The sequence below is a fragment of the Podarcis pityusensis genome, assembly GCF_964106645.2.
Source record: "Podarcis pityusensis genome assembly, chromosome: Z".
In the NCBI taxonomy this organism is placed as follows: domain Eukaryota; kingdom Metazoa; phylum Chordata; class Lepidosauria; order Squamata; family Lacertidae; genus Podarcis; species Podarcis pityusensis.
The window spans coordinates 27,983,100-28,271,457 of NC_138044.1; the positions used below are offsets into that span (position 1 = coordinate 27,983,100).

Sequence of the window (288,358 nt, forward strand, 5' to 3'; positions counted from 1 at the left end):
TGGCAGACCCGGGTCATCCAGCCTGAGCTTCCATCATGAACCACTGGCAGCAAGACGGGCAGCAACAGCAGCTGATCTGTTCTATGCTTATGATAATATTTTATCCCCTTGCTAATTATGTTGTTTTAAATGTGCATTTTACATCTGACTTCCTTTAGTACTACCTTCTTTCAAATTGTCTGTATTAGTTTCCTGTTAATTACGTTGCTTTGAATGTATACTTGTCAAAGCTGAGTTCAGATGCAGGTCAGCGCACAAGATGCAGAGTCTGTCATTGTAGTTAATTCTTTATTCAAGAAAATGGCATACAATTGGCAGGTCTTGCCCCGTAGAGCAGTTGCCAGGACTGACGGTCCCCTTCTTCTACCTCCACTACAGCTTCTTCCCTGCCAGATGTATCCCAAGATTGCAGTAGGAGAGGCAAACTCCTGGCATTCTTCTGCAGCTCTTGCCGACCCCTCCCCCCCCCCTTCAGCCTCAGAGTCTGAACTGCTCCCGGTCATCGGCTCTTCCTGCTCGCTCAACTCTGTTGCCCCTTCAGCATTCAACCCTTCCTCCCAGGCCTCTCGCTCTGACCTCCCCTAGGTATCCCTCCACCAGTCCCCTGGATCTGAGCCTTCCTTCTCTGGGGGTTCCCCAGAGAGCCTTCCTTCTTTGGGGGTTCCCCAGCCTCCCACCACTCCTCTTCATCCAGCCAGTCAATACTTGACATTTTTTATTAAAAGACTTTCCATAAGTAACAAAAGTACATTCAGGGTCTCTGTTTCCAAATCGTAAAATCCTTCATACAGGTCAATTACAGCCAGTTGAGACTTTTTTTTGTTATAGGTGGGGGGGGGGGGGAGGAAACAGAAAGAGAAAAATCGGAGGGGTGGTGGAAGGGGGGTAAGTGAGGAAGACATGAAACTTTCGTTCTTTACTTGACACTATATGAGAGAAGCTTTTATTTGTCAGCATGAATCTGGCTTGTTTTATTTGATGTTTTGATGCAGGTTGTAAATCGCCTTGAGATTTTCTTTCTAGCAAACATAAATTGGTATAGAATTGAAATGATGATAATAAAAAAAATTAAAAAAACAACAACACGCGACGGAAGAGAACCTCAGCGCTATGTTTATAATCCTTCCCCCCACGCAAATAACTGTGGAAGTCCTGTTTTTTTCATTCATATATATATATATATATATATAATTAAATTTTCTGTTTTACAATTTAATTTTAATTTTACTCATTTAAACATCCTTAAAATATCAGTGACTTCTCCCCTTCTCTTTCCACGGTTCATTTTAAATATCATAAATCCCTGCATATTTTACAAAAACTAAACCATTCCGTATCCCATGGAGAGGCAAAGAAGTCCTGATTCTTTCTACCCTTTTCCTATCTCTGTGGTTAGCGCCGCGCCGTCGGCCTCTTAAACCCCGCCCTCCCGTGATGTCACACCCGATGATCTCACGACGCCACCCTCGGTCTCTTCCAGACGGCCTGCATCTCTTCTTTCCCCCCTCCTCCCCCTCCCTGCAGCTCAGGATGAGCTCATCCCTCTCTCGTCCCTCGGAGGGGGGGGGCGGGCGGCCGCGGAGCGGAAGTGACGCCATCAGGTGTCGCTCCGCTGTTGCCGTGTCTTCTTTCTGGTCGGCGCAGCCCGGTTCTTCCCCTGCCCTTACCTCGCTCCTTCTCCCTGGCACCTGGCTCCTGTCCCGGCCTTCCATCCTTTCACCCATCCCTCCCGCTCTTCTTCCTCCTTCTCCCCCAGTCCCAGCCCTGCTCCGCTTGCCATGACGGCGCCCGGAGGAGCCGGCGGCGAGTTCGGCAACCCGCTGCGCAAGTTCAAGTTGGTTTTCCTGGGCGAGCAGAGCGGTGAGCGCGGGGCCCCGGGGGTTTAGGGCGGGCAGGTGGTGAGGAGAGTATCTCTGAGGGATGACCCTATGGCGATGACCCTCGGGCAGAATTTCCCTCCCCTCCTCGACATGCCGAACCCTCAAGTGCGGAGCAACATGCAGGTGCCGCCGCCGCTGTTTTGCTGTCCATGGTGCTTCGCGGAGTTACATAAGCAAAAACATATGAGGTCCCACTCAGCATTTTAGATAAGAAGATCTCATGCCCACAAACGGGCTTTGGGTGGGCAGTAGTTGGTGAGGCTATTTGTATGTGCCTAATGTGGTTTGTCAGAAACCCTGTCAGGAAGCCATAAGCAATCCCCACCCGCCGTCTTTCTGCTGTCCCCACTCCCCATATACTGCTTTGACATTCCAGAGTTTGGGTAAGAGGAGGAAACAAAAGTTTGTGACTGTATGATTCTGATACATCCTGATATTTTATATGGTGCCTTGTCGAATTGTAGGAGTAAAAGCTGCCAGGATCCCTCCTCAAGTAAATAGCTACGTAAGATGACAAATGCATGCATGCTCCTTAAAATGCAGAACCTTTGGGTGGGAGAAATGAAGATGGCTAAGGCATCATTAGTGTAATTGAACAACTACATCTCCATCAGTGTACATAGTGTCTCTAGAGTTGCATAAACAGATGGGGGCAAGTGATACTTTGTTATTATAAATGCCCCTTGCTGTGATTCCTTCATTCATCCAAGACTTTGGAGAGGTATTGGAAGAATGAGAGAAGTGTGGCACCACAAACCTGAAATGATACCTACCATCACCACCCAGGTTGCCCAGATGAAAGTATTATAAGATGCTCTGTGTGTGTGTGTGAGAGAGAGAGAGAGAGAGAGAGGGGGGGAGAGGGAGAGAAAGAGATTGTACTCAAGCTCCCACTGCTCATTTCCATGGGATCCTAGGAATTTTGATTGGGAAGCTTTAAAATGTGTTGATCATATGGAATAGGAGTAAGTCTCATTGAGCATGATGCTACTGAATTAATGTGCATAGAAAAAGCAAAAGAAACTCAAAATGAGGTAGTTTCTAGGACTTGCCAATACTCCTCCACACCTTATATCTTTTTACCATATATTTTTGAAGCTAAGATTGCTACCAATATTTTAGTCTGCTTGGTAGAAGACTTTATAATTCCCAATCCTTTTTAATGTTAAGAGCATCATTCTTGAGGATAATCTTTTTAAAATTATTATCATTGAAGTGACATATCACAGCTGAATTTGTCAGCATATCTATGGTAACATTTATTGTGTGAAATGGCTTTTGCCGTTCAGTTGTACAGTGTCTTGTTGGCACTTGGACATACTAATGGCTGATGGAGTTGAGCTTACCAAATGGTGAACTCATCACTTTCTACCTTCTCAACTGATCCAGTGAATTGATCCATTCTGTCCCAGAGGACAGCTTCTAGGACACTTACGTGTGAATAATAAAGTCAAGTTCAAAGCACTTTTTCTAAGAGCATGGCTGGAAGTGTTTCACATAAATTTCTCTCCAGTGCTCTGAATTACAATGTTGGCTAATGCCCAACATCCTATGTATTGAAGCGTGATATGGAAGTTAACAAAGCCATCAATGGTGAAATAAATATAGAACCTCCTAGAAACCCCCCATCTTAATGGTTTGTCTTGATGTGCCAAAATTATTTATGTCTGTGCCAGTTCTGTCCACTGATGGAATTTGTAATTATTCTGAAACACTGAATATATAGTCAGCGACATTTGTGGCTGTAATCATGTATATGTTGTAGTAAGGTGAAGAAAAATGAAAATTATAGGAATATGTTGCTTTTATCACAACAAGCATAGTTGTGTTGGCATTAGTTAAAATTGGTTCAGCTATTTTAAAGTCTTTATAAGGTTTGTTGGAAGAAATGGCGTTTAAGCCCTACTATGTAGATTTGAGGTTGGTTTGCAGATCTCGTAATATGTGCTTGTGTGTGTATGTCACCAGCCTTCTGTTCCATGCTAAGACTTGGAAATATGGACCCACACCTTTGCAGTATCACAGAATAATCTCGGTTTTCAATGGTTTAGGATTGGGGTTGACATTAATGTTCTAGAACTCTTATTTATTTATTTGCAAAATTTCTATCCCATCAAAAGGGCTCTCAAAACTTATTTTTATAAGCTGCTGGAATATGACCTCTGTACTCAGCCTCACAGTCTTTTAAAAAATGACATACAAGGAATAAGATATTGGAGAGAGGAAGGAAAAACAAGACCAAGCATAGTTCTTAGTTACAAGCTATGACAGTGACAGTTTGGACTGTTTTGCCCTTGACGAAGATCACCATATCGGGAGGCACTCTTCTCATTCTCATCCATTCTCGAGCAGATCCAGAAGGAGAGCAGGTGACATCCAGCCCAGGAGGACAAGGCCACACATTTCATCCCTCAGACAGATCATACTTATTTGATTCACATTGTGACGGATCACTATGCTTATTGTTTGCTTTCTGTATATATGTCCCATAGCGCCCAGTACACAAAGGGGCTGCTTGTGTAAATAAAATAATATGTCTGCACAACAACTTCTAAAAGCAGCAGACCCAAAAATTTCATGCTACTTTATGTAGGTTAGCTGGATTTCTAAAAGGAAGGAATAGTATAATGTGCCATGATATTCTGGAGATCTTGTCTCTGTGTGTGGGCAGGTGTTTTGAGTGCCGCTCCTACACTTCATATGTAAAGAGCCATTTCTCTTCTCCCCTCTCCTATAGTTGGAAAAACATCCCTGATCACCAGATTTATGTATGACAGTTTTGACAACACGTACCAGGTAAGTGGGAGTATAGTCAAGCTTCCTGCATAAGAACATTTAAAATGCACTGTTTTCATGGAGAGGTTTAGAAACTAGTGAAATTCTAGAGGTCTGGAATCTGGATATTGGTTGGACACATCTATATGCTGCCAGTAGATAAAAGAAATTGTTATTGAATAGGCTGAAGGAACATTTACAGTTTTAAAAATGAAAACAACATAAGGCAACCAAATATTATAAATATTATATACACCTAAAAGCAGATTTAAGCCAAATAAAAACATATTGAACAGCCTAGGACCATTGTAAATAACTTTCTCTTGCTGCCAGAAGTGCAGTCTTGCAACAGCTATTACTGATGTATGTCTACACACCTTGTAAAAAGAAGCTTACCATTAAGTTTTATCCAGAGACAAAGTTGAACTTGCTGAAAAAAGTTTTCTTCAGAAATTCATATAATTTACAAAATGAGCATATAACAACACTAGTCCTGTGTCAGTTGCATTGGTTGCTTCTCTTTCTTTCCAGGCTCAGTTTAAAGTGATGGTTTTGGCTTTTGGAACCTTAAAAGGTCTAAGACCAGGTTATTTGAATGTCTGCCTGCACCCTCACGAGCCTGCATTGCCCTGAGATTGGCCTTGGAGACCCTGCTCTCAAACCCAACACTATTAACATCAGATTGTTACCAGCCATAGGTCTTTTTAGTACTGGCCCAACATCTTTGGAACTCCCTGGAACAATGTAATGCTCTATCATTTCAGGTTTCCGATATGCATCTCGTTGGCCATCTAGTATGCTGTGCCAGATGGGCTACTGGCACAATCCAGCAGGCTATTATGTTATTATGACTTTAAAGCAGATTTGTTCCACTCAGCTTTTTATTGATGGTTTTATGCTGCCTTTGACTTTAATGAGTTGCTGCTATAGTTAACGGTTGAAACCTAATTGTGTCCATCCAGAAGCTGAATGGACTTCAGCATGCGAAAGTCCTTTCTGTCTTCCCCCTGTAGCCCCTCTGGCTGGCATCCAGATTTAGAGGGATTCAAGGAGCTACTGGGTGGTGGAGAAGAAGGGTAAATCAGCTTGTGCAATATTGGATATCGCCACATAGATCTTGCGCCTCAGCCGAATTGAAGCATACAGATGCAATCCCAAAGCAAGTCTTAATTCATTTTCCATAAGGCACCATGATGTTCAGAGACTACTATCTCAGCGAGATAAATGTATTTCATAACCTGTAATCAGGGTGATATATTAAATAATTGGGCCTCTCAACCCACTTAAAAAGCTTTGTGCACTATGGAAATTATTCTCTACAGCAATAACCCCCTTGTGCTTCAACCTCCAAAATTATTTAATTTATCTGAGTTTCCCCCTCCCAGATGAACAGGATCACAAGAGAAGAGTCCAAGAGGACCAAAACTTGTTAGATTACCTTTTCTTTTATTAAGCAACTCCAGAATTCATTTTGCACAGGAATCATTCATCCAATGTGTTCAGTATTGAGGTTACCACAGATCTGTCTTTGTATATGATTCAAGAACTTGATTTTTTGTGGACTTCCAGCAACTCTTAACTAGATGTCTGTTGTAGTTCAAAGTTACTGAGAGTTTTCTTATTTTTCCAGGCAACTATTGGAATTGATTTCCTCTCAAAGACTATGTATTTAGAAGATCGCACGGTGAGTGGGGTCGTCTGTGTGCATAACCTGGAAAAAGTATGTGATCTCTGTCCTGGCTTGTGTTGTATTTGACAGCTTTCACCTTCTAAGAGTGGCCCTAAATCCCCTGGCAGCCCCTTCCAATCATGGTCTCTGGCAAAAGAGGGTAAGCCAGCTGTGGCTCTTTATTTGTGACAAACTGTACCATGCAGGAGGAAAAGCGATTTCCCCAGAGTCACGACTTTTTGTGTCTTATTGAATATGGGAGTCTTTAGTAGGCTCAGCTTGCATTCCTCCATAACCTGCAAGCATTTCTCTCCCTGAATCACAAGGTTAGAATTGTGATTTTTTAAAAAGGGGGGAATGAAAGAGGAGGCCCTTTGAAATCCACATCACTGGGTAGATTGTGTACAAAATTGCAAAGGCGGATTAGTTTTGACGGAGAAAATGTGGTGCTTTTGCCTTTCAGTCCCATGGAACCAACTTTTATTGTGGCTATGGAATTTTAATCATTGGCTGCAACATCCTTGGTTCTGATACAGGAGGGAGGCCAGTCTGGCAGCTAGGGGCTCTTTTGGCAAAATTATTTCTCCCACAATTTAAAAATGTGCAAAATGCCTTATAGTCATTATCTTATACTTGCAACAGTCCTGTAGGGGAAATTTAGGCTTTGAGAGAGTAGCAGCCTAATGGGTACAAAACCCAGATGAGGATTTGAACCTGAATTTCTTACGGCCTAACTGAAATAAGGGTAGCATGTTGGCTCTACTTTATGACAGCAAACTGTTGAATTATCTGGCATGTCAGCCTGAACTGGCTATGCCTCTAGTGCTACCTTGCTTCTGTCTCCTGGAGTTAAAGTAAGAATTTTCTTAGGTCATTTTCAGAGTGATAGTGTTTATATGTTGGTGCAGGGGTTTCCAAACTGGTCTGTGGACTGCTAGTGGTCTACAAGCTTCATTCGAGTGGTCTGTGGCAAGTCTCTGGATTTGTGGTTGGAGATGCAAGTCAGCACATCCATCATATTAAATATTCATAATTTTTCTAAAATTCTATTGCTTCTTTTATATTTCATATTGTATTTTATTGTATTGCAATTTGGATAAGAAAAAAAGAATAAATAACAATACAGTTAGAAATTATACGGCATCTTGCTCAGCAATTGCTACAACAGGCAGAATAACAATTCAGTGGTCTGCCAAGACCCATGACAATTTCAAATGGTGAGAAAATAAAGTTTGGGAACCATTGTGTTAGGGTATGGCTGTAAGCAGAAACTTAACCTTTGGTTCAAGATAATTCTTTGTCTCAGACAATCCTGTCCAGCCAAACTGTGCTGTTGCTGACAATTCCTTTAACGTTTATTACTACGCTACTTAGAAATGATGGGCAGCATTGACTCCACCCTCTGGTTCCTGTGACAGCACATTTGGGTAAAATACCCTTTAACCTCTTTCTTCCCAGTGTGGACAGCAACTGTGGTTTTGGCATGACTCCTCCCTGTTATTATTTAACTCACTTGATGCACAGACAAAGTACACCTATGGAGTAGTTGAAGAGCACACTGAAAACTCTGTTGAAGCCTCTTCCATGCTCTGTGTGTGTCTGTTAATGAGCCCTTGACCTGTATCTTTGTTGTGGGGCTTCATAAGGGGGTACACAATTAGGCTGAGTGTCAGAAGAAATCCCATTGGGGCAGCTTGGGCCTTTACTTCTTGTACCTGCTGTATTCTTTTGCTTCCACTGTGGGTAAAAGCTGGCTGTTTTAACACATTTAAAGGGATCTATTCAGAAGCTACAATCACAAGGTACCCTTGGGCAAGCCCTTCTTTTTATTTTGCACTGAATTTTTTTTCATTTTACCATTTCCCCGCCCCTTTTGTTGCTTGCATTTTTCCTCAAAGAGTTTGTATTCTTTTTTTAAAATTTCACATAATTTTTTTGTTTTTATTTTGTGTTCCACATTTCTGCTCTTTCTTCCCTCCCCCCCCTTCCCCCACATTTTCTGTTTTCCCAGATCAGGCTGCAGCTGTGGGACACAGCCGGTCAGGAAAGATTCCGCAGCCTCATTCCCAGCTACATCCGGGACTCTGCTGCGGCTGTCATTGTCTTTGATCTGACAAGTAGGTATTGTGGCTTAGGCTCTGCAAAGGCACTGTACACAGTGGAGAAGAGAGCTCTGGTTCTGTCCTTCTCAGTAAGGTAGCAGACAGGACTAAAACCACCCCAAAGCCTGCAAAGGATCATCTGATAGAATCCATTGTTACTAGCAAAGGCCCACCACTTTTTTTGTTTAACTGTTTCTGGAAGGATTTTTTTATGTTTCTTAGTATGTAAATTATAATTGGGCAAATATTTATATTCAGCTGATATAGCTTTTGTAGCCCTGCAAAATATAATACCGAAAATGAAAATTCCTGTTACAAATAACAATAAAGCTATACCGGTTTTAATAAAACAGATTAAGTGCCTATCCCCTTAGAAAGGCAATAAATAAATAAATTTTAAAATCCCAAAATTAGCACCTGGCAATTTATTATGTTTCCACTATCTAGCAATTATTATTGTTTTTATTATTTACCCACCCTTCACCAACAACTTTCAGGACAGGTTACTACAGTCAGCATTAAAAACAGCTACCAGAAATCACAGCCACAGGGAAATGGTGTGTCCCAAAAATACCTATCTCATGTGTCAGAGGCCAGGGCAAGGAGGTGCGTCGTTAGTGGATGATGAAAGTTGTATATTGAAGGTGCCAGATGCACTTCTGAGGGGAGGGAATTCCACGTCCTAGGACCTGCCACAGAGAATGCCCTCTCCCACACCACCACCACCACCACCTCAGACTTCTGAGGTCAATGGAACTGATCTTAACACCTTAGAGGGCCTATAGGGAAGGAGACAGTCTGTTAGATATTTGGGGTCTTAAGTTTTTTAGGGTTTTAAACGCTAATGTGGACACCTTGCACTCAGAAATGAATGGGTGACCAATGCATCTGTTTTTAAAATTGATTATGTGAGTTCTAAAGGCAACCCCAGCCTGTAATCTAGCTTCTACATTTTGGACCAGCTGAAGTTTCTGAGGCATCTTTAAGGGCTGCCCTATGTAGAGTGCATTGCAATAACCCAGCCTGGAAGCTGTTGGAGCATGGAGTACTGTAGCTGTCATCTCTATCTATAGTTTACTTGAGCCTCTTAAGGGGCAATGTTAGGCCCAGTTTTGCTATATACTATAGCCCAGTCTTCCCTAACCCGATGTCCTTCTGGTGATTTTGGTTTCATTTCCCATCAGCCCAAGCCAGCATGGAATTGACACGGGATGTTGGGAATTCTAGTTCAGCAACATCTGGAGGGCCAGAGGTTCCCCATACATGTTCTGTGCCCTTGGCCAGCAGTGTATTCCATCAAGTCATGTGTTGCATAAAGGAGTATGTACTTCTGTTTGCCACAGTTTGTATGAAAGCAACTAATCCATACCTTTTGATGGCCCAGCTTAGGAAGTTTATTAATCAATTATTTATTTCATAAAATTTATACACTGCTTAATTATTTGTTTGATTCAAAGCATTTTACAAAAAGACTTGGAGAATTGTTTGTGGTCCTTTAATCCTCTGCCACTGACAATTCCCTCCTGGAGTTTTTGAGCCATTTTCCTGCATTTTCTTATAGGTTTTTTATTTTATTTTAGCATCTGTGTGCTCCATTCATCAGAAAACAATTGTATTCAGACAGTACAGTTAAAACTACAACCATGATAAAGCAATAAGACACAGAAATGTAAGATGGCTGGTAAAAGCTTTACATTAGAAACGATGGCTTCACCTTAAATAGCCACAGAACTAGTGCATATGCGGTGAGCATGTGTACTAAAGAGGACCTGAGTTTGAAGAGAGTCAATATCAGTGAAAATCATTTGGAAAAAAGCCTTGAGATTTAGGAGGCCAAGTGTAGAAGCAGGAATACCTTCTTAGCCCCTACCCCCAAAGGGGTAGTGGAAAGGATTTTGCAATGCAGTACATTTCAACACTCTTCCATGACCAACTGCACATGTGCATGGAGATGATTGTGCCCAGCCAGTTTCCCAGTGGGCCTGGAAACCTGTCACTGAAGGGGAAGTTGACTCCACATCAGCACTCCGTGTGCAGTCTGTCAAAATGGGTGTGGGGCAGGAGAGAATACATAACATTTCTGCACTTTCAGCTCAACCACAGCTCTGTGACAGCATACAGAGCTGCAGTTTCTGTGTGTTCCAGGTTCCCTGTGGTGTCTTGTTTGCTTTGCATTGATGTGGACAGTGACGGAAAAGGCAAAAAGATGGCTATCCTTGGGAATAACTGCTAATGGGCTGAGTTGGTTGGGAAAACGAACTTTCACTTTATGAAAGCTTTTTCTTTAAAAAAAAAAGGGGGGGGGGACAATATTCGTATAGACCTCCAAAAGGAAGATTTTGAAGGTATCTCCATTGGAAGAGAATGCAATAATAAAAGGTGTCTCCCTATTTTCTTTCACCTGAAATCATGTTCACTTAAAGACATGTTGGCTTCCTTGAAAATGCCACACCTTTTCACCAAGTGCTCCTTGGGACTGTTAGGGTGGGAGGCCAACAGTAGATGGGAGACGGGTGAGGATTGACTTGAGACCACACTGAGACTAGTGGGACAGTGCCCCATTCACCACAGCAGACCAAACTCTATTTCACACCTGTAGGGAGATTCTTGGTTTGCGCCCATGTTCTCTGCGTTGTGTGAGGGCTCACTAAACATCTTCCTGTGCAGTGGGTTAGCAGCAGCTGTGACCATATGTGTCAGGGGCACATAGTGGCTTCCTGACTCAGTGGCCCTGCTGATTGCTGACACTTTCCCTCTCTTCAATACAACTGCATTGAGATATATGTGAAGGAAGGAGGAGAGCTATGGGTGGAGACTCCCTGTGCCACAGACTTTGTCCCTCAGCCTAGGGCAGTGGGCAAAGGAGCCCCCCGTCAGTAGTTCATCTGCACCCTTTCTCTCCCGCTCCTCCTTGCTCTTGCTTTGTCTGTCCTTGTATTGCTACGACCACCTTAGTCTGGTGTAAACATTGCAATGATTTGCTTCATGGAGTTAGTGTACATGTTTAGGAACTTGCTTTGTTTGATGCTTGTATATTTATTCAGTAAAATGCTTCAGTTAGTATGGGGAAAGTGGGATTATTTAAATAAATATATAAAATCAAGTGGCTCCTCTTGTCTCTGGTACAGTGACAACCTATCCTTGAATCAGTTCCATGCAATCCATCAGAACTGTCAATGTGGGTACAGTACCATAAACTCCATTTGTAGACTCACGTGGGTGCTTTTTTCATTCCTTGGTCTTCATTGTAGACACAGTTACATCTCTAACCAGTCACGAACAATGTTGAGGATGGTGGTGGAAGGGGTAATCTTAGTCATGATATCTCTTTGGATGCAATCCAAAGCTGAAATTTATTCTCTTTGCCCCAATAGCTAGTTCCAGTTTCTGCTTTACATAGCTCCCAAGAGGAAGGGCTGGTATGTTATGTGTTGTTGTTATTGTTTTAAATAATGATTTTGTTAATTAAATGTGTATCCTGACTTTCCTCCATGAACCTTTAAAACACGCTGCCTGTCCTGAAGGCATCTCCCATCTCCATTGGGCTCCTCGGGGAATTGTGCTATGCTGATAGTTGTGAGATTCTTGGTATGACTGGCAATGCTTCCATTTAATTTAGCTCTGTTGCTATTTGCCTCCCTTAGGAAGTGTCTTCCTTTCCTTGCTGGTGTTGTAAGGAACCAGATGACTGCACTGTGCAGTTTGCACCTTACCCCATGCACACGCTGAAAATAAGGGTTTTGGCTTCACACTTAATGGAAAGCTGAACCCAGAAGTGAGAATGTCAGTTTCTCCAAATGTAGCTATGCTATAGTTCTCAGCAGAACTACAGATCTTGCAGAACTTGCCCAGATGTGTTGGGTTTCATAGAGCAAGATATATAGGAAGTCTCACTCGCATACCCTGTTCACTAGTATTTAGAGGTTATAAGAGTCTACTGAACTGGAAGAAATGAGTCCACTTTGTGCCTCTGGTATTGCTGGCTGTCTTGGTTGTTAGAATCATTTGATGAGTATTTGTCCTATTTGCAGAAGCAGGAGTTAGGTTTTGGGTAGTCTGCTGTGTTTTTCTTCCATCTTAAGCACTGCATTTTCTACTGGGTTGTCTGTGCATTTGGAGATCTATTGCAATTCTATAAAATTCATTTTCTAACTGCCTTTTCTCTAAAGGACAATTTCTTCCTCTTCTGTCTTTTGTCCCTCTGTCCCCTCCCTGGGCTGGTACCAGCAGGTCCGACTTCAGCTTTGGGACACAGCAGGCCAGGAGCGGTTCCGTAGCCTCATTCCCAGCTACATCCGTGACTCAACTATTGCAGTGGTAGTCTATGACATTACAAGTGAGTGAGAGATTGGTTTCACAGTGTATGGAAGCAGTCCTCTCAGAGAGGGGTCAGAGCACAGAACCCCCGAGTCATGGCTGCCCAAAGATAAAGCAACTGGGCTCGTTGTATGTCATGCTGGTCCATGGGGTATGCAAGTACCTTACTTTTGCAGAAGAGCCTTTAAAGCTTTTGTGCTTTTTAAAGTTTTTAATTAAGCCTTCCCCCCACACCCACAGATCTGAATTCCTTCCAGCAAACCTCCAAATGGATTGATGATGTGCGAACAGAAAGAGGAAGTGATGTCATCATTATGCTGGTGGGGAATAAAACTGACCTTGCAGACAAGAGGTAATTTGGGGAGTTGGGAGTCAGGTTTTTGTATATGCTTGAAAGCTTCCTAGCTGGCTTTTGAGAGGAACAAGCAAAGGAAAATCTCTCCTTTTTTTGGTGAAGAAACGGGATTAAATGCATCCAAAAAAAGCATGTAAGGCTGGTAGAATTGTGGCTTTAATTGAGATGGCACCAACATCTTGCTTCTTTAGATATTTTAAATTGTAACCATTCTCTGGAAGCAACACATCTTCCTTGAGAGAGATTTGTTTTGAGGCTTCTTATCATTGACTAATAAATACAGTGGCATTCTGCTAGGCCTTTAGAAGCTGCTTTGCCAACCCCACGCCTCTGTGACTTCTTTATGAAAAATTTGGGTGCCGCCTTGACCAGCTAGGGACCTAGTACACATAGGACAAAAAAACTTGTAACTTCCTCTGGAGCAAAAATCTGAATGGCTTTAGCACAACCTGGAAATAAGGCAGCAGGTAAAATTACAGTTCTACCTTTGATCATTGATCTAAGTGGGGGTAGTTCTTGAAAACAAAGGCACAGTTACATGGCAGAAATAATTTGTAACATACCACTAAATACAGTGCAACTCATAATTCAATCAGTTAACTGGGGGCTCCTTTTTGCGGGGAAGGTGTGGGATATAGATTTAATAACTGAGATAACATAGGACATCTTTCCTGCCGGTACTTCCCGTACGGTGCCTAATCAGATGTATAAATTTGAGTTTTCCAAACTCATCATTCGCAGCTTTTCAGTTGCAGATCTTGACTAGCATCAGCTGAGTTCCCAGCTATGGACAGCTAGCAAATACAGGTAACTCACAACTTACGCGCATTTAACTTGTGCACATTCAGCTTTATGTGCTTGGCAAATATATATCCATATTTATACACATATATAAAAGGGGGTGGGCAGCAGGGAGGAAAAGCTTTGGCAATCCCACCTGCCATTGCACTCACCTTGAGAGAGATTTCAGAGGTGCAGGGAGAGAGTGTTCTGACTGTACAGTACTCGATTTTGGCTTTATGTGCTGTCTCTGGAATGTAACCCCATAAGTTGAGAGTCGCCTGTATTGCAACACCTATTAGGATAGACAAAATGGTCAGGGAGCTTTTACACCTCCACCATTTCCCTAGGAATGTCTCCAGTCTAGTTTAATTTCCGCTGCTATCATCTCTGCACATTCATGCAGTATATGTTGAGCTCCATAGATTTAGGAAAGCAGTTTTTAAAGTACTGTCCATGTCCCCTTGAATTAACCATTTATAGGATCGGTGCTGCTTAGTTGCAAGCAATCATAATTCATTTGACAATTACACTTGTTCAAACAGATGTTACTACAGCCATTTTAGCATGCAAAATGCTCTATTAACACAAAGGGAAAGCAACTTATTCCTACAATAATGTGAATTATAAATAAATTATTGGGGGGGGACATTCACATCTGCGGTTTCTTTGTTCAGCTTTTTCCTACATTTGTAAGTATTTTCTGTATTAAAGGTAAAGGATAAATTGGGCAGATAAAAAGCAAGCTGCAGCCTTGTTTGCTCCCTCCTCCCACTTAGCATTCAACTTTGTTTTTAATTTCCCCATTAATGAAACACAAATGTTTTTTCCAGTGTCTAAACCACCAAGCAATGGTTAGTCCTTCCTTTCCAAACCAGAATTTGAAACCCACTTTAAACCATGATTTTCTATTTGGAAGGGAAATACAAACAATAGTTCCCCCATTTAGACATCCTTACAAATCATGGTTTATGTTACACAAGACATTGAAATTGTAGCTTTAAAGGGAGAGAAGTATAAGGCTAGTTTTGGATCCCCCACGGGCATCAAAACACCAATTCCGCTCTGTTTTGGATTGTGTGAAATGAGCCTAAGAGACTATAAAGAGACTATAATAATCAAAGAAAGTCTTAGGTGAAAATGAAGACCTCTCCATGCAACCTATGCAGACATGCAACCTGTCCTTATTGTTTTATTTTGTGGGGGCTGTGTGCTTCTTCCTTGCTGGCTTTTCTGTTGCTGGCCAATCTTTTGAAGCTTCATTTGTTTTTGTTTGTTTGTTTATTGCTACCAATTCCCTTTTTAGTTTTTGCTTCCTTTTGGATTTTTCTCCCCCTTTCCTGTGACATTTTTTTCATTTCTGTAGAAGAGGGCGTGCAAGAGGCCTAAGAACTGAGTAGGATGTATATTGAAACCAGGGATAAAGCAGGATTTTATATAAAACCAGGTATGTACAGGGTGTTAGAGATTATTAATTCCCACGCAGCAGTGGCATAGCTTTCTATGTGACATGTGACCCACCTAACCAAACTAAGCCAACTAACCATGTTTTGTGGCTTTCCTGTTTTGACTTACATTTTGTGTTTTGTAATCACATGCAGGTAGAGCAAAAATGGGTTTAGCCAGCCCACCATGCATAGCTATGGGGCTTTACTTGGTTTGGTGAGATGTAGAAATGCCTCCAAAAAGGTTTCTATTACTTTTTTCCTCTAAGGTTCTATAAATGCAACAGGCATTAAAGCTCTCTGATTCTAGCATTGCTTGTTTTCCTGCTTTTGCTTGTTGTGATTTGTGGGCACCCAGTTTCTAACTTTTCATGGTCACTCAGAAGCTTGAGTTGATGAAGGTGGCAGTTCAGAGATTCAGGAGTCCTCTTGTAGTGTTGATAAGCAGGGAGGGATCCTTGACAACTGAATCTCCCCTCAAATGCCTTACCTTTCTTTCTCTCTTGTCTGCATTATTATTTCCAGGCAAATTACTACAGAAGAAGGCGAACAGAGAGCCAAAGAACTGAGTGTGATGTTCATTGAGACCAGCGCAAAGACTGGCTATAATGTGAAACAGGTAACTTGGTGCTGTTCCCGGGAAGCAGTGCTGCCATTTTTAGCACCAAAATTCATATTGGGATTTTGGGATTTCTCTTGCTTGAGGGAATTTAGATCTCTCCCCACCAATTCTGAGTGCTTGGTGGTGATGTATTGGAATGGATTAACTTCTCCTTCCCTTTGATTCCATAGCTTCCATGATCAAAATATTTTTTAAAGGCCAGTGTGCTGCTTCCATTCTGACTTCACTGCTTTTCATACTAATTATTGCAGTAGTCACATTTCTCTATCCCTTAAGCTTGTCCCAGTGCTCCCTCTAATGCATTTTTTAGTTACCACATTTTCTTGCACCTTCTCTTTGTGTTGTCTTCCAGCTCTTCCGCCGTGTGGCTGCTGCCTTGCCTGGGATGGACAGCACTCCAGAGAAAAGCAAAGACGACAGTATCCTTGCTCAGCTTCTCAGTAGCTTCGTCCCATACTGCAGTCTTTCAGTACAAGCTTGGGGAAGCCTAAGACAGTTTCTTTTTAGGGCCGCTCTTTGCAAAGCATTGACAGGAGCTTATTTTATTGTGTGCCAGTGGTGCAGGAGTGGAGAACCTCAGCCCCAGGGGCCAAAAGTGGCTCTCTAGGGCCCCTCTCTGACCCCTAGACCACACCCATCATTGCTCCACTTTGCCCACCAAGTTTCTCCACCCCCAGCTTGAAATCTATTGCTGCCCTCTTGCTTGTCTTGCTAGAGAATGGAGGGAGGGGATGTGAGGATGTATGGAAACTAGTTACTGTACAAAGGTAAAGCAATGTTTGTTGGTCCACCCATTTTCCCCTCTGAATTGCCAGCCACTAGCATATGGCCCTCAGAAGGTGCCTGGAAGTGGTGGCAGAGGTGTGTGTGGCCCCAGGCACTTCTGGAATGTGTCCCCAACCCTTTTCCACTGAGGTGATGCAACCCTTGGTCAGAAACAAGTCCCCCTGTCCCTGCTTTATTGGCAGTGAGGAGAAGCGAATGCTTCTGGAATACAAGGGGTGGGAAGGAAAGGCAAGGGCAGATCCCCTTAACTTCCTGGATCTGCTTTGCTAGACTCAAGTGTCGCATTGTTGCGCTTTTCTCTGTGTTCTTTACCACACCTTGCTTTACATATTGGGTGTTCTTTTTTCCCCTTAACCTGCCACCTCCAGTGATTGACATCAAACTAGAGAAACCTCCTGAGCAGCCAGTAACAGAGAGCGGCTGCTCCTGCTAAAGGATCTGTTGCGTTGCAACCTCTTCCCAACTGCCCAGCCCCATCTCGCCGAAGAACATCACTTTTCATTGACTAGAGAAACTTCAACTTTTCGAGGGCTGAAACCTCAGTCTAATAAACTATCAAGCCCCCTGCCCTGTGGACGGCCCCGGCTGCTCCCTCCTACTGCATGGTGTGAACCCTCAAGTGTGTCCTGTCCCATGTTGGTTGTTGCACTTTGGGTGCCCTGGCACTCATTTTCTAGGTTTCCTGTCTCGGGCGTGTTCACCTTTCTGTGTCGTCCTATGAATGCAAAGGGGCAGAGCTTTTCTCAATTTAGGAAAGCATGGATAAATCTACAGCAAAGGACCTAGTGGGGCTGGGTCATCCCTTACTTACTTCCTGTTGCTTTTTATCCATCCCCTTTCCAGAGGTTGCTCCTTCAGTTTGCCTGCGTTGCAGCATATATATGAGGATGGGGGAAGCAACGGGTGTACTCCACTGCTGATTTCCTGTAGGTTAGCCATAGCTACCCACTTAATTCCCCATTTGATCTTTGTTCCTCCATTCCCTGAGAGGTAGTAAAGGGGAGGGGAGAAGGTAGCTCAGAATATGGCATTAGATATTTCTACTTCCAAGTTGTCATTTATCTTTACATAGTGGCTAGGTATTTTTAATTGCAGATTGGCTTACCCTTTTTTTTTCTCAGGCATGTGGTGCTCAGTTAAATATGGATAGGGAGGATTGGCAGAACCAGACTGAATATGCAGAGCCTTATGTGGGAAGTCTGGCTGCAGCAAGTGATGGACTGGGGATTTATTCTCAAGGACTAAACAAGATCTGTTTCTAGGTGAGCTGTAAACTCTGCAGTTGCTAGCTAGATTAAAACAGGGATTTGCAGACTAGGCTTGGTCCAATGCTGCTATTTCTGTAAATGTATGTGTCATTTTAAATATGCAAAGTACTTTACAGTTACCTTTTATGCTTCATGGCTCTATTGCCATTTTTTACAGATGACTATGGGCAGTACACTCTCCCATCAGGTGAGACAGTGCCTAGCTATGAGAAAGACCCTTATCTGAATTTATTTTATTTTATTTCACTGGGCCAGAGTAGCATTTAAAGCCTAAATGTAAGTGGCATAGCACTTCTCCTTGAATTGGTCCAATTTTGGTCTAATTCTGTCCCCCCCCCCACAAAAAAATCTTGCTATTGACCAGTTTTCAAACTCCACACATATTAGGGCTGTTCCATTTTTAGTTAATTCACAGTGCAATAGCCTTTAAAAAAAATTTATGCTTGGCTTGCTCTGCACAAGAGGCACCTGTGTATCATACTTTTTCAGGGGATAAAAACTTTTGAACTATAGACCTTTGAACTTATGATTTATCACAAATGCCACCCCCTTTGTTGGGTGCAAGCCACCCTAACATGCAGACCTGGGAGACTGGTCGCAGTAAATGACTTTAATTGGGTAATTGTTTCTGATGGTACTTTGGACCATTTTGTTTTGGTCTGAGGTTTTGTCCAAATAATAATCCCCAGATCATGGTACCCTCCAGATATGGGGATTGCAACGCCATTGTTCCTGGTCATTGGCTGGTGGGAGTTGAACAAAATCTGGAGGGTGCCATGCTCACTACCCTCACTACCCATGCTCGCCCTAGTCATATGCTTACTTCAATAGTTTTTCCTGCCAGGCTTGTGTACGCAAGTGATATGGGTCCTCTTTGCTGGAGTTGCTTCTGAACATAACCTGTGAACACTTCCATAAACCAAGTTTATATTCTTAGAAATGAGTGAGGGATGGTAAAGAGCAAGAGCAGCATATATTCCATCCCTATTTTGCTTTGCTCCCTCCCTCCACATTCCTAGCTTAATTGAGTTGCCAGCCCTGTTTTCAGCAGAGGCTCCTGTCCTTGTAAGCTGAGTGAAATTCAACCGGTACAGCATTATCCCTTCAGATAATGCTGCATAATGGAAAAGCTTTATCTGTTGAATTTTTAAGGTTTTTATTAAAGTGTTTTATTGCAACAGCAAAAGTACCTGTCAAGTTCTACATAAATTGCGCCCCACAAAAGGGAGAATACCATTAATTTCTACTATCACTAGGGTGGGGCAGGGGGTTGTATGTGTTTAATAATTTCTCCTAAACATGACTCCTTGGGCAGGGACACCCACATGCCCTTACGTAACAAAATAAAACCCAGGTTTTCCACAAGTATACACAAGTTTATCTCCTGTAGTTTATTTTCACTGTGCTGTGCTGCCATGATGATGGTAGTTACCTTTTCTGAGTATTCATAGTACTTAAGTCTGGTTCTCATGCTTGGCAGTCTGATGTACATGGTGGAATGCAAGTTCGCATGTGCAGCTTAACAGCCCAGGTTGCATTATACACCTAATAAAAAGTGCAGGTTCCCAGGCAGAAGATCCCAGCCACTAGGTTGCTCCTCTAGCCCTGCTGCCCACTGCACTGCTTTGAGCTAAGCCGTAATTTGGCTTAATGTTAACATCTGAAACTAGGCTTGTGGTTTATCTCTCACAGACGATCTACAGGTGGGTAAACCATTGTCTGGACAAAATAAACCAGTGGCCTGGGCTTGGATATAACACAAAGCCAAACCATGGCTTCATAGAATTGTAGGGGTGGAAGGGACCATGGGGGTCATCTAGCCTAACCTCCTGCAATACATGAATCTTTTGCCGAAAGTGGGGCTTGAACCCATGATCTTGAACCCTGAGATTAAGAGTCTCATGCTGTATTAACTGAGCTATCCCAGCAGCAAGATTAGAGAAGGAGCAAAGTGGCCATGAATCCACACATTTGCTCATTTGACTACAGCAGAGGTTGGCTTCCTGTTATATGCGAACTGGGTCACTGTCTGCATCAGTCAAATGTATATTGCCCAGTTTCTGCAATCTACCATCTCCTTTTCGACATAGAAGTATTGTGGGTATTGGGCCTCTGTATGCATCATAATGGACACATGGCTCCTTGCCCAATCTTGCATATGAAATTTAGAGCTTGATAAACATATGACATCGCCCTTTGGCCTTGAAGCTAAGGACTCAGCTTGCTAAAGTCTTGATTTATTCGTGGAAGAAAATCAGCACTTACTGCATCTTGAAAGCTTGGAATGGCTAAGTGCATTTCATTTATCTGTCAGGCTTTTTTGTGAAACTTAACAGTCCTCATCTCAATCTTATCTGTGACTGGCCACTGAAAGCAAACCTCAGAATCTGCTACTTCTATGATGCTTTGGGTTTCCCCATCATTCTCTTACACCCTTTTAGCTGAATGCAGGAACCTCTTGCACAGATTCCAACCCCCCTCCAGCAGAATAGATAAGCCCGCAACTTTGGCCCCATCAGTTCTGAAAGCAAATGGCACTGTAGAGGCCTCTACTCATCCTGTGTATATATATTCCCTGTTGCGTGGAAATTGCTGATGTCCTGTCAGTGTGATTTGTTTCTCTCTCTGCAGTTAAACTGGTGCCACTCTCCCTTTCTCACTGGCAGCCCAGTCCTGTCACTGCTGTTGTTGTGTTCTCTCAAGACACACTAGAAACCTGTGTATTTTCCAGAGAATGGGGATTTTAAAACAAAATACTTAAATGTTTTGTGGGGAGGGATGGGGTTGGTTGGGCAGGCGGGGGGGGGGACACACAAGGTGAACAGCATAGTTCATTTTCTGACTGCCTTCTCTGTGGATGTGTATAATATTTGAGTGTCTGTCTCTGGCTCTGCTGTCTTCTAGCTGTTAGCCAAGCAAGTGACTCTAAAAATATGAATACTGACTGTCAGACTACAGCTGTGTATCACACTAAATAAAGTTAATTTCACCACAGTCATGTCATTGTGATGTTGTTTAAGGAAAGACTGGGCAGCTGCTCTAACCTCTTTATCCACAAATCTTCTATATGTAGTTATGCATAGGGCTTAAGTACTCACTGGATGCTTTTATTTGGCTCTCCCCACCTCCCAAACTACTGAGGTTCACCAAAAACAACCCTTATACTTTGAAGGCTTGACATGCAGCTGTAAGGGCTAACAACCTAGCTGGTAAATTTTTGGTATGTGTGAACAACTGACTTTTATGGATCACGAAAATCTGTACCCATCACAAAATTCTTCTCTGGTACCATAAACCCACCCTTTGTCTGTTTTCCCACCTCCCCACCCAAAATATATTGGCTGTTTAAAAGGAAGTGCCTGCATTGGTGCCTTTTTATACTCAAAACTACTGTTTCATACTTCTGAAGAGTCTTGAGACCAGATTCCAGCTGCACACTAGCGCTGTCCCTCTAGTGTGCTGGGAAAGAGAAACTGGTGGGGCAGGACAGTTACAGATAACTGTTGCGAAGCCTTGGCGTTCCTGGTTCTCTATCCAGGCTTAACAGCATCCCACTAATTCAGGGATGGGCAGCTGTTTTCAATCAAAGGACCATGTTTGTTTATTGTTGTTGTTGTTGTTGTTATATTACCCCACTCATCTGGCTGTGTTTCCCTGGCCACTCTGAGCAGCTCCCAACAGAACACGATACAACATCAAGCATTAAAAACTTCCCTAAACAGTATGGCCTTCAGATGTCTTCTAAAAGTCAGGTGGTGGTTTATTTCCTTGACATCTGACGGTAGGGCATTCCACAGGGAGGGGGCCACTAACAAGAAGACCCTCTGCCTGGTTCCCTGTAACCTCGCTTCCTACAGTGAGGGAACCACCAGAAGGCCCTTGGCACTGGACCTCAGTGTCCAGGCTGAACGATGGGGTGGGGATGCTCCTTTTAGGTTTACAGGGCCGAGGCCGTTTAGGGCTTTAAAGGTCAGCACCAACACTTTGAATTGTGCTCAAAAACATACTGGGAACCAATTTTCTTTCAAGACCGGTGTTACATGGTCTCAGTGGTCACTCCCAGTCATCAGTCTAGCTGCTGCATTCTAGATTAGTTGTAGTTTCCGCGTCACCTTCAAAGGTAGCCCCACGGAGAGCGCATTGCAGCAGTCCAAGCGGGAGATAACTAAAACATGCACCACTGGCAAGACAGTCCATGGGCTGGTAGGGTCTCAGCCTGTGTACCAGATGGAGCTGGTAGACAGCCACCCTGGACACAGAATTAACCTGGACACTCTTCTGGGGAGCCACATTGCCGGTGATGGGCAAGGCAGGGGAAAAGTGGGCGGGGCAGCAAATGCAAGTTTTACCTGTGTACAGTGAGCTTTCTGCATACATTCACACACCTCTCAGTCCTCCATCCAGACAAGCAGAAGTTATTGGGAGTTCAAACCAGGACACATCCAACCCAGTAAGAACACTTGGAATGCCAAGCCAAGTCAGTGAGGGACATGCCCAGGTGAGAGTTATGAGGGCCACATAACAGCCCGCGTAACAGCTACATTTGACCCCTGGGCCTGAGGTTTCCCAACCCTTCACTGATCTATCATATTTCTGACACCTAGTCTGGACAGGGAGATTTAGATAGCAGATATTTCTCAAAACAGCCCAAAGGATCAGTGCTTGGAGGCACTTTTCAGAAACTAACACCTCTCTTTGTCCTTAATGCACAGATAGGTACTTCTTGGTCCTCCACCTAAGCAGAGTCTGTAACCTCATCTATTCCTAAAGATTACTTTGTGGGGGGTTTTATTTTTATTTTGACAACTGTTTAAAAAGGGCGGGGCTCTCTAAATAAACAGTTTGTGGGTTTGCACTTTCACAGGAGATAATTCATAGCTCTGCAAGAGTGACTGGTTTAACCTGACCCTCTTTTGCTGTTTTTTAATAGAGCTTTAAGCTAGGGAGATTGCGTGAGGATTGCAGAAAAAGTGGCATTCCCCTGTTTACATTCATTCCCCTTTAGTCTGGAAGGTTGCTTTGGGCAACTGGGGAAACCAACTTGTAGCTTTCCAATCATTCTTATCACCCAAGGCTTTGCCTTGGATGTTTTGTTTTCTTTTTCTGAAAGAGCCTGTTGGGTAAGTGCAATTAAAACATAAAAGTGGAGCTTTTTCTGTTGCACTGTCTTTTAGCTTCAAACTTAAAACATTTGTTTAAGTAGGCACTTATTTCCTGGTCACACCATTAGTTTGCCTGCACACAACTTTACCTGATAGGATTGTGTAACTGTTTTATGGCTTTACACACATTAGTTTTACACAGATTAGTTAATTTTCAAGTTTTATTCTATTTTTATTTTTAAATTTGTTTTGTTGAAAGTTTTCCATGAATACATATAACACCTCTGTTTTCAATTCATAGAGTCCTTTCCACAGGTCATTTACAATGTGAGACACTGCTGTCATAGGCATTATGAGGCAGCGTCACATGAATAGTTTATGTATGTATGCATGTATGTATGTATGTTGACAGTGCAATTGGCTGGAGGGCCCACAGCATGGTTGGTTGCATCCAGTTGATTGCAGTGAGTCTTGTTTGTGAGGGGGTGGGGATTATTGGGTCAAATTAGCCATATTTATTCGTATGCTGTCAGTAGGGTTAGGTCATTGTCTTGTTTGGGCTGTATACAGTATGTAATAAAGGGGAGCCACACCAGGGTGAAGGCATCCTCTTCTGTTTGTCCCCATGCTAATTTCAATTTGTTGGTTAGCTTTTCTAGTAGGGCTGTTTCCCATATGGTTTGGTACCAGTGGTCCATGTCGACTCCTGACAGGTGCTTCCAATATCTAGTTAAGACACTCCTAGCTGCTAAGAATAAGTGGCTTATGAGTTCTTTGTAATGTGAGTGTGCATTGTTGCCTTGGTAGATATTTACTGGGACTAGTTCTGGAGTTGATTCTGATACCTGTTTTGTTATTTTGCAGATTTCTTGTAGGACTGATGTCCAAAAGCTGTACAACATACAACATATCAGCTACACTATTTGTGAGACTCAAATCATTGTCCTGTGGTATTTCAGTGGTTATGCATACTGTCCCCTCACTGCATATATTCCATGAATGTTGCCATATGTTATAAAAATTGTGAGGATTGGTTCTCCTTTTGGTCAACTGAATTTGACATTTTCTGGGATAGGGCTATCAACCATATTTGTGAGAACCATCCCTCGGCTGTCAAACCTGAGGGAGTACACCATTCCATGGCTATGTCCATCTCTGCAAGAAAGAATATTGGAATCTCTTTATGGAAGATCTACAGAGATTATGTGTCCATTATTCCCAGGTTCTGCCAATAAAAAGAGTTCAGCTAGTTTATACATATACTGATATCTATATGTGAATCATTAGACACCACACCTACTATGTTGGTTCCCAATGGCCTGGTCCATGCAATATGGTAAAACAACAACAACAACAACAACAATTTATTATTTATACCCCGCCCATCTGGCTGAGTTTCCCCAGCCACTCTGGGTGGCTCCCAATCAAATGTTAAAAACAATACAGCATTAAGCATTAAAAACTTCCCTGAACAGGGCTGCCTTCAGATGTCTTTTAAAGATAGGATAGATGCTTATTTCCTTCACATCTAAAGGGAGGGTGTTCCACAGGGTGCGGGCCACTACCGAAAAGGCCCTCTGTCTGGTTCCCTGTAACCTCACTTCTCGCAATGAGGGAACTGCCAGAAGGCCCTCGGTGCTGGATCTCAGTGTCCGGGCTGAACGATGGGGGTGGAAACGCTCCTTCAGGTATACAGGACCGAGGCAGTTTAGGGCTTTAAAGGTCAGCACCAACACTTGGAATTGTGCTTGGAAACGTACTGGGAGCCAATGCAGATCTCTCAGGACTGGTGTTATGTGGTCCCGGCAACCACTCCCAGTCACCAGTCTAGCTGCCGCATTCTGGATTAATTGCAGTTTCCGGGTCACCTTCAAATGTAGCCCCATGTAGAGTGCATTGCAGTAGTCCAATTGGGAGAGAACCAGAGCATGCACCACTCTGGCGAGACAGTCTGCGGGCAGGTAGGGTCTTAGCCTGCGTACCAGGTGGAGCTGGTAGACAGCCGCCCTGGACACAGAATTAACCTGCACCTCCATGGACAGCTGTGAGTCCAAAATGACTTCCAGGCTGCGCACCTGGTCCTTCAGGGGCACAGTTACCCCATTCAGGACCAGGGAACCCCCCACACCCGCCCGCTCCCTTCTGTCTTGTCAGGATTCAACCTCAATCTGTTAGCCACCATCTATCCTCCAACCGCCTCCAGGCACTCACACAGGACCTTCACCCCCTTCACTGCTTCTGATTTAAAGAAGAGGTAGAGCTGGGTGTCATCTGCATACTGATGAACACCCAGCCCAAACCCCCTGATGATCTCTCCCAATGGCTTCATATAGATATTAAAAAGCATGGGGGAGAGGACGGAACCCTGAGGCACCCCACAAGTGAGAGCCCAGGGGTCTGAACACTCATCCCCCAACACCACTTTCTGGACATGGCCCAGGAGAAAGGAGCGGAACCACCGTATAACAGTGCCCCCAGCTCCCAGCCCCTCTAGATGGTCCAGAAGGATGTTATGGTCAATGGTGTCAAAGGCCGCTGAGAGATCCAGCAGAACTAGGAAACAGCCCTCACCTTTGTCCCTAGCCCGCCGGAGATCATCAACCAGCGCGACCAAGGCAGTTTCAGTCCCATGGTGAGGCCTGAATCCCAATTGGAAGGGACCCAAATGGTCCACATCCTCCAGGTGTGCTTGGAGTTGTTCAGCAACCACCCGCTCAATCACCTTGCCTAAGAATGGTAGATTTGAGACTGGGCGATAGTTGGCCATATTGGCCGGGTCTAAAGATGTTTTTTTTAAGAAGCGGTTTAATGACCGCCTCTTTCAGCGGGTCTGGGAAGGCTCCCTCACAGAGGCCACCAGGGAATCAGCTGAAAGGCCATCAACTTGGGATAAAACAACCCCTACCACTCTCTGGAAGACAATTAGATCCATTAAGTATCAATGGCTTACTAGGACCACATGTGTGGGGGCTCTGAAAGAAATTCACAGCCACTTTGTTCCTCACTTTTGGCTCCCATATTAAGCTCTGCCAAGGGGTCACTTTGTATGCCTTCTGAACCCTGGCTCATGGTTACGTTCCTTAGTAACCATGAGCTACTCTTTGGAGCTGAACACTTTGGAGATGGAAGTGAGAGCTGGACCATAAAGAAGGCTGATCGCTGAAGAATTGATGCTTTTGAATTATGGTGCTGGAGGAGACTCTTGAGAGTCCCATGGACTGCAAGAAGATCAAACCTGTCCATTCTTAAGGAAATCAGCCCTGAGTGCTCACTGGAAGGACAGATCCTGAAGCTGAGGCTCCAATACTTTGGCCACCTCATGAGAAGAGAAGGCTCCCTGGAAAAGCCCCTGATGTTGGGAAAGATGGAGGGCACAAGGAGAAGGGGATGACAGAGGACAAGATGGTTGGATAGTGTTCTCGAAGCTACCAGCATGAGTTTGACCAAACTGTGGGAGGCAGTGGAAGACAGGAGTGCCTGGCGTGCTCTGGTCCATGGGGTCACGAAGAGTCGGACACGACTAAACGACTAAACAACAACAACTCTTTGGAGCAGCTTCTGCCTTTTCTCTCTAGGCATTGCCATGGTGGGGATTGTGCTGAGGGAGCTCAGTCATCTCCACTGTGCTGCTTCTCAAAGAGAGCTTGTGAGGAAGTGAAGAGAGGCAGTGGCCGTTGCTGAAAGACACAGTTCCTTCCTTTCACACCCATTCACCTGCAGTCTCCCTCTGGGCAGCACTACCATGAGGATTGGGGATCCAACCTAGATGCTGCCATGCAAAGATTGAGAAAGGGCATGAGAGGAATCGGAGCCTTGTACTTCCTTTCTGCCACGCAGCCAGGCTCAACCGCTTTTGCTCCATGGTCACAAGCTGCTCTTACATCAAGGAAATACCCTTTCACTCACTTGTGTGTCCTCTGAGTGGCCTTGATGATCTAATTCTCTACACTGCTGATAGAGAGGATGAGCAAGTAGGCAGGGATAGCTCAGTCTTTTCTACTGCACCAGCCTCAGTCTTTTCTACTGCAATACCAAAGGTGAGAAAGAGCTCGTGCTCTTCTTCCTCTCCAGGTGATGCATCATAAACCCAGTGGAATGGATACCTGACATGGTCATTGTTTGGGAGACAAGGAACCAATGAACGATTTGAGAAATCGTGAACCAGGGGTCAAGTAAGGCTTACCTTAATGACAGATTAGCTACCACTCGACACACTTTGCTTACTGTGGAACAGAATTTAACGTACATTTGCAATTCAGCTGATCAGTTTATTTGGGCAGATCCACCAATTTTTTAAAAAAGCTTAACCAAGCATAGTTTAAACCTGTTGCAGAAAAGAAGCGAGAGTAGAGGCAAACCCCTCCCCTGCCATTTGTGTTCAATTGACTCTCATGTGACTGTGTATATGTGCGGTGCCAGGAAATAATTAAATAATAATAATAATAATAATTAATAATAATAGTTAAATAATACATATCCGGAAATGATGCATATATGTGTGCCAATACGATGCCACTGTTGCAGCGAGATCAAATGCAGGAGAAACTTCCTGCCGTCCTTGCATCGCAGCACAAAGGTGTGTGAATTTTTTCACCCTTCTCTCATTGCCCCTGCTTTGGATGCTTTGAGTACTTAGCTTGTGTAAAATGTAGAAAATTCTAATGTGGCTATTGTGGTTAACGGCTTTTAATTGTTTTGGGGGATGGAATGCCAATATAGCTCATTGCTAAGGGTGCAAGTGACCCTAGGTACGACTCTGTATACGATAGGAATGAATGAGAAGTAAAATTCAAATACAGTGGTATCTCTGGATACAAACGGGATCCGTTCCAGATCCCCATTCGCATCCTGAAGTGAACGTAACCCGCGCCTGCGCGTCTATGCGTGCGCAGGTCGCAATTTGCTGCTTCCGCGCATGCACATGACGTCATTTTGACTGTCTGCGTATGCACAAGCAGTGAAACCGGGAAGTAACACATTCCGTTACTTCTGGGTCGCCGCAGAGTGCAACCCGAAAGCACTCAACCTGAAGCATATTTAACCCGAGGTATGACTGTACATACAGTACATGCATACTGCAAATTAAAATGCAAACATCAAATAGCAACAGCCTGTTTAAATAAATGGTAAAATCAAACCTGCCAAATGCTTACCTTAGCAGTTCTTAAGGAGCTTGGGAAAACAGATATGTTTTTGCCTGTTGCCTTAATGATAGTAATAAGGTCTCCAGGTAAGCCTTTTTCAGAGTGACATTCCAAAGAAGAGTTTTATCACCTGTGACTGCCTGCTGTTGTTAAAGGTTGCTGTATGTATATATTCTAGCTCTCACTGAGTTGCCCCCACCTTCCCTTCTAAAGTTTCCTTTCCTTCTGCTTTCACAATCATGTGCAAGCAGGAATTACTCTTCAAGCATCTTAGGTCCAAGCTATCTGAAAGCCCATATTTCCTCACAAGAACCTGCTCGGGTTCTGAGATCTTTAGGAGAGGCCCTTCTCTCAGTCCCACCACTTTCACAGGCACACTTGGTAGGGACATGGGAGAGGGCCTTCTCAGTGGCTGCTCCCCAACTTTGGAACTCCCTCCCTAGAGAAGCTAGATTGGCTCCCTCCTTGCTGTCCTTCTGCTGGCAGGTGAAGACTTTTTTGTTCCAACAGAAACTTTAGTAATTGACTTCTTTTAATGAAAGGGCTGGCTATTTTTATACCATTGGTCAGCCCATACACTGAGGTCCAGCACCGAGGGCCTTCTGGTGGTTCCCCCACTGCAAGAAGTGAGGTTACAGGGAACTAGGCAGAGGGCCTTCCCAGTAGTGAAGGCCCTGAGGAACACCCTCCCATCAGATATCAAGGAAATACACAACTATCTGACTTTTAGAAGACATCTGAAGGCAGTCCTGTTTAGGGAAGTTTTTAATGATTGACGTTTTATCGTGTGTGTGTTTTTAATAATTTTTTAATTTGTTTCCAATTACAATCCAATAATAGCCTTATTACAGCAATACCAATTCATAGTAAAGGTAAAGGGACCCCTGACCGTTAGGTTCAGTCGTGACGCGGCACTCATCTCGCTTTATTGGCCGAGGGAGCTGCCATTTGTCCGCAGACAGCTTCCGGGTCATGTGGCCAGCATGACTAAGCCGCTTCTGGTGAACCAGAGCAGCGCACGGAAACACCGTTTACCTTCCCGCTGGAGCGGTACCTATTTATCTACTTGCACTTTGACGTGCTTTTGAACTGCTAGGTTGGCAGGAGCAGGGACCGAGCAACGGGAGCTCACCCCGTCGGGGGATTCGAACCGCCGACCTTCTGATCGGCAAGTCCTAGGCTCTGTGGTTTAACCCACAGCGCCACCCGCGTCCCTATAATAATAGCCTTATTACAACAATACCAATTCATAATGCAATTATTAATACCAATCATTCAAATACCGAATTATATAATTTAGATAAAGTGCCCCCTGCATGCTATATTTGATGATGTGATTAAATTCCTAGTCCTCTTAGTGTTATTCAGTTCACTTCATAAATAATAAAGGATGGGAAAGAGTCAGATCTTAGTTTCATCGTAAACCTTTTACAAAATAGAGCTTCCCTCTGATAACAATAATGTTGCATTTGACGGCCTCTTGTCCACTTAAAAAGTTATACAATAATGAAAGTTTGGTTGCAAGGGTGCCACAAGACTTTATTGCATGTTCTAGGGATAAATTTTCCTTGCATTCTCTCTTTTTTCTCTCACCTGCACCCCATTTTCATGGAACAAACAAGCATCTGTATTTTGTAGTTGGGTAATGGGGGCTTAGGGACGTGGGTGGCGCTGTGGGTTAAACCACAGAGCCTAAGACTTGCCGATCAGAAGGTCAGCGGTTCGAATCCCCGTGACAGGGAGAGCTCCCGTTGCTCGGTCCCTGCTCCTGCCAACCTAGCATTTCGAAAGCACATCAAAGTGCAAGTAGATAAATAGGTACCGCTCCAGCGGGAAGGTAAACGGCGTTTCGGTGCGCTGCTCTGGTTTGCCAGAAGCGAGTTAGTCATGCTGGCCACATGACCCGGAAGCCGTACGCCGGCTCCTTCGGCCAATAAAGCGAGATGAGCGCCGCAACCCCAGAGTCGGTCACGACTGGACCTAATGGTCAGTGGTCCCTTTACGTTTAAGAGGGGCTTAAAGAAGTAAAAGTAGCAGGATTAAGTCCCGCGAAACTGATAAATGCAAATGTTTACCGTATTTTTCGCCCTATAGGACGCACTTTTACCCTCCAAAAATGAAGGGGAAATGTGTGTGCGTCCTATGGGGTGAATGCAGGCTTTCGCTGAAGCTTGGAGAGCGAGAGGGGTCGGTGCGCACCGACCCCTCTCCCTCTCCGGGCTTCAGGAAGCTATCCACAAGCCTGGGGAGCCCGCGGGAGTTCCCGCCGGGCTCCCTAGGCTTGCAGATAGCAGCCTTCATCCTGAAACCCGGGGCGGAAAGTGGAGCATGCCCCGGGCTTCGTGCAGCTCTCCGCAAGCCGTGGGAGCCCGGCGCAAAGTTGCGCTGGGCTCCCACGGCTTGCGGAGAGATGCCTGTTCTGGGGGCTGAGTTCAGGGGAAGCTCGGGCTTCCCCTGCCCCAGCCGCGCGCCTGGGGGGGAAATAAAAAAATTTCCTTTATTCCCCCCCCCCAAAAAAACTAGGTGTGCCCTATGGGCCGGTGCGCCCTATGGGGCGAAAAATACAGTACTTTTGCTTAAATATGGGGCGAAAAATACACTACTTTTGCTTAAATTTCATGAAGAAAGGGGGGCTTTGGTGCCCCTCACCTCAACTCACTTTTTTTTTTTGAAAGGGCAGAAAAGCCTTTTATAGCAAGAACTCTTCAAGATAAGAATCTCAGTTGGAGATGTAAAGGATGGATTGATTTCCCATATAAGGACTCAACAGCAAATGTTTTTGTTAACAAATAATTATCAATGCCATTAAGAATCCAGCATGGCAGATGCCAAGGGTCCACATGATCTCTGCTTTGTTCTCAATTTTTTAGTCCCATTAGAACATTTGTTATGAACCAATGGAATTAACTTTGGCTTGCAAGAATTTAAAATTTCACTGTATGCAGACGATAATAGCATTACACTGGTACCTCGGGTTACATACGCTTCAGGTTACATACGCTTCAGGTTACAGACTCTGCTAACCCAGAAATAGTGCTTCAGGTTAAGAACTTTGCTTCAGGATAAGAACAGAAATCGTGCTCCGGCGGTGCGGCAGCAGCAGGAGGCCCCATTAGCTAAAGTGGTGCTTCAGGTTAAGAACAGTTTCAGGTTAAGAACGGACCTCCGGAACGAATTAAGTACTTAATCTGACGTACCACTGTATCTTTTACAAAACCAGAAACATCAATACAAAAAAACATGGCCTTTGGGAAAGCATCCGGTTACAAGATCCATACTACTAAATCAATTGGTTTCGGAATAAATATTGGCAACTCAATTGATAAATACCTTCTACAAAGATTTTGGGTTTCAATTTAAAAATAGCCCAACAGAGTACTTAGGACCCAGATTCACAAACAACTGTCAATCATAACTGCAGAAACATAAGCACACAAAAAGATGAAGATACTAAAAAGTGGCAGACCCTACAACTTTCTTGGGTAGGTTAAAATATAAGATATTTCTATGGTGTCTTTATTCAAAAATAGTATTTCCAGCATTTTCTCCAGGGACCTTGGAAATGGTTTTGCAGACAACCAATTTTGACAATGTATGGTTTTTAAAAAATTGAACAATTTGTTAAACTATAGCAGCTGATTTGTGCCAGCATGGGAAGAAATTTAAAGACTATTTACAGAAATACTGTAAAATTAATGAATGTTAGAAGGATGTTGGATAGAAACTAAGAGGTTTTTAGCTGTAATGCTTTAAGAGATATGAAAAAAGGTTTACAATTGGGTAAAAGCTTAATGGTAAGGATTTGCTGAACTAACAAACTGAACTGGAATACAAAAAAGGGAGGTACGAGGAGGTCCGGGGAAATAAGTGTAGGGAAGATAGGTTATGGAAAATTAATGTTTTTTTTAACTGTTTTATTTTGTATGTTTCTTTTTATTTTTTACTTTTTTGTTATATTTCAAAAACTTTATTCTTTTTTCTGTATTCTGTATTTCTTGTATTTTTTGAAACTTTAATAAATATCATTAAAAAAAAAAAGATTTGTGCCAGCATCAAATTATTTCATATGAACAGGCAGCAATAATAATCATGTATGCCCACTATAATTCTTTTCCAACTGAGACGTATAGGATAACAGTTCAAAGCTAAATAATCAGGTTACCACATTAAAGACTTTTGAGCAAAATTATAAAACTTAAGTAATAACAAATATCTATTTAATATTTTTGATAAATGCAAAATTATCTCCCTGTCTTTCATTTGAACAGGACTTAGCAAATATTGGGTCAACAATCTTTGAAACAGAATGGACACGGGCATTTAAAAAATACTGGAGAAAAATTTATTAGTGTGAGCCTGAAGGAGAATTATCTTAAGACAAATTTCCAATGGTACTTAGTTCTGCACAAAATTAGTGATATCTTTGGCTGAAACATGCATTGTTGGAGGTATAGCAGAATTAAGATAGATTAGTACATATCTGCTGGAGTTGTAAACACACACACACACACACCTTTCAGGACAGAAGTACTCATACAAACAGGTACAGGCTACAATCTTCCAAGAAATCCTAAAACGACTCTGTTTTTGATACAGCTGATTAGTACACTGCTAACAGTGGCAAAACAGTATATTGCACGAAAATGGAAAAATGAAGGACCCTCCCCCAGCATAACTGATTGGTTAAAGAGAACCTGGTGAGCTATCTTGATGATAAAATTTACATGGGAGAAACCCAATACACAATGATAAAATTTTACCTCTTCCCATGTGACCCAACCCAGACATGTGATCATCACCTCAGGCCGCTCTACTTGCAGAATACTCTCCCAAGGGAAACACTTCTGATGCCTTCCTTGCATATATTTAGGTCCCAGGCAAAAACTTTCCAATATAACCAGGTCTTTAGCCTTTAACTACCCGTTGCCTTTTAGACGTGTGTGCGTGTGCGTGTGCGTGTGCATGCACGCTTTTAATGTATTTCTCTTTCCTCTTGGTTTCAATGCATCTATCTAGGGGTTTATCGCCTGTTTGTTGAGTTGTAAATCACTTTGGATTGCCCAGAGCAAAGTAAAGCTACTGGCAAATTCAACAAATATTTATTTATTTATTATTAATTTCATTTCTATACCGCTTTATATTTTTAAGAAAAGTTTCAAAGCGGTATACAGCATATTAAAACATCAATAAAACAGTCCAGAATCAAACATTTCTGAAGAAAGTCAAATATAGAGTATACAGTCAAAGAAACGTAATTAATAGAAAACTAAAGTATTAGCTTAAAGATTTCAAAATAAAACGTTACAAAGAAGGTCAACTACAGAATACATATTTAACACAAAGTTAACAACAAAAATCTTAAACATTTCCAAAAAAACCCCCCAAAACTGCTAAGTGAAGTCAAATATAAAATACACATTTAAAACAGCGTAATTAACAAGAGAATAAAATATTATCCTAAGCATAGACTAATGATAACGAAGGAAACGAATTTATTGAGGGGTGGTGGGTGCTGGCATTTTTGTGTGTTTTTTTGAATAATGTAAACGATTATTCCCATCCCCCACCCCCATTTTAAAGCTCTTCACCGCACTTTTAAGAGTTTTGTGTTAGATTTCGCTGCGCTGCTGCCTTTTCCCCTTATTCATATTTTCTCTCCCCCCCCCCCTCTTCCTCTCTGGACAAGTCAGCTTGTTTGACGCTCCAAGGCCTCGGCTGCAAAAGTGCAATAAAACGGTGCCGATTAAAAGTTAAATAAATAAAACAAGTAGTCTAAACAAGCTGACCCAACTTCGCCAATCGCTAGCTGGACACGGAGCGCTCCGAGCAAGCCGGTCACCTTCGTCCAATAGCAGCGTTGGGAAAGGGGACCGGTTGCCGGCCCCGGCCAATCAGCGCCCGCGAAAAGCAATTTAGAGCCGCTCACATACCCGCGACTCCGAGGATTCTTCTCTTTCTTGCCGTGACTTTGCTCGCGACGACTTCTGGACGGGACGCACTTGCCGGAGGCGCAGTAGTAACGCTTGACCATTGTGAACGCAGGTGAGTGGAGGGGGAAAGGGGAGCGGGGAGCCGGGAGGGACCTTGGCTTAGCTGGGATGGGGGGACTCCTACCTGCCGCGCCACCGCCGCCACCTGTTCTTTTTTCCCGTTCTGTTTAGGCAGGATGGAGCCCGTGACCCTACCGGACGATGCAGCTTTTCGGGATTTCGTGGCGGAATGCGAGTCGCAAGACGGGTGGCTGAGCTGGTACGACCGCTCTGGGGTCTCCGTCTGGGAGCAGGTGGTTCCTCATGCGGACCTGGCGGTGTACCGCCTCAAGGTAGGGTGGACACGGAATTGGGTATGGAAGGAACGATTCGGGACAGGGAGCGGACGGAGGCTCCTGGTCCCGGGAGTGGAGTTCTTTTCTCTCTCTCCCCTGCCCCTCTTCTACCTCTCTGCGCCACATGTGAATGTTTAAAATACCTGACTGCGGACCGTCGGGAAAGAGGTGTGCAATGGCGGGCGGGTGCTGGCCCGGTGCAGAGAGAGAGAGAGAGAGAAGTTTTTTAGAGCGGGGTTCTTGCACCTTTTAAGAATTGGGAAGAAGGAGTTTCGGGGGTGCAATCTCTGCGCCGCATGTGAATGTTAAAATACGTGGCTGCGGACCGTCGGGAAAGAGGTGCGCATTGGCCGGCGGGTGCTGGCCCGGTGCAGAGAGAGTGAGAGAGAGAGAGAGAGAGAGAAGTTTTTTAGTGCGGGGTTCTTGCACCTTTTAAGAATTGGGAAGAAGGAGTTTCGGGGGTGCAATCTCTGCGCCGCATGTGAATGTTAAAATACGTGGCTGCGGACCGTCGGGAAAGAGGTGCGCATTGGCCGGCGGGTGCTGGCCCGGTGCAGAGAGAGTGAGAGAGAGAGAGAGAGAGAGAAGTTTTTTAGTGCGGGGTTCTTGCACCTTTTAAGAATTGGGAAGAAGGAGTTTCGGGGGTGCAATCTCTGCGCCGCATGTGAATGTTAAAATACGTGGCTGCGGACCGTCGGGAAAGAGGTGCGCATTGGCCGGCGGGTGCTGGCCCGGTGCAGAGAGAGAGAGAGAGAGAGAGAGAGAGAGAGAAGTTTTTTAGTGCGGGGTTCTTGCACCTTTTAAGAATTGGGAAGAAGGAGTTTCGGGGGTGCAATCTCTGCGCCGCATGTGAATGTTAAAATACGTGGCTGCGGACCGTCGGGAAAGAGGTGCGATTGGCCGGCGGGTGCTGGCCCGGTGCACAGAGAGAGAGAGAGAGAGAGAGAGAGAAGTTTTTTAGTGCGGGGTTCTTGCACCTTTTAAGAACTGAGAAGAAGGAGTTTCGGGGGTGCAATCTCTGCGCCACATGTGAATGTTAAAATACGTGGCTGCGGACCGTCGGGAAAGAGGTGCGCATTGGCCGGCGGGTGCTGGCCCGGTGCAGAGAGAGAGAGAGAGAAGTTTTTTAGTGCGGGGTTCTTGCACCTTTTAAGAATTGGGAAGAAGGAGTTTCGGGGGTGCAATCTCTGCGCCACATGTGAATGTTAAAATACGTGGCTGCTGACCGTCGGGAAAGAGGTGCGCATTGGCCGGCGGGTGCTGGCCCGGTCCAGAGAGAGAGAATGAGAGAGAGAGAGAGAGAGAGAGGGAGGGAGGTTTTTTAGTACGGGGTTCTTGCACCTTTTAAGAATTGGGAAGAAGGAGTTTCGGGGGTGCAATCTCTGCGCCACATGTGAATGTTAAAATACGTGGCTACGGACCGTCGGGAAAGAGGCGCGCATTGGCCGGCGGGTGCTGGCCCGGTGCAGAGAGGCAGAGAGAGAGAGAGAGAGAGAGAGAGAGAGAGAGAAGTTTTTAAATACGGGGTTCTTGCACTTTTTTAGAATTGGGAAGAAGGAGTTTCGGAGGTGCAATCTTGATTTATATATGAAATGTCCAAAGCCTTAGAAGTGTGATTGACCTGCAGCAGGGAGGAAATAGTTAAATTTCTCCCTACGGAGCTCCTCCGCACCACCACAAAAAAAAAAAAAAAAAAAAAAAGCAATTTGCGTGGTATCTAGTTGAGCCCTTTTGCACAAACTACTTCCCACAATTTATTTAAAGCACACTCCACCCGTCTCAAAACGAAAACTCTAGAATCCCAGGAATTGTAATTTACCCTTCACAAAGCCGCAGCTCCCAGCACCCTTAACAAACTACAGTTCCCGGAATTACTTTGAAGGTGGGGGAAGTGTGGTTTGAATGTATGGTGTTTACACAGCCTCACTTGAGGCTCCAGGTTCGTTGGTAAATATATTTTAATTCTGCTGTAAGTCTGTTATAATTTGGGTGTAGACCAGCAACCAAAATTCTAGTAGGGAAGAGCCACAGCTCAGTGGTAGAGAATTTGCTTTGCATGCAGAAGGTTTTAGGCAGTGCTTTTTTTCCCTAATAAAATGTTTAGGGGTACTCTTATTTTCCTTCTCGTATTGAAATAATGCCCCTCAATGAGGCCAAAGTTAGGTTCACAAAATGTTTAGGGGTATTCATGTCCCTGCGTACCCCCAGGAAAAAACCACTGGTTTTAGGTTCAATCCTCAGCATCTCTAGAAACTCTGGCAACTCGCTGCTCATCAGTGTGGACAACATTGAGTTAAGTGGACAAATTTTCTAGGTTTGGAGCAAGTAAAGCAGGTGGGGAAGGGCTTGATCCAGTCAAGATTAAGTACTCTTAGGTTTTTACTGGTTGCAACAAAAGAAACTTCGTTTCTTTGGCCTTTGGTGATTTCTCCCTGCAGAAGAAGGGACACATTTCCCTTGTGGACACATTTCACAGAATCACAGACTTACTGAGTTGGAAGGGACCATGAGGGTCATCTAGCCCAACCCCCAGATATTTATTAAGCTTTCTTTATTTTATTTTTTATTGGCAGTAGTTCTATATGTGTGCACTTTCCTTGTAGCTTTTTCTGCGTCGTCTTTTGTTTAAATGCATGCTGGGAGGGGGAAGGGGGAACAGGCTATAAATCATTACTTTAAAAAGTAATGAAAACATGTCCTTAATTCAGCAGGGCTGAAAAGTGACTGAGTCTTGATTAAAGTCATAGAATGCTTAAATGTACATAAGCTTTTGCAGCACTGTCTGTTGAATGCCACAGGCGTTTCCCAAAGTTCCTGGGAGTTATTTGGGTTTAGGAGTTGACTCTGAGGATGTGTCGCCATTTGAGAGCTGGTCAAGAGTGGGGAATCTTTTTCAACCCAGGAAACTTTTGAGGTCCACATGCCAGTTCCAGGTGGAGGCAGAGGCAAAAGTGGATAGAGCAATGGTACTGTAGAATAGTTTCTAGACACACGCTCACATTGCTTTCTCTGTTCTCCATTCACACAACCAAGAGGCACCATCATCTCAATTCCAAGGCACACCCCATTCATGCAGGAAACACCCAGGATGTGAAGTGTGGCCAGTGAGGGGGGCAGCCCTGGGAAGAAGAGTGTGCGGCCAGGGCCTGAGGTCACTTAGCTTGCAGTTTGCATACAGTGGTACCTCGGCTTACATATGCTTCAGGTTACATACCCTTCAGGTTACAGACTCCGCTAACCCAGAAATAGTGCTTCAGGTTAAGAACTTTGCTTCAGGATGAGAACAGAAATCGTGCTCCGGCAGCACAGCAGCAGCAGGAGGCCCCATTAGCTAAAGTGGTGCTTCAGGTTAAGAACAGTTTCAGGTTAAGAACAGACCTCCGGAACGAATTAAGTACTTAACCCGAGGTACCACTGTACATGGTAACAACAAGGATGGAAAACTTGTGACCTTCCAGATGTTCTGGACTCCATCATCCTGGATCATTGGTTAGCTGGGGTGATGAAAGCTGGAGCCCAGCGACATCTGGAAGGCCAGGGGTATGCGGTCTTGGGTTAGTGTTGGACTGGTTCAAGTCTCCACCTGGCTATGAAGCTCACCTGTTGCATCACAGGAATTTTGTTGTGTTAAAGTGGGGGCAGGGAAGAGAACCACATGCGTATTATTATTTTTAAAACTGGGTACTCTCTTGTTAAAGATTAAAAAAAGAAGACTCTGGGCAATGTACAACATATTTAAGAGCCCAGGTAACAAACCCCATAAAAATACACAAAGCAACATCCAACACCAGCAGGAAAGAACTTCAGCAGCACAGTTAGCAGCAGCCAACATCATTGACATCTGAAAAAGGCTCGACAAAACAATACCTTTTTGCAGGCATTCAGGAGGGACAAACAGGGAAACACAACTCCCTTGGTAAGAAATAAATCGTGTACCCTTCCTGTATGCAGCTTTGTTCACAGGCAGAGAGAGTGTATCCAAAAGGTGTTAATCAAAGAGTGAAATGAAGGCTGGTATCTGGGATTGATGGAGATGAGGGGTCTGGAATGCTGTTTAATATGGCAGAAAAGTTGGTAGGGGCTAAGCTTGATTGGAACTATTTTTCAGTTAGGATGTATAATCCAACTGCTGCCTGCGTAGCTAGCTGATAACTGAATTGCAGGATGCGATGAACTTTAGCATAGCTTGCGAAAGCTGCCTTCTCTTACATATGTAATAACGGGCAGAGACTAAACAATAATAATGCCAATGTTTCATGACGTCTTGCCCAAGTGTCAAAGATACATCAGCCCAGTAGCTGATGTGCTGATGCACTGATGCGCCACTGTTTGCTCTTCTAGGAGAATAGCAATTTTCACAAGTGCTGCTTAATTCAGCTTTTGCCTTCCATGTAGGGCTGTGCACTAAATTCAGTAGGAAACCAAACTGAATTGGGTCCACCTGGAGTGATCTGGGGTTGTCACAAGAGGTTTGGTGGCAGGGAGGAGGGGGAGAAGGACACACACAAGTAGCCTGCATCATAGCTGCCAACGTTTCTCTTTTTAAAAGGGAAATTCCCTTATTCCAAATAGGATTCCTCGCAAGAAAAGGGAAAAGTTGGCAGCTATGACCTGCATGCCTTGCCTTCCCTCCCTGGCCAGATGCTTACACATGGTTTAAAACCCTGACTAAGCATACAGTGTGTGTGTGGGGGGGGGTGGTGGTACTTCTTCCCCATCTCCACTTGACTTTGCATGGCCCCCAGATCAGTTCCAGGCTGGATTGGGCCCTTACTCAGATCCCAGAGAGGCCATGTACAACCCTAATCTCTTGGATCTGCAGTAATTCCATTGTAAACTTTGAAAGGTTCGTATGAAGGGCAAAACAAAGTGTGGCTTGGAGACCCAAGTCCATAGAAGAGAAAGTAAGACTTGGGTATGCTTAGCTTGGAGAAGTGATGTAATAGCATCAAATATTTGAAGGACTGTTATATAGAAGCTGGTTTGCTTTCTGCTGCCCTGGAGGGTAGGACCCAAGCCAGTGATTCATGCATGGCCTGCTTTTGTGCTTCCCAAAGGAATCCGTTGGGTCACTGTGAGAACAGGATGCTGGCCTATTGGCCTGATCCTGCAGGCTGTTTTCATGTTTTTTAGGGAGATTGTCCCAAGGGTGTGTACTGAAGATCACTTAATGTCTTGTATCTAGGACTTAATTTGCACTGGACTCATGAAGCAGCAGTAAAATGAGTTTAGCTGAGTGCAGAGGTGCCATCTTACGAGGGCGACTCTGCACTCAGAGGAGGAGGAGCCTTTGCTCTTTTTGGACAGTGGCCCTCACCAGCCCAACCCCCCAAAACATAGTGAGGCCCCCAAATGGCTTGCCCCCCTGGAGCTGGTGCCTCTGGCTGAGTGTGTGCTCCCTCGCAACATTCAGCCTGCTGGAATTGTGATATGGAACTTTTGGTTGTTGCATTTTAACCCTGCTGCCCTTTTAAAGCAGAGGTGGGGAGTCTGTAACCCTCCATGTTTGTTGGACTCCCATCCAGCATGACCTGGGTTGGTGGAAGTTCTGGTCCAACAATATCTGGAGGGCCACAGTTTCCCATCCCTGCTTTTTAAAGGATGGCTGCTCCCCCTTCTCCTTCCAGCCTCACAAACAGCCCTGTGAAGTAGTTAGGCTGAAAGGTGTAGACATCTGGCTCCTTTCACAGTTAGAGAACACTTTGGTAGAAGTCCTCCTCTTGATTTTTAGAAGACCAGAAGAGAGAGTGTATTATAGAATATCTGCTGAACTTCATCCCACTCACAGCAAATGCCCTGAGCTTTTTTGAGCACTAGTGTCAGATTCCAGTCCTATTGAGCTTGTGCATTTTTCAAATGTATTTGTTTATTTATTATGTTTATATGACACCTTTATCTTCTGAAGATCTCAAGGTGGTGTATATGGTTCTTCTGCTCCTCATTTCACCCTCACAACCCTGTGAGGTAGGTTAGGCTGAGAGACAATGGTTGGGCCATGATCACCCAGTGAGCGTCATGGATGAGTGAGGATTTGAACCCTGGTCTCTCATGTCCTAGTCTGACACTCTAACCACTACACCATACTGCCTCACAGTTGGAAGTGCATTCCTTCAGGGCCTGTTGTGTTCAGGCAGGCAGCTACAGTGATCATAGGACAATTTTCATGCCTGTGGTGAACATTGTGTGGTGTGCACTGGGGAAGGTAGGCCAAGTAGAATGAACAAGTGTAACTCAGAAAACAGGAAATGGCAGGATGACCATGGAGCCCAAAAGAAAAAAGATAAAAAAGGCTGCCCACTTCCATGATGTCATTGTTTGTCTCTTTCTCATTTTTAACTGGGTGACAACAACAGGAAACCTCCTTTACATGGGATGCCAGACCAAAGAGCTTTTCAAATAATTGGTGGAGAATGTAACAGTTACTCCCCACGTTCAGTTTGGTTGTTAATTTGCTAGCCAATGAAGAAGTTGGAGAATGACTCAGTGATTTACAAAGCACCCATGCCAGACTAGTGCTGGGCTCTGGTTTAATGCATTTGAAGGATGGGAAATAGGAAATAGTTGGCTTCTCACACTTTTCCCAAGAGCCAGCTAGAAGGGGACATGGTAGGGAAACGGGGTAAAATGTGGCCCTCAATACCTCTGTATATGGCCCCCAGACTTTTTCCAGGCCATACCCCCTACATCTGTCTTTTGTTTCCTGACTGGAACCTGTCATTGATCGGCAATAATGCCTCTTGCTTGCAATAATGCCTCTTGCATTTACATTAAATGGATGTAAAAACTTCTGACTTTCACTGTGCAAAGGAAAGCTGCCCCCTTTTGCTTCTGGCATGCAGCCCCCAGAAGGTTGCTGGAAATTAGTATGGACCATAGTGTATAAAAGATATCTGCTTCCCACTCTCTTGCCTGCCCAAGTTAAAATGTCAGATGAAGACCAGGCAGATCTGGTTAAAATCTCTCCACACACCCCTAAAACACCCATTTGGTGACCACAGGTTTGTTCTTCTCTCTCTGCTTGAGCTTGGTGGCTCTTTCAACAATTTGTGGAGCCTACCTCACAGGGTTGCTGTGTGGATTAACAAAAAAGTTAGTCATGTATACATGCACCCACTGGACCAGACGTGGCCAGAAGATAAATGGGTCCAGTGGGTGCATGTATACATGACTAACTTTTTTGTTAATCCACACAGCAACCCTGTGAGGTAGGCTCCACAAATTGCTTTTGGGCACCGCATTGAGGCATCTGGTTGGCCGTTGTGGGACCAAGATGGTGTGCTACATGTACCTTTGGCCTGATCCAGCGGGTTCTTCTTAATACATATACATGAACTTATGCAAATATTATGCAAATTGATGTCCACTTTAGCAAATGCACTTCCTCTTTGGAGGTGATGCCTGATTGGCCATTGACTTTTGACCTTCTAGTGGTGAGGGAAGAGCATCCAAAATAATCAACAGTTTGCTGCCTTTTCATGACAAAGCCAGATCAGTGGCCAGAAGCAACCACCTACTCTCCCTAGTGCAGTGGTGGTGAACCTATGGCACTTGTGCCAGAGTGGGCACTCGGAGCCCTCTCTGTTGGCACATGTGGCTTCGGCCCATCAGTGCTGTTGCTGTGTGTTGTCAAAGTGTGCAGCCGCTCCCCTCCCCCAGTGCTCGGTGACCACATCAGCATGGGGGGGAGTTGCGCAGGCGCCAACCTGCTGGTATGCAGCTGCGCAGCCCCACCCCCTATGCTGGGTTTGGTTTGATTGGTTGATGCCACAAGCAGTAGATAGTGGCAGAAGTGCCTTGTATTGGGTGGGCAGTCCAATACCGGAAAAATACGACATATTTATTTGTATGTGCGCATGCAGGCAATCATTATTATGATTGGCACTTTGCAATAAATAAGTAGGTTTTGGGTTACAGTTTGGGCACTTGGTCTCTAAAAGGTTCGCCACCACTGCCCTAGTGTCTAATGATAGAGCCAGTCTGGTAACAACTCTTCACCAAACTAGGCACTGATTTAATTTTAGCATGAAGAGTGACAAAACAACTTGACAGGCGGTGAGGGGTGTGGATGGCTAGGTGATTCCTGCCTTCTCCCCGTCCCCCATCTCTGGTAGTATTTGGTCACTGCATGATTATCTGATGTGTTAATGAGCATGTATTATCCTATTAGTGCAAAGGACCATAGCTCAGTTGTAAACAGTGTGCTTTACACGGAGAAAGTCCTTGGATCTTTTTGCAGTTAAAATAGTTGTCTATTTTAATATTTAGTATTTTTATTTTAAATAGTTGCCTACCTCATACATTTGTATAGTAGTGAGTTCATTCAGGTGCAGCAGAAGACAAAAGTGTTGTGTGTGTGTGTGCGTGTGCATCAGCATGTCTTACTGGGAGCCAGATGAGTAAAGCTTCTTACCAGCCACACTAGCTCTTGACAATTCATTCCAGTGGGATTGTGAATGTGCAACATCACATACACATGTCCTAGTTCTTTGAATGTGCAACATCACATACACATGTCCTAGTTCATACCAAATAATCTCTTGCACACTGTGAAATTTGTATTTGCTTGATTGCAATTTAGTGGCAGATCTGTAATTGTGATGATAGAGATCTACTGATTGACAAAGGTTTTTGCCACCTCCCTGGAACTAGATGCAGGAGGCCTGCTGAGCCTCTTTTGGCAGGCAAAAAAGACGTTCGATGAGTGCCCTGTCTAAACCTACTGTAGCTCTTGTGCCCCACCAAATGCACCTTGTGAAAGGCGGTGGAAGATGACGGAGGATAGGCTTCGGGTATTAAGCACTGGATCTGAGCTGCTTCATGTGGTTGAATGTTTGGAGGTTCTGATGTTGGCCTGCCTACTTAGATCAGGGGTGAAGGAACTATTTTCAGCCCAGCTTCCTCGAGTGAAAGGTGGGTGTGCTTCTGGTCCATCCCAGCCAGTTCAGACTACCTAGTTATGAGAACGACAGAGAAGCTGCTGTTCACATGCATCTGCTGTACTTCGCAGACATCCCAAAGAGTGTGGACCACCTGAGTGAAGCCTACAAACCACAATTTGGGTAACTGTGCTTTAGAACATTTTGCACCCAGGGTTCGCCAGCTTTCACAGCTTCCCTAAATTTCTGGACAAACTATTCAAGCAGTAGAGTGGACTTCATTGACTAGGTGAGGTTGAGAAGCTTCTACCTCCTGAAACCAAGGTTCGTTCCTTGGTCCAGTGGTCATGTAAACACTACAACAGGTTTTATTTATATAAGCATGATTTCCCTTCTTTCTTCCTTGACAGGATTCAAGGTGGTGTATGCAAAGTTCCCCAGTTGATATTCCATTCAAACACTGACCAAGTTGGTCTATCAAGCTCAGTATGGTCTACACTGAATGGCAGCATCTCTCCAGGGCTTCAGATGTGAGGCATTCCCAGCCTTACCTGGAGAGGCCAGGGATTGAACCTGTGACCTTTCGCACCCAAAGCAGACACTCGGCAAGATTGTTCCATTTTACACCATGGTCTGAGGTTGTTCACTACTCTGGTGTTTTGACAGTGTTCTTCCTTCCACCTGCAGGGCATGATTGACATGGCAGGGGTCTCTGCAGAGACAGCCTATGATGTCCTACATGACACCGAGTACCGCAGCCTGTGGGACATAAACCTTGTTGAGACGCATCAGATCGCTCGTGTCACAGACAATGCTGATATCAGCTACTATGAATGTAAGTAAGGATGGGCACCCCAATACCACCACCAAACCACACAAACTAGTGCAGGTGTGGCCCACATTGCCATCTGGGCAATCTTCCAGAGGTCATGTGCCCATGAGGGTCAAGGCCAGGGGCAAAATGGAGTGGAAGAGCAAATGTAAATTTCCCCTTTGCACAATAGGCTACTTCCTTCACATTTGCACTTCCCTCTTCTCCATCCAGCCAAGGAAGAGGCATTGCATTCCAGCCATGCAAACACACTCAAGGGGGTGTTGAAGGGACAAGGGTGAGGAGTGTGTCCCAGGGAGAATCATGGGGGCCTGTTAGAGGGGCCTAAAGGGCCACTGCTTGCATCTGGGCCTGATGTTTTCCACCACTGAGTTATGGGGACACCTGGCAAACACAATGAGATTTGGTACCAAAGTCAGGAAAAAATGCTGGTGGGTTCCTAAGCTTTAAAGTTCCTGGCTCCAAGGACCACAAACACCCACCCTCCTCCATCACTCACCATACTGTCTGAGGCTGGTGGGAGTTGGGAATCCCACAACTTCTGGGCAGGCACAAGTCCCCCATCCCTGTTCCTACCTCTTCAGCAGCCAAAGTCTTGTGGCACATTTCTGATGGCATGGACTTATGTGGATCAGGAATTGTGGAATGTCAGCCTGGGAAATGTTAGCAGAGGAGTTCAGAGGGAAATGGAAACAGGATGATAATGCTGATGCTTAGGTGTATGTAAAATAATGGAACTGACCGTTGCCAAAGTAGTGTTTATAAAAACATCCTGGCATCGAATCAACCCGACTTTGTGAATTATCCCTGTAATTAAGGTGCCACAAGCCTCTCTTTGTTGTTTCCGCTGCAACGGATTAACCCTCTAGTTATGAGGTTTGCAAAGGTAATCTTGCAGGTATGTAAGCAATGTGTGATGAAAATTCAAGACACTGGGAGGATTAGTAGTCTGGGGTGTGGGGTGCCTTCCTTCTCTGGGGCAGTACCTCATTCAGCCTCATGGACCAGCCTCTACTGCTTAAAGATCCACCTCAACTATGTTATGTGGTCATGATCCAGCTACCTTCCACCTGCTCTTGATTTGGTGTTGTTCTCTCTCAAAAAAACCCATCTATGGAACACTACACTACATGATCATAACCACATCCTGTGCGGTCCTTAGCCAGCAGCAAAACTATATCTGCTGAGCCGCTCTAGGTTGTTGTAATGAGAGTGTTATGGAGAGGACTATACAGCTTTGTCCAGGGCTGCGAAACCGTTTTCCACCCAAGGGACTCATTCCCCTCCTGGAGAGCCTGCCCAGGGCTGAATGCTAGTGGTGGCTGAGGCCAGAGGCAAAATAAATGCAAAGGCAAAATTCACAAGGTAAACTAGTTTCTTCGCACACACACTTCCCTTTCTATCCTCATCCCATCCAGGTAAGCAATAATCACTGTCTGGGTTCAGGGACAGAAAAGAAGCCAAAGAAGGATGCAAAGCCAGAGTGCTGAGTCAGAATGCGTGTGTGGCCTTTGGGGACTCCTGAGGTTCTCCATCCATGATTCAGTCTTTTAGCTCGTTAGTACTACCACCCTCATCATTGCCAGGCAGCCTAACTTGATAGGCTGATGAGACAACAATATCTGTGGACTCAAGGTGGTGGAAGAGAGCTGTGTTAGATGGATTGATCAGAAACATTCTGGCAGTGTTAAGGCAGGCCCCTGGCTTGAGAGTTGCTCAGCGTTTGAAACGGGTATTCTGTTTTGTGTAAGAGAGAGAATGCCTTCCCTCGACGGTGCCTGATTCTTAGCTACCTGGCTGCCTTCTTTCTGGAGGTTAAATAGCCTTGGGGAGTAGCAATGGACACTGCTAAAAAAACAACAACACAACTTGGTGGAAAGGAAGGTTCAGGCTCATAGAGCGGTATAGTCCACAACATATAGGGGTGTGTGAGATGCATTTGCCTTGCATCTCTCCCTGGGTCACCATTATACGCTGGACCTGTTAACACATAGTTGTAGCATAAAGAATTCCTGTTCAGTTTTCCAGCCAGCCATGTCTGATTTCAGGATACCCTGTTCCATTTCCCCTCTCCCTCCAACAGACTCTCAACAGTCAGTACAGTATGCTCAGTCCTCAAAAGGCATTTGGCTTGTTTGTCCTTCTCCTCTTCCCTCTTCCTCCTGCCCCCCACATTTCTATTTCTGCAAATGTTGCCTGCTTCTGATACCTTCCTTTCATGCATAGGTGGTGTAATTTTTCCTCCAGGGGGCTCTGTGCTTGGATGAGGGGAATAGGATCTGTGTGCAAGGCCTCTTTTACTTGAGACAGCCTGCTTGGACCTTTGACACATTCCCTGTGTTGCTTTGCCAAAGCAAGCTAAGCTCTCACTTTTGTTTATGCGACACGGCTGTTTTCCCCCTGCCATTCTAATTAAAAAGCTAAGGTGCCTGGGACTTGTAATTGCAATGGCAACAAATCACTCACCTTACTGCTATTCAAAGCTTAATAGAAATTTAAAATGGAAATCTTATGAAATAGATTTATGAATGATATACAATGAGTATGGAAAATGGAATATAAAGGAATGAGTACAAATTTGGATGAAATCATTAGCAACTGAATGTGATCAGCGTGTTGTAGATGCAATGTTGAGCTGCCTTTCTCTCCCTACTCCCTACCATCTCGCTTGGATTAGGGAAGTGCCCAAAGCCCTTGAGGAACAGAGATGTGGTGACTCTGAGATCATGGAAAATCCTGGATAAGGATTATATTATCATGAACTTCTCTGTTAAACATCCGGTAAGTGAGCAGGGGGGGAACTATGGGATTCGGGTGGGTAATGGATTGGGGGGTGGGTCTCCTCTCAGAGACCCACCATAGCATTTCATTAGGGAAATGGAGCTTCATCCACCTGCTTGATAAGTATGCCATGAGACCCACAACGGCTGAATATACTGTCATGTACTAAGGGCTTGTTCACACTTCCACACTTGTCCCTTGCCTAGAAAGTGATTTTTTATTCCACTTGTCCCATGCTTTTTAGGCACAGGTCTTGAGTGGTTTTCTGTTTGCTCTTCCGCGTTCCCCGGGAAAACCCACTCTTTTGCAGTGAATCGGAGCAGGCATCAATCTTGTGGAAAACCCAGTTGCCATTTGTTCTGATTCAGTGCTAAACCATGAGTTTTCCCCAGGGGAAAGCAGTGGGTTAAATGGAAGTGTGGCTGAGCCCTGAGTCAGACCATTAGCTCCATTTAGCTCAATGACTACTAGCAGCAGCTCTTTGGGGTTTCAGGCAGGGCTTTCTCCCAGGCTCACCCTGGTGAGATTGAACCTGTGGCCTTCTGCTTTATTACAACGCTTAGTTCTCTGGATGATGGAGCTGAGACCCTTCACACGACTGACCTGTTGGTGCTAAAGTTGGCAGCCTCTTGGGATTTAGGGTCCAGTCCTTTGAAGCCTACCTTCTGTTATTGATGTGTTGATGTATATTATTACTACTTCTGTATTTTGGTGTATTACAATGCAGTTTCCATGGGCTTTGGCTGGCACACTAAACTGATTGTTGACTACCCCTTAGTTACCTGAGGGGAACTCAGTCTCAGGGAGGAAGGGAAGGGGAGGCCTCTATACCAGGAATTGGTCCATCAGCTGATTGCCTGGCTTTTTACTGTGCAGAAATACCCTCCACGCAAGGACACGGTGCGGGCTGCCTCGCGTTTGGCTGGATACCTGGTGCAACCAACTGGACACGACAGTTGCAAGCTGACTTACCTGGCACTGCTTGACCCTAAAGGTGAGTCAGCATTCTATAGACTATTTAGACTATTTTAGAAGAGTCTAAAAAGCCTAGGACACAAATGTTTAAGGCCCTCTAGCAACTATGGTGGCTCCTTTGTCAGAAGTAATGTATTTCATATTGACTCTGGAAGGGAATACTCAATTCTGACCAAACTAAGCCGCCTAGTTCCGGACGCTTAGTTCCGGAAAGCTCAGGAACCAAGAAGACCAAAACTTCAATAAAGAATGGGAAAATTTTATAATCTATCTTGGAGACCACTGTAAGCAGATGGAAACATTAGCAGGAAAAGGTTTAATAAAAGGACCCATGGAGGGGAGGTGGGAAGTCTAGAGATTCAGAGGAATCTGTAAATGTGGATGTGAATGGTAGCATTGTTATAATATAACATACTTGTAAAATCAAATAAAAACTATTTCAAAAAATAAAATAAAAAATAGAGCAAAATATACATTTTGAATCTTCTAATACCTTTGTCATAGTAAGTTGTGCTGCAGTCATCAGGTGAGTAATAAGATCCTTGTGGGAAAGTTGTTGATTAATTTGAGTATTATTTTACCTTTTACCTTTACTATGATAGAAATGCTGTTTTAGGATCAAAGGAAGTACTGTCTCTTGCTTTGTGATCAAACCTGCTTCATGAAAAGCATGTATGCTTCACAAGGCATATAACTCTTTAAAGCTGAATTTGAATAAAAAAGAAGAAGAGAACGAATATTCTCTAGTCACAGTGAGCAACCTGATTTCTCAGTGGTGGCCAAAGTGTTAAGTGAGAAAAAACAAGTAGATTAAAAAAGAATAAAGGCTCTGTGTAGGAAATGCAGTTAACTCGCATCTTCCAGGTTTGTGATTCTATGGTTCTATCCTACACTTAGTTTACTTACATGAATTCAGTTTGTGTGGGTGTGCAAATAAATAAACAAATAGAGAGTGGAGGAAACCCACTCTCCATTTATTCCCCCCACAATGCAATGCTGTAATTGCAGGCTTACCCAGCTTTCAGAAGGTGGCGCAGGGGCTCTGGCAGCCCAGAGCCCTTGTGACGCCTTTCCAAAGCTGGGTAAGGGAGATGGCTAGATTTGGGAAGGAGGCGTGAGGGTCCTGGCATGGTCCTAAAGCCATCTTTCCTCCTTCCCAAAGCTCTGCAAGTGCTTACTAGGCTTTCAGAAGCAGAGGAAGGACTCTAGGACCCTGCCAGAGCCCTAGCTGCTGCTTCCCAGAGATAGGTAAACAGCCCTCCAAACTGGCGTTTTTTTGCATAGACACATGGACCCCCAGAACCGAACCCTCACATAAAATGTGAGTTACCTGTTAACCGTTTAAAAATGAATTGCAAACACTAGACAGGCTAGATGATTTTTCATCTACTGCAAATCAGCTTCCAACATCTGCATTATGGGAGATTTGTTTGCCGCAGTCCATTGTCAGTAGCAATCATGTACCCGCTCATCTATCAAATAATCCTGGGAATCATTGTTAAGGGAAATGTAACCTCTCTGAGGAGAAAACAACAGTTCCCATGATTCTTTTTTTTTTGTCGGGGGGCATGTGCTTTAAATGTATGCTCTGTATGTGACCAAGATTAATTCCCCCCCATCTTTCCTGCCTCTCCCCCCTTTCCAAACTAGGATTTCTGCCCAAGTGGATTGTGAACAAAGCTGTTCAATTCCTGGGACCACAGGTGAGTGAGGCAGATTCATAGCTGAAGAGTTGGAAGGGACCACAAGGGTCATCTAGTCCAACCCCTTGCAATGCAGGAATCTTTGGCCCAACCATGGGGCTCGAACCCACCACCCTGAAATTAAGAGTCTCATGCTCTCCCATCTGAGCTATCTTGGGCCTCTAGTGATCTGGTTCCTCTTGTGAGGAGCATCAGTCGAGCTAGTGTAATACTAAGTGAGATGGATTTGCAGAAAGCCCTTTTTCTCTGCCCAGAGAGGGGGGTTCCCCCTGCGTTGTTGGTTATGGAGCACAGTGGGCTAAGAGGCTGTGTAGTGGTTAAGAGCGATAGACTCGTAATCTGGGGAACCGGGTTCGCATCTCCGCTCCTCCACATGCAGCTGCTGGGTGACCTTGGGCTAGTCACACTTCTCTGAAGTCTCTCAGCCCCACTCACCTCACAGAGTGTTTGCTGTGGGGGAGGAAGGGAAAGGAGAATGTTAGCCGCTTTGAGACTCCTTAAAGGGGGTGAAAGGCGGGATATCAAATCCAAACTTTTCTTCTTCTTCTTCTTCTTCTTGAGCTGTGAATCAGAAAATCCTCAGTCTGAATGTTTCCTCTACCCTGATGAACCCACTAGGTGGTCTTAAGCAAGCCCCTGTTTTTCTGCCATAGCTCTTCAACTGCCATATAGGAATAGTGATTTGGACCCACTTTTGAAGTAGAAGTGGAGGACCTTTTTTCAGCCTGGGGACCAGGTGCCCATGGTGGGCAGGTTCAGAGGCCAAAGGGGGTGGAGCAGTGAATGCAGATTTTAGCTTTGTATAGCAGGCTAGTTTACATAAAATCCCACTGCATTCTCCATCCAGGCAAGCAAGAGGCGTTACCAAAGTTCAAAAACACAGGCAGAGGGCCTTCTCGGTAGTGGTGCCCACCCTGTGGAACGCCCTCCCATCAGATGTCAAGGAGATGAGCAAATAGACAACGTTTAGAAGACATCTGAAGGCAGCCCTGTATAGGGAAGCTTTTTAATGTGTAATGTTTTATGAAGTTCTATGTTGGAAGCCGCCTAGAGTGGCAACTCATTCAGATGGGTAGGGTACAGATAATAAATTAGTAGTAGTAGTAGTAGTAGCCACGCAAAAACATCCAAGGAGGGTACAGATCAGGGCTGGTGAAGGGTCTGAGCAGAGTCCCAAGGGCTTGGAGGGGAGGGACTGTGCCTGGCCCCCCAGGCCTGGGGTTTACCACCCCTGCTTTATAAGGTTATGTTAGGCAGGCTTAGCCAACATGGTGGCCTCCAGATGTTCTGGACTACAGCTCCCATTATCCCTGACCATTGGCCATGTTGGGTGGAGATGATAGGGCTTGGAGCCCAACAACTTCTGCAAGCCACTATGTTAGCTGCTCCTGTTGTAAGGATGCCAACCAGATAAGAGCTGTGTAGAACACTGCTGGAAAAACCCTCTTGCATTTGCTTCTGAGACATTTCCCATACCCTTCAAATTCTTGCTCTTGCAGACTCAAAAGGCTACAGTCTTCCTTTCTTTTCCTTTTTTGGCAGAAGGAGGGAGGATGGGAACAGATGGAAATTGAGTGTCTCAAGATACTAGATTTTTTATTTATTGCCCATCACCAGTTTACACACACCTTCGGGTATAGGGCAGCATAGAAATTAAATAAATAAATATTGTTTAGTTTTGTACTTTGTAGGTGACACAGTTTGGGTGCTGCCAAAGGTTGCTGTAAGAAGGGTGTAGCACACCTGGACAGCAGCTGGGCCCATTTCCCTGGCTATAGGGTAGCCTGCCTCTCCAGTGTTGCCCAGGTACCTGACTGGAGGCAAAACTACCCCAGAAGCCCAGGGGTTGCACACAGTGCAAACTGGAGTGGCATTCAGACCATCAATTTGTAGAAGAGCACATGATTTGCATGTCAAAGTTCAGAGGTTCAGTTCCAGGTGTCTCCAGGTAGAAAGATGCCTGCCCAAAGTGCTGGAGAGCCACTTCCAGTCATCGTCTACAATACTGAGCTTAGATGGACCAGCAATGTGATTATGTAGAAGATGGCTTTCTACATCCTTATTTAAATCTTCCATTAGTTCAGAACCAGGAAGGACTGGAACCTTGCTTTATTTTTAGGGGAAGGGTTTCCCACACTTGGGTCTCCAGCTGTTTTTGGACTACAGTTCCCATCATCCCTAGCTAGCATGACCAGTGGTCAGGGAGGATGGTAATTTTAGTCCCAACAGCAGCTAGAGACCCAGGTTTGGGGGAGCATTGCTCTAATTCCTGTGTTGTGTTGTGGATGGATGCCTCTTTAAGTCCTGAGTAGGGATTTGAGGCAGGTGATCTCACACGGTACCTTTTAGTTGTCCAACTTGGTTCATGAACCTTCCTGTCCAGAGCACTTTGAGTGGGTGGTACAGTTCCAGGTTCATGTGGGATTCTCTTGCCGTTGCTCTCATCACACAGAGAAGTCCAATGTGGGCGTGTTTTGACCTTCTCTCTTCTCTCCACCCCTGCCCCGGCTTGCGGGATCAGGTGATGAGGAAGCTTCATAAAGCTTGCATGGAATACCCCGCCTGGAAGCAGGAGCACAACATGGATGTGAAGCCTTGGCTGCACCCTGAGCAGAGCCAGCTCCCCACCATGTTGGTGTCTGAGTTGGCTATTCAGCATGCCGCCTCCCTGGAGCACTTCGATGAGAGCAGCATTAAAGAAGTCAAGGATCAGCAGGGAGAAGCCAGCGGGTCCGACTGACTACATCACTTTGTGCTTTTTCGCAGTTTGAGGACATTCTCTAGTCCGCCACTGTGCCTTTCTGAGAAATGTTAAATTATTCCAGTTTATTTCATGTAGTAGCCAGCTTTTGGGGGTTATTCTCTCTCAAGCACCTGTTGCAAACTTGTGGTCGGAGGGGCAACTCTCTGTCAAGACCACCTCCCCATGTTCTTAGCTGTTCTGCCCAAGGAGGGGAGAAGGCTTTTAGCAGTGGAGCTGCAGTATTTAATCAGTGGTTTGTTTTTAGAAGACCTTTCGAACCAGGGAAATGCTGCATATTGTGCTTATTTTAGATCAAGAGAATAATATAATAATGGGTGACTGGCTGTGCCAATTCTTGGATGAGCTTCAGGAAAATGATAGATAATTTTGAGATTCTATATTTAATGGTTTTATGGGGAGCTGTTGTTTTACTTCATCAGATTTATTTGTTGCCTATGAAACTTCTCTAGGTGACTTACATAAATTTGTCTTACTGTGTGAAATGCAATGATAAAACAACTTCTTCCCCCCTAATAAACAACTGCAAATAATAAAATGCAATTTGGTGGTACATGTGTATTATTTCAAAATGTGGGAAGCCAGCTGCAGTCTTTTGTGGGGTGTGTGTATGTGTGCCCTGGACACCTGTCCCAAAGTCCTGTCCTGATAGAACCGCTGGTGTTTCAGGGTAGGGGAGAGAACAGATTGAACTATGCCCCGACACGCAGATGCCTGCTTAACATTGTTTTTGCGCTCAGTGAGATGCACATTCAAAAGGGCAATTAGTCAATAATGCATGTGCCAACATACTTGCTTCCATGCACACTGATTTGAATATGTGCTTTTCAGAGGAAAGAGTGAGAAGCAACCTGATTGAGGGGTAATTTAGGAAAGCAAGGTTAGCCAAGCCACTTAACAGACTTTATTTAGCCAAAAGTGACTGAATTTGTTAAATGATTTTTTGTGTGTTTTACTTTACTAGACAGCCCAAGAGTCCTGGCTCCTGATTTAACACATAGTGTGTGTGCCCCCCCTCCCCCTTCAACACAGAGAGATTCATGGAGCAGCTTGCAAGGTTTACGAGATGGTAATCACAGGCCAAATTGCTATTTTTGTACACCGCCTAGCCATGATTTGGAGGCTAGGCAGCATACAAAAATAGAGTTCATATTTTAATAGTAAGAAAAACAAGATTTCAAAACAGTGTAATATTTTAAACAGCCAGATGAAATCACTGAAGGGAAGCACATTCAATAAAACACAATAGCACAGCCAGATGAAAAGCAGAGTTCCAGAAGAAGAAGAAGAAGAAGAAGAAGAAGAAGAAGAAGAAGAAGAAGAAGAAGAAGAAAGTAAATGGGGCCTGGCAAAAAGATGTGTTCTTCAGCGGCTTTGTAGAAAGTGGACCTGATTGGGGGGGCGATTGAGAGGCAGGGTGTCACCACAGAGAAGGCCGCCTCCTGAAACAAAATATACATCGGGAGGCTTAGTTTGGTTAGAATAGAACCCACACAAGCGACACTGACACAAAACAAGTATTGCCACCCGATCTGACCCCCACTCACCATGCCCCCTCCACCTCTTCACCCCTTTCTTCCTAATCTAACACTAATGTCTCAACAAGTGAAACTGATCTGTAGAAAATATAACTTGAAAAAAGAGACATTGCACATGCTTTTGTAAACCAAAAAATCTTTAATAAAAAATGTTTAAAAAAGAAAGAAAGAATTGGGTACAGTGGTACCTTGGTTCTCAAACTTAATCCGTTCCAGAAGTCCATTGCAAAACCAAAGCATTCCAAAATCAAGGTTCGCTTTCCCATAGAAAGTAATGCAAAATGGATTACCGTAATCTGTTCTAGACTTTTAAAAACAACCCCTAAAACAGCAATGTAATATGAATTTTACTATCTAACGAGACCATTGATCCATAAAATGAAAGCAATAAACAATGTACTGCAGTCACACAATCAATCAGTAGCTGAACTGGGCTCCATACAGTCACAAAAACAAAACAAAAAGAGCCCACAAAAATGTAAAATAAATAGCAAAAACAGACCTCAGCGTAACACTAAAAATGGAAATGTGGCCCTCAAAACGGAAGCAACACACTCAAAACAGAGGATGTTCAGCTTCCGAAAAACGTTTGCAAACCAGAACACTTACTTCCAGCTTTGCAGTGTTTGGGTTCCAAGTTGTTTGAGTACCAAGGCACTTGAGAAATAAGGTACCACTGTATACACTTCCTGAGTTATGAGCCACCATAGCCACTAGAGGGCTGTGAAAAATTCTGTCCTGGGGTTTTTAGACTTTTGTACTACAGTGGTACCTCGGGTTACAGACGCCTCAGGTTACAGACACTTCACGTTGTAGACTACGCTAACCCAGAAATAGTACTTCGGGTTAAGAACTTTGCTTCAGGATGAGAACAGAAATCGTGTGGTGGCGGCGCGGCGGCAGGGGGAGGCCCCGTAAGCTAAAGTGGTACCTCAGGTTAAGAACAGACCTCCGGAACAAATTAAGTTCTTAACTACAGTGAGGTACCACTGTATTTGAAACCAGAGGGGTGCATTGGTTGCCAGATGTGAAATATATTGGCATTATTTTCAGCCCTCCCACTCAACTAATGGGTTAGGTGGCGGAGGTGGATGCCACCTGTTTTGGAAAGAATTAATTCTTCTCACACACGACCTTTGTCTAGATGCCCACCTGCTCCCTCACGCTCAATATGTTTCCAAATTAACAAATTCCAAAAGATACCATAGGTCCCCAGTAGGCCCACCTCAAGAAAAACTAATCCTGCAGTAGCTACCCTGGAAACTTCCTACTGCTTAGGGAAGTGGGAACGACACAGTAGTACTGCATGCTCCTGAAGTTAATGTTATCTCCAGTTAGGACTAGGGCTAAGCTCCCAACGAACATCAGGCAGGTACCTACAAGTACTGACATACAGGAGCATGCTTAGAACTCATTGGTTCACTCAAGCTTTCCTTGGAGGGTAATCCAGCTAGATTCAGAAAAGGGCAACCAAAGCAATCAAGTGTGTGGAGTAATTCCTCAGTAAAGGTAAAGGTAAAGGGACCCCTGACCATTAGGTCCAGTCGTGACCGACTCTGGGGTTGCGGCGCTCATCTCGCTTTATTGGCCGAGGGAGCCGACGTACAGCTTCCGGGTCATGTGGCCAGCATGACTAAGCCGCTTCTGGCGAACCAGAGCAGCGCATGGAAACGCCATTTACCTTCCCGCTGGAGTGGTACCTATTTATCTACTTGCAGTTTGACGTGCTTTTGAACTGCTAGGTTGGCAGGAGCAGGGACCAAGCAACGGGAGCTCACCCCGTCACGGGGATTCGAACCACTGACCTTCTGATCGGCAAGTCCTAGGGTCTGTGGTTTAACCCACAGTGCCACCTGCGTCCCTAATTCCTCAGTAGAAAGGCTGAAATATTTGGGTCTTTTTCCTCCTATATGCAGTGCTTTTTTCTGGGGGGGACGCAGTGGTATGCATACCCCTAAACATTTTGTGAATCTAAGTTTGGCTTTATTGAGGGGCAGTTTCTCAATATGAGTAGGAAAATGAGGGGGGGAAAGCACTGCTTATATGCATTGAAAGGTAAGAAAGTTGTCATGCTGCAGTTCACTTGGTCACAGACAGGTGACGCAGGAAACATGATGATGTGGCATGATGAGAAGCTGGCGCAGATGCTGGCCATCTTCCTCCATCCCTGGGGAAAGGGGAAGGTCCAAATCTTTCTCTCCTTTATCTCCCCCCCCCCTTCCACTGCTACATAGCAGGTGAAGACAAAGAAAGAAAGAAAGTCTTCCCCCCCCATTGTCCCACTGTTGCTGCTTCTGCTACCCCCATTGCCAAAAGAGGATGAAGAAGATTAGGCTGTTGCTGCTGGTGGTGTAGAAAGGAGCAGAACAAAGGGGGCGGGAATCTCTCTCCTTTGTTCTTTCCCACTGCTGCTGCCACTTGCAAGAAAAAAATCATGCTTCGTTCTGGGGCTTCCCTCAAGGTCTAAGAGGGTCTTTGACAAGGTCTAAGAAGGGATTGTGAGGTCTAAAAGGAAGGGTTTTTTAGGTGAGCTGCAAGGTGAAGAGAGGGGTGGCCAAGCATAATTGGGGTGGGCAGTGGCAAGGAGCAAGGGGAGGGGGTAACTTTAGCAAGGGGGAAATGGTTTGAGGTGTGTAAGATTCTCCCTTGCTAAACTTACCCCCTCCCCTTGCTCCTTGCCTTTGTTCTTGGAGAAAGTTAGGGAGACAGTTTATCCTTATCTCATAATGCTGGACCTTGAAGCCATCCAGTGAAGTTCAGTGTAGGATGATTCAATACTGCTTCACACAGCACATCATTAAAACATGGGATTTGTTCCCATGAGATGTAGCAGTGGCCATTAACTTGGATGGCTTTAAAAGAGGACTGGAGAAATTCATAAAGGTTAAGGCTATCAATGACTACTTTGGATACCACTGCTGATCATCACAAGTGGGGAAACTGCTGTGGCACTTGGTTTCTGCTTGTGGACTTCCTGTAGGCATCTGGTTGGTGACTGTGACTCTCATTTGATCCAGCAGGACTCTTTAATGCATCAAAACAAGAAGAGTCTGGTCTGCAGATTTGTGGTGGATTTTGTACTTCTTTCATACATGTACAGTATTTGATTGTTGATTGTATTCTGTCCATCACCAATGTATTCCCCCCCTTAGTACTGGTGGTGTATAGACATACTTTTTTTGCAAATAAGTAAACAAACAAATCATAGACCATCCAGTTTCCTCGTGTCTTGCGGAACTTGGATGTTCTGCATGAAAGGTGAACCTTTAGGATGTGTGTGATGTCAAGCTGACCTTTCAGGTGTAGCAAATGAGGCTTTGCATAAAGAGTGGGTGTCCATTAAAGCTGTTTAGACAGGCTTGGTTAATGATCAAATAAATGAAAAGCTAAGTGAAAGAGGCCTCTTGACCAATGTATTAAAAGTGCACTTGGTCAAAATCTTTCCACACAGTGGCATCTGTTGCAAAGGATCCTCAGTCCATCAGGAAAGAAGAGCCTCTCTCGTAGTTTGCTGTCCTTGCTTGCTGAAGCCAAACCTGGAAAAAATAATTGATTGGGGCATTCTAATTGGATTTGCAGTATCAAACTGCTGTATGTCCCTTCCAGGTAATGGTGAATGTGTTCCACTTTAGATGATAGATTAAGGAGAAATGGAGAGGTAGGCCCAGCTGTTTAATGTTCCCTTGTTTAAATGGCAGAGGATGTTGATGGATGGCTTCAAAATGTTGCCTTGTTTGCCATGCTCCACAGGGGAAGGGCAGGTGGATGAAGGGTGGGAGAGGAAAGCACTCAAAAGATCAAACTTTCCCAACTGATTCCCGAGAGACGTAGCATTTAATCAGGGTTTTATGCATGGCTGCTGCCCCAACCAGGCAAAGGGATGTGGCCTTTGCTCCTTGCTGCTGGTGACTTTAAAAACAAACAAACAACTATTCCCAAGCTGCAGATAATGTAAATGTAGCAGAAGCTTTGGTGATGTGCGGTGGGGAAGCAAGAGCTGCAGACAATGAATTTATGAAAGAGCCTGGCAAACATTTTGCAGAAGGAGAAGGTATGTTTCTCAACTCTGCTGGCTTTGCTTGTCCATTCCAGCAGCAGTGCATGTTTGCCTTTCTAGTGATTTGTTCAAGCTGTGAATATGTTCTTAATAGTTTTGATGCTGTTTTTATTGTTGCTCCTTACATTTTAAAAACAATCCTGTTCCTTCCTCCAAGGAGCTCAGGAAAACAAACAGCAGGCATGGATAACCCGTGGTCCTTCAGAGGCTGTTGGAGTATGAACTCTTACCAGCTCTTACAATCAATCATTGGCCATGCTGGATACAACTAATGTGAGGTGAAGCCCAGGGAAATACAGGAGGCATTTTGCATGAAGGCATTCCAGGAAGCAGCTCCAGGTGTAAGAGGCAGCAAGAGAAAATGGGCAGAGTCATTTCAGAGAGCAGGAGGGGTGAATGAACTACAGAGGGCTTTGAAGGTGAGAAACAATATCTGGGAGCAGATGGGAAGCCAGTGAAGGGATATAAGGAAGAGTGTCACATGGTTAGAGAGACAAAAGAGGTAAATAATTTCGGCAGCAGAGTTCTGGACGGAGATGTATGCGCATGGTGGCCTCCATACAACTGACCTTCATGGGCTGTTTAATTCAACTACATCTCAACTGTATATGCTGAATTTCTTTTTCTTCTCTTGCTTCTGACAGATATCTCTTCTAAAATCCCAACACTATTTCTAGCTTCAGAGGCTGATTAACACTGGACACCTGCCTCTTCAAGTTCTGTAGGCTGTTGGTCTGTATAAGCAGCCCACAGTCCTGGACGGAAATGAGATTGAACTTGTTGATGGGGGAATTCTCAACACATTTGGAAACTTCACTTTGAAGCAAAGAGCACTGACGGAGGAGGGTGAGCAAGTCCCTAGGCAAGTAGGGATCAACATTAATCAGAAATGGATTTTTTTTCATTGAATGGTTCCATTGGAAATAATACAGAGTATTATGAAGACCCTTCTTCCTTGTTTGACATGCCTGTCTTAGTGCCAGTGACAGTTATTTGCATCCTCTTGTTCTTCTTGGGCATCACTGGGAACATGACCATTATATTAATTTTTAAGCGATACAAGGAAATGCAGACAACGGTTAATATGTATTTATCCAGCATGGCGTTGTCTGACAGTCTGATCTTCCTTGGCTTGCCTTCTGATTTGTATAGAATCTGGAAGTATAAGCCGTACATCTTTGGCAATTTCCTCTGCAAGTTTAATGTCTACCTCAACGAAACCTGCACCTACTGCACCATACTCCACATAACCACCTTGAGTGTCGAGAGATATTTTGCAATCTGCTTCCCTTTGAAAGCCAAAGCAACCATCACTAAAAGGCGGGTCAAAGGCATTATCCTCCTGATATGGGTTTGCTCTGCTGTGACTGCCATCCCAATCCTGTTTCTCTTCGGCGTAGAACACCGCAATGGAAGCCTCCCAGAGGAAACCAATGAATGCAAATACATCGAGCAAGCAGCCCGTTCGGGACTTCTAGAAACAATGGCATGGCTCTCCACCCTGTATTTTTTCCTACCTGTGGTTTGCTTAGTTCTCCTCTATGGGCTGATCTGTCGAAAGCTCTGGAGAACTGCACGGAACCTGGAGGGGCACCATGCTGCAACGAGGGAGAGGCACCACCAACAAACTGTCAAAATGCTAGGTAAGTAGCATTCTGCTGTGAAGAGCATGACTCAAATGCGTCAGAGTGGAAGGAGAGACATAGAAAGCAAAGTTAAAGAAAGACAGGAACAGCCTTAAGAGTAATGTGTTTATTCCATAATGTGATCAGACAAGACTGTTCTCAACATGTGGCTGCATCCACACCATACATTTAAAGCACATAGCTTCCACCGAAGAATTCTGGGAACAGTAGTTTGTTAATGGTGTTTGGAATTGTAGCTCTGTGAGGAGTAAACTACAGCTCCTAGGATTCTTTGGGAGAAGAATCACAATAAATGGATGTGACTTGTATTGGCACTTGTACTTGCCAGATACTGGGAATTTGGCTTGTTTGAGCAGGGTGGGGATGGTCCTTTTAGACCAGCGATGAGGAACCTGTGGCCCTCTAGATGTTGTAGGGTTACAGCTCCTATTAACCCCAGGTCAGCACAGCCAATGGTCAGGAATGATAGGCACTGTAGCTCAACAACATATGGAGGACCACAGGTTCTTCATCCCTGATCTAAAGAGGTTGAACCAGTACTAGATAACCTGTGGTCCTCCAAGTGTTGTTGATTGGAGCTGATGGAAGGTGGGGACCAACAATATCTGGAGCACTTCCTGGTTTCCAGGTAGGCAAGACTGCCTTTAATTTTTGTTGTTGCTAAGAAAACCGCATGCAGCTTGCAAATTTCAGCCTGACAAGAGCTGGCAGAAAATTATTGCATAGCCACTCTGAGGGTGGGCGTAGGGGTGTCCTGGTCAACTCTTCCAATTAACCTCCGTCTCCAAGGTCCATCCCATGACATCACCTGGTTTGGGCCATGAAATTTCAGGACCTGGGATGCTCTTGGCCTGGCAACCCTAGCTGAAGTACAAATTGTCAGGGGGAAAGAGCCTCCCTCATAAGTTTTGAACAGCTCCTAGATATGACATTTCAACGGTCTCCTACTTTCCCAATGTCTTCCATGGAGACCTGTCAGGGTTCATTCCTTCCAGCTAGCCTTTGCATACGCTTTAATTCTCCCACTGCTATGTTTTAGTTTGTTGCTCTGGACTGTTGGTTTTAGAATGGATTTTTTTAAAAAAACATTTGACCTCCATAGTTGAAAAGCAGTCTTTATGTACCACCAAGTACATTGATTAAAAGGCTCACTTGTTCAAAGATGGTAAAATCTACTTTGAAAGCAGGGGTGGAGAACATTGAGCCCAGGGCATCAAAGCATCTCTATCTGACTGTCTATCTCCTTAAGCAACTTCCCTAGTGTTTATCACTGGCTGGAATGCGCCCTTGGACACTGATAATTCCTTTTGCTTTGCTGGGTAGAGGATAAAGAGGGGAGTTGTGTATAGAAACTAGACTAGTAGTCAAAGGTGAAGTAAATTCTTTGCTGCACCCACTAATTCTGGCAACACTCACCACTAGCATGTGGCTCTTCAGGGAGGTCTGCCCAGAAAGCTTTGGGCTATTTTAAAGAGAGGGAAGGACTTAGTGCCTGGGATTGACCTGCGGAAATATATTCTCACCCTCATGTAGCAGTCGTGGTCGTGGCCTTTGTGCTCTGCTGGCTTCCCTTACACGTCGGCCGAATCCTCTTCGCCCAGGGAAGCACAGTCCTCTATGAGATAAGCCAGTACTTCAACCTCATCTCAATGCTGCTGTTTTACTTTGGAGCCTCTGTGAATCCAATCCTTTACAACGTCATGTCACAAAAGTACAGAAAAGCTGTGTGCAAGTTTTTGAACCATAACCAGGCTTGGCAGCAGAGGAACTTAAGCAGGAGTGGCAAGACTTCTGTTGAAGGTGTGGAAATCAGTTCTTTCCTGTAAAATAATTTTGAAATATGCTACTAGAAATGTAAGTGCTTTGCTTGCAAGATCTCCCCCAACCACCCACATCCCTTCTCTCCGCTCCCATATAGATAGATAGATAGATAGATAGATAGATAGATAGATGATAGATATAGATAGATAGATAGATAGATAGATAGATAGATGATAGATAGATATAGATAGATAGATAGATAGATGATAGATAGATAGATAGATGATAGATAGATAGATGATAGATAGATAGATAGATAGATAGATAGATAGATAGATAGATGATAGATAGATAGATGATAGATAGATGTTAGATACAGCAATTCAAGAGCTCAGCTTCATTTAGAGATGGATAAAGGTGTCTGTTTCAGTTTCTCTTGGTTTCATTTTTCCAATACAGTTCTCTGAATTTCTGCTGCAATTTTACTTTAGAAAGAGAATCTTTCTTAAAATTCATCAGATTTTTTTGTGCTAATCTTTCCTAATAAGCACATTTTTGTCTAATGTGCACATTTCAACAAGTTGCTTTCCCTGATATAATACATCTTTGTATGTTATTCTGCACTAACATATGCATTTTCCCCTAATATATGCATTTTAATGGTTAGAGAACTGCATGGCAAAATCTACTGCTTGCTCACATACCCTCCCCCCTGACCCTGCCACACCTTGTAAATGTGAAAAATATGCTACATATCCGTTCAATGTGAAAGCATTAAAAGCAAATGGGGGAGAAAATCATGACATTACAATTTCATTCTTTTAATTTCCGCATTCATCTTATTTATTTATTTTAAAGTAGATCTATGGGGTGCATTCATTTTGTCTTTTGTTTTCAAAATGAGTAGCCCCTCACTCCTAGTCTAATCTGTAGCATTGTTTTTAAATACCATGTCACAGACAGTTGAAGTAGATATTTCACACACAAACTAAGCTTTAAAAGGAATTGTTTGTTTGTTTGGTTTTAAAAATCAAACCATGCCACCAATAAACAAATGTAATAGAATATTTTGTATGCCTCAATTTCCCAGTGATGCAAGATTCCAGAGGTTGCAGACGCTCACCCAGGGTTCATGCTTCCTTTTGGAAATGAGGCACAGCAGAGACTGTGGTGTCTTTAGGAAATATATTTTGTTTACATGTATATTCAACCTGAGTTTACGATGGATGGCTTCACAGCATAACACCCCAATAAGGTCCTGCTTCTCCTGTAGCTGCAGCCTTGGATTCTGGAGATCCAGCATGGTGCTCTCTCTCCTTGCTGCTTTGCTTCTAGGTCACATCACTGCAATTCAACTTTAAACTCTGCATAGAGCCTGCTTCCCACAAAAACTCATATCTATCTATCATCTATCTATCATCTATCATCTATCTATCTATCTATCTATCTATCTATCTATCAATCATCTATCTATCTATCTATCTATCTATCTATCTATCATCTATAATCTATCTCTCATCTCTCATCTATTTATTTATCATCTATCTATCATCTATCTATCTATCTATCATCTATCATCTATCTATCTATCTATCTATCTATCTATCTATCTATCTATCTATCTATCTATCTATCTCTATCTATCATCCATCCATCCATCCATCCATCCATCCATCCATCCATCTATAAATCTATAATACAGGCAGCGACTATTTTGCGTGTGTATGATTTACACACGACCACCAACGTGCAGGTCTTTTTTTTGTTCCAGGTACACAGGTCTCTCTCCATTCCCATCTACTTAGGCTGGAAGGATGCACCTGTTGAACACTGTCACTGTGTAATCTAAATGAAAAAATGCTCCAGTGGGGAATATTCACATTCAGGCTATGTACAAATTAATGGCTTAAAACACAGCGAGGTCATTTCTCCCCCTACCGCATACCCAGTCATATTTGTATGCTGCTGTACCAGAGAACGGGTGGGAATGTCATCACCTTGCGTGAGTCAGGTCTTTGGTTTCCTTGCCCCTGCAGCCCCAACCATCCCAAACTCCTATTCATGAAGCAGAGATGCACACATGCTTGGTGGCTGTCTCAAATATACACACCTCATCTGAACTGCAAAGAGAATGTGGCTTAGGTTTTCCATTCAGATTGAAGCTCATTTGAGAGGAAAAGCATCAAACAGCAGTAATTCTCCAGAAACTAAAGGATAGCTCTTCATCGGGGGGGGGGGGGGCATTGTTTGCACACAGATTGAAAATTGGTGGTGAGAGTGCAGGTACAGCCATAAACAGGCAGGTAGTGCCTTTTATTTAGAGCCCCAAAGTCCTGCCCCCCCCCAAAAAAAACAAGCAAGCTTTTGAGTTTTGATAAAGTCTTCATTGGGCTGGATCATGATTGAATGTGTCGCTTACAGCCTTTGGTGCTAAAGGAAATCAGTTTGCACCAATCAAGCTAAGCTTGTTAGCACTGTCCCTATGACTATACCCCACAGAGCTGGCTTTGTCAAAACTGTTCTGTTTTACAAGTAGTGGGAAAGACAAAACGCTTACTGGCAGCCACACAAACTGCAGAGTGTGACAAAATTTTACATTCTTATGTGTATAGGAAACAAAATACGAAAGAGGTGGTAGGTGTGTACGCACACCAACCCACCCACCCACACCTCTTGGACCTAGTGAGGGAGATCTTATTGAAATGGCTTACTTTTCCATGGCTTCCCCATCCCTACCCTGTCAAATCATAGATAGCATCTGCTTCCATTGACTGAATCATTAAAAACTATTTTAAAAAACCCTGATCAGTACAATGCAATGCAAGAGACCACTTATCCCAGGCACAAATCCTTATGGAGTTCTCTTGCTTTTTACACGTGATCGCCTTGAAACCATCAGCAAACTGTAGATCACCCCTGAATCCACAGGTGTGTCCTGCGATTTATTGTTGACTTTGTCATCTACCCATGTGAAGATCCAAGAGGAACTGTGCTTTGGATCAGTGTTTTTGCGGTACTGGCAAGTATCAGATCAGCCTTAATTTCATAGAATCATAGAATCATAGAGCTGGAAGAGACCACAAGGGCCATCGAGTCCAACCCCCTGCCAAGCAGGAAACACCATCAGAGCACTCCTGACATATGGTTGTCAAGCCTCTGCTTAAAGACCTCCAAAGAAGGAGACTCCACCACACTCCTTGGCAGCAAATTCCACTGTCGAACAGCTCTTACTGTCAGGAAGTTCTTCCTAATGTTTAGGTGGAATCTTCTTTCTTGTAGTTTGGATCCATTGCTCCGTTGATGGGTTTTTCTTTTGGGTAGACCCCCAGGTAATATCATGTAAATTCAAGAAGATCTTTTTTAAATTTTACCCTAAAGAAAAGCAAGGAATCTGTGTGTGGACTTTTGTTGTGTGCACTGCACATGGATAAACCATGGATGACAAGTGACCAGAGGAGGTAGTGCCCACAGCATGCTCTCAAAACCCCAAATGCACACATGGGGCCTGATCTGCAGTGACTGGCAGTGGCTCAACAGGCATTGCCCCTACTTGGAGATTCCAAAAACTGAAAAACAGGCCTTCTGCATGCAAAGATCATATGCTTGATGTGGCTTAATTACGGAAAGTCTTGATTTCTAGGCTTTGTTTCCTCCTCACAGTGGTACCGCCACCAAGCTTGGGGAGGAGGATGAACTGGTGTTTGTCCTGAGCGATGGTGACAGTGGCAGTGCTTGTAAGGAAGCATCCTGTTGACTTTTCATGGCTGCTGCTGCCAACCTCCTCCCATAGGCAGCTTGTCCTGCAGCAGCTGCTGGAGAGCAGGAGGAGGAGAAGGGGAAGGAGATGCTCCTACTGTTGAGGCCTAGCCTTGTGTGGCATACCAGCTCTGAGGGGTAAGCAGAGGGCAGGGCCACCTTGGACAGGAAGAAAGTGGGAGAGGAGCAGAGAAGAGCAGCTGCACCTTGCCCCATTTGGGTTCAATGAGTCTTACTCCCAACTGTGTACAATCTTATAATCAACCCTGGGAAACTATTCAGAGATGATAAAGGCATTCTACCTTATCTTGAGCCTTGCGCTTTCTCATTTCCTTGCATCCCACTGTTTTATTTAGTTCAGTCCGCTTCCCCTCATTAATTTTCTTAGGTATTCTTTCATTTTCTGATCTCCTGCCTTGTATTTCATTTTCTTATGTCTTATCCCAAAAGATTTAAAATTGGGGAGGGAACGCTATGATAAAATAGCTTGGGGATAAGGATTGCTGGGGTGACGCCTTCAGAATCAAGCAGCACAGCTTAAACATAGGAGTGAATTAGACATAGAGATGTTTTGAATATTGTTAAAAGAAGAGCATTATTTGTTTATCTGATTGTTTGCCTGAATGGCAATTCAAATTTTGCTGTGCCAAATAACATTTTGATAAGCTTATGAAAACAGGAAAGTGCCAGAGAAAATGCTTCAGTCTAAAGTTAATTAAAGCTGTAATATCACTTGAGAATGTAGATCTGTTGACTGGTTTTTCTGGCCAGATTTCAATGAACTTCACACAAAATAATCACTTCCTGGGGTAGTACAGCATCTGCATTATCAGGAAGATTATGGATGACAGCTGGGCTGGTTGATGATAGCGGGGGAAAACAAGTTTTGCTAGCTGGAGAGATTATAACTATGCTTCCCAGTAGCATAGATGGTTAAAGTAATAATCACCACCATCAAATGTAGACTATATGTTTAGCAATCAGAGCTGAAATTCAGATGATCTGGAAATCTACATATGGAAAAATGCATATGGAACCCGATCATTTAATTTCATTAGTTCTTTCTTTCTAATTCTGAATGCTGATCCCAAAAGAATCTTTTTATGCATGAGGGGTTAATAATTGATGCAAATTTTGTGGGGGGGGTTTTTTATTTTGTGCCTCGCTGGAATAAAAGAAGAAGCTGTCAGTGACAATGGATGGAATGTTATGTACCATCTCATATGTGGATTTATTAGCGATGCTTAAAAAATTGCTAAGAGGCTGATGTTATGTACCCATTATATGTATTGTACACATCCATATGTATGTATTTTAGCTGCTGTGCTGCCGGCAGCAGTTTCTGGTGCAAAAACTGAAGAGGAACACATTGTACTCTGCCTAACTTGCATAATAATCGCTTGTAGCTGTGCTTCTTGGCTCCTAAACTCTAAAAAAAACCCCTACCTATAATATTTTTTTCTTTCTTCTCCCCCCTCCCTGCCCCCTGCCCCATGTGAGGTTAGCATAGCTTGAAGGGCAGCATCTAGCTTACATTCCTATTTGTTCACATTCTAACCATTAGGCCACATTGCCTCTCAATATATAGATAGTGCTTGTGGGATGCAAGTAGGCACTCAGGCAGATAGTGCTTGGTCCTGATGCATTTGTGTCGTACCTTGCTCAAATGCATCTCTGTTTCTTTGTTGTAGATTGCTTTGAGCATGATTTGTGTGTGTGTGTGTGTGTGTGTGGAAAAGCGGCATACAAATAAAATGAATGAATGAAGGTGGCATACAAGGTAAAGGTAAAGGGACCCCTGACCATTAGGTCCAGTCATGACTGACTCTGGGGTTGCGGCGCTCATCTCGCTTTACTGGCCGAGGGAGCTGGCGTACAGCTTCCAGGTCATGTGGCCAGCATGACTAAGCTGCTTCTGGTGAACCAGAGCAGTGCACGGAAACGCCGTTTACCTTCCCACTGGAGCGGTACCTATTTATTTACTTGCACTTTGACGTGCTTTCGAAATGCTAGGTTGGCAGGAGCAGGGACTGAGCAACGGGAGCTCACCCCGTCGCGGGGATTTGAACTGCCGACCTTCTGATCAGCAAGTCCTAGGCTCTGTGGTTTAACCCACAGCGCCACCCCTGTCCCAGGTATACATGGTACTCTCCTGCTATTGTACCCTCACAGAGGTAGATTAAACTGAGCTATAGTAACTGGTTCAAAGGCACCCAGGGATCTTCATGACAGTGGTGACTTGAACCTGGGTTTCCCAAGTCCTAACATACACCCTAAAAAGCATGCCACTCTGGCCCTTTGACTGCCCCACAGAACTAGAGCAGCAGGAACCAGAAAAGGACATGAAAACCCAGAGATCGAGCCTGAATGATCTCTACATCAAGGGTGGATCCAGGATAGAATCTGGTAGGAAGCCAATGTAAGCTGGCACATCAGGTATAAAGCCAAGTTAGAACCTAGTGAGTTATGAGAATAGCCTGCTAGAAGTTGGAAAGCAATGTATGGAACTCTGGTATAAGCAAGACATGGGTGCAACAGCACTCTCCTCTTGTGCAGTTTTTAGCACCTCGTATTCAGAAGCATGAAGGGACGCAGGTGGCATTGTGTGTTAAACCACAGAGCCTAAGACTTGCCGATCAGAAGGTCATGGTTCGAATCCCTGCCATGGGGTGAGCTCCCGTTGCTCAGTCCCTGCTCCTGCCAACCTAGCAGTTTGAAAGCACGTCAAAGTGCTAGTAGATAAATAGGTACCGCTCCAGCGGGAAGGTAAACGGTGTTTCCGTGCGCTGCTCTGGTTTGCCAGAAGCGGCTTAGTCATGCTGGCCTCATGACTTGGAAGCTGTACGCCGGCTCCCTCGGCCAGTAAAGCGAGATGAGCGCCGCAACCCCAGAGTCAGCCACGACTGGACCTAATGGTCAGGGGTCCCTTTACCTTTACCCTTATTCAGAAGCATGCTGCCTCCGACCGTAGAGAGAGAATATAGCTCTCAGGGTTAGTAGTCCTTGACAGCCTTATCTTCCATGTATCCGTCCAATCTTCTTTTAAAGCCACCACTCCTTCTTGTGCATGAAATTCCATAATTTAACTGTATACCATAACTAGGCTCTTGCAACCCTGAATCTTCCAACGTGCAGCTTTTTCTTGGGGGTGGGGATAATGTCCATGAGTTCTAGGGAGGAAAACTTTTCTCTGTCCACTTTCTCCACACCATGTATAATTGTATACACACCTCTGGGTGGTCAATGTATACACTTGGGATGGCCTCATGGATGCTTTAGTTGAGATTCCTGGATTGAAAGGAGATTGGGCTGGATGACTCTCAAGGTCCCTTCCAGTTCTACGGTTCCATGATTGTCTCCTCTTACTCTTTTCTCTAAACTAATACAGCCCAAATGCTGTAATCTTTTGACACTGCCTTTTCAGACCATAATAATTATAGCTTGATAGAACTATTTTTGCTGGGCAGACCATGAAAATATATTCAGAGGCAAGGGCTTCTTCCACCTGCCTTGCCCAACCAGTAGCACAGACGGCAGTCACTATGCCACCATTTTGCAGTAGGCTGCTAAACTGTTGCCCTTCCCACTTGCATTACCTTCAGCAATGCTGCCTGCATTATGGACACTTGCCATCCCTAAAACCACCACTTCGCAGTAGGCCGCCTACCTTTCAGCACTCTCCAGGCTTGTCCACAAGCTGTTGTGTTTGTGTGTGTGCTTGTTTTTTAAACTAATACCTGCTCTGAACTGATAATACCTGCTTTTCAGATGACTTAAAATTTTAAAAATAAAGTGTTTTTTAAAATAAATAAATCAATAGCACGTTGAAGCAACATAGCCCTCTAAAAGCAGGTTTAAGACCACAGATCTAGAAAGGCGCGAGAAAGAGTCATTTCATTTAAACTTAGGTGTCAGCTGGAAGAAACTCAAGCGGTTGCATGCCTAGCCAGACAATGCCTTCGTTGACAGCAATGGAGTTCTGAAGCACCTCTTAAGGTACAGGGAGGCACAAACGAAAGCAGTCATTCAGGTACTCAGTGCCATTAAATGATTTTAACAACGAAACCTTATGCATCAGAGTAAAGCCCGTTGAGTTCAATGGGGCTTATTCATTAGTGTGTTTAAAATTTCAGCATTAACAGGTCCCTCTGAACCATGGGTAGGCAAACTAAGGCCTGGGGACTGGATCCAGCCCAATCGCCTTCTAAATCCGGCCCGTGGACGGTCCAGGAATCTCTGTGTTTTTACATGAGTAGAATGTGTCCTTTTATTTAAAATGCATCTCTGGGTTATTTGTGGGGCCTGCCTGTTGTTTTTACATGAGTAGAATGTGTCCTTTTATTTAAAATGCATCTCTGGGTTATTTGTGGGGCCTGCCTGGTGTTTTTACATGAGTAGAATGTGTCCTTTTATTTAAAATGCATCTCTGGGTTATTTGCGGCACCTGCCTGGTGTTTTTACATGAGTAGAATGTGTCCTTTTATTTAAAATGCATCTTTGGGTGATTTGTGGGGCATAGGAATTCATTCATTTTTCTTTTCAAAATATAGTCTGGCTCCCCACAAGGTCTGAGGGACAGTGGACTGGACCCCTGCTGAAAAAGTTTGCTGACCCCTGCTGTGCCCAGAAACAGACTAAAAGGGTGTAAAACAGCTGCAACATGTTTGAGGTAGCAATCTAGCCATTGTATTTTTGAATAAGCTGCAGTTTCAGAACTGCTTTCAAGGCAGTCCCACACTTAAATTACAGTAATCCAGTTAGGATGGTTCTAGGGCAAGCCTTTGTCTGTGCAGAATGAGTTGCAGCTAGTGAAAAAGTGCTGTACATTTACAGAAGCTACCTAAGCCATCAAAGACAAAGCTGAATCTAACAGTACCCTCCTTGTTCTCCTAGTTGTTGGTTGTTTTTTTTGAGGGGTTGCAGGGTTGCACTCCACCTAAACAAGTTGAACTGTCACCCAGGAATTTGTATGGCTGCAGTGGCTGTCACAGGTGAGAAGCTGAAATAAATTGCCAGAAAATGCCCTGAGCATGAGGAATCTGGAAGAAATTCCAGAGCACGGCCCAAGAAGGGTACATGGCAAAAAGTGTAGAAGCTTGAGATTTCTACTTTTAAAATTGAGGTTTCTATTGCTTATAGGATACAAGCTTAGAAATTTATCCATGTCTTCTTGCTACTTTTTTCCATTTAAATTATTGGAATTAGGCAGAATTGGGGAAGGGCAGTAGCTCAGTGGTAGAGCATATCCTATCTTGCACGCAGAAGGTTCTACCAACTCCCAATAGGGCAAGGAAAGAACCTTCTGTCACACCATGGAGGACCCTCATCAATCAATGCGGACAGGTAAAATGGTAAAGGACTCCTGGATGGTTATGTGCAAAGGCGACTCTGGGGTTGCGGCGCTCAAATCACTTTCAGGCCGAGGGAACAGGCATTTGTCCACAGACAGCTTTCTGGGTCATATGGCCAGCATGACTAAACATCTCCTGGTGCAATGGAACACTGTGGCGGAAACCAGAGTGAGCGCACAGAAACCCCATTTACTTTCCCGCTGCAGTGGTACCTATTTATCATGTTGCACTAGTATGCTTTTGAACTGCTAGGTTGGCAGGAGCTAAGACAAAGCAATGGGAGCTCACCCCATCGCGAGGATTCGAACCACCGAATTTCTGATTGGCAAGCCCAAGAGGCTCAGTGGTTTAGACCACAGAACCACCCGCCAATGTGGACAATACAAAGCTAGATGGACCATTGGTGTAAGGAAGTTTGTATGTTCGAGAGAGATGCATTATACATGTTACATTTTCTGCCTTTTTCATTTTAAAAAACATGATACAAAACATCCCTTTGAAATTGGCCACAACATGAAAATAAAGTTAGAACCAAGAATGAGAAAGTCTGGCCAAAGTGTGACTGGTCATGGAATTTTACCTGTAGTGGTTAGTGCCTCAACAGTTCTTTTTATATGCCCCTTGAGGTCTGTCTCTTGCAACTATATATAAACAAGGGTCTGTGGCCCCTTCCTCCTTCATGCATCACCATACACAACACATAATAATTCCAGAAACCCAATGGGAAAAAAATTGTATCTTTATTGGCCATATTAAATATATTATCTATTTGATAGTTACAATTTAGTAATACGATGCCTGGCAGGTTTAACATAAGTATGAAATACAGCAAAAAAAATAAAAATACAAGAGAAAAGGGGATCTAATACATTAATGCCACTAGAGTACATCAGCCTGGAATGTATAGTCGTAAATATAAAATTCTACCATTATGTTCTCCAGTAAATCATCTGGACATATAAACATTTGGTGGCAAATACACATACAAATTAAACTTTTAACTTTCCAGGAAGTCATAATTTTGGTTAGTATTTATTCAAAAAAACCTATTTATTTTTTTAAAAAAATTGTATCTGACATACTATTGCCAATTAAATAAGACTCTGTATTCCCTCCCAATCATTTTTGTCAGAGAGTTCAGCAAAAACACACCCTTTGGCAACAGAAATCTGCTGACAATCTATTGTTTTATATAAAAAGTGAAGTATGAAAGAAAATCAGGTTGTAAACGTTCCTGTGAACTAAAAGACACTAACGTTTGTATAAAACTCTTTCGAACATTGAAGAGAGGCTTCCATTACAATATATGATAAACTTAAAAGTTCTTCTACAAGTAGAACAATACATTCAAACATAGTTTCCAGAATTTTTTTAAAAAATCAAAATAAATAGATCACAAAAAGGAGAGTACATTTTTTTTTTTGAAAAAGATTAATTTCAGATTGCACCATATATCTACTTTTAAGATAGTTAAGTGATATGTGTGTCTGTGTGTATGTGTCTGTGTGTGTGTGTTTCCACCCAGGTGTGAAATGCATACGCAATGCCACAAATCTTAATTTACCATTATGAACTAACAGCCAGTTGAGAAACACTTTTATGATGTTCTGTTGTCTGAAACAGAGGCATCTCAAGCTAAACTGACTTACACATTACATCCACTGTCCCACGTACAAGTGCAAATGCTCTGATGTTTCATAAAGTTTAACTGTTAGGTTTCTCTTTTTAGTTAAATGGAACAAACTTATTGGATTTATTTGTCCAAAATGAAATAGGTTGATTCCAGCTTTCGAAGGAGCGTGAACGTAAAGACAACATTTAATTACTTATACTTCACAGGTACCTGCTGCAGAGGCTTGACAAAGAACAGTCTTATGTAGTGCATGATATTCACCCCCCTGTCCCCCCAAAACAAAACAACAACAACAACACTATTCCACCCAAAGCCAGACCTGCCACTGAAGATTTCATCACATAACTGAAAAGACTTTGGAACCACAAAAACAATGGAATATGAAACTGCTACCAAGGAGACAGCAATTCCCTTTAAAAAATTTAAAACTTTTTTAAAAGCAAGGTTCATTTTCACATGTGACTTGATCTGTTGGATTACATTGGAGAGAATCTCAAGAACTTAAAAAAAGTGAAAAGAACCGACCACAGTTTGAATCTTTTTAAAAAAAATTTATGTTAAGAATAGTACAAAAAGCATTTGCTCAGTTTGAGCCAAATAGTGGAACATTTATCATAAATGCACTTTTTGTTCTCATTAAAGACAAAAAATTTCTGTGCTTTTCCTCTGAAAAAAAACACGCCGCAGTGGTGTTCAATCAGAAGCACAGGGCGTTACTGTTCTCTCAGAGAGTGAACTCTGGTTGGGCCTACAAGTTGCTTACCAACGAGAGAGAAAGCATTTCATTCAGAAATGTTACAGTATAGAAGGGGGAGTATTTTGCCACGTTACATACCAATGCAAATCCTTCTGTACTTAGGTGAATCTTGGTGCCTTGAGGTGCTTTTGATAAAAAAAACCTCCTAAGAATGCAGACACCTTCTATGATCCTTGGCTCTTGAAGTGATAAATCTAACTACTAGAATCCCAAAGATTAAAATGATCAGAAAAATAAAAGTATCACTAAAGTAGAAGTTGCTAAGATTTTGGTTTCGTTTCAGTCTACAGTATATATCTGTTGTGGTATGCTCTAGCAATGTTCTTTAATACAGTACTGTTCTAAGCCGAACCATCTTTGCTGCTATATATCTCCCATGTGCAGAGACTTGGGCTGAAGAGGCTGAGCTCCCCCCACCACACCAATCCTTTCTTGGCTTTGAATAAAAATCTTACTGTGAGAATCTTCCAGCTCTCTGAGAATCACAAGTGCATATTAAGGCAGCTTGCTTGCTTTATTTATTTATTTTGCTGTTTTCAACAGCTAACCCTGATTAGAAGATGCATAACTATGTGGTAATAGGGATTTTCTTCTGCTCATTTCTTCTTCCCCTGGGAAGGAAGAGTTTGTGGTGGAGGGGGTGGGAGGGGGAGAGGTTCTACCTACCCAGCCTCGCTGTTAAAAAAAGTCCAGCAGCAAAAATGGAAACGTGGGTCTTATACAATCATTCCCAGTTAGCATTTTAGTTGGAATTTACATAAATACCCAAGGCATAAAACTTCTGTATGAAAAATAACAAGCCGAGTATTGAAGTCGATCCGCAAGCTCACTCGCTTACGATCACAAAGTACTGAATGAGAACAGCAAATGAAATGGCAACTATTGCAAAGATGACGAGAAGCAGGAAGGCAAACTGTTCGTCGCTGAGCGCCTTCTTGCGTCTCGTGAGGTCGGGGCCGGCATCTGTGTTTGGTGCTGCTGACGCCTGTTTCTGAGATGAGAACACTGCGTAAGGACTATATGGCCCAAAGAGTTCCTGGGATCCAGTGCCGTCATTATGCTGGCGTCCAGCACACACCCTGAATCGGTATTCACAGTTATTCTGAATGTTGGTAACACGGAATGAAGTCTCTGGTCCCTTGTATACCTAAGGAAGGAACAAATACATACGTATCAAATTTAAAACACATTCAAGTACGTTCTAAGTGCTACTGAATAGGAACGTATGAGGCTGTCAAATATAGACTGTCAGATCACAAGCCCATCTAGGTCAGCAAGGATGGCCAGCAGCTCTCCAGTGTTTCAGACAGTAGTCTTTCTCAGTCCTACCTGGCGGTGCTGGAGATTAGCATGGGACAAAGAGAAGGTTGTAGATCACTTGGCACTTCAGCCTAGAATAGCTGGGCCTGCCTGCTCCAACCTATTGCTTTTTATATGTTTTGGACTACAACTCCCATAAAAACCATCTGGAAGGCAACAGGTTGGGGCAGGCTGGCCCAGTTCATTTCTCAACTGTACTCATCCACAAAGTACAATGTTTTGGAGTTTAAAATAATCACAACCAACGGGGCTTGTTTGATAGGAACATGATAAATGTAGAATTTACAGTCACATTACTAGAGACATAAGTCTTTAGAAACAAGGGTGTCAACCTGAATATAATACTGAGGGTGCAGGTAAGCCCCACCCCACAAAATTAATCGCAAGATGCAGCATACACACAAGGACATAATTTGAATGGCAATGTTCATCAATATTTTAGGGGGGGGGCGCAAAGGGACCTTGGCCCCTAGTAATTGGCTCATACATTTAGAAATGTCTTCTATATGGCAAAACGTTTCCAAAGTGCAAGGACTTCTACTCTTCTTTGCTAGTGAAAAAAGAAAAGGAGGTGGATGGTGGAGCAAGATGTGATTTTGCAGTTGCAAAGAAATGGGTATGGGGAGTTAGGGATAGACTGGTGCGGTTAGTAGCACTGATGCTACCATTTGGGACTGCAGCCCAGCCACAGATTATCACCTCAGTGAGAACTAGGCCAGTGAATTGAGTCCAATAACGGACCTGGGTTAGTCATGTCCATTCACTATGGTGGGTGTACGCTGAGTAGAATCGAGCACTGGCTACAACCTAGAGTCTTGAAGCAGTGGTATGGAACCTGTGGCCTTTCAAGTATTGTTGGGACTCCTATCAGGCCTTGCCAATGTGGTCATCAGGTGTGACAGAGTTGCAGTCCTCAATAACTAGAGGGTCATTGGTCCCCTCTCCCCTGCTTGGCAGTTTCATTAATTCTGCTACCACAAATAACCACAATAATGTTATTTTCTTCATGCGTTGGATTCCTGCTCAAGACAATTGAGGACCACCACCTTCCGTTCTGGAAAATTCTAATTCTTAAAATGAGACAACAAAGACAACAATATTTTTCAAAGGGCACATGCTTCTTCCCTGCTTCAGGAAATACCCTACACAACACCACTCTTCTGAACACACAGTATTTTGATCTTGCAGTTCAAAGAAATACATATAATAAAAATGACTTTTGCCACAAGTTAAAAAAATTACGTAAGAATCAAGACTTCTCAAACAGAAGAGAGATAACTGAGATTACCTGATCAACTTCCCTCCCACAGGCAAGTTGTAAAATGTAAACAATGGCATCACGTTTCATTGGCTGTAAAGTCTCCCATGTGACCTCACAGACGTTATCTCCCACTTGTTGCACTTTGGGTGCTGAAAAGAGGAAATTCATAACTCAGATCTTAGAAATCCATTTAAAATGTTGTGCATATTCTCAGCTTGCAATGTAAGACAGCATATGCATACCTGTGGTCCTTTCCATTTAATTAGAAGTTTGGCCCCAGGAAGGAGGAGGAGGAGGAGGAGGAGGAGGAGGAGGAGGAGGAGGAGGAGGAGAAGCAGCAGCAGCAGCTCAAGGGTGGCTTCTTGGTACTGAATTTTTAAACCCTTGCAAGACAGAACAAGTCCTCAACTGGTGGCAAAATGGGAGCCAGATAAGCCTTTATGGGAAGATTCAACCACTGGCGCACTACAACCAAAAAGGCCCTGTCTTTAGTAGCCACCTGTTGTCACACCTGCAACATACCTCATTTAGTGGGGGGTTTGTTTTAGTTTCTTGTTTTATATTTCTTGTCTGTGAGCCATGCTGGCAACCCAAACTAGAGCAAAACTGGTGTGTGAATAGAACTTGTCCACATTTCCAAAGTGTAAGCAAAACACAGTAAATATGACACTTTAAGGCAGCCTAAGCTAAAGTCCATCTCACCAAGATGTTTCTCCCACCAATAAGCAAGGTACACATAGAAGATTCTGGTTTCATCCCCAGTGACTACAAATCATAGGTACACTACCTTTCTACATGGAGGCTTATTACATTCTGTGCCAGCACTGTGTTACCACTCTTTGAATGGAGGTATTGCCCTGCATTGCCTCTAACATTGGAATCCCCACTTTCGAGTTTCCCTTGCTTAAATAACATATGATAAAACGTCCTCACCTTTCAGAGCAGGTGGTGTAGATTTGGTTGTGGTGAATGCGTAAACTTTAGAAAATTCTCCATTACCAGCATCGTTGCATGCTTGGATTCTAAAGTAATATTTAGTGGATTCGCTAAGCCGCTGCACTTTGTACGTGTGACAAGGTCCACTGTAGATAGTAACGAATCTGCAAGGTTGGGGAAAAGATATGTATGTTATAGACTCCAAAGCACAGCTAATCATGCCTGTTTGCTTCTTTTCAATATACACATTCTTCTTTTCAAGATGCACATTCTGATAAGCTGGTCTCTTCCGCTCTTTATTTCCTTGATTCCTGTAGCTATGTTAATCTCCAGAAGAGGAGAAATACTGTCAAGTGGCAACTACTGAGCAACATTTGAGGGCATTTTTTTTAAAAAGGCTTATCTATGCTTCTACATGATCCAAGTGGCATGATGTTTTGGAGTGCTCCATCTACCAACAACTACTGGTCCAATGAAATTAAAAGTCAGGAAGGAGGCTTCTTTTTCATTCAGATCAGTTCTCTTTATGTGGTAGACAGTGAGACTATGTCTTCCATCCTCATCCACTCAATACATATGCTCTTCTGCAGATGCCACTGGATAGCTATGTGCAACTGTAATGATCTATTACTGTTAATTTATATGCCAATATAGGCTTCGGGGCAGTTTACAAGTATAAAAAGCAATCTAAAAGCTGTACTGCCCAGCTTGTGAGATGGATTCTTAGGTTCTACCTAGAATAGTGTTGGCATGATGCGAGACCTACACACAAATGTTTCTGAATGTTAAGCCTATGAATAACCCCCCAGTGGCAGACGCCATCAAGAGGGGTGGGGAGATGATCTCTTGTTCTCCACTATGGGTAAGTAGGAGAGTGATCTGGGTATGCATGTCGTCCAATCTGGCATCTTCTGAAACCTTGAAGAGCTCCTGAATATTAAAAACAAAACAAAAACTCACTTGATCATGAGAACCAAGACACAGGCAGCTCTCACCTGCCAGCTTTAACTTCCATCTCGAGGTTGAAATGTGTTGTACTGGTGGCTACAGCTCTGCCAGGGCCGTCACCCCACTTTAGCTTAAGGCTCTGGTAACTAAAGACCGCGCATTCCATTTGTGGGGGTTGCGGAGGTAAAGGCTTTGTTTTTGCTTTAATGTGGGGGCTGAAGGGACCAGTTCCGAGACTGTTAAAGGCTTGGATTCGGATTCTAAGAGAGAATGAAGGGAAGAAAACTTGTCATTAAGATAAAATTATTGCTTAGTTGTTGTTGTTTTTTTAACCACAACTCAATGCAGAGGTGGGTTTTTAAAAACATTTTCCAAGCCAGAGGACTACAATGATAAACAGAAAATGGTTTCCTGCCAACATCCACTTTGTAGCATCCATCTACTAGGGATGCTAGAAAGACAGAAGGACTCATGTACCTTAAGAACAGAAAAAAGAGAGAAGTTTTAACAGGTACATTTACCCCAATCACAACTGTTCACTGTGGAGTCATCTCTTCTACACGTCACGCTCAGCGATGTGCTTCAGATGTCACATTAAATCATAGTTAAAAATAACTGGTTTAATGCATGGGTGGAAAACATCTACCCTCTGGAGCTAACTAGGCCCACCAGGCATCCCCATTTGGTTTGGGAGAAGCCAAGGTGGCTAAGCCAGGCTCTGCTGCCCTACACTGGACATCACACACAATGGGGGTAGGTAAAAATCTGGCTCAGCCCTATACAAAACTGTGCTTGCACAGGATTGTGCAAGGCAGTGTTTTGAAAAGGGCTTCTGAAGACCACTGTGGGCAAAAAGGGTTACCAGATGTCATTGTGACATCAGGTGACTGACCCACCTGTCAAATGCATCCCCATGAGGGATGGGGGAAGAAGATAATCTGGTTCACCACTCTTCTAGTGTCGGTCAATAAAGCAAAGTATATTATGCACAGCGTGATGTTATGCTTTGCATTTCGATTACTTCGTGTTACAAGGGAGGGGGCGCTCAAACATGGAGTTGCCCCTTTCAGCACCTGCCAGTCTTCTTGCTTAATTTCTGCCTGAAAGTGAAACTGAGGCAAGCGAAATAGCCACAGGGTGCCTCCTGTATTTCAGCCCCTGTAACTGCAACTGATAAATGCATATTAGATTTTCAACATTAAGGAAGCTTGAAACTTCCTTTTAAGGAGAAAGGTTAGGCCCAAGTGAAACAGGACATAGAAATGTGGATATCTGTGAGCAATGAAAAACTTGACAGGTAGCTATAGGGACTTCAAATATAATCTGAGCTGTGTCTAGATAAGGAAGCTCTTTTGTCCTCTTGGGTTGCTTTCCCAACCAAAATATTGCTCCCTTCTACCTCAGCAGCTTTCCCAGCCACAGGAGAGCAAGGAAGTGGACAGAAAAGCAACCAGGAATTTTTATTGGGAAGATGGGCTGTTGAAAAAGTATTAAGTGGCACCACTGCACTGTTTAAACCCACAGCCCCTGTGTCATAATGAGGCTGTTTGTGTGCCCCCTGAATCTAATTTAGCTTGACTGTTGCATTAAGTGTGCGCCTGATGAAGCTATGTTAATCTGAAACTGAACTGTCTAATCACCTGTATAAAGTGTCAGGTTGCAGGTTCTCCAGAACATGGCTTGTAACTTTGTTGACAGTTGAGACTTGTCTTTCCCCATACTCTATATTGTAGCCAAGGATCTCTGCCCCATGGCAATTGGGCTCCTCCCACTGAAGAGCAAGGCACTTTGAGAGAGGAAGGCGGGCTTCCATCTGGTCTTCTTTGAGCAAGTGCAATACTGTCACTGCAGCTGGCACGGAAGCCGAGGTTGTGACCATGCTAGTCTCCCCAAACAATCCAGCACCAGCTATATTCGCAGCCTGAAGGAAGATGAAGGAAAGGTGTTAAAATAAGAGCAATAGCTAATTCAACAATTCAATAGCTGACACAGAATTCTGCTCTGAAGTTGGAAATGTTGTTATACAAAATAAGAAGAAGAAATGACCACTTGTGTTGGAGAGAGCTTCCTTATTTGGAAGAACTCTAGATCTTGCAAATAAGGGCTTGGTTACAAAGGTTGAAGCTTTTTTTAGCTTGGGGAAAAAAGGTATGCGTTGGGAACATGGCAGAGACCAGGGAGGGGGGGATTGAATGGTGCAGACAAAGTGGACTATTTTACTTCACCTGTTACTGGGGCTGCCAACCTTTCTGAACCAGACGACACTTTTCGAATTTTGAGAGTGTGCTCTGGGTGCCAATCACAAAATAGCTGCTAGGGGAGGAGCAGGGGCATAAGAAAAATGGCTGCCATTGGGAGCATGGCCTAACACAAAATTAGAGAGGCAGTCGCTTCTGAAAACCTCATGCTTTATTGAAAGTTCAAAATGTACATAATCATATGTGAACTAAACATGATGTGACATAAATAAAAGAGAGAAAAAGAAAAAGAGAATCAGCACCCATGTAGAAGGGAAAATAAAGGGGGGGAGGGAAACCCCCCCAAAACTGTATACTTTACTAAGTTGCTATTGTACGTCACCAGATCTTAACGTATTACTATTGTGAGAATGGATTCCAAATATAATTGAATTTGTCCATGGCAAGTCTGTGTTTATATGCAAGTTGTTCATTTGTTGCGAGTTGGATTGAACTCACAGTTTATTTGTAAGTTTGATTTATACATCCTCTCATTCTGTAATTTTAGCTTCTTCTTCTTCTTCTTTTGTAAATACTCTCAACCATTTTTACCTGACTTTTATATTGTTTCCAATTTTCCAAATGCAGTTGCATTTTTGCTGCATTTTTTGCATCCAGACTAGTGGAATAATCGAATTGTGCCTCATGATGCAATATGACAGAATCACCTACTTCTAGCAGAGAGGGGTGGATAAAGTGAGAGCCATGGGCCATTGAGGATGCTCTGGGGTCAGAAGAGTCTTGAATAGTTTTTTTTTAAAAAAAATCTTTCATGTAACACAGCTCTGGAATTACTGAGCTAACTTCCTGTTCAAGATCTCATTAGAACAAATAGCTCTTGAGCAAAAAACGGTGGATGCATCCAGATTTACTTACCTGAACTCTGCAATAATATGTAGTTGCAGGTGAAAGCCCTCTCACTTCATAGGTCAGAAGAGGGCCACTGTATATTATGTGCATTAATCCTTCTGCTTGGCCCCATTCTAATTTGTATTCAGTAACATCTGCACCATTGCATGCTGGAATCTGAAGGAAATAAAAGCAAAAAGTGAAAAGTCAAAATTTCTCATCGTTTGCAGACATATTCCACATATATTCCTATAGCACAGGAGAAACTTACTGAAAGTCAGTGTGCCCTATTGGATTCATTGATTATGCACACAAAGGCTCTTTATTATTAACAATTGTAAATTGAGAGTTTTGCAATTCATGTTTATTTCAATGGGGCTTGAATAACAGCCATGGAGTAGATGAATTATATGTAAATAAACAACATACCTCCCAATTGGCTACTACAGAAGTAGCTGTCTTACAAGTTAGCACAGGGGCGCGACACGGTTCTGGGGGCCCTGGAGCTGTAGAAAGCTCTGCCTTTTCTGAGGAAGGACCAAGCTGTAGGGAAAGAGGACCCCAGGATTAGAAAAGAGCAAAGAGATAGACCAATTCAATATTCTTACAGACTGCCAATGGTGTACAACTGTCAAACTGGGAATGTTCTTTCTCTGGCTACTGAACTGTTGAGTCTATTTCAGTAGCATCCCTTACAAAACTGGTCTTCTGACTATTAGCCCTCCAAACTTTGGATCTGAAGCAGAACCCTTAGTAGTTTACTTTTGACATGCTGGCTTTTATGTGATTTTATTTATTCTAATTTAAGACATTTCTGAACGTTTTGGAAGTCGAACGGACTTCTGGAACGGATTCTGTTCGACTTCTGAGGTACCACTGTACATGGGAAGAAGCAGCCATTATAGAGCAGCGACACCTGAAAACCTACTGGTTTCTTTATGTTCTGCCCTTCAGGTTTACTCAAGGAAAGGGATTCAGGATTCCTGCAGTAGTTACTGCCAGAGAGACTATAGCTCCCCTTAGGCCAATTTGGCTCTTAGGAACCTCCAATCTGCTAGGGCAGGGGGGGAAAGCCTGCAAGTGATCAATTGGAAAGGCTGAGTGAAAGACTGGAGAGGCAAGCCTCTAGAATCTTCCCTTCTCACAAGCTACTTTCCATCTAGTTCTCCATTTATTTCTCCTTCACTTTAAAAGGGAAAACCAAGAAAGTTCTCAGGTGCATTCAAGAATGGGAAAAGAGGCTTTAATATATTCAGGCCGAAATTATTTTAAAATTAGAGAATAAATAAAAGTTTAGTAACTGACACAGAATGTCCTTCTAGATTGAAATAATTCTCTGCAGAAAACAAACAAACAAACTGAAAAAGGCACCAGTCCTTCAACCAGTGGCAATTGTTTCTGCTTTGAGATCAGAATGGTATATAGTCATTTGCCTGGATTAAAAATCACCACCAGAAGACCAGGCAGGTAAGAACATTTACAAACTCCATTCCCCAGGCATATTTTAGGCAGATGCAGATGTGTGGGGGCAACAAGACAAGCAATGCTTGCCAAGGCTGTTTGGGATCTCTCAGATTCCATTTCAAATTCAAAATGACCCAACTAGTGGCGGCAGCTGAAGTAAATTGGAAATGGAGGTCAGAACAAATAGAGGCATTGCCAGGGTGCATCAGATAAAAGGGCAAGCTAAGCGCTTTATTAAGCCTGAAATATGGTGTGGGAGGATGACAGTAACATGTGCTGCCTAAATAGTTGTGGCCAGGTCATCATGCTTGCATGGGGAAAATATTTAAACACTGGCCAAAATTCAACCTTTCCAGACAAGTTTTCAAAACTATATGAAATTCAGATTTAAAGGCATGCAAAAATGATAACAATGCATACCCTGATCTGGATTTCCTGCTTCTACAACCTACCCGACAGATAAATTCTATATTCTATGAAAAAAGAATTTTATGAGATACCCCAGCTTTGTTGGCTGCTTGTGTCCAGAAACAGTATGTCCTCCCAGGAATGAGACCATTCACTGTGCATTCTGGCATCTCGCCCCGGTATATTTGCCTCCGTTCATCTCTGTCACCTTCTGCTATTTCCAGAATGTACTCTGTTATCTCTGAACCCCCATCCATGGCAGGGGGATCTGTAAAATATGAATACAAGTCATGTTTCTGGAGAAAATGTAACCTCAACTATGAGTGGTTGTTAGTTACTTTTATTGCCTTATGATTGCCGCTGCCACCACCTTTAACAATGCTTGTCAGGGAAAGTTGGTGAGGCTGCTGGAAAGAAGTCTTTTCTTAGGGTAAAGGTCCAGAGACCCCAGCACCACCCAGGCTGAGCTCAGCCCAGCCCACTTTGTATGGTTTTGTGCACAAGATATTTATGGTGTGATACTGATTTTTTAAAAATAAAAATAGATATTTGATGTTTAGAATGCAACTTTTATTTTATTGGCTCCTTCCAGCCTTGTGAGCCCCTTGGGCAGGGCCGGTGCCAACTTCAGGGGGCCCTTGGCATGGTGCTGTTAACCCCTCCCAATCCAAATTATGGCTGTAAAATATACTTTTCCTCTGTTATGACTGTGACAGCAACACTGCTCACTGTCCTCTCTGCAGGACCCCGAGGCCGTATTTTAGTGATGAGCAGGCAATGGCAGTGCAACTTTTAAATGGGAGCCAAACTACCTGCAGAAGCTGTTCACCACCTTCATCTACCCAAAGGACAATGCCTTGACCTACGATTTTAAATCTATTGAGTTTGTAGAGCTATAGGCTGGGTTATTGGATTTGGGGGATCAGGCTGGTGATGGGCTTCTGGCCATGTTTGAGCTGGTTGGCCTCTGGCTCTGCATTCTAAACAATTAATATTTAGAAAAACTAGTATATGTCTCTCTGAGCCCCTGGGGTAGAGGAAGGTATCTAATAATAATAATAATAATAATAATAATAATAATAATAATATCATCTACGCCTTTTTTGCTGATCCAACTTGCAAGTGAATGCCCCCCCATTTCCTGCCAGATCTTACCCCAAATAAGACTGAGTTCCTTGGTCTTGGGTTTTGCAGCCAGATATGGAGAATTACATGGCCCAGGAGGAACAGCTGGTGTCTGAACAATGAGTATATCAGAGGCCTAGAAATGAAGACACATATTGGCTTACAGGTGTCGAAATACAAAGCATCCGTTTCACATGCACTTCCAACATGTTCTTTCAAGCAGTGCTCTGTGTGTGTGTGTGAACTCTGCCTTCAGAACATGACAAGTCTGCGCCAAGCTAAACCCAAGTTCTGCACCTTCATTAAACCTCCATTTTTGTTGTTATCGTGATGTATTCTGCATGTGGAAGGACAGTGAAATAGGGCTGGTCCTATATTCCAGTAGGTAGCAATCCTTCTTAACTGTGACGATTTCAACCATGGACCCAGGGGGCACAGTCTTGAAGGCAGATGATGCAACAAAGCTGCTGACACCCAGTAGGTCTGACCCACGTGAACGTCACCTTGAGTTCCTTTGTGTGCAATAAGTAAGATAAGACACTGCTCATCTACTTTTAAAGTCCATATTTTGCAGCCCTGCGAGGCCATAAACCTGCTTTTTTTATATTTAATTAAAATGACTAGATGAAAATGGATATTCTAAGGATATTGAATTCTATGGATAATAACAAATTTTGCAGCTTTCGGTGCACTTGCTGTGTATGGTGAAATACACACATCCCCCTCCCCCCATGTGTTTTTTAAAGGGACTTCCTTGCTCACCTGGCTTTGGCCACCTCTGCCAATGCAGAAGACCCTTAGTCTGTATGACGTACCAGGGCTGAGCTGAGTGCATACATGTTCTCTCATGGAACCACTACATGCTACTTCCCATTTACTCCCTAAGAGAAAAATGAAATATCAATCAACAGTCAGGGGGTGGGGCGAAAGAGGGAAATGGACTTTCGCAACATTACAAATAGCAGTGTGGCAACTGGAACACCAAGAGGACCAAGGAGAGGACATGGATAGGGCTGTCCTCAGTGAGTCCCTGGGAGCAGATTTTCATTCCAGGCAAAGGAAAGTCCTTCCACAGATGACAAATATTTGCTGCTTTCAGGCTTGTGCAGCACACAATGGTTATAAATGGTTAAGAAGTCACTCGAGGATCCAATCTTGGCTAAAAAGTGAGTGCAGATATATCAAAACAAAATTACTATCTCTTAAGTTTTAAGTTAGACAAATCCAGGAGTGATCCCTGTCACGTACAGAAGTGAAACACAGACATGATCATAACTAAGCAAATCATTTAACATGTTCGGTCACTTACCAACTGACGCTTCTGAAATTTCTAGAATATACACGGAGATGTCTGATCCTCCATTATCCTTTGGTGGATCTATAGAAAAGGCAGAATTTAGAAATGAAAAGAAACTCATGGTTTAAAATAAATACAACTAGTTCCATCACAAGTTATAACAGGTGGTGCACTGCTTGGTCCAAAATGGAATTTTGGTCAAAATAAAGACCTGTGCTCAGAAAAAGGAGTCAGAGCTGAAAAATGACCCACTGTTTGTTCGATCCCGAGCCCTCCACCAGGTAACTATAGAGCCTTTCCAAGTTAAAATATCTGTACTGTTTTGAAAGTTTGGCATTGAGTGACACATGGCCATGCACCAGATGAGGTGCAGTGTATGCAGGAGCTAGCCCCCCCCCCTTCTTTCCATGTGGGAAGCAAAGAAAAAAGGAATTATGAGCAATACTGCACATCTATACATGCATGCTAAACAGGCAGCGATCCAGGCAATCACAAAATGCATCAGCCCAGACTAATGAGCCTCTTGCTCATTACTTCTGTGCAGTTAATTACATGCTCATACAGAATCAGCAAAGGCAGAGAGCTGAAGTGTAGCCAGTGTCTTTTCTTTTTATGCAACGGTGCAGATGGAGTGGGTGGTAGGGGAAGAGAGAGACCTGACTGCATAAAGTTAAAGTTCACTTACCCCAGGTAACTTTCACATTATGTGAATGGATCCTTCCCTTTACAGCTGGTTTACTTGGAGGTCCAGGTTTGTCGGGGATTGTGCTGAATTCTACTACCTCACTGGGGCCACTTTTACCTTCACTGTTGTGAGCAAACACCTGTCACATCACAAACAGAACAAACATCAGCTTAAAAACAAACAAGCTTGCATTCAAATGCCTCTATAAAAAGATCACCGAGAGAGCCCTGTTGGAGCAGAGCAGATGATCCATCTTGTCTAGCATCCTGCTTCTCAGAATGGGCTGCCACATGCCTCTGGGAAGCCTGCAAGCAGAAAATCACGGCAAAGGCAGCTGCTCCCCAGCACTTGCAGTCACCTAGAAGCCTACTCTCTTTTTAAAAGGAAGACAATAACATTACTATTTGAGGAAAGGGATTTGTGAATGGTCCTGATAGTTACGTGGGTGGGCAGAAGGATGAGACACGAAGGATGACTTGGTAGGAAACTGAAGTGTTCAAAGGGAAGCCTTTCAAACAGGCCTGGGGGTTCTCACCATTTTCTGCCCCCACCCTCCCAAAAAAGCCAGGGGGTGTTATCCAGCGTAGCGCTGGGTTAAAATCACTTAGTGCTTTGCTTGTTGCGCTGTTGTTGCGCAAGGGAAAACACTAATACAGCACCAAATAATGTTGCACAACAAGTTTCTGCTGGCACTATGCTGTGTCGGGATTCCTTTGCTGCGCAACCTTTAAACTCTGCCATCTGCTAGTGCTCTTGTGGGGCTCTTGCGCTAGCAAACAGAAAACATTAGATAGCTGTTGGATCTCCTATGAAGTGAAGAATCTGCCAGCACAGAGGAAGGTATTTCAAGGTTTTAAGAGCATTTCAAGTTATCTTGGTATTTTTCCTTATAACTAAATGAAGTCAGTTATCTGGACTACACTGAAGGGTTCCTTACAAAAACCACAGGAGATGCTGCATTTTCTCATAGCGGATGTTTGGCTTTCCTGGTATCTGCATATAAATATGCATATAAATATAACAAATATGATTAAGTACTACTTAATAATGCTTGAATTTGGTACATACTCTGAATTTATAAGAAGTGCTCCTTGTAAGGTCTTCTAAAGTGCAAGAAAGTTCATCTCCGTTGTACCCTGCTTGGAAACCATAATTCTGGGGTGGGGAGAAGATGAAGAAAGGGGACATTTGTATGTGCACATGCAGTAACTACATTTTTCTTACACCAAGGAAGAGGATGTTAAACATTCCTTAAGGTAATAAAACTGTAACAGAGAATATCCACTGAATGAATTATATATGCATAAAGCCAACTGTGACAATTGTGGTTTTTAATGTTGGCACGTCCAATCCTTGTACCCAGGGTATATAGATGCATTAGCCCCACAGATAGAGTTATATGCTATCATAACAGGAACCCCCCCCCCCCACAAGGTAAGTGATATCTAAGGAATCATCTCAAATAAAGAAGCAGATCAGGGTAGCCCCAGTTCATGTCAGTCTATGTCCCACTCTGAGCCATTGGCTATGCTTGCTTGCTGGCACCAATAGGAGTTGTAGCTCAGCAACTACAACCCACATAGGCTGCACAAGATCACAGTAACTACAAAGTCTATGACAGCCTTTAGGTGTGCTTCAGTATTAGATGTTTACCTACTCACTGGACTTTGCCCCTACCTTCTATAGGTTGGACCCCTGAGCAACAACAACTCAGCATTAAATTAGTCCTGGAAGATTCAGGGATAGTCTACTACCAACTCCACTGGGATGTCTGAATGAGAGAGCATGTAATTATTTGCTAGGCAACATTCTAATCTGCACCAGAGGGAAGCTGCTCCTTTCTATTCTCCCTGCTTCCAAGCACCAGAAGCTTACCGAACCATCTTCTTCCATTTCTAAAACGTAGGTCAGAGAGTCATCTGTGGATACTCCAGCCGGAGGACTCCATTCAAGTGATAACCAAGTTACCCCTGCTTCTTTTAGCTTAGGAGGCAGAGGTGGTGGGGGGACAATTCCAAGTGTGTAACATACCAATGTTTCGCTGAACTCACTGCAGGGAGGAGTCAAAAGATTAGCAAGAACTTGCGTTGTTAAGAATGGAATGGAAACTCTGCAAAAAATTGCACAACCCGTTATTACCTTATCCCGATGTCATTTCTGGCTGCCAACCTGAATCTAAATTTTGTGGAGGGGGTCAGCTTGGTAATTTTGTGCTGCTTCAGATGACCGTAGTAGCATTCCTTGTATGCGTTGTTCTTCCCCTTTTCAGAGAAACAAAAATGAAGTCAGATAGCCCATTAAGGCAAGGGCTAACTAGCTCTGTGAGAACTCTTGGCTATACATGACACACAAAAAATTCTCCTTCATTTACAAAACAAAATCCTTTAACATAGAAAAGGTGCATCAAGGGAACAGATTGGCTAAAACTGCCCCAAGGGAATGGTTTGGAGCAAATGTGTTGTTGTTTTGTACAGGAACATTCCATCATGTTACATGAGTGCATACGGGCAGCCCTGCTAATGCCCCAGCGAATAAACGGTCCACCTGGTCCATTCTCCTGTTTCCTACAATAACTAGCCCAATGGTTATAGGATGCAAAAAGAAAAAAGAAAAAAAAGGCAGGGTATGGAGGCAATGGTTGGAATGGCTGCCTGTGACATACTGAAATTAATCCAATGATTCAGAAGCATTTGGATGATTTTTTTAAAACCTGTTGCTATTATAGTGTTCTATATCGATATGGTTTCAAATAATACAAGCCACTGTGGAAAGATGCTATGTTTAGAACAGCAGCTATTACATTTATTAAATGAATAAAAACAGATAGCTTCTCGTTTGCTGTTGTTTCTCTGTGACTAGTATGCAGTGGCATGGCTGATGCCTATAAACCAAAATTGTGGAAATTGTTTAAACACCTAATTGAGCTCTTTGCTCTTGGCCTCTGGGAAGAAAAATGTTGAGACTAAAGGAACCAAGGTTCTATGATCCTATAACAACTGCTAATGTTTATAATTTTGCTTTGTAGGCATACTTGAATTCTGATTCTAATTTTCAGGGTTGGTTGGTTTTTTTTGTGAAATTCAGAAAACCTGTTGCCTGGCCCACATTCACATGCACTTCAAAGTATCATGGGATTTAGTTCCCTGGGGCAGTAACCATATGACAACAGGTAGAACTGCATGAGTGGGGATCAAATAAATCTTTTCTATCTGACTAGGGTGCCTGCTAGCCTTTGCCAGATTTCTGCAGGTCTACAATGATTCTGAAGTGCTTAGTTATTCTATTAATTCTTTACGTGGCACTTTCCAAGGCACCAGGGGCAACACAATCCTTAATTTGTTCATAAAAAATCTGAAGCAGTTAATACATGGGTATTAACACTCAAAGGTGTTAACAAGTTTTTTTCTCCCTCCAGTAGCCCTGGTTCAACATTCCATAAAAATGGTTAAAACCACTTCCCTGACAAGATGGCAACCTTATAGGATTCTCATCCCAACTTGCAATATTTCCAATTATAGAGGATCTCTCAGTGCTATACTGAAGACTGTTATTAATCTTACACAAATACAGAGCAATCCATATTAGCCAGTGCAAAAAAGAGAGGACTTGAGCAACATACAATTTCAGTTTGACAAGATTAGGATGTTGATTCTGAAATAAGGAACTCACCTCATCCCACTCTAAAAGGTAGTTAGTTATTTTGGAGCCATTGTCATTGGAGGTCTAAAAAGGGGAAAAGGGAAAGCTTTACTATGCCTAGCTACTGAAAGAGGCAAATTTCTAGCTCTCTATCCTAATAAGTAATAGGTCTGCCAATCCTGAATCGATAACATAACATAAACCTATTGCATGCATGCATATGTACATTTATAACCAGTATATTGAAAACTAGTATTTTTTTCAAGCAGAAGAATGTATGCTCCCAGTTGCTATTGCACGCACTGCCCTACATCCCCAGTAACGTAGTTTATGTAGCTCAATATTCTATCCTATGTTCAGTTTGTGGCTTGTTCTGCAATGGAGTGTTGGCCTCTGTTAGAAGGTAGGTTTGCTGCCTACAGTTCTGTCTACTAGATTCACTAGTAATTAAGTGTGTCTTGACCTACAGAGGCACCCAGTTTCAGATTTCTGGATGTAACGGAACCATTTTGGGATACACTTTCATAGTCAACAGCAATGGTCTTAAGTGTTGTCTCGGAAAATGCACATTCAGAAACAAGCAGCAACTACTTATTCTGAAGAGGACTGTGTACTCTGAATGTGGCAAGCAAGAAACGTGAGTGATTTTCTTTAGCACACACACACACACACACACACACACACACACACATATACCCAGTGCTTTTTCTGGGAGGACGCAGGAGTATGCATACCCCTAAACATTTTGTGAATCTAAGTCTGGCCTCATTGAGGGGCAGTATTTCAATATGAGTAGGAAAATGAGAGTACCCCTAAACATTTCTTAAGAAAAAAAGGACTGTACACCCAATACATACATACATACATACACCTTACCCCCCCCCCAAAGGATTGCAAGATGATTCACAAGGAAACCTTTTTAGGTTATACTTTAAGCCCCGTGTTTTGAGTGAGAAGTCTACAGTAATGTTGAACATCTGATTTTTCTAGGAACTGTTATGTCCTGATCTACCTGTGTATCAAATTTCATTAGGATGTACTAAAATTTTTCCATACTGTCAGTTAATCCGTGAGGCCTATGCATGCTTGCATGTACTTACGCTTTGCTCAGAGGGGAGGGGAGGAGGGTTCCAGTCCTTCTTCACACACTCCTTGTCATTCATCATTGAGGTTAACGCCTCAGGTAGAACAACACCTTATCCTACTGAACTTAACATGCAGTATGTTTGTTTGTTTAAACGAGATTCAGTTTAAATAAGTAGGACATGCAATGTTGCTGCGCATCCTTATCCGCTAATGTGAGTGTTCCCGCACAGCGAGCCAGCTAGCCAGTCTCCTCCTGGATACTACAAAGCGAGGTGAGCAAACTCAAACTCAAACTCAGAAAGCTTCTTATCTGGCCCTCAGGACTCTTTTCAGGCCGTGCCTCTACTAGCCCTGCTCCAAGCCCTCCTCTAGTGACTTTGCCAGGACGCAATATGTCCTTGGACTAAGTTAATGCCTCTTACTTGCCTGGATGGAAGATAGAAGCGGGGCGGTGCATGTTTGCATGTAGAAGCTTTTGGCTTTTGCATGGCCGGAATGTAGCCTACAGTCCAAATGTAATAGTTGCAACTGCTGCTAAACCCACTTTTGCCTTTGGCTCACTTGCCCATCACTGAAATGTTGCTCTCAGGGTGAAAGCTGTCCCTCACCCAAGCTGCAAGTAAGGGATTTGAAGGAGGTCACTTTACTTCCCCAGTGTTTTCTTTTCCAATTGACACCCAGCATTATATGTTCCTGAGCATGCTCAATCCTCACTGCGCACACACAAACTCACTCCCTTTTTTGTACTTCTGCATACCACAGGGTTCTCCTAAGCATGGCAATACCTCCCTCTCATTTGCCTTGTTTCAGCTCCATTTCTGTCTGCACTATATCACAGAATTCACAATTAGAGGAACAATTGGATTTACTTAAGATACGCTATAAATCTTGCTATTAAAAAATACCCTGGTTTAAAATCCGTTTTGGCTTTTCAGTTACCTTCCACTGTAAATTCAGGCTGTTTTTGGTTCTGTTGATTACTTTCGGTGCAGCTGGAGGGTCTGGCTCACAACTATCTGTAGTAAAAGTCACCAGCTCTGAAACCGCTTCCTTTGTGGTACTACTTGAGGCTATAACTCTGTATGATTAAAAAAAAAAAGTTAAGGAAGTTTTCCTAATGGAACTGAGATCTGAAAGTTGAGACTGTGGTTGGTCATAATGATTTGAGTCACAGTCACTTGTAGGATTGCATTTGGCAAACATAACATTCCTACCATGTTACAGGTCTGACCCCTACCTAAGAACAGTTTCAAAGCACAACAGAACTCCCCCCCTGCACTTTTCCTTCAGGAACCCATTGCCTGTGTCTCACCAGGCTTGATATGTAGGAGAAGATAACAATCTTTTCCCTATTTCAATAAGGAATATGCCTTGGTTCTAGTCCTCTGCGTGTGCATAAAGAATAGCCACACTTGGATTAGAAGAAGGCATCTTCACGTCTTTAATGAATTTGGTTGGAACACTTAACACACTTGCCTTCATTTTGGCCTTCCCTATACTCAGAGCCTCACTACTATGTCATAGCTGGGAACAATCTAGCCACCAAGCAGCAATACTCTTCTGTGGTTACTCTAATATTGGGTAACTCTGCCCCCAAATGCAACTTTTGCAAGTACCCTAACACAACTTAGGGTGGTACTGAGGCTCAGCGGAAAATATTTTGCAGGGGGTAAGTAGTATTTGATATCTATTTATGTAAAACTTTCTAAACAACTCTTCACCCTGATGGATTCACAGGGAATGGTAGCTTTATGGGCATGTGCAATAACACATTACAATACAAATCAATATAGATCGATCAACAAAAATGAGAGGCACAAATTATAAAACAAAAAAGCGGTCAGAGGCTATAAAACCAGTTTAAAATGCCTGACCAAATAAAATCGCTTGCCCTGGTCTAGTATTTTGATGCAACTCCAGAAGCATTATTAAAAACAGTAAAGAAAAAGATCTATTGCACCATTTGTATGCCTACGCTTTTCAGTTTTATCACCTGCCTTCCCCCACCTTCTCCAAACCCTTATATCTTTAAGCAACTTCAAACAAGGGAGGTATATGCAGGGCAATTCAGCTACTTTTAACAACAACTACTGTGTTCTCAAGTCTTTTGTTCTTGGTGCCCACCTGACATGGTAATCAGTTGCCGGTCTGAGATCATTAAGAGTAAAAGTCATCACTTCTTCCCTGCAAAAGGAAGAACCCATTATGATAGTGAGAATTAGATAGTTTCCACAACAACAACACCCTATGCAAACAACAACGCCATTTTTCTTTCAAGCATATCCTACGTAGTTTCCCACAATGTCGTATTGGTATCTCAAAACTTATATCTCCCAGGACATCACAATTTAGCATTTGTCTGCATGCAATTCCTCATTGCCCAGGAATATCAGGAATTGTAGGAGCAGAATTCCATGAAGGTGAGTGAACTGGCTGGCAAAGGAGAGATTAGGTGCTCCATTCCTCATCTGCACCCTGCACAGAAATTATTTTTTAGTTGGGAGGGGGGCAGGCTAACTTATGTGGGCCTATTTACAAAGCTCCCTTAGATTCTGCCTCTAGGCTGTCCTTAGAAAAACAGCACTGGAAAAAATCCATCAACTCCGTCTAAAATATTTTCTATGGAAAGTGAGCAAGGTGTCAGCTGAGATAAGTTGTGTGGTAAAATAAAGAAACTGGACTTACACATAAAATGATTTAAATTTTCCATTTCTACCACCCTTTGTGATTGCCACTTCATATCTGAACTTTGTAGAGGTGAGATGTGTTTCGCCATTTTGCACCACAAAAGGAGGATCCCAAGCCACAACTGCTGACCTAGCTTGTATTTCAGAGACCTATAAAAAAAAAAGGGGGGGGGGGATAATGTGACTTTCTAGAATATTCAAGAAGCATTGGGGGGAAAATGCAGATGGGTGCATTCTTCCCCTACACAAGTTGAAATGCTGGGTCTGGTTGCATTTTTTGCCCCACTTTTTATAGTTCTTTAAGTCAATGCATGGTGGTGGTTTAACATACATTTGTGTCGAAGCACTCTGTCTAAAATACTTCCAAGTCTGGTTCATGCATTAACAGTTTCATTTCACAATAGCAGACAAGACCTAACTGTTCTATAATTGCGTAGCTAGAAAAAGTAAGCCAGCCAGCATGGTCAATGGTGAGGAACGATGGGAGATGCAGTCCAGCAACATCTGGAGGCCCACATGCCCCCTGACCTGCCTTAGACTATCTAAGATTCCTACAGCATTGTCATTATATACAAGAAAAAGTACATCCATTCTTTTCTTAATCAAATCAATGTAAAACATGGTTTATTTTACATCATGTCAACGACAACAATATTCAATAAAAGTCTTTAAAACAATACAATAGGTCGGCCATTATAAAATGAACAGGAAAGCAGAAATCCTATCTAAATAAAAGTTTTAAGCAGGTGGTGAATGACAGGAGGAATAAATGAGCCTTCCAAAGAACACTCCACAATTTAGGTAGGTGCAGTCATTGAAAATTCCAACCAGCCCACCCCCCCACCCCCAGCTACAGTCAGGATGTAGAGACCATCATCCATGTCAAATCTTACAGAACAGGCAGGACACTTCAGAAGGAAGTGGTTGTTTATGCAAATGAGTTCCAAGGTTTAAAGCTGATCACAACTATAGTGAACAATTTTTTTTAATGCAGCCCATTATTCTTGTATAGTCTATGTGTTGACAGTACTGATGATTCAGAGAAGAAAGCCCACCACAGATCAGGAGGGGGGAACCTGTGCCCCTCTAGATGTTGCTGAACTACAACTCCCATCATCCCTGGCTATTGCTCAAGTTTACTGGAGCTGATGGGAGATCAACAAAGTTTGGAGGTTGAAAGGTTTCCCATCCCTGCTGTATATACTCTTAGATGAATCCAAATTCAAAACTACTGAATCAGTTTAAATATCATGGATTGGAAAAAGGAACAAAAAGAAGAGAGAGAGAGAGAGAGAGAGAGAGAGAGAGAGAGAGGGAGATCCAGGCAGTCAAATAAAACATTTGGTCACCTATTTTGGTCTGGTGATTGTCCTAGTTATGTAACCTTTTTCATTCTCCTCTTTCCCCAGCTGTGAAGTTGGTTCAAAATTCACACACAAAAAAACCTAAGTTAAGCAGGCTTTGTGTCAAACCCCATAATTGTCATACCAAGGATTTCAAAATATTTTCAACTTGAATGTTGCCCAACTTCAAACCCCTTAAACTGGGTGTCTTATATACAGAGAACAGCTATGGCTGACTTTTCCCTAAATGCCCCACTGCAATATCAAAGATCAGAAAACACCCATTTGCTTCTTCCACCTATTCACTAGAGTTTGCATAGCAAAGTCATACAGAATGTCATCTTCCACAGTTACTTATCAACTATGAAAACTCCATTTCCTTCTGAGGATCCTGCCACATTCTCAAGTATTGTAAAAAACTCTTGTTTGAGCCAGGTTTTGTAAACAGGTATGTCTATTTGGAAAAGATATGCCACATGCTTATTATAACATCTAAAATATATCACTACTTACTGTAGGCTTATTGATGCTTAAGGGTTCTTGGGATTTTCTAGATTCTGTATCAGATTCTAAAGAAAACAAAACAATAAACATACACCACATTGTGAGATGGAGAGGAAATGAAAACCCCCATCAAAACATTTCTTATTTAACTGCAAACCAAATCGGGACACTTATTAGAACAACAGTAAATGCTGTGCAAAGTTCATTGCCCTTATTTGTTTTGACCACTGAATCAGCTACATATTCAAAGTGTGCAGAAGTAACAGAGCTGCACAGACTTCCTTTGAATTTGACTCACACCATCAAGAATCTGTGCATATCTTGCTTTTCCTTTGACTGATGGAATTTGAAAATTCTACTGTGCTAAAAGTCTTAACAGTAACCTTGTTCATCAGCTACGTTATTTTGGGAAGACAGTTTGAAGGAATGATACGATGAGATTTTATGCATTCAATAATTAAGACTAAAGTTTCAGCAAGGAACATTTAAACGATTGAAAGCAAAACCCATGCATATACATACTCATGTTTTCAGATAAATTTCATGTTAGTTTTTCTAGTTATCCTGCCAAGGCTCAAGGTTCAGGATACTAATTCATGCAGAGGACTGAGTAAGTCAACAGGAGCAGGGAAGCCTCATAAGTACTGAGGTTCAGGTCTGAATGTAGATGAAGTACCTTTTTCTTTCAGCTTGCCAATGAGGTCTATCTATTTTTATTGTAAATACAGCACAGTTTCCAAAGATTCCTCTTTGCGCTTCATTTCTTCCTTCCATGATAGGCCAAACTACAATTCTGGCAATGAGACTACACAGCAAGAATTACAGTGCATTTGCTCCTATGCTCTCAAGCAGCAGTAGTTTATTTTAATAGTAAGCCATTTCACCCTCTCAAATGCCCACATTGCCAATTCTGTGCAAAGTCAACCAAGCTGGCAGAGATGCACTGTACTGCTGAAAGAAAGTACTGCTGTTCAAGAGCGTAGGTGCAAATGTATGCTTCAGCTGGTCTGCAGCAACATCCAGAGAAGCACACATGCATTTATTACTCAGGTAACAGATTTACCGTATGCGCACATTCTGGCTTGGATCCAAATAACCCCTAATGCAAAGAGAATACAGTTTTTCTCACAGAAGGTGGACCCCACACCACACTGTGTTCTGTTAAAGGGTTTCCTGACCCCCAGGAGCAGCTTTTCAGCAGGCACAAACAGCTACAGTAGGAAGAGGATGTGGGAAACCCCACTGCATGGGGAACTTGGCTCATGGTACTTTGGATGCAAACCTTTGCTCTTCAACAGTACACAATACAGTATTGTTAAATAAGTCCCCTTTGTGAAGTCCACTGAAATCCAGAAGGTATAACTGAATTTTGTGATTGATTGTATGGGTAAATTCACCAAGAATGTAGGTCCAACTGGGCACACCTGTCATTGGCTGTGCATGAATGCACACAAACACCAGATTTCAGCCATAGCTAGTCCAGCTATGGTTTTCCCAGTAGTGATGTATGGAAGTGAAAGCTGGACCATAAAGAAGGCTGATCGCCGAAGAATTGATGCTTTTGAATTATGGTGCTGGAGGAGACTCTTGAGAGTCCCATGGACTGCAAGAAGATCAAACCTGTCCATTCTTAAGGAAATCAGCCCTGAGTGCTCACTGGAAGGACAGATCCTGAAGCTGAGGCTTCAATACTTTGGCCACCTCATGAGAAGAGAAGACTCCCTGGAAAAGACCCTGATGTTGGGAAAGATCGAGGGCACAAGGAGAAGGGGATGACAGAGGACGAGATGGTTGGATGGTGTTCTCGAAGCTACCAGCATGAGTTTGACCAAACTGCGGGAGGCAGTGGAAGACAGAAGTGCCTGGCGTTCTCTGGTCCATGGGGTCACGAAGAGTCGGACAGGACTAAACGACTAAACAACAACAACAAGTCCAGCAAATGCAGTTCTACTTCAAGCTTCTAAGTTCTAATAATTAACTTCCTCATACAAGAAACACCTCTTCACCTAGGCTTTCTCCACTGTCCCTCAAGGAAAAAAAATCACTTCTCACTGGCAAGAATCAAGGTAAATAGGAAGATTAGGAGGTGGGATTGGGAGGGTAGGACTAAGAATGGAAAGGTGGTCTAAGGAAACCTGAATCTTTTCCCAAACAGTGGCTTAATTATTTCATATTGCATATTGTACAGAATTTTGAAATGTGGTACTTTTATTTGCTTTTAGATTGCTATGTATACTTTATTTTTAGTATACGCATCCTGACTTCTTGTGCTCTCATGTTACACCAGGGATGGGGGAACCAGTGTCGTCCCCATCGTCCCTGTCTCCCCCAGGTCCTGTTGCCCTGAAACGCCCATCATCCCTGGCCATTTGCCACAGAAACAGAAGGATTTTTCCAAAGGAAGACTGCAAATAGGAAGATGCCAACAACAGTAGAAGAAAACATTTTCAGTGGCATGCTTTTCATTTCAGTGAAAACATTAGGATCCAGCTCCCCTCTCTTGCAAGTCAGTCACCTACGTTCATAATGAACACACTGCCACACACTGTACAGATGTGCTGCATCGTGTCTGACGTTCTCTACTGTTGACATTGCTGACATGTATATTTTTAAACCCTAAAGGAACACAGACAGGTAGTTCCTCCTTTGTTTCACAAGAATGCTTTGCCATTTGATTTTATTCGCACTGCAGAATACACATATTATACGAAACACACATTATGTTCCTAAAAAGTTCTAACTTACCTCCCTTTCCTGAATTGGCTGCTTGGCTTTCCCTGGCTTTCCCTGCTTGCCTCTGCTTGCCTTGCCCTCCTGACCCTTGCTGTCCCTTTCCATGTCCATTCTGAACGCCGGCGCTGGACGAACTGTTAACTTTCTGAGGTGAGGAAGGAGGGCTGTTCGGTTTATTATTTGTGTTTCCACTAGTCTGTCGGTCTCTTATCCGTTTCTTCAAATGCTCCTGCATTTTGAGAGTTCTTTCATCTCGCGGAGGAAAATTAGCTCTGCCATGGGAACGGGTCTCTATAGGGGCACCAGCAAAGAGAGCCCATTAGATGGGACACAGAAAGGGCAAGACTTTCATTTTCAATGATCCGGTTTCCCCCTCCCACCAAATGTAAAAGCCTTCAAGGCTTAGCCAGATTAGACAACCAATGTATATAAAAAGAAACAGATACAGTTATTGTAGCTACTAATTATTCTTGGAAGCTAATTTTATAACTGTAACATAGATAGCATATGTGCACATGTGTATAAGAGAAAGAATGGCTGCAGTTTTCTACCATAATACTGTGTACTGCACAGAGGCAAGTGCCATGATATCTTTTCTTCTTTTTTTTTGTAGGAAAGAAATACTGCAAGCTTCAACTTTCTAACTCTCACTAGTCCACTTGATTGTGATTTGCAAGGAACAACTCCACCTGCCAGGGGAATGGGGCAAGATAAGAGCCAGCTATGGCAATTAAGTCTGAAATCCTAAGCCCACTTATTCCATAGGATTTGCTCAATTCAACAAGCATGGTGGGATTGAGCAGTAAACCAAGTAAAAAGCTCCCACCAACAATTGGAGCTTTATGCCTAATTGTTATGGGGAGGTGGCAACTGTCCTTAGGATGGAAGTCCTTCCCACCCTGCATAATTAGGCTTAGGAAATGAAAGCTAAGTTTTGACACAACTAGGAGCACTTTTAAAAGCCTTATTTCCTGTGAACAGCTTGGAGGGAGCAAGGAAGACAGGCTGCAGGCTGGCTCCAAAAGCACAATAGGCCAGCAAACCCCTGCCCTACAAAAAATGAGATCAATAGTGATGGGGAAGCTGCTAAGAATGCGTCTCTGCATGTTCTTGCTGCTTGGCCTTTGTATATAGCAATGAAGGAAACACTTGTGATTCTTAAATGTTGTGAAGGAAGGTAAATTAGAAAGCCACATCTAGGCTATATAGGACCCAAACCATTTGGGAGTTTGTGCCTAAAAGTGAGTGGGAAGACACTGCACACAGAGCACTGTTTTTGTTGTGGATTTATCCCACTTGGAAACAGATTTGTTGCAATCTGCATCAGCTGCAAAGGCATATAAGCAACCCCAAAGAAAGCATCAGACCTTCTAAATACAGGCAAGCTAATAACGGCACTACTTCTTACCCTGTTCTTGATAAAGATGCTGCGGTGGTGTATGCTGATGAACAAACTGTGGTGGTATTTCCCCTGCCGGAACTGGAGGATACACTGCATGAGGTGGATGGGGTATCATAGCAGGATGAGGGTGCATATAATGCGTCACATGTGGGGGAGGAGGAGGAGGAGGGTGAATGGGAGGGTGGTATTCAGTAGAATGTGGCAGAACTACAACCTTCCGGACTCCATTTTCTTCCACCATCTGTAATGCAAAACCAGTATGTTGTATGTATGTGTGTGCTTTAAAATACAAATACATTGATTTTTAAAGAAATCTAACCAATTCAAAAAAATGGGCATAACTATCTTGAATCACATTGTTAGTCAACTTCTCAGACTGGCTTGCAGATCTAACAAACAAGATCCATACCACCACCACCACCCCACCACTAGCTCTACTACAGTGATGTTCAGTAAGATTTAAGGTAGTACCAGCTCTTCAGCCCAATTGCTGAATATCAGCAAAACCAGCCACAAGCTAAAATCCAGTAGCTAACATGCTGCACAGATACTAAATATATACACTTCCAGGCATGTAAGTCAAACAAAAGTGACTGTCTCTTTGGCCTCTTTCTCTAAACCAGGATAGTAATGTATTGATAGATTCTAATGCAGGCTTCCTCAAACTCGGCCCTCCAGATGTTTTTGGCCTACAACTCCCATGATCCCTAGCTAGCAGGACCAGTGGTCAGGGATGATGGGAATTGTAGTCTCAAAACATCTGGAGGGCCGAGTTTGAGGAAGCCTGTTCTAATGTGTATTGGTACTACAGTGAAGATCTTGAAATTCAAGGCCTTCTCAAAGATTCCCTTTCAGAGTCAAAAGGAAATGATAAGCATACTCCAGGAAGTACCTGACTCAGCTCCATGAATCAAGAGCGCTATAAGGGTTCTCTCCTAGGATGGGCTCAACACTCAGAGCAAAGTGCTCCTGAGTCATTTAAGCTAATGAGAATGGATGCCACAGTGTTAAGGAACCATATATATTCCCTGTACATATATACCCTCCAAGATAGAGTCTTAGGTTCTTAATGGAATCTGAGAGTTTGTAGTGATCCCAATCCCCAATTCCAGACAATGGTAAGCACCAACTCGTCCATGAAATTCTTTTAAGTTACAGCAACCCCCTCTCCACAAACTTTTGCTTCTAGGTCACCTTGTTCTCTTGGAGAAATAATGAAGGACCTGTTCTAGAGGAACTATTCCCTCACCTGAAGTGGGAAGGATCGTGCTGTGTTTAAAGATGTTAACACTGCTCACAGTGTTTTTAAAATAAGTAACTGAATGTTACTTTTAAGCAACCTTGCTAAGATTTATACCCTGATAGGCAGAATATAAATTAATAATAATGAGAATGCCGTCATCATTAAAGACTTGTAGAGGAGGAATAGCATGCTACTTGTGTTGCTATACTTTCAGTCTGGAACCATGGGTGAGATAAGGCTCAGTCAATCATTGTTCAATGTAGTTTCTTGCCTGTTTCATTTGACTGGCTGCCAAACAAAGTATGGAAACCATACACACTGAAACCTTGGCCTAAACCAAGACCATAGAAGCTGCAACTGTCTCAAACACATGCAAGATAAATACTGGCGTTCATTAACTGTGTCTCCTGGTTCAGGTCCTGACCAAGTTCATGGTTCAGGTCCTGACCAAGTCCATGAACCCAGCAGCACTCTTTCCACCCGCATTCTCAAGCAACTAGTATTCAGATATCAGAGTTAGTAACCATGGATAACGTTATTCCTCCATAAATATGCCTAATCCCCTTTTACAGTTGTTCAAGTTGGCAGTCACCCTTACATCTTGTACAGAATTCCATAGTTTAACTTCCTTCTGTCTTTCCTTATTTTCCCAAAATTCAGCTTCATTACACGGCGTAGGGGACGCGGGTGGTGCTGTGGGTTAAACCACAGAGCCTAGGACTTGCCGATCCAAAGGTTGGTGGTTCAAATCCCCACGACGGGGTGAGCTCCCATTGCTCGGTCCCTGCTCCTGCCAACCTAGCAGTTCGAAAGCACGTCAAAGTGCAAGTAGATAAATAGGTACTGCTCCAGTGGGAAGGTAAACGTGCACTGCTCTGGTTCGCCAGAAGCAGCTTAGTCATGCTGGCCACATGACCTGGAAGCTGTACGCCGGCTCCCTCGGCCACTAAAGCGAGATGAGCGCCACAACCCCAGAGTCAGTCACGACTGGACCTAATGGTCAGGGGTCCCTTTACCTTTACACGGCATAGGTTCAATTCAGACCCCATTAGAGTGTATGTAAAGCTAGGGTGTATTTTATACTTTCTTACATGACTCCCATTCACCATTTTAATGCCCATTCAACCCAGTCTGGAAAGATTATTTTGGAGTTCCCTGGAATCTCTTTGTGTTTTATCACTCAGAACAAGTGGGTGTCATCAGTTTCCTAATCTCAATTCATGGCTGTGACATGGACTCCAGCACCCTCCCCTTTTAGCATTAACTGAAGTAAAGTGTTTCACCTGCACTTAAATAAATGCACCAGTAGTTTCAAAACCTGATTTCAAATTATGCTAAAAGCAAACCACAGACAGCATTAAGCACAGTGCAGATAACAACACTTTTGTTTAAGAAAGAAGATAATTTACATGGTAAAGTAGGGAGGGTGAGAAAGAGCGCAGGTAGCTTGCAGGGTGCACCTGATTTCCTAACCATGGTAAAAAGACTAGGAAACGATGCACCAGGTCCATAGCAAGAGCAGCAGTCTTAATGTGGCAAGGAAGCGAGAGGAGAGATAAGATCTGCTTCCATCACACTTTCCATTTAACACCTTTTTAAAGCATTGTTAAGTGGGAAATCATCTTCTTTTTTCTTGGGAAATCTCTCTCTTTTGCAAAATCATCAAAAGACTCTTACTGTTTACCTGAGATACATAACCAGGAGGCACATAGATTGGAGGCACAGAACCATTTGTTGACATCATAGGAACATGTGCTGGACCTAAAAGGAAACCAAGCAACAGAGTGTTCACGTCTGCATACTGTACTGAAGTGTGTGCAGTCATGGTTCATTTGACAATCTGATAGCCTAAATGGTGATCATGCATATACATAGACATTTCATTCTTATGTAAAAGGTTTTCAAAGCAATTTTCAAGCCTCTTCAAAGCTTCAAAATGCTGCAGGGTTTTTGACCAAACCAGGTTGAGTAAGAAACCGTATAGCTAGAGTGGTTGATGGACATAAGAAGTGGAAACACAAAGGGATGTATCAGAGATGGCCTTCATGTCTCAGAAAATTAACACATTAAATTACTGATGAAAAGACCTGAAGCAGATTTTCAAGGACACTAATGATACATCAATGCTAGCAATGGATGATTGTATTACAACTTATGTAGATTTATATTGGTAGCATATTTTATTAATACTTTTAAGTGGCAGTAAACCCCACCCCCAATGTACACCAACTTAATGGCCATCCCAACACTGATTTTTTTTAAAAAAAACTTATATGTAAATATGTTTAAATCAATGTGCTTAACCTTGGCCTGCCACCCTGCATGGACTAACTGTAATAAAGAATGCCTCCCCAGCACCCTGCTCTGTGCACCAGCAGGCCATACTATGGCTTGTTGGGTCATTTGAATCCAAATAGTTGGAAGTAAATTGGCAAAGCCCATGCTTGGAGAAATTAGTTCAATGGCTACTGCTAAGCCTGCATGTTCTACAATATGTCAAACAAAAAAATACAGTGATGATGTGGGTGTGTGATAATATATATGGATGATCTAATGAATGGCCTGTTTTGCTTCCCACACGGTGAAGACTGTTCCAGAAACAAAATAATGCTTAATTAGTATTGCTTTCTACTACTGCAGGGAAATTAAACTAATGCAGTGAAAAGACAGCAAGTAGCTTTGTCAAATATTAAGTTCCTTTACGCACTTTCAGATCTTTGTCACATCCCACAGGAATTCAGGAACATTTCTCCCTCCACCCCCAAACTTCTACTTCCTCCAAAGCACCAGAAACTGACACAGAGACAGATTGCTGGGTGCACGGAAATATGCCCAGTGAAAATTCCCTTATGAAGTCAGACTGGATGAGTTCTGCTCACACCCAGGATCTGACTGTTTATTGTGTTTCGGCTGAGAAAGGTTTCCACCAGATCAAACTAGCAGCATGACCTTGGATTACACCCACCATGAGACACTTAGCACTTGGCTTCTCTGCATTAGCCACTTCAATTTATTTGCTCCATTAGGAACCTTGTGTGTTCTCTGCTTGTGGACTGGATGATTTAATTATGGACAGGGTGTGTGAGTGTGAGGAATGCATGCTGGTAGAAGAGTGACCCTGACTTGTAGCAGGTAATCAACCAAGATGAAAGTTTGGTCCCTCTGAATAAAAACTCTATATTGTCGCAAAATCAAAAACATTGGATAGTATGTCCCAATCACAAGTATTTAATGTACTGACACAAGAAGGCATGCAAAATCAAATAAAAGCAGTTTCAGGTGACAAATGATATAAATGCATATGAATTCATCACCTGGGATACATTGAATGTGTCCATCTTCAGTTCTAATTGTGAAAGTCTCTCCTGGATTTACCTGTACAAGAATAACCTAAGAACAAACAAAACAAACAATACTTTCAATCACATCTGGAAGCAACACCGTTTCCCAGAACACACAAACATGCGAAAATATTGGCAATACAATATTAGTTCTAAACTGTTTCTACACTTAACTATTCTGTAACCAGGGATGCAAATATTAGTTGTAGCAGCCTTGTAAATAATCCCACAATTATTTTGTAGTAGACTTTATCTACCTGCCTGCTCTGTACACCTATTAGTCATTTATTGTGCGGGGGGGGGGAGGTAAATGCCTTTGAACAGCTTTCCTGGCCACATTGAAGCAATTCTTTTGTACCATACACCAATTTTCTATTGCTTTGTGCCTAAGTGACTTAAGACCATTTACACAAAAAACAAACATTTCTATCCCAATTTTAGCTGCTTTCAAAAATTTAGGACTGGGATTATATTTTGGCTGCTCAACCTGTTGAAAGGCAAGAGTATGGCCACAGGCAACATATGAAATCTGCAATGGTCTGTCTGCAGTGGATGCCTGTTTGCTCCTGAGATAGTTCAAGGTGTACACTGTTATCTTCAAAGCCCTCAATGGCCCTGTGCTCAGAGTATCTGTGGGAGTATTTCCTCCAATATACTCAAGGAGATGTACCACATTTGCTTTAACTTTAAATCATTTATATCTGCAGACTTTTTCTGGTACACTGGACAATTTAATCACTTTGGGACAGCTGTCAATCACCTGAAGCTACAATGACATCAGGTGAGCTGTTTTCCTTTGCCCATACAAACCGCAAAGGCTTAGAAAGCATGGGGTTTTGTAGGCACCACCTATCAGCTGATCAGCAATGAGTCACATCTTATCTGTCATATATGATACCAGCTTGTGGGGCAGGTGGGTATGCCTTTGCTGAAACAGAGTTGCTGATCCAACAGAAATGTCTGGTGGTCCTAATTAGGTCCATGGGCTAGAAGTTAGGGAGTGAAGTGGAAGGTGATATGGATCAGGCAGCAGCTGAGGCCCAGAAGAGCTTCTGCCAGTCAGAATAGATAATGTTGCACTAAATGGGCAAATAGTCTCCCTCGGTATAAGGCAGCTTCCCATATAGGTTAAAATATTTTAGAGAAAGCAGCACCCTGAACTTAACAGTATCCATTCTGCAAAACTGTGTGGATCAATCATTTTTTAAAATCAATTGACAGTAAACTAACTAAGCCTTTCTTCTACACACACTTACATTGTGACCAGAGAAGTATAGTGGCAAATTGCATTGTTTCCCAAGAATGTTGCCTCAAGCCAGCTGAAAGTCTAGTACCCAAGAATGATGCCCTGTACTTGTTTGATGTGCCCAGAAAATGTGAAAACACATGCTGGAACTAGCCAAGGATAGAACTGTAGAAGGTGATTTATTGGAATATGCAGAAGTGGGAAGGGTTGTAAAGCATATTTTGCATCCGAAAGGTCCCAGGTTTAATCCTTGGCATCTTCCGTTAAGGCTGGGGAAAACTTCTGCATGAGAGTCTGGAGGGCTCTTAGTGTACTCAACTAGATGGATCAATGTTCTGATTTGACAATGCCCATTCCTATGTGCCTATGATTTTCAAAACATCAGCCACAGTTGTCTTCCTTTTCTACAAGCGTTTGTAGCCTGCAGCTTTCTGAATAGCTAATTAAATACTTTTCAAGCTCTGAATCAAGCATTTTGCCATTATTTTTGGAAAACAACATTCTTAAGGTTTGCTTCTCCCCACAGTGATTCTACAAAGTATGCTTTGTACCATGTTTATAGAACTAAAAGTAAAAATGAGCAGGTTCTCATAGAATTTAGAAATAGTTTTGCTAGCTTGTGCTTTGATTTTAAGCTTAATTTCTCTAAATATGGAAATGCTCTTTTTTCAGGGTGTTTTGTCTAGAAATGTTACAACCAAAGACAGAAAATGTACACTCAGAAAAGAGCCAAGTCCACACATATGTTGATCATATAATATGGACAGGAAAGGTCAACGATGACCTAACGCCACCAGAAAAATAATTACTGTCAAAATATGTTGTTCATACTGAACAAGCTTTTTTCCCACAAGAACTAAAAGACCAGAAGCCTTTGGATTATATCCAAATTAATAGTCACATTGAGAGCCTTTCTGATTACAGAGCAGGGTAAAAATATTTTAAAATATATAAACTTTCTCCTGCATGAACTTCATTAAAACAAACGCACAGACATTCCGAGGACACCAGGCTCTAAGACTACACAAAGGGTACAATAAATAAAACATTTAATTTATTAAAATGTTCGGCTTTGGAGTCTTTCCAGGGTTCCCAAAGCTACTTATAATGTATCATAGGTGGCTGCTTTGGAGAAACTTAAGTCCAACCCCCAATACTAGCTCTCCACCCTCTGTTGCATGGAACTGGCTGCACAGAGAGGAAAGGCATCTTCAAGGTAGTGAAGAGAACCATGGCAGAAAACAATGTTGATGGATTTCTGTTCCATGAACCCAAGAGCCAACATTCCATGACTGTGTGTCACCATCTTAAAGATTATCCCATATACAGATAGAGACAGATCCAGATTTTAAATCTGCACCTGCAGTTACATGTTCACACAAGCCCTGAAGAATAAACTTAGTTAAGGATAATTAACTTAAGACAGGCCATAATGTAATCCACTCACCTCTTGCAATACAGGCACAGAATTAAACTCTCAACACATAAGTAAAGCCAAGCTGAAGCCAAGCCAAGAGCATGCATTTTATGGCACGCTGAATTTACAAAACATATATGTATACATGTCAAATCCATTCTTGAAAATTAGCATGGACTTATTTTACTACATTGAAGATCCTTTTCCTCATTCAGTGTACCATTTTTTATTTTTTATTTATGGCAGTCCTATTATCTTTATTTTAATGTTGGGTAACTCTGCCATCCAGTGAAGTTTTCAAAGACAACCAGCCACACAAAAGAGAACTGGCACGATTAAGATAGCCATACAAACTGACATTGCTACAGGAGCTGTGTTATACTATTCCCTTGGTATATCTGTAATTACAGAGGGCATGCTCTGAAGACAATAAATCTAAGCGTTTACAGAGTAGAATGTCACCTCTACCAAACATTTTGGCCATTTTCATATCATGCTGGTCCACTTGCCTGTTGTGTGTTGTCCCCATTGACCATATGAGGTAGAAGTGGCACTTCATTCAAAGCGGGTGTGGCTTCTAATGGAGGAGGCTGCTCTGCCATTACAGCAAGAAATGATCATTCGTTGACAGTTCCTTTAAAAAAAACCACCTGGTGAAACAAAAAAACAAACAAAAAAAAAAAACAGTTCCAACATCAGCAAGATTTGATATTTTGGTTCTGAAACACAGTCCCCTGATCAAAAAAGCTCAAGCACAACAATTCAAAATGTCTGTGAAAGTGGAGATAAGGGGACACATCTTACCAAAAGTGCCCACCTTAGAACTATAATCAGCAGTTTTAAAAAGATGCATGCAAGTGCGACTCGGAGTAACGTAACTAATTTTAGTGTTTGGATTACATTATGTCTGCTTCTGTTCTCTATTAACACATCTCAACACAGAAAAACACTGCAAGAAAGGAAGAGCCCTCTGGGACAGAGTAGCATTACTCAACAAGTATTCAAATTATTAGTTTAAAAATATAACTGGTTGTGAAAAACATGCTTAAAACATATTTAGTTGCAGGTGGCAACTTGGGGGAGAACAGAACACATGGGTAGCATATTAGGCCTCTTTGCCCAATTCTGGTTTCTAGCACAATGTGAGATTAACATTGTATTCCAGTATTATGAATGACTTGTGAAATTCAGAAATAAATTTATTAGCCCATCCCAAAGGCTCTGTCTGGGCAAGTAAGAACCCACAAACAGCACATTCCCACTAAAACATTTTAAAATTCAATCAGATTAAAATACCGTTTAAAAAGTCGCCCACAGCCTGCCAATTTAACCTTCATCCCTGACAGATAGCCCAGTTGGATGCAGTCTTCCAAGCTTCTAAAAAACCATCACATTTGGGCCTTTGAGCATAAGTGGATGGCCTCCCATGGATGCTAACTTTCCGAGTGTAGGGAGTTTCTTTTACACAGGAGGCATGTAAATATATGATCCCCTACTTGCAATCTAAAGTGACACAGTCTTGGGAATGTATTGTGTGTTTTCCTGTCACATTTCAATCAACCTTCAAGTTGAAGCTGAAGAACTGCCTTCAAAAAGTGCCATTTAATAGCTAATGTCAAAAGTCTATTTGGATACAGTTAATATTGAGTAGGGCTGCAAGACTAACATTATAAGACACTGAGATACTGAGGTGTACAATTTAAATATTTGGAAAGATTATGACCTAGTGACTTCCAAACCTACAGGGCAAAATCTGCTCTGCAAAAGCATTCCACCCCTTCCCATCCCTGTCTGTACCCACTAAATCCTCTATGAAAGCTGGTGTAGCATAATGACTAACAGCTTCAAAAGAAAAACAGAAAAATAGGAACCTGATTTTATTCTGAGAGAAACCCTGCTCCATCTACTCCTACAGGATTTAAGAAAGATCTTTCTTTTTCATTTCTTCATATCATTTACATTTGTTTTTCTGCCTTTCCGCATTGCTGAACACAAGATGATTTAAAGCCGTAGAAATAACAAAATATACAACGAAGATTACACATCCTATGACAATCCAGAGCAAATGAAGTCATAATAAAAATATGACTTTAAAATAAATAACTTATACAAAATTTCATAATCAATTTAGAATATATTACACAATAAAATTTAAAAATAGCAGCACATGATAATTAAAGAGAAATTCACTCTCAACAATTACAATAAACCATTACTAGACTATAATCAATAAAAACTAACAGCAAAGTCACAATACATTAAAAGCCACATAAAAAGATTGAATTGAGCAACCAAGTCACATAACTTTTTATTTGGAGGTATCCAGGGTGAGATCGAACCTAGAACTTCTGCATGTAAAGAATGCATGCCAAGAGACCAGCGAGCAACAGTCTCTAGTGCAAATCTTACCCCAACCACAAATTTACTAGCTGGTTTTAGCCCCCAACACAGGGATAATAATACCATTACAGAATTGTTGCAAAGGCTATAATGATTACCTGTGTGAAGCACTTTGAACACTAGTAATGAGCTAAATCATGGTACAATGGTACCTCAGGTTAAGAACTTAATTCGTTCTGGAGGTCTGTTCTTAACTTGAAACTTTTCTTAACCTGAAGCACCACTTTAGCTAATGGGGCCTTCCGTGACTGCTGTGGCGCCACTACACGATTTCTGTTCTCATCCTGAAGCAAAGTTCTAAACCTGAGGTAATATTTCTGGGTTAGCGGAGTCTGTAACCTGAAGCATCTGTAACTCGAGGTACCACTGTATTGCCCTTTACACCCAGAACACAAACACTGGCCTGATTCAGGCAAAACAATCTCAGTCAACTGGTTTATTGGACTGGGAATAAATGTTCCTTCTCCCTCTTCTATCCTCCATCCTCCTGTGTACCATAATCCAAAATTTCCAGGGTTTGTTAAGTCACAGCTTCCTGCAATGCCCCAAACAGGAAACTGTAGCTTAATTACTGATTAGAAAGCATGATATGAAACCAGGAACACATCTAGGGAGAAAGAGAAAGCTAGAGGCAGCTGAAGTGGGTGGGGAGAAGGCCCAAAAGATTTGAGACCAGGTTCCTGTGCAGACATTCCCCTACTTGCTTCACACATGCTATAGCCAGGTCTGGGAAACTCCCAGGACCTAGAATGTGAGACAGCTAGGACAATAGCTGGCTTTTATTTCTTATATTAACTGAAGAAGCAGGTCCGCTTCTTCCTCCGTGTGATCTAATACCTTAGTATGTACATACTTCAAAGCTTAAATAGAGTATGGGTTGTATGTTATTATGCTATTTACTGGGGCTATTGTTTTCTTGTGTTTGCTATGTCTGTTGACAGCTCTTGATCTGACATGATTTAAAACATGTGATTTGCATTGAGAGATCGGGTTTTTTGAGTAAACATCAGAAATCCATTATTAAAAGGCTGAATTTTTAAGAGGCACATGTTACAATGTTAATATACAACACAGAGCTGTCCACAGCCTCATCAGCTGGTGTGACCACTACAGTTCACATAAAACCAAAGACCTGCCAGCTTTACTTAACAGAAAAGTCTCCAATAGCCACAATTGCAAAGCCTACTCAGAAGTACCAAACACCCTTAGTGCAGAGATTTCCAAACTGTGTATCGTGACACGTTTGTGTGTCGGCTGCAGTGTGAAGGTGTGTCATGTGAATGCTTCCTGCACTCCTCCTGTGGCTAGAAAGGGGTTAGTTTAACCTCCAGTTTGCTAGTAAAATTACTGTATCGCAAAATGATGTATGTCTAAAAATGTGTGTCACCAACATGAAAAGTTGGGAAAGCTCTGCTCTAGTGAGTAATATTTATAGATAATCTGGTCAATCACCATTCAGAGTAGCCCTGATGAGTTTTTAAGAAGTAGTCTTTTAAAAAGCCATAGTGTGTTTTCCAGGTTTTCGCATCACAAATGTAAAAGTATATACAGTGGTACGTTGCAAGACGAAAAACGCGCAAGACGAAAGAGTTTTTCGTTTTTTGAGTTGCTTCGCAAGACGAATTTCCCTATGGGCTTGCTTCGCAAGACGAAAAACGAAAACGTCTTGCAAGTTGTTTCCTTTTTCTTAAAACCGTTAATACCCTATGGGAAACCGTGCTTCGCAAGATGAAAAATTCACAAGACGAAAAAACTCGCAGAACGAATTAATTTCGTCTTGCGAGGCACCACTGTATTCTACTGTCAGAGGCAGAGCCCTTCTGCATACCAATTGCTGAGGCCGCTGTTACACTCAGGTCCTGTGGGCAGATTTCCCATGGGCAGAAAGTTGGCCCTTCTGAAAACTGGATAGGAACTGGATAGGAAGTAGGAAAATGGCATAGGGCATACTGCTCTCTCAATCGAATTTGGAGCCTTTGGTTTGATCCAGCAAGGCTCTTATGATCTAAACATTTTCCACACTGAAATCAAGGTTCTTAACTTTAACTGGATTGCTCCCCAAATGTTTCAAAAAAATAACGGGCACCAGAAGCTCATAATTCAGAACTACTGATTGTTCCTACAGGTGTTCTAATCTATAGATAGGCAGCACACATATAGGAAAGATCTCAATCACTGTGTCATGGAGGTGCTCAGACCACCTACCCACTCTTCTCTAAACAAGACCCTGCTTACTTCCCTCCAGCTCTAATATTGGAGCCAAGCACTGGGGTGACCAGGAATCACTGTTCTCCGTACATCTCAACTTTGACATGGGAAGAGGGGGAATGGGAAAGGGGGGCTGTGCTGAGACATGGGTCAAGTAGAAGGGGAGCAGCAGGACTCGGGTAAACTAAAGTTTTGGCATGGCTACCAGTGCTGGCCAAAATATGTGAATCCCAATGGAAGCTATTTGGTCTTTCCTGGAAAAGGGCATATAACTTAAGTATAATGGTCTTAATGCTTTCTTGTATCTTGTGGCTCACAGTTATCAAAGCTAATATCACGTTCAGATCTGGCTGTTCTGAGAACAAAGGAGGTTTACAAACAACATCATTAAATGAACTGTAGTCCAGTCTGGCAATCTCAGAGGAGGAACACTGCAGGGAACAGTAATGTCCTGTTCCTGTCCACCCCAACCCCCCTTCATGAAGCATGACTATGCCTTGAAATATGGATTTTTAAAATACCCCATACTTCTTTTAAGAACATATTTTCAGGTTGCTGAAAGATGCAGCTAGTACTGCATTTGAAGCTACAACCAAGTCCAGCATAATTTTTAATTAAAAAACACACTGTTAAAAAGGTACCAAACTTTAAGAAAGGTTTGCATGTGAAGTAAGATGCCTAGAGTTGGATCATTCCTGCAAGAACAAAACCTTAGTAGTTTATTTTGGGCTTCTGACTCATTAACCCCAATATTGAACTTTGGGAAACATACAATTCAGTTTAACTCATGTTTGTTTGGCCCTGCAAATGCAAAGACAAAAATCCCCATAGGCAGGTATTTTTGAATAATCTTTAATATGAAAGCAGTCATAGAAATAAGTCCCCATAACTGAAGACAAAGCCCTCTACAAACCTGAAATTTCTAGACCGCCTCTCCTTTGCTATTTTCCCCAGTTAAACACATCTGTAACACCTTGTTAGATTGCTTTTGAAAGGGCTTCTCTCCACTACAGCAGGACCACACACGAACATTTCAGGCAAATTGGTTTCCATATTGCAAAATTCAAGGGAGGTTGGAAAAAAAAAGACTTTTGACAGAAACCCCGTTATAACTTAATTTCGGGAAGGAGGGGGTGGCATGGACCATCACCTCTCCATAATACCAATCTGTTCATAAACTAAATATATGTTTTTATTAAATCTTTAGAAATAATGTTAAATATTTCCCAAGGGAGCTTATATGCACCCCTCTTTTGCGTATAATATTTGGCTTCCATCCAGAAAAGTACCACAGGTTATGTTGAGACACTGGACATGTTTCTTAGGTATTGCTCAACAAGTACACATAGTCAAACATTTTCTGTGTTCACAGATGGAAAATAGCCACATAATTAATATGTGAAACAGCTTTGGCTGTGGCAGGGATAAACCACTGCAGGGTTTTTTGAAGAAACAAAACAAAACATACAATTCCTGAAACACTCTGAAGTACAAGAGACTTCCTTGTAGATTTCCTCATGAACTATGCTATCACTCCCATATATATATATATATATATATATATATAATCATTTACAAAGATAGAAGTCTGCAGAAGTGTCTGAAGCAAAATTGTTAGCTCTGTATTAGCATTAGGGGATTCATTTACCACATTATTATGAAGATCTGTATAGGCTTAAACTTGCCGCAAGCAAACTTAACTTTCCAATGCAATCATCTAGGATGAGTCCACCTTGCAGTTGAGAATCCTGTACTTCATTTCCTCTATGCCCCATAAGCTAAGAGGAACGGAGTGTAATGGAGCCATGGGTGAATAAGACTGGCTGTCATTTATCCAGATCCCACCAAGAGTTCTCTTTCATATACACCATAATCACATTGAAGGGGGAGAGAAAAAGTTGACCATTTGCTTTGCGGGAAGCTCAATAGGTTTACTAGAATGGGAGATGCACCATGTCAGCCACACCCGGTGATATTGCTTGGCTACAGTTATAACTGCAAGTAGTAACAGTAAAACAAATAAACAGCTGGTTTCATTTGAAAGCAAAAAATCAAGAACCATTCAGGACAGGACTTCTACAATGGCTCTAGCATTGTGGGTATCATCTCATAGTACCATGACCCAATATTCCAGGTGTGGGGAACCTTCGGCTCTCCATATATTGCTAAACTACAAATCCCATCATCACTAGCCACTGACTATCTTTGCTGGGGCTGATGGGAGTTGTATTTCAGCAACACCTGGAGGGCCAAAAGTTCCCCACCCCTGAAATATTCTCTCAAATCATCGGGTAGGCTTTTAATAATGCAAGGAGGGGAGGGAAGAGAGCAAGCTACCTCAAGATCTTGAAGAGCTGCTGCCAGTCAATTGGCAATACTAGGGCAGGTACACTAATGATCTGACAGTGTAAGACATAGCACTGCATTCAATGATTTTTCTATTCAGAGCAGACCCACTGAAATTTTTGGACATGAGTAACTTGGATCCATTTATTTCAATATGTTGGGGGGTTATTGGGTTGTTTTTGTTTTTGTTTTGATTATGTATTTTGTGGTTTTATATTCTGATTTTATCCTGAGACCTGCGGTTATAGGGCGGTATACAAATTTAAATAATAATAATAATAATAATAATAGTTCTACTCTAAGTAGAAATGAGTTAACTACAACCAATAGCTCATTATTCCCTAGCAAAAATATTATTATTCAAAACAAAATACACACAGTCCAGCACTTTTTCGATGAATAATTTTGTCGTCCTGAAAAATGGTACTTCAATTTTACAAGGAATATACAAATCCCTTAGTTCAGGGAAGTGATGGTCAGGATGATAATCCAATATGGAAGATTTGTTCATCTCACTTTTCCCAAGAGTGAAAGAATATATGTACTCTGCCTCATTTTTTTAAATATCTGGATTCAATTTTAAAGGGCATTTTAATGCATCAATAAGTCTCATGCTTATCTTTCAAAAATTATCTGACTCAGCAGGAGATCTATACTTTAGCAGAACTGATTTAAGCTTAAGAGTATGGGACACTTCTTCACCCTATTTATATATAGCGTACTGTACTTATGGAGACCCTCACAGCAGCCACTTGTCTCTCTTTCTCTTCATTTTACAACTTCTGTGCCAGAACTGTTAGTGACTCATGGCCACATCCTGTAGTGCCTAGCAAATCCTCCCCCAGATAATCCTCTGTGAATTCTTCAGAGAGCAAGGGACCTGAGGCTTAGGGGAACCCTACATGCTGAACACAGACACTACCAAAGTTTAAAATAATAAGACCGGGTTATTAATTTTCCCAGCTTGTAATGTCCACATACAGTCCAAGGAAAACTCACTTGACTTTAAATACTTTTTCTGCTTATAATTGACACTGATGTTATGATTTTGGTCTAGCTGCTCAAATATAGCAGCAGCCACTGCTACATACTTAGATTATTATTCTCAGTAAAACTGTAGCTATAAAATGAAATTTTTAAAAAATGAAAATCTAGTTATAGGGCAATACCAACACTCCATCTCAATCAATTGGATTGGGAGTTTCCAAGCAGAAAGGCTCAAGAGCATGCAGCATCCAATATACAGCCAAACTCTGGTGAAATGTGGTTGGTTGGCTGCAAGGGACAGCCAACTGAATCCTGATCTAAATGAACAACAACCCAATATTGGGTCATACCATTTGAGGGGAGGGGAAAGAAGAAAGATGAACTCTCTAAGTCTTCTGTGGGAATGATTCCTGGGTGGTTGTTCCATGGCTGCTTACCTGCTCCCTTTGCCTGGGTGGAGTAGAACTTCACTGTTTGGTGCTTTGGTGCTGAATGATCCTTGCCTACAGTTGTGACATAAGAACAAAATAACATAAGAAAACGGCCCATCTTTTCCAGCAACCTGTTCTCACAGTGGCCAACCAGATGCCCCAGGACACCTCTATCTTCCTTTCCCCACAAAGTATCGTTTCCCCAAGGTACCAGGTAGAATGGATCAGAACTAGACAGGCAGGCATTCGTGCATCCAACTGCAAAAGCCAAAGATGTAGGAAGGGAAAGCAACCTATTTTCCCCACTCTCAAACTTTCTAGCTCAGAATATAAGGTGGGGAAGAAATGGAGGAAAGGGAAAGAGGAAAAATAATGGGTATTATGTTAAAAATATCGTTTTGTATATACGAAGCAATGTATTTAGGGGGGAAAGTGGGTACTTTTCTTAAATAGAAAACTGGAGAAAATCCTGAGCTATTAAAATGACTCTGGCATCCAGGACTTCTAAATACTCTCCCTTTTCCTTGCTTTATTTTGTCATCTGGGGCTGTGTGGGGAGTGCCAACCAACATTATCTCTGCGTATAACCAAGTGCCAAAGAGAAGTGTTGATAAAAACTCAAGTTATCAAATAAAACACTCTTCCTAAGCTGCAATTCTCATTACCAAAGCAAAGGCTCATTTACAAACACTGGCCTGCCAGCTGCAAGCTAGACTCCCCCATCCCAACTTCTAAGGCAAATGAACTTTGCTTATCGGAGAAAAAGTACATTAAAGCCAAATGCATGTTACATTTGAATGAGATCATTTATAAGAACAATACTTTTTCTACATCTAGCACACCCACATCCATGCAGTGTGTACTAAAGTAAAATAGTGTGCAAAATGGTTCGAAGACCCCACTTAGATAATATGTTTCTTAGGACATTTGCTAGTCTTTAGTCCTCTTTGTGCTTTATTGCAGTGAACTGCTGTATTTTTCGCTCTATAACACGCACCAGACCATAACATGCACGTAGTTTTTAGAGGAGGAAAACAAGAAAAAAAATATTCTAAACGAAACAGTGGATGTATGATTTTTGTGGTTCATGCTGTGGCCACAGACATGTGATCTGACAGTGAGTTTGGAGTAGCCCAATGCAAAAATCCTGAGGATCCATGTGGATCCATGCTTTGTAACCATGTTTTTGCACCACTGCGACCCCAGGCAACAGTGGGTGCGTGATTTTTTTGGTGCAAGATGTAGCCATGGACATGCTATGTGATCTGATGGTGAATTTGGGGTGACCCAGTGCAAAAATCCTGAGGATCCATGTGGATCCATGCTTTGTAACCACGTTTTAAGTGGGGAGGGAAGGAAAAGCACTCAAGGGACAAGGAGCACGCATGGGGTGTGTGGAGAAGGATGCTGCTAATAATGCTATTTAGCGAGCTGAGTGGGGAGGAAAGAGGGACAGAGAGCCTGCTTGCTTTAAAGGAGCCAACCGGACAGGAGCCGCTTACACTCATGTAAGCAGCTCCTATCCTCTCCCTCTTTGCTCCTTTAAAGCAAGCAGGCTCTCTGTCCCTCTCTCCTCCCCACTCAGCAGCTCTTCTCCCGCTTTGCTGTTTCAAAGCAAGCCACGGAGGAGGGAAGGAAGGGGATCCTCTGCTCACAACTGCAGCAGATCCCCGCCGCCACCCGTAGGCATTCGCTCCATAACACGCACAGACATTTCCCCTTACTTTCTAGGAGGAAAAAAGTGAGTGTTATGGTGCAAAAAATATGGTAAGACAGCTACCCTTCCAGAAATCAACATTTTAACAGCTGTAGCATCCATGGGAGTGTGATGAAACTGTGTTTAATTATAATTTCATTTTAAAATATAGTTCACATTATTTAGGCAAAAGAGAAATGGATTTTAATGGGGCTTTTATTTTTAATTTTTTTAAATCGATAGTAAATAAAAGCAAATTGACCTTCATTTCAAACTCAACAAAGCACCCAAAGTGAATTATAACATTATATTAAAGCAGTCATGCAAAATCTGTAATTGAAACAGAACACGCACTAAATGTGAAATGAGTCAACAAAGAACTGGCAAAAAAAGTCAACACAACCTAGCTAAATGCCAGCAAGTTCATTTTAAAACAAAACTAAATTTAAAAAATAAAGAAAATTAAGTTGTGGTAGCTGGTAGGCATTATATAGAGAAGGAGCCAATCAAATCTTCCACAGAAGCCATCCAACCAAGTAGGTGCTGAATCGAAGTAAGATGGTGAGTTCACCAATTCCATAGTTAAATTATGGAACAAATTAAAGCAGTAATTCCCAAAATGTGTGTCACAAAAAATGCTTAATTAAATATGCACTGAAAAATCAAAACCATAATTTGAGATACAACCAGTGTCTGTATCTTGAATGGGGAGGACTTATACAGCACTGGCACCACTTCTCTATTAATATAGTACTAACGCAATCCAGAGGACAGAAGGATTCAGCAGAAGATATACCAGCATCATATGACAAAGCCCACACTGTAGCTGATAGACACAGATTAATACCTCATACATCATTACTGGCAAACAGCAGGATCCTAAACCTGAAGCCAGCCCACCTATGGAAAGGGGGGTGATAGAAACTGGAAGGCAATATTAATGTGACTTTCCTTCAGTTGCAAGGTGGACACTTGACCACTGTTCTTGTAGTTAACCCTATTAATCTAACTAGCACTCAGTCAAGGGAATATGTATCTTTTTAGGGGCAGAACAGTTAGCCTCTAATGTTAACCCCCAAAATTAATGTGCCATCAGAAGTTGGGAAACATTGCTTTAAAGGGATCATATGGGGGGAAGATTTGACTAGTCATTCTTATGCTCATCCATGCCCATCTATTTCAGATTTCTCAAGCAGTTATTTCAAAGAGAACAAACATTACTATACATGTTATCATATATACTTTTGAATACTGCCAAATATATATAAATAGATAGAACTGCCCTACACATTTTCACCCAGAAATACAAAATACTATGTCAAATGAATATAAGAAGTATGACTCTCAAGTTTCTACTAGCTATTTCTAAACTGCTAATGGAATAACTAGACTCCCAAATTCTTAGGAATAAGCATCAGATTTCTAGACTGTAGGCAAACAGTGGTGTTTTATTTGAGGCTTGATTGTAATTTCAAAATAATGAGAAATTCATTGAAAAATGTGGAGTGAAATATTTAAACATATAGTAAGTAAGTCACATGTACACAGCTGTTCTTTACACTGAAATGAGACCACAGATTAACTGAGCTTACAAAGAATGGAAAGTTTGATTGGCAATGGGAACATTCAGTAAGGTTACACTGTTAACTAGACTGAATGATTCTTTCAATAAAATAAAATAAATATTTGATCTGGCATTGAACTTCAGAGTTCAACCCATTCACATTGCAACATTCAGCATATGGCTGCCAAAATAGATCTTCTTTACCAGCATCAACTTCAAAGTACATCAATTAGAGTCCAATACAGCTTGGGAAAAGATTAAGGATGGGGTTTTCAAATACCAAGGAAAGTAGTATGGCAGGACCCAATTCAGAAAGCCAGGACATTTTTATTTGCAATTGGCTGCAGGTATCAGACATGATAGCTAAATGGAACCTGGGGATCAGAGGTGGCATTTCCTCAAATATCAGCTGAAGGGGCAGGGGCAGGAAAAGTACAGGGAATATTGTTGTGTTCATGCCCTGCTCTGGGCTTCCCATTCCCACAGGATGTTAGAATATACTATTGTGACTAATTTATCCAGTATGCATAGTGCTTTTCAGAGTACAAAATGACAGGTCCCTCACCAAGGAGCTTAAAATTCAACATAGGGGATAAAGTGTGTGCAGTGGGTTGGGGGTGGAGGCAGCAGTTCACAAGGAAATAATTTGTTTTTGCTGTAGGCCCATGTACAAGGAAACATGAGAATTAGGGGTGAGTGCCAAAGGATTCATGGAAAGAAGATGCACCCTTTGTTTGCTCAAGCAGGGTTGTTTTACCATTCTGACCATCCAGGCTACTTACAGAAAGGTTTGCCTGTAAGACCACGCATTTCTAGATCTTCTGGTCATTTCAGGGGCACCAATGGAAGGGGAGACAACATTTTGCAAGTCTCTGCCACCCTCAAGCAAGTGTGCTTACCAAGCAGTGCATCCCTAACCCCTCCCTCACTATTCTGTCTACCCACCTCTCAGTTCAACCTTCCGACCTGTCCATCCATTTGCCAAAGTAAATGTTTGTGCTGATGCAGTGGAAGGACCCTGATCTGCGTGAGATCATTTGTGTGCAACATCTGTGCAAATCTGAGGATCCTGGGAGCTCCCATGGTGCAGCCTTTTCGAGCAATCAGATTGCAGAACCACTAAGAAATGGTGTGTCCACACTGATCAATTTACACAGAAAGGCTTGTGTTAACACGAGTGAGGGAATAAATTATGGCTGCCTCCACAATAAGCTCTTCCAGAATGTAATAAAGAGTTCAGTGTGTGTTCCTCACCAAGGAATCCCAACCTTTTCATTTAAAGTCTGGTTTGCAGAAGAGATAACAGCTGAAAACTAACCATCTTGACCTTGGCAAACTTAATCACAACATGTCTTTTGAAGCATTCTCCAAAGCAGGTGAAGGGAGGAGAGTAAAAAAGCTTGTTTCAGGGGGAAGTCTATGTGCAATGACAAATTCCTTTGATAAATCGCTAATGTCATTTTAATTAGGATACACAGCAGGCTTTAAAATAAATAAAAAAATGTATTCCTAAAGGCCACCTGAAACCAATATTGGGGTGTGTATAGAATGGTTCCTAACACTTTGCACCAAATGATCAATTATGCATAAGAAAGTTCAGAATACATACTGGTTATAATCAAGTCTTGGGCTGCAATATCATACAGCTTGGAACCAGAGCCACATTTACACCATACAGAGTTAGAAACTCAGATATATAAGCTAGGTGCCAGCTGGCTCATTAAACCAAGGTTGCAGTCACCAAAATGGAATGTCCATTTGCCATTTTGGGGTAAGACAGCTTGAAAGTCTTATTTTTCAAATGATGGACTGACTATGATTGATTCTCAGTTAAGCATCTGGCTTGTTCAGATGATAACCTTGAGCTTGCTTAAGAACCTTGAGACCTCAAAAAAGAAATGTCACTTGATCCAAGGACAGTGCACATGTATACTGGCCTATCCCGAACTCTTTCTTAACGGTGACTGCTCCTGCTCAGACTTCACAGAAAAAGCAGTTTTGTTCCAGAAATTCATTCTGATTGTGCAGATAAAATATAACAGTTAAATTTTTACAGGGTGGGATATTAGTGTGTGAAACTAGTCCAGGTCCAATGATCCTCAAATGGTGGAGATGTCAGGCGTCATCCTGGCACCCAGGCATCTTCACATGGTCACAAGTGGTTGAAAGTCAAGTGCAAAATGTGCCTGGCACCTGGCTAATTTTGAACACTGATATAAGCATTATTATATCATTTTAAACACTCATGGTTTCTACCAAATAATTATGGGAGCTGTTGTTTGTTAAAGGTGCTGAGAGTTGTTAAGAGGCCCTTATTCCCCTCACAGTGCAGCAATTCCAAAAGTAATTTTAGTATGCAATCTTAAGTGTCCTGTTCAGAGTGAGTGTGTGTGTGTACATGTGTGCACAAAGTAGTAGATGAACCACCTCTTCCAAAGACCTGCTGGCATGTACCACCCAAGGTGGGACTTAACTCTTTCTTATTGCATGGCATCTTATTCTCTCTCTTCTTCCCCATCCCCACTAGTTCTACATGGGGGTGGGGAGGGAGAGAATTGAAAAATAAGACCCCACTGATTGATTTTTACTATTCTTTTATATTGTAAAGTTTAAATGTTATTGTTTTACGTTTGTTTTGCTTTATTACATATTATTGCTATTTTAACTTTTTGTAAGTTGCCCTGGCAACATCAGTGGTCTTTGACAAATTACTAACCTTCAGCATAACCAGCCTCACAGTGCTGTTACAAAGCTTAAGGGGTTACTCAGAGCTTCACAGAAGTGAGAAATAATAACATTTATATTTTTTTAGGTCTTTTCTTACATTAGAGGGAGTCGCAAACATCATCTCAATAATTGCCACAACACTTCCCAGCTTGTAGCTACACCAACCTCTTAATAGTCAACTCTAGGTGGGGGGAGGGGGGGCTAACACACAACTGAAGCTATCAATTTACATACCCAGATTAAAATTAAGTTGGTTTCTTCAAATGACAAGCTTGATAAATCTTGGAACAATCAGGCAATATAACAGAATCAAAGATTATACTATGCTGTTCTTCAGCGATCACAACATATCCAGTGTAAATCTTTATGGCTCAAAGAGATGCAACTATACTTGAACGCTTATTATTATTTAAACAGCTTGAAATCACAAGAGTCATGAGCCTATTGAAAAATCACTTGGATTTCAAGCTAGCGTTATGGCATATGTAGGCAGGTATTACTTTTTTAGTTTAAATTACAGTTTGCCATCCTAAGCATACATATGTATTTACCAGCATAAATGTGTGAATACTGAACAAAGCATGCATTCTTAAAAATTCAATAATAAAAAGCAAGTATGTTTTATACAGCAGTATGAAAGAAATAGTATAAAGGCAAAAATATAAACATTTCTTCATTACATTTGAACACAGTAAAAGCTGGAAATGCACATGCATGCAAACAGGAAACACACACAAACAGTATGAGTTAAGTACACCTGCCAGCTTTTGCATCATCCACAGCCAACTGGCATGATTACAGGACAACACACCACTTGCCATATGTTGAGAAAGGGGTTCTGCAAGATTGGGGGTTTCCATCAACTGAATCACAAGCCCTACGAATTTAATAACAGAGAAAAAGAGGGCTGATGACTGCAGTTCTGTATAGCTACCTATTGAATAATCACAACAGTTTCTGCCTTGACTGCTGAACCTCTGCTACTTCAAAAGCCAGGAACAAGCATGGCGTAAAAATACTAATCTATCCAAATCTGCTGGCTACAGTAACTACCTTTTACACAAGAGAGAAGTTCAGGAAGGTACTATACAGTATATCTAAAAGCTGTGCACTCACTCTAGTCAAAGGGGAATAGCCAGAAGGCTACGTGGCATTCAGACACAGCAGCACCAGGGGGAGGGGGAGGGGAAGAGAAAGCAGAAGAGAAGAAAGGAAAGACATCACCTTTCCGTGCCCCCGGACTAATAATTTGCAGCAGGTAATAAAAGCAAAAGGAAATATCTGATTGCAGTGCTAGAACAAACCCTTCAAAAAAGGAGCAGTGATCAATAGAAAGGTCAGCTTTCTAACTGGGATACACCGGAGTATGCTGAGGGGGTGGGTGGAGTGAAGAGGGCACTAAAGGGGACTTCCTGCAACATAGCAGAGATTCAAGTTGACATGGCAGGTGTGCAAAGTTTAGGTCTGACTGCTGAACTCCACTACCGCAAGAGAACAATAATATGAGCTCTTTTACATTCACCTACTTCTCAGGCACTTCATTGCACCCATAAGCACAACCCCCCTCGAAAGACTAGCCTCTTTCAACTACCTGCCATTTGAAACACAAATCCGCACACCTGAAGCACAAACAGCCCCGGCATCCTGCATATGGCTCAGTGCACAAATCCAACGACTGAACATACAATACATCAGTTTTGATACCAGCATCTGAATCAAAATCAGTTTGCCGGAGCCCAGTTTCTGCACAAACCCACTCAGCAATTCTTGCAGGCCCAATATTCTCACAACTTCCAATCTTCCTTCAATTTCACCACCTAAAGCTCCACTGTATTCACACACAGAGACACACCGCTCCCCCCCCAAAAAAAATCTCCTATATCCTTATCCAAGACTTCTACATCCAAGTCACAACACACCTGTGTCGTGTGGCCCTTTAAACATCCAATATTCCAAAGACCATCAGAATCACCAACCACCAACTTCAGTCTCCCGATTTCCTCAGAATCCATTCTTCTCCGCCCACCCCGCAAACCCCTTCGCAGCAAACTCCCCGTTTCCGCAAACCGGTGACAGTCCCACCCACCACACTTCCACCTGGGAGAACCTGGGAAGGTGAAAGTGGGTTTGGGGGTTGTTGGCAAAGTGTTTTAAGATGACTGGAGTGGGTATGGGTGCCGGGTGTGTGTGGCGTGGGGGAAACGGCTTGAGAGAAAAGAGTGTCCTTTTTTAATTTTTTTTAAGATAGTGGTGGTCCTCTTAGAACGGGGTGGGTTGCAAACTGAAAGCTGGACTAAGGAATGCAAGAGATGACCTGCAGGGACTGGTGTGTGTGTGTGTGTGTGCAATGCAAAGGTGTGTGATGCAAAGGTTTGCAACGGGATTAAAAACTTGGGAGGCTGCAAGCAGAGATGACCTTCCGAGGAGAAAAGCAGCCTCTTTGGAGCAAGCAGGGCGGGAGAATGCATTTTTTTTTTACTTGTTTCTGTTACATCGGCAGTCACGGAAGACTAAGAATGCGTGCCGGGGAGATCAGCTGGGAATGAGGCGCTGGCAGTGTCGGTGGTGCTGGGGTGGAGGGGATGAGGACTTCCTCGCGTGTGAAGCGGAGAGTGTGCCCCCCGACCCACACCAACCCCTTCCTCGCCTCCCAGCAGCCCCCCAAACTCAAGGGACACCCCGGCTTCCAACCCACCCGACCCCTCCGCAAGCCCCACCCTGGCGGCCCGGCAGACCCCTGGAGCCCCCTCCAAGAGGAGCGGGGAAGACCCGGCCACTTACCGGCGCAGGCAGGAGCCGCTGGCAGGAAGGCGGGCGGCGGGCACCGGGGAAGCCTCAGCCGCCTCCTCAGGCTCGGCGCTGCGGGGCGTCGCAGCAGCAGCAGCAACAGACTCAGTCAGACGGCTGCGCCATGATGGAATGCAGACTCCCGCACATGCGCACTGCTGCTGCTGCCGCCGCCGCTGCCGAGGAACCAAAGATGGGACACGCGCGTCGAACCAGAGTGGGAATCGGTGCGATCGGGCTCGTCAACCACACTGCGGTCTCGAGTGCCCTCGTCTCCGAGGTTAAGAAGCAGCCTCGGGAGGGGGGAGGGGGGGGCGGGGAGGGCGTGCTCTCCGGATCCACGTGACGGGTGTTTTGGTTCTGTTTATCTTTTGTTTGCCTTGTACACGTTATCGTCGCATTACGTTTTCCGGGTCCTTGTGCATTGCTCTCGAGACACCGGGAATGTAACCCCATGCTTGTGAAGTACGCAAGGTCAGAGCGGTGGGGAGCCGCTTACCCCCCACTCTCCTTCCTCAACCCCCCGCGGGCAGCATTCTCTTAGGGCTTCATGCCAGTGGTAAACGAGGCCAGAGGCAAAACTCGCCGGAGCAGCAAATGTAAATGTTAGCCTCGTGCAGCATTTTATTGTTTGCTGCATTTAAATGCCACTTTTCCCGTGGTTCTCCTTTCTTCTTCAATACCCCCACAACAACCCTGTGAGGTGGGCAGGGCCGGCCCCAAGACATGTCGGCATCCGAGTTGGACCCCAAAATGGACCTCCCTCCCTCCTTGCCAGGGAATAAGGGGATCAGGGAATATCTACATCAGAAACAAGGGTGGCGGGGGTGACATCAGGCTCTGCCATCCCTGTGGACCCTGCCGCCTGAGGCAGTCTTTTCACCTCATGGGCTCTGGAGGTAGGTTAGGCTGAGAGGCAAATGACTGGCCAAGGGTCACCCAGTGATCTTAACGGCCCAGGTTGGAATCAAACCCATGTCTCCCAGATCCTAGTTCCACACTCTAACCACTAAGAAACACTGCTACACCAGTAGGCTTAGTATCTCCCCTCGCTATCCCCACCAACGCAAGGACATATTGCAGAGAGGCAAAGACATTCAGGGTGCAAAGCAGAGTTAATCAGAGGTGTTGCCTGGGAAGGACTCAGAAGGTGGTATGGAGATGCCTCCAGCTTCTTGGCCTGTGGCTCCCCACATGTGAAGGAAGTAAAATCACATTCAGACTAGTACTGATACTAGAATTGAACATATTGCATTTCAGAGGTAGGAGGAGGGAAAAGGACTTTACTGAGGCAAAGTGAGTATAAAGCACCAGGTTTAAAGCTGACTCTACAATTTCCATCTATTCAAGGAAGCAGGTGGTAATGTATTTTACAGAAGATTTGTGTTAACATAAAATAAAAACCCACCAGACTGCCTGAAATTTACCAGATTTTACACATTCATTAATAACTAGATTTCTATGTTAGTTTCTCTAGTATTGCTGAATCCCATACATTTTGTAACTAGGGGGCTAGTGTGACAGCGGTCAACATCTTCCAATGCTGTGTAATTATGCAACAATTTACAAGAATTTAATGAAACATTGGGAAGAACTTTCTGACAGTAAGAACTGTTAGTGCAATGGACTGCCTCAGAAAGTGGTGGACTCTCCTTCATTGGAGAGTTTTAAGCAGAGGTTGGACGGACAGCTTTCAGAGATTCTTTAATTGTGATGCTTGCACAGCAGGGGGTTGGACTGCGGGGTCTCTGCCAACTATGATTCTTTTAATAAGTTCCTTGGATTTTAGTTGGATGTTATCACCCTCAAACAAGAAAGCAATGCAAGTTGCCAGGCAATCTGCATAGATTCTTTAATGATGGTGGATAGTATTCTTATTCTTATTCTTATTTATACCCTGCCTATCTGGCTGGGTTGCCCCGACAATTCTCTTTCTGATGCCTCTTTCACTATATCAGACCAAAATCTTTGGACTGGTTGGCACTCCCAGCACAGATGGAAATCAGGATCAAGAAACCCACATCTACTCCAGCACATCAGAGTCACCTTGAGTGCAATGAGGGAAATTTGCATGGGAGTTTGGTACCATCTGTGATTCAGCTTTAGGGTCATTTTCTGTATCTTCACTGATAAACTTTGAGTTGGTTTGTTCATGGTCTATCATTGATTTCTGCATTGAACTTTATTTCCCTATTTAATGCTCATGAGGTTCCCAAACTATTCAGCAAGACCCTATTTAATGCAACCACAAGGCCATTTCCTGTTGGTCACTTAACAAGTCTAACACTTTCCATATGGATGAGAGCCCAGGTATATTGGGTTTGAATATAAGGGAATTTCAGAAGATGGACAATTTGGGTGAGATTAAGCCATCAGCCCTGTATTTTTCGAAACAGAAGAGTGTTTGATTTACTATAACAATTAATTTTAGAGTAGAACTAAATAAAGGAATTAACATGTGCTTCTTGGACTGTAAAGTTTAAAAGGGAAAGGACTCCTGGATGGTTATGTCCAGTCAAAGGCAACTGTGGGGTTGCGGTGCTCATCTTTACTTTCAGGCCAAGGGAGCCGGCGTTTGTCCACTGACAGCTTTCTGGATCATGTGGCCAGCATGACTAAACCGCTTCTGGTGCAGTGGAACACCGTTACAGAAGTGCACAGAAACGCCATTTACTTTCCCGCCACAGTGGTACCTATTTATCTACTTGCACTGGCGTGCTTTCAAACTGCTAAGTTGGCAAGAGCTGGGACAGAGCAACAGGAGCTTACTCTGTTGCGGGGATTCAAACTGCCAATCTTTCGATCAGCAAGCCCAAGAGGCTCAGTGGTTTAGACCACAGCGCCACCCGCGTCCCTCTTGGACTGTAATAACCTGCCAGGGGATCATTGAATTCATGAAGGGTACCTTTGAGCTTATTCTGAGAGACCAATGCATGCTCATTGGTAATAAGGAATGAGATGGAACAACAAATCCTAACCAAGGTGTTTCATTTTTGCATCATGGGTTTTGTAGTTTTAAAAGTGCATAAAAGCTTTGTTTCTTATTAAATATGCATATGGTCAACCTGTGTTGCATGGCTGCCATCTTACAAATCCTTTCTTGAGCATAAGCCTAGTTTGTTCTCAAGGCAGCTAATGGGGAAAGCTAAGAAGCTTTAGAGTCTGATGCTGGATACAAATGGGTCTGAGTGTGGTATAGAGATTAAGAGCCTAAACTACAAATAAGAACCCCTGCAGTTAAAAATTTGCGACTGCTGTGAACTTTAGGCAAACCACTCTCTCTCACCATCAGTTCTATGCTTCATCTGCAATATGGGGAATATGAACACTGCCCACCTTTTATTTTGTTTAGGAGACGCCTTTCACATACGTTTTACAGTGGTACCTCGAGTTAAGTACTTAATTCGTTCCGGAGGTCCATTCTTAACCTGAAACTGTTCTTAACCTGAAGCACCACTTTAGCTAATGGGGGCCTCCTGCTGCCGCCGTGCCACCGGAGCACGATTTCTGTTCTCATCCTGAAGCAAAGTTCTTAATCCGAGGTAATATTTCTGGGTTAGCGGAGTCTGTAACCTGAAGCGTATGTAACCTGAAGCATATGCAACCCAAGGTACCACTGTAATTTGATTTACAACCCCACAATAAAAACAGGTAAAAATAGGTTTTTAAAATTTATTTTTAAAACAACTCAAGGTAAATTTAATAGCAATACAAATAAACGTCTAGGGCAGAGACCTAAGATACTTTTTTATTTCCCCCAGCTGAATGAGACCCTTACAAGATAAAACAAAATTTTAAAAAAACCTTCCAGTAGCACCTTAGAGACCAACTACGTTAGTTATTGGTATGAGCTTTCGTGTGCACGCACACTTCTTCAGATACATTTCAGAAGTGTGTGTGCACACGAAAGCTTATACCAATAACTAACGTAGTTGGTCTCTAAGGTGCTACTGGAAGGAATTTTTTTTATTTTGTTTCGACTATGGCAGACCAAAATGGCTACCTACCTGTAATCTTACAAGATAGTTGTAAGAACTGCAACTAGATGATGCTCATAGAATGCTCTGAACATTTGAAACCACCATACAAACATTAAGTTTTAATGTGTGCATGTAATAAAGTAAAATGTGATTTACCGTATTTTTTGCTCTATAAGACTCACTTTTCCCCTCCTAAAAAGGGGAAATGTGTGTGCGTCTTATGCAGGCTGCGCGGCTATCATAGAAGCCAGAACAGAAAGAGGGATTGCTGCTTTCACTGCGCAGCAATCCCTCTTGCTGTTCTGGCTTCTGAGATTCAGAATTTTTTTTTTCTTGTTTTCCTCCTCCAAAAACTAGGTGCGTCTTGTGGTCTGGTGCATTTTTAAATGAACTCAAAAGGACTTATTTTGCATGGGTGATTGGGTTGCAGGTATGCCTCAATGCCCACAATTTACAGCAAAAAAGTACCAGTAGGAGAGATGTGGGGAACCTCTGGCCCTCCAGATGTCGTGGAACTACAACTCCTATCACCTCTGGCCATTGGCCATGCTTGCTGGGGCTGATGGGAGTTGCAGTTCAGCAACATCTGGAGGCGCAAATGTTCCCTGCACTTGCAGTACAAAAAGATACATCATGACACTCCATTAGACCTCCCTTGTTGCACCCTGGCTTCAGACAAGCAAGTCTACACCCAGTTCATCCAATAGACGGACCAATTCAGTGTACCATGTGATCACAGATGGCTCTACTCTACAGGCCAACTCTTCAGCACTACAACTCAAGAAACAGTCATTATGCAAGAAGCGGCAGACAGTCCCAAGACTGAGTGAGTGCTCCACAATTTCCTGCAATGTCAAGTCAATCCTTGACTGTACCTTCACTTACTCCATATAGTCCAAGAAGAAGAATGGCACTGGAGTTAGGAAGCTATGTGTCCTACTTTATTTCTCTATTTGAAGTGCTATCAGATGATAGTCCTCTGTTTGAAAGCATTCTCTTGGTCAGCCTTTGCCCACCTAGTGTAAGGTTACCAGATTTTTTTTCAATGAATCCGGGGACACTTTTCAACTTCAATAGGAATTTATCAGAGGACTGATTTGTAAATCTGGGGACGTCTGGTAACCTTAACTGAGTGCCCTCCAGATATATTGGACCACAGTCAAAATCCTGCTTAAAGATAAAGAACTCTCGGAAAGGAGACCTTGAAACTGACCACTAACAGTGAGCACCAAGATAGCAGACTGAGCAAGCAAGGAGGATTCCTGGTTATTGTTTGCCCCACTGCGGTGCATTGTTTTCATATTGAAAGCATAGTAATTATTTCTATACATGCATTGATACACAAGCAATTTTCATGCAAATCTATGCCAACTTTTGCTCTCCTTTTTGGCGAAGTGTTTCCTCTTTTTTTGGCAATATTCTGAGTGGGCGGTGTGCCTTGGACTTCTGCCCCCCCAAAGTCTTTTCCTGGTGTCAACACTGCCCCATTTCCCCAAATAGTCCAGACTCCAGGCAATTGGAAATACACATTTCAGACTGAGCATTTCCCAACCTAAATGAACCCCAAATTGATATTACCCCCACGGTGGAAAAATAAATCAAGACACCTTATAGGTACCGTATTTTTCGCCCCATAGGACGCACCGGCCCATAAGGCGCACCTAGTTTTTTGGGGGGAAATAAAGGGGGGGGGAAATTATTCCCCCCCCCAGGCACAGGGCTGGGGCGGGGGAAGCCCGAGCTTCCCCGGACCCCAGCCCCCAGAATGGGTCCGAGAGCAATAGCGAGGTTGCGTGCAACCTCGCCATCGCTCCCGGAGCTTGCCTGGCTGGGGGGATAGCTTCCTGAAGCCTGGAGAGCGAGAGGGGTCGGTGCGCACCGACCCCTCTCGCTCTCCAGGCTTCAGCGAAAGCCTGCATTCGCCTCATAGGACGCACACACATTTCCCCTTCATTTTTGGAGGGGGAAAAAGTGCGTCCTATAGGGCGAAAAATACGGTACATGTATTTTCCCACCACCACAAGATTAATGACTGTTGAGAAATACAGTGGTACCTCGGGTTAAGTACTTAATTCGTTCCAGAGGTCCGTACTTAACCTGAAACTGTTCTTAACCTGAAGCACCACTTTATCTAATGGGGCCTCCTGCTGCTGTTGCGCCACCGGAGCACGATTTCTGTTCTCATCCCGAAGCAAAGTTCTTAACCTGAAGCACTGTTTCTGGGTTAGCGGAGTCTGTAACCTGAACCATATGTAATATGTAACCTGAAGCATATGTAACCTGAGGTACCACTGTGTTTGCTTTGGAAAATAGTGCAGTGAGCAAGGCTTATATCCCAGCACTACTGCTTCATTCCATCTTTATTTGAAAGGAAATCAGGTTGAGTGGGGTTATCTTGACTTTTCTGGAGTATGTTGTCAGCAACATGCAATGACACACAGCTCTATTCCTCATTTACATCTGCAGGTGAGAGCTAATAAACTGAAGCCTAATCCAGATAAAACTGGAGGCACTGTTAGACAGGATGGATGGAAGTTTGCGTGCTCATGATAGGGTTACACTCCTGAAAGAGTGGGTACACAACTGAGGGATCCATTGCTGTTGCTTGAGGCTCAGGTGGCCTTGGTGGCCTTGAGTGCCTTCCATCAGCTTTGGCTGTTGGACAAGCTGTGCTTCTTTCTGGACAGGGATAGCCTAATTTCTGTCATCTATGCTCTGGTAACCCCTAGGTTAGATTACTGCAACCTGTTATACATGGGACTGCCTCTGAAGAAGGTTCAGAAACTTAAGCTGGTGCCAAATTCAGCAGCCAGGTTGCACACCAAGGCATGATGGTTTGAGAATAAGATGCCAATCTTAGCCTAGAGTTTTGACCCATAAAGCCTTAAATGGCTCAGGATCGTAATACTTCAAACCCCGCCTCTCCCCATATGAACTGACCTGGGACCTACGATCATCATCTGAGGCCCGTTCTTCATGTGCCCCCTCCATGAGAGGTCCAGAGAGTGGCAGCACAAGAACGGGCCTTTTCTGTGGTGGCTCCCCACTTGTGGAATGCTCTCCCCAGGGAGACTTGCCTGGCACCTTAGGGAACTGACAAAAACAGTCCTCTTTTCCCAGGGCTTTGACTAATTAAAAAAATCTATGGCCTTTTAAATGGGGGAGTGGATATTGTTTTTGATATGATGCTATGCATTTTTGTGTTTATATTGTAACCCGTCCTCAGATGAAGAGCAGTATAGAAATTAAATGGATAAATAAATAACAAAAAATACTTTCCAAAATAGATTCACCCTGAGTTGTTTACACAAAGCATACAAGGAAGTTAGACTCTCTTCGGTCTCTATTGAGCATTTGCTCTGATTTTATTTGCAGGGAAACTACAGCAAATAAGCAGCAATCCTGCATTCATCATGATTTGCTTTTGTGGTGGTTATATGTCTTTCTGTTAATCATACGTTCATCCTACACTTTTCAGTGCATTTCCCCATCACTTTCCAAACTGAAAAAAAGTTTTTTGTTGTATATATGTATGTATGTTTCGTGAGGGCAACAGAGTGCTTTTAATCCATTTTAATTGCACATGTTCTTGAATCTCACCTGAGAAATATTGACAGTCTGGAAGCAACTCAAATTGGACCACAAACCTCTTAAAGGTAAGAGGTAATGGCCAGGTGATCCAATCATGCATGCCACATATGCATTTTTTGTAATTTTTAAAAATTGAAATTGTTGTTAATGTCAAGTTTTAAATTGTTGTAACCCTTACTGAAATCTTAGAGTGTAGGGCAGATAATAAACAACAACAACAACAACAACAACAACAATAATAATGGCAGCAACAACATATTTTAGCCCAAAGTGTTTGAGCTTTTATCTTTGCCCTCTTTAGGTGATGTTGGATTTACTTCAATACAGACTGGCTTTTACAAAATAACTGCTTTATTTGTGACTGGATATTTTTAGGACCTGTGGATGAAATGGACTTGGATGAATTGTTGCTTTATATATCCTCCTAAGACTAGAGCATGCAATTGCTTCCTTACTGCATGGAATTATCTGAGTTATAAATAAAAAATGACTTTATGTTACTTTCAGGTAAGCAGAAGACATGGAAGAAGGCTATGTGTACTGCTTCTAGCTCTTTTAGCTGCAGCAAATTGTTTACTACCATATAAAATTTAATTTATGCAATTTTTATCCCACCCTTCCTCCAAGATACTAAGATATCTTGAGAATATAACTTGTTCAGATATTTTTGCTAGGTGCTTAGAAGATTTGGGGTACAGGCCCTGTGGCATGATTTTGCATAAAATTTGCACACGCAGGTATATATGTATAAGTGCCATTTTTAGGCCTCTAAGCAAATTAAAATGGTGTGTGGCCAGGATCTCATCAGCACTGTGCTTTGTGACATGCCCAGCTACCCTGTAGCAAAGGCACTATGTTCCTTGCAGACTGATTGACAGATGTTAAAGCACATGGTTTCCCCCAGAGAATCCTGGGAAATGTAGTTTGTTAGTGGTGCTGAGAATTGTAGTTCTGTGTGTAGCTTACCCTGCAGAGAGCTGTGTTCTGCCTTTGCAGTTGGTGGTAGCAATGCTTCTGAATGCCAGTGGCTGGAAACCACAGGAAGGGAGAGTGTTCTTGTGCTTGAATTCTGCTCTCAGGTTTCCCAAATGCCTCTGGTTGGCCACCGTGAGAACAGGATGCTGAACTAGATGAACCATTGGCCTGATCCAGCATACTGATCTTATGTTCCTAAGCTCCCAGAATTATTTGAAGAAAGCCATGTGCTTTAAATGTATGGTGTGAATGTGACCAATGTCTACTGAAAACTATTTTATTTCAGCAAGCCTACTCAAACAGATAACTTAGTTACCTATATGCATTTTAAGTTTCACTGACCCTATCTATCTATCTATCTATCTATCTATCTACTATCTATCTATCATCTGTTTTCTAATAGTTTTGCAGGTTTTAGTTGTGTTTTACCTATAATTTTATTGCACAAAGACTTTGATTTCAGGGCTCTTAACACCCCTGCTCAGTCCACCTGCTTTTATTCTTTCTTTATAATTGGAGGGTTATATTGAGTGTCAGTGTCTTAAATATTTTAAAGAGAGGCCAGAAAGGAGAAAGTTCACATCACCTACTGAAGACATACTTCGCATACAGAATGTGTTTGTTGACCAGGAACAAAAAGCTGCTTAATCATTTCACTTCAGAGAGAATTCCTGGAATCTTCAGTGTTCTGTATCAGAAATCTCATAACTCCTAATGTGTTGGGGATGCGGATCTGTCTTAAAAAAACAAAAGCTCACTTTTTGGGGAATAAAATGTTTAGATTACAGTCCTTTATTTCACTGAGAAAGTATCCTTGGTGCCATAGGAGTTACTAGGGAACACTGAATTCTTTTTCTGATGTTCAGTGTATTTGAACATAGGAAGCTGCCTTCTCTTTCATCGTACCACTGGTCCATTTAGCTCAGTATTATCTGCACTGATTGGCAGTGGCTCTCCAGGGTTTCAGGCAGGTCTATTTCCCCAATCCTACCTAGAGCCAGGATTTGAATTTGGGAGCTTCCATAGCTCTTCCTGTCATCATCATCATCAATTTATTTATTTTCTTTTTAAAATAGAAAAGTTCAGTTAAAACTGCAAGCAGCAATAAATAAACACTATCATGCAAAATACCCCCACCCAAAAAACCCAGCTGCCTTGTGGAAATGCTAATTGAACTACCTATGTTGCAGCATCCCACATTAAAAGGAAAAAAGCATAATATCTTCCGAAAGCTTTCTAGAAGAGTCTGATTTTGTCCTGGTGCTTAAAGCGGCATCATAAAAACGATGCTGTATTCCTCATTGGTCCGGTCTACACATCACACTTAGCATTAAAGCTAAGCAGCATATAAATGACATGAACTCATAAATTTATGGGTATTATAATTGAACAGTGTGGGATTCAGCATCTGGAAGATGGGGAAATAAATCATGCAATTTGTTTTATTGCTCCTGAATACGGTATATCTTGGTACCATTGAACAGTCTTTTGGTGTATGAACTGCAAATCTCTCTTCAGCTATGCAAGTACAAAACAAAATGGTTTATCTTAGAACCTAGAGTTCAAATAGTTTTCATTTTCTAAAGATTGTGACTGGTGGTGCAGCCAGAGAGATTACTTCAAGATGAAAGGGATCTGAGGGCAGCAGCCCAGTAGTGGTTTTAGGGGATGAGTTTGGGTGTTTGGTGCTACATCTCTGACGCAATTTCTCTTCATTATCACCCACTCCAGCAGATGTTAATGAAGCTGACCCTGAAATATGCTATCTGAAACACTCACTGCCTCTTTACCAACTTTCAACACTACTGAGTTATTAGGAGGAAGTTCTGCTTGTGGCAACTGCACCGTACAAGGCAGTCACAGGGCTGTGACATGAAACTGGGCATTTTTTGCTGTCACCATTTGAATGCCCTTCTTTCTGTCATATTTGAAGCATCATCTATTAGTTACTTCAAACTTACATTTTTGCCCAGACTTTCCCTGACCCATAAGATTGGACTCTGTTTTATGTCCTTGAATCCTTTGAATCTTTGCTTATTTGCTTTTAAAGGCTTTTATATGTTTCACACTGTAGTTTTATTGGTTTGAAATTGCATTCTTGTTTTAATTAGATCTATCCATCAATAAAGCTTTGATATTTATAAAATATTGGGTGGTTTATAAATGCTTAAAAATACTATAAGGTTTTTCTGGACAGACAAGTGGTGTAAAATCACTATGAAATGTAAAAAAAGCAAAATAAAAATTTTTCTGTCAAAGGCTTCCATTCCTAGCCATGCCTTTGCTGAAGCCTAAAGAAACCAGATGGTGAAATGCCTTGCAGGTTGTTTTGAAAAAAAATCCATTTCACAAAAAAGGACAACCCTCCAAAAGTCTAAGTCTAAGGCTTAGCTTTCTCATGTGGAGCCCTGGGCTCTTCCTGTGAGCAAGAAAAGGCTCCCCCTGGTTATTTTTGCACCCTGTTCACAGCCCATAAAAGGTGGATAATTGTAGGATTATGTACTGTTCCAACTTGAAGTTTCCGAAGCTCTTTCAAGAAAGCCTGGCAGCCTACTGGATCCTGTATGAACATAAGAATAGCTTCGTTGGGTCAGAGAAAGTGTCCATCCAGGCCAGTGTTCAACTGCAATGGTGTTAAACCAGATGCTCAATCTGTCATCAGAAGCAAGGTGGACCGAGATGTTTTGACCCCTGAGGCAAAATGCCCCATTGCCTCCCCTGATCCAACCCCTGGATGCATGATGTGCAGGGGCCATGAGCCACTGCAAGGGCTTCTCCTCAAGGAAAGGCCCTTGCCAAGCCCTGCCAACTTGCCTCCTAATTCCTCACAACAGTCAGGAATGCTTATATTCTGGTACTGGCCAGAGTCTCAATGCGCCTGTGTCATCCCACCTCCTCTTCCCATAACCCACCCCATCATAGCACTGAAATCCTCATGTCCCAGGAGGGCCACTGTAGTGTTGCTGCACCTGAGCACAATGGTTGTGTGGTTACAAAGGTGGCAGCAGAACAAGCCTCCAAGGAGAACACCACTGCTGTTATTACCACTGTGGTGGTGATGGTCAGAGGCAATGTGTTCCTTGGAGGCCTGATCTGCCACCTCTGTGGATCATGCTGCCCAAAGTGGGTTCCCTCATCCTGATTCATGGGTGGGCCAGCCCTCATTTAAGGTTAGCATTGTCAGGGACCTTTCAAGGCCTGTGCCACAGTAGGGGCTCCCACTTATCACCATAGAACTGTGTCCCTGCTTGTCTTGTTTCTTGCCTCTGTTATGGGCTCCTTCCTGAATAGGCATTCATCTGTGGTGTGCAGTGAATTTTCTCATAGGGAAACTGTTATGGCCAGAGGCGCCAGCCTGCGAGGGTGATTGAGGGGTGTGTGTGATATCACATGCACAAGCATCACGCCTCTCCCCCTAAGACAGGCAGAAGCTTCCAAGACTTTGGGAAGGAGATTCCAGGGCTCTGACAGGATGCCTTCTTCTCAAAGCTGGGCAGCCTTTGGGAAGGTGGTGAGAGGGCCTCTTTCCCTAAGCCATGGAGAGGCTTCTGGGCTTGGGGAAGGAGATGCCAAGGGAACATTTAGGGGACTATCCTAGTCCTCCTAGTCCATTGACCGTGCACTACTGGCATTCATCCTGATTTGCTTGTGGGTAATTCCATGAAAATTCCATTGTTAACATGTTCTATATCATTTTCATGTACAGTTATCATTTTAAAGGTAACTTCCCAAAGTTTAATTATCCGACAAACTGAAATGCCAATCAGTTTTCATGAGGACATTTATTTATTTTTTAATGACAAACTGAAGTGGAAATGTGGAAAATGAATTTCTTCCAACTGGAAAAATGAGAAGCTGAGAGAAACCAGATTTGCCCCTCCCTTTCTGGGCTTAATTGAAGCAAATGCATCCAAGAAGGCAGCAGAGATTATTTGTAAAATGAACAAAAGGGCCGTCACAAATACCTTTCCCACCTTGGGGGGGAGAGGTAATTGCAACAAAAAATCTGTATCCCAGCCATGAGTATTTCACTGAAATTTTCTCTTTGCTTTGATGCAGTTTCAAAGGTACCATTCCCCACCACCTCAGTAATTGATGGAGAATGGTCAGGGAGGGAGATGTCCAATAATTTTTTTGGCATGTCAGTAATTGCAATGTCTAGTTCTCTGTATATGGATATGGGTAGAACTGTCTTGCAGTCTTTTTACTGTGCTCTGCTTTTTCCTTTTGGGTTCCAGATATGGGGAGAAACAAAAGAAAACCATACTTTCAGCCCTTGCCTATTAGCTTCCAGAGCTGGTTCATATTAGTCCGTCTGCTCCCAATGTCATCTCAGGACCTTTTGTCACTTAAAGTAAAGCAGGAATGCCATATCACTACTGCTCCAATTCATGACTGTAATCAAGGTAGGAGAATCAAGATTGCATCCAAAGCTAGTCCTAATTACAGCAGATCTACTGAAGGTAATGAATGTAACTAAGGTCCCATCTTCAGTATACATTTAAAGCTGTATGCCATCTCAGCTGCCCAGGACCTCCATACATACTGCCCAGGCTTGCACCAGAGGAGGTCACTTTGGTGCTGCTAATGCAGCAGTTTGACTTCATCCCCAGAGACACACGCCATTGTCTCTTGAGACAGATGGGTGCCAACAACAACGATACCACTTTAAATGGTCATGGCTTTCCCCCATGAATGCTGGGAGTTGTAGTTTATTAACAGTGCTGAAATTTGTTTGGGGACCCTGTTAAAATCCCTGGCTTAAGGCATTATCCACTTTCCATATGCTGTATTGACCCCTGGCTTCTTTCCATCAACTTCAAAGCCAGCAAATAATTGTGTCCCCCCTACTTTTATCTTCTTCTTCTTCTTCTTCTTCTTCTTCGGCGATCACTCATAGCCAAGTAATATTGTCTTCCATAAACACAGTTTTAACAATAAGTCCGTAAGTGACTGTGGAGGCCAGTTCTGGATCCACATGTCCTTTCACAGTGGGGACATTGGTTTCCAGGTGGGAGTTGATCACGGTGCGGATTTGCCAAGCATGCCTTCCTCTTAGCATGTTTCTCACTTGTGTCCTGAGTTTGAGTGTCTTCAAAGCCCATGACACCTTTGGTAAAGGCTGTTCTCCAATTAGAGCGCTCACAGGCAAGTCCCAATTGTTAGTGTTTATACTACATTTTTAAAGATTTGCCTTGAGACAGTCTTTAACTGTCTCTTTTGTTGACCACCAGCATTACGCTTCCCATTTTTAAGTTAGGAATAGAGTAGTTGCTTTGGAAGACGATAATCAGGCATCTGCACAACATGTCCAGTCCAACAAACTTGATGTTGGAGAATCATTGCTTCAACACTGGTGATCTTTGCTTCTTCCAGTACACTGGTATTAGTTTGCCTGTCTTCCCAAGTGATGTGTAAAAATTTTTCAGAGACACTGTTGATGGAATTTTTTGAAGAGTTGGAGATGACGTTTATAAGTTGTCCATGTTTCACAAGCATACAGTAAGGTTGGTGGTACAATAGCTTTGTAAACAAGCATTTTGGTTACCCTTCTAATGCCCCGGTCCTGAAACACTCTGCACTTCAATTGGGAGAAAGCCGCACTCGTAGAGCTTAGGTGATGCTGGATTTCAGCATCCATGTCGGCCCTTGTGGAAAGATAACTACCCAAGTAGGAGAAGTGATCAACATTTTCCAATGTTACACCATTGAGTTGGATTTGTGGCACTGCAGAGGGGTAATTTTGTACTTGTTGGTGCAGCACTTTGGTTTTTGGGATGCTGAGCTATAGACCAAGCTTTTCATAAGCTTCTGAGAAGACATTTAGGATGGTTTGGAGGTCCTCCTCTGAGCGTGCACACACTATGTTGTCATCAGCATACTGAAGCTCTATGACGGAAGTTACGGTAACCTTACTCTTTGCTTTCAGCCTGCTCAGATTGAAGAGTTTCCATCTGTTCGATATATGATTTCTACTGCTGTGAGGAGTTTCCCTTTGACAAAGTATAGGATCATGGCAATGAAAATAATGAATAGAGGTGAGGCAATAACACAACCCTGTTTAACACCTGATCCCACTGTGAATGGTTCATTTTGAGAGCCACTGTTATCTGCGATTGTTGCTGTCATATTATCATGGAGGAGCTGAATGATGTCCACAAATTTATCTGGGCAGCCAATTTTCAGAAGGACAGTCCACAGGGCATTACAATTTACAGTGTCAAAATCCTTAGTCAGGTCAATAAACGCCATATACAGGGGTTGGTTTGGCTCTCTGCATTTTTCTTGAAGCTGTTGAGCAGTGAAAATCATGTCCACTGTCCCCCTAGAAGGCTGAAAACCATTTTGGGATTCAGGAAGGGTCACCTCCGATATTGTTAAGAGACAGTTTGCTAAGATCCTTGCAAGAATTTTGCTGGCTGCAGCTAATAGAGAGATGCCTTAATAGTTTCTGCAATCAGTTCTGTCACCTTTTTTTAAAGAGAGTGATAATTTTAGCATTACTAAAGTCTGCTGGGATCTCTACTATCTCCCAGATTTTTTCGATGAGCTTGTGAAATTGTTGTGTAAGTTCAATTTCATATATACTGGGGGAAAGCACATAATTGCCCTATGAATATGCAATAAATGCAGATCGAGAACTAAATGGTGGCTTGCAGGGCAATCCTGTTCACATTTACACAGAAATAGATCCCATGAACTTCAATGGCACTTATGGGGGGGGGAGGCAAATAAAAGAGTGGGCGTGGGGGAAATTATTTGCATGGTTTTGAGAAAGTGGATTGAGAAAAGTGGAGAGGTAGAACCTGGGGTCATCCATTTAACTGAGTATTGGAAGGGTCAAGATAGGCATAAGGAAGGACATGTTCACATAGGACATAGTTAAAACGATAGAATTTGCACCCACAGTATGTCATGATGACTGGCAACTTTGATGGTTTTGAACGCTAAATAGAAAAATAATAAAGAAGAATATCAATGGCTGCAGGCAATGCTGGCTATATTTTACTTCCAGTGTTTGGAGCAGCATGTCTCTGAATACCCGTTGCTGGAAACCACAGAAGGGGATTCCTTTTCTACTCTTGTCCTGTAAGTGGGCTTCCCATAGGCATCTGGTTACCCATTGTGAGAGAAGGGTGCTGGAATAGATGGGCTTCTGGCTTGATCCAGCAGGGCTATTCACACATTTTTGCTCCCAACCCAACTGCTTACTAATCTTACAGTGCAATCTTTTGCACTCAGAAGTAAGTTGCACAAAGTACAAATGAAACTTGTTGTTGTTTAGTCATTTAGTTGTGTCCGACTCTTTGTGACCCCATGGACCAGAGCACACCAGGCACTCCTGTCTTCCACTGCCTCCCGCAGTTTGGTCAAACTCATGTTGTAGCTTCGAGAACACTGTCCAACCATCTTGTCATCTGTTGTCCCCTTCTCCAAATGAAACTTACTCCCAGGTAAATGTGCTCCCAGGTAAATGTGCATAAATGATTGCAGCTTCAGTGTTGGTCTTCTTCACATGTTGATGTATCCAGTACATGCTCTGAGATATAAATTCTAGAAGAAGACTTGAAGAATCCTGAAGAATGACCGCTCACAAATTTGGGAGCTTGCACTAATTTTTTTAACAATACCTTAAAAATTAGTGAAAGCTGCCCAATAGCAAGAGAATAGGAAGAGAGTAAGAAGATCCCTGCAAAGACCCATCTAAATAATAATAATAATAATAATAATAATAATAAACATTTAATATTAATAATATTTAATAATATTTTAATATATCCTGCCCATCTGGCTGGGTTGCCCCAGCCACTCTGGGCGGCCTGTCATCTAGTCACAACAATGCAAGAAGTGCCCTTCTAGTCTAGCATCTTGTTTCCACAGTGGCCAGTCTGCAAGCAGGACCTAAATGCACCTGCACTCTTCCCACTTGTGATTCTAAGAGACTAGCTTTCAGAGGCACAATGCCTCTGACAATGGAGATGGGATGTAGTCATCGGGGCCAGTAACCACTGGAGGCCTTATCCTCCACAAATACTTCTTTTGAAGCCATCCAAGTTGATAGCCATCACCACTTCCTCTGGGAGTGAATCCCATAGTTTAAGTATGTGCTGTATGAAGAAATCAGTTCTGAATCTTCCAACATTCATGATCCAGCTGCAGGCAGTGGCAAAACAAATGTCTCTAGAAGCTAACAAGCAGGGCATAAAGGTTCAGTGGCCTGATGCTGTGTGGTTTTGTAAACTACTTTGAGCTTTTCTACAATCAAGCAATATATACATCTTATGAAACAAACAAACAAACAAACAAACAAACAAACAAACAAACAGAAATAGGCAAGCGAAGGGCTGGGTGCTTCCCCACCACTGTGTCCTAGAACAAAGAGAGGATTGAAAAGGAATGACCAGAGGAAGCTTCCACTCAGGTGTGGTCTCTGACCCCTTGTGTGTAGCCGGTTGGGGCAGGGCGGGGAGCGAAGGTACATAAACCAGTAGAGGGGGAGTGCGACTGTTGCAGCAACTGTTCAGGCCTTGGAGCTCAGTCCTTGGAAAAGCTGCCTAGAGGATGCTAAGCTAGTGTGCATGTTATTTGGAGCCATAAAAAAATACTGTGCTAGTTTTGATCGTGAAGAGATAACTATCTCTGTAATCCTTTCATTGGGAGTGTCCTTGACATATACCTTCAGCAGCTGTGTGCAGAGGAGATTTCAGCAGGTGCAGCTTGCAGGAGCTCTGACTTTTTCTGCATCCGGCCACATGGCATGAGAAAGATAGCCATCTCCTGCTTCGGTTCCCCAGCAACTGGTATTCAGAAAGCTGAAGCAGCTGTCATTTGGATATCATTGTGGTTGTGTCCAGATGGTTGTTTACTGTGGGATGGGTGGTCATTGTGCATGCAAAATTTGCCATGACAATTATTACAGTGAAGAAACCCCACTTTTCCTTAAAAAAAAAAAAAAAAAAGTTTAATATTTTCTTAAGTTTTTGTATATGCTGAAAGATGCCCAGAGTGGCTGGGGCAACCTGGTCAGATGTGTGGAGTACAAATAAAACAACAACAACAATAACAACAACAACAACGTCTTGGCCTTTCCTTTTTCACTTTCCACCAGTGAAAGCTGCTCTATTTGGGCAAATGGGGCACTCCCCTCACCTGCCAGTCCAGGAGGCAGCACTGCCTGTCAGCTCTGTCCTCTGTAGCCTTGGTGTTACCTTACAACTCAGCAGGGAGTAGGAGGAGGAGGGGGGCGGGGGGGAAGCTAGTGCAAGTTGGCTCTGCCTCTTATGGCTCTGGCTCCACCTACTGTTGAGCTCCCTGTCTCCTTCCCTACTAGCCTCAGTGGGCACAAGCCACTGCTGCTCTTTATAAAACCTGCATAGTACTGACCTTTAAAAAATATATCCAGGAACACTTCACTGCCAGTGGCTATCTCACATCAGAGATTGAAATAAAAGATCAAGTGTTATTAAATCCTCATAAGATATCATGGTTGATATTTTCTCTCAGCAGTACAAAGAGACCCCTATTCATTTTCGAAACAGGTCTGATCACATGAAAATCAGAATGGACACTATGCACAATGAGCATTCAAAATGCGACTTACTATTTGAAGCTTTCACTGCTGGGCCGTATTGCTGCGATAAAAATGAATGTATTGCCTGGAATGTTGTTTTTGTTTCAGACATTGCAAATTGTGGACAAGATGGACTGTTTCAAGAAGTGGCAGAGAGATATTTCTAGATTTGTCTGGCAGGGCAAGAAGCCCAGAATAAAATTTATGATATTAACTGATGTAAAGGAAAGAGGTGGATTTGCCCTGCCAGACTTTAAACTTTATTATGAATCAGCAGCTTTTTGCTGGTTGAAAGAATGGCTACTTCTTGAAAATACAGACATTTTGGATTTAGAAGGTTTTAACAACGTATTTGGATGGCATGCATATTTATGGTATGATAAGGTCAAAGCACATAAAGCATTTAAAAATCATATTGTCAGGAAAGCACTGTTTAATGTTTGGACAAGATACAAGGATTTATTGGAAAATAAAACTCCAAGGTGGTTGTCACCAATGGAAGCGAAAGCTCTGAAAAGGCTCAATATGGAGGCCAAATGGCCGAAATATTGGGAAATTTTGGAACAGGAAGGTGACAAATTGAAATTGCAGAGTTTTGAGAAACTAAAAAATAAAGTCCATTATTACCAGATAATGGAGGCATATAATCTGGATAAGAAAATTGGCTTTTAGGTGGAAAAATCAAAATTAGAAACAGAACTGTTAGAACCCAAAACTAAAAATTTGTCAGGAATGTATAACTTGCTGTTGAAATGGAATACTCAGGATGAAACGGTGAAATCTGCTATGATTAAATGGGCACAAGATGTTGGACACAATATTATGCTTGCTGACTGGGAACAGTTATGGACCACAGGTATGAAGTTTACGGCATGTAATGCCTTAAGAGAGAATATTATGAAAATGATATACAGGTGGTACATGACCCCAGTCAAGCTTGCAAAAATCTATCATTTGCCCGATAATAAATGTTGGAAATGTAAAGAAACTGAAGGTACATTCTTTCACCTTTGGTGGACGTGCCCAAGGATTAAGGCTTTCTGGGAGATGATTTATAATGAAATAAAAAAGGTATTTAAATATACCTTTCTGAAGAAACCAGAGGCCTTTCTTCTGGGCATTGCCGGCCAATTGGTGCCAAAGAAGGACAGAACTTTTTTTATGTATGCTACAACAGTAGCAAGAATACTCATTGCAAAGTATTGGAAGACACAAGATCTACCCACTCTGGAAGAATGGCAGATGAAGGTGATTGACTACATGGAATTGGCAGAAATGACTGGCAGAATCCGAGAGAAGAAATTTAAAGACTATTTAAATTTAAAAAATTTAAAGAAGAAATTTAAAGACTATTTACAGAAATATTGTAAATTTAAGGAATTTTAGAAGGATGTTGGATAGAAACTAAGTGGTTTCCAGCTGTAATGCTTTAAGAAATACGGAAAAAGGTTTACAAATGGGTAAAAGTTTAATGGTAAGGATTTGCTGAACTAACAAATTGAACTGGAATACAAAAAAGGGAGGTACGAGGAGGTCCGGGGAAATAAGTGTAAGGAAGATAGGCTATGGAAAATTAACGTGTTTTTAACTGTTTTATTTTGTATGTTTTTTTTTATTTTTTACTTTTTTGTTATATCTTAAAAACTTTATACTTTTTTCTGTATTCTGTATTTTCCTGTATTTTCTGAAACTTTAATAAATATTTAAAAAAAACAAAAAAAAATGCGACTTACTATGGTTGTATTTCCAGTTTAAACTTGACAACCCACGTTGTCATGGTTAAATGCAACAAAGCCGCCCCCCCCCCCCGGCAGGCCCCAGAACTGTGCATTTGCTTTGTGGATGTGTAGGGGGAGATGGCGAGTAAGCATACTGATATCAAGCATGGCACATCTTGGTTCAGATTGCAGCTCAGTCCAACTTAGTTAGAATTTAATGGACACAGGAAGCTGCCTTATATCAAGTCAGACCAACCGGTCTGTCTAGCTTGGTATTACTCTGCATCAAAGACGAGGAACCTGTGGCTCTTCAGGTGCTGCACGACTACAACTCCCATAATCCCTGGCCATTGGCCATGCTTAGTGGGGCTGATAGGCAATGCAGTTTGACAACATTAGAAGGACCACTGGTTCTCCATCCCTGGTTTACATGATGTCTGGAGCAGTTCTCCAGGGCCTTAAATGGGGGTCTTTTTCAGCCTTATCTGAAGATAACAGGGATTCAATCTGGATTCTTTCACATGCAAAACATGTGCTTTACAGCCCTTCCATGGGAAACTGAATCAGATAGCTCAGTATTATCTATTCAGAGGTTGGGAATTTCAGCCTAGGGGCCAAATGCCCTGAGGACTCTTCTCAGCCACTGCTTTCTCCCTGGGACAGTTCTTTCACTGGCCCTGCTCCACACCTGGCTGGAATGTGTCGATACAGAATTAAACCCTATTTGCACCATGTGAAGTCATCTGGTTGATAGATGGGTGTGGCTTTAGGGAAATTGTCTCATGGGCCAAGATTGGCCTGCGGTCTGGAAGTTCCTCACCTCACCCTATGTAACGGTAAAGGTACCCCTTACCATTAGGTCCAGTCATGACCGACTCTGGGGTTGCGGCGCTCATCTTGCTTTACTGGCCGAGGGAGCAGGCATACAGCTTCCGGGTCATGTGGCCAGCATGACTAAGCCGCTTCTGGCAAACCAGAGCAGCACACGGAAACGCTGTTTACCTTCCCGCTGGAGTGGTACCTATTTATCTACTTGCACTTTGAAGTGCTTTCGAACTGCTAGGTTGGCAGGAGCAGGGACCGAGCAATGGGAGCTCACCCCGTTGCAGGGATTCAAACCGCTGACCTTCTGATCGGCAAGTCCTAGGCTCTGTTGTTTAACCCACAGTGCCACCCGCGTCCCTCACCCTATGTAGAGCAACCTTATTGTCTGCTCTGACAGACAAAGGCTCTCCAGGGTCTTTGTCATCACCTGCTACAGATCCTTTGAAGTGGATGTACCAGGAGCTGAGCATGGGAAATAGAATTTGTACTGCCTCTGACCTATGTCCCTTCCCCATTCCCCTTATGCTGAATTAGATCGCTGGTCTATCATGCCTGGTATTGTGTATTGACTGGCAGAGGTACTCTTGGGTTCCAAACAGAAGACCACCCCAACTCTGTGACCTGAGATCCTGTTCCTGGAGTTGGCAAGGTATAACACCATATTGGTTTCTTTACTGAAGGAACATGGCCATAGAAGAGCAGCGGTGCTGCTAAGAACAGGTCTAGCTTAATGCTGTAGGAATGATACCAGTGTTAATATCTGCACTGCATTTACTCTACTGATAATGATGTTTCTAACTATCTTGAACAGAACTGTTGCTTGATCCAAGAGGATGTGCTACATGTGACAAGATGAAGACCAAGCAGAACATGTTTAACATTAGTCACCATTTCTCTCTCTTCCTTCCCCTTGAAGCAAAAGTACAATCCTTGGGAGTGACATCACTGCATTTAGCCATAATAGCTGAGAGTGCAAGATTTACACTCAGATGCTGAATCAAGGGCTTTGTGTATCCTACAGTTCTATTCAAGTGCAGGAAACGTGCATAATGGAATATCAGCTGCTAAATTTAGCTTCTTGAAAATCTTCATTAAAAAAATAAAATAAAAACAAGCTTCTTGTCCTCATGACTGTGATGAGATATTTGAAAATATGAGGATTATGTTGGGTGAAATATCAGAAACCAGAGGGCTGCTTGATAATGATGTGGTGTGTACCAGTCTCTGGCTGCTGTGACTCCATATCATCCAGGGTAACCATCACACCAAGGATTAAAAAGCCACAAGAAAATACAGATTCTGTAGCTTGGTTCTGTATAGATCAATTCTGACATTGGCACAAAATTGAACTTTGATGCAGATCACGTGCGTCACTCACACATTGCTGCTAAAATGATATTTGCAAAAGTCCAGGTGTGAATATAGCCTGGTATAGCTGGAAATGTGATCGCATCGATGATTGGAAGAGGAAATCCTCCTGTTATTCAACAGGATTAAGATTTATTTATTTTTTAAAAGAGCAGCAACAAACCTCAAACCCCTCAGACTGAATGAGGCTTAGTGAAGATAGCACTTACAGAAGGATATGAGTTAGGCCTTTTAAACTTAGTGGGTGTTGTTCACATCTTGTGGTTGGACATCAAGGACTGACTAGTTAGTACAAAAGGAAGCAACCTGATCTATTTATTGTGATGGACATGTGTAATGCTGCGTCTCATTTCGTTTTGCCCTAAAGAGGATGCAATTGGTTGCTAAGGAAGGTACAGATTAAAAGACGTGTATGGCTGGGAGGGATTTATTTATCATTATTTGTGATGAGCAAACTTCTCCTGGCTCTATTTAGAATGGGTCCTGGCAATCCAAGCTGCAATCTGAACTTTATTAAGTTTGGAACATATGAACTGGAGTTATACTGCACACAACCCACCTGCTCAATCTCTGTGACTGCTACTTCCCTCATCCCCACACCTGATCTCCAATTTCAGACCTTGTGATATATCAGAACATTGTGATGTTTAGCTGCTGATATATCATGATTTTGAAAACCAGATATCGCTCAATCTTAGTCTGTTTTTTTGTATACCAAAATCCTTTGCTTATTAGGGGCTGCCCCACATTTTGTTCAAAAAATTGCTTTGCAGAGATAACTACCATAGAGTTATCAAACATTTTAAAAGTAGGGGGTCTGTGCCTTGGCTTTTGAAAAATAGGGGGTTCGCTACAGGTGTACCTTGGGTTACATATGCTTCAGGTTACACACTCCACTAAGCCAGAAATCGTGCTTCAGGTTAAGAACTTTGCTTCAGGATAAGAACAGAAATCGTGCTCCGGCGGCACGGCGGCAGCAGGAGGCCCCATTAGCTAAAGTGGTGCTTCAGGTTAAGAACAGTTTCAGGTTAAGAACGGACCTCCGGAACAAATTAAGTACTTAACCCGAGGTACCACTGTAATTGGGAACCACTGGACTAGAGTGATACCTGCTTTTTCCTGGAACTCTTCTTGGTGTGAGACTTTCATCAGTGAGCTGAAAATTTGTTTGGACCTAAGGCTGAGAGGGAGGGTGTGTCAGATGGAAAATGAATTGATATTGATTTATATATATTAGTAACACTGTAATATAATATTTTTATGTGTATATTTGGTGTATATTTGTAATTTTTAAAGTTGCCTGTTCTTGCTTCTATTTTCTTTACACCTTTTGGATATATTTTTAATATATCCCTGGGACACTGCAATAGCTACATGTATGGCAAAAGAATATACCAGCAAATCAAATTAATAACAACATACGTAGCTTCATTGGAGAGAAAAAACTGCAGTACAGGGGTGCAGAGATGCAGGAGACTTCAGTGTGCTTTTATAAACTATAAAGTAATGTTAAGAAGAACCCTGCTGGCTCAGACCAAAAGCTTGTGTAGTCCAGCATCCTGGTCTTGCAGTGGACAACCACATGCCTACGGCAGGAATTCAGAATTTGTTGATTTTAAACCACAGCACTACTTTGAAAAACATCATAAGGCTGCCTTTGAATGAAATTTGTGGAGACGCTGGTACACTTTCCCTTACTATCCTGGTAGTCTCATTTCTCATATGCATGATTAAGAACAAGCCACAATAACCAGAATCAATACTGCTGGATATATGGAAATGCACCTCTGTGTTCAGCAAGGATTCTCTGGAGAACTGCTCCACATATGCTACCTGTTGTGATTTGGTGGGTCTGCACCTGACATCTCTCCCATAGCATGTATGGCCAGAGAATCTCTTTTTCTCCTAGCTTGAACACTGGTAGATTTGGGGGGCAATTACAGAACTGCAGCAATTTCAAAGGAAGCAGCTTATCAGAATTATCTCTCACATCAAATTGAGTGCAAGCACTGCCTTACACAGGGAACCATTAGTGTTGGCAATGTAACACTATTTCATACTTGACTTGTGTACTTTTAAGGAGTAATTTTAAGGAGAAACGAAGGGGGTTCTTTGCTGGACTTCCAACAGCCGGTGCACTGAGTCACACTACATTTCTGTCCCTCTCATACTCTTCCTCCCCAGATTATCACTATGTACACACATAGCCTTTGAAATACACAGCATTACTTTTTTCACAGTGCAGATTTGTACATGGTGTTGTTTAGTTGTGTCTGACTCTTTATGACCCCATGGACCAGAGCACACCAGGCACTCCTGTCTTCCACTGCCTCCAGTTTGGTCAAACTCATGTTGGTAGCTTCGAGAACACTGTCCAACCATCTCCTCCTCTGTCGTCCCCTTCTCCTTGTGCCCTCAATCTTTTCCAACATCAGGGTCTTTTCTAGGAAGTCTTCTCTTCTCATGAGGTGGCCAAAGTACTGGCGCCTCAGCTTCAGGATCTGTCCTTCCAGTGAACACTCAGGGCTGATTTCCTAAGAATGGATTGGTTTGATCTTCTTGCAGTCCATGGGACTTTCAAGAGTCTCCTCCAGCACCATAATTCAAAAGCATCAATTCTTCAGCGATCAGCCTTCTTAATGGTCCAGCTCTCACTTCCATACATCACTACTGGGAAAACCATAGCTTTAACTATACGGACCTATACAGATTTGTACATATCCATTTGCAATTGTACACACCTTCATACAACAATGTCATCTGAAGCGGTAGCTACTATCTGTGTTGCACACACTGGTGGGCATGTTTTCAAATTAGAGTACAATGGTTTTCTCTATTCCCTATCTTCAATTGTTTCCACAGACCTTTTCTTAAAAAAAATTAAATTATCAGCCTTTCAAAAGAGAAGGGCTGGAAATCGGTGCATTTATATACTGCTATATGGAGGCTATATTTTGGTGGACTTGTAAAAGGGTAAAAGAGTATTGGGAAATGATCCATAATGAATTGAAAAAAATGTTTAAAAGTGCTTTCACCAAAAAACCAGAGTCCTCTCTGTTGGGGATAATTCAGACTGAAATTTCCAGGTATCAGGAAAGGTTATGTATGCCACTACTGCGGCCCATATTTTGTTAGCCCCAAAATGGAAAACGTGTGAGTTTCCAACCAAAGAAGAATGGCAACTTAAGTTGACAGAATATGCACAACTTGCAGACTAAACATATAGAATAAGAGAACGAGGACATACATTTAAAGAAGATTGGAAAATGTTTATTGAAAAATGGGAAATAATTGTGTACAGCTGAAAACGCTGGCAGCATTAAGATAAATTCAACAGTGTAAATAATGGAATACTGAATGGTATAGTGTTTGTAAAATATGCAGGAATTTATGATATGTAAAATGAACCATGGAAAGAGAAGAAGGGATGTCATTGATATCTTAAGGATGTAAAATAAGTATTTTAAATTGTAAAACAGAAAAGCTAATAAAATTATATATATAAAAACAAAAGAGAAGGGCTGGAAATGGGTGCGTTGATATACTGCTGTATGGAGGCTATATTTTGGTGTACTATGTTACTGTACTGCTTTCAAGTTTGGATGCTTCAGTCCTGGGCAAGTTAAACATGGTGATGAGAAGGGGCACAGCACTGCAACATCAGTACATCTGCCCTAATAGGAGGTGACATGAGAAAGTCATCTCTGTGTACAAATGTATGGAGCATGTGCATTCTTGGCCTAAAATGGATTGCAACCTTTCCAGTAGAATGTGCTTTAATGAATGTACTTCCAAAATTAATCTTTTTATTTCAAATGATTCCGATACTGGGTGAAGCAGGTTGTCTCAAGATATGGCAAAGAGAAATTTCCAAATTCTTGTGGGAAGGGAAGAAACCTAGGATTAAACACCTGATCTTAATAGACATAAAAGAGAGAGGAGGCTTTTCCCTACCCGATCTAAAACTTTACTATGAGGCTGCCTGTTTCACCTGGCTAAAAGATTGGTACACGTTGCAGGATCCGGACCTCCTGGACCTGGAAGGTTTTGACAACCGTTGGGGATGGCACGCCTACCTAATATATGGAAAAGCGAAAATTCATAAAATTTTTACCAACCATATAATAAGAAAGTCACTCTTTGCTGTATGGGAAAAATATAAAGACCTGATGGAGCCTAAAGTCCCGTGGTGGACTTCTAGAAGCCATAGCAGTAAAACGGAAAAATACTCAGGAAAGCTGGCCAACATATAAAATACTTCTAAAAAATGAGGATAACCAAATAAAATTAAAAAACTTTGAGGAGATAAGAGAACATATTTCAGACTGGTTCCAATACCATCAGTTATTTGAAAAATTTAAATCTGACAAACAAAAGGGGTTTTCAGCAGAAATTTCCCGATTCGAATCTGATCTTGTAAACTCTAAAAGAAAAACTCTTTCCAAAACTTACCGACTCCAGCTTGACTGGACAGTCAAGGAGGAGGAGGTAACAGTGGCAATGGTGAGGTGGTCCCAGGATTTTGGCCATCCAATAACCATGGCCCAATGGGAAAATTTATGGAAGATCAATTGGAAATTCACAAACTGTTACACAATTAGAGAGAACTTTCAAAAAATGCAACATCGATGGTATCTAACACCATGGAAACGTTCAAAAATGTATAAAAATGTGTCAAGTAATTGTTGGAGATGCGGAGACTCAGGAACATTCTACCATATGTGGTGGATATGTAGGAAAATACAGGTATTCTGGGAGAGTATACATGCAGAACTGCAAAAAATGCTAAAGATCTCTTTCAATAAAAAACCAGAGGCCTACCTTCTGGGAATAACAGATCTGGATATTCCACAAAAAAGGAAGGGTATCTTTTTATATGCGATGGCGGCAGCAAGAGTTTTGATTGTAGCAAAATGGAAGAGTAATGAAATCCCCTCTATACAAGATTGGATCCAAAAGCTGACAGAATATGCCGAATTAGATGGTTTATCAGAAAAAATAAAGAATAAATCAAAACAGGAATTTGTTTCTAAATGGGAGGTTTTCAAAGAATATCTGAAAAATAAATATAGTAGTTTAAATTCTGTTGCAGCATTCAAGGAACTTCAGTGATAGTTGCTAGGTAGATAGAAGAAATTAGATTTATTGAGAATAAGTTTAATTATGAAAAAAATGTGTATTGGCAATATGTAATATGAATTTGAAATATGGAATGGACGGGAAGTTGGGTCTTTAGTGTTAAGACCAATAGATGTTTTATTGTTTGCCAAGAAAATTATGTGTCTATGGTTATTTCTGTAATTTGTGTGTAATTTGGTATTTGTGTTTTTTGTGTGTGTTTTTTTGTTGTTGTATGTATGTATGTATAAATAAATAAATAAATAGGGGGGAAAAGAATGTGCTTTAGATCCACAAATACTGTGGGACAGTGATGTTATGGGGGTGCACAACACCCCTAAAAGGTACCTGCATTCAGTAATGAATGCACATTATCACACGGTGTGTACACACCCTATGTATGTGTAAACAAATTGCTGGTTTTGTTCAGAGGCAGTTGTTATGAGTTAGTAGTCATGTCCTCCAGGGAAACACCAGTAAACCATAATCTGCAGAAGTTTCTTCCCAGATTCATGTAGCCTAATCATAGCCTCTAATTCCACCAGCAGGCATTTAATAACCAAGTAAGTGCACAGTTTCATTCCACATACCATAGTGTTATGAGTTTGGGGGGTTAGCCTGTATGAGGCCTGAGTCCTTTCTAATTCCTGGAGTCCTGGCTCCAGCAAGGTTTAAAATCTAATGTAGCATTCCACGCGTGTCACCTTGCCTCTGGGATAGAGGGGCTTGGGGCTGCGTGTCATGGGCAGCTGCCACAGAAGTTGGGGTGTGGCCCTCTGAATTAGAATTATTTGGAGGCCCTGACCCCATGGCTGCCATACTTGGCACCCCTGGAGCATTCCATTGTTGAACAAGCCAGGCATCTTTCTTGGTGAGTTAATGGCCAATAACAAAGGAGGTTGCTCTGGGCCAGAGGGCGATTGGGTGGACCCTCTCCCTCACTTGGCTGGTAGTGAGAAAGAGATAAATTTGGTGTGAGCTTGAAGCAGGAAGCAGCTAGAGGGAATGAGCCATACTTGATTTCTGCTTGATTCCAAGGCTGCTATTATGGGAGGAGAAACCTTCTGGGGCTTAATGTCGTGAGCCCCCTTCTTCATAGGCTTTGGTTGTATATAAATGTGTAAATAGACCATGTATTCTACCACAGTCTCCACTTCCCCTCATTCCAGGGAAATCAACCCCTGGGTAAGTGCCTGGAACCCCTGGAATCTCATACCACTGGGAGACTGAGGTGGCATGCAACGAGAGTATGAGAATTATAAGACTTGCAAAAGGCCTCTACTTGCACAACAACTTCCAATCTCAGGGTTGTTGGTGGTTGTTTTTTTAAAAAAGTGGGATGAGACTCATGAATGGAATGCAGGAATTGAGGGCTATAACCTGTTCAAAAGGAATAGACCAAACAGGAAGGTAGGAGGAGTAGCATTACATGTAAAGGATGCGTACACTTATGAAGAAATCCATGACCCCGGAGCACAGAAAGCAGATTGAGGATATATGAGTAAAAACTGTAGGAGAAATAACAATGACCTTACTGTGGGTGTCTGCTTTAGACCACCAAGCCAGACTGAAGACTTGGCTGAGGCCTTCCTAGAGCAGATTACCAAGCATGCAAAAAGGAGAGATATAATAGTCATGAGAGACTTCAGTTTTCCCGATATCTGTTGGAACTCAAACTCTGCCAAGAATGTAAGGTCCAACAAATTCTTCTATTGCCTTGAGAACAAGTTCATTTCCCAGAAGGTAGAAGAAGCAACAAGGGGGTCATCTGTCTTGGACCTGGACCTCACCAACAGGGGGGAACTGATCAATGAAGTGGAAGTACTGGGAACCTTGGGAGGAAGTGATCATGTCCTCCTGGGTTTCATGATACAGAGGCAAGGGAAATCTGAGTATAGTCAGACAGGCACTCCGGACTTTAAGAAGGGCAATTTCATAAACCTTAAAAGGAGTTACTGGGTGAGATCCCATGGTCAGAAATACTCAAAGAGAAGGGAATCCATGATGGCTTGGAGTTTCTTAAAGATGAAATACTGAAGGCCCAAATGCAGACAATTCCAATATGAAAGAAAAATGGGAGGCATCTAAAGAAACTAGTGTGGCTGCATAAAGAGCTTACAGATGAGCTGAGATTTAAGAAAGGCATGTATAAAAGTTGGAGGGAAGTGGGAATCTCCATGAGTATCCAACAGTTGTAGGTAGAAGGTCAGGCGGGCCAAAACTCAGGAATGAGCTCAGGCTTGCAAGAGAGGTTCAAAATAATAATAAAGATTTCTTCAGCTATGTTCAAAGCAAGAGGAAAAACAAGCAAGTGGTAGGTCCTTTGTGTGAAGATGGATAAATGCTATTGGGTGACAGAGAGAAGGTGAAACCACTCAACACCTACTTTGCCTCTGTTTTTGCCAAAAAAGAAAGCAATGCCCAGCCTGGTGATAACATAATAAACGATGTAAGCTGCAGCCCAAGACAGGAAAAGAGGTGGTAAAGAGAACACAAAGCTACTTCCAAGGGTACTAAAGGAGCTTGCGGATGTAGTCTCAGAGCCTCTGTTTATAACCTTTGAGAATTCTTGGACAACAGGTGAGGTCCTTGCCACATCCTTTTCCCCACCCACTATTGAGAACATGCAGCCTGGCTTTGGGAGAGGCTGTCCATCTAATTTCAGAGACCTCACTTAACCAGTGTGACAGGGTGCAGGTTGTGGCAGGAAGCCTAGAACTTGTGGGGTACCTCTTCTATCCACAGAGAAGAAGGGCTGGAATTGGGCAGGGGAAGGTTGCGCTTGCTCACTCAGAGAGGAGTGAATCCAGGTGTCCCTCACAATGTTGGGATTTGCTCTTCCATAAATTGGAGAGCCAGTTTGGTGTAGTGGATAGAGTGTTGGATGAGGATTTAGGAGTTTGGAGACGGGGGTTCAAATCGCCACTCAGCCACAAAGGCCAGTGGGCCACTCAGTGACTCTCAGCTTTCTTCTGGGGTGGTTGAGAGGATAAAATGGAGAGGGGGAGAACCATGTACAACACTTTGAGTTCTTTTGAGGAACTGTGGTATATAAATGAAACAAAGCAAGAGTTTAATGATGTGCCTCCACTAATACTCAACTTGCAGATTTGTAAATAAGCACAAATATCACCAAAAGGCAATAAACCCTCACTGATCCTCTTCATTGCAAGTGAAGCCAAACCGGGTACTGCTTGACCCATTAAACCTCTTGGAGAAACAGAGCAAGCATAGAAATATTATTTCTCCAGTTCCTGCTGCTAAGAGGGTCAGGGTCTGGTCAGTTCCTGGGTGGCTAGCAAGCTAGGAATGACGTAGAAATCTTGGTGATAAGATAGCGCCTGCTTTCAGACTTTAATAGACACAACACAAAAGAAGAAAGTATGGACACTATTTCTTCACCACAGAGTTTTGTAATAAGCTGGAATTGGAATATGTAAAGCAGTAGAAAATACCCCCCCATGAGATGGCAAAGTGGGTTAATCTTCATGGAGAGCATGTGTTGCGGTGGGGGAAACCATGACATCCCCCTGTTGCTGGGCAGGTTAGTATGGATGGCCACGAATTTGATAGGGCACCTCCAATTGTTGCTGGGGAGAATTCAATGTTGCAAAGTTGATTGACTGTTGGGGTGCTATTTATTCCCTGCGCGCAGCATTGAGCTTCCTCTTTTCGCTGCGCGTATCGGATCACCCACCCACCCTCCCTATATTTAGGGTTGTTTGTGCTGACCTTGCTATGCCTGTCATGGGGTCATCTGCTTTGGGGCAGGGGCCTGGTAGGAATTTTTACCATTTCGCTGATTGGCTGGTGCCATTTGGTTTTTTGCCTACTGCCTAGCAAATCGTCACAACTTGTAAGGTTGCAGTTAAAAGGTAAAGGTAAAGGTACCCCTGCCTGTACGGGCCAGTCGTGTCTGACTCTAGGGTTGTGCGCCCATCTCACGCAAGAGGCCGGGGGCCAGCGCTGTCCGGAGACACTTCCGGGTCACGTGGCCAGCGTGACGAAGCTGCTCTGGCGAGCCAGCACCAGCGCAGCACACGGAAACGCCGTTTACCTTCCCGCTATAAAGCGGTACCTATTTATCTACTTGCACTTAAGAGTGCTTTCGAACTGCTAGGTGGGCAGGATCTGGGACCGAACGATGGGAGCTCACCCCGGAGCGGGGATTTGAACTGCCGACTATACGATCGGCAAGTCCTAGGCGCTGAGGTTTTACCCACAGCGCCACCCGCGTCCCAAGGTTGCGGTTAGGCATTGGTTAAAAAATTGGTTGGTGGAGGGGTAAGGATTGGCAGTGCCTGCCCCTCCAATGCTGCTGCTGCAAGGGAATTCTGTTAAAGGACTCCAGGGGCTCAACATGCTCTTGTCCGAACCCCTAGCAATAATAATAATAATAATAATAATAATAATAATAATAATAATAAATTTTATTTATATCCCGCCCTCCCCAGCCGAAGCCGGGCTCAGGGCGGCTAACAACAATCAAATAATCAAACAATCAAATAATCCAACATTCTAAAACATTTCATTATAAAAATTAATTAAAATCAAATTAATGGCAACCTTTAAGCAAAATTCTGTGCAGGTTCCAGAGGAGGGAGTCAGGCTGGGCCCTGACCAAAGGCCTGGTGGAACAACTCTGTCTTGCAGGCCTTGCGGAAAGATGTCAGGTCCCGCAGGGCCCTAGTCTCTTGTGACAGAGCGTTCCACCAGATTGGAGCCGCAGCCGAGAAAGCCCTGGCTCTAGTTGAGGCCAGCCTAACCTCTCTGAGGCCTGAGACCTTCAGGATGTTTTTATTTGCAGACCGTAGGTTCCTCTGTGGGGCATACCAGGAGAGGCGGTCCCGTAGGTACGAGGGTCCTAGGCCGTATAGGGCTTTAAAGGTTAAAACCAGCACCTTAAACCTGATCCTGTACTCCACCGGGAGCCAGTGCAGCTGGTATAGTACCAGATGAATGTGATCTCGCAGCAAAGACCCCATAAGGAGTCTCGCCGCGGCATTCTGCACCCGCTGGAGTTTCTGGGTCAGTCTCAAGGGCAGCCCCACGTAGAGCGAGTTACAATAATCCAGTCTGGAGGTGACCGTCGCGTGGATCACAGTGGCTAGGTCAGGGCGAGAGAGATAAGGGGCGAACTGCTTAGCTTGGCGGAGATGAAAAAATGCCGCCTTTGTTATAGCTGTAATCTGCGCCTCCATAGAGAGGGAGGTATCGAAGATTACACCCAAACTCTTAACGGACGGTGCTGGCACTAATTGCACCCCTGCAAGAGATGGGAGTTGCCCCCCCAATCCCATATCGTCCCGTCCCAGCCAGAGGACCTCTGTCTTCGAAGGATTTAACTTCATCCGGCTTCCACGTAACCATCCAGCCACAGCTTCCAAACATCTGGTCAGTGGGTCTGGGGCCGAGTCAGGGTGGCCATCCATGAACAGATAGAGTTGGGTGTCATCGGCATACTGATGGCAACCCAGCCCAAAACTCCGGACAAGCTGGGCGAGGGGGCGCATAAAGATGTTAAAAAGCATCAGGGAGAGTATCGCACCCTGAGGCACTCCACACACCAAGGAGTGGCGCGATGACAATTCCCCCCCAAGCGCCACCCTCTGTCCTCGACCAGAGAGAAACGAGCGCAGCCATTGAAGGACTGTGCCCTGGATCCCCATGTCGGCAAGGCGGTGGTCCAGGAGTTCGTGATCGACCATGTCGAAGGCTGCTGACAGGTCTAGAAGAATCAGCAGCCCCGACCCGCCTCGATCCAGCTGCCTGCGGAGATCATCTGTAATGTACCAATGGGGTCCATGGAACATAACAAAAATGACCACAGAAATATCAAACTTTTCAAAAGCAGGGGGTCCATGGCTTGGCTTTTGAAAAACAAGGGTCTTAGTACTTAGCTAATTGGGAACCACTGCTCTACAGGACAGGGGCATAGCATTGGGGGCCCCGGGGGGGCATAGCCCTGGGCACACAATTATGATGAGGCATGAACTAGGCACGCCCCCCCCCACCGGATCCCCATCATGCCCTGCCTGCTGCCGCAGTCCCTACGCCCTGGCGCCCAGCCTGACATCACTGCTGCATCCCTGCCCTCCTTGCTGAATCAGGTGGCCAGCATCAGGTGGCGGCGGGGGGATTCACTTGCCAAGGGACTCATTGACTGGCTGGGTTCTCCCCTGCGCGGGCGGGCGGGCAGGCAGGCAGGCAGTGCAGTGTGGCCCTGCTTGGCTCTGGTGGCTAGGGTTGGGCTGGCATGGTGGGCGCAGTGAGTTCTGTTCACCCTCATGCCCAGTACCCACCCAGTGTGTGCACGCACTCACACCCTGGGTGCCAACAAACAACCCAATGCTGCTGCTACAGGATACAAATGCCTTGGTAAAGCAAAGAAAGAAAGAAAGAAAGAAAGAAAGAAAGAAAGAAAGCACACATGTTCTCTCTGTGTGTGGAGATCTGATCTGGGGAAAAGAAGAGAGAGAAGTGACCAGATTTGGTGCCACCTATGACACTCACTTATAAATTAAAATGTGCCCATGGGCCTAAAATGGTGGTAGGAAGAAAAGGGCATTCTAAGCACTGTATACGTCTTCTGTATTAATCAGGGAATTGCTGGTGAGTAGGCTATTCTGGCCTGCCTCCAATCCTATTTAATATTTTGCCAACTTGAAATCTTACAGTCAAGGCTTGTGTGGAGCAGGACTATCCAAAAAGACTTCTGACACATATAAGAAAATACAGTTGGTGAGATAGAAATGAAAACTTGCTATATTTGTCCATTGGGACTCTTGAGTTTCAATGAAAAGCAACATTTTGTGGGGGAAGCTTAGTTTCTTCTTTTCGTTCATTTTCAACCAAGGTCATATTGGGAAACATCAGATAACTCCCTTTTCTTGAAGGGTTTGTGTGTGTTTTAAAAAAATGGAGGATTCAGGGGAGCTTATCACGCAGACCTTGGGTAGGCAAACTAAGGCCCGGGGGCCGGATCCGGCCCAATCACCTTCTCAATCTGGCCCGCGGATGGTCCAGGAATCAGCATGTTTTTACATGAGTAGAATGTGTCCCTTTATTTAAAATGCATCTCTGGGTTATTTGTGGGGCCTGCCTGGTGTTTTTACATGAGTAGAATGTGTGCTTTTATTTAACATGCATCTCTGGGTTATTTGTGGGGCCTACGTGGTGTTTTTACATGAGTAGAATGTGTGCTTTTATTTAAAATGCATCTCTGGATTATTTGTGGGGCATAGGAATTCATTTACCCCCCCCCCCCAAATATAGTCCGGCCCCCCACAAGGTCTGAAGGACAGTGGACCCCTGCTGAAAAAAATTGCTGACCCCTGGTCTCATGCCATAGGTTAGGGTTTTTTTTTGCCTTTTTTGTTTAAACCTTTTGGATCAGAAGTGATGAGACAGACACATACAGTATATAGGTTAAATGGTAGTCTAAAATAAACCTTTTTTAAAAAAAATACTGAGTGATACAAAATTTATATAAAAAAGTGGAACTTTTGATAAAAGGGTTGGGACATGAAGTCTAGTGTGCTGCTATGCAAAATAAGCTGTTTTCTGATAGCAGGTGTCATTTTCACAACGTCAGGCTGAAACCAACATGTGAGTAATAGTCACGACATTTCTCAGACTGAAAAATGATCAGCACAGCATCAAAAACCTACGTAATTAAGCAGCAGTCTTTTGTGTCAGTTGGGGAACGACAACAAAACAACAACAAAAAATTATATGCTGCCCCAGCCACTCTGTGCAGCTTCCAACAAATTAAAACAAACACATTAAACATTAAAACACCAAACATTAAAACCTCCCTATACAGGGCTGCCTTCAGATGTTTTGATAGTTGTTTATTTCCTTGACATCTGACAACAGGGCGTTCCACAGGGTGGGAGCCACTACTGAGAAGACCCTCAGTCTGGTTCCCTCTAACCTCTCTTCTCGCAGTGAGGGAACTGCCAGAAGGCCCTCGGTGCTGGATCTCAGTGTCAGGGCTGAATGTTGATTGTGGAGATGCTTCTTCAGGTATATATAGTAATCTAATGCATATCTTCCTCAGAAGTTCCATTGGGACTGGCAGGGCAGAAGACAAGGAGGCCAACAGTAGGTGGAGCCAAAACCATTGACAGGTGGAGCTGACTATTTCTAGTTTCCTCCCCATCCTCTTCCTCCATGCTAAGGAGGAGGAAGCTGACCGGCAGGGTTTTTTGTCCTTTGAAGTCCCAAAGTCACGACTTCAAAGCACATAGCAGGCAGCAAGGCACTGCTAAGACCCCTATTCTGTAGAGCAGCTGCTGAAATGAAGGAGGAGAAACCGGCTGCTAGCTGTGTCTTGCTGCCTGCTTATGTGCTTTGAAAGCCCAGCTAAACTGAGTAGGTTTGGGTGTGTGAGAGAGTCTCCTGCACTAAGCTCTCCCGTGCACCCAGACCAGGTCAAAGACTAGCTCACACTTGTGCTAGTGCAATTGAGCCCTGTAACCCAGTTTACTCTTGCAGACCTCAAACTTGAATCCCTCCAACAGGATAATGACACTATGAAGGCACCCTTAGAGTATCATAGGCAAACAAAAGGAAACAAGGTGAAATCCACCAGTACCTCTGGTTATGAACTTAATTCATTCCAGAGGTCCGTTCTTAACCCAAAACTGTTCTTAACATGAGGCATGCTTTCACTAATGGGGCCTGCTGCGCCGCCATCACGTGACTTCTGCTCACATCCCAGGGCAAAGTTTGCAACCAGGAGCGTCTACTTCCAGGTTATCGGAGCTCGTTACCCGAAGCGTTCGTAAGGAGGATGGTACGTAACCCGAGGTTCCACTGTAAACGGTTGAAAATATGCACTGACATGTCAGAACTGAACCTTTAGTTGCCTATGTGTGGGGGGTGTGGGAGTGTTTTATTTCACTAGAAAGTGGAAAGCCATAGTGCTATCTGCACAAACCAGAAGGAGAATCCACCAGGTTTAGCACAGGGAGTAGGAAAAATGTGTGTGTGGCAAGATTAAGGAATCTGTGCACCTGCAGATGTTGCTGGATTCCACCTCCCATCAGCCTCAGCATGGCCAATAATGTGATGTGATGTGTAATACCTGGGTGCCCACAGATTGTCCACCCACAGGTATGGGGACAATAGTACTGGCCACTGGTTGGAGTGCTGGACCATGTTCAAATCCTACACTCAGTCATAAAGCTCACTGAGTGATCCCGGGCCAGCCTAACCTACCTAACAGGGTTGTTGTGAAGGTAAAAATGGGGAAGAGGAGAACTATGCACACCACCTTGAAAGAAAGGTGGGATTAAAACATGACAAACACAAAAAAGCTGGGAATTATTATTCTAATGATGGGTTGTAGCTTATATTTGTCAACATCGTGAATTATGCCATACTAGAGAGAAACAATGTCCATTTTCTAATATTCTTAAAAGACCTGTGATTATCCTGAGGTTTGGGAAATAGGTGAATCTAGCCAACATTAACCAAGTGATTGATAAAAAGTGGGAAGCTACAGTCTTTAATTGATTGACAGCACACATATGCACTCCCCTTCTGCAAATTTCCTCCAACACTCCATCTGAAGGCTGAGTATAAAGGCAACTTTTGGCCCCACCTGTGGTTTTTAAAGGATGCTGGGAATTGTTAGGATATCCCTATTCCCCTCACAGAGTTCTGATTCTAGAGTGCCCTGAGAAGAGGGACTGTTAAACCGCTCTGGGAATAGCAGCTCTGTGACAGGGTATGAGACTGTCCTAGCATGTCTTGGCATCCTTAACAAACCACAGTTCCTAGATATTTTGGGTGGTGGGGAGCCACGACTCTTCTAAATGATGGTGCTTTAAATCTATAGCGTAGATGGGACAACACTGAGCCAAAGTCTAAGAAAGTTTTAACTGAGAATTTTGGCATATTCTGAACAGACTATCTGGTTTCTATGCTTTTCACATGTCCTTCTGAAATAGTCGCCACAGTCGCCACAAAGGATGTTGGTTATCCAACACTGAAACTTGGGTAGATGTTCCAAGCTAACGTTACTTCTGGATGTTATCCAGTCCTGAATGGCTATCAGTCAGAAATATCCTGCTTTCATGGATGTAGTCTCTCTGAAAACAGCACAAACCAATACAATTAATATTTGAGGTGCAAACACCCATGTAGGGCTCATTCAGACTTCCTTTTGCACCATGCTTTTCAAGTACAGGTCCACACTTTAAAACTCAGTGTCCAAGCAGAGTTTTTGTTTTTTTATTTGTCCCAGCACTTCCCTTGAATTTTATCACTGAACTGGAACAAAGGGCAATCCTTAGAAAACCTGACTGCCCTTGGGGATAAATAAAACACAATTCCAGTTACACTGCAGTGCCATCTAGCAACCAGACAGAGCACAGTACTGCCTGCAGAAACCAGCAGGCTTTCACCCTAAAAGTATTCACTCAGAATGCCTTGCTAACTTTGTCTCCATTTCTAACATTAGTTTTACACATGAGCCCTGGTGCATCATGGAACTGTAGCTTTTGATATTTTTGTTAATATTCCTGAGCATTTTAAGCTCTTTAATGAGATTAAAACCCATATCAGATAACAGCAACAAAAATCACATTCCCTTACACAGAGAAGAAGTACAGCAAGTTGCTTGGAGCTTGGGCAAAAATACCTGGTTCCTTCTCATTTTCTGGTTGCAAGGGCTTTTGCAGTTGGGGAGCTTAAGCTTCTGGAACAAGATTTGATCCCAGATGAAATTCCTCAGCAGCTACCAATGAGTCAAGGTTTAGCTTCTGAATCCATCAGGGGAAAGTGTGCATAAAATTGCATGCATTTGTGACAATAACAGATAACATGTTAGAGGAAACTGCTTGAGAAAAATGTGCCTATTAGGAGAAGTTTCCACTAAAATGATGACACGTTTTCATGAGGACTTAAAAGAATTTCAGACTGATAGAGAACTGTAGATAAATAAACTTAAGATGGGGAAAATTAGAAACTGAGAAAAATAAAAACCGTCACAGCTGCCCACTCTTAGCTGTGATTCGGTGCTCAGTTAAAGTGCTATGAATCTACTTAAAACTGTCATGGCATCCCCCCCCCAAAAAATTATAGGAGTTGTAGCTGGTTAAGGGTGATGAGAGTTCTTAGGATGCCCCTATTCCTCTCACAGAGCTAGTTCTCAGAGTGGTTTATCAGTCATTCCCTCTTCACAGGAAACTCTTTCAGGAGAATAGCCGTCTCCTAACAACTCTCAGCACCCTTAACCAGCTCTGCTCCCATAATTTATTTATTTTTTTTGGGGGGGGGGGAGGGAAGAGCCATGTCTGTTTAAAGTAGCACTATAATGCCACAAAGGTGAAGTGTGAATGTGGTCTGCATTCCATGCTCTCTTGCGGTTGCATGAGCAGGGCAGGGCAGCCATTGACTCAGGGGATAGTTATTTTAAACGATTTCCCCTCGTGAACTTGAAATCAATGGCAGGGCAATTTCTCCTGCCAGATCCTGGTATAAAGTTGTGCCAGTGATAGGGTGTTGGCATGGATTGAAGGGATGTTATTATTCTAGGATATGGCAGAAGTGTAATGCAGTTTGGCATCGATGTACTGTCAGACAAGTTGCTGATGGCAGACCCTATTTTTCAGGGACACCCCTGATTTAGAGAAGCCGTCCCAGTTTCTGATTTGATCCCAGATTGCCCCGCTTTTCCTTAGGATGTCCCTATTTTCATTGGAGAAATGTTGGAGGGTATGAAATTATCCGACCCCTGAGCCAGCAGAAGGCAATCCTGTATAGGGAAGGTGGTTTTTTTAACGTTTAATGTTTTATTTTGTTTTTATATATATTGGAAGCTGCCCAGTGCTTCATCGGTTGTATGTCTTGTATCTTATTCCCAGCTGATGAAGATTATTATGAAACAGTAGTATCATTCTGGAGACACTGTCCTTTTGAGGCTTTTGAGACGTCTTCCGTTGAAACTTTTCAAAGACTATAGAGAGACTTTATTTCTGAAACGTTTGAGACGTCTTCTGTTGAAACTTTTCAAAGACTATTGTGAGACTGCCTTTAGATATCTGTTTTGAACACACGGCTTGATGGTCCTCGCTACCACTCTGTTATATTGTACATATGAACTTTGATTGGCTTACTCCTACAATTATTCTGTTATATATTCTCTACTATTAGCCCACGTGTTGTGTTTGTATTGTTGTAATTAGCTTTTTCTTTTTAGCTGGTGCTGCACCCACCCTGCTGTTATCAAGGGGAGGGAGCAGCAGTGAGTGGGACCACCACAGTGAAGGGAAATCCCAATCACTCTAGACCAGAGGCCTAATTAGGCCTTCCCAGTTGACCTCAAGGCTGATTTGGTAAAGGTGAGACTTGGACGAGGGTGGAGCTTGGATGAAAGGCGCTTTCACTGATGACCTGGGGACCTGAAAGAACTTGTGATCGTTCCAAGGCAGCCAGAAGTGCCTCATCAATGTCCCACCTGCCCACAGCCCAAGAGTCCTACTTGATGCCCAGTTGCACCTCTTCATCAGCCTAGTCTCAAGAATGAGGGCAGCAGCAGAATTTGTGGGAAGCCCAGAGTTGGCGTAGGAGTGCCCATTTGGTTGCCAGGAGGCTCTATCACCCAAGGTCTCCTTGGGAGGAGGGAGAAGATCCCACTGCAAACAACGATCCAGCTGATGATCAGGTAGAAAAAGGCTCAATCCCCAGCATCTTCAAGCTGGGTTGGGAAATGCTCCTGCCTGAAACCCAGGAGAGCAGCTGCCGGTTAGTGTTGGCAACACTGACCTAGATGGATTACTGGTCTGACACAAAAAAAGTCAGCTTCGTATGTTCAAAGTAGATCCATTTGTAAAGGACCATAGCTCACTACAGGTTTTGTGAAACTCTGGAGAACAACTGCCAGTCAATACTGAATGAGATGGTTCAGTGTGGTATAAGGCAGTTTCATATTAAAGAGGAGGAGCAGCCAATAATGAAATACATTTCTTGGTCTTTTCTGGACCGTTGTTGAGCTAACAGCTCCCTAATGAGCAGTAATGCACAGCATTGCCGGGGTGTGTGTGTGTGTGCTCATATGACTTCCCAATAGGGGCAGGGGCATGGTGCAAATGCTTTGGCAGAACCAATCTGGTACTCCTGCCAGTGTTTGCACCACACCAACCTCCCTCTGCCTTTTCTTCCCACTTCACCTTCTTGGTAAGTTGCAGTGAATCAACCGGCAAGGGGTCAGGTGAGGGGTGCAGCTCTACCATGCCACGAGCTGCGGCTCTTGAGCTCCTTAGTGCCAAGTGTACTTACCTTCCCTTGGTGATGATCTTGACAGGGGTCAATCTGGAGGGGATGCCAAGGTTCCTCCTGCCAAAATCTAGCGATGGGTCAAGAGCACCATCTCTATGCATCTCAGGGGTGAGGAAGCTTTCTCAGACTAAGGGCTGCATTGCCTTTGGGACCAACCTTCTGGAGACTGTAGTGGGCAGGGCCATGCGTAAAGGACTAGAGGCAAAAGTGGGCACAGCAATGGATGTGACTTACTTTTGTATTGTTGGCTACTTTCCTGCCACACAAAAGCCAAAGGTTTCTGCGTGCACACCCACCCACACCCACACGTGTCTCCATCTACCATCCAGGAAAGAGTTTCACAATTCAAGGATACACTCCAGCCAGCCAAAGGCACTTGAGGGGGATGTGGAACAAGGTCAGCAGCGAGGGTTGTGGCTGGAGGAGACCCCCAAGAACCAAGTATAGAGGTCTGAAGGGCCACCACTCCAGGCCTGAAGTGCCCCATCCCCAATAAAGATCCATTTGATCTTGCTCCTAGCCTCAGCAGCTCCTGATATTTCTGCTACCTTTTCTGGAAGTAAACTAGTCTAGCCATTTTTGCAGTCTTTCCTTCTAACCTTTTTTGCAGTTAGCCATCACAGACCTCACTGGAGAAATACAAAGAGCTACAAACTACAGAATTTTCCTGGCCACTCGTGTAATTCGTGCTCATTTTACAAGCCCCACCTCAAGGGAAGCAAAAAAAGGAGGGTCTGCATACATATATTTACATTCAGCACAAAGACAAAATTGACACGATATATATTTTACATGCATGTTACTTTTGGCAATACACTCCACATAAGCCACAGTTTGTAACAACTACACTGGCAATTAGAAAATCACTTTTGAAATTTAATACTTTGTGCAATTGCTACCTTGCTGAGGTTTCCTTGTTCATTTCTTTGCAGGAGGTGTCCAGTGAATTTGCCTTTAAATCATTGTTTAGTTTATCTATGCTTTAAAGTTAAGTGCCCTTAACTCTAGAATGGGGGTTAGAATCATAGAATTGTACAGTTGGAAGAGACCACAAGGAGCATCTAGTTCAATTTCCTGCAATGCAGGAATTTTTTGCCCAGTGTGGGGCTCAAACCACAATCCTGAGATCAGATATCACAGGCTCTACTGACTGAACAATCCCTTCTTAGCATTAGAAGAGCTTTAACCCATTGCCCTTCACTGTAGCCACAATTTGGATTGGGCTCCCCTCTGCTGGCAGTTTGCATATGGAACAAAACCCCAATTCAATTCAATGGAAGGCCCATCCCCACCTTGTGCCAGTTGGTGGCAAATGGAGATGTTGATTCAGATTGGAATCATAGTTGGGACAATGAACAGTTAAAGTCTCAACTCCAAAGCTAGGTTTTCTGATCCAGATCAGAGCCACCAAAACAATCATTCATGTTTTCTTGATAAATAAATAAATAAATGAAACCCTGTGCTAGAGATAGAAATTTCTGTCAATTTTTGTTCTCTCAGTTTTTCATTTTTTCCAGTCTGAAATTCAGTTACATCTACAGTCCTGCAGCAATTTGCTTTCTAATAAAAAAGGAAAAAAAATTAATTCCCCCCAGCATTATTGTACAAATTTCTCCTGCTAAATACATTTTCTATGCAATATGGACTACGGCACACATTTTCACAGCCATATACATTTTTGTATATCTAATATATGTATTTTTGTCAACACTGTTTGGAGAACTGCATTGCAAAGTTCAGATAAGTGCAAATTTCGAAGTGCAAATGGCAGTGTTTCACTTCTCATTCTGTCTTGGAAAGTGTTAATTAGGTAGGTTTGCTTTTAAATGTGAACTGAATCAAATTCATCCTACCTCCCCTTCTCTGCCCTCAAGGATAAAGATACAGAGTTAGTATATCTATCTAGTTTGGCACCATGAGGAACAGATTACTCCTACATTGCTTGATTGGATAGGCATTGACTCTGGCATGTTGAAGGGAGATGAGCCCTGCCTTGATCTCCCTGGAGCCTTTATACCAAATAATATTTTGCATTTTTGCCATAGCACTATTTAGGAAGTAGGCTTAAGGGTCTCATTGGCCCTGACGCAATTCTGAATTCCCTGCCTCTTTGGGAATTCAGGGCACATACTCATCAGCTCCCCAGCTGCATTAATTCCCACCATGACAAATGTTTACATTTCCCACTGGCACTGTGATTAATGTCTTGAAAGTTTGCGCAATGGTCTTGCTGGAGTTTCCAATCCTGTTTACTTTGGTCCACCAGCAGAGCTGTATTTTCTGCTGCCGCTCCACCATAACCTCCTGAGTGCTGAAGGAATGTGTGCGTTTCCCTACCGGCTGTTTCTCTTCTGTCTCTTTCTCTCCCCCCGCCCCCGCCCCAGCCGCTGCACTTCACTCAGATTTAGGTCACTCTGACATTTTCCTCCCCTGCTCTCTCTTGAGATTTTACAAGGATGCTGAAAATGGTGCAGAACCTTGCCAACTAAACTTTGGGTGTGGGAAGAGGATTCAAACATAGCTCATTTATCTTTGCATTATCAACACTGATTGGCAGAAGCTTTTCAGGGTTTCAGACCAGGTCCAGTGCACACTATAACTAAAGCACATTTGAAGTGCATACATTCCATTACAGAATTGTGGGCACTTTAGTTCACCCTTCACAGAGTTTACAATCCCTAGTAAAGTCTGTAGTTTACTCTGTAGTAAATCCCTAGTAGCCTGCAGAGTTCTTTGAGGGACAATACTTAACTAGATGGACCTGAGGTCTGATTCAGTGTGCTTCTATGTTCCTAACATGAGCCTCCTTGGTCTTAGCTCAAAACTCTAAACATGCCCTCCCAGGTTTCTGTTCTGTACCAGTATCAGAGCTCACTTTGTGGTACCTGCTTGGAGATAGCGCATGCATTTCAGCCAGAGCTGGCCCAAGACATTTTGGCAGCTGTGATGGACCCCCAAAATGGCAAACCCCTCCCCACAAGGGAAATCTACATCAGGAACAAGGAAGGGGGAAAGATTGAAATCAGGATCTGCAGTCACCTCACCTTGCCTGATGGGTGGGTCAGCCCTGATATACAATGTAAGTCAGTTTAATCAGTTTCTTGGCAAGCAGTCTCATTGACACCAACTCGAAGAAATAAGACAGCGGTTCTTACATACTCGGTTGAAATTCTAGATATGCAGAAGCATATACATTTGTAAATTAAAATTTAATAAGAACATTTTTAAAAACAAACAAACTGATGACCTGAGAAAGCTCTGTCAGCCTCCAGGATATAATGGAATGTCAAAGTGCCTGTTGAAAGGGAGGGGAAAGATAGTGTAGGTGAGAAGAGGAAACTGGACTACCGAAGACAGGTGTGGGGAATGTTTAGCCCTCTGCTGCTGAACTACAACTCCCATCAGCCTCAGCAAGCATGGCCAATGGCCAGGGATGTTGGGAGCTGTTGTTCAGTAACATCTGGAGGGCCAAAGGTTCCTCACTTAAGTCCTTTACATCTTATACTAAGTACGCTGGGAGGTGGGATTAAAACTGGTGTGTGTATCTAAAACAACCCTTTCCTGCTATATTTGCTCTGGAGGTAGAAAAGGGAAAGGAAATGGATAGGGAAAGGTTTTTACCCTTCTCTCTTAATTCTAGATTAGAACTTGGGAACATCCACTGATGCTGGCAATTCAAGACAAACTTAACAAAGCATAGGAACCAGTTCCTGGAGGTTGAGGCAGTTTCAGCCCCCCCAATGTTTATTTTGTTTTTGAGGGGGCCAGGCCCCCTCAGTGTTCAGAGGGCATTTGGCTCTGCCCCCTGGCTCCTTGCGGTGTCACATGCATGATGCCAGGGCATCACATCAGAGCCCCTCAATCATCTTGAAAAGATGGCACCTCTGAAACAAAATACAGTGGTACCTCGGTTTAAGAACAGTCCAGTTTAAGAACAATTTGGTTTCCAAACTCCGCAAAACCTGAAATAGTGTCCCAGTTTGAGAACTTTACCTCAATCTAAGAACAGAATCTGAACAGTGGAAGGGCACCGGCGGCAGGAGGCCTCATTAGGGAAAGTGCGCCTCAGTTTAAGAACGGACTTCTGGAACAGATTAAGTTTCTAAACTGAGGTACCACTGTACTTCTTCACACAGCACATATTTAAGGTAGTGATGGTCACCAATCTCGATGGCTTCAGAAGAGGATTAGAGAATTTCATGGAGGACAAGGCTATCAATGACTACTAACCATGATGTCAGTGTGTTCCTGAATGCCTGTTCATAGGACTCATAAGCAGTGGAGACTGCTGCTGTGTTCAGGTCCTTCTTTCAGGCATCTGGTTGGCCACAATGAGGACAGGATGCTGGCCTAGATGGGCCACTGGCCTTATCCAACAGGGGTCTTAGGTTCCTATACCTATTCCCTTTCCCATTCTCCAGAGGACCTTCACCCTTCTTCACCCAATTATAGCTATGATCTTTCTGAGAATCAGATCACTAGGATGTGATAGTGACTTTGCAACACTTAAGAATTAATTCATTTCCCTTAATTAGGAGAGAATCTTGTGGTTGGTTAAGTGTTACTGGGAACTGTAACTCAGTGAGGGGTAAACTACAGTGACCAGATTTTTGGGGAGTGGGTGGGATGTGTGTGCTTCAAAAGTGCTGAGTGTCCCTTTATCTTAGAACAAATAGTATCTAGCCATTGTTTACTCTTTAGCATTGCCTCCACAAGGCCACTTGTTTGCAAGTCAAGCTGTAAAGGACACAAATGCTTGTGCACAAGCAGTCCAGGATATATTGATTGATTGATTGATTGATTGATTGATTGATTGCAATGCAAAGTTACTGGGCAACTGTGAGACAGCCACTATCTTTCAGCCTAATCTACCTTGGACTCGCATAGCTGTCAACATTTCCCTTTTTTAAAGGGAAATTCCCTTATTCTGAATAGGATTCCTTGCAAGAAAAGGGAAAAGTTGACAGCTATGCCTTGGAGGTTTGCTCTGTAGATAAAACAGGAGGAGGAGAGAGAACCATGTACACTTCCTTGAGCTTGGAGAAAAGGTGGGACATAAATGTGGCAAATAAATATGACAAATCATCCCACACATCTGCTAAACCACCAACACACATGGGATAATGCACCTCAGATTGGTACGACTGCTACAGAGGTATCTGAATGACACCAGAGGTCATGCCAGTTCCAGGTTGCCTTGCACCATCGTGTTCATAACTTAAGAGATAGCAGTGTGCCAGGTCTTTTGGCTTCCCACCCTGCTAGGATTTTCTGGTAGCTTCTGCAAAGGCTATAAGCCCATCTCTTCTCGTGCCTTCCCATTAGCTGGCTCCTCCTCAAAGTTCTTTAAGGACATCTTGAACTTGTGCGCCTGCAACACACTGGAGGCCGACCCCTTTCGGAAGGTAGAAAGCCTTTTGCGAAAGTTGCCTCCAGAGAAGAAATAGAGAAGTGGGTCGAAGCAGCAATTGAAAGCTGCCAGGGAAAGCGTTATCACCACAGATTTCTGCATGTAGAGGGTATCCTCACAACGCGAACCCCCTTCCATCATGAAATGAATGTGGACCGTGCGTTGGACATGATAGGGAGCGAAGCTCAAGAGGAAGGTCAAAGTGACAATGACAATCATCCAGATGGCTTTCCGGCGGGCTGCTTCTTTTTTTTGCAAGGAATTTTTCAGCAAGGTTCTTATGATCATGGTGTAACAGGCGGTGATGGTGGTGAAGGGAATGATGAAGCCAATAAATAATGCAATATAATGGAGGACCACCAGCTTCAGCATCTGATCTACTGGCGGGGGCTCAAAGCACTTAGTCTTGTTGCTCAAACTGTCCAGGTATGAGCCGCTCAGCAGAAATGGCATGCTCGTCAGTGTCACGAAGATCCAAATGGCTCCGCATACCAGCACGGCTTTCTTCCGAGTTACAAACCTGAGGTTCTGCATGGGGAAAACTATGGCAATGCAGCGGAAGAAGCTCATGGCCGTCATGAACATGATGCTGCAGTACAAGTTGACGTACATGGCGTAGGAGCTGATCCGGCATAGGAAGTCACCAAAGAACCAGTCGCCCTTGTGGACATAGTATACCACCCGCAGAGGCAGTGTGCACACAAACAACAGGTCTGAAGTAGCAAGGTTGAGCATGTATATCTGGAAGGCTGTTTTCTCCTGGAATGTTCTTATAAGGACACACAGCACAAAGCCGTTTCCTAATAAGCCCAACACTGAGATTATAGAGTACGTCGTAGTGTACACTTGACTCCGGAATTCATCAATGGTGGCACTGCATGTCGTCATGTTGCTCTGCATATTTTCGCCACGAGTCATCAAATTGAACTCAGATCCTGCAGTGGGGTTGGAGTGGGAGAAAAGGAAAGGGAAACAGCATTAGTGTGGTGTTTTTATACAACTTTTGCAACTGCTGAAAGAGATGGCTTTACAGGGCTCCCAGTGAGCTAGTAAGCTGCAAATTAATAATCGGATCTGAGACATCAGTTATTTGAGCAAGCTGGTAGAGATATTATTTCAGTGACCTCTGGATGTGAAGAAGTTAGGGAGAATTGTGAAACCATTATTCAGCAACAAGCTGAATAATCAGATCGATCAATTAATTAAACATCTGGTGGTTTCAAAAGCTACCCCCTTTGTTTAAATGTTGCACTTAAGAAAATGCAGCAAATTAAAATAATTCTAATTACTTGAGCACATGTCCTTATATGAGCTCCACCTTAAAAGAAGCATTTTCTTCCATGTGTGGAGAAGAAATTTAATTCAAAATGAAGCTTAGTCTTCCATTTCAAACTATTGCTTCTGTAATATGTGAAGGTGTCCGTATTTAATTATTAATTTAATAATTAATTGAGCAAAATTCAGGCATTTTATTGATGATGAATGGTCACAGGGCAGGGCTGAATTGCTCTTTGAAACCTGCTTTTGGACCAGTGAATTATACCAATACTGGTTCTGTTCTGAGTTGCAAATCTGCTAAGCGAGTTTGAGCAGTTGTCCAACAAGTTGGGAAGGGGAAAATTTTACATTTTAATGGAAACCTACACAATTCACATTTTCTTAAAGAAATAGTTTTAAAAATACACAAAGTTAAGTACAGCTATCCATCAGAATTTGCACATTTCTCAATTTTGCAATGCAGATCTCTAAACGCAAAATGTACAAAAATAGGGGAAAGTGTATATTAACAACACACACTTTGCTTAACTTTCAAAAATGCATTGTATTAGGGAAAATATTATTTGCAAAAAGGTGTATATTAGACAAAATTGCATACAAAAATGTGCATATGGGGAGAGATGCATGCTAAAATGCTCATGAGTTTCCATAATGAAATCTAGCAAACCGAACTTGAGACTGGAAAAATGAGAAATTGAGAGAACTTTAAATGGACAGAGGCCAGAACTTACATATTCATCTATCCCAGAAGATTCCCTGGACAGAAGCTCATGCATTCAGCCTTGTATCCTGCGCAGTTATCTGCCTATTCACTATTTCTGTTGGCATGGCAGATGATGTGATTACCAGAAGGGGGCGATCCTGCTTAAAGAGAGGACTGCTTTACCAATGAAAAGAACTTACTGTATCCTTTTTCGGTGAGTGGCTGGCTCTGTTGGGAAGGCTTTAATACTAGCAGCTAGCTTTTCTGCACTGCCAAACTGGGAACCGGATAAAATGGAAAACGGATAAAACAGTGTCTGATTTTGCCTTGTGCACAGATTTTTCCACCACACAGTTTCCTGGGAGTGGGGGGAGTAAGCTGCATTGAAAATAGCAGGACTCACTTCTGCATAAAGATGTTTAAGGCTTTATTGGAAACCTGTTATCCATGTGCACCAGTTGGGATTGCAGAGCTGAAAATCAGAACACACTGGCCTGTGCCGTCATCCAGGGGGCGAAAGTCCACTGGGAAGTTAAACCCCCTGCCTCCCAGGAAGAGTATCACAGCAAGGGGAAGATCAGCCTCGGCCCAGCTATTGGCCAAAGAAGCGCCAGCACCAAAGAGCTTGCTCCCTCACCCCTTGCCAGACAGAACACTTGTAAGAATTTGGTGACTAAGAGCTGGTTCCTTGAATATTCATTTTTCCTCCTCCCTCCCAATTTCCATTTCTTTTATGTTGAGACTTTTAGACTGTGCAACCTGAGACCATTGACCCTCTTATTACTGAGAGTTACTGATACATGCAGAAACCATTTGAGGTGCATCTGATATGTGTGCAAATGTGCACATCACAGTGAACCTGGAAGTGATCTGAAAACATCACAGAAAGGGAGCAGAGGTGCTTTGGCACGACCTTTTTACAATCGCCAGGCACATTCTTGGAAGGTGTTTTGGTGATTGTAGAAGGGTCACACCAAATCAGCTCTGGGAAGCAGCGGTAGTGGTCGAAGCAGGGGGAAGGGAGGGAGGAGGTGGACAAGCAGTGGTGGTGGGATAGCGGCAGAGGGAGTACAAGCAAACAGTGACGGGATGGTGGGGGAGATGGGGGGCACGGTGTGTAGAGACACCATTTTTCATAGAAATAAGGCACTGCCAATAACACTCCCTTACTCCAGACTTTATGCACCATTTCAAAGAAATCAGATGAAGGCTTGCACAGGCAGAAGCCAAACCAAAACCACAAGCTGTCATTAGAAGTAAGGGCGCATCTACTTAGACACGACCCAAGATATTTATTTCTAATTGTTATGCTACTTGGGGAAATGAAAATGGTGAGTACAGGCTTACTCAGAAGTATGTCCTATCAAGTTCAATGGGATTTCCCCCCCAGGTAAGTGTGGGCAGAATTGCTGCCCATGAAGGGAAGGCAGCTGGGCATTCTGATTCTCTGTGTTCTCAACACAACACACATTCTGAAAGGGAGAACTAGGTTTTGACAGAGGGAAAGAGGTAGCATCATCTGAGATGCATTGCCTGCACCAGTCCTAGAATGGTCACACATCACAGAGGTATACTCTGCACCACCACTTTGGGCCCTTCCAGACTGGTGTTTTATTGCATCATGTTCTTGACATAATGATAGTGCACTGGTAGTGGATTTATTCTGCTTTAGTTTGTTCTGTGATGCTTCCCCAATGCTACTCCTGATAGCTCAGTTGGTTAGAGCGTGGTGCTCATAATGCCAAAGTTGCAGGTTTGATCCCTGTATGGGCAGTGGCGTATTCCTGCATTGCAGAGGGTTGGACTAGAAGATCTTCAGGATCCCTTCCAACTTCACAATTCTATGATTACAGTCTGGAGAGGCTATAGCACAACCAGAGCAGATCAGAAATAAATCAGAATGTTTGTGGCCTGTGAGGGGGACTGAAGCAGTCACCTTGGGGGGCAGGATTCCGTGGGCACACCCCGCCCTTGCAGCCGCTGGGGTTGCTTGGCAGCAGCTTTTGGCAAGGTCTTGTGGAAATCTCATGAGACCTCACCAGAAGCCACCACTGCACAACCCCAGTACGTGAGGCTTCAGCAGAGGCAAGGCAGCTCCTTCCTGTTTTGTCTCAGGCGGCTAAACAGGATGGACCATCTCATTTGTGATATAAAAAGTTATGGGATTTCTGCAGGAAGTTATATGATATGCATTGGCTGGAAATGAGGCAGTGTGAATAATCCAAAACCTTTGCAGGCACAAACAGTATTGAAAGCAGAGTTGCATGTGGCCACCCCAAGAGCATCATGGACACAAATCATCATGAGTGTGCAGTAAAAAAAAAAAAAAGGATGTCTGGAGAGGCCTTGTTGCAAAATTTCAGAGTGTGTACCCAAAGTAAAACAAAAATCTGCCTTTTTGAAAGAGAGGAAACAATTGCTCTGACCACAATGCAACCAGGGAATTCCTCGCCGGAATTCCTGTTTCTGCTTGCAGTTATGCATTTCTTGGAGGATACCCAGAGCATTACTTTGAAAAGGAGTGGTGCTGGAACCTAGTCATTCCCCCCCTAGAATATCATTTGGTCTGAAAGATCTCCCGCCCAGTCCTAGAAATCTTGAGTGATGACTGGGGGGCGGGTCACTCAGAGGCTCAGTGGGATTGTATCATACCCTAGTTAGGCTGAGGAAGGCTGTAGCCAGGTGAGCTGTGTGCCTACTCGGTCTGCTGTTCAGGTGATGGGCAACTTCAAGGCTTCTGTTCTCATTATTTAGGGTTCTTTATATTTGGACCTGGACTTTGACAGCCATTCCAGAGCATTGCTGTCTCTGAAGTAGGGGAAAGGAGCATAGCTCAGTGGTAGAGCACCTGCTTTGCATGCAGAAGACCCCCCCCCCCCAGTTTAATCCCTGACATCTCCAGGTAGGCCCAGGAGTGAACCCTGCCTGAAATCCTGGACAGCTTCTGCCAGTCAGTGTAGAGAATACTAAGCTAGATGGACCCAAAGTCTAAAATGGTCTATAGCAGCTTCCTATGTTCTTACGTGCAATGACAAACCTAGACAACATCTTGAAAAGTAGAGACATCACCTTGCCAACAAAGGTCCGTATAGTAAAAGCTATGGTTTTCCCAGTAGTGATGCATGGAAGTGAGAGCTAGACCATAAAGAAGGCTGATCGCCGAAGAATTGATGCTTTTGAATTATGGTGCTGGATGAGACTCTTGAGAGTCCCATGGACTGCAAGAAGATCAAACCTATCCATTCTGAAGGAAATCAGCCCTGAGTGCTCACTGGAAGGACAGATCCTGAAGCTGAGGCTCCAATACTTTGGCCACCTCATGAGAAGAGAAGACTCCCTGGAAAAGACCCTGATGTTGGGAAAGATGGAGGGCACAAGGAGAAGGGGACGACAGAGGACGAGATAGTTGGATAGTGTTCTTGAAGCTACCAGCATGAGTTTGACCAAACTGTGGGAGGCAGTGGAAGACAGGAGTGCCTAGCATGCTCTGGTCCATGGGGTCACGAAGAATCGGACACGACTAAACGACTAAACAACAACAACAAATGTTCTTATGTAAAGTAGGACAGATGCCCCCACCCCCAGCCGAGTCCTGGGGCTGTTAAAATGATACAGGTCTGAACTGTGACAAGATATGACTCAAATTAAGTCTGAGATTCAGTAAATTTGCATAAACCACCCTAGATTTTATCAGGAACTTATCTGGGTGGGGGGGGGGACTACAAAACATTTCCTGGTAGTTTTAAAAACCTTCCTGGCTCCACTCATTAAGTGGAGCATTTTACCATATCATAATTTATTTCTGCTGGTTAATTTCCACATGTTAACTGATATCATCTGGTCATTATTATTGTTGTTATCTGCAGCCTGATTTTATTTTTGTAACTTAGTTTTAAACTCTGATATAAGCCCACTGTGTTCTTCACTTTGAAGCAGAGTATAATAAATATCTTTTACAATGAAGCTAAAACAATTTTCATACCAGTGGTTAATAATAAAGTGTTTGGTGATTTATATAAAGAATAGAAATGAAGGAGAAGAATTATAACTAAGAGCAGAACAATAAAAAGAACCATCTTTATGGGTGGTCAAAGTGACTTCTAATATAAATATTAGATTGGACTGAGCTGGGGAGTGGGAGAGAGGTGACAGACAGGTGAGAAGTTGGGTCCAGTGTGGATGCACTGGTGTATAGAATCCAGTGCTCCTACTGGATCAGCTGCATTATTTGAGATTGCCCCATTCTGTCCCACTTAAGCCCCATCCAGGTAAGCTGCAGTGATGCCCATGTTAGGAGAGTGGTTCTGTGGCTCAAGGTATGCAAAGTTCTGACCAAAATGACAGAGGGAGGGAAATGTCCCTGGAGCTGTTCTTGAAAATGTTTACTTGAGAAAATAACTTGCAACAACTGTAAATCTTTTCAGTGGGAAAGCATGCCCAGAAACATGCGTAGCCTCCTCCTATGTCTATAACTGTCCATGCCTATGATGTGAAATTCAGTTGCTGTTTATGTCTTTGGTGGCCTCGGTCCAACAAACATAGAAGCTGAATCATATATCAGAGGCTTTTCAAGCATCCTCTCAGTAGGCTATGTGCCCTTTGCCCCTGAGATTCCACAGAACTTGAGCATTCTCTGAAACCTCTTCCCAATCAGCCTATAAATTTGCAAGCAGGACAGGCCGTGTGAAGGTTAACAGGCTTTCTGGCTTTCTGAGAGGAGAAGAGGGATATGACGTGGAAGAAATTTTAGAAGTGGGAGAGTAGGAACATTTATGCAGCCAGAGCTGATAAATGGACTAAAAACTTGTCTCTTCTTCTATGCAAGTCACCCTGAAGAGCCACTACTTGGCAGTAGAGGCTGATCCATTAGGGTGAATGGGACACCTCAGTTAGTCCTCAGCAAGCTCCTCCCACCTGATTGCCTTATCTACAACCAGTCCAGTACTGCCTGCCAGCTTCCTCCTCTGTAGTCTTTGTGTAGCCTGCCTTTATGGACAGAGACAGTTCACTAGGATTAGTTGGGCCTGCCTGTCATTGGCCCCGGCTCCGCCTGCTCTTGGCATTTTACCAATCCCAATAGGCACTAGGCACTTGTGCCTGAGATGGTTGTCATTTTCACCACTCAGGAAGTTCGCATTCAGCTGTTCAAAGGCAGAGCAATTCTGTTTCTCAAAGTACTTCCCAACAAATGGAGGCATGGTCTGTGCATCTTTGTCTGGGTGGCCTATATAGAATTAGAGAGTTGTAAATAACCTGTAAGTCATCAGGTTTGGACCTATGCTAGTTGCTTCATTTTCCACACTTAAATCTTGTCTGAATGAATGAATTCATGTGATGGCCTCTGAGGCAGATGCATGAATACCTATGTTCTGGAAATAGTGGTTGCCATATGCCCTCTTTTTCCAGGACACGCTCTTTACTTTGTGGGTATTTAAAACGAGAGTCGGCACAGCTATCAATAGTTAAAAGTAGAAGTTGTCAGATGTGCCCTCTTTTTTGTTCTTCAAAATATGGCAACCCTATTTCCACAAAAGGGATCTTGGAAATCAACCAGCCCTAGCCCTTTGCTCAGTGTAGGACCTGCAATTCAAAATGCAGCTACGTCATCCCTGGCAGATGGTCCAGCATCTCCTTAAATTCCTCCAGTGAAGGAGGGCTCAACACCTCCCAGGGGCAGTGTTAAGTTGTGGGTGAACTTATCAGACAACACAGCGATTCTTCAAACAGCTCTTGTTTATTCACAGGCCAGAACAAAACTGAACTGAAGGGTTCAGTCAGCCTGCTTATATAGCACTCCAGTACAACATAACTGTAACAATTTTCTAAAACTATCCAATCACTGAACATCACTTTCGATCCCTTATTTGCATAACTATCTACAGTATCCCCCTGCTGGCCCAGGGTGAGAACTTCAGTACAAAACAGGCAGTTGGCTCCAGTGCTGAACAGCTCATAGCTAAGTACTTGACAGACTTGGGGCGCAAACTCATGACACAATTTTGCATAAAATCTCCACATGCTAATTTATATCTATAGAAGCAAATTTAAGTTGACTTTCAGAGGGGAACAGCATTCTGGTCTTTGTTGTCAGGGCTTAGTCTGAGTAACAGGGTGCCAATGGGATGTAGCTCAGCACACTATGTGTGGATCAGGCCCTCTCCTCTACGAGTAGCAGACTTCAGTAAATGGTGCCCTGTGCAATGCCAGGTAAGGGGGCACTGTGTTTTGGGAAGGAGATGCAAGGTTCTGGGAGGGTCCTAGAGCCCTATCACCTGCCTCCGAAAGCTGGGAAAGTGCTAACTAGTCTTTGAGAAGGAGGAAGGAGGTTTCTAGGACTCTGTCAGAGCCTCACACTTTCTTCCCAAAGCACAATGCCTCACTAACCTGGGTTTGAAACAGTGCCCCCTTGGCTCAGAACTGGGTGCATGGACACCACTGGCACAGCCCCCAACCTGCCCCTGGCCATACCAACAATGTATTGGAAATAACTACTTCTTAGTACTAAAAGAACTCCTGTTCACCATCTAACCTCACTCCTCTCTCACACACACTCTTATACATATTCTTTGCACACACTTATCTTTCCTAATCTTATTCACCTCTTGCAAGGGTGGAGAACTTCAGGCACAGGGACCAAATGTGGACCCTCAAGCTACTCTATCTAGCCCTCGGCATTCCCTCCCTAAGCACAACCCGTCTCCCTAAGCCACACCCCTCACCATCCCTGCTCTGCACCTTCCTTGGCTGGGATGTCTCCTTGAACTCTGATCATGTCTCTTGTCTACCTATATAGAAGAGAGAGAGAGAGAAACAGAGAAACCAGGACTCTGCTCCAAAACAATATTTAGCCAAATTATATATATGGTTATTTATTTAACAAAATTGCTACACCACTTGATTGCAGTAAAAACGCTAAGCGCTTTACAGGAAGTATTAAAACTGTCAACATGAAAAGCAACAAAAATAAATTAAAGATAAATAAAGATAAATAAAATTAGCAGCAAGAAAGGCTAAAGCATGTCAACATCTGCCTGGGTGAATAGGCTTGCATAAGCAAAATGTTTAAAGCAGGCACAGAAAAGAGTGCAGTGAAGGCTCCTGCCTCACATCTACAGGCAGGCAGTGTGACCTGCCACACTAAAAGACCAATTTCTTACAACTGCGGAATGAGTGGCACCTGTATCAGGGCTAGTTTTGCAGATCAAAGGGGTCGAGTGGGCACATATGGGCCAAGGCAATGTTGCAAGTACACATGAAGGGCTTTGTTATACCAACAGCAACACCTTGAATGTGGTCCTGAAACGAATCGGGAACCAGTGCAGATCTCCAAGCAGAGGTGTTATATGCCGAAAGGTTCTTACTTCTGTCAGCAACCGTGGCGCAGCGTTGTGCACTAACTGCATTTTCCAGATTAAGTGAAACTTCTCACACTGTGGAGATTTCAGCCAATGGATCCCACAGTGTTTGAAGGATGCTTTTAATATTTATAATTTTTTAAGGTGACTTCCATTAAAAGAAATAAAGTGATACAGAAAAAGAAGGAGGAAAAGTGAACAACAAAGATACATATAAAAGTGAAAATATACAAAATAGCGAGCAATATACGACATTCCCATGCATTTTTTTAATAAATTGGTATAGTGTTATTGTCCTAGTGCTTATGTAAATGCTAACAGCCTACTACATTTTGTATAAATTCATTCCAAATGTTATCGTATTTATCCATACAGAGTCTGCACCGATAAGCAATCCGTTCATAAATTGCCAGTGATGTCATATCAATCCATTGATTGAAGGAGTATCATATCTTTCTTTTTCCAGTTCCTCAATATCAATATCTTGGCTTCCTCAATATCAATATCTTGGCCACCATTAGGGCACGGGAAATCCATTTCCATTGTCCCGTTGATAATTTCCATACTGCAGGTATATAGTTCAATAAAAGATTCTCTGCTGAAAGATTTAACTTTTTCTGCACAGTCATAGTTACCCAGTGCAGAACTTTCTCTCAAAACTTGTTAAGTAAAGAACACTGTACGAACATGTGTTTCAGAGAGGCATTGTCCTTGCCACATCTCCAACACTGAGCTATCTTAGCTAACCCTTTTTTATACAACCATAAAGGGGTCCAATAAACTCTAAATATTATTTTCTATTGCATTAGTCCTAATTTTAAAACTAATTACACCTTAGGTATTGAAGCTAATACATTTTCCCACTATCTGGGTAATAATGAAAGTTCCAATCATCTTTTACAGTCTGTATATTGAACTTAAGGTAAAGGTAAAGGGACCCCTGACCCTAAAGTCCAGTCGTGGCCGACTCTGGGGTTGCGGTGCTCATCTCGCTTTACTGGCTGAGGGAGCCGGCGTACAGCTTCCGGGTCATGTGGCCAGCATGACTAAGCTGCTTCTCGTGAACCAGAGAAGCGCACGGAAACGCCGTTTACCTTCCCGCCGGAGCGGTACCTAATTATCTACTTGCACTTTGACGTGCTTTCGAACGGCTCAAACACACTTGTTGTAATAGATGTTGTAATTGAAGATATTGCCATTGGGCTGCATCTGATAGACAATATTTTTGTCTTAAAATAGCAAAAGTATAAAATTCCATCTTCCCCATCTATCAGTTGGTGCAATGCCAATACACCTGCTTTCCTCCAATTTTTCCATATCACCATCTTTTTTGCAATGCGTAGTGTGGGATTTCACCACAGAGTAAGTTTAGCATGTGAAAATGGATCAAATTTGTTTTTATTAGTTAATATATTCCATATTGGGACGCGGGTGGCACTGTGGGTTGCCCACATTGGAAAATTAGGGCCAACAGTGGGATTCCTAAATTTAGTACTTGACAGTAGGTAAGCATAGCAATATAATTCCAAATTTGGGATTTCAAAACCGTCTTCTTTAATTTGTAGCTTCATTTTCTGCAAGGATATTCTTGGTGTTGCTGAGCCCCTAAGGCATTTCCTAAACAAGGAATTTATTTCTTTTGAATATGATCCAGATATAAAAACCCAGTTTTTATAGTCCTCTCAGGATACAAATGAATCTGGGAATAATATTCATTTTGAGTGTTAGAAGTGTCTAACTGCACGTATTAACTTACCATATATACTTGAATATAAGCTGACCTTTTCAGCAAATTTTTTATGCTGAAAAAGCCCCCCTCAGCTTATACTCGAGTGAGGCGGGCAGCAGCGGTGGAGAGATGAGTGGCCTGAATGGAGCCCTTTCTTGCTGCTGGTCCTGCCAGCGGCCCCCTCCTCTCACAAGGGCAGGCACAGGAGCCGCAGTTGGGAGAGGCACTGTGCAGCACTGTGCAGCTCCTATGCCTGCTCTTGTGTGTGGCAGAGGCAGCGGTGGAGGGACAAGCGGCCCGAAAGGAGCCCTTTCAGGCTGCTTGTTCTTCCTCCTCTGCTGCCGCCACCACCTGGTTTGTGGTGTGGTGAACCGGCTTATACTCGGGTCAATAAGTTTTCCCAGTTTTTTGTGCTAAAATTAGGTGCCTCGGCTTATATTCGGGTTGGCTTATACTCGAGTATATACGGTAGATATCTTCAGTGGTGGAGCTATGAAAGCTATTCTACATTATCTGGTTCCATTTATAAGAGGTCATTTTTATGGCCTCATAAAAATCAGTGGAATTTCTAGGTAATGATAACAAAAATCATACAAACGACAGCTAACTTTTCTTCGGCTGCAGTGATAGGGCAACGGAAGTGTTTTAATGTGAAGGCAAACACCTTCTTCTCCCAGATAGTTTTCCAGTAAAGATACTGTGGTCGTATAGGGCTTTTACTGGCTAGGAGGGTTTGTAAGGTTTCAGCTCGGAAGAGGTTTCCAACTTCCATCAGTCCCAGCCAGCATGACCAATGGTTAGGGATAATGGGAGTTGTAATCAGTGCTTTTTTTAAAAGGAAAAGGGAAAAAAAGGTGCTACTACTCACCATGAAGTCATTGCAATAAGTGCCACTTTTAACACGGGGTGTGTGTGTCGGTATTGGGTACCTTTGAATACCCCCAGAAAAAAGCACTGGTTGTAATCCAACATCATCTAGAGGGCTACATGTTAAGTTGTGGGTGAACATATCAGACGGCACAGCGATTCTTCAAACAGCTCTTGTTTATTCACAGGCCAGAACAGAACTGAAGGGTTCAGCCAGCCTGCTTACATAGAGCTCCACTAGAACGTAACAGTAACCATTTTCTGTAACTATCCAATCACTGAACGTCACTTTGGAAACCTTATTTGCATATGTGGACCTGAACTATCTACAGTATCCCCCTGCTGGCCCAGGGTGAGAACTTCAGTACATAACACTACAGCTGTCCCAGTCTCCCATCATTATGTTAAAGGCAATAGCTGTTCTCATTGTGCACCTGCCAGCAACTGGTATTCAGTGGTATTGTGTCACAGTGCAGTCCTGCAAACATGGAAGTTCCAAATTGCCCTCATAATGAGTAATCACTGATTGAGGATAGGGTCTGTCTCAGTGGGGGGGGGGGGGACGGACCTGGGGCTCTCCACACATTGTTCGACTACAACTCCCATCAGACCCAGCCAGAATGGTCCAGGGTGTGGGATGACAGAATTTACAATCCAGGGTCACAGGTTAGTCACCTCTGGTTTTATTATGCTGGTTTCACTGGGTGCCTAGTTATGGAATCCTAGAATTGTAGAGCTGGAAGGGACCTCAAGAGCCATCTAATCCAACCCCCTGCAATCCAAGAATCGGAGCTAAAGATAGCTTAATATTTATACAAATCTGTAGTGAAATTCCTTTGCTTTTGGTATTTCTAACTTCCCCAGAGTTGACCAACTTATAGGGCTCGTCCACACTGCTTATTCCACTGCTTTCTTTCAGGAAAACTGGCTGTTTACTGCTGAGTCAGAACAAATGGCAAAAGATGTTTCTGTGGATTGATTTTGTTCCAATTCAGGGGTAAACAGTGGGTTTTCCCGTGGCGGGACAAATGAAAAACTGCTTGGACTCATGCCTAGAAAGTGTGGGACAAGGGGGAAAGCTCTTAAACCCATGTTTTTAAGGCACAGGACAAGCAGAAGTGTGGACAAGCCCATAGTTTTTCTGCCATCAGTCATTTAATAACATAATTCTTCTTTTTTGTCCCAGTTCTGCCCATATACAGTCGAATAGATTTCTGCTCTTCTCCTTGATCTTCCTCAATCTCTGAACCCCAAACATTTGAATAACTGGATATTTTCACAGACTATCCATTCCTGTGTGTATTACAATGTTTACGTTTCCAACTAGTCATATGTCTTTCAACTGCCGTGTGCCATCTAGCTGTTATTTTGCAAAAGTTTCCCAGTAGACGTATCTTTGATATCATAATATGTACTCTTTCTCCCAAACCTTCTCTGAAATTTTATTATTTGCACCAGCAGGCCAGCTATTACAATATAGTTATTCATTACATTTAACCTTATCAGACTGTATTTTTTATATTTGAATATTTTCAATATAATTCTTTCATGTTAGCAACTCTTCAGACTTACATTTCCTTACCTATCCTGTGCCATCTAATTTACTTTGGGTGCTTCTAGCTTGGAGCTTAGGTAATATTGAAAATAAGTCATTCAGATATTGCAAGCTGGTGATTGTGGTGACATGATTTTATGTCTTATTGGATTTTCAAAGGAAAGGGAGAATCAGGAATACAGTGGTGCCTCGCAAGACGAAATTAATTTGTTCTGCGAGTTTTTTCGTCTTGCAAATTTTTCGCCTTGCGAAGAAATGCACCCTGGGAATTAACGGTTTTAAGAAAAAGGAAACAAACTTGCAAGACGTTTTCGTCTTGCGAAGTAAGCCCATTGGGAAATTCGTCTTGCGAAGCAACTCAAAAACAAAAAACTCTTTCGTCTTGCGAGTTTTTCGTCTTGGAAGGCATTCGTCTTGCGAGGTACCACTGTATATGTAGGGGATGAGGGCTGACATTCTGATGCCAATGGCATTGTGTAGATACTGTGAAAAAAAATGCATGCATCAGCACCCATCCCATAATAAACACCTTTCTGCTTTTAATGCAGAAGGTCCCAGGTTCAATCCCTGACATTTATTTCTTTATTTAATTTCTATACCGCCCTATACCAGAAGGTCTCAGGGTGGTTCACATAAAAGATCACATATATAAAATCAAAATACAAACGACAACCCAATAGACCCCCCCCCCCTAAAAAGAACTAGCATTTTAAAAAGGGTATAGGATGTAGATCAGGTCAGGCAAAGGCCTGGTTAAAAAGGAACGTTTTTGCCTGGTGCCTAAAGGTGCATAATGAAGGTACCAGGCGAACTTCCCTGGGGAGAGCATTCCACAGATGGGGAGCCACTGCAGAGAAGGCCCGTTCTCATGTTACCACCCTCCTGACCTCTTGAGGAGGGAGCACACGAAGAAGGGGACATCTCCTGGTATGTATTTATAAAAATACAATTTCATTTTAAAAAATGGTTTACAACAATTACACACACACACACAAATCAAAACCACTTTTAAAAAACCAAATACCATAAAAACCAACCAGATCACCAACTAACTATTAACAAAAGTGCCCACCTGAATTGCCTGCATAAGCCTGGCACTAAAGAAAAGTGTTCTGCAAATATTTAAAGGTCAAGGCAGAAAATGCCTGCCTAGTTTGTATTGGAAGAGCATTCCTCAGAGCTGGGTCAATGACCATATAAACTCAATTTCATGTCAGTATCACGTGAGCCTCGCCAATTCAGTGCACAGCCAGCATTGCTCCCATACAAGATCATAGAGATTGAGCTGGGATATTAGGCTTCAGGAGGTCCCTAAGATATCTTGGACCAAAGTTATTTAGGGTTTTGTACATTAATACAAGGGTCTTGAACTTGGCTCAGAAGTGCAGATTTTTTAACAATGGTGACACATATTGTTGACCACGTTACCCCATCGGCATTATGGCTGCTGCATTCTGCACCAGCAAGTGCTTCTGCACTGGTTCCAAGGGCAGTCCCACATAGAGCACATTCCAGTAATCCAGCCTTGCAATTAGCAGCCCACAAACCACAGTGGTCAGGCTATCCATGCCCAGATATGTCTGCAGCTGGCAAACCAGGCAAAGATAGTAAAAGGTGCTCCTGACACAGAGGACATGTGGGCAGTGAGTGTATACAGCAGTACCCCCAAGCTACATACCTGCTCCTTCAGAGGGAGCACATTCTCATACAGAATGGGTAACTTGCCTGTCTCCCGCACATGGGAACCACCAACTCAAAGAGCATTAATCTTCCCAGGATTTATTGTTTATACCACAGTTTTTGCCAAAAAGGTGGGATTTGGAAAAACCTCTATGTGAAATCTTATCAATTGCTTCTGGCAATCTGTGGGCTCATCCACACTTCTGCTTATCACATGCCTAGAAAGCACAGCCCAGTGGTTTTCCACTTGATCCATGCTTTCTAGGCACAGATCCAAGCGGTTTCCTTCTTGCCCCGTTCCTTTCTGAGGGAAAACCTGCTCTTTAGCTCTAAACTGGAGCAAACGTCAATCTGGAGGAAACCTGAATTGCTGTTTGCTCTGAATGAGTGCTAAAGTGCTGTTTCCCCCCAGGGAAGCAGTGGGGCAAAAGGAAGTGTGGATAAGCCCAAGTGTCAACAATACTGAACTAGATGGACTAGTGGTCAGACTTTATGTAAGACGGTTTCCTAAGTTCACGTAAGAGGAACTTGTCCTTCACATGCCTTTCTGAGGAACTAACTTGCTTCTTGGGGAAATGCACTCGGTTATTACAAAAAAAAAAGGACAAGTTCAAGCCTAAATTTCAACATACTCAAGTCTCATGGGCTGTTTCAATGGGAGAGTTAAACATGGGTGCATATATATATATATATATATATATATATATATATAATTGTGGGATCGATTGTTCTAAAGATTTCTTCCTGGGCAAATTTTAATCCCCTGCATAATCAATATCAGGAGTGAAGTAATCATGTCTGCCAGCCGCACCTCCTTGAACACTTTGCATGCATTGCTTCTTTATCTATATCTATACTTTTTTGCATCCAATGCACCAAAATCAAAAGCACTACAAACTCAGTTAAAGTTGTACCATAACAGAACAAAAATACAGATACTGTATTAACTGAATGTCAGTAACTCATGATAAACCCTCACAAAGGAGGGGCTTGGAAGGAATGATGTGATTTTTACACCACATAATTTGCAATGTAGACATCACACAATCCATCACGTTGGACATTGGTATCCATGTAAATCTGCCCTCCTTACAGATGCTATAACTTAATGCAAGGGTCCAGGACTAGCAGGCACAACCACAATCCCACTTCATTATACCATCTGCACCCGGCTTCAATGGATGAAAAGATGGCAAGCTATTTACCCAGATCCTTCTTCCTTTCAAAGCTCTTTTAAGGCAAAAAGCATGCACACCCCCACCAAACAAAGGCAGTGGTGGTTGGGACCCATGGAGATGGGGGGCTTATCCACACTTCCACTTATCCTTCTGGTTTCCCCCAGGGAAAACTGCTCTTTAGCGCTCAGTCGGAGCAAATGGCAATTCGAGTTTTCTCTAGTTTAGGGCTAAAGGGTGGGTTTTCCCTGGAAAAGATGCAGGGCAAGTGGAAAATTTATTGGACTTGTGCTTTCTAGGAATGGGAGAAGCAGAAGTGTGGATGAGCCCTGGTAGTGCAGAAAGCAGAGATGCCAACAGTAGCTGGAGGCAGTGCCAATGAAAAATAGAGCCAACTAACTCTAGTTTTGCCTTTGTCCTACTGAGCTCTAAAACAGGAATACTGAAACTTAAGAGGAGGAAGTTGACATCCAGTGCCACCCCCTGGAGTGAATGTAAGAACAGCAGACAGGTGGAGGCTGGCTGAGATTGATGGGCCTATTTGCCTAACAAATCAGCCTCCAGGTGTTACAAAAAGATACCTCTGCACATCTCCTTCCACATCCTTGCTATTTTCAGAATGTTTACAGGAGTGCTAAAAGGAGACATCATTTTTTTTAATTTCCAAATGCCTGGGAAAATCAGCCAAATGCCTGGGAAAATCCGGACATACGGCAACCAATGTCGCTAGTGTCCCGTCCCCCCCGCGTTTTCCTCAAAAATAGCTTTAAAATGTCCAGTTTCTTTATGATTTTGCAAAAACAGCTCAACAACTTTTCTGACCAGATTTTCACTTTTTGAAATATGGCAACCCTACATTACAGAAAGTTAAACCTGTAGTTGCTGGTTTTTAAAAAAATAATTATTTATTGGAATGTTGTAAAGTGGATACTCAAAGTGCTTAAGGAACAACATTAGAATCTACGCTAATGATGGTTTTAAAATTGAGACTTCTTCAGCAACACAACAATGATGTTTTGGGTATACTGAACTCAGCAGTGTCTTTACAGGAAGGGTTGGTTCAGACAGACTCTGGTGATGTAATGATGATAATGTCTCATTGCAACATATGATGTTGCAGTGCCCTGTGGTGTCTCACTTTTGGCCAGAAACAGCTTTTTGTATTAACTTCCTTTTGGAAATATCTTTGATATCCACAGAAGTTCACATACTTTTAAACTAGATTCCTATGATGTAGGAACTCACAGACGAGCCATTGCGGTTGCAAAGAGACTTATACTTCAAGGTTGTATTGCACTGCTCTTTCTAAATTTGAATGGATTTATTTTAATCATTAATCTTGGACCTATGGACAGCTTATATTCTTGTATATATTTAAATTATGGTGGTTGGATTATTATTATCTTTTCTTGATGGAATATTCTTCTTGGTAATGGGAGCCAACATTGCTTCTTTCACCCCCCCTTGTGTTATATTTTAAATAACCAGTATTAAAATCATTAAAAATAATGACAACAACCCAATTCTCCAAGTGTTGTTGCTTATGTAGGCAAAACTGTATCACCTCCTCCACACAGAAGGAAGACACTGGGCAGCCTGTACACACTGTACATTCATGCTCTACATTTAAAGCAGTATCATACCACTTTAAGCAGTCATCAGTTCCCCAAGGAATTCTGGGAGCTGTGGCTTCTTAAAGGTGGTAAGAGTTGTTAGGAGACACCTGTTCCCCTCACAGAGCTACAATTTGCAGAGCGGTTTAACAACCACTCCCTCTTCACTGAGAATTCTGGGAACTTGTTTTCAGTGATTTACCTCCACAGTCCCTTGAACCCCTCCCTAAATTTGGCCTAGAAGGACTAGAGAACCCTCCAGAGCAAATTTAGGGGTGATAGTGAGGTGACAGCATGGAGAAGGCATTGTTCAACATAAGCCTTACCATCAGCTGAGTGAGATTATTTGATGCAACTCTATTAGAAAAACAACAGATGTCCTTGCTATTTATGAGCAACTCTGTTAAGTCTCATGTGAAGCAAAAAAAATGAAGAATGGAAGTCCGCTTGCTAAGCAAGTACCACTGGGAATTATCACTCTAGTGCAATTGGTACATGCAGAGAAAAAGATGGTTATGTGCTTCTCACTTCCTCCGTCAATGGAAAGTTCTGGGCCAATTATAACTGGCCTGGTTTCCTTTGGGTGAGAGAGACTTACACTGGCTTTGTTCCAGTTGCCTCATTTGTGGATCCACAAATAGAAGAGATGTAGGTACAAAAAGGCAGTCCTGCTATGCAACAGATCCGCTGGTCCACATTAGATCTGGAGAAAGATCAATATGGGAATAGCTCCAGCCAAGTGCCATGGGTACCACATCCAAACACACCAAGATCCCCAACTCCCAGGAAACCATGTCTTAATTAATAAGACTCCCTGATGAAACATCCATTGACAAGTATGTGCAGCTCCTTCACTTCTTGCCTTGCCTTGGAGACACCTAGTGTCACAGCTTTGCAGGTTCAATCCCTTGCAGTTCCAGGTTGTGCTGGGGACCAATAATCTTACCTCTGTATCATGACTGCTTCCTGGGTTCCCATGATCATTCTGGACTATGGACTAGTAAGGTGCTTAATATAAGGGTTTATCCATACTTACCCTTAGCCCTGTGCTTTCCAGACACACGTTTGCACATTAAAGCTCCGTGTCTAGGCACCCTCTTTTCCCCACACCATGGCGCTTTCCCCACAAAAGCACAGTCTTCAAAGCAGAAGCACCCCAAATGGAAATTTGGGTTTTCCACGGATTGCTGTTTGCTCTGATTCAGCAGTAAAGAGCGGGTTTTCTTGGGGAAGGCTCCAGAGCAAAAAAGAAAGTAAGCAAGAAAAAAGAAAAGTGCTCGGACACAGAGCTTTAAAGCATGGATAAGCCATTAAGAGTGGCTGACCAGAAGCCATAACAATATGGGTCACATGACACTATACATTTAAAGCACCATTATACCACTTTAAACAGCCACAACTTTCCTCGTATAATCCTGTAAAATGTAGTTTGTCAAGTGCACAGAGAGTTGTTCAGATAGCTGCGATTTCCCTGACTTCTCTGGGGGAAGGTTTGACTGTTATATGAGTGTGGTATTTGGTGTGACATTTGAATGCCTTAAATGCAAGGTGTAGATGCTGTGAAGCTAGTGAATAGTTGTAATCATGTAGTAAATCTCAGGCATTCTGATATCTAGGCATGAAAGTCCCAAGATGCTCACATGGTTTTGCCAAGATGAAGAGCCTGGATAGCTCAGTTGGTTAGACCATGGTGCTGATAACGCCAAGGTTGCAGGTTCGATCCCTGTATGGACCAGCTGCATATTCCTGCATTGCAGGGGGTTGGACTAGATGATCCTCAGGGTCCCTTCCAACTCTACAGTTCTATGATTCTATGATTCTAAGATCCCAGCATGATAAAGGTGCACATTTCAATTGTCTTATCATAGCTCAGTCAGAAATGGCAGTTAATAATTGTTCTGGTAATGAGCTTCTCTTCCTCCTCCGATAACACGGAGAAAAAACAAACATAGGGAAAGCCTTGGTCATTCAGCTAAGATTGAAAAGATTTCTGCTTTATGAATACCTTGCTTGTTGCATCACTCAGAGTTTCACATATCAGCTGTCATATGACAGGAAGGGTTTATGGCACAGGTCTGTTTATATATATTGCAAGAGCAAACTACAGAGAGGCAACATAACCACTGAACAAATCAGCCCCGGCTGCGAAGCCTTTTAGAAGACTATACAACAAATTTGCTAACATAAATTTACATTCCTTGACTTTTTAACATACCAAAACTTACATGCAAAGTCTCAGGCTAGCTACTTACAAGCTTTTCTTCATCATCAAGGAAAGTGGATAATTCCGGTGAAGAATTCTTGCGCTAAATGTATCACAAATCAAGTAGCAAAAACTGAGATACTGAAAGCAGTTGCTTCTGATTGAAGGCAGATCAGTTCCTTCTTTTAGAAAGAGGAAAAGGTGTATCCTGTCTTCTGAAGAAAAATGCTGATGAAAAGTTGACTAAATCTCTGAGGCTTACAGGAAAGCAAAAGCATTTGAAATGCAATAGATGTTCTGCTGCTGCTTGTATCCCAGCTGCCTTAACAGACCCTTTCTGCTCCACTGCCTGGAGCATAACGTTTAAAAAGAAAACCTGCAAAGGTCCCACCCCAGATTCTTTGGCAAGGGAGGGGCTAAGTCCTCCCTAGTTGGTAAAAATGCAAATAAGTCCACTATGAACTGTTTGATTAACCAAGCCTCGTTTCTTCTTTTTCAAAAAACAGGAATTATAATACTATGTGTCCTTAGTAAACAGAAAGATGTTGCGCTTGTATGCCTTATATTGTATGCTCGTTCCTTGCTTTTAATTGTTGTTCCATTTGTTATTGTGGTTACTACTACTTCCACAGTTTGGGAGTTACAAAAATGGTCACAGTTATGCTATCTTAAGATAGAGAGCACTGATTATACGGGGATAAATGCTGCAAGTGGGCTCAGACTGAAAAATCTCAGAAGAATCTGGGTTGAGGCAGACTTGTTAAGCCAGCTCATGAAAGAACATGTCAATTGCTAGGGTTCATAATAATCTAAATACTTTTTGTCACACACTTTCTTCAGTGTACTTTCATAATCCTCCCCCCCCTTTCAGTATTAGGACTCAGGAGCTCTATTTACTCATTCTCTTTTCATATAAAAGGAAAAAAGTAAAGGACCCTTGGATGGTTAAGTCCAGTCAAAGGCAACTATGGGGTTGTGGCGCTCATCTTACTTTCAGGCTGAGGGAGCTGGCATTTGTCCACAGACAGCTTTCCGGGTCATGTTATTAATATTAATTTATTATTATTATTATTATTATTATTATTATTATTTGGCCAGTATGACTAAACCGCTTCTGGAGCAACAGAACACCATGACGGAAACCAGAGCGCACAGAAACGCCGTTTACTGGTACTATTTATCTACTTGCACTGCTATGCTTTCGAACTGCTAGGTTGGCAGGAGCTGGGACAGAGCAATGGGAGCTCATACCGTCACAGGGATACGAACCACCAACCTTCGGCAAGTCCAAGAGGCTTAGTGCTTTAGACTAGAGCACCACCTGTATATAGAACTAGGGATGCTGCTCTCACTTGCTTCACTCTCCATCTCACCTATCCAGCCCCTTGCCAACCCTCTCCCTTTGCACATGACTAAGCTCCCCTCCTTTTAAAAGGTAAAGGTAAAGGACCCCTGGCCATTAGGTCCAGTCATGACCGACTCTGGGGTTGCGGCACTCATCTCGCTTTACTGGCTGAGGGAGCCGGCGTACAGCTTCCAGGTCATGTGGCCAGCATGACTAAGCCGCTTCTGGCGAACCAGAGCAGTGCGCGGAAACGCCGTTTACCTTCCCACCGGAGTGGTACCAATTTCTCTACTTGCACTTTGATGTGCTTTCGAACTGCTAGGTTGGCAGGAGCAGGGACCGAACAACGGGAACTCACCCCGTCGTGGGGATTCGAACTGCCGACCTTCTGATAGGCAAGTCCTCGGCTCTGTGGTTTAACCCACAGCGCCACCCACGTCCCTCCCCTCCTTTTACACCTCATCAACTCCTTCTGCCCCTCCCTTTATACCTCACCCATATCATCCCTCCTCCTTCCAGCTTGCCCAAACCCCATTGCCTTCTGGCTCATCCAAACAACCCACTTCCCCTCACTGTCTGCCCAGTCCCCCAAGCACTCACGTCTCACCCAAACCACCGTGCCCTTCCTTTCTAGCTTTGGGGTTACGTCTGATGTTGGGGTCTGCCTCTGGGGTAAACCAGCTATAGGGCCATGGTCCTACCTAGTAAAGCAAGGGCACGGAACTCACCATCCTCCAGATACAACATCGATCATCCCTGGCAGTGCTGTAGTTATGGGGGGAGGGCTAGCCAGGTTTTTTTTTTTGCCCTGGGTAAAGCCTCCAGTGGGACATCATTGAGGCTCCCAACCTGTGTATGTGTACACATGGGGTGTGTGTGTGCCAAACAGTGTCTAAAGCCTAGTTTTTTCTCTGCTCTTTGGCCCTTGGCCATGCTGCTTGGGGCTGATAGAGTACAGCATTTAGAGCTTCACCGGAGCTTCACTTGGCGTGAAGGCCAAAGGGTTTTTCTTCACTCACGGCTCCAGGGTTTTCTGCCTCCAGGTCACTGCTTTCCAACAGGGCTGTTCTTGCTTCCTCCTGTGCGCTCTCTTCTTTGGTATCACATTACAAGACATTATTCCTCAAGGCTGCATCCTTCAGCTCTCAGAACTGCTTTTCCTAACACCTTTACCATTCCTGGAAGTTTGCCTCTAGTATCTCATTCTCATCCTTGCTGACAGGCTCCCCCAAAGACTAAGAATGTGGACAGCCACATCCCCCAGTACGGTCCTCCACCACATTCTGTATTATTATTTTATTAAATTTATTGAACGCTTTTCCCCCTTTTACTGAAGTATCTCAAATATATAATATATATACAATACTTACAATATATAAACAAACAAACAAACAAACAAACACATACCTTAATAGTAGCATACAGGAAAACAAAGAAAAATCTAAAAGACAACCCTGTTTTTAAAGGTAAAGGTAAAGGGACCCCTGACAGTTAAGTCCAGTTGCGAACGACTCCAGGGTGCGGCGCTCATCTCGCTTTAAAGGTCAAGGGAGACGGCGTTTGTCCGCTTCCACAGACAGTTTTTCCAGGTCATGTGGCCAGCATGACCAAGCCACTTCTGGCAAAGCCAGAGCAGTGCACGGAAACACTGTTTACCTTCCCGCCGAAGCGGTACCTATTTATCTACTTGCACTGCGTGCTTTCGAACTGGCAGGAGCTGGGACTGAGCAACAGGAGCTCACTCTGTTGCAGGGCCTCGAACTGCCAACCTTCCGGTTGGCAAATCCAAGCAGCACAGTGGTTTAAACCACAGCTCCACCCGCGTCTGAAAGGTAAAGGTAAAGGGACCCCTGACAGTTAAGTCCAGTCACGAATGACTCTGGGGTTGTGGCTCTCATCTCACTTTAAAGGCTGAGGGAGCCGGCGTTTGTCCACTTCCGCAGATAGTTTTTCCGGGTCATGTTGCCAGCTTGACTAAGCTGCTTCTGGCATCCGGTGCACTCAGCGAGGCTAGTGATAATTAAAAGTGAAAGGCCTGGCAGAAAAAGAAATATGTTTTGTCTGACGAATTCCGCAAGCGGGGAGCCACCACTGAAAAGGCCAATTGTGTTGCCATCCTCTGGACTTTCTGTGAAAGGACACATGAAGAAGGGCCTTAGTTGATAATCACAGGATCTGCGTTTGCTCACATCGAACTCATCCAGTCCTAGCAGGCTGCTCCATAGCTGGGGGTCTGGGCCAGTCTTGACCTGCTTTAGCAAGACTCTCGCCTCCACAGGCACAGCCTCCTGATGATCAAGACTCACAGTTCTGTTTTCCTATTTGCTTTTAAATAATATTCAAGGAAAGGGTAATAGCTGAGAGAGAGAGAGAGCTGGCTTTGCATGCAGAAAGTCCCAGGCTCCATCCCTGATTTCTCCTGGTAGGCCTGGGGTTGGAAGGACTCCTGCCTGATACTCTAGAGAGCTGCTGCTAGTCAGTGTAGACCAAGCATGGGAACTTGTGGCTTTCCAGGTGTTGTTCAACTGCCATCAGGCTCAGCCAGCATAGCCAGTGGGCAGGGATGTGAATGTTGGTACTTACCATCATAAGTTCCTTCTCTGTAGGGAGAATTGGGATCCATTATATGAGTTTTCTGTGCCCATTTCACCACTGGCAGGAAGTATTTAAAAACAAACTTTGAGGAAGGTCACAGATTCCCAACCCCGATATAGACAGTGATGAGCTAGATGAATCAATAGCCCGATGTGCATTAAGGCAGCTTCTTATGTCCTTCTGCAGACTGTTGTGATGTTCTCATTTTAGGAATGTCTTATTTACTCCATCTTGTTTCATTCCCCAGCTCACCGTTTTATGCCTGGTAATTGCTACACCACAGTAACTCCAGCGCTACACATTACTCTGAGCAGTGGAAAGTTCCATGGACTGGGTTTGATTGCATTTTGGTGATAAAGCGCTAGAGACTTAAGGATCTTCTTCAATCTTTGCTCTCTTTACAGAATGACCATATGAATTGGTTCTAATGGATAAACCTGACATAACAGGCCATTTATATCATGCTTGCCCCATTTACAAGTAAATGAAGGGAGGATCTTTCTTTAGACAATAAAAGGACTCCTCAGAAGAGGCAGCCCTCCCATGCTTTTCCTAATTGTTGCTCCAGCCACTTTTACTTCCCTGTTATTCATAACTGCATTGTTTCTCCAGGGAGTTTAGGTTTGACCCTCACAACAACCCTCTGGGTTGGGCTAGGCAGGCTAAGAGAAAGAGGCTGGTAATGCTCCTGAACTGCTGAACCAGTTTCCCCCCCAGACACAATTCAAGGCCCTGGGTTAAATGTGCTTGAGAAACATATTTGATTCACTCACACAAGCATTTAAAACTGCCATTTTGGAACATGTGAGTAACTACGAAAGAAGATATATTGAGAGAGAGAACTGGTATTTTGCACTGAAATGTCTTTGTAAACCATCGGGGATAACCTGACTGGCGGTTTGGTATAAAAATATAATACATGCATAAATATTATTCATAAAACAAATCATGTACAAAGTCTTACACGACTTGGGGCCTTAGAGTAAAGACAGACAGACTTTCAAACATGCTGTGGAAAGGAGAGAAACACACATTTCCTGAATTCCAAGGCATTTGTTCTCAGGGCAGAGATTGACTGAAGCTTAATTGACAGCTATTGCTTCAGAGAAGCAGCAGCTCAGACTGGGAACCTGCATATGAGCTGAAGGATCTACCTCTTCTTGGCTCTCAATCAGGGCCTGATCCATACCAGTGTTTCCATTTGCATACCCAGGGTTGGTTTTTTCCAAAGCAGATTTTCCAACTCCGCAAATTCCCCACCAGACACCCCAAGCTATGTTTTTTAAAAAGCCAAATGAAATCTGAACGAAGAGAAAGCACGTTTTGCTCTTTGTTTACACCCTCTGTCGGTGGTTGTTTCTTCATAGGAATCAGTGATTCTTATCTGCTATACAGCGATGATTCATTTATGAATCTGCCTTCATTCAGGCACAAAATCAAGAGTGGTTTAAGGGTATTGAGAAGGATGCAATGAGGCATTTCCTGCCCAAAGTGATGAAGGTGTGCAAGAGGAGGTTCTGGCCCAAATGAAGGGTTTTAATACCATTTGGACAGTTTATTTAAAGTATAGAAACTGAGTGCATTCTACCCTCATATAATTTGGGTACATGCTTTTGAGTCCTTAATAAACACTTTTGTCCAACATCTCTAATTTCCCCCAAATTTTTCAAGCTGCGCATTACTGCACAATTTTATTATTTTTTTTGCAATTCCACATTTTCTGCCTATCTGTACACACTTATCTTGTATTTACTCTCTTCCTTACCTCAAAGGCAGGTAACTGGGCACAAATTGGGCAATAATAACTCTGCCACTCCTGCCTTGTTTGCTGTCCCTGCTGCTGCTGGAGAGATGAGGGGGAGAAGACTAAACCTGAGAGCCTATGAAACTGGTGTGGAGACCTCCAGTCCTCAGGCAGGAATACCAAGCTCCTCAGGATCATTGGCAGTGGGTCAGTGCCGAAGGGTCCCACTTTCCTTGCTTCTCTTTGGAGAACATATCAGGTTCAAAGTCAGGGCAAGGCTGAACTCTAGGATACAGTCTGATTTGGCCACGGTCACCCAAGTCTTAGTTACATTCTGTCTGGATTACTGTAACACACTCTGCATGGTGCTACCTTTGAAAAGCGCTCTGAAACTTCAGCTGGCTCAAAGAGCAGCAGCCAGATTGTCAGCTGGGGCTGGTTCTAGGGAGCAGACAATTCCCTTGCTAGAACACCTTCCAGGCTACCGGTCTGTTTCCAGGTACAATTCAACATTTCCAGGCACAATTCAACATACAGAGCTTCATAAAGCCCTGTACAGCTTAGGTACAGGCTATCTGAAAGACCTTATTCCCTCATATGAACTTATCCAGGCTCTGACATCTTCAAGGAAGGCCCTTCTCTCAGTCCTGCCATCCTCACAGGGCCTTCTTGGTGGCTGCTCCCAAACTTTGGAACTGCCTCCCTAGAGAAGCTGGACTGACTTACGCCTTGGTCTTTCCACCAGCAGGTGAAGAATTTCTTGTTCTGAAATGCTTTGGGAACTGATTGTTTTTAAGGAAAAGGTGGATGTTGTGAGGATTTTATTGCAATGATCTGTATGTTTTAATAGATCATATTCATATATATATATTCTATTCATGTTTAATTTTTTTAAAATTATTGCTTCCCCACTCCCTATGTTTTTAGCTGTTTCTGTTTTAGCTGTAAACTGCCTCGAATCCCTGTCAGGGAAAAAAGTGAGGCATAAATAAAAATAAAGATAATAATATGTAGTAAAGATTTCTGAGTATCAAACACAAGCAGCAGTAAGATCCATATATAGGAACATATACTTTTAATATGCTTTAAAGAACAAACACATGAGAATAAGGCAATGGACAACAAAACAAATAGCACAGTGAGCAATAATGCTATGGAATAACCCATTATAGATCGGTTCCAACCATTAAGTCTGTGTACACACCAAACATTTAAAGAACCCTCTGCAAGAATCCTGGGAACTGTGGTCTGCCAAGGATGCTGGGAATAGCGCTGTGAGGGATAAACTACTAGTTGCTAGTATTATATTTTTTTGCAGCAGGGTGGTTGCTGCAAATTTGTGGTGTGTATACAGCCAAAGTTTTTGGGTGCCCAGGTGCAGCCCCCCCCCCCACATTCCGGGAGCCAGACCTCAGATCAAGGAAAACACATGACAACATATTTGGGGTTAAAATGGCCACAACTTTATTAAAAATTCAAATGTAGGAAACCTTGGCTTAGGCATTGGGCATGTATCCTTCTCAGCCCCCCACTGTGGGAATGAGGCAAAACAAGGTCAATCGGGAATATGGGGACACTGCAAAACATGCGTTTACACAGCTGGCCCCCTTCCGTGTTGCTGAGGGGAGTTCTATGGCCAACTGCTGTGCATTTGTCGTCAGCAACTCTCCTCAAGATGCTTCTAACAGGGAACCCTGATATCACCTCCACAAAACGGGTGAGTCACGAAACCACCCCTTCTTTGATTGTTGAACTAAAGGATTTCACCCAAGGCCTAAAACTGCCAAAGTTGTGACAATTGCTACAGGGAAGGCAAAACCTGCAGAGCAGGGAAAATTCCTTCCTGGCTCTGAAAAGACAGCAACCATCGTCCAACTGTAGCAACACCCATGGACCTGGAAAGGAGAAAAGTTAGCCTGTAAGGAATGATGCAATTAGAGAGAGGGCTGGGTTGACTGGATGCTCTGGGGCCGACTGTGCTGCTGGCGTCAGCAGGGGACAAGAGTGAAGCCTGCTCACTCACAGTCTGCTCCTCTAGCCCCGGCCACCATGGATTGGACAATTTGAAAATGGGTTTGGCGGGAACCCAGAAGGCACTGTGGCAACCAAGGGGGGAGGAACAATGGCCAGCAGAATGGCATGGCTTCGGAAGGACGGTGGACCGCGTGCCAGGCTGCAAACCTCATCCACTGCTGAACCCAGTGAGTGGGCATTTCAAATATGCCCTAATTAGTCCCAAGTATTTGGGAAAGATTTTCTAAATAATCTTCTTTGGGAATGTGTCCCAATAATCCTCTTATATGACTGACTGGATATTCTCAACCAATTCATCTGCATGCTGGCTAAGTTTATAGCCTTTTTTATCAGTTACAAAAAATGGAAAATATGTGACATACTAACATATAATTATGTAAATAGAGAGCCGCCTTTCAACAAAAATAAAACTGTTTAGTTAAAAAACTTCTTATCAGTCACTGGTGTGTAAGAGGAAATATTTTCACATATTATCAAAAAAAGTTTCGTTCAAAAGCCTTTCCCAAGGACTTGGGACATGGGCCATTTTGAAAAAAAGATTTAATCATAGAATTGTAGAGTTGGAAGGAACACCAAGAGTCATCTAGTTCAACGCCCTGCAATACGGGAACCTCAACTAGACCTTCCTTCCTTCCTTCCTTCCTTCCTTCCTTCTGCACCATGCAATTTGACCTTGCTATGGTTTAGTGATGGTTGCCATATTTAGAGCCAGGAAGGAATTTGCCTGCAAGCAAGCCTGTTTTGCTTTCCTCATAGCAATAGTCACAACTTTTGGCAGGCCAGGCATTGGGTGGAATCTTTTAGTCTAATATGAGGTGGTGCATTACCCAACCTGAAACAGGTGCATTTTTAGGATATCCCATTCGGGGGGTCTAGTGGGAAGTCTCTGTCTAGAAGTCAAGCGTGGGGCAGACAGGCGATAGAGCTTCCAGAAGTAGCCTGGAAGGGCACCTCAGTAGACCTGCATCTTGAGGAGGTCTCATAATCCCAGGAATGTTCCATCTAGAGGCTAATAATGGACAGACACCTAATGCCTGTGCCAAAGCCTACCTACATCTGTAATCAATAAAAGTTGTGGCCAATTTTAAATCCCAGGACATTTTGTTGTCCAGTTTGCTACACCTATCTTTGTCTAGGCCTCCACTCCCTTGGTTAGGGGTCACTGAATGTGCGTCTGCAATACAGAGTTAGATGGACCAATGGTTTGGCTCAGAATAAGGCAGCTTCCTAGGTTCCTATGCAATCAACAGAAGTGGCTTGACTTTCCACAAAAATGTTCCTAATCAGCCAGCAGAGGGTTAACAGGTTTCTTTACAAATAAATTGGTTTAAGGATGATCATCTTGAGTGCTCATTGTTTCAGTTACAGTAACATGGCAAGAAGAATGGCTTGAAGAGCACTTTTCCCTAACCTAATTGAGAGCCAGCTATACCTCATGCATTACCCAAGTGCTATCTTTTGCAAACCATTATGCTTCTCCGGCAGCTGTTTGGAGTCGGCATGGGTCATGTGTTGAATCAATGCCATTTTTTGGCCATCAAGTCATTTTGCTTAGCACACCAAAGGCCTTGTAGCAGCTCTTCTGCTTCTCCTCGATGCTTGTAGGTCACCCGCAGTGTGTGTTTCAAAAGTGCTAAATGATCAGATAAGGCCATTTGTTGCAATGCAAAGCAGAACAGTTTAAACTACTTCCTCCCAGATGCACAGCACTTCTAATAGCATTAAATTGCTTACTTGCTGCAATTAGAAGAATGACCTCTCACTTTGCTTCTTTTTTAAACAAAGTTAATCTCCTGGCACTGTATGGTGATTATAATTTCAGCCCTCCTTGCACAGTACTGATACATCAGCAGACAGGAGGCTGAAGAGGATGGTATTTTGGAAAGGAAGCTTCCTGCTCCAAAGGCTACTTATGCATCAGTCAGGGGGGATGCATCACCAGAGGCATAGCATGGAGGAATGGGGGGGGGCATGGCTCCAGGCACACATTTTTGATGGGGTGCAAGTAGGCACCTCCATGGCAGACATGGAGCCCTGGCAGTGGAGGTCTAGTGAGCAGGTGGATGGAGGCAGCGGGTGAGGAGCCTGTTGGAGGGGGGCTCTGTTCACCCTCTGCACGTGCCCCGTATGTGGCCCCTGGAGTGCCACCACCCCAGCTGCCCAGGCCACCAGGGGGGCACAACACTTGCCCTACCCATGGCACCAGCAACCCACACTATGCCACTGTGGATAGATAGCCAAAGGACAAGACAACAGATTTGCCTAAAAATTGCATGTGCTATAATTTAAGTAGAGATGCAACACATCTTGCCTTGGTGGGGTAGACTCTGACCAGTTGGCCTGCATGTCCAGGGGCTAGATTTCTGGAAATCTAGCAGAATCTAGTGGAAGTTCTCATTTCTGTGTTAATTGATTCCAGCAAAGAAGGGAGGTGGGGAATCCATTTGCAAACCAATTAACTTGAAAAATCACAAGATGAAATTTGGGGCATGACATGGCAGTGTATTGATCCAAATGTCACAATTAACAATTACGTAGCACAGCAAATAATGCAGCGTAAAAAGAACATTAGGAATCAGGGCAGGAATGCTGGCCTGACAGCTTCCACTCTGTGGACATGCACGCTGAGTTACCCACATAACTTGTTGCCCCCCTCATGATTGTGTGACTTCTTTACAATTGTTAATACAGTGATACCTCGTCCCAGAGGCCTGTTCTTAACCTGAAGCACCACTTTAGTTAATGGGGCCTCCTGCTGCTGCTGTGCTGCCGCCGCACGATTTCTGCTCTCATCCTGAAGCAAAGTTCTTAACCTGAAGCACTATTTCTGGGTTAGCGGAGTCTGTAACCTGAAGCGTATGTAGTCTGAAGCGTATGTAACCCGAGGTACCACTGTATTTTTAAATGGCATGAGGATCTGGTGATGGGGGAAATCTCCACTTTTTTTTTAAATTGCCAGACACAAAACTTTTAAAGACATGTGGATCTGCCAGGAAAATAGTAAGGGGGAAAAAAGAGGTGAAATATCTTTGGAAAGACATCAAGACTTTGGGAAAGTGATTTATATTTTATCATATCATTTTGCTATGTGACAAAGTTATATGCAGCAACACTGAGAGCTGAAGTTGTGTTAATGTATCTGTAGTGTGAGAAATAGATGTTTTATGTCCAAATGATTTTACTTTGTGTATTTTGGGCTTATATGGCTCTAAAGGGTGAAATGTGCTCACATTTTTACTTTTGTTGATAGTAATTACACTAAAATAAAATCCAAAGATGGCCTGTGCTGGGACAAGTGAACATATGTGGTTCTTTGGACACCAGGGGGAAAAAAATCGAAAACGAAGGCCTGAAAGATTTTGGTGCTACATTTCAAATGTCTTTAGAAACAAAAATGCAGCAAGAATTGGAACCAGATAATTTCCAGATAATTTAACTGTGTTTGGATGCAATCCTGTGATCCTTTACGGTAACCTTTATCAAGCTTGGGTCCACATATGTTGTTGGACTAAAACTCCCATCACTCCTAGTTAGTAGGACCAGTGGTCAGGGAGGATGGGCGTTGTAGTTCAACATCTGTGGACCCAAGCTTGAGAAAGGCTGCTTTAGCTTTCTGTATGTTATTTTTACTAATCTATACATGCTTGTGCACACTTTACTATATAGTATATGCATTTTGCACATGTTACTTAGCTGGTGAACTGCGCTGCCAAATTCAGAGAAGTGCAAATTTCAAGCTCAAGCAGAGTGGGTTATAGGATAAGGCAGTTTAGCTACCATCTGTATCTCTCTTGTGTCTGTCTTTTTCTTTCTACATCCCCACCCCCCCCAATCCCAGGAACTGTAGTTTGTTAAGGATGCTGGGGATTGTAGTGCTGTGAAGGGTACACTACAGTTCTCAGGATTCTTTTGGGGAAGAAGCTATAATTGTTGTTTTTTCAAAAAAAATTATTGGTTTTCACAAAATTAAAAAACACACTAACAAATAAACAGACAAACATAAATCATAACCTTATTAAAACTAATCTTCTTACCATTGTTAAGCGACTTCCTCGTATCCCCCTAGTTGAATTTCAATGCATATTATTTTAACGGTTTTCCAAATCAAAGTACTTAAAGTCTTAACGTAATCACTTAACATCAGTCATTCTTCCCAATTCAGCATTAAATATAATAATTCCTCGCATTACTTATTTAAATCCTAGGCCTAGCTGGTAATTGCAAGCTTTTTTCCAATTAATTTAACTTAATGTATTTAGCTAAATAGTCATTAAATTCCTTCCATTCTTCCTGATACTCCTCCTCATTCTGGTCGCGGACTCTTCCGGTCAGGTCGGCTAGCTCCCAAAAGTCCATCATCTTCATCTGCCATTCTTCCACAGTTGGTAGTTCTTGCGTTTTCCACTTCTTAGCTAGTAATATTCGAGCAGCAGTTGTGGCATACAAAAATAATTTAACATCTTTCTTGGGCAATTCCAAACCTGTTATTCCAAGAAGAAAGGCCTCTGGTTTCTTTATAAAGAAGCTATAATTGTTAAAATGGTATAACATCCCCTCCAACATGTCATGATGCAAAAACCAGGATAGCATCTTATGGGGCTGTCCTCTAGCATGAGTCACATGACCTGTGCAAGATTGTGGCCCCAAAAAAGTGCTCTCCCCCCTAGGTAAGACCATGATGCCAAATTGCAGCACCCAAAATGGGCTGCTGTGCTCTTGTGGGGGAGGGGGAGGGGAATGGGATGCCCCATTTGTCCTGGGACAGTTGAGTATGCTATAAGTGTGCTTTAAATGTACAGTATGGATGTGACCTCTCCCATATACACACAGACCTCCTTTGGGTCTTACAAAAAGAGCAGTCTCAAAGGATGCTGCTTACAATCAGCAATAAAATATACAAAGAAAGAACTGGTGTGCTTATTGGCATATAGAAGAAGCCTTTCCTGCCTAGGCAGGGAAGTTTTCCTGCTGCTGTGCCCAGATGCAGCAAACAAGAGTGCCTTGTTATTGTGGCACGGTGGGCTGGGTTAAACTCTCTTTCCTTTAACCCTTTGCAATCTGCATGACATATAGTTGTTTGTTAAGGTATGAAAACAGAGCACTCATGGTTAAGAATGTGTCTCCATGTTTTTAAGGAAATAAACATCAGAATTATTAAACCCAAAGCAACATTGCCAACTCTGTTTTGCAATTTACTAACAAACTAAGGTACTTGAATTGGTTTAAAATAAAAACAAAAAAACTTTACAGGAAGTTTCCCAGCTAAACAATTGTTACGCACAATGAGCAAGCAAATGACAGGAAGCTTGGAGTGAAAGGGGCAAGTCAAATATGGATGCAAGCCTTAGAAAAATAAAAGTTTGCTTTTGCTTTTTTGTGGGAAGTGTCAGGAAGTTAAGCAAAATGTTCCACTGTCTCAGGAGCCCTGTCATTCTCACCCCAGCTTCTCTTCAAACCACATTTTGCTCATCTGAGGCCTAGAAGATTATTGTTCTCATCAAGCCATTGTTCTTTTGCAGGCATTGTTTATTTTGATTAGTGTTCTTAACACTACAGAGGTTGCATAGAGCACTTTCAGTCAGTTGCTATTTTTGAACAGGATTCAATTCCACAGAATTCAACTTGTGCATTTAAAGTTGATTTGGCACTCTTGCCAAATCTTTTTTTGCAGTAAGAAAAATGATGGGAAAAATGAAATGGAAGTGTGGGATAATAATTGCATGTCGTCTTCTTCTTTGGAAATCACTCAAAGCCGGGTAAGATTGTCTTCCATAAACACGGTCTTAACAGTGAGTCCATAAGTGACTGTGAAGGCCAATTCTGGATCCACACGTCCTGCTACAGTGGAGACATAGGTTTCCAGGTGGGAGTTGATCAAGGTAAGGATTTGCTAAGCATGCCTTCTTCTTAGCACGTTTCTCCCTTTTGTCCTGAGTTTGAGCATCTTCAAAGTCCATGACACCTTTGGTAAAGGCTGTTCTCCAATTGGAGTGCTCGCAGGCAAGTGTTTTCCAGTTGTCGGTGTTTAAACTACGTTTTTAAAGATTTGCCTTGAGACAGTCTTTAAACCTCTTTTGTTGACCACCAGCATTACGCTTTCCATTTTTAAGTTCAAAATAAATAGAGTAGTTGCTTTGGAAGATGATAATCAGGCATCTGAACAACATGATCAACGAAGTCATTGCTTCAACACTAGTGATCTTTGCTTCTTCTAGTACACTGGCATTAGTTCGCCTGTCTTCCCAAGTGATGTGTAAAATTTTCAGAGACACCGTTGATGGAATCTTTCAAGAAGTTGGAGATGACGTTTCACAAGCATACAGTAAGGTTGGTAGTACAATAGCTTTGTAACAAGTATTTCGATTTCCTTGCGAATGTCCCAGTCCTCAAACACTCTGCACTTCAATTAGGAAAAAGCTGCACTCACAGAACTCAGGCGATGCTGGATTTCAGTATCAATGTCAGCCCTTGTGGAAAGATAACTGCCCAGGTAGCAGAAGTGATTGACACTTGCCAACGTTACACCATTGAGTTGGATTTGTGGTGCTGCAGAGGGCTTGTTTTGTGTTTGTTGGTGCAGCATAGGGGCTGGTGCTTATAGTCACACCTGTTTCTAGCCCACATTCTAATTTAGTCCCTGCCCACAACTGACATGTGATCCCAATAAAGTTGTCTGTGTGGTATTGTGGTTCTCAGACTGAAAATATATCTCTCCAGCTCTCCTGTACAATACCATATCTTTTCCTAATCTGTCACCTCTACAGCTATCCTTTTATCCCCAGTGGAAGGGTAAACTCTTAATTAGAACATAACTACTTTCCCCCCTGATCCCTTTCAAGAGGAGAAGCTCTCAGTTAAAATGTAATCATTTTCCTCTATCCCTGACATGTTCAGCTTTGACCCCAACCCATGTCCTCCAACATTTTCTGTGGGACTATAATTGTATTCCAAGTCTATTTGCCTTACAAGTTCAGAGAAGGCACAACTCCAAGGAATTATGTGCAGAAAGGCTAACTGTCACAGTGAAAGCAGTCAGCTCCTTTGCTTCTGTTATCCCATAAGGAATTCTGATGTTCCTAAGTGGCTGCAGTCGGTAGCAGCTCATGCACAGCTATTTCTGGCCATGGAGAGATCCAAGCGAAAGTGGTCAGAGTCTTGGACTGAGGAATGCTGGAGGGATACACTCCCCAGTAGGCAACCTCCTGGGGTGGGGTGGGGGTCACATGTCAGTGGTGGGAGGAGCCAGACACAAGAACCAGGCAGAGCAATGCATGTGACAATCACACAAGAGTCTGTCTTCTAACCCCCCAGAAATCAATAGTTTTTTGGATGCACCCACACATCTTTCCATCCATGCAAATAGTAGGGCTGGGCGATATCTGGTTTTCAACTTTGTGATATATCACCTGCTAAACATCGTGATATGCTGCTGTGTCACGATGTCTGAAATAAGGATGGAGCTGGTTTTCAACTTGATATATCACCACCTAAACATCGTAATATACTGATATATCACAATGTCAAATAAGGATGGAGCTATGTAGATGCATTGGTGGGCTTCATGGTTTTTCCCACATTGTGATTTTTGCATAGCACACACACACACATCATGATTTGCAATATATTGACAGTTCAGAAATAATGCAACTAATAACATGATATGGACTTGAAACCAGTTTTGGATGATATATTGTCCAGCCCCAATGCACATAATGATTTGTGACATATTGCCAGGTCAAAAACCACGAAAAGCACGATATGGACTTCAAACTGGTTTTGGAAGATATATGAATATATATGCTCCAGTGGGAAGGTAAATGGCGTTTCCGTGTGCTGCTCTGGTTTCGCCAGAAGCAGCTTAGTCATGCTGGCCACATGACCCGGAAGCTGTACGCCAGCTCCCTCGGCCAATAAAGCGAGATGAGCACCGCAACCCCAGAGTCGTCCGTGACTGGACTTAACAGTCAGGGGTCCCTTTACATTTACCTATGTAAGTGAACATTGAAGTTAAGTATTCTGAACCTGTTTCTTGCACCCTGGAGCCAAGAGGAGACAAATGCATTATGTTGTGGCTAGAGTGTAGGAGTAGTTTTGGGTGTTGAAAAATGCTTGCAATAAGTTACCTGGACCAATTAGGAGGGATAGACAGAAAAGCAAACTATTCACCCCTTGCTGATTCCTTCTTCAATAATTACCTGTCATGTAGATTGTGTTCTAGCCTTTGCTTCCTTCCTGCTTCTTCGCCAAGTTAATGTGTTAAAATCTTGACTCCATGTTCATAGAACATGCAGCTGGGTCTTCCTGTCTAAGTGCAGAACCTTACATTTGTCCCTATTGAAATTCATTTTGTTAGTTTGGGCCCAGTTCTCCAATCTGTTAAAGTCATTTTGAATCCCAATTCTGTCTTCTGAGGCATTGCTACCCCTCCAAGTTTGGTGTCATCTGCAAATTTGACGAGCACCCCCTCAATTCCTTCATCCAAGTCATTTATAAAGATGTTGAACAATGGGCTCAGGACAGAACCCTGCATGACCCACCTTGCCACTTTCCCCCCAGGATGATGAGGAACCATTAATGAGTACTCTTTGGGTCCAGTCAGTCAACCAGCAACAGTTACTTCGTTCAACCCACATTTTACCAGCTTCCTTACAAGAATATTGTGGGGGACTTTTGTCAGAAGCCTTACTGAAATCAAAATACACACTATGTCCACAGCATTCTCCTAATCCACCAAGAGTGTAACTTCATAAAAAGAAAAAAGAAATGAGATTTTTGAGAAACCCATGCTGTGTTTTAATAATCACAACGTCCTTTTCTATGTGTTCACAGACCGGCTGTTGAATGATGTGTTCTAGGACCTTTCCTGGTATCAATGTCAAGCTCACCAGTCAGTAGTTATCTGGGTCTTCTCCGCCCCCCCTTTTTTTTGTAGATGAGGACAACATTTGCCTGCCCAATATTCGCAAAATGTTAGATTTGTGGCAAGTCTTAGATCTTTACAGCTTAGATTTTTCTTGAAACCAGGTCAGCACCAGCAAGAAACAAAGGGTCTGACTTCATTTTGCCTGTGGCATGATTGAAGCTTTAATTTGAATTTCTTGGAAATACACCTAGTCATCATCTGCCAAGAAGCAGGAATCCTCCGTACCTGCAATTCCTCTGAACAGCCTTAGGGCAAAAAGAAATTACAGCTCATCAAGGGAAATGTGGGTGTTGCCATGGGGTTTCCAGAGCTGGATGTTTTAATCACTCCTTTACATTTGGAGAAGTTTGGGGTGATAGGAAATACATTCATTTGCAAAAATTTGCTGCTGCATAGATCTTTGAGGGGTGTTTGGAAGCAAAAAGGAAAACTCATCGCATAGGCTGTGTACACGCCATACATTTTAAACCCCCCCCCCCAAAAAAAAGAATTAGGGAACTGTAGTTTTCTAAGAGTGTTTGGAGTCATAGTTATGTAAGTGGTAGAGCGGGTGGCGCTGTGGTCTAAACCACTGAATCTCTTTGGAAGGTTGGCGGTTTGAATCCGTGCAACGGGGTGAGCTCCCGTTGTTCTGTCCCAGTTCCTGCCAACCTAGCAGTTCAGAAGCATACCAGTGTGAGTAGATAAATAGGTACCACTGTGGCGGGAAGGCAAACAGCATTTCTGTGCACTCTGGCACTCATCACCGTGTTTCATTGTGTCAGAAGCGGTTTAGTCATGCTGGCCACATGACCTGGAAAGCTGCCTGTGATCAAATGCTGGCTCCCTCAGCCTGAAGCGAGATGAGCACCACAACCCCATAGTCACCTTTGACTGGACTTAACCATCCAGGGGTCCTTTACCTTTACCTTTGCCTTACAGTTCCCAGCATTCTTTTTGGGAGGTGAATATGCTTTAAATTATGGTGTATATGCAACCCACATTTGTCTCTCATTAGTTGTTTTTCTTAAACAACCTGTGGTTTTACCTCTTGCACTTGCAGACCATCCAAGTGTCCCTATTTTCCAGGGACATCCCTGATTTAGAGAAGCCATCCCAGTATCTTATTTGATTCCAGAATGTCCCACTTTTCCTTAGGATGTCCCTATTTTCGTTGGCGTAATGTTGGAGGTTATGGAGTTACCTGATCCTCAAGCCATCTGAAGGCAATCCTGTAGAGGGAATTGTTTTTTTAAAAAAATATGTTTACTGTTTTATTATGTTTTTATAGATGTTGGAAACTCCCAGGGTGACTGGGGCAACCCACTAAGATGTGTGGGGTATAAATAGTAAAATTATCATTATGGAATGGGACATACCTATTTTTATCGAGAAAGGTTGGAGGGTATGAACTTGCCTTCTTCATTGGTAGCTTACCTCCCACTGCAAATAGGGGACTTGGGCCTGTGTGTGTGAATATATGTTCCAATCAGGGCATCACTAAAACATAGAATGTATTACCCCTTCCCCCAAAAGAGGAGGACAAAAGAGGATATTTGCATAAAAATAGCTTATGCTGATCTTCTGTATGGTTGCAAATTTAGTATAATTACTTTCATTTAAATAGAAATATAACACATCTCACTGGGGTGGGGTGGGGCAGTCTGTGCCTTAGGCTCCATCTGCACTATATATTTTAAGCAATATAATACCCCTTTAAACAGTCCCGCGAAGCATCCTTGGAACTGTAGGCTGTTTAGGGCACTGAGAGTTGTCAGAAGACCCCATTTCCATCAAAGAACTACAGTTCCCAGAGCAGCTTAACAGTCAGTCCCTCTTCACAGGGAACTCTGGTCTGTGAGGGGAAAGGGGTTTTTCTAACCACACCCAGCACCCTTAGCAAACTATAGCTCCCAGGATTCTTTCGGGGGAAAGTCATGACTGTTTAAAGTGGTATGATATCACTTAAAATGTATGGGGCAGAGGGCATGTGTATAAGCCTGCTCAGTCTGCTGCCCAGGACACATATTTGCTTATGATAATTTATATGCATTGATGCAAATTTAGAAATCATTACTATAATTTAAATAGAAATATCAGAAATACATCTCAGCATAGTGGGGAAACTCTGTCTGCTAACTGTTGTTGTTTAGTCATTTAGTCATGTCCGACTCTTCATGACCCTATGGACCAGAGCACACCAGGCACTCCTGTCTTCCACTGCCTCCCACAGTTTGGTCAAACTCATGTTTGTAGCTTCGAGAATGATGTTCAACCATCTCGTCCTCTGTCGTCCTCTTCTCCTTGTGCCCTCAATCTTTCCCAACATCAGGGTCTTTTCCAGGGAGTCTTCTCTTCTCATGAGGTGGCCAAAGTATTGAAGCCTCAGCTTCAGGATCTGTCCTTCCAGTGAGCACTCAGGGCTGATTTCCTTAGGAATGGATAGGTTTCATCTTCTTGCAGTCCATGGGACTCTCAAGAGTCTCCTCCAGCACCATAAATCAAAAGCATCAATTCTTTGGTGATCAGCCTTCTTTATGGTCCAACTCTCACTTCCAAACAACCCTACTGGGAAAACCATAGCTTTAACTATACGGACCTTTGTCGGCAAGGTGATGTCTCTGTTTTTTAAGATGCTGTCTAGGTTTGTCATTGCTTTTCTCCCAAGAAGCAGGTGTCTTTTAATTTCATCACTGCTGTCACCATCTGCAGTGATCATGGAGCCCAAGAAAGTAAAATCTCTCACTGCATCTATTTCTTCCCCTTCTATTTGCCAGGAGGTGATGGGACCAGTGGCCATGATCCTCGTTTTTTTATGTTGAGCTTCAGACCATATTTTACGCTCTCCTCTTTCACCCTCATTAAGAGGTTCTTTAATTCCTCCTCACTTTCTGCCAACTACAAGGTCCCACCTCCTTTCCCTTCTGGTTGATTCCCTACTGGTTGATTCCAGACTTGAACCAGACAGCCCTCCAAACTGAGCAACCTTCAGAAACTCCCATTAGCTTCAGCCAGTACAACCGATGGGAGTTGTAGTCTGGGGGCACCATGTTTCTGAAGACTGAAACAGAATATGCCTTGAAACAGAGGAATGACTGGCTGCAATATTACCAACGTAATGAAGTGTTTAAGCCAGACAAAAAAGAAAGGTTTTTTTCTTTTGAAAAATAGTTGTTAAAAAATATAAAACTAAGTTAATTTCTAAAAGGTATAAACTTTTATTAGACTGGTAAACAAAAGAAGAACAGATCAAATTGGTAATGATTCACTGGGTGGAGGACTTTGGTTATAATACTGAATTTGCAGCAAGGGAGAGGTTTTGGACAACAGGTTTAAAACTTTACAGCATGTTACTCTTTGAAAAAAAATTATATGAAAATGATGTACTGTTGGTATTTAACTCCTAGTAAATTAGCTAAATTGTATAAATCAAAGTCTAAAACGTACTGGAAATGTAAAGAGAAATAGGGCACCTTTTATCCTATGTGGTGGTCATGTAAAGTGATAAGAGGATTTCTGAAAAATGATATATAAAGAATTGGGGGGGGGGTGAATGCTGAAAATAACTTTTCCTAAGAAACCAGAAGCTTTTCTTTCGGGAATTCTAGGCGCAGAGATCCCAAAGGTTCAGATGAAACTATTTATGTACGCAACCTCGGCTGCCCGGATTCTCCCAACTTCCCAGAGATGGAAAGAAGGCACAATTCAAACCAAGGAAGAGTAGCAGATAAAATTGATGAACTATGCTGAAATGGCAAAACTTACAGGAAGAATTAGAAACCAGGAAGAGGCAGATTTTAATAAAGAATGGAGAAAGTTCATAATTTATTCAAAAAAATATTGTAAACACTTACATTCATTGGTAGGTTTGACAGAAAACATGTAGTAAAAAATTGAATTATGGATTGGCAAAGGATTTATAACAATAGAGTTACGGAAGAGATGCAGAGGGAAATCATTATATCATCATCATCATCATAAACTTTATCGCACTAGCCAAAGGCCATGGCAACATTCACAAAGGGAACAAAAGGAAAAGCAACAATAACAATAAAAACCATAAAAAACATCAGACACTGCAAATACAATAAACCACGATTGCGCCTCCTAAAAGTTATTTGTTGCATATGATAGAATAGCAGGGGGTTCACAGGTAGAATATGCCGGCTTAAATGTCCGAATCACCTTTGCAATTGACCGCTATTTTATCTAGTTCTTTTCTCCTGATCGTCTTGGCTGCCAACACATATAGTGCTACTTTATAAGGTACAAAGTCATCAGTATCACTCAGCAGCCATTTCACCCTTTCCACCCTGTTTGAGTGTGTTCCATTCATAAGTAGGAGTTTTATAAATCAGTCTCTTGGTTCTATATATAGTGGGCATTGCAGTAAATAGTGGTACAGGTCCTCTACGCAAGGTTGCCCACACAGGCAAAGTCTTTCCTTGTACTGAATTTTGCCATACCAACCATCCACCACCTCCGAGGGCATCGATTGGAATTGTAATTCTGTAAAAGCGATTCTTAGTACAGCAAATGGGAGCTTTGTCAGATAACTAGCTCGGATGTGTTCCGTTTTGATAAGTGGGAACCATGGTGAACTTTTCATATAGGCAATCATGGTTAAATCCCTTTCTGCATAGGACCTGAAGAGACAATCTCTTAAATGCCTCTTATCCATCTTCATGATCACCTGAAGATCTTGTAAATGATATTAGGTCAAGAGACGTTGGATGCCATCCTTCCAACATTTGGTCTGTTCCTGTTTTGTGTGGGACATGGTGGGGAATCTCTCCTCCAAGAGAGACTGACATCTTTTCACATAGTTTAGACACAGATAGTCAGTTCTAGCCCTTATTGTTGTCACATCCGCTTCCATGCAGAGAAGAGCAGCTGGGGTCCCATTGGGGAGCAATAGCACTTTCCTGAGGAATTTGTTCTGCACTATTTCTAAGGCTTTGTAGGGGAAATCATTATATGAGGATCCACAAAGGGGAATTCATGTTTTTATTGTGTTTGTTTATTTTTCTTTTGCTTATTGTATGTAAAATTGAAAATGCAAAAATAAATTATATATAAAGAAATGAAACAGAGGACTGTGCTCTATAAAGTAGGACAAACGGCCATTGCAATCAGGAGCACACTGGGGCCAAAGGATTAAAGCCCTTCCCTCTGGCCATTCTGGTTTGTGTGTGCGTGCACATGCATGCACACACACAGGCTATTTGTTAAAGACAAACTAGCAAGGACAAGCTGACCCTTAAGCAGAGGACCTTAGATGTGTGTGTCTTTATCTTGTGTATCTGAGCAGCCTAAAAGAAGCTCAGAAATGGAAACGATTACTATTTCCATAGAACTAGAGATGTAGCTGGGAGCATATGAAGAAGCAAATACTGCCCTTTGTCTTGGTAATACTGGTACAGTAATATTTAGCTGGAACAGCTTTTTAAAGCAGCTATGGGTGGAAAAACACCTATCAGCCATGGAAATATACTTTTGTAATGTGTAAATAGTGAATGATGAATGACCTCTTTACATTTGTTTACATTCTTTCCCCATCATTCTCAGCAATAGTTGTAAGCTATTTAGAACTCTTTCAGGGACCAGACCTTCTTTGAGAGGAAATGGTTGTTGAAGTTTTGCCTAACCTAATGACTGTTTAGAGCAGCCTTTCTTAACCTTGGTTTGCTAGATGTTGTCAGACTGCAATCACAACTCCCATCATTCTGAGCCAGCAAGGCCAGTGGTCAGGGATTGTGGGTGTTGTAGTACAAGGAAACATGGGGACCCAGAGTTGAGAAGGCTGGTCTGGAGTAATAAAATCATAGAATTGCAGAGTTGGAAGTGACCCCAGTGAATATCTAGCCCAACCCTCTGCAGCATTACAAAGCAATAAAGTTTCTTAATAGCTGTGGAATGTCCCTAGAACGGGCAAGTGAAGGCTAGACAGACAGAAGTGCTTGAAAGAGTATGTAAGAAACAGCAGCTGGCAATTTTTAATGTGTTTGCTTGTTTCTAAAAATGAAGGGGAGCCAAAAATGCCCTTCGGATATCGTTGGGCACCCAACTCCCATCAGCCTAAACCAGGATTTCCAATGGCTGGGGAAGATGGGAGTTATAGTCTAAAACATCTGGAGGGCACCAGATTGAGGAGTTGCTATAGAGGAACTAATATGCAACTTTGTAAATTGTTGCAGGTGCTATTTACAGTAGATAATGAGAACAGTCTAAGCTGGGGTCATTGAATCATTACATTGGAGAATTACTTGAAAAATCACTCTTGAATAATTGAGAATACAGGACTAGATTCAGTGAAGCTGAAGAGCACACTATCTGAGATATTAACAGTTATTTTTAACAAGCCCATTGGATCAACCATGGTTCTATAAACAAGCTAGGGATGGTGACAGCCATCTGCCTTAGTCTCTTCTACTTGACTAAAAAAGGACTGTGGTGGAATAATTGTCTGTTACTTGGCCCTTAAAGCAGTTGGCAATTCTGAATGGAAAGAAGAGAGCTAAAAGTTTCTCACTGGAGTTAGTCAGACATGAGGCGACAGTGCTGTTGGAGGGAATTTAGAGGAAGAGTGATTCAAGTTCAGAGAAAATAAGCTAAAAGAAGATCAAAAGAATTGTATTCCCAAGCATCTTAGCCTAAAAACAAGGTCAGTTAAATCAGAAAGAGAACGTAGCTCTCACAGAGATATTCATGGCTAGACTCTTCAACATAACTAAGATAATTACCGGTACACGTACAGGGAATGTTATAACAGAAAGGTGTGTTTATATTCTCTGTGCTGTGATGAGTGGAGCATTTCAGAACTCAGATTATGGGAGGGGAAGGTAGAGGCACACTTAATGAAATTCACAAGCCCCACCAACTGTCAGGATCTAGTGCAAACATTATCTTGAGGCGTCTATGACCACTTCCAGACAGTTTATTGAGCATTTCTCCTGGTTTGATTGCAAGCAGATTAGATAACATTTTTTCACAGCAGGTGCTATCCCACTCTTTCCAATGCATTTTCTCTTCACTTCTCTTGTTGCAAAAAGCCTGATCCTTTGAGGACACAGGTATTTTGTGCAAAACATCCCAATCAACAACAATTGTGCACCCTGAATTTGCCTGTATGAGATGAATCCCACCAGATAATAGAAAGAGACTGGAAGCTCCCCTCAACAGAGGAAGAGTTGTGGGACCTGCAAAGACCTCTGGTACAACTAGGGGCCCTGAAGAATCTGCTTTCACCATACAGCAGCCCAGCTTATTCATCCTCAAGGACATGATGCCCAAGTTCCTGATGAACCCACATATCCCACCTGGACCCCATTCCATTCACCTTCATCCTTCCAGGAACTGAGGCAGGGTTGAACCTGGCAAGAAGGCAAGAGGTGGAAGAGGAGTGTTTGCCAGGAAAGTATTAGGAGTGTCCTTTGGTCTAGCAGATGACCAGTTATAGGGTGAGGAGGTGACCTGTAATAATAATAATAATAATAATAATAATAATAATAATAATTTATTATTTATACCCTGCCCATCTGGCTGGGCTTCCCCAGCACTCTGGGTGGCTTCCAACAAAATATTAAAATACCGTAATACAAAATGTAAACTTCATAGGTAAGTGGTGTCTCTTCTTAAGTGCTTGGGCAATTACCTGGTGGCAACAATGGCAGACTTGGTCAACTAACGTGCCTCCTTTTTAAAGATCTAAATAGAGTGGAGCAGTAGTGGCATGCAAGGGAGGAAGAGTACAAGTGACCCATGGTTTCGAACAAGTGGGTTGTCTCCAGTGGCAAATTTGTACTAGCAGAAAGTGCTTCCAATTGTGCCAAGCAAAGCATCCAATTTTCACCCATCACCTCCATCCCTATGTGCTTCATTACATCCCAGACTGTCCCAGAGGTGGGAGGCATAAGTGCATAGGAGATACCTTGCTTTCTTGTATGAGCAGAAATGCTTTCTGCTAAGGCAGTGGTGGCAGCCTTCAGCCTGCAAGCTAATCTTGAACTTGCCAGGGGTCCCAATTGGGCCCTGAGGCCATTTTCCAAAACCACACCCACCTGTCAATCAGCTGACATCACTCTGATGGGCAGTTGACATCAGCTGGGGACAGGGTGGGGTTCAATTTTCCTGTTGGCTGTGTGTGCAGCAGAATTTAACCTCCCACTAACCAGCTGATGAGCAACGCCCTTCCTGATCACAAGGTGCTTTACACTGAAACCCCTGCTAAAATAAAATGTTTTTGTTTGTTCCATTTTAGTAGCACTGTGTTGCCCACGAGGTGTTTTGGAGTCTCAACTTTGGAACGTCAAAATGCCAAATAATCTGACATTATTGTGACATCAAGTCACAAATCTTGTCTATGGAGCTAAAAAGGTTCCTCACCTCCCTGTGGAGTAGACTAAGCCACCATGTATAAAGATCTTATTAGATTCTCAGAGATATTGCTTGAAACATGACCATAGGGACGAAACATCTCTTGGAAGGGACTTGGTTTAGGTAGCCTTTTCTTTTCCATCTTCAGACTTTGCAATTGTGCAATTCAATTAGCAGAGGCCAGAGGGAAGGAAAAAAACCTCTGCATAATGGACTCGGGAGGATATTGATGTCAGGCTGTGGGCTAAGGAGCAAAAGCACTAATTGGTAGTGCTGTCCAGAAGGAAGTACTGAGGCGCCAGGGTTGGAAAGAGCTAATAAATCAGGGCAATAATAAAATGATGGGGATGATGATGATAATAATCCATCTTCCAGTCTTCACTAGACATGTAACAGAAAACTATATATTTTATTTGACCCTTTAAAACAGCAATCAGTCCAGAAACACCAATTCTCTGAGATTGACATGCTCCACTTACCCATCCAAATTATCCACATGCCAATCTAATATGATGGGTGAGGAAACTTTGCTGGTTGGTGGGCCACATGCTTATCTTGCCACCCCAGAGGGCTGTTAATTACAGTGATTTCAGGTGATGCTGTGCTTGGAAGCCCCAACTGCTGTGATTTTGAAGTGCATCACAGGGCTGTTTGAAAATCCCTTTGCAAATATCCCAGCGCTGCTCTTTGAATCTCAGATTTTCAGAGATTTAAAGAGCTGTGTGGGGCTGCTTGCAAAAGAGCTTTCAAACAGCCCTTGCTGCTCTTTGAACCTCAGCGAATGAGTGGGGGTTAAATCCTGCTGCTTTGGCTGTATGTATTTGTTCCCAACAGCATCAAATTCGGCTCCCCTGTCCATTGGAGTGATGTTGGCTGATTGGCAGGTGGATGTGGTATATAAATATAGTGGTACCTCAGGTTACAGACGCTTCAGGTCACAGACTCCACTAACCCAGAAATAGTACATTGGGTTAAGAACTTTGCTTCAGGATGAGAACAGAAATCACACAGCGGCGCTGCGGCAGCAGAAGCGGGAGGCCCCATTAGCTAAAGTGGTGCTTCAGGTTAAGAACAGTTTCAGGTTAAGAACGGACCTCCAGAATGAATTAAGTTCTTAACCTGAGGTACCACTTGTAAAAGGCTTGCTGGCCAAATTGACACCCCCCCCCCCAAGGACAGAGTTTCACCACCCCTGAAATAAAACACCTGCAATAAAACACTTTTAAGCAGCTGCAGGATACAAAGACAGAAACCTATTAGGAGACATAGGGACATGGGACATTCCACATGCAGAGCAAATGCGCTACCAATAAGTTATGACCCTTCCTCAGGCAGAATAATAGACTCACATAGAGGTTTGTCATATTCAGGTACAGTTAATTAAATTGGAATCATCCCCTTAAGTCAGGTATGGGAAAACTAGATGAAGCTGATGGACTACATGGAACTGGCGGAAATGACTGGCAGAATCCGAGACCAGGGAGAAGAGTTGGTGGAGGAAGATTGGAAAAAATTTAAAGTATATTTACAAAAACATTGCAAAATTAATGAATGTTAGAAGGATGTTGGAATGAAGATATATGGTTTTAACAGAAATGTAATAAAGATTTAAGTAAAAGTTGATTGATAATGGGTAAAAATGGAAAAATTAAAGGTTAGACTGTTAAGATAAATTATAGAACAAAAATTGAGAAAGATGGAAAGAATTTGCTGAAATAGTTAACTGAACTAGAATACAAAAAGGGAGGTGTGAGGAGGTCGATGAAACAGGTAAATGAAAGGTAAAGATAACGAATATTGGATGTGTTTTTAAATGTTTTTTGTTTTTAAATGTTTTTGCTTTTTTGTTTTTATTGTTGTGCTGCATTGTTTCCTTTCTAATCTGGTTTTTATTTTCTTTTGATGTAATGTATTGTAATTTTTTACTGTTTTCTTTTTTTCTCTTTTTCTGTAATTGTTAAACTTTTAATAAATATCTTAAAAAAAAAAGTCAGGTATGGGAAAACTTTACACCCCACAGATGTTGGACTGGACCATCCCTCTTCCCACCCTGTGGTGTAGTGGTTAAGAGCGGTAGACTCATAATCTGGTGAACCGGGTTCGCTTCCCCGCTCCTCCACATGCAGCTGCTGGGTGACCTTGGGCCAGTCACACTTCTCTGAAGTCTCTCAGCCTCATTTACCTCGCAGAGTGTTTGTTGTGGGGGAGGAAGGGAAAGGAAAATGTTAGCTACTTTGAGACTCCTTAGGGTAGTGATAAAGCGGAATATCAAACCCAAACTCCTCCTCTTCCTCTTCCTCTTCCTCCTCCTCCTCCTCCTCTTCTTCATATTGACCCTGCTTCATGAGTGAGGCAGAAGTCATCCTACAAGCTGGTGAATAAGCATTACTTCCTTCCAGTCATGGGTCAACTGGTCACCCTAGCCATGGATGTGCCACTAGTGCATGTGAAAAGGATCCAGGGGTCTGAGCAAGGCAGAATAGAGTGGTACTATTGCTTCCCTTAATCAGGACACTATACTTCTGTTGATGCATTTGCTTTTTTTGCTGCTGCCTCACACTGTTGACTCATCTTAAACTTGTGGTCTATTAAAAAACCTAGATTCTTTTCACATGCACTATGGGTAAATCAGGTGTCCCCAATCTTATATTTGTGCAGCTGGTTATTCCTGCCTAAATGCAGAACCTTACATTTGTCCCTACTGAAATTCATTTTGTTAGTTTTGGCCTAGCTCTCCAATCTGTTAAGGGCATCTTTAATCCTGATTCTGTATTCTGTAGCATTAGCTATCCCTCCTAGTTTGGTGTCATCTGCAATTTTGATGAGTTCCTTCATCCTCAGTTCCTTCATCCAAGGCATTTATAAAGATGATGAACAACAACAGGCCCAGGACAGAACCCAGCAGGACCCGACTTGTCAGCTTTTTCCAGGATAACTCTTTCATTCATATCCCCACTACCCAGTGCTTTTTTTCTGGGGGGAACACAGGGGTACATATACCCCTAAACATTTTGTTAATCTAAGTTTGGTCTCATTAAGGGGCAGTATTTCAATATGAGTAGGAAAATGAGAGTGAAGGGCCATAAGACTATTATTTTAATATTATCCTAAAACCCTGCTTTCCCCATATATATATATATATAATCCAACCCTGCTTTTTGTCCTTTTTTATGGTTCCCAAAAGCTCCCTTCCTCCTCTCTTAGAATCTATAGCAGCTAGCAGAGCTACCCCTAAATAAAAAGCACTGCCACTACCTGATCTTCAGGTTTTCATACATTCACATGGATACTCTTTCAAAGAGGAAAAAGTATTTTGTTGAGTCTATAAATCATATGTAAGCCTGCCCCCATGTTCTTTCCACTTAAAATAGAAAAGTAATGAGCAATCCCCCTACTTTTATAAACTGTACTCTCCCACCCTTCGGTCTGACTAATAGTGATGTTTTAGGGTGCAAAGGAAGAAACAGTTAAAAATAAATATGAGATACTGGCCATCTGCTTTTTGCAAGCAGTGTTTGAAATGAAAAGTGGCAGTTATGGGGAAATTAATCCCTTCCCAGAACAAAATATTTTAAACCTAGAATTTCCAGAGAAAGAAAACAGTGCCCTCTCCCTCCCAGGCCAAACCATGGACAGAAAAAGTACATTAAAAAAAAAAAAAGTAAATGAGTTACAGCAAAATCTAACAGTGTAAGCTGACCCTTAGGCTGCACTGGTTTCATTGGGACTTGCATCTGAGGAGTACCACATATAGGACTGCACAGTTAACCTCTGTAATATGTGTGGCCTTCACTTCTGACACCACGTAACAGATTTGGGTTCAATATACAGTACTGAGACAATAGTTAATCTGTTGGCTGGAGCTCTCTCAGCCAGCCAGGCTCCAACTGCTTATGAGGTGGTCTGAAAGCATCCCCGAATCTTTCCTTCCCCTTTCTCCTTTTTCATATTCCCCTTTCTCTTCCCTTCCCTTTCCTTTAACCACTTGCAATAGATAGAAAATGCAGCGCTTGCCATGCTTGTTGAAAACTTTGGAAGAAAAAGTTCCTAGAACCAGGGTAATGTTACAACACACTTCCCCTCCCTGGGTAACTGTATAGAGAAAAGAATGACTGCCCCATGTATGCCACATATTAGGGGGAAAGCCTCTGCCTTGCATGCAGAAGGTCCCAGGTTGAATCTCCAGCATCTTCAAGTAGAGCTGGGGAAAGACCCCTGCCTAAAACCCTGGAGAGCCACTGTCAGTCAGTGTAGACAATACTGAGCTAGATGGACTGATATTCTGACTTGGTATAAGGCAGCTTCCTCTGTCCCTATGTACCATTGATCCATCAGACTATCTTAGTAGGAGAGATGGAAAGCAGGTTTTTTCCCATCAGCTTTGCTGAAAGTCCAGTTCCATCAGGCACCTCCTGCCCCTGAACAAAGCATACCATGAGGCAGAGTGAGGCAGCTACCTCAGGAAGCAAATTCTGAGGAGTGGAAGGCGGCTAGAATTTAAGGTGTGCCAAGTAGCTTGCCCTGTGGCCTTCAAGCTAGCTTGCTACCCTAGCATGGTTGGTGCACCAACAAGGCAACCTGAGGTGACCCGCTTTGCTTGGCATATCCCACAGGGGGCGCGAGATCCAGGTTTGGCCTTGGTGGCAGTGGCTTCAAACTCTTCCTCAACTTACCAAAAGCTGAAGCCAGGGAGAGCAGCAGCACCACCTCATGGAATGCTCCCTTTTTGCCAAGACTCTGCTGGTCTACTCTTACCTTGCAAGGGCATTAGGAGGCAGGGTTGTAATACATCTTGCCTCAGGTGTCAGAAGGTATTGAGCCACTGGTGGAGGAAGTGTTAGAATTCCTGCTCCGTGATTGCAGTCATGGGATTGTTGTCTATCACATGACGGTGTATGTTTTAACTCCACAGATTGGGAAGTGATGGAGACAGGATGTTTGTGTTACTGTGTTCCACGAAGTGGGACTATTGTCTTTTGTTTTGTTTTGTTTTTTGTTGTTGGGGTCTGATGCTAGAGAGAGAGGGAACCATGTTACAGTTCTCCGTGTGTGTTTATGTGTAAATAAAGTAGATTAGCCAAAATGCTGAGTTGCTGAGGTCTGTTACGCAAGCTGCGAAGATTCTGCAGATCCCTAAGTGTGCCGGTGTCTGTTGGCATTGGTCGCTGTGATGTCTGGGCTGAAGAAAGCTTTTGAAGCTCCTGAACGATCGACCAGGAGGGAAAGAACATGCCAGTCGGGCATGTGTCTCTACCAGGGTCCTACTCAAGTGTAGGATGAGCTCCTGACAGGAAGCGGGGGGCAGGGAGAGCACATCACCCCCCGCACCATGATCCCGGTGGGGTGCCATCATGCCCCCAGAACGCACACCATGCCCCTGCGGGCAGTGCGCCATGCCCCCGGGATGCGCACCACTGTATTGAGCCGGCCCTACAGCTTGTCATTATTAGAATCGGTTCCTGAGTTTTATTGAATAAAATATTGGAGGAGGCCAGGTAAGCCAAGCCCTGCATAATTTATCACATGATGCAGTGCACGCACACCATTTGAATAGCAATGCCCATGAACTGGGGTGGGGATGGGGCGGCTGGCCAAACTTCTGTGTACCCCACCTTTTTCTCCAATAAAACCAAGGTGGGATGCATGGTTCTCTGCCTTCCCATTTTTTTAATCCTCACAACAACCTTAGGCAGAGAAACAGTGCCTGGCCCAAGGAGCTTCATGACCAAGTGGGAGTTTGAATGCTGTGCTCACAGGTCCAAGTTTGACACTCTAATGACTGGACCACACTGGCTCTATGTAACATGAAAACATCAACAAACAAGAAAAATACATTGCTGGCTGGATTCATAACTTACAGTGGTACCTTGGGTTACATACACTTCAGGTTACATACGCTTCAGGTTACAGACTCTGCTGACCCAGAAATAGTGCTTCAGGTTAAGAACTTTGCTTCAGGATGAGAACAGAAATCGTGCTCCGGCGGTGTGGCAGCAGCAGGAGGCCCTATTAGCTAAAGTGGTGCTTCAGGTTAAGAACAGCTTCAGGTTAAGAATGGACCTCCGGAACGAATTAAGTTCTTAACCCGAGGTACCACTGTATTTTAAAACTTTAGGGAAACCTCATTACAGTCGTACCTTGGAAGTCCAACAGAATCCGTTCCGGAAGCTCATTCGACTTCCAAAATGTTTGCAAACCAAAGCTCCTGCAGCCAATCAGAAGCCACAGAAGGCCCGTTGGACGTTTGGCTTCCAAAAAATAGTTCGCAAACCGGAACAGTCACTTCTGGGGTTTGCGACGTTCAGGAGCCAAAACGTTCAGGAACTAAGCTGTTTGACTTCCAAGGTACGACTGTACTAACATGTTCCAAAGGGTTCTGGGAGGAGACAACAGGCATCATGGAAGGTATTCTGAGGTGGTGAACTAGTTGTCCATAATGGTGGCTGCTCCCTTCCTCACCTCTCCCACAGAACATGTGCAGCGTTGTTAAAATAATGTAAATCAGTGCATCTGGTATAGAGGGTGGATCTACACACAGGGGAAAAGGCTATAAATAAGTCGTTTTGTGCTCTACATCTCCATGTGGCATTGCATGTTTATAACACATTTAAAATGCTGTTTTTTGACTAATGTAGCTGAGTCCACAGAGCGGTGTGTGAGCATGTGTGTAGAAACTAACATATTGTACAAATATAAAGTTTGCATTCATTGCTCTACTGAGTTTTGCCTCTGGCTCTGTCCACTGCTGGCATATGGTTCCTGGAAGCTTGCCCAGATGCAACATGGGAAAGGTCTTTTCAAATTATGTATGGCATGGAGAAAGTGGATTGAGAAAAGTTTTTCTCCCTCTCTCTTCAACACTAGAACTTGTGGACATCCAATGAAGCTGAGTGTTGGAAGATTCAGGACAGATCTTCACACAACATAGTGGAACTCACTCCAACAGCAGGCAGTGACGGCCACCAACCCAGATAGCTTTAAAAGAGGATTAGACAAATTCACGGAAGACAAATTCAATACCTACTAGCCTTGGTGGCTATGCTCTGCCTCCACAGTCAGAGACAGCAATGCTTCTGAATACCAGTTGCTGGGAATCTCTTGTGATCATGTTGTCCTTTCTGGTTTCCCACAGGCATCTGTTTCGCCACTGTGAGGACAGGATGCTGGACTGGATGAATCATTGGCCTGATCCAGTATTATCTTATTATGTTCTTATGCAAGTGCAATCTGAGAAATATTTCCCACCCCTGAATTATAGGGGCAGAAATGGCAAGAAGAAAGCTGCTAAATAAGACTAATTAATGCACAATACTTAGTACAGCAGTGGAGAAAGATTCTTCTTCTTCTTCTTCTTCTTCTTCTTCTTCTTCTTCTTCTTCTTCCTCCTCCTCCTCCTCCTCCTCCTCCTCCTCCTCCTCCTCTTCTTCTTCTTCTCTCTTGTGTGTGTGTATTTTAAACCCTATTTTCCATCTATTAACAAGGAAAGAAATTGCATTAAAAAATTACCAAGGGGAAGAGAAAATTAGAATTAAATTCTCAAGAGTTGGATATATCGTTTGTGATGTGCCTTTTGCAGATGGGGTGAAAGGTGGTTGTGAGCATCCTCTCATTCTACATTTATGAGACTATTTTCTCATAAATAGTCTGCATTCAGTAGCCTTCCTGAGTGATGACACTTCAATCAAAGCCCATGGGAAGGCATCATGAGGTTACTACTCCTATGGGGCTTTTTGAAACCAGGAAGCATGGTTAGTCTATGAAGCTGCAGAATGCCGGAGAAATGTTTGATGGGAAACACCCACTGCATTTAGTCATCTTGCAATGATAAGGCATGCTTGAAACCTGGCATTGGTGCTATTTTTCTAGAAAAAGAGAGGGCCAGAACTCACCATGACCGCCTCCCTTGTTCTGTTATAATAGCAATGGCGCCCACCTGAGAGGTGCCAAAATTGAGTTCCAGTGAGTTCCAACTGGAAAAGAAAGAAGAGGCTCTGCCTGGTATGAACTAAAACTCTAAAGAAATCCGCAAGTTTCTCAAGAAGGAGGAAGAACAATTTTTCAGAAACTGGAAAATTGATTTTGGTACAGCACTAATCCTTGCCTAAGCAAAAGCTATAAAGAAGTGTTATCCCCCATCTGATCTAGAGCACCCAAAATCTCTTTGAATAATTTTCAGGCACACGACATTCGAGGAAGGGGCACAGCAATTCAGATAAGACCCTAAGAGCCTTGACAGATAAGAGCCAAAGGCCTTTATAGCCCAGGATCTTGTTTTCCACCATAGCCACCCAGAAGCCTCTGGGAAGTCCACAAGTAGAATAGAGGGGTTTGCTATTGAAAAACCACAGAACGGTAGAGTTGGAAGGGGCAACAAGGGTCATCTAGTCCAACCCCCCGCAATGCAGAAATACAAGAAATACAAGAACAGGCCTTCTCTGCAGTGGCTCCCCATTAATTTCAGTGGGTCTACTCTGAGGATGACAAAGATTGGATACAACCCAAGGACTCTGAATTCTGGGTTTTGTTCAGAGATAGGCTGAAACTGCAAACCTCTGCACACTTTCTTGGAAGGAAGATCCATTGCAATCAGTGGGACTTCCTTCTGGGTAAATTTGTACAGGCTCAGGCTCTAAGCTTGTAACCTACTACCCACTTGCTTGGAAGTAAGTACAGCTGTATAAATTAGGTCTTACTTCTGAGCAAACAGTTCATTTAAAAAAAATGTTTTTATTAAAGATTTTATTGGTTTACAAAAGTACATGCCTTGTTTCTTTTTTCAGGTTGAACAGTCTTTCTTACAAATCAGTTACATTTGTTATGAGACATTAGTGTTGAGTACAGTATAAGGTTGGGGAAGAAGAGGGGGAGATGAGGGGTGTGGTGGTGAGGCTTATATTCTTTTGCAGAGTCGGACATGACTAAACAACTAAATAACAACAAAGTGTACACGTGGGGTTTTGTGTCAGGGTCAACTGGGTAGATTCTCTTTCTATTTGTTTATTACATTTCCTTGGTATTTGGGGACAGGGTGTGGTTGGTTGTCTGTGGTTGGCCATGGTGGCGTTTGTTTGCATGGGGGCGGGGGCTTGTTGGGTCAGGTAAGCCAGGTTGATTTGTATGCTGTCAGGAGATTCTTGTTGTTGTCTTGTTGGGCTGTGTATGTGATAAAGGGGAGCCATACTGGGGTGAAGGCATTCTCTTCTATTTGTCCTGGTGTCAGTTTCAGTTTATTGGTTAGCTTTTCTAGTAAGGCCTTTTCCCATACAATTTGATACCATTGGTCCATGTTTACTTCTGACAAGTCTTTCCAGTGTCTGGCTATGAGGCTTCTGGCTGCTGAGAGTAGGTGGGTTATAAGCTCTCTATGATGTGAGTGGCCATTATGATCTTGGAAGATGTTCAGTAGGGCCAGTTCTGGGGTGAGTTCTAATACCTGTTTAGTTATTTTGCATATCTTTTCCAGGACTGCTGCCCAGAAAGGTTGGATTTTAGGGCATTCCCACCACATGTGGAGATATGTGCATGTGGAGGTGCAGCCTCTTCAACATCTTGGTGAGGTTCCTGGGTGTATCAGTGCCAGTTTCCGTGGTGTTAGGTACCACCTGTAGGTGAGTTTCACAGAGTGTTCCCTCCATAGCCTCCAACATTTCTCCAATGAAAACAGGGAAATTCTAAGGAAAAGCAGGACGTTCCAGGATCAAATAAAAAACTGGAATGGCTTCTCTAAATCAGGGACGTCCCTGGGAAAAAGGAACACTTGGAGGGTCTGGGGAAATTTGGTTAATTTGGTTGGAGAACTGCATCTTAAATTGAGGCCCCCATGGTGTTTTAGAAGCCCCAATAGATTTTGATTCAAAATGATTAATCGTAGTGGTTTGCCTGCTGGAACACTTCCTGGAGAAAGCAGCCTTTGTTTCAGTGACATATTATATCCAGACTAGATTACTGTAATGTGTTCTGCCTTCAAAAATGGTTTGGAAAGTTCAATTGGTAAAGAATGTGGCAGCACTATTCTGTACTGTTTACATTGGCTGCCTATTTGTTTCCAGACATAAAGTGAAGGTTTTGGCCGCTCCAGTCCCGAATCAGATGTGGTGGTGGTGGGGACCTTTTGCCTTTCAAATGTTGATAAACTGCAACTCCCATCATCCATGGCCATCGGCCATACTTGCTGAGGCTGATGGGAAATTTAGTTCAGCAACATCTAGAGGGCCAAATGTTCCCCACACTTGCCCTAAATAGCTTGGAACCACATTGTCTGAAAGATCACCTACACCCCTAGCAATATGGTTATCTCTTGCCTGACAATAAAAGAGATTAGGTTGCCAAGTGCCAGAGGCAGGGCCTTTTCAGTGGTTGCATCATAGTTATGGAATATGATCCTCCAGGAAGTTTCCATGGCCACCTTCTTAGTTATTCTTTTAAAAATACACTCTCAGGAAATTTTAAATATGGTTGTTGTTGTTATTGTTATTGTTACCTCCTGTGTCTATAGTTTAATTGTTTTATGGCTCATTTTAAGGGTTTATTTTTTATTTTTAAAAATCTATATATTTATATACTGCTTAATACCACGAACGTATTCAAGTATTCTACAAAAAAGCAGCACATACAATATCTATATCTATCTAAATGCGTGAATTTATTTATTTTTATAAAAAAAAACCCTGTAAGACCAAATAAGTCAATAAGTGGTTTAAAAATCAAGTCCCTCTTCCTAGGAAATTCTAAGACAGTTCCCAGGATTCTTTGACGGGAGGCATGACTGTTTAATACAGATGTCTTCAACTTTCTTCAGACCTAGGACACATTTTTAACCTAAACATACATTTGGGGACGCATTTCTTAAATCTTTAACCAACATCTGCATGTTGACGTGCTTTCAAACTGCTATGTTGGCAGGAGCAGGGACCGAGCAATGGGACCTCTAGGGATACATTTATTTTTACTATAACCTCTCAGTAACCCTGTGTTTCTAATGTCATGCTTAACTGTTAATATTTACCACAGAGGCTGAGTCATTAGATATATTCCTCACTATAAAAGATGGGGAGGGTATCTAGTAATTGCACTATCTATTTAACAGGATAACTTAAAAATATTTTGTCCATATAAAATTTTGTCTTAGAACAACTTACAGCCTTTTTAAAAAGAACATACTGTACCTTAAAAAAATAAATCAGAATTAAAAAGATTTAAAAGCTATTATTAACCAGAAGTGCTCATTCTGCAATGACATAAAAAGGGCACATCCTATCCCACCCAACTAAAAGATAAACACCAAAAGGCAAAAAATGGTTGGCCATTAGACCATTGTCATCATTAAGAGCAGAATGCATTGAAAAATCTCTGGGAAAGTTTAAGAATCATAGAATCGTATAATTGTAAAGTTGGAAGAGACCTCAAGGACCATCTAGTCTAACCCGTGATGCAGGAATCTTTTGCCCAATGTGGGGCTAGAACCCACAGCTCTGAGATTAAGAGTCTCATGCTATACCGGCTGAGCTATCCCAGAGAAATAAGTTTGGAAGAGGAGTTCGGAGAAGTCCTGGATATTTGTTTTAAACAATTAGATTTCTCCAGGTTTCTGATCTACCAAAAGATACTGCTTTGTGGTGCAGCAGAGAATGCCCTAAAGTAACTGTGAGCTTTATCATGATGAGAATATGTCGTTGGAATTTTGAAATCTCTTGGAACTGTTGGATCTTCAAGCTGGTGTGTGTGTGTGTGTTCAGTGCAGCCCTAGGGCTGCTGAAGATATACAACAACCCTGCTTGGTGTATAGTCATAGAATCATAGAGTTGGAAGAGACCACAAGGGCCATCGAGTCCAACCCCCTGCCAAGCAGGAAACACCATCAGAGCACTCCTGACATATGGTTGTCAAGCCTCTGCTTAAAGACCTCCAAAGAAGGAGACTCCACCACACTCCTTGGCAGCAAATTCCACTGTCGAACAGCTCTTACTGTCAGGAAGTTCTTCCTAATGTTTAGGTGGAATTTCTTTCTTGTAGTTTGGATCCATTGCTCCGTGTCCGCTTCTCTGGAGCAGCAGAAAACAACCTTTCTCCCTCCTCTATGTGACATCCTTTTATATATTTGAACATGGCTATCATATCACCCCTTAACCTCCTCTTCTCCAGGCTAAACATGCCCAGCTCCCTTAGCCGTTCCTCATAAGGCATCGTTTCCAGGCCTTTGACCATTTTGGTTGCCCTCCTCTGGACACGTTCCAGTTTGTCAGTGTCCTTCTTGAACTGTGGTGCCCAGAACTGGACACAGTACTCCAGGTGAGGTCTGACCAGAGCAGAATACAGTGGCACTATTACTTCCCTTGATCTAGATACTATACTCCTATTGATGCAGCCCAGAATTGCATTGGCTTTTTTAGCTGCCGCGTCACACTGTTGGCTCATGTCAAGTTTGTGGTCAACCAAGACTCCTAGATCCTTTTCACATGTACTGCTCTCAAGCCAGGTGTCCCCCATCTTGTATTTGTGCCTCTCATTTTTTTTGAGAGTGAGTCATGTACTGACTTTTAGTCAGTGAGTCATATACATAAAGAACACATGTTGAGCTCATAAATTATTTGTTGCTTATGTTTTCTTCTTTTGATGGGCTAGTGCACCTATGAATGGGAGGTCCACTCTCCACATCACACTGCTGTTGGCGAGTAGTTGTTACAATTATAGCTTTTCTAGGGCTCGATCAGAAGGTCGGCGGTTCGAATCCCCGTGACGGAGTGAGCTCCCATTGCTCGGTCCCTGCTCCTGCCAACTTAGCAGTTAGAAAGCACTTCACAGTGCAAGTAGATAAATAGGTACTGCTCCGGCGGGAAGGTAAACGGCATTTCCGTGCGCTACTCTGGTTCTCCAGAAGCAGCTTAGTCATGCTGGCCACATGACCCGGAAGCTGTACGCCAGCTCCCTCGGCCAATAAAGCGAGATGAGCACCGCAACCCCAGAGTTGGTCACGACTGGACCTAATGGTCAGGGGTCCCTTTACCTTTACTAGGGCTAAAAATACACAAGGCAGGCTAGACAAAAGGAAACGTGTCCTGGCATGACTAGTGTGTGTGTAGCCTGTCTCTTTAAGAGTCATTACTATAATTTTTATTATTATTCATTACTTTGTCAGTGACTTACTACAAAATAAACAGTCTTAAGGAGACTTAAGGTAAAATGCAATTATTTTACATTGGTTTTGAAACGGTCTTCCAGAACGGATTAAGTTTGAGAACCAAGGTACCACTTCAAAGAGTTCATGCTTCATCCCTGCACCCAGCTGCCCCCAGCCCAAAGACCCAATGCCTGCTGTCTGAAAATAATAAATAACCCTGCATTGTATCAGTGTTGGTTTTTTAGTGCACAGTTGGATACAAAACATGGAGGTGGAACAATTATGCCTTTTAAACCCAATTTCTAAACTGATCAAAAAGTTATAATCTCCAAATAAAAGGACAACAGGCTAATTTTTTAAGAACCTAGTAACATTTGTTGTTGGCATCCCTCAAAGGACAATGCAGTGTGCCTCCAGAAGCAAAGTCAAACTACTGGAGAATCACAGAGCCTGCTGTGGCAGCAGAGACTGGTAACTTGTAACTGCTGCCTCTCGCATAGTTATAGCTGTGGGGCGCAAGCCTGGGCAGTGTGCATGGAGGTCCTGGGTTTCCCAGATGACAGGACCAACACCACCCTGGTCTCACTCTAGTAGTGGCACAGCATTATTATACAGTGGTACCTCAGGTTACATACGCTTCAGGTTAGATACGCTTCAGGTTACAGACTCCGCTAACCCAGAAATAGTGCTTCAGGTTAGTAACTTTGCTTCAGGATGAGAACAGAAATCGTGCTCCAGCGGCGCGGCGGCAGCCGGAGGCCCCATTAGCTAAAGTGGTACCTCAGGTTAAGAACAGTTTCAGGTTAAGAACGGGCCTCTGGAATGAATTAAGTACTTAACCCGAGGTACCACTGTAATGCTGTTTCACAAAATCAGAAACTGTGGATGTAATTATGTAAAATGTATAATTAAGCTGGTGCAGGTTTCATCAGAATTCTGATATGGGAGGTTTTATTATCCTCCCTGCTACCCATCATATATAGAAAGACACATATATATTGATTTATACAACAGCAGGAGGTTGGGTTCTCTGTTTAACTGGCCTGAAATCTTAACATCATAGTGTGGAACCTATAGGATTTATTTTCTTTTTTTGAGCCAGGAGCTAATGCCACCATTTATTTGCAAGGAGATTAGACATCATTGCATTGAAGGAAGCACTATCCTACAATTCCCAGTGTGTTTTCCTGTCATCTTCCTTACCACAAAGTGTCTGACCTTGAGGAATTGGATATGTGGTGCAAGGCCTTCCAACCAACTTTAATTGTGCAACCTGAATTGTGCAACGCTCCAGAAAGTGACCCTTGGGGCTAAGATTTCAGTCCCAGGAGATATAAGCATTTTAGCAAAACACTCCCCAAGGAGAGCTGAGTGGAAGGGTAGAACAGTCCAAACAAGTCCAACAACTGCAAGGCTCAGGAAGGAGATCTTATATAGCTTCTGTGCCTTACCAGTCTCATGAGTCCTGAAGATAAATAGTGTAGGGGCTATTCAGGACAGGACAGGAGGTAGAGGGAATTGGAGAAGCTGCCTGTTGACCACCCTGGGGTTGGTAATGTTGGATTGAAGCTGACAGTATTCCATGCAGGGTTTCTGATTCCTTGCACATTGCAGAATGGCTTTCTATTGTAAGCCCTACATTTCAATTTACCTATTTTAAAGCCATGCTATGGGAATAATAATAATAATATGGGAATAATAATAATAATAATAATAGGTGTTTCTCTGTGACAATCCCATATATACCAAGGTGAAGAATTTCAGGCCTAAACCTCAGAGCCAAATGTGGCCCTCCAGGCCTTTTTGTCTGGCCCTCCAGACTCTTTTTCATACCACAGAATCATAGAATTTTAGAGTAGGAAGGGACCCTGAGGAACATCTAGTCCAGCCTCCTGGAATCTCAATTAGATCATACATATGGCCATCCAACTTCTGCTTAAAAGCCTCCAGTGAAGGAGAGTCCACCACCTTCCAAGGGAGTCCAATCCACTGTTGAACAGCTCTTACCATAAAAATGTTCTTCATGATGCTGGGTCAGAATCGCCTTGTAACTTGAATCCATTGGTTCAGGTCCTAGCCTCCTTAACAAGCTTGCTACATCCTCCATCCTCCTTTACATATTTGAAGATGGTTGCTGTTGTTGTTTAAAATGGCATACATCCTCTCAGTCTCCTCTTTTCCAGGCTAAACATACTCAGCTCCTTCAACCATTCCTCATAAGGCTTAGTTTCCAGACCCTTAGTCATCTTGGTTGCCCTCCTCTGCACATGTTCCAGCTTGTCAATATCCTTGTTCAGCTGTGGCACCCAGAACTGGACACAGTATTCCAGGTGTGGTCTGGCTAAAGCAGAATTGAGTGGCACTATAACTTCCCTTGATCTGGACACTATACTTCTGTTGATGTATATAGTTGAATTAAAATTAAAATGGAACTGAATTTAAAATTGCACAAGTTTGCAAGTTCCTCTGCAAAAGGAACTTAACTGACATCCAGTTCACTTGGAAATTACAGCAACTACATTCAGGTGTCATTCATTTATATTTTTAACTAATTCAGTGGATTAGCAAATCTGTATCAGCTCATTCCAAACACCATGAACACCCCTAGTATCCAGCCCCCAGAAAGTTGCCAATGAAGGAATGCAGCTCTTGGGCTATAATAAAGATCCCTGCTTCTAACAGCAAACTAACAGCAAACACAATTCTCCGATAGAAGCTAAAAGGCTGCCATATAAGCTCAAGAAACAGCCATTGGCAGCCTTTTGTGGAGTAGTGAAAACATATTTGGGGAAAAATAATCCCAAACAACCCATTGAAGATTGAATATGTTTAGTTGGCATGGAATGGTAGCGGGTGAACTGAAAACTGGAAGGGGGTTAAATTGGAGTGTCCTGGGGAAAGGACTTGACTGGCTGGCAGGATTCCAAAACAGGAGTACTCCACACTGCAATGTTTTGTTGCAAGGTTCCACTTGTAGATAAATAGCCACAGCTGAGGAGTGACAAAATCTTGCTGGCAATCTGCCACCTGGAAAGGAATGCATTGTGCAACTAAATCAAGATTGAATTTTGTGCCTGTCTGGACTAGTTCATTATCCTTATATGGTGTGGTTCCCTTAACAATGCAGATATCTGGAAGAGATTTAACCTCATAAGCCACATGGGAAGAAGCTGGAGTGTGCATTGGGAGTGTCACAACGGATCAGCGTCTTCCCTTGTAAAGCTGACATAGATGGTTTCAATCTGCAGCAGTCTCCAAAAGTATTCAAAACTGCCCTGAGGGAAAAGCAGCAAATCTGCCCAGGCTGCATGTGAGGTGAAGATGGCAGAGGGATTGTGTGAGATGTTCAGAGATTACCTCAGTGCTAAGTGGCGCATTTCAAGGGCTGCCTTCTCCTGTTGAAACCTGGTTATGCTTTATGATCATCTGGGGCTGTTTGCCTTTAGATTCCCCTCACATATTGCTATTAGATGGGTGGTGACTTGGGATATGGCCTTGTCAGTGTGGATGCTCCAGTTCTGGAGGCATAGAGGGTGGCCACACGAGAAGAGGTCTTTTTCAGTGGTAGCTCCATCTATCCCCAGGGAGATGCACCTGCTGTCAGTCTTCAGGCAAAGACTTCTTTCTTTATACAAACCTTACTTTTGTAATTTATTTGCCTCCTACGTGGTGTCCATCTTTTAGTGAGATGAGTAGGAATTGTTATTAAAATTGTTATAGATTTAGTGTAAACCCTAGAAATTAATAAATGCTAGGGTTTCGGTTATTTGTGATAAGATAGGAGAATGCAAGCTGCAACAGAATTCCTAGGCTGGTTTATACAAACCATCCTGGCTGGCTGGAGGAAGAGCAAACCTAACAGGACAAAAGGAGTTGATGGGCCATTGAATGGGGTGATGGGGTGTATGTTTGAGGGGGCAGGAAAATGGAATTTTCAAGCAAGAGGTTTCTGGGAGAGAGGAGGAGGAAGAAGGGCTGATATCCATCTTTGGAGGGTGCTGGCTGCAGGCAGCTTATGCTACTGCCTCTTGGAATGACTATGCTGAAAGATGTGAATTCCCTCCATGCAGATTGCAAGGTGTAAATAGGTGAATAAACCATATTTCTTAAAGCACAATAGTCTTCGCTGTGTCTTCTATTCTCCAAAGGGACACAGACCCTGTGTGTGTACCTTGGGACCCCATGGGGTCTTGCCACCACTCAGCAGAGAGAGGGGCAGGCACCCGCCTTTTGTAACAAAATGTTATTGGATGAGCATTTTAGGTACTTAGTACACTTAGTACACTGCTTTTGACTTCCGAAATGTTTGAAAACCAAGGTGCAGATTCTGATTGGTGCAGGTGCCCTGGAAACAATAGCTGTCAGCCGCATTGGATGTTCGGCTTCGGAAAAACGTTCGAAAACTGGAACACTTCTGGGTTTTTGGCATTTGAGAACCAAGGTGTTTTGAGTACCAAGGCTTTTGAGAACAAGGTACCACTGTAATTGGTAGCTTATAATAAGCCCTGGTGCATAATTGACATGGATAAACGGACTAGTTATGACTGTATTGTCAAGGGAAATACACTAAAAATCTCACTTGGTGGCATCTGGATTCCACTTATGTTGTTCTAGAATGGCCAAAATTCGATTATGAAGTGGAATGTCATGTATTGCTTGGGTTATGGATCTGCTTATATGTGTGATTTTTCATGGCTTAATTCAATCTTCACCAACCTGGTGCCCTTAACAGCTGTATCATCTGGGGCTTAAAACACCTGGAGGCATCAAGCTGGCAAATGCTTGCTTAATTCGTGTGTACTTGTATGTCCTCTGTACACTTTAAAGAAAACATTAAAAAGCATTCAGAAGAGCCTGAATATGAATAAACTAGAACTATTATTTACCGATAACAAAGCTAAGCATATAACAATGTGATGGGGCTTAACATTAAATGCTAAAATGTCTGTCCTGGGAGAAGACTGTTGAAACTTTCATGAGCTACCTGACAGTATACTTTGTGAGACATGATTATAATTTGTTGGATTCCACTCAGTAGCTGAAGGTTGTTGTTGTTATTGTTGTTTTACAAATTATATATATATATTTTTATGATATAACTTGGCTGCAGCATTTATTCCCATAGGAACACAGATTTCATTCACATGGCAGTTTATTCCAATTTCCTGATGTTTCCCTGTCTGTTAATTTCCACATTATATTTTAGCTTTCACATGACTCTGGGTCACTTGCGTTTTGCCCTGGTCTTCCTGCACTTCCACACTTGCATTTTGCCCTGGTCTTTCCAGGCACTTAAAAAGCTCTGTGCCCGAATGTTTTTCTTTTTGCCCTGTGAAACCTGCTTTTTAGCACTCAATTGGAGCAAATTACAATCCAGGTTTTCTGTAGACTGCTCTGCAGATTTGCTGTGATTGAGTTTTAAAGAGTGTGCTTTTGCCAGGTACATTCTGGAACAAAAAAAGGGGGGGGGGTACTCTGGCACAGAGCTTTAAAGCACAGGCCTTGCGTGGAAAGAGCAACAGTAAATGTGGCTAAGCCCATAAAAACCATTTCCAGAAATATGCTGGAATATAGTGCACGAAAACTACAATTCCCAGTGTTCCCTGGAACGAGGGATTGATTGTTAAGGCACTCTGGGAATTATAGCTTTGTGAGGAAAATAGGAGTCACCTAACAATTATCACCTAACAGTTATCGCTCTAAACAGACTACAGTCCCCAGGATTCTTTGCGGGAAGTTATGACTGTTTAAAATGGTATGATATTGCTTTAAATGTCTAGTGTGAATGGCACCCAGGCTAATTTCAATATAGTAATGACATTAATTCATATTACATTTCACTTGGAATCAGAGCACAGGGAATGGTCTCTTTCGACTTTACCAAAATTAGTAGGTATTGGCAAGAAAGTAGAGTGGGGAAATTCATTGATAGACCCAGCATAAGAGATATTAATAGTTTGGTTTGGACTATGTGAATAAGATTGAAAGAAACTAACATCTTAATATGTTGCCAATAAGGCCCACAATGCAGAGATACTGAAGACAATAAAGAGGAAGAAAACCAAACAAGCAATAAAAAAGCCTCTACAAACACATGGGCAGGAGTGTTTATATTATACTGCAGGTCTAATATAGCAGAGATAAGAGCCTCATAATAGCTGGTCAATGCCAAGTCAATAAAAAAGGTCTCTTCAAACAGAGAGACAGGAATTTAAGAAAACATTCCATAATAGATATTGACATCATGTCTCCTATGCAGAATGAGCAATATATTCTCCATCCGACAAGGCTGTGGTTGTAACATTCTGGGTGCTCATGCTGTGAGCCCACCCATTGGAACCTCAGATTATATATATTTGTCAATAAACCATATATCCTAAAGATACCACTGTCTCCACTGTGCCTCATTCTGAGGAAACTGAACCCTGGGTAAGCGCCTGGAACCTCTGGAATATCTCACCAATTGGAGACTGGTATGGCATGCAACATTAATATGTTCATAATAGGAAGATGTGAGAGTAAGCCTTATGTGGTTATTGTTGTTTCATATATTGATTAATGCCAAAATGGGAATCTAAGCAGTTTACAATGTATGAAGCTAGTTACACAAACATTAAAATATATACCTCCATAATAATATGCAATAAAACAATCTCATTGAGACAACACAGCAATTAAAACGGGAGGCTCTGGTGGAGAGGTAGAGGAAACACCTGTGTAAACACAGAGGCGTGTCTTCGAAAGCCAGTGGGATGTCAATACAGGTGAGATCTCTGTTTCACCAGCAAGTTCATTTCATAACACTACTGCCACCAGTGTAATACAAAGGAATTTAAAGCCATATGTACGTAAAGGGCTCTCTTCTTCCACGTGAGCCGTCCTTCCCCCGAGATGTGCACCAAAGGCCTACTTTCTCTTGAGTCTCCCCACCTTCTGAGGTTAGGCAGACATGATCACAAAGAGGCCCTTTTTAATGATGATGCCCAAATGGTAGAAATCTCTCTGTGTGCACGTTCCCCTGGTACCTTCTTTATTATCTTCAAAACACAAGACAAGGGCCATTCTCTTCTTAACATCTTAACCTCCCAGTTAGACTATTGCATCATGTTTTAAGTGGGGCTGCTCTTAAAGACAGTTTGGAGACTACAGCTAGGGCAGAATTCAGCAGCTAGATTGTTGACCAAGAAGGTCTGGACATGCTGTACCAATTCTGGCCTGACTGCACTGCTTACCTATTAGTTTCCAAGCTCTGCTTTTGACTTTTAAAGTCCTATGTGGCTCAGGTTGGCAATGCCTCAAATGCTGCCTCTCTCCATGTGACCTAGCACAGACCCTGCTGTTTTTATCAGGGATCCTTCTCTGTGTGCCCCACCTGAGAGAGATGCAGAGGGTGGCCTCACAATAATGGAAAGCTTTACCTAGGAAGACAAGCTCACAGCCATCATTGCCAGGCTTGAGGTGCCAGGCTAAATTGTTCACTCAGGTAATTAAGTTGCCTCCTACCATGGTGCTCATCTTTTTGCAGGTGGGTAGGACTGGTCCTAATTAGTATGCTATTGGATGTATTGTTCACTGTTTTAGTTTTTCTGGTTTTAAATTGTATCTATTTTGGGGGGGTCCATGGGGGTTCAGTAGCACAGCTTGACCCAAGCAGATTCAAGCTGAAAGCCTCCCTTACCAATGCATAATGCACAGCTACTGATACTGAATCACTCACCTGTGATACCAGGTGTTGGGCAAATGAGTGTAGTTTGGGAGAAACGGCTCACAGGGCAAATTAGCACCTATGCCAGGTCCATTAGTCCACAGAGTAAGCCCTACTAAGATCTTATGCACAACTAAACAGGAGCAAGACCCACTGAACTCAGTGGTGCTTACTTTTGTGTAGACATCCATAGGACTGCACTGTTAGAGCCCCGTCCTATGCTCATGGACTTGGAAGTAAGACCCACTGAATGCAACTGGATTCTGCTCCCACTGCTTCATAGTGCTACAGCCCCATCCTCCAGTAGGGATCCGTAGGCTTTCAGACATCACTCCCTTCCTGCTTTTATATTTCAGTTCCCTTGCAACATTTTAATGCAATGTTACTTAAAAATTTCAAACATGTGGGTAAGAGCAGTATGCATGCATACATTTCATCAGATTTTGTGCTAAAGATATATTTCCATTGGATGTGGGTTTTCTTTTTCTATTTGTATATTGATCTGGGTACATGAGCAGAAAGACACTACTTCTTTTAAGCGTTATATTAGTTCAGCCACAATGTCAATACTGTAGGTGACCATCTGGTATTTATCGAGAGCACATTACCAAAGGCGGGTGCTATTCCACCATATCATGTGCCCTCAGATATTGCAATGGAACACAATTATGTACACAGCTCCACCTTCCCCTCAGCTGCAAACAGACAGGGAAATGCCCAGCCGTCTTCTAATCATTTTCTAATTCAGAAGTGGATTTAGAGCACTTTGAGCTGTGTGGTCACACCAGGTGCACCGTTGTGGGCGGAACCTTTTCAAAGCTTGGTAAGGGCTTGCCCAGCTTCAGGAAGGAGAATGAGGGCTCTGACAAGGTCCCAGAGTCCTTCTGCTTCATTCCCAAAGCCAGGCAAGCATTTACCAGGCTTTGGGAAGAGGGTAAGAGGACTGTGACAGAGCCTTCCTCCTCCTTCCTAAAGCCCCTGTTAAGCAGGCACTGTGAGGGTGGGTGGGTGGTTGTCAAAAGGCCTTGCACAGGGTACCATATTACCAAGGTCCACCCCAGTCTACCTCTCATCAGCTGGCCATTTGGGGCAATTAACCAGAGCAAATTCCCCAGGGTTGCCATATTTCAAACAGTGAAATGTTGTTGAGCTTTTTTTTGGCAAAGTTTTTGAGCTATTTTTATGGACAGATATGTCCAGGAAATTTCGGGCGTATGGCAACCCTAAAATTCCCTAAAAAATGATTGTAGCTGCAACAATCTTATGTGTAAACCAGGGACCGAGAACCTCAGGCACAGAAAACAAATGTGGCCCTTCACTGGCCCTCCTTCACACCCTGAGGCTTTTTGCCTGGCTATAATCTATCTGTGAACTCCAGTAATGCTTCTTGCTTGGCAGAATGAAAAATAGGGATGGAGTGTCAGTGGAAACTAGCTTCCGGTACAAAGGTAACAGTTACATTTAGTTCTCTGCCTCCTTTTGCCTCAGGCATTATGCTCCTGGAAAGTTGCCCAGATAGGACTGTGGCCCTTGAGCTGAAAAAGGTTCCCCACCTCTGACCTACATTGCCATTACTAAGAATCTGAAACCCGTAGGATGTGAGCTCTCAGAATGTGCTGCTTCGTTTGCATATAAGGTAACTGGTTTGTTCTCATTGTGGTGAGCTAAAGGAAGCCTGAAACTTGGCAACAAAGCTTCTTCTCCTTTCAGGGAGAGCCCCCTTTCAGCCCCTCATGTGCCTTTTCAGTCTATGTGCAAGTAGAACATGATGTTCTACTTCCCCCCTCCTCTACCACCTTCCTCTTGAAAAACCTGGTAATTTATGAGAAATGCTTGTATACGTTTTTGTCTGGCATGTATGAGCAAGCTGGAGTGCCTTTTAAGCGCAGAAACAAGCTCTGGCTTGGAAGATCACCATCAATCACTAAGTAGGATTTAAAATAATAATAATATGTGAGCATTTCTGACAATGAAATGAGGACCACACTACATCTGGTGCTGGCAGATCTGGGTGACTAAACCCAGTGCTATCCCAATAACATTGGAAAAAGGAAGTCCCAAAATATAGACATAGAGCTGCAACTCTTATGTCTGTGCAACTCTACAAGCAAACTGAAAGCAAAAGGGGAACCGGACCCTTTAGGGCACAAGTAGGGAACCACTGTCCTGTGGGTGAATCTTGGCCCACCTTTGGGGTCCAAATTGGCTTGAGAGACCATTTCCCATAAACTCTACCCACCTGCCCATCAGCTGATGTCAGTTGGAGAGTTCAAGCCCTCTGAATGCTGCTTCTCCAGTGCATTACCAGCACAGAACACACTGGTGAAGCAGACCCCTGCAACCAACAGGACAGAGTCCTATGCTCAGTTGAGGGTTCACCAGTGTGTACAGTGCGAGGAATGCGCTGGCAAAGCAAACCCCTCTCATACCCTGCAAGTGTCCTGATTTGGTTGGGACAGTCCTGGAATGTCTAATGCCACCACGGCTTCTGCCTTGATATTGGGGCTCCCCAGCTTCTCCCAACCAGCAGATGGGGGGCCATGGAAGCAGCTCCAGGGGGTGGGGGCAGTAGTATTAGTCTTTGGGAAGAAGGTGGGTGGACTTTAGGACTCCTGCCTCCTGCACAAATGCTCCCATCACAGCCGAGGAGATCTCTCCAGTGATTAGGATCTACACTCATGGTTTTTAATGTTAAGAAAGGGTTAAGGAATGGTTTTGCTAATATAGATGGACACATGAAGTCCTACTTTTAATGTTCATGATGCGTTATTAAAACATGATACCAGAGGGTGCTGCAGAGCAACCAGCAGCCAGCACTAGGGAGACAGCATTTTGATTTTTAAAAAAAGGTAAAAAACACTTTAATTTACAATTATGCTCTGTGATGTTTTAGAATGACATACCTAATATTGTTCTAATAACATTAAACAGGTGTAGATCCATCCTCTCTGTGTGTGTGATACATAACACTGTGTTTCATGAAGTCAACAAAACTAAAGAACTTTGCACTCTTCACTTTTGTAATAATTCCCACACAATAAGGGAAGACATTTCTATAAACAGAATATATATATATATATATACATACATATATATATATATATATATATATGATATTTATTAGGATTTTTTTAAAATATTACAATAAAAAATGAAAAAACAAAACAAAATAAAAATGATTAAAAACCACTCCATTTTTCTATTACTTATTTTCCTTAGCTTGTTTCCCGGACCTCCTCATACCTCCCTTTTTTGTATTCCAGTTCAGTTTGTTGGTTCAGCAAATCCTTACCCTCATTGTTTATCCTAATCTTTGGTCTTAAAATAGTAACGTTAGATTTTTACCTATTAACAACCCATTTTTCATATTCCCTTAAAGCATTACAGCTGGAAACCACTTAATTTCTATCCAACATCATTCTAACATTCATTAATTTTACAATATTTCTGTAGATAGTCTTTGAATTTCTTCCAATCTTCTTCCACCGACTCTTCTCCCTGGTCTCGGATTCTGCCAGTCATTTCTGCCAGTTCCATATAGTCCATCAGCTTCATCTGCCATTCTTCCAGAGTGGGTAAATCTTGTGTCTTCTAATACTTTGCAATGAGTATTCTTGCTGCTGTTGTGGCATACATAAAAAAAGTTCTATCCTTCTTTGGCACCAATTGGCCGACTATGCCTAGGAGAAAGGCCTCTGGTTTCTTCAAGAAGGTATATTTAAATACCTTTTTCAGTTCATTGTATATCATTTCCCAGAATCCTTGGGCACGTCCACCAAAGGTGAAAGAATGTACCTTCAGTTTCTTTACATTTCCAACATTTGTTATCGGGCAAATGATAAATTTTTGCAAGCTTGACTGGGGTCATGTACCACCTGTATATCATTTTCATAATATTCTCTCTTAAGGCATTACATGCCGTAAACTTCATACCTGTGGTCCACAACTGTTCCCAGTCAGCAAACATAATGTTATGTCCAAGATCTTGTGCCCATTTAATCATAGCAGATTTCACCGTTTCATCCTGAGTATTCCATTTCAACAGCAAGTTATACATTTTTGACAAAATCTTAGTTTTGGGTTCTAACAGTTCTGTTTCTAATTTTGATTTTTCCACCTGGAAGCCAATTTTCTTGTCCAAATTATATGCCTCCATTATCTGATAATAATGAAGCCAGTCTCGCACTTTGTTTTTTAATTTCTCAAAACTCTGCAATTTCAGTCTATCTCCGTCTTGTTCCAAAATTTCCCAATATTTCGGCCATTTGGCCTCCATATTGAGCTTTTTCAGACCTTTTGCTTCCATCGGTGACAGCCACCTTGGAGTTTTATTTTCCAATAAGTCCTTGTATCTTATCCAGACATTAAACAATGCTTTTCTGACAATATGATTTTTAAATGCTTTATGTGCTTTGACCTTATCATACCACAGATATGCATGCCATCCAAATACATTGTTAAAACCTTCTAAATCCAAAATGTCAGTGTTTTCAAGAAGCAACCATTCTTTCAACCAGCAAACAGCTGCTGATTCATAGTAAAGTTTAAAGTCTGGCAGGGCAAATCCACCTCTTTCCTTTGCATCTGTTAGTATTTTAAATTTTATTCTAGGCTTCTTGCCCTGCCAGACAAATTTAGAAATATCTCTCTGCCACCTCTTGAAACAGTCCATTTTGTCCACAATTTGCAATGTTTGAAACAAAAACAACATTCTAGGCAATACATTCATTTTTACCGCAGCAATACGGCCCAGCAGTGAAAGCTTCAAATTTGACCAAATTTCTAAATCTTTTTTCACTTCAGCCCAGCATTTTTCATAGTTGTCTTTAAATAAATTCCCATTTTTTTGCTGTCATGTTAATCCCCAAGTATTTAACTTTCTTAACCACTGTTAAACCTGTCTCATTCTGAAACCTCTCTCTCTCCATTGGTGTTAAATTTTTCTCTAGAACCTTGGTCTTTAACTTATTCAACTTAAATCCTGCAACTTGACCAAATTCTTGAATCAGTTCTAAAACTCTTTTGGTACTAGAATCTGGCTCCTGTAACGTCAATACTAAGTCATCTGCAAATGCTCTCAATTTGTACTGTTTGGCTCCGACCTGTATACCTTTAACCAACCGGTCCCTTCTAATCATATTCAGCAGAACCTCCAGGACCGATATAAAAAGCAATGGGGAAATTGGGCAACCTTGTCTTGTCCCTTTTTCTATCCTAAATTCTTCCGTCACCACATTATTTACAATTAGTTTAGCCTTTTGTTCTGAATAAATTGCACTTATACCGTTTTCAAAACCTTGGCCTACCCCCATCCCCTGTAGGTTCTTCTTCATAAAACTCCAAGAGATATTATCAAAGGCTTTCTCCGCGTCCACAAATATCAAAACTACTTTAGTATTTATGTTCACTTCTAGTTTTTCCAAAATATCAATTATATTCCTCAAATTATCGGACAAGTGTCTTCCCGGGAGAAAGCCCACTTGGTCTTTATGAATCTCTTCCATCAATACTTTTTTCAATCTCTTGGCCAAAATGTCTGCAAAATTTTTGTAATCCACATTAAGTAACGATATGGGGCGGTAGTTCTTAAGCTGAGTCTTTTCAGTCTCTGTCTTCGGTATAAGTGTAATATACGCCTCTTTCCAAGACTCTGGTGCCCTTTTCCCTTCCAATATTTCATTGCAGACTTCCTTTAGAGGTTATAATAGCCACTCTTTCAAAGATCTATAATATCTAGAAGTCAGCCCATCCGGTCCTGGAGCTTTGCCTAATTGCATGTTTTGAATGGCACCTTCTACTTCCTGTTCAGATATTTTATAGTTCAACATTAATTTACTTTCTTGGGATATTTTTTGTAATCCATTTGTCTTCAGAAATCGGTCTATATCCATTTATTTCTGTGGCCCTTGTGTATATAGTTGTTTAAAATACCTCTGGAAACAGTTTCTAATCTCAGTTGGGTTATGTATATTCTTTCCTTCCACTTCTAAATTTGTAATAGTATTTAATTTTTGTCTTTTTTTCATTTGCCAGGCCAGCAATTTCCCACATTTGTTAGCTGATTCAAATGTTTTTTGTCTCATTTGTTTAATTTTCCATTCTATTTCCTGATTCATCATTTCCATATATTGTACTTGATATAACTTTATTTCTCTCAAAATCTCCTGCAACTTTGGTTTTGCTCTCAATTTCTTTTCACTTTCTTTTATTTTCCCCAAAATTTTATCTTTCTTCTCATTTTGACTTCTCTTCTTTATTGCATTCTGTTGTATCAGAAACCCTCTCATAACAGCTTTACTTGCGTCCCAGATTACTCTTTTTTCTACATTAGTATTCATATTTATTTCAAAATAGTCTCTCAAGGTTTTTTGGGCCTTTTTATACACTTCTTCATCTCTGAATAAGGTGTCATTCATCCTCCATCTGAAGGAGCCAGCTGATGTTAGTTTCAACTCCATCCTTACCGCATTATGGTCGGAGCAGGCTTTTGGGCAGATTTCCACTTTCTTTATCTTTGGTGCCATTCCTCTAGTTACCCATATTTGGTCAATTCTAGTCCATGTCATCTTAGCTTCAGAAAAGAAGGTTCCCTCTCTTCCCAAGGGGTTCTTTGTTCTCCAAGTGTCCACTAAATCAAAATTGTCTGTCATCTCAAAAAATGTTTTCGGTAGTCTACCATCCTTGGTGACTACCTGTCTTTGTGCCTTATCCATGTTCGTAGATACTACTCCATTCATATCCCCCATCAAAATCAGATTGTAATCCAAATAATCCAATAGGGTCTCATGCAACTTTTTAAAGAATTCAGATTTCCCCTCATTCGGTGCATAAATTCCTACTATCAAAAATTTCTCTCCTTGAACTTGAATTTCAATTGCCAAAAATCTTCCTTGGTCATCTTTAAAAATTAATTTCGGTGATAGTCTCTCCTTTGCATATATCACAACTCCTCTTTTTTTAACTTTGTCAGATGAGATAAACTCCTGTCCCAATCTCTTATTAATCAGTAGTTTCCTGTGTAACCTTGTTATATGTGTTTCTTGTAAACAAATCAAGTCCAATTGTTCCTTTTTTAGTAAATGAAAAACACTTTTTCTCTTCCGAGGAGAATTCAAACCATTACAATTCCAACTTAACAGTTGCTTCGCTTTACCTCCAACTGCGCCAAGTGTCTGTTCTTGTTCTGTCAGTGGTGTCTCTTTCTCTGGACCATGCAATCCAAAAGATAAGTTTGCTATATCTAGTATTCCTTTTTCCAGTGCTTTTGGCTCTTCTCCGGATTCCACTTCTTTCTGTAGATCTTCTCCGTGATCCTTCAGAAACCTATCTTTGTCATTGACTGATCTTATTTTTATCTTTCTTGAGGGAATTCCCACCTAAATATGATTCTATTTCTTCTCAGCAGGGCAACCAGATCTCCGTAGTTGAGCCTTAAGTCCAAAAGGTGTTTTGGAATGTCCTTGAATATCTCCACACTTGAGTCGTAAATTTCCAAAGTCTTTGGGTAATGCAGATTCAAGATTTTGTCTCTTTCCTCTTTTGTTCGAAGGGTAATCAAGCAATATATATATAATCAAGCAATATATATTTTTATGGGATTTTCGCATATCTCTATCCACAAAGTGGCAGAAAGAACCACCTGAGAACCACCTTTCTCTTCCCATCTGTTACAAGTCACTTTGCTACTTAGGTGTACAAATAACCACAAGAAAACCCAACCCCAAGCAAGTTGTTTTTACAGCCATCTATTGACACATAGACGTGGGTGGCACTGTGGGTTAAACCACAGAGCCTAGGACTTGCTGATCAGAAGGTCGGTGGTTCGAATCCCCGTGACGGGGTGAGCTCCCATTGCTCAGTCCCTGCTCCTGCCAACCTAGCATTTTGAAAGCACATCAAAGTGCAAGTAGATAAATAGGTACCGCTCTGGCAGGAAGGTAAACGGCATTTCCGTGCGCTGCTCTGGTTCGCCAGAAGCGGCTTTGTCATGCTGGCCACATGACCGGGAAGCTGTACGCCGGCTCCCTCGGCCAATAAAGCGAGATGAGCGCTGCAGCCCCAGAGTCGGTCACGACTGGACCTAATGGTCAGGGGTCCCTATACCTTTTTATTGACACATTTGGTATAAAACCTCAAAGGTTATGGTGAGAAGGAAGGGGTTATGGCTCTCTTTTCCCGTTCTATCCATTCCCACTAAAATAAGTGTATCCAGATGCTTGACAGCATGGGAGCAACTCCTGTTATTGGGAGTGGGTGGTGCCAGAGATCAGGTTTCACAAATATCTAAAAATGCTGGTAGGCCATGATGTGAGCAGTATGACAGGCGGGTGGGGGGGGGGGTTCAGAGAATTCAACCAGGAACAGAATTGGTAGTTGAAATTGCCACAATTCTCACATTCGCCTGAAGGCAGGAACAAAAATCACACAAGTCAATACAAGTTTGTTTTTTGTTTTTTATGTGTGTAAACAGTATATGTTCACACACTATATGTTTACACATTCTATGTTTTTATGTGTGTAAACATTATATAAATAATTGTTTTATTTTCTGCATTGAAGTTAATCATGCAATTAAGTACATAATTCATTGCATTTGTTTCCTCCATAGTGGATAGCAAGATCAACTACCGTATTTTTTGCTCTATAAGACTCACTTTTTCCCTCCTAAAAAGTAAGGGGAAATGCGTGTGCGTCTTATGGAGCGAATGCAGGCTGCTTGGCTATCCCAGAAGCCAGAACAGCAAGAGGGATTGCTGCTTTCACTGCGCAGCGATCCGTCTTGCTGTTCTGGCTTCTGAGATTCAGAATAATTTTTTTCTTGTTTTCCGCCTCCAAAAACTAGGTGCGTCTTGTGGTCTGGTGCGTCTTATAGAGCGAAAAATACGGTATGTAGGTTTCAGTGGAAGCAGAACAGCAGTGGGAAGGAAACAACACTGATTGCAACAAGCAGAGGACAGGATGAGAACACTAAGTAAATTATAGATAGGCCTGTTTATGGAGCAAAATAGGGAAAATGGAAAAGCTGACATACAAACGGAAGCTAGCCTGTGGCCAAAGTAAACAGGACTTGTTTGTTGATTACATACATCAAAGTGAGCATGGAATACCTCCACCAACAACCTTCATGTGCATCTGGACATTATGAACTTCATTATCTCTCACTATTGCCATATTTTCATATTTACCTGGTTCACTTGGACACCCAAAAAGTTCAATTATGGAAAAGAATAACACTGATGGGACAATTGAGACAGTAATTGATATTCCTTCACTGTTTCCTTGCCCCTGCCTCCCTCCCCCCAAAAATTACTGTCATTTGCTGTGTGTAATGGGCTTTTATGTTTTGATTTTTATATGATTGTGAATTATTGAAAAAAATCTACTTAACAACGACAGTAATAATGAGGGCACAGAACCTTTCAAGCATAGGAAAACTCAAGGGTCATGGGAATAAGAGGGTGCTTGATGATGTTTGTATCTTCCATGCAATGAAGCCGAACGAAGCTGATTACATGGGAAATAATAACACTTCCTATAAAGAGTTCCATGCAGTTGAATCATTAAAAGTGACGCAGGAATTTCTAATGTGCAGAAAAGTCATTATGGGATATTTTTAATATTCATAGTGAGGTAATAAAAGCAGAAAATGAAATACTTATTTGAGAAATGTCTACTTATCTTTATAGGATCATTCCACACAATGAAAAAACTGATGGCCCTTTTTGACCAACAAATACCAGAAAATAAGACTTCATTCCCCTCTCCTTTCCTGGGAAAGTTTTAATTTAAAGTCTTTGTGTAAAGGGCAGACTACAACTTATACTAGGGGCAGACTGAGACATGCAGAATAGCTGAGGTGCCCTCTGCAAGAACATGAGGGCACTAGTTGCTTCTCTAGAAATCTGACAGGTTAGCAGTGAATGGTGGGATATTTGCTGAGGGTGTTTAAACTGTAAACATCCACTTATGCTCAACCTTTGTAAACAAACACAAGTATTATGACCTGCAAAAGGAAAACAAACCAGGATATGCACTGAAACCCATGGAAATTCACATTGGGGTACACATAGCAATTGTGGTGAGAAATGGGATGAACAGAACAATACTTGAGAAGAAGAAGAGGAGGAGTTTGGATTTGATATCCCTCTTTATCACTACCTGAAGGAGTCTCAAAGTGGCTAACATTCTCCTTTCCCTTCCTCCCCCACAACAAACACTCTGTGAGGTGAGCGGGGCTGAGAAACTTCAGAGAAGTGTGACTGGCCCAAGGTCACCCAGCAGCTGCATGTGGAGGAGCGGAGACGCGAACCCGGTTCCCCAGATTACGAGTCCACCGCTCTTAACCACTACACCACTCTTGAGAGGAGAAAGCCCCTCAATGCCAACTTCTCTAGGAATAGTTGTAATGAAAATACTCTCTCAATAGGTCGCTGCAAGACCAGTGACCAATAGACTAACCTCCCCCTGCCCCCAGTGCCCACATTCACCCTTAGTCAACCTTAGGCGTCATATGCCCAAGGTGGGCATTACTAAAAGTGGGTTTAGCCACTCTTCCAAGCATACAATGTATAAAGCATATCAACACCCACAGAGGATACCAGTGGTGGCTCATGACTACTGGAACTGGTAGGGTGGAATGCTGGGGAATCAGCTCTTGGTGTAGCCAGAGGCAACATAGCCAGAGCTAACTAATTCTATATTCGTCTCCCATACTCCTCCCTTTTGAGTTCTACAAGGGCAGCACTGAGACTGAGGAGGAAGAAGCTAACAGGAGGTTCTGCTTCCTGGACTGGTTGTAAGTAAGAATGAAGGCAGGTGAGGACAGATTGAGGGTGGTGGGGCAGTTCTCCCTTATGGAGCATTGGACCCACTTCCACCGGAGGACAGACACTGATGTATAAACTGTATATACAAAACAGAATAAATTGGTACATTTCAGGGGGCCTTAGGGGGCAAAAAAATGATTTTGCCTTCCATTATCGGAACAGTTAGCAAAAAAGAAATATTTTTAAAAAAAGCTTTTTATTTATTTATCATTGCCACTGCAAAGGAAAAGCTATAATTGCCCCTGGTGGAATTCCCATTCCTGTGTCCCTTGTAGGGGAATGGAAGCTTTAGGGGTATCCTAGCCAAACAGAGATGTGTACTCTACTCTGTACACAGTAAACCCATCTTTTGTTTATGAATTAGCATTTCATTTTAAGGGTAAGGAAACTATGGACTCAGGATTCTTTAGTGTTCCCCTCCCTATACATTCATGGGCAGCAGAATTCCTTGGCAATTTTTCAATTATAGGAAGAGATTTTGTTTGCTTCTGATGACTTGCAACCATTATTTTAATGGACAAAATTTTTGTTCCCAACAGCTATGTCATATTTCCCCCCATTATTATTTTTAATTTCACCAGACAACAAATCTAATTGCTGTTTTCCATCTGAGCTAATGGCAGTTGACATCATGTCAATTCTTGACTATACAGAACCTTTATTATTAATGTTTTGTCTCTTTCATAAGTACCAAATATGTTTAGTCCACATCATTTACTCATTTTTAAAGCTCTAACAGATGACTTACAGAATTCTACAGTGGTACCTCGGGTTAAGTACTTAATTCGTTCCAGAGGTCCGTTCTTAACCTGAAACTGTTCTTAACCTGAAGCATCACTTTAGCTAATGGGGCCTCCTGCTGCCACCGCACCGCCAGAGCACGATTTCTGTTCTCATCCTGAAGCAAAGTTCTTAACCTGAAGCACTATTTCTGGGTTAGCGGAGTGTGTAACCTGAAGTGTATGTAACCTGAAGCGTATGTAACCCGAGGTACCACTGTATACACTTTTTAAAAATCTAACAGGAGTATAGTCTAAATGGGGGGGGGGGGATATATTTTTTCTTTTGAAGGGTCCAACTCTATTGAGCTGCCACTTAATATTTTATTTTATAGGATTTATAAAATACACATTGAAAACTCTTAACCGGTTTACATAATGTTGCAGATAATATTCCTTTACTCATATTAACTAGAAATGTCTCTCCTCCTCCCCATCTGGTCTGGACGTATCATTGATCAACTGACTCTCAGAAGTATCATATGGCAACAGCCCTCTTCCTTTTTTATTGGATTTTATATAATTTTATGAAGCTATAAATGAAAACAACTAGTAAGGCATAATAACAGGAAAGAAACATCTCGTATTCCCCTCCCTCCCACCTCCCTAACCCTCAGTGTACAGTTAAGATTCCAAGTTAGTTAAGAATTCTAATGCTGGTTGGTTTTGAGTTTGGGTGGAGTTTCGCTTGTGGAAATGAAGAAGACAACCACCAGCCTGTCACAGCAATGCTGTTTGACATTCATTGATATTTGTGGATGTTACGATAGGCATATCTGTAGTTGAATGGATGATAATTGGTCTGTCCCATGGATGTTATGGCTTTAAAGTGTCTGGTTTGAGTGACATGGGGATTGTGTGTTACCTTTTCAGCCAGATGTTTTTAATACCACAATCCTTTTCCAGATGTTTCCAGATGTTTTTTAAAACCACAATCCTTTTTTTCTGAACAAAAAAACCCCAATTACTAATTGTTCAAGCTTCCGATAGTGATCAAAGTAAGTGGGAAGAGTGAGCCATTCCTTCTATATAACTCTGTGTTTGCTAATAGTGGGGGGAAGGTGGGTTAAAACCACTGAATATTATATTTCCATTTATAATCTGTTCTCAGGGCTCAATTCTATGTTACCCTTGGAGGGCATCCTTTGAGGCCTCTTTATAGCAACTGTATGTAGAAACCTCCATAGCCACCCCTCTTCTACCATCAGTGATCCATTGGTGCTTGGCGGGCAGGCAGCAGATTAAGGGATGCCCTGATTCTATATTCCTGCATTGCAGGGGGCTGGACTAGATGACCCTCAGGGTCCCTTCCCACTTTATGGATGCAGGTGGCGGTGTGGTCTAAACCACTGAGCCTCTTGGGCTTGCTGATTGGAAGGTCAGCGGTTCGAATTCCCATGACGGAGTGAGTTCCCGTTGCTCTGTCCCAGATCCTGCCAACCTAGCAATTTGAAAGCACACCAGTACAAGTAGATAAATAGGTACTGCTGTGGTGGGAAGGTAAATGGCGTTTCCATGTGCTCTGGCTTCAGTCATGGTGTCCCGTTGCACCAGAAGCAGTTTAGTTATGCTGGCCACATGACCTGGAAAGGTGTCTGTGGACAAACACCGGAAAGCGAGATGAGCGCCACAACCCCATAGTCGCTTTTGACTGGACTTAACTGTCCAGGGGTCCCTTACCTTTTACCTTTTTTACCCTTCCAACTCTACAATTCTATGATTCTATACTTGCTGAATTGGTATATACGATTAAAGGTAAAAGTAAAGGGACCCCTGACCATTAGGTCCAGTCGTGGCCAACTCTGGGGTTGCGGCGCTCATCTCGCTTTATTGGCCGAGGGAGCCGGTGTACAGCTTCTGGGTCATGTGGCCAGCATGACTAAGCCACTTCTGGCAAACCAGAGCAGCGCACGGAAACACCGTTTACCTTCCCGCTGGAGCGGTGCCTATTTATCTACTTGCACTTTGATGTGCTTTCGAACTGCTAGGTTGGCAGGAGCAGGGACTGAGCAACGGGAGCTCACCCCATCGTGGGGATTCGAACCACCGACCTTCTGATCAGGAAGCCATATGCTCTGTGGTTTACCCACAGTGCCACCCGCATCCCTATATTCCCTGTTTATAAATAAACCACACCAGAGATTCCTAAATTTCTTTTCACACGAATCGTTACTGGATGCCATTTATTTACTTCCCTTTGATCATTTTCTTTCTTCCTTGGCATGGCTGTTAATTAAATCAAACTTAACCGTTCCCAAGTCTTTCTAATGATGGGTTGTTTAGTTGGTTTGTATGTATCCCCACCCCCACCGCCGCCCAGGTTCTGGCATATATTAACCAAGCAGCAGTTAAAATATCTGGATCCTGTAACCTTACAAGTATCTGTGGCTCAGCACTTGCAGTAATTTACTGAAGGATCCAATTTGTCTTGCACATTGAAGGAGCCAATTTGTCTTGCACATTGCTTACCAACAGGTCTCTCTATACAGGCAACATTATTGTCACTGCTCTTAGCGCCCTCTGGTGCAAGAATGTGTGCATTGATAAAATGGTTATTGTTTCTGTTAAATGAAAACGTGCAAATAAGGGTCAAATCCATGAACTTACTAACAGAACCTTTCTGCACACTGCATCTCTTGTCTTTTAGATTAGTGGTAACTGACGGATTTGTTGTTTTTCTTTTAAATTCAGTGGTTTCTGCTAGGGATGGAGGAACCCATCACATCCAGTTCCTCTCTGTTTCTCTTTCTCCCTATCTTATATGCAGTTTGTCACATTTCAGAATAAGTTTGCATTTTTTAAAAAGTCCTCATAAAAATTTGCCAGCAATTTCTCCTAATATAAACACATTTCTGCAAGCAGATGGCTGTAATAGAATTCATTTCTGTAAGATGCAATTTTCACTAGCATATGCAAACTCTCCCAATATTAGCATATTTGTACACATATTTTGGGAGGGGGGGTTGGAGAACTGCATCACAAAATTTGGAGAAGTATCAGTTTTGAAGGATAGCTAAAAACTGGTCAAGGCCAGCTTAATCTCCCTGAGGCCCAGGATCTCCAAGATGTTATTATTTACAGACTCTAAGGTCCTCCATGGGGCAAACCAGGAGAGGCGGTCCCGTAGGTACGAGAGTCCTAGGCTGTATAGGGCTTTAAAGGTTAAAACCAGCACTTTGAACCTGATCCTGTACTCCACCGGGAGCCACCAGTGCAGCTGGTATAGCACTGGATGAATGTGATCCCGCGGTGAGGACCCCGTAAGGATTCTCACCGTGGCATTCTGCACCCGCTGGAGTTTCTGGGTCAGCTTCAAGTAAGCCCCACATAGAGTGAATTACAATAGTTATAAATTATATTTGTGTTGTTAAGTTGTGGGTGAACATATCAGACAACACAGCGATTCTTCAAACAGCACTTGTTTATCCACAGGCCAGGACAGAACTGAACTGAAGGGCTCAGTCAGCCTGCTTATATAGAGCTCCAGTACCACGTTACTGTAACAACTTTCTAAAACTATCCAATCACTGAACGTCACTTTTGATCCTTCATTTGCATAACTATCTACAGTATCCATCCAATCACTGAACGTCACTTTTGATCCTTCATTTGCATAACTATCTACAGTATCCCCCTGCTGGCCCAGGGTGAGAACTTCAGTACATAACATGTGTATTATATATTACAATAATTATAAAAAAATAAGATTAGACAAATTTATGGAGGAGAAGGTTATCAGTGTCTACTAGCCATAATGGCTATGCTCTTCCTCCACAGATGGAGGCAGCAATGCTTCTGGATAGCAGTTGATGGAAACCACAGGGCAGAGTAGATCGCTCTTGTGTTCATGTTCTGATTGCTGGCTTCCCACAGGCATCTGGTTCACCATGGTGAGAACAGGATATTGGATTAAGTAGGCCATTTTCTAGATCAAGCAGGCTCTTCCTGTGTTCTTAAGGTCAAGGACCACATCTGCAAATCAAACGGTGAACTAAACTGCAACATAATTAGATCCTATTTGGAGGGGCAAACTGGAACAGAACTAATTCTTTTTCTTTCTTTATTTATTTCTTTTAAAAATGAATTTTCCAAGCAGTGGGAACTCCCACCTGAGGGAACAAAATCTGGTTCCATCAGTGCTGGATTTTCAATGAGCCTTGAAAACCCCTTTATTTCATGCTGGTTTTAGTCGAAATGCTAAGCTGAGTTTCAGAGTCTGAATGGTGCGTATTGATGCTGCTTTTAACATGTTCTCTCATAAATTCTTCAAACTACTTTTATATGAGTATGTGCCTTGCTTTTGAAATGTCTTAAAATGCTGTTTGCAATGGCTGCATTTTCTTGGAATAGGGTATGAATGGTTTGGAGAAAGTGGATAGAAAAACTCTCTGCATCATAAATAGTAATAATGCATGAAGTGGATCTGAATGGTGGAATATTTAAGACTGAGGAAAGGAAGTGTTTCTTCACACAACACATATTTAAAACTGTAGTGTTAAGTACTAGAAGATGTAGTGATGGTCACTAACACAGATGATTTAAAATACGGATGATTCAAATTCATGCAGCATAAAGTTATCAGTGGATACTGTCAGTTGCTGAAATCACAAGTGGAGAAAATGCTTTTGCACTCAGTTTCTGCTCCCAAACTTCCCACACCTGCTTGGTCACTTTGAGAACAGGACGTAGGACGAAGTGCCTTTGGTCAGATCCAGTTGCAAAGCGGAATATTGTTCTGCAAAAATGTGTACGAGGCAAAACTCATTGTTGTCCCATCACCAATTGCTGGGCTCTGAACCTTCTTCCTTTGGTGATTCCCCTGCTGGTTTGTCCCACCATTCCTCTGCATCCAACCAGTCCATGACGGTCTGCCTCCCTGCAAAGCAAAATCCTGCTCCAGGCCTTTGCATTCAAACTGTGACTAACTTTCAAATAAATGTGCTTAAGACTGTGGTATGTCACCGGTTTTGCTGGAATCCATGACACACAATATCCCACTCATTTGCAAGCAGCCTGGCTTATTTCTGAGTAAATGCAGTTTTTAAAAGACATCCAAATATAAATCCAAGACACACAATAACCCCCACCTCCTGTAATTGCAAGCAGGTGGGCGTACTTCAGAGTAAATGCACAGCTTTTTAAAAACAACAACAACATATCTGTATCTCTCGGGGCCCGCTAGGGGCGCCTTGGAAGATGGCGGATATTATCATCTATCCAGCCCGCACGAGGTAATTAGAGGCTGATTATGGGGAGTAAATCAGTCTCCCTGACATCTTTCCAGGGGGGAGAGATGCAGTTTTCACCCGCTGTTGCCATAAATCACCCCCGAGTTCGGAAGAAGGAGGGGGTGAGGCACTGGGTGCACAACCCTTGGCGGATCTCGGAACTCCTCCGAAGCTACTTCCAGGAGCGAAACTATTTGCGTTACTTAAAAGAAAAGAAAAATTGGTGAAAGATAACGCACATGCTTCAAGAGAGGCAGGAGGTCTTGATCTGCTAACAATCGTACCACCGAAATGAAGAAGACTGAGACGGAAGATTACATCAAGTACTACAGACAAGCTGATATGTGGATTGGAGTGCAACGGAACTGAAGGGGGGGGGGGAGAATGACTTTTTATCTTTTTCTCCTCTATGTGATTAATTAATAACCCTCCCTCTTAAAAGATCCGTCACAGCAACTAATTGGCAAATGGGACTGAAAACAAACTGTGTGGGAATAATAAGATAAAGGTTTTACTCTGTAAAGGGCTTGGAAAGAAGAAGGGCTCTCTTTTGTGACGCAGTTAAAATGGAGATTCGATACGAGACCTGTGTTGCAGGAAGGTTTGGTCTTGGGGAAGGGCGAGCCGAAGATTGATTATTTTCGATGAGATTGCGATCTGGAAGGGGCAGCCCTCCTGGAAAAAGACTAATTTACGATGCAACAGGTCGGGAAAGCTAAAGAGCGAGCTTTTGGACTGTATTTCATCGGACGACAAGATGGTGATGGCTTGCTCGAGCGGAACAGTTCGGACTATTGGAATTTACGAGAGAGCAGTACAAAGTCCACACAGAAATACAAACAAGACTGTTTTTTTCAACCCACTTGCGGAGCAATTCGGAGGTGAAAGGAAACGAAAATGAGGAATGACAAGCATTGAGAAGAGGGGTCTGGAAATATCATTCTTAATATGAAAGTAGCAGAAAATAGTTGAGGATTGGACTCCTGCCGATCGAAAAGCATGGGTACCCCCCACAAAAATTTATAATTTGGAAAATAATTGGACTATATGATATGTATTGTTAAAATTTGGACTAATTGATTTGATGTGTTTAATTTGGTAATATGAAACAATAAAAATTATTTTAAAAAAATATACCTGTATCTCTCAGTGTGGTGAAAAGGAACTCTGTGTTGTTTCCAGCGGTAGCCGCAGTGAACACAAAATGAATGTAAGCCCAGCAAAAGAGCACCAATCAGAAGAGCCAGAAGAAGATGGCGAGCCAATCAGGTGAGCCGGAAGTCTTTGAAGAAGCTGTGGGTTGGTCTTTTGGCTCCAGTGGCTCCTCCCCTCTGGGTTCAGCGCTGCTACCAAGGTCAGAGAGCGACAGCAGCTGGAGCAGAAGTCTCTCTCAGGGCAGGATGCAGATTTTGGCACTGGTGCCATTTTGGTGGCAGTTGAGGTGGCTGTTTCACCATCAGTCTTCTTGGCTGGCAGTGGCTTCGCAGGCAAGCAGCAAGCCCAGCAGCAGAATCTGCTCCCCTGGCAGGATCGCACCCCCGGAGGCAACTGCCTCAGGGTGCATCATCAAAGCAACAGCCTAGTTTAGGAGAAATTCAAACCAAAATACTGGTGAATTTTCATGAGGACTTTTAAAAGAAATTGCAAACCAGTGTGGAAATGTGGACAGGGCATATAAATATTGCAAATAAATGCATAGATGCAGGGACCTTAATGAACTTTGTTTCCCGAGAAGCTCTGTAACTCCAAAATGCAATTGCCACTTTCAAACCAGAAGCAACAGTTCATCTTTTGAGGCCTCTCCGTGTGAAGAACCACATATTTACGAGGTGATATGACTTCATAAATGTATTGGTTTTGGCTTCAATTTGGGTGGTTGATTTAGGAAGTATTCCCTTGAGTATACTCCCAGGCAAGATGGAAACAAGATTACAGCTCTGATTGCCAGTCAGGCACACAGAAGTCTGTTTATAGATTGTCATAAACAGCATGGAAGGGTGGAGCATGGAATGCAAGTCACTGGGACTGCAATTTTACCCCAATAATTTACGATAATAGAATCCACGCCTGCTGCCACCAAATGAGTCAGGCCATTCACCCGGATGTTGATTATTATGTTGGGGGGGGGGGGAATCATTCAAAAAGTGCCTCAATGCAACTAAGAATCGATTCTCCAATTATTCCCCCTGAACACCAGATATAATGTGTGGGGATGATTAGGGAGGCAGGAGAGGATATATTATTTAATGATATCCTTCCTAACTTGCGCTAGCAAGTTCCATATTCTAGCAGAGTTCCAAACATCCCCCTTTTTAAATTACGCAGCGATCAGTTTGTTGCTGACTCATCTGAGTCTTACCATTAAAGATTCCTTCCTGGTAAAATCCCTTCTAATCCCTCTTAAAAAGAATAAATAAAAGAATCTGATTAACGTTTATATAAAAGTAGTTTACTCACAGATTCATTCAGGTACACAGACACAGGGCTGTCTTAAGCATATCTAGCACTGTGGTGCAAAGATCCCTCCGGCGTCCGTCTCTCCCCCCCCCCCCCGCTTTCCCAAAGTTGTTGACCTTTTCCCAAGCCTCTGCAGGGATCCCACGGAGGCTTGAGAGGCAAGTTGCACACCCGCCAGCCATATGGCTGACGGGGCACAGCTGCCGGGTGTGCAGGGAAAGGGAGGCCGCCGGCAAAGCCGCACAGCTTCCCCACTCGCTGGGGCGCCCCTGAGAGGCCAGCACCCTGGCGCAATGCGCCAGTAAGCCCAATAGGAAAAACGGCTCTGCACAGACATATCCCTGAAGGCAGCCTTAGGTTACATAACAACTAGAACTATTCCATAAAGAAGTTAGCCCCAAGTGACTGCGACTAAGCAGTCACTTCTCCAAACACACAGCAACATACAAAATGGAGAACACACACTGATCAGAACACGGAGGCCGTGTGCTACTCAATGCTAATACAACAGACCACACCCTCTTCAAGTCACATGTAGTGGAAGTCTGTCCCAGCTCAGGAGGAGGAAACAGGAAGCCTTCTCCTGAGTGGTACAAACCATCCCCTAACATGTCCACTGTAGGAATGTTGTACAGTGGTACCTCTAGTTACATACTTAATTCGTTCTGGAGGTCTGTTCTTAACCTGAAACTGTTCTTAACCTGAAGCAGCACTTTCGCTAATGGGGCCTCCTGCTGCTGCCGCGCTGCTACCACGCGATTTCTGTTCTCATCCTGAAGCAAAGTTCTTAACCCGAGGTACTGTTTCTGGGTTAGCGGAGTCTGTAACCTGAAGCGTATGTAACCTGAAGTGTATGTAACCTGAGGTACCACTGTACTTGACTGCAGTTTTACATCCCACATAATGGAGGTGTCTGGGCTTGACCCCAGAGGTTGCAGCAATGGCTGAACAGCTCAATGAAATCCCAGTTGTCACAGCAGCAGAGTCACAGACAATGTTAGCCAAAGAAATGGTCAGACTAAGGCTCCATCTGAACTGCATCATTTAAGCAAGCATCATACCACATTATCAATCATCAATCAATCTTTATTACGGTCCAGAGACCCAACAAATCACTACAAAGCAATACACAATTCACACAGCCTACCTCCGGGTTAAACAAGCATTTTGTTCCGAATATAGGGATTATTTGTTCTTGCAACCACCGATAAAAACTTTGCCACTGCTGATGTTCTAGCATTTGTCCGGTCTTCCAATAGGAACCTGACATAGTGAGCCTCTGATTTTCCTGGGAAAGGTACCAGCAAGGGTAGTATCAGTTCAGCTCTGGCTTGCTCATATTTTGCAGTTTAATGCAAAATATGTTTTGCATTATCAGTTTAATATCATATTAAATTTTGCATTTATCAGTTTAATATCATACCACATTAAATGGTTGTTCTCTCCCCTCCCCCAAATACTGGGAGCTGTAGTTTTTCATGGTACAAAGTTGTCAGAATCCTTTGAATTGAAGCCATGATTCTTTAAAGTGGTATGATGCTGCTTTAAATATACAGTGTAGATGGCATTCTAAGAAGATAGGGAGGTGTGGCTTTGTTGCCATGGTAATCCACTGCTTCTCCTGCCAGGAAGCATGGGAGGGTGAGCAAAGACTGCAGCCTATCAATTACCCATGTGATAATTGAGAAGAGAATCAGCCCCAGGATCAGAGAGGATCAGCTCCAGAATTCTCTGGAAAAGCAGAAACAACGGCAATCCTATATTCACTTCCCTGTGAATAGGCCCCATTGAATTTAGTGGTTATTTCTGAATAGCCATGGACATTATTCACTGCCTCCTCTCATATGAATGAGGCTAGAAGGGAGAATTGGACTCATGAGTGGTATTCATGTGGTGTGTACATATGCCAAAACAGTCCCTGATTAACCAAAGGAGGCAGACCCTTTTTAATGGTGGCTGCCTCTGGTACCTGCATTACACAACGCCCCTACACCTAAGCCTCTTCAGTGGGCTTCCTTTACGGAGTACTGCATGCAACATGCAGTTGTTCAAAGAGGAAGAACAATGGCATAGATGGGGCTAAAAGTACGATCCTGCTCCATTGTCTACACAATCACACCATACATGTCAGTAATATGTGCATGGGGCCTAAGAGCTCTGTGGCAGCATTATCTGCCTTGTATGCAGAAGGTCCCAGGTCCAATACCCAACATCTCCAGTTAGGTCTACAAACTAGATGGACCAATGGCCTGACTCTGTATACAGCAGCTTCCTTGGATCTGGGAATAAGGAATTATTATAATAATCTGTTTAAATCTGTGGTGCAGATGCACCTCTCAACATAGATAGCCAGCACATTCCATTTATTGATGTTCCCATATTATGCCTTTTCAGCGTTGAGCTGTGGTTTGCGAATTACAGGGATGGTTCCTTATTTTTGGAACTATGGATCTCTGTTTTTGGCTCAGTTCTTCTAACAATAAAACCTTTTTAATGCATACTGACAGATGTTCTGCACCCTTGGCTAGGATTTAGAAAAAAACCATAGCATTTGCAGGGAGCACTAATGTGCTTTCTTTTTGGAAATGGCAAAGAAGTCAGATATGTGCAAACAGCTCTTCCTTCCATGAGTCTCCATGAATTCAATGTGTCTTACTCCCAGGGAAGTGTATCTCAGAATGCAACCTTAATGAGGAGTCCATTAACAGGAAATGGTGGGTGTGAGCATAATGAGCTTTTGAAGAAACAGTGTAGTACAGTGATTAGACTAGAATTAGGGTAGAGCCAAGTTCAAACTGACACTCAGCTGTGAAGCTCATGGGGTAACCTTGGGCTGGTCATTCCTTCTCAACCTAACCTACCTTTATAGGATTGTTGTGAGGACAAAATGGAGCAGCAGAGTTCTTCCCTGAGTTCTTTGGAGGAAAGGCAGGATATGAACGAAATACATTAACAGCACAGTCCTATTTATTTATTTTTTATCAGATTTATTTCCTACCCTTTCTCATATTTGGCCAGTGTAGGATGGGGGAGGGAATGATCTGGCCAGATCCAGTTCCCCTATCTTAGTTTATGGGATAAGCAACATTGGCCAAGTGTAAAACTCCAGCAGGTTTGAGAGAAGGAAAGGCTAGAACTTTTCTCCACATCTTGCCAGTTTTCTTAATGGAATGATTCCCCGCTACCCCCCAAATAATTTGACCTTACCTATGTTCTGAAGCAGAATAGCCAGGACACAGGTTTAGTACTTTGCCAAAAGCTAGGCCCCAAAGGTGTCACTGTGGCCTTACCGTGAGGTGCATGAGGTGGCCAACTCAGATGATAGATATCTAGTCACCCACAATGAAGGGCAGCAGCATGGTAGACAAACAAAGCAACTACTTGTATACACTTCTGAAAGCCTGGACCACTCCCACTCCCAACGTGATTGGCTGCCTACACTTCCAAACTGCGAATCACGACTCAGAGTTCAAGGGCCAATAAAGGTAAAGGTACCCCTGCCCGTACGGGCCAGTCGTGTCCGACTCTAGGGTTGTGCGCCCATCTCACTTAAGAGGCCGGGGGCCAGCGCTGTCCGGAGACACTTCCGGGTCACGTGGCCAGCGTGACAAAGCTGCTCTGGCGAGCCAGCACCAGCGCAGCACACGGAAACGCCGTTTACCTTCTCGCTATAAAGCGGTACCTATTTATCTACTTGCACTTAAGTGTGCTTTCGAACTCCTAGGTGGGCAGGAGCTGGGACCGAACGACGGGAGCTCACCCCGCCGCGGGGATTCGAACCGCCGACCATACGATTGGCAAGTCCTAGGCACTGAGGTTTTACCCACAGCGCCACCCACGTCCCAAGCAGAGGCCAAAATCCTGAAATGTTCTGTGATTGGACAACATGTATCTACTCAGAACACAGGAGCTCAGAATCCTTAGTCCAGACTCAAGCTCAGGCAAACACAGACCACTGAATAAATAACATAACTGGTACAAAACACAAGCCCCAGTGAAATGAAGAGGAGCTGTTCAGTGAACTAGTGGAGAATCATTGGCATTTACTGCCTCAGATAACAAAAGGCCTTGAGTCAGCCCTGCGCCTGCCCCACCTATTTAATAGCACATCAGCCACTTCATCTGCTGCTTCCAAGACCTTGGCCATTGTCTTTCTATCACTGAAAACAGTACCTATTGTTGTGCTCAAGACTAGCCCTACCATTAGGTGGGCTGAGGCAATCACCTCAGGTGGCTGATACTGGGGTTGTGGTGGGAGCCGTTTAGCCATTCTTTCTGAAATCACAGGCAATTCCTCTCTGTTGCAGAGCTATGTGTATCACAGGCCTGTTGTGCACCCTCAAAACTAGCCTTCTGCTCTCAGATATGCTGAGTGGTTGTGGTGTTGAAGTTAGATTCAGCTGTGAGGACTCATCCACACTTCTGCTGGTCCGGTGCCTAAAAAGCATGAGTCCTGTTAATTTATTTCATGGAGCCTTTCTCTGGCTGCCCTCACACAGCTTGTAATAAGCCAGTTAAATCTGGACATGTTACCACAAGAGGGAGCCATATGTCCTTTGATGGAGAAGGTGGGTGGAGTGTGTGTTTCACATAATAATCAAAGGGGTACCTCCAGATGTGGGATTAAAACTGCAAACAGATTGGTTTTTTGTTTGTTTGTTTTTAAGTAAACTTGTCTATGGAAAGGGAAAGCTCCCATTCCTATTCCCTTCAGGAAGCACCCTTTTTTTGAGGCCAGGGCAAGGAGGTTAGCGAGAAGGACAAGGCTTCAATGATAAGCATTTTGTCATTCTCACACATTCTGTATCCCCAACATGACACAATACACAGCGTACTTTGGGAACAGGGAGGTTGAACAAATGTCACATACAGGCAACCCAAATTCTGTGCCAACAAAGCTGGGCTTGGTAGTCTGCATAAATGATGCAAATTCAAATTTGCATAGATCACCTTACTTAGTGTATTGTATTCTTCAGCTGTTAGTGATGGGGAAACTCAGATTTCCACTGGAAGCTGCTGTCAAGTCTTGATTTCAGCTAGCAGATCAAGGTGAGCTAGGAGCAAGGCAAGGGAAATAACCATTAGGGTAATATGGCTAATGCCTTCGGCCAAGTGTAGCCAAGGTAGTGCCCTCCAGATATTGCTAGACTACAACTCCCATCATCATAAGAACATAAGCATCGCCTGCTGGATCATGTCAGTGGCCCTTCCAGTCCAGCATCCTCTTCCCCAGATGCCTATGGGAAGCCCGAAGGCAGGACCTGGGTTCAATAGCTCTCTCCTCTCCTGTGGTTTCCAGCAACTGGTATTCAGAAACATTATTCCCTCTTAGTGTGAAAGTAGAACATACCCATCAGGGTTAGTAGCCTTTGGTATCTTTATCCTCCACAAATTTGTCTAATTCTCTTTTGAAGCCACCCAAGTTGGTGGCCTGCTGGAGTGAGTTTAACTATGAGTGGTGTGTGAATTGTTGGCCAAGTTCTCGTGGGATTGATGTGAGTTGTATTCCAATAATTTCTGGAGGTTAGCTACCCCACTTTATGTCCTCAGATCCCTAGCTCTGTGAAGCTCACTAGTGACTTTGGGCCAGCTACTCTCTCTTAGCTTTATCTCTCTCACAAGGTTGTTGTTATTGAGAAGATTGGGGAAGGGGGGGGGGGGAGCAAATTCATGTATTTATGCCATCTTGAGTCTCTTGGGGGAATTTTTTCATGTCTTTGCCGCAACCAATGCTAGGTTGTAGAAGTGCCTATGTTTCTAGATTTTCTCTTTCATTTGAACATATTTGATAACTTTATGTTCTTCTTTAGCAATATGTAGCTAGTGTATACTGCTTAGGCCCTAAAACCAGCCTGGCCAGGAGCTATGGGACAAGCCAATGCTCAGGACCAGAGGGAAAGTCAAAAACAGAACAAATCAGGAAGCAGGGCTGGAGTGCTGCTCAAACAACACTCAATTGGAATTGGAAGCTCTTTTACACTCCTTCCTGCTGCCCAGGAGGATGCAATGGTCTGCCAGGGTAAAACCATTCAAGGACTGGAAGGTATTTCATTGTGAAGTTGCCACCTGCAGTTCAATGGCTCATCACATGGGGCAGCTTCCAACAGATCCCTGTGTTTCCTGACTGCTGCCTTTGCTTCTTAAGATTTCTCATGCATCTTATGCACAAGGGATGGCTTAGGTGAGGGGTCAGCAAACTTTTTCAGCCGGGGGCCAGTCCACTGTCCCTCAGTCCTTGTGGGGGGCCAGACTATATTTTGGGGGAAAATAATGAATGAATTCTATGCCCCACAAATAACCCAGAGATGCATTTTAAATAAAAGGACACATTCTACTCATGTAAAAACACGCCGATTCCTGGATAGTCCCCGGGCCAGATTTAGAAGGTGATTGGGCTGGATCCGGCCCCCGGGCCTTAGTTTGTCTCCTCATGGCTTAGGCCTTAGGGCTTATCCATGCTTACCTTTTGCACTTTCAAGGCACAGGTCTGTGCTTTCCCAGTCCATGTCTGAGCCCTTGCCCCACCGCTTTCCTTAGGAAAACCCAATCTTTACAGCTAAATCAGAGCATACAACAATCTGAGTTTACTAAGGATTGCCCTTTGCTGCAATTCAGCAGTAATAAGTTTTTTTATGGACAAAGCAGCAAGGCAAAACAAAAACAAAAAACCAAAACTCAAAAGCCTAGACCTGTGCCTAGAAATGCGGAGCAAAGCTAAGTGTGTATGAGCCTTACTGTGGCCTCCCAGATGTTGCAGGACTACAGCTCCAGTAGCCCCTGGCCATTAGCAATGGTAGCTGAGGCTGAGGAAAGCTGAGCATCTGGAGGGCTACAGGTTCCCCATCCCTGGAATATATATCTGAAGTCTCCCACGGTAGACATAAGGACCATAAATATGCTTTCACTTCCACAAAGCAGTTGAAAATTGAGTGTGTGCCCATAACCACACACTGTGGTTTTCCTGCAATGACCCTTGATCGAAAAATACACCTAGTCAGCAGCAGTGCCTGAACAATCAGAAGTAAAGCCATGGCCAGTACTCCAGTGCTATAAAGCAGTGACCAGGGGGTATTTTATATTTGAGCCCAAAGGGGACAGGCCATGCAGAGGAAGGATCTAGCACTTGACACAGGGCAAGCACAGGGATGTATTACACAAAACTTAAAGCAATGGGGAAGACTCAGAGATTTCCTTTCCTCACCCTCAGGGCAGGGAGCAGAATCACAATCGTAATACCTACTTTCTTGTTTTATGGCTCTAACAAGCCATTTATAGCTTAATATACAAAACTGATGAAACTTACAGACCAATCTTATGCACGTTTTCTCAGAAGTAACACATGCTCAGGGCTTGTCCACACTTTCTTTTGCCCTGCTGCTTTACCTCTGGGAAAACACTCCTCAATCAGTGCAAATAGCCATTTGGGTTTTCTCAAGGTTGATGTTTGCAAGCGGGGAAACCACTCAGCCCCTTGCTTTCTAGGTACAGGACAAGCAGAAGTATGGATGAGCCCTCTGTTGGGGAACTTACCTCCAGTTAAGCGTGCAAAGGATTGCTGCCCTTAACAGTGCTGGACGTATAATTTTTGCTATAGGTGGCAAAAGTCTACACTGCCACTCCCCCTCTCCCTGGCTGTGAATTCCCCCTTTGTGAGCATTTCATCATCCAGTCTCCTGACTGTCTACCAAGACACCCCCTGCCCCAGAAATGGGCTTCCTTCCTAACTGGCACATGAAGACGTTTGCCTTCACCATGAGCCCCCCACCAACTTCAGGACTGTTACTGCTTGCTGATCTGGACTGGATTCTCTTAAACAAGGCCAAGCTGATGTGGCAGGAAAGAGGAAATGACACTGTAGGAAATGGGGTCAGGTCGTGATCCCCACCCCTGCAATTTCCCCCAAGCTCTGTCTCCATATGCCGCCTTAAGTGTGGTGCTAGAGACGTTGGCATTAGTTAAATACCCACCCACCCAGATGTTATATAGCAGCTGGAGGCTCAACCCCTTCCTGGTCCTGGCAGGTGATTCCATACACTTCCCTCTTCCTCCTGGGTAACCTCATGGTAGCTAGCTGGGCACCTTGGTGGCATCTCTGAAACTCTAGCCTGGCTTAGCATCTTCACAGCTATTGTGGTCCTGAGAGAGATAGGAGGGTTGTGTGTGAGAGCCCAACAGGAATCCAGGCAGCTGGTATGGGGACCTTCAGTTCTGGTGCAGAGATGTCTAAGTCAGATGACTTTTCAGGATCAGTGGGGATCTGTTGAAGGGACCTTCTGAAGAACCCTTAGGTTCAAAGTCTGGGCAGGGCTGTATCCTGATGCAGAGTCAGGAGTCTTCAAGGGTTGGCCATTGTCCTCCTGCAGGGGTGTGGGCCTTGGCAAGTGCCCAAGAAAACCTACCCCTGACGCCAGCCCTGCTGTTAAATAATAAATAATCTGAAGGCACGGGGAGAGGAGATCATTTGGAAATCAGCTCACCAAGCTTGAAAAGCATGACAGAACAAGGAAGATGAAACACCAAGAGGGTAATATTTGTTATATCTCTGGGTGGATACAGTGAGGGGATGAGATGAAAAACAGATGCTGGGTGCAGCTGTGAAAAGCAAACACTGGTCAGGCCACGAGCAGAAAGAAGAGATGATAAAGTAATGCCATATGCTTTCTGTCTTCACAGGATTGTTTAAGGTGTTCCCTCAAAGTGAAAATTATGGACAAGGCTATAGCATACTCTTGCTGGGGAAGAGGATGTAAAATAAACACAAACAGAAAAGAATTACACATTAATTTAATAACTCCGCAACCACATAGTCCAAATGGATCAAATTATGCATGAATGAACGCATCTGCTTATGTTGGATAGTTCAGTTTGCATCTGCTTATTATGAGAAAGAGATAAAGAAAAGAACTCATTTTATACTATTTGTCCTTTTCTGACTATAAGAGCTGAGCCTTGAAGACAGTATGCAAGCATAGGTTCCTTGCCCCACCCTCTACTCCGCAAACTCTTGATTCCAGGTTTTGGGTATGCATTTCTGAACACTCTGTTCCTGGAGCCACCACTGGATGCTGAAAGACAGACATCTGTAGGTTGAATAGTAAGCCCACTGTGAATCCAAATATGAGCAGGGACAAACCTGCTAACTGAACCTGTCTGCAGAGGAACTCGTTTCTCTTGCCTCCCAGAGAAGTTTGCTATGCAGAGAACTGATTTTCTGGTCCATGTGATGTGTAGTGATTATAAAACTAGGTCCCTCCTACTACCCTACCTGTTTGTTCTGTGCTGGTTAGCTGGCTGTTGTGGCAGCCCCAAAGCCACTCACCCATACCTCACTCAGAGCCATGCTGCAAGTTTATTTTCAAATGAATTGGCTTAAAAAGAGAAGCCACCAAACAGACATTTTAGATGAAAAGGGGCGACAAACTGGAGCATATCTAGAGGAAGATAATGAGAATGGCAGTGGAGTTTGGTAACCGAACCCTGTAAGGATTGACTGAACAAGCTGGGGTATGTTTAGCCTAGAAAAGAGAGGGGGGAGGTGAGATATGATAGTGACTGTCACTATCTAAAAAGATGTCATGGAGATGATGGGGACAAAGTTGTTCTCTGTTGCTCCAGGGGGAGAACTAGAACTGAATTTGTATAAACTGCAAACATGTAGATTTTGGCTAATCCAGGGATAGAGAGTCTCTAGCCTAGGAGGTGATTTTGGCCCTCCAAGCCCCTCTATCTGGCTCACAGGGCTCTCTCCACACCCTAACCACAGCCTTGCCAGCTCTACTTTGCACCCCCCCCCAATGTTTATTTGCCTAGTTTGAACGTGTCCATGAAATCAACCTCTTGCTTGTCAGGATAGAGGATACAGAAGGGCGTTTGAAGATACTAGCATAATGTACAAAAGCTAGACAGGACTGATACAGCCCCAGATTGCTCCAGGTTGGTTAGCACTCCCAGAGTGAATCCAGGATTGTCAAAATGTGGGGCAGTGTCAGGAGGGAAGGAAGAAGAAGAGGCAGGCAGGCAGGCAGCTGCCACAGGGCTTACTTCTCCAGTGCCGCTCTACAGAAAATGTGCTGGGGACTGATCTCTCTGCCCATGCCGATGAGCTGATGTTTCAGTCCTGCTTGTTTCCACCTTTCTCTTGCCTCCGCCCTCACTGACATCCTCTTTAGTCTCTAGAGTGTTGGGATATTTCCGTTCCACCTTAAAAGGGAGCAGGCTTTGTGAGTAACAGAGTCTGCGCATGTCCTGTTCACAGGATGTTTATGCTTGCTGTTTCCTTTCGATTTCAGTCAGTCAGAAACGCTGACTCAGAAACGGTCATGTTTTTCTTTGTTCTGTTCAACGCTTCAGAGGCCACTCACTGCCCTAAGTTACATGGGCAGAATTATGAAACCTGGGCAAAATGGTGTGAATCTTTGCTGCGTCAGTTTGGGGTGTGGCATACCGTTTCTGAGCCCCCCCCCCAGTTCCTCTGACAGAGAAATGGGAGGCCGAAAATTTGAGGGCGATAGACGTAATCGTCTTGTCCGTCTCTCTGGAGGAAATAAAAACGCTAGCTGGCAATCTGACTGCACGAAAGATGTGGCATGCTTTGATGAAAGCTCACAAGCCAGTCATCCCAGCCCAGAGTTTGACTGCATCGGAGGTCCTAGCTGTTTCCCAGAATGCGAGTGAATGCAGGGATGCTGAGGGCACCGGTTGCAAGCTGCAGGGGGAGCTGACCGTCACGTCATCCCAGGCAGCATTCCAGCCTCCAGGGGGAGCCAAGGAGTCGGCAGCTGAGAGCTCTGTTTCTCGTGGGAACCAAGGTCATCGTCTTTGCAGAGGCCGGAAGGCCAGAGGTAAACAAAGACAGATGCCTGCAGATGGCCCGAAGCAGAGGGAGGGTGAAGAGCCCGCGCCAGGGAAAAACAAAGCGTTGTTTGCTGGCACAGCTTCACCAAAGGCTAAAGGCACGTCTGCTGACCAGAAGCAGGGGGGCAAGCTGCAAAAGCCCACGCCAGTGGAAAACAAGGCTATGTTTGCTGGCACAGCTTCACCAAAGGCTAAAGGCACGTCTGGTGGCCAGGAGCAGCAGGGCGGCAAGCTGAAAAGGCCCACGTCGGTGAAAAACAAGGGTTTGCTTGCTGCAAAGACTGCTCCAACAGCCAAAGGCAGATTTATTGTCGATTCAGGTGCGAGCCGCCACGTTTCGAAGGACCGCCATCTCTTTATCTCCTTCAAGCCTCAGGAAGGCGAGATCCACCTGGCTGACGGAAGGACATTGCAAATCGCAGGAGAAGGGACTGTGAAACTTGCAAGTCTGCACACTACCATCAGTAATGTACTTTATGTTCCAGGCGCTGCAAGCAATTTGCTAAGTGTCCCACAGCTTACTGGGCGTGGTTTTCAGATTTCCTTCAAGAGGAGCGTCTGTGTCATCAGTAAAGGCAAAGAGGACTATTTGCATGCAAAGTTTATGGATGGTTTGTTCCATATAACTTATGAGGACACTGCTGTTGTGTCTAATGCTGATTCTTGTTGTGTTGCACAAACTAACAAAGTTCTTCATGCAGGTTGCATTCACGATGCGCATCGAAAGTTTGGTCATCTCTCTTGGAAGGCACTGGCCAAGATGCCAGAGGTGGTTGAGGGTTTGAACATCAAACCCTGTAAATTTCACATGAAATGTGTATCTTGTGCAGAGAACAAGGTGAAGGTTGCTCCAAAAGGCAAGGAGTCTAGCAGGCAGGCTTCCAAACCCTACCAGCTAGTGCATGCGGACCTGGTTGGTCCACTTACGCCCTCTTTAGGGGGAGCAAGGTACTTCATGGTTCTAATTGATTCTTTTTCCAGGTACATTCATGTGTTTTTGCTCGAACAGAAATCGCAAGCGTTTCCGAAGTTTAAGGCATTCTGTGCTTGGTTGGAGAATGTGCACGGTAAACGTATTGCCTGTTTGTTTACCGATCGAGGCGGGGAGTTCACTTCTCAGCAGTTTGAAGCTTTCCTGACTGAGAAGGGAATCCAGCATGACATGTCAACGCCCAGATCGCCATGGATGAATGGGCTTGCGGAGCGAGCAAATCAGACATTGCTGCAAGGAATGAAAACCTTGTTGCATGATGCCAATCTCCCTGATAAGTTTTGGGGGGAGGCTTTGGGGAATTTTGTTTACAGTTTTAATCGCAGATTGTCATCACCCATTGGCTGTAACCCCTATGAGAAGATGTTTGGCAAGAAACCCAACACCAAACACATGAGAATCTTTGGTTCTGACATGTGGGTACACTCCCCACAAACCAACAAGCTTGGGAAGCGTGGGGCACATGGTTTGTTCATGGGGTACGAAAAAGGTGCATACGGGGTATGGATGACTAACTCTAAGTCCATTAAGTTCACAAGGAGTGTTGAGTACAATCCTAAGTGGGGGGAAAATGTGGGAATTTTCCAGAGTTACCCAGAGGAGGATGAAGGTGATGTCAAGCAAGCAGCTAAAGCTGAGGAAGCTGCTGAGGATGATGATGAGGATGATGATGATGATGATGATGGTGATCAGAGTTCGGATTCCAGTTCAGTGGGCGGTGCTGCTGCTGGTGTCAGTGACAGTGATGACACAGCAGACTACCAGAGCGCAAAGGCCTCAGTCAGACCATCTGATGCGTCTGACAATGAACTGGAAGAACCACTGTTCACCATTGGTCAATTTTCTCCTAAGAAGGAGGAGATGAGTCCAGAAGACTTGCGTCTAGTACGTAGGTCTGAAAGGGCGACCAAAGGCAGGCCTCCAAAGAGGTATGCTGATGAGTTTGCTAAGACAGCAACTGCTGTTCTTAGTAGCTCAGAGAAGGTGTGGGAACCTTCAAGCTTCAAAGAGGTTCAGGAGTTAACCTCTAAAGATGCTGAGCCTTGGCTTAATGCCATGAAGGCTGAAGTTGATTCCTTGAACAGGAACCAAACTTGGGAACTGGTACCGGTAGTCCCAGGAATGAGACTGGTTGGCAGCAAATGGGTCTTCAAGGCCAAGACAGACCAGAATGGCAAGGTAGTCAGACACAAAGCCAGATTGGTTGCCAGAGGTTTTTCACAGGTACCAGGACAGGATTACCACGAGACCTACTCACCCACAGCATTCGACTGATGCTCAAGGTCGCTGCGGAGGAGAAACTGCATGTTTCCCATCATGACATTAATACAGCTTTTTTGTACGGGATTTAGGGGGAGGAGCTGTTCATGCTTCCACCTGATGGGATGGAGATACAGAAGGGAATGGTCTGTAAACTGCGGAAATCCTTATATGGTCTCAAGCAGAGTGCCAGGTGTTGGAACACAAAACTCACTGAGACGTTGCTTTCTCTAGGTTTTCACCAGGGCAAAGCTGATCCATGTGTGTTTGTCAAGGAGGAGGGGCAAAACAAACTGTATTGTTTATGTTTTGTTGATGATCTTCTGATGTTTTGGAAGAATCAGGCTTTTTATCAAAGCACCCTAGCTCAGCTGAAGGAGCACTTTGACATGAAAGATCTTGGTGAGGTATCCAACTATCTTTCTCTGCAGGTGGAGAAGGACCAAGCAGGTAATTTTCTGGTACATCAAACACAGAAAATTGCTGATGTATTAACCAGGTTGAATTTGGTTGATGCAAACCCAGCAGACACACCGATGGTGACAGGTTACCAGGTAGACAGTACTGCTGAAGCGTTTTCTGACACAACGCTGTACAGATGCATTCTAGGCAAGTTGAATTTCATTGCCAGATGTTCAAGACCTGACATTGCTGTAAGCTGTAATCTGCTTAGCAGACATGCCAACAATCCTACAGTTCAGGATTGGAAAGCTCTGAAGCGCATAGCCCGCTATTTGAAAGGGACTATGCACTACAGGCTGAGGTTCACCAGTCAGAAGACTGGAGGTCTTGAAATCTTTGCAGATGCAAGTTTTGGAAGTGACACCACGGATGGTACAAGCACTTCTGGAGTATGCTACATGTACAACCACTGCCTGTTTGACTGGTTGTGCAAGAAGCAGACGACAGTGAGCCTAAGTTCCTGTGAAGCAGAACTCAATGCTCTGTCATTTTCACTCATGGATTGTGAATGGTTGATGCAACTGTTTAAGGACATCAGAGTGTCTGTGAAATGTCCTGTACAAGTGTATCAAGACAATAGATCTTGTTTGGCTTTGCTGAACTCCGAGAGTTGCAAGCAAAGAACCAAGTACTTGCAGATTAAGCTACATCGTGCAAGGGAGTGTATTCAGAAAGGACTGATTCAGGTGTCCTACATGCCAGGAAATGAAATTCCTGCTGATCTGTTGTCTAAAGTTGTTAACAAAGAACAACTTAAGGTTTATGTACAAAAGTTGCAATTGGGTTGAACCACAGGTACTACAGGTTACACGGAAAGGGGGAGGATGTTGGGATATTTCCGTTCCACCTTAAAAGGGAGCAGGCTTTGTGAGTAACAGAGTCTGCGCATGTCCTGTTCACAGGATGTTTATGCTTGCTGTTTCCTTTCGATTTCAGTCAGTCAGAAACGCTGACTCAGAAACGGTCATGTTTTTCTTTGTTCTGTTCAACGCTAAATAAAGTCTGTAAATATGCTCTTCTGCTCTTCTGCGGTGCAAGCTTTCTGGCTGTGTTTCTGCTGATAAAGGATGTGCACGAGCCTGGAATGTGGCAGTCTATTTCTAAGGCTTCGTGTCGCTAATTGCTGGATCTGCGTGGCTACAGAGATCGATGGACGTCCGGCAGCCGGCTTGGGGCTCAGATGGACGCTATCTCCCTGGCAGTATCCCAACAAAGAGAGGGTCTCTCCAGCTCTCTTCTGCCATTGCCTGATATGATTCTATTTATTTATTTATTTCCTGGCACCATGCATATACACACTCATGTGCTGGCAGATTGTATGTAATAAACTTTCTTTTGTCTGGCTAAGTGACAAGAACCATATAACGTTTACAGTGACAAGCCGCCACTCAGCCCTGAAGCTCACTGGGTGACCTTGGGCCAGTCACTGCATCTCAGCCTAACTTACCTCACAGAGTAGTTGTGGGGATAAATTGGGAGGAGGAGAGCTATGTGCTGCACCTTGAGCTCCTTGGGGGAGAAGTGGGATATACACATACCACACTCACAACTTACGCACATTTAACTTATGTGATATCAACTTTATGCAGTTGATGGCTGGCTGATTATTTCTACGCAGTGTCTTCCTGGCACAGAAAGAGCTTTTAAGTTCTTTGCCATGCTTACTGGGCTCTGGGAATCTCTCGCAAGATCTCAGATAGCTCCACAAGATGTCGCGAGAGCCTTCCAGTGCCCATGTGAAAGCCTCCCAGAGTTCTTTGCCTTGCAAGTAGAGGTAAGACCCATTCAGTGTGCGAGCTTGTGTAGTGGTGGTTCCAATGGGTCATTTTGACAACAGCCAAATCCCCATTTATGTGGGTGTTGTGTTCTGAGCATAGCTGTCAATGTTTCCCTTTTTTTAAGGTAAATTTCCTTATTCCGAATAGGATTCCTCGCAAGAAAAGGGAAAAGTTGACAGCTATACTTCTGAGGCACCGCACATGTCAGTGGGACATGCATAAGCCCGCCCTGTTCCACCCCCACCCTGCTTCCTTGCAGTGCAGAAAATGGCATATATGTCAACAGTTGTGTGCCTGCCATCACATACAAATGGGGAGTTCCCTGTACAGTCATACCTCGGGTTACAGATGCTTCAGGTTGCACGTTTTTGGGTTGCGCACCGCACTGAACCCGGAAGTACCGGAACTGGTTACTTCTGGGTTTCGGCACTCAAGGGAAAACAAATAGAAGGATTCGTGCTTTGCCCCTTCAGACACTAGCACAACCGCAAGTTATTAAAGAGGAATGTATAAATCTGTTACAAAGAATATGAAGCTCTTGCAGAAAAACGAAAACCCAGACATCCATCCTCCCAACCAACCCCCCCCCCCAAATGATAACTTAAACTCGATTGTCACAGTGTTTCTGGAAACAATCCAGCATTTCACTCTGCCACAGATTGGAGACTTGTGGATGGCAGCCATTTGACCTATAAATGTTGGAGCCTTGACTTAGTGTGCACTTGTGTCTTGCTCATCAGTCCTTTCCTCCAGGCTATAATGAAGTCTGGCAGCAACAGCTAACAGGTTTTGTTCTGTTGCTCAAGGAGGAGTTCAAGCAGATATGACAACACATCTGGATGCGCTCTGCTTCTAACAGCTCTCTGCGACACAGCACAGCATCCCGAGCAACCTTTGGCTAATGGCTCTGGAAGAGCGCATGGAGACGTCTGCAGATAATTTAATCGGAAATGACAAAGATCTTGAAATATGAGACAGCAGAGGTTAAGTAAAGCACCTTTCTAGGAGGGAGAACAAGGGATATTTCTGTAGCGGCATCAATCAGTTTAAAGGCCGTGACACCACTATGTAAAAACATATGCAGTGGTAAACACTGAGTCAGACCAAAGGCCCATCTCATTCAGCATATTGATTTGACAACGGCTGGACAGGAGCTCAGTGGGGTATGAAGGCAAGGCTTTTGGGCAGACGCCTAGAGCCCCATTCAGCAGGATGAGCAGGAAGCCCCCAAGCACAGCAATGCTGATTTATCACAGTTTGAAGCAAGTGACATAATACACATGGCCATAGGAGCCAAGGTCCCTTTGCCCCCCCATAAAATATGTGAGGGGGCTGCTCCCCACAAAGTTACTGAGCATTGCCACTCAAATGGAGTGTGCGCACTGGTCATGTGATCAATTGTGCAGGGTGGGGCCTCCCTGAAATGTTTTATTTAATTTGGCACCCCTGCACATTGTCATCTAAAGAGGACTCTTCCCCAAAAAATCTGTTAAGTCCAGAGCAGGACGGTCCAGCTTTTCATATCAATTGGGATGCAAGAGTATTTTGACATGGAATCTGTGGGACGCATACTGTCTTAGTGTATGTTTGTGTGGTGATGCCAAAATTTGACACACACTCCAGCCCTCTTGCTGCCTTCCTAATATTATTATTATTATTATTATTATTATTATTATTATTATTATTTATACCCCACCCATCTGGCTGCGTTTCCCCAGCCACTCTTGACCCTGTGGGGAGGCGGGGGGGGGGTGTCACCAAGGGCTGTCCAAAAAGGCCCGAGTGCTGCATGTTGGACCACCCTGGTCTAGATTCTAAAATCACCTGATTGCACCTGGGGGAGTCTGATCCAGTAGGGCAGAGCTTTCCAAACTGTGTGTCATGATACGTTAGTGTGTTGGCTGCAGTATGTAGGTGTGTCATGCGAACGCTCCCTGTGCTCCTCCTGGGGCTGGAAACCGGTTAGTTTAACCTCCCGTTTGCTGCTAAAACTGAATTATCATGTGGTGAAATGGTGCATATCTAAAAAGTGTGCCACCAACAGGGAAAGTTTGGAAAACTCTGTATTAGGGTCAATGGGGCACTGCTCCAGCAAGCTCAGTCTGCCCTCAGCCAGCCTCCCTCCCTGCCTGCCTTCTTTCTTGGGGCCAGACTAGAGGGTGGCACTGCCTGTCATGTCAGCTTCCTCTTCTTTAGTCTCAGTGTTGAATTTGTAGAACTCAGCAGAGAGGACAGGGAAAAAGCTAGAATTAGCTGACTCTTCCTGTTATTGGTGCCCATCGGTCATTCTGCCTTCCACCCTACCACTCCCAATAGGCATCAGCTATCACAGACTGCACCACAGCAGATGCCATCAGAAAACACATAAGCTAATAAATTCATGCCCAATTTTTCATCCCCAATACCAGCCGACTCGTGTTCTATTCTTTTACTTGTATCCATTAAAAAAACCAAAAACATTTATGTGTAAAAGTTCTGTCTCACCTTTCAGTGTCAAGTGATCTCAGGGCAGATTGCAACAAGAAAAGCACAAAACAGTAAGAAAGTCTGAAAACAGCAATCTCATACCCTCCAACATTTCTCCGATGAAAATAGGGAGTTCCCATTCCATAATGATAATTTTACTATTTATACCCCACACATCTTGCTGGGTTGCCCCAGCACTCTGGGCAGCTTCCAACATATATAAAAACATAATAAAGCATTAAACATTAAAAAAAATTCCCCATACAGAATTGCCTTCAGACGGCTCAGGGGTCAGATAACTCCATACCCTAAAGTATTTCTCCAATGAAAATAGGGACATCCTAAGGAAATTGGGAAATGGGACACTGGTGGCGCTGTGGGTTAAACCACTGCTAGGGCTTGCTGATCAGAAGGTTGGCGGTTCGAATCCCTGTGACCGGGTGAGCGCCCATTGCTCGGTCCCTGCTCCTGACAACCTAGCAGTTTGAAAGCACATCGAAGTGCAAGTAGGTAAATAGGTACCGCTCCAGCGGGAAGGTAAAGGGTGTTTCCGTGCGCTGCTCTGGTTCACCAGAAGTGGCTTAGTCATGCTGGCCACATGACCCGGAAGCTGTACGCCGGCTCCCTCAGCCAATAAAGCGAGATGAGCTCTGCAACCCTAGAGTCGGTCACGACTGGACCTAATGGTCAGGGGTCCCTTTACCTTTGCCTTTAAGGAAATTGGGACATTCCAGGATCAAATCAGAAACCAGGATGGCTTCTCTAAATTAGGGACATCCCTGGTAAACAGGAACACTTGGAGGGTCTGCAATCCATATACAATGGGTATACGGGTTAAGAACTTAATTCGTACTGGTGGTCCATTCTTAACCTGAAACTGTTCTTAACCTGAGGTACCACTTTATATAATGGGGCCTCCCGCTGTTGCCACACTACCACTGCACGATTTCTGTTCTCATCCTGAAGCAAAGTTCTTAACCCGAGGTACTATTTCTGGGTTAGCGGAGTCTGTAACCTGAAGCGTATGTAACCTGAAGCGTCTGTAACCCGAGGTACCACTGTATCAATTCAAACCTACAATAGCATTCTTCTAACAGCAGGCCGTGTCTCTAGATAACTAAATCCCACCGTCCAAAAAAGCTGGTGGAAGAGCAGATTTTTTCATTGCTTCTAAGTTATCTCCAATGTAGTCAATTTTATCTAAGAAATATTTACATGATATTTACTAGAGACTTGGTGAATAATTTTAACATTTCAAGCAGGCATGGCTGGAATGCTGAACAGGAACAACATTTTGTTGTGGGGGCACCTTACAATAAATGACATCACAGCTATTCATGAATGTTTTAATGCTGGTTTTAATGTATGTAATTATGTGTTTGTTTGTTTTTCAAATATTGTAAGTCACTTTGAGTTGCCATGGCAAAAAAATGTGACTACTACATTTTAATAATAGTAATAGTAATGACAACAACAACAATTTATTTTTGTATCCCACCCATCTGACTGGGTTGCCCCAGCCACTCTGGCATAGTAAAACATTAAACCTTAAAGAGCTTCCCTATACAGGGCTGCCTTCAAATGTCTCCTGAAGGTAATATAGCCACTCATCTCCTTGCTATCTAATGGAAGGGCATTGCACAGGGTGGGCACCACTACTGAGAAGGCCCTTTTCCTGGTTTCCTGTAGTTTCACTTCTTGCAGTGAGGGAACCGCCCAAAGGCCCTTGGTGCTGGATCTGTGTCCAGGCTGGATGACAATGTATTTGTAACCCTATTCATAGAATCAAAGAATTATAGAGCTGGAAGGACCAAGGACCATCAAGTCCAAAACCCTGCAATGCAGGAATCCTGTCCATAGCCATCCCTAGTTGGTCTTGAACCACCAACCTTCTGGTTAACAGCAGGATGCATTGACCCATTGCACCACAGAGGGTCCCAGACACATCACCTATTCCCTCTCACATGATTGGGTGGAGAACAGGTGTGTATGTTCTGTAGGGATGGATAAATCCATCAATTTCAGCTGCAGTCTGTTTCTCATTCATCGTCTTAAATTCAATTTTCCACATTTCCATATAAGTTTGCATTTTTTTTAAAAAAAATCCTCCTGAAAATTCAGCAGAATTTTAGTGCAAATTTCTCCTAATATACGCATTGCTGCATGCAACATTGCTTTGCAAACATGCATCATTGCTTTACAAACATGCATATGCTAGGCAATTTCCCTTAATTTGCTTAATTTCCCTTAACTTCCATTTTTTATATGCTGCTTTCACTAATATATTGCTATGCACACTTTACCCTTGCACATGCATTTTTGTGGACATTATTTGATTGGAGAACTGTATTGCAAAACTTGGAAAAGTGCACATTTCAAAGGGTGGCAGTGCTTCACCTTGTATATTGTTTTGGAAAGTGTCAGTTGGGGGAATTCACCTTGAAATGCAAACTGAATTGAGTTTCTAATCCAACTCTAGCACTGTTCAGGGGCTATGGTGCCTCATTCACATTCCTGACCTGACAGCCCATCGCTGGAGCTGTCCATATATTTGAGCCAAATTTATGCGGCAGGAACCTACACTACTTGTGTTGACTCCCCACACAATTAGAATCCTGAGCATGCATACTTCCTTCACCATTAAAGCACAACACTTTCTTTCTTTCTTTCTTTCTTTCTTTCTTTCTTTCTTTCTTTCTTTCTTTCTTTCTTTCTTTCCAGGCTCCCTATGCCCTTACAATACTATACCTGTACTGCACCAACATTGCCATTCCTCCAACTTCCCCATTGCATTCTTACAGTGATCACATGCTACTGATACAGTGTGAGAGCTAACACCAAAGAATCACTATGGGGAAATCCCATTGCCCATCCCACCCATGTAATCTCATGCCCGCCCCCTTGCAATGTTCTGTGTATACCTTCAGACACTGTTAACTATCTAGACTTTCCTTTGACTGGAATTTGGGAGGTATATTGTTTATCACAGTAGGCTCAGTTCCACAGGAATTCCCCTAAACCGGTCAGATTGACATGGTCAAAGTAGAAACGAAGTTTTTCACATCTTCAGCCCTCGTGCTTCTTCTTAGAGGTTGCTAGGAATCACATGTGGGGAGGGTGCTGTGGCACTCAGTTTCTACTTGTGGGGAAAGGCTTTAGCTTTGGACAGGCTGTCCAAACTGAAGCAGGATCTCTCTGGAGCACCCTAAATCAAAGCAGGGACCTTCGAAGTGATTCTGGGCAGCAACCAATCAGTCATGTTAGGTGTTATGTACTGAAATTCTCAACCTGGGCCAGCAGGGGGATACTGTAGATAGTTGTGCAAATAAGGGATCGAAAGTGATGTTCAGTGATTGGATAGTTTTAGAAAATTGTTACAGTTACGTTGTACTGGAGCGCTATATAAGCAGGCTGACTGAACCCTTCAGTTCAGTTCTGTTCTGGCCTGTGAATAAACAAGAGCTGCTTGAAGAATCGCTGTGTCGTCTGATATGTTCACCCACAACTTAACATTAGGAAGCAAGATTTATAGAATGTCTCTTCACATGGAGGGGAGGAGGGGCTCCAGTCAGGTTTTTCTGTAACACAGTGTGAAAATAATGAAGAGCCTTGCAGCGCGTTAGAAAGAGTAACAAATTTTATAGTGGCATACATACTTTTGTGGATGAGAGCCCACTTCATCTGATGCAGCAGTGGGATTATAGCAAGACTGGGGGACTTGTGGCCTCCAGATATTGGACTTCAGCATCTGTCAGCTCCAGCCAGCTTGGCCAGTGATCAAGGATGATGGGAAATGCTGTTCAGCCACATCTGGAAAGCTCCCCCAGCTCTGACTAAACTGAAGAATTAAACTTTAAAAAACAAAAACTAAAAAAACCTACTGATGGAGATCACAGATGCTCAAAAAGTATAGGGGCTTGTTTATTGATTTTCATTGTTACCTTTGTTTCAAGTAAATAAGCAGTTTATCTGTTACTTGAAGAAGATGGGAAAACCTGTATTTTGGAGCAAAAAATCAAGAGCAGCTTTAAAGGATCAGGGATGGAGTGTAAGAACTATGCCTTTTCTTTTTCACTTCTTTGCATCTAAAATGGCAAACTACCACACAATAAACTTATCTGGAAGTTTAGCAATGGAAGGAAATGAAACAAGAAAAACAGAACTCTTATCTTTCAAAGTTTTGGGACAAAAAGACAGAGAGAAATAAATAAATATAAGTACATTCTCTTGAATTGCTTTGATATCAAAGCATTCTGAGTACCCAAAGTCTTTGGAGCAAGCATGAGGTTTTGTTATCTTCAGATGCAACCCTCCACAAATACCATGACAGAACTGATCACGGTTCCCCTGACGGTTATGAAAACAGTATAATTGAATGAAGTTTTCTTAGGCTGGCAAGCCCACTTATGTAAGAACTGCTGAAGACATTGGCTGCAGTGCTTTTAAAAAGAAGCACATGTCAGAGAGTGCACAAACAATGCGCTCTTGAGCTAATAGGTTCCATGTGCTTATCATTAGGCTACGGGAGAGTTGGAAGGGACAAAGCTGACCAACTAGAAGACCATGATTGCAATCCTGTGCATGTCTACTCAGGAGCAATTCCTAGATGTCAATGGGGCTTTCTCACAGGTAAGACCTATGCTTATCTACCCCTGGGAGGAAGTCACATCTAAGCCACTGAACAGGGTCACTCTGCAATGGAGACTGGCTCATTAGGGGAAATGGCGTGTTGCCCCATCAAGCTCAGTCTGCCCTCAGCCAACCCCTACCTGTCTATCCCCTACTTATGGTCAGTCCAGGGGGTGGCCCTGGCTGTCAGCCTCTTCCTTAAGCTCAGTGGTGCCTTTGAAGAACTTGGGAAAGGAGATAGGAGCAAAACAAGAATGTGTTGGCTCTGCCTGATATTGGCTCTGTCTCTATTGACCTCCCTGGTTTCTGCTCTGACAGTCCTTATGAGCAACAGCCTCTACAAGCCATGTCCATATACTCCTCATTGGATTATTTTGGGTTGTTCCCCCCAATAAATAGATATGCCTTTGGGAAAGTTTGTGAATCACTCAAACATTCTGATACCATCTTCTTGTTTCTTGATGACCCATTTGGTTCCAGTTCTGTTGGCACTTATCACCTGACTTTGCTATTAGAAAGAGTGCTATAAACCATAAGGATTATTGCTATTGGTCAGGCCAATAGTAATAATTAGACCAAATGGCACACTAGTCCTGCATCCTGTTTGCTACAGTGGTCAAACATATAGATGCCTTTGTGAAGTCCACAAGTAGGGCACAAGGGCAATAGTCTTGCACTCTCTGTGGCCCCACAGCAACTGGCAATTCAGAGGAATTAGCAATTCAAAGGGAAATGGTTCCATTCCAGTCTCTGGCCCAAAAGATTGTTATGGATCACAAGCCAGGCAGGAGGTATGCAAGCGTAGCCTATATATATAGGGTCCCAGCCACACACAAACATGAATGCAATTATACTGGATAACAGAAAACATTTTACGGAATTGCTGGAGCTGAGCAGCTCACTCTTTAAAACAGAAAACAGCCCCCCAGAGGTTTTCATATAGATGAAACTCTTCCAGGAATGCAGCTGCATGTTTGGCTACCCACTTCTAACTAAACATTTGTGTTTCCACTCTCCTACAAGAGGATTCTTAGGGATATTGTGAAGATATACATCCCTGCGTTTAAAGAGATAATTTATGGCCCCTCAACAGCTGCAACAGATTTGGACTGTCCAAGAGTAGTAAATCTAGAAATATTTAGAACAAGATGCAAAATATTGCTTCTGTCAACTAAGGCCTTTTCCCTGATAATAGCTTTGGATTAGTTAATAAAATAAAATAAAAAACACCAGAAGATAAAATGGAGCAACTTTCCTACCACCTCAGACACTCCTGCGTAATTTTTACATTGCAACTACTTCACATGGTTAATTAGTCAGTCTTTGGTTTGCTTCACATTAAAATCAGCCAACAGGTAAGCAGAATTATTCCATTTTGTCCTTGATGGGAACTGTTTGAAAACCAGAAACACAAGAAACACCCTAAAGCCAAAACAGAACCATGTGAGTAGAAATTTGTGAATGCACCATGTTGGTTCAGTTACTCAACTTCAGCCTCTGGTTGATCTGGAAATAAACACTGCGATGTTGTACATGTCGATTCAGAAATAAGTCTCAAAAATTAACAAATAAATTTTCATTTCTTATGAAACACATGCACACCTCCTGAGGCTCACTGAATAGCCTAGAGCAGTATATTATGGTTTGCTGTCGGTCTTGGTAGTCATCTTTCTGAGCTGAGGTCTATTGAATTTTGTTGGGTTCTTTTCTCTTTGAGGAAGATTGAATGGGATTGCAGCATGACATTTCCGTGGAGCTGAGGAGGATGAAATGGAATAGTTGGTGTCTAGAGTGCATGTGGCAGAACACTCAGGATGAAAATGACCAAGCACAGGTTAGAGCCCATTTTAGGGCCTACTCTGTGATGGTGGCAAAAGTAATAAGCTTATTTCTCCACCACCATTGTATTTGTCAGTGTTGGCAACAAGATCAAATAAGTGCTCTACATCAGCCTTTCTCAACCATGGGTGATATGGCCCACTGCCCCTCACCAATATTCTAAGGGGGCCACAGGTGAAAATCGCGTAAATGGAGGGCCATGGCACTAGACTAGGGAACGCTTCCTCAAACAAAATGGCAACTGTCAGCGACCAGCTATTATTGCTATGCACAAGATTTGGCTGAATACTGAATCTTGAATGGAATCAGGCCAAATAATGTCAACCTGGGATTTAGCCATATCAGGCTGAGGCAGCCCTGGATTGCCCTGGATTGGGCTGGGTCCACCTGGAATTATCTGACATTGTCAAAGTGGGGGCAGAAGGAGACATGCAGGTATCCTGTGTATGTCCCTTTTCCTTCCTCAAACACATGTTAATCGGAGGTGTAAATGCACATCTCCCCCTCCCCCCTCCCAGTAACATGTTTAATTGTGCAAGGCTTCCAGATTGGTTCAGAGCCCAGATGTGAATTGGGTTAGCACCAAATCATCCTGGATCAGGTCAGAAAGAGCCATGAACTGGTTCAGGGGGCTTGTGCTTTCCTCTAATAGTTGCTGAGGGGAATTATGGACTGCCTAAGTTACACACACACACACTTATGAATGAATACAAATGGAGTAAGGGGGGGGATCCCATTCCTACCCATTCATTAATGAACATGATACCACTCATTTAGTTCAATTTTCATGTTGTTATGAAACAAATGAAGCTCATTGAAGGATCTGAACAGCCTAGAGTTGTGGCTTGCTGTAGTTCTCGGTAGGTATCTTCCTGACCTGAAGCCTACTGCGCTGCATTGTTGTGTTTTTTCTTCTTCTATTAGGGCATCAGCCAAGTCCATGGGGATGAATAAAGGAAAGAACAGATGAATTAAGGAATGAATGATTGGTCCAATGAGCCCTAAGAAATGGCTTGTTTTGTGGCTTGTGGTCTTTGCCAATCTGCTTGTGTTCCACAGCAGGGAATGGATGGTTCCCCTCTCCAGGCATTTTGTGACAGCAAGCATGCTTTTCAATAGTCTTGGGAGATATCAAATATTACTTTCTGGGTTTAAAATTAGCAACAGATGACATGGTGCTATGTTTGTTCCAGTGTTTACATCGAGTTTTACTCTCCAGTTTTTGTTTTTTGTTTTTAAAAGAATGATAGTGAAAATATGTGAGCTATTCTACAGTTGTAAACATATTGTATACCCATTTTTGTTATCATTATCAGACTATAAATGATCCTTGTTTTCCAACAGGCTTCCAATTCTGCAAGGCACACCAAGTTAACCATCTGCTAAATTTATGTGAATTCAGGGACTTATAGTTACAATAAGAAATACTAATGGGAATCTAATGAATGGATTATGTGAGTATCTGCAGCATCAGAGGATGCATGGTCAGTTTAATTCTGACCATATTTACCCAGGAGTAAGTTGCTTTTATCTCTACTTAAATAATTCTGCTTGAGGGTGACTCCACACTAGGGGTGGACGAATCTGTCAGTTTCTTGTTTTTCCAGTCTCAGATTTTGTCTGCCCTATTTCTATATTATGTTGTTGTTGTTGTTATCCCCATGAAAATGTGTGCACCTAATTCATGTGCATTTCTCCAAAGGCATGCATTTTTGCCTGGTATATGCATGTTTGCAAGTTATTTTCCCTCTCACAATGCATTTATAGATGTTATTTTCACTAATGCAGGTTTTTGTTTGTAGGCAATTTTTACTAATATACATATTTTTGTACACTTTTTTGACAGGAGAACTGCATTGTAAAATTTGGAGAGGTGCAGATTTTTAAGGACAGGCAGTGTTTTATTTTGTCTATTGGTTTGGGAATTGCAGATCTGTTAAGTGTTGCCTAGCCCTCTCATCTATTTTGTAAGATTTCAACAGGGCACCAAAAGCAGGCCAAGACATTTTGCTGCCTCTTGGCAAGGGACAAGATGGTGCTCACCCCATTCCATTTATAAAGGCAGACCAGTTGAATTGTACTTCCAACACTAGTGATAGAATAGTATTTTCCACTGTAAAATACAGGCTTGCTTAGGATGCACAGGGCAGGCCAGTCTGCATACATAGCTGAGTCCTTCCGTAGAGGGGGACTCAGAAGAAAGATTGTCTGTCACCATTGTCCCAAACACTGTTCAGCAACTACTAGCCCATCTTGCCTAATAGTAGAGCTGGCCCTGAGGTACATATACTTCTCAGACTTATATTTGCAGCCTTCAGGCTAGAAATGTCCTCTTTTTCTTCCTTCTTTGAAAGTGGATTCTCACCGGGCTAAATAACCTGGGATGTTTCTGCACTTTTATATAAGATCTCAGAATCTGCTCACAGGCCTGTCTTACCCATTGAGGTTAGTGGCGCGGGACACCGGGGCGCCAAGTTCTGGAGGGCGCCAGGTGAGAGTCTGGGGAACACCAAACAAGCATGCTGAGTGAGCAAGGGTGCGTATGCCGCTCCCACTGAGCGGCTCGTTTTTCCCCCTTTTAGCTTGCAGGTGCTGAATTCTGTGCGGCGTCAGAAGGCTAAAAGGGAAAAACCCGAGCCGACGCTTGGCAGGAGCAGCGCACGCACCCTCGCTCATTCGGCACAGGCCCACTTACTCGGTGTGCTGCCTGCCATGGCCACTGCGGCACAAAGTGGCCAGCTGAGGCAGGAGGCACTGCATCCAGCCTCCGCCTCTTCCCCGCCGGAGGAGTCGCCCTCCAGCCACTGCTCGCCTCCTCCAGCCCTAAAAAAAGGTCAATTCTGGGAAGGGGGGTGGGGCATCGGAGGGATATTGGCACCATGGCACGGGATATGCTTAGGACGGCCCTGTCTGCTCATTTAAGCCTTGGTGTGGGGATCTGGGTGGGGGAAGGCAGGAAATATGCATGTTTTGGGTTTGTGTGCAAGAGAGATCTTCCTGCCCTGTTGACATTTCTCATGGAGTGATTCAGACGTGTAGCCCTGTACACACATTTCCTTAGGAGTAAGTGTCACTTAGAGGGACTTACTTTTAAGTATATATGCAAAGAATTTCACTTCCAATTAAAGAAAGGTAGGCTTGTCCAATTTTTTATTTTTTAAAAGCTCAGGACCAAATCCTTCTGATCTATTACAAATGTTGTTGACTTGCAGCTCTTCTGTGGGGTGGGTTGGGGAGATATCTTAAATGCTGTCAGTTGTAAAATGTCCTGCCTAGTTCTCACTGGGCTAATGGGGGCCTGTTGACATTGGGTATTTATACAGATGTGTGGCCAAACAGGACTCAGTGGAGTCTCAGTTCTGAATATAGCAACCTCCACCTGGAAATCCCTGTGCACCCAAAATAAACTCTATTCAGGAAGAACCTCCCATGTGTATTTCAGAAGGAAAGAACCATAGAAGCATCCAGGCTACATCACCGACTGCAGAGCAGCCCTCATTAGTGTGGCATGGCAGAAGAAGATTCATGTTGTCACTATTTAGGTTGCTGTTTAGGTAGACAGAAACAGCAGTTACTCAGCCTCTAGTATCCTTGGAAAAATACTTTGAAGTATTGAGCTGAAATTTCTCAGAAAAGAGTTTTCTGTCAAATTTCTGAACTTCTTTTTCAAACCCTTCCTAAGCTGTCTGTTGTTTTGGAGGCAGGGCAGGGAATAAATCAGATTTTATTTTTTTTTAACTGTTTAAGAATTTCAGTCCTCTGGGGGAATATTTCTCTCAGAGGAGTGACCCTCCTCCTTTAAAGGGGGTTTGGAGTTTGGGGGAGCTGTCCAGGGAAGGGCTTGAGGCACACTGTTAGAAGACCAGGAAGGGATGGGTGAGGTGTAACTGGCAGAGGGTTTAGTTAGGTGCAAAAGGAGGATGTGCTGGCCTGGTATGGGGAGCAAGGCAGTCTGCAAAAGGGCTGGTCAATATAGGATTGGTGGGTAGGTGGGGCTGGCAAGTGAAGCAAAGCATCTCACCATAGTAGGAAAGACTGAGACCAGGTGACCAGATCCGCTGTCCAGCTGCTAAATGTTGGCAGGCAATGCCAAGACCTCCCTGGTCTCCCCTCTTTCAGTTCTTTATCTTTAGGCAGGATTTGGACCAGGCCAGCTTTCAAATAAAGGACTCCTTCAAATAGAGGACTGGCCTCCGACAGTCCTTTGAATTGGAGGGATATCCTTTGTAAAATAGGACGCATGGCCACCCTGGATGCTTTGCGTGTGAATGGCCCCAAGTCTAGTCCCTGATATCTCAAGTTCAAAAGGATCAGGTATTGGCTGGTGTGTGTCTAAGTCTTCGGTGGAAGAGCTGTTGCTTGTAAGAGCCAGCAACGGTGGCTTGGATGGACCATTATATTTCAACCTTCTCTAATGGAACTTGCTATGCTCACCTGTAGTCTGTAGTCTGGCAAACCTAAGTAAAAACCTAAGTAGAAAGGAGTGAGATTGACCTTCAAATTGGGTGCCTTCCCCATTGTTCTGTTAAACATAGTAAGCCTCTGAATACCAGTTGCTGGGAATCGCAAGTATGGAAAGTGCTGTGGCTGCTGTGAGGATAGGATGCTGGACTAGGTGGGACTTAGACCTGATCCAGCAGGACCCTTCCTGTGTTCTTAGAATATTAGACCAATTCATGGAGGATAAGGCTATCAATGTTGGTTATAATACCTATGTTTTGCCTCCATTGTTGGAGGTAATATGCCTCTGAATGCCAGTTGAATCACAAGTGATGAGTTTTTAGACATCTGCTTGGCCACTGTGAAAACAGGATGGTGGGTTAGATGGATCATTGGCTTGATCCAGCATGGCTCTTCTGACATTCCTATAACCCATGCTGCCACAATTTCCTGATATAACAGTTTGGCTTGTGTGTGGCCAACACCTTTCCTTACTGGAGCAGGCTGCTACATGTCCCAGCAAAGGCCTCAATTTGGCCAGAGCTCTGTTATTTAGCATACAAAGAATACTGGTTCCTCCAGCCTCATTGATGCACAGGCCTCCTGTTTATCTTGCTCTCTCTGTTCCTCTGTAGGTCTTGGATACTTCCCAGGTCTTTTTTGGATGAATGAGATGGCAGGCAGCATGTGTTTCCCCCAAGGTTCTGGATGAGTCTGTAGTGGTTTAGTAATTTGACAGTAAGATCTTTTCCTCCCTCTGCCCTTGCTGCTAATTTCACCTCATTGTATGCGAAGCTCTCTGCCAACCGTCTGCAGCTGTAATTTTGATATTTTACTAGAGAAAACACTTAACATTCTTTGGTGTAGGGTTTATGGAAAATCCTTGTCTTGGGTTATAAACAGCCCTAATGTTTTCCAGCTGTTGTTCTTCCATATCTCCAAACTCCCAGTGTTGACTACTCACTAGTGTATATTCACCTCCAGGGAAGCCTTGGGCAGCACACCATCAGTCAGGAATCTAGGCAAGAACTTTGATTCATTCTCTCTGTCTCTCCCTGAAACAACAGCAAAGAACAGCAATAGGAAACTCCTGATTCCATCTGGATACAACTAAGTTCAGTGCCACCCAGCGACTAAGCTGTAAAATGACACTACTCACACACACACACCAAACACAACTGGTGGATAAGCAAATGCACAGGAAGACCAATATGTGCTTTTCCCCTTAGTATAAAAGGGGTTCAAAAATTCATGTATGGGTGCAGCCAGACGTGAAATCATTTTAGCTGTAAGCTCACTTTGCAAATGAGCTCACCATATCTTGGTCAGATGTTCTGGTGTTCTTCTCCAGACAGAGCTCCTGTTGGCTGCATTAGCTGGCTCTGCACAGCATTGATTGGCTGGGAACCAACAAGGTCACTAACTAACCCCCACTTCCCTCTCCTCTCCAAAACAGTTTCTCAACACACACACACAAAAACTGGTTCTGAATTTTATTTTTTTTAAGAGAGAGGGCATTAATGTAGATAATAATGCTTGAAAGCTTTTGAAAGACAGACACCACACTTGATGAATAGAGAGAGGAGTGTAGTAGGCTATTAAATGCATGGTCAAACTACTGGCTGGTAATCTAACGGATTGCAAAAGTGGAAATTGCAAAAAACTGAGTTTGGGCAAAGGAGAAAAAAATTACAGAATTGCCCCAGGTTGTATGTATGCCTGTGTGCACCCTCTGTCTACATTAAACATTTAAGCCAGTTTCAGACTTGTCCTAATTTATGGTTGAAATTGAAAAGTACTACCAGGGCAGGAATTTGGGGGAGTCATCCAGAGCCCCACTCAGCAAAAGAGTAGACTTACCAAGTAATACTTATTATCACCCAAAGAACTCACATTGTAAAGCCATTCTGTACAGAGTTTAAAATTACATAACTGCACCTCTGCTCTAACTAAGGATGACTTTACACATTAGGTAGGTGGTATACTGTACAGGGAATCACCCATCTCATTCCACACTTCCACCCAGAGACTCTTGTGACGGGTGAATTCATGCTTCTTCTCCATAGGTAAAGGATTTTAAGTACAGGATCTCAGATTCCCTGGTCAGGAACCATGACATCACTGGAACTTTATACAACAGCCTTGTGTTAACAGGAGTCATTGCGGTAGTTTCCACAGGGGAAAAGTTATGTGCATGTGTGGGTCCAAACCAAACAATTCAAAAGGGAAAAGGAGACTAAGAAACCCTCTATTGCTTCTTCTCTATAATGTCGCAATCACCCTTATCATAAACTGTTAAGGAAATCCAGGAAGACAGAGTCACCAACAGGAACAAGGTAGGAATTAACATCTCCCTGCCCAGGAACACAGCAGCGGGTTAAACAAGGCAATAATTTCTTAATTACCAAAGAGGAAACATCAATAAACACTGGCAACCAGCAGCTGGAAAACCTATGCCCAGGAAAACAAAATATAACCACGGGTTTTGATTGTGAACATTCACAGCAGAGGTTACTTATTTTGGCAGGCACAGATTTAAGCCTTACAACTAGCAACTCTTTTAGCTGGTGCCTAAGCAGAACCATGTGTCCCTTTGAAAACAAGGAGAAATTTAAACCCAACCCCACTTGTGGAAAAGAGGGGGGTAAGAGAGCTGGGGCTAACAGCTGAGGCTAAGGGCAGAACTTGACACTTCATAGAAGCACATGTAAGAAAAAGCCATGGGGAAAACAGGTCTGGTGAGGGGGCAGTTTTTGTGGAGAAATGGCAGAAGTGCTTCAATCAGGGAGAGAGGGGCCACATGTGGCCCTCCAAAACTTTTTATCTGGCCATCAGGATTCTTCCCTGACCACATTCCCTTCCCAGCCATGCATCCTCTCCCTAAGCCATAACATTCCCCAGCCCTGCAATGCACACTCTTTGAGGGTGGCTGGAATGTGGCCTTTGTTGTACAGTTACTGACTCACATTTGCATGCATGAAAGGGTTGACCTGAGTTCATGCTGCAAGTGTAGCTGAGCAGGCTCTCAGCAGCCTCTGCTCTCCGCTTCTCCCTTTATGCTTACTGGAAGAAGTGAAAAAGGAGCCATGTGCCTTGGCTCCCAACTCAGCAAATGCCGCAAGTAAACTGAGTCTCCCTAAAATGAGCTGTTAAAGCCTGCATCTTTGCCAACTTGCAAATTGCACTATCCTTTTTGTAAGAAAACCAAGTACTTTCCTTTTTTGAGTTGTTCATAACCTTTCTCATCTTTATTTTATTCCCATCCAATGGAGACTTATTTGGTGTAACTCTGTGAGTAAAATATTCACCTATCTACAAAGCTAAGTGTCTGTGATTTATTCTAGCCAAGGTGTTTTTTGTGGGGAATGTTTGCTTAAAGGTGGATGAGGCCAGATGTAAAATCTAACCAGGTTTTAATGTGTGTGGAGCAATCACCACTGTACTTAGCTCTGTTACTAGAGAGTAGGATTTCTCTTCCAAACCCTTTCCCCAACAGTCTTGAACTCCAATAATGGCTCTTGCTTGCCTGGAAGGAGGATAGGGAGGGGTGTGTAAGCATGCATAGAAACTGTACTACTGTACAAAGGTAAACTTTACATTCATTTCTCCATCAACTTTTTTCTCTGGCTCTGCCTGCCACTGGTATGTAGCCCCATGAAGCTTACCCATAAGGGCAGGAAAAAGCCCCCCCCCCATGCTTTAATACTTACTCCATTTATCATCTCTTTGCTCCAAACTGCCTCCCTCAATATGGTTTGCCTCCACAAAAACAGTAGGTGTGTGTGTGTTACTCTTGGAAACATACTTTAATGTGAAATCCTTATGTTCAGATACGGGAGCATGGCCGACCCCCACCACAGCTTTTCAACAGATGTCAATAATTTCTATTTTTATACTTTTCTTCCTCTTGATGTGCACTCTTTATAGTGGATCCCTGAACTCTATAATGGAAAAATAGAAAAGTTAACTTAAAATACTGAAAATACATTTGAAATAATATTCACCTGTAAAGATCCCAAAGTACATATCCTCTTCTATTTGTACCCAGTGTAGTCTTTTTTGTATTTTGTTGGAAGGTTTGATTGTGTTCATCTATTTTTATTCTGTTTTCTTCTGTGTAAGAAATGTAATAAGATTGAAATGATAAAAAGGTAATACCTGAATTTTCTGAAGGTCAATCTGCAAATTGTAACGCTCACTTATTTGTTATTATGCAAGGTCTGAGGCAACCGAGAGATGACCAGGAGAGGTGGCAATTTGAGAAAGGGAAAATCAGAAACTGAAATTAACAGATTCATCCAGCCACATTCTCTGCCACCACCTACAATTTTGATAGAGATGGGGAGGGAAGCAGCGGGTTAAGGGAAGGGGTTGCTTAACTCCTTTTCACTCCTTTTTTCTCTGCTCCTAAGTCCTCTGTTTTCCCCAATCTGAAACAGGGCTTCAAACAGGGGTAAAGGGACCCCAACAGTTAAGTCCAGTCACGAATGACTCTGGGGTTGCGGCGCTCATCTCGCTTTACAGGCCGAGGGAGCCGCCATTTGTCCGCTCCGCAGACAGTTGTCCCGGGTCATGTGGCCAGCATGACTAAGCCGCTTCTGGTGAACCAGAGCAGCACACGGAAATGCCGTTTACCTTCCTGCCAGAGTGGTACCTATTAATCTACTTGCACTTTTTGGCGTGCTTTTGAACTACATGCCTTTTTCAAACCTTGGGGTGTGGGGAAGGTTTTTTCAAACCTTGGGGTATTTCGGCATGGAGGAATGGAGACTGCTGTTGCAATTGGTTTGGAAGTCCTTCTGTGTGCTCATGAGGATGGCGTGAGAAGAGGATTGGCAACAGGCTCTCCATGAATAATTGAAAAAGGAGCAAGAGCACCAAAGGAGATGTTTATGTATGGAGAAGGAGGAAAGGAGGGGGGAGGATAGCTGGCTAATATTGCAGTCCAATTCCTTAGTCACATGTTTGTTCCAGAAAACATTCACTTGGATCAAATAACATTTTTAGGAGGGTTTTCTTGTTCTTTTCCAATTGTGTTACTTCTCTCAGAACTCTTTCACAAAAAAGCACTGCTTTAAATCCTGCTGTTGTCACTGAAAACGCAGCATCTGCTCATAAAGGGGCAGTAGCATGGCTTGAACTCTTCAATGTGCTAATCACTTATTTGAATATAAGCCATGGAACCCCATTGCAAGCAAAAATTGAAAACTTGG

At 43.1% G+C, this 288,358-nt stretch overlaps 5 protein-coding genes and 1 long non-coding RNA gene across 12 annotated transcripts in view; 4 read left to right on the plus strand and 2 right to left on the minus strand.

The window, feature by feature from the left end:
• Nucleotides 1–1,489: 1,489 nt before the first annotated feature.
• Nucleotides 1,490–20,993, plus strand: LOC308468848 (ras-related protein Rab-6B-like). Of its 5 annotated transcripts, none has more exons than XM_080991330.1 (9): nucleotides 1,491–1,860; nucleotides 4,618–4,676; nucleotides 6,286–6,339; nucleotides 11,801–11,845; nucleotides 12,654–12,762; nucleotides 12,984–13,095; nucleotides 15,849–15,942; nucleotides 16,298–16,364; nucleotides 17,100–20,993. In XM_080991330.1, the coding sequence occupies exons 1-9, from the start codon at nucleotides 1,779–1,781 to the stop codon at nucleotides 17,162–17,164; spliced, it is 687 nt and encodes a 228-aa protein (XP_080847456.1). In that variant the 5' UTR covers nucleotides 1,491–1,778; the 3' UTR covers nucleotides 17,165–20,993. The 5 variants fall into 5 exon arrangements, with proteins under 5 accessions (XP_080847460.1, XP_080847456.1, XP_080847457.1 ...); XM_080991331.1 differs by having other exon boundaries at nucleotides 1,492–1,860; nucleotides 12,657–12,762; XM_080991334.1 differs by lacking the exons at nucleotides 11,801–11,845; nucleotides 12,654–12,762 and adding an exon at nucleotides 8,336–8,441 and having other exon boundaries at nucleotides 1,490–1,860.
• Nucleotides 20,994–34,091: 13,098 nt separating this feature from the next.
• LOC308468796 (START domain-containing protein 10-like) lies at nucleotides 34,092–53,041 on the plus strand. Its single transcript, XM_080991212.1, has 7 exons — nucleotides 34,092–34,287; nucleotides 34,407–34,567; nucleotides 44,134–44,281; nucleotides 46,956–47,059; nucleotides 47,936–48,053; nucleotides 49,685–49,737; nucleotides 52,259–53,041. Exons 2-7 carry the CDS (start codon nucleotides 34,412–34,414, stop codon nucleotides 52,475–52,477), a joined length of 798 nt encoding a protein of 265 aa, XP_080847338.1. The 5' UTR covers nucleotides 34,092–34,287; nucleotides 34,407–34,411; the 3' UTR covers nucleotides 52,478–53,041.
• A 5,941-nt stretch (nucleotides 53,042–58,982) lies between these two features.
• Nucleotides 58,983–133,860, plus strand: LOC308468837 (growth hormone secretagogue receptor type 1-like; the record flags this gene model as incomplete). Of its 2 annotated transcripts, none has more annotated exons than XM_080991309.1 (2): nucleotides 58,983–59,736; nucleotides 61,273–61,565. In XM_080991309.1, 2 exons carry the CDS (start codon nucleotides 58,983–58,985, stop codon nucleotides 61,563–61,565), a joined length of 1,047 nt encoding a protein of 348 aa, XP_080847435.1. The 2 variants fall into 2 exon arrangements, 1 of the variants encoding a protein (XP_080847435.1); XR_013981887.1 differs by lacking the exon at nucleotides 61,273–61,565 and adding an exon at nucleotides 133,595–133,860 and having other exon boundaries at nucleotides 59,644–59,736.
• LOC308468816 (fibronectin type-III domain-containing protein 3A-like) lies at nucleotides 71,329–106,792 on the minus strand. Its single transcript, XM_080991241.1, is given in 26 exon segments — nucleotides 71,329–74,144; nucleotides 75,606–75,727; nucleotides 76,512–76,678; nucleotides 77,510–77,722; nucleotides 79,103–79,383; nucleotides 80,576–80,725; nucleotides 80,978–81,091; nucleotides 82,513–82,688; nucleotides 83,576–83,681; nucleotides 84,308–84,426; nucleotides 84,855–84,923; nucleotides 85,528–85,666; nucleotides 86,596–86,682; nucleotides 87,403–87,577; nucleotides 87,667–87,788; nucleotides 89,197–89,250; nucleotides 91,192–91,330; nucleotides 92,377–92,436; nucleotides 92,938–93,089; nucleotides 94,796–94,851; nucleotides 97,532–97,810; nucleotides 98,928–99,162; nucleotides 101,849–101,925; nucleotides 103,479–103,554; nucleotides 106,678–106,779; nucleotides 106,781–106,792. Coding segments are annotated over 26 exon segments (3,600 nt in total). The 5' UTR covers nucleotides 106,790–106,792; the 3' UTR covers nucleotides 71,329–73,823.
• Nucleotides 133,861–164,409: 30,549 nt separating the features above from the next.
• Nucleotides 164,410–189,849, minus strand: CYSLTR1 (cysteinyl leukotriene receptor 1). 2 transcript variants are annotated; one of them, XM_080991314.1, is made up of 3 exons: nucleotides 189,366–189,845; nucleotides 171,342–171,424; nucleotides 164,410–170,095 (listed from the first exon to the last, which is right to left on the minus strand). In XM_080991314.1, exon 3 carries the CDS (start codon nucleotides 170,076–170,078, stop codon nucleotides 169,041–169,043), a length of 1,038 nt encoding a protein of 345 aa, XP_080847440.1. In that variant the 5' UTR covers nucleotides 170,079–170,095; nucleotides 171,342–171,424; nucleotides 189,366–189,845; the 3' UTR covers nucleotides 164,410–169,040. The 2 variants fall into 2 exon arrangements, with proteins under 2 accessions (XP_080847440.1, XP_080847441.1); XM_080991315.1 differs by lacking the exon at nucleotides 171,342–171,424 and having other exon boundaries at nucleotides 189,368–189,849.
• An 86,897-nt stretch (nucleotides 189,850–276,746) lies between these two features.
• The window catches only part of LOC308468879, a 21,113-nt gene continuing 9,501 nt past the window's right edge, over nucleotides 276,747–288,358 (plus strand). The window contains exons 1-2 of the long non-coding RNA XR_013981926.1: nucleotides 276,747–276,866; nucleotides 280,050–280,221. This is a non-coding gene — a long non-coding RNA (uncharacterized lncRNA). The remainder of the gene's footprint in view (nucleotides 276,867–280,049; nucleotides 280,222–288,358) is intronic.

Bases quoted from the DNA above. Each gene is read 5' to 3' on its own strand.
- CYSLTR1 (XM_080991315.1), bottom strand. From the start codon at position 170,078: ATGACTCGTGGCGAAAATATGCAGAGCAACATGACGACATGCAGTGCC.
- LOC308468796 (XM_080991212.1), top strand. From the start codon at position 34,412: ATGGAGCCCGTGACCCTACCGGACGATGCAGCTTTTCGGGATTTCGTG. The intron at 44,282-46,955 runs GTAAGTAAGGAT...CGCTTGGATTAG, and splicing joins TGATATCAGCTACTATGAAT to GGAAGTGCCCAAAGCCCTTG. The intron at 48,054-49,684 runs GTGAGTCAGCAT...TTTCCAAACTAG, and splicing joins GGCACTGCTTGACCCTAAAG to GATTTCTGCCCAAGTGGATT.
- LOC308468848 (XM_080991330.1), top strand. From the start codon at position 1,779: ATGACGGCGCCCGGAGGAGCCGGCGGCGAGTTCGGCAACCCGCTGCGC. The intron at 1,861-4,617 runs GTGAGCGCGGGG...CCTCTCCTATAG, and splicing joins TTTCCTGGGCGAGCAGAGCG to TTGGAAAAACATCCCTGATC. The intron at 6,340-11,800 runs GTGAGTGGGGTC...TTGCCCCAATAG, and splicing joins TGTATTTAGAAGATCGCACG to CTAGTTCCAGTTTCTGCTTT.